A 288,358-nucleotide genomic window follows, 5' to 3' on the forward strand; every position below is an offset into this window, starting at 1 on the left:
GCTCACATTGAGAGAAAGACAGAATAAAGTGCCGGCTTCTGGAGCTACTATCTACCAAGCTCACCCCACACCCACAGTGGAACGATACCTCCATTGTTGTGGAAGCTTTTGGTTGTTTTATTGCTTGGTTATCCTGTAGAGTTGTGTCAGGTTACATTCACATTTGCACCGGAGTCTCCGTTACAGACTCCACCGCAGAAACTGCCAAAAATTATGGGAGAGAAAAGTCCCACATAAAAGACTTTTCTCTCCTCCTGTTTCAGTTTGGAAACAGAGGATACCCAGCGCAACCCATTATAGTCAATGGGGTCCACCAGTGTCCGTGTGTAACCACTAAATCAGCGGTCCAGCTCTCCATCATTCGAGTCCCCCTGCCAGACCTGAACGGCAGAGAGACCAGCGCAGATGTGAACTTGGCTTGAACTATTTTCTTGCAACCAAGTATGGTCTGAGTCATTTACCTGCAATACCATCACTGGCACTCCCATTCCTATCTGGCTCAGGAGCGCTGAAGACCTATAGGATGTTCCCCAGGGGAAGACTACCACCACCATCACATACTCTGTAGGCCCTCTCAGCTCAGCATCAGCCTAGGAGGATAGCTGAAGCAATTGGTTGAACTCACAAGCCATTATGACAAAGTGTTGTTTCTACAATTATTTCTGTATATATGCGAGTATAAGCTGAATTTTTAAGCACAGTTTTTGGGCTGAATATGCGAGCCAAGCAAAAAAAATAAAATAAAAATTATGTATACATTACTTCAATAGTAATGTATAGAATCTCCCATAAAATAGTGGAAAAAAAAGAAGCTTTAGAAAAATATAGTAAAAAAATAAATAAAAGTTGTAAATCCCTCCTTTCCCTAGAATACATATAAAAGTAGAAAATTACTGTGAAACACATACACATTAGGTATCCCTGTGTCTGACAGTGCCCGGTCTACTGAATATAGGGGATCTGCAGTGCTCCTGTTCCGTTGGGAAGGGGTTAATAGGAGCACTGCAGATACCCTATATTCAGCCAGGCTGAATTCCAAGTGGGGAAAAAAAAACCAGTCCTCAAGCTCAGGGAAGGGGCAGACAGACAACCAAAACACCCCCTCCCCTTCCCCAGTACCCAGCATCTACTGCACCCAAAAACCATTCTAATTTTGGAAATTTTCCAGTAGCTGCTGCATTTCCCCCCTAGGCTTATACTCGAGTCAATAAGTTTTCCCATTTTTTTTGTGGTAAAATTAGGGGGCTCGGCTTATACTCGAGTATATACGGTACTTTGGTTCACTTCGGTTTGCTGCAAGAATCGATATTAGAATAGTCAAGCTATCGGAGTGACTCTGAGTGAGGCCTAGTCATGGATGCTAGACTAGCCAAAGCCAGGCTTTCAGAGACTGCCAACCTTATTCAAAATGCATTCCCTTCTTCAGACATTACGCACCATGGTATCTCCGTGTACTCTTTGACGACTCCTACTGATACATGCGGCATCTCGGCGATGCTTTCTGTGTCATGAAAATGACTTAATAAATTCTCAGCTATATTTTCTAATCACCATTTCAGTTTCCATGTTTTTTTGCCAAATTGTTGTCTGTGTTGGCACTTCAATCGTTACACAGGTCACTACTATAGTAACGTCTATACAACCTCATCTGACCTGCTTACCTCTGTGTTTACATGCTCATACTTCTTGCCTTCCTTGACCTACTGAGGAGTCTACTGAGGAGGGTGATTTTTTTTTTAATTTTTTTTTTTACTTCCAGAAATCCTCTCAATAAGCAGCGGTTCTGTTGTTTTTACATTGCTGTTCTCTAAATAATATATGATCAGTTTTCCATGTCCTTTTAGGTATCCAGCAGCTTAGAGAGGAGCTCTATGTACTTAATAGCTTTCACTAGTAATTTGGTAAAATTTATCCCCAAGACTATAAGTTGTCAGCATTCATTCTACATCACTATTCATGGAGGCTTAAAGTTGTATGAAAAGTATTTGCCCCCTATTTTTCATGCTTATTTTGTATCCCATTCTTCTATTGAAGTTAAAGATTATCTAGCCCTATATCGGCAAGCAAATGCCCAACATTGTGAACTACAATCAGAATGCACATGTTATTTTATGCCATAGAATTTTATTTGCTTACAAATATAAAGCTCGTAATCCAAAACGCACTGGGGTAGGTAAACTTATACTTTCCAACTTTTAGACAGTGCAAAGTTAGACTAGTCTTTAAATGCTAGATTGTAAGACACAAAGCAAAATCGGAACACAAAATAAACGTAGATATGTCAGTTCCATTATGTATTCTACGCCCTATAAACACATGTCCTTACCACAAAAAGCTCAAACACAAACCACAAAAAAGGGTAAGTATGACATAATAAACACACTAATAATAAAAATCTCAAAAAATCTCAAAAAATCTTTATTATAATAATTTAACACATACACAAAATAGGACGATGCAAAGAAAGCAAATGTACACATACACAAATGGGTATAATGGATGCCACAACAAATGGTGGTCCCTGTGAATACTGCTAGTTTCCCTCATGAGCCATACCAAAGTACAAAATACACACTCTCGTATTATGTATTGAAATTCACATAGGTGAGTGTTACCATCATAAACAACTATATAGGACACAATTATAAATTCTGACTCCCAGTATTTTTATGTTCACCCCTAAGGATGAACAATAGAAACTATAATATCAAAGAGTACAGGTCCTATTAAGATTTATCTTACTTCCTGTATACAAAGAGCGGCGTATACATTGCCCTCAGAGGTCTAGTAACCACCATATGTTAGAAGAAAGACATGTTGCAAGTACAAGAAGATTTGTATAGACACTCACCCATGGGGAAGGTAATCAGCAGATCACCAGGGACGGGCACCCACTACCCAAACCCCGACGCGCGTTTCGGCGCAGAGAGCCTTCGTCAGGAGGCTCCTCCTGACGAAGGCTCTCTGCGCCGAAACGCGCGTCGGGGTTTGGGTAGTGGGTGCCCGTCCCTGGTGATCTGCTGATTACCTTCCCCATGGGTGAGTGTCTATACAAATCTTCTTGTACTTGCAACATGTCTTTCTTCTAACATATGGTGGTTACTAGACCTCTGAGGGCAATGTATACGCCGCTCTTTGTATACAGGAAGTAAGATAAATCTTAATAGGACCTGTACTCTTTGATATTATAGTTTCTATTGTTCATCCTTAGGGGTGAACATAAAAATACTGGGAGTCAGAATTTATAATTGTGTCCTATATAGTTGTTTATGATGGTAACACTCACCTATGTGAATTTCAATACATAATACGAGAGTGTGTATTTTGTACTTTGGTATGGCTCATGAGGGAAACTAGCAGTATTCACAGGGACCACCATTTGTTGTGGCATCCATTATACCCATTTGTGTATGTGTACATTTGCTTTCTTTGCATCGTCCTATTTTGTGTATGTGTTAAATTATTATAATAAAGATTTTTTGAGATTTTTTGAGATTTTTATTATTAGTGTGTTTATTATGTCATACTTACCCTTTTTTGTGGTTTGTGTTTTAGTCTTTAAATGCACCAGATTTATCACAGTGTCTAATGCTGTTTGAAAATCTGACGTATTTTTCGATTGTCTAGTCTCACCTTACTCCAGTTATTAGTTGCTTTAATTTCTTACAAATTTTGGCACAACATTTTGCATATTAAGTCCCACCCCTTTTTAATAAGCTTCGCCCACTATTCAGATGAGGAGCAGAAACTGTTAAAATACACAAAATATGATATGTAAAGCGTGTATACCAAATTACACCAGAATTCTGATGTGTTTTTAATAGATTACTGTATATACTCGAGTATAAGTCAAATATTTATAGGATCTGCAGTGCTCCTGTTCCGTCGGGAAGGGGTTAATAGGAGCACTGCAGATGCCCTATATTCAGCCAGGCTGAATTCCAGTTGTGGGAAAAAAAAAACAGTCCTCAAGCTCAGGGAAGGGGCAGACAGACAACCAAAACACCCCCTCCCCTTCCCCAGCACCCAGCAACTACTGCACCCAAAAACCATTTTAATTTTTGAAATTTTCCAGTAGCTGCTGCATTTCCCCCCTAGGCTTATACTTGAGTCAATAAGTTTTCCCAGTTTTTTGTGGTAAAATTAAGGGGGTTGGCTTATACTCGAGTATATACGGAATATGCCCAATTTTGTCATTAATAAAAATAAATAAAATTCTGTGCCCCAAAATAATTTTTTACACATTCTACAAAAACAAAATGTGCTTTTTGAGCACAAAATTATTTTGTAGGCGCAAAATTAATTACGTGAGCGCATAAATTGTGTGAATATTGTGGATATGGAAGATATATTTTGGGTTACTGTAATACATTTTGTGAGTATAAAATATTTTTGATGCATTCTGCATTTACAAAATGTATTTTGTATCACAAGGAGTAAAAAAAAAACAAAAATGTGAACCTCAGATATCTGACTCCTTATAGTTCATTATGGACGTGGCTGATGAATTTCACATACTATTGAAGTCCAAAATAGATTGCTGGAGATGTGGATGGAGTGAATAAAACTCCCAACTGAGGGAGGGCCCAGGCCAGTTGCCTGTCCTTGCATTCAGTATTAATTGTTAGTATTGGATTTTCCATGGTTAAACTTTTTATGATGTATCCTTAGGATAAACCATAAATACCTAATCAATGGGGGAATCCATAGCCGACCCCAGACCATTCCACTGTCCAGAGTCACTAACGCTCACCTCTATACAGGGAATATGACCGGAGGATCAGACTACACAGATTGTGTTTGTTGTCTGTTACCATCTGCATAGAGATACAAAATGTCAGGAAATTGTTAATTAAGATCTCTTTCAGAATTTCTTCATACCGTATTCTATGCATTGATAGACTTAGTGCATAGCAGTGAACTTTCTTTTATAATTGGATTGTAAATCAGGACTAAAATCTAATTCCGTCATAGAAAATGGACTCTCGTGTGCTTCTAATCATTGTCTTGTTACATAACCCAAGTGCACTTGACCTTCTTCTAATACTTGGGGATAGTTTATAAACTCAGCTTTCTACCATGTGGCAATAACTTATAAGTTTTTTTGGGGTTTTTTGTAGTTCTCTAAATGTTGGCAAAATGAGACTTGTGTATTTTTTCATTGTACGTTCCAGGCTCGGGCAGAGTTACTGTTGCAACGAGTGCACCACTTGAAAGCCAGAGAATATAAACTGGGGGAATACATCACACATTTACAGTTCCAAGCTGTTCACAACAAAGCTAAGAGCCTGGAAATCCTTCTGGCAGTCTTAGATCTGCAGTCCGTGTTACTGGAGGAGAAAAGCAGATCATGTATTACGTCAGAATATGAACAACTTCTGCAGGGCATGAATCAGGTGAGCCAATAATCATTCCCTAAATCACGAGGATCAATAATCAAATAAAATACAAAGAACTCAATCTTTATTAATCAATTCATCAAGCAGAACAATTTACAAACAATTAATACAAATTAAAGACACAAAGGCCAGTAGGCTTAAAAAAGATAACCGATGACCAATATGTAATAATTCGCTGTATAAATACAGTAAATAATGGTCTGGTCCAAAAAGTTCATCAAGAAATAAACCCAACAAAATATATGTACATATAGTCCCATACGCAATTCATTGAGTGGTTCCTGACTATAGTTCTCCTAAGGACTCCAGTTGTTTTTAGGGGCCATGTTTCAGTCTTGTGCATCAGATATATGTGAGGGTCATGCTGTGTACCTGTGGCCAATGATTGCCAGATTTTCTGAATGGTACTGGTGGACCCAAGGAGACACAGGGAATTCTACAAAGAGAGTGGTTCAACACCACAAGTCCCATATAGACAGGACAGACTGTGGCAGAAAATATCTTCTGGAGGAACTATAGTGACACAGTAAGACAGGATAATAGACGCTAAGGACATCTAACTGGTGGTGACTGAGATCTAAAATAACTTTTCACCACCTCTATGCCAATTCCTAGCCTATTTTAATAGGCATGGGTACACTGATTCTGGCCCAGTTGGAATTTGTTCTCTAGCCCTCACCATTCCTGAGCAATCAATGCCGTAAGTTTTGGTGTCTGATATGCTATTTACTGTACTGTCAGGAGGACGGTGTTAGGCAGGAGCAGACAAGGGGCGTGATTCTGAGCTCTGACACTGGCTGCCTCTGCCACCGCCCTTCTGACATTACAGGTCGTATATAGCACATCGGGCACCAAGACTACCAGTGCTTGTTGCTCAGGAATGGTCAAGGCTAGAGAGAAAATTCCAACTGTGCTGGAATCAGTGGGGTGGCAACTATTAACAGATTATAAGAACTGGAATTGGTGGAGGTGGTGAAAGGTCATCTTTAAAGGAAGCCTGTAACCAGAACCCAGCATATCAACCCAACTCTCAGATAGATAGGTTAGGGTCACCTGAAGCAAGCAGTGTTTTCCTCTTGGGAATCGGTTCCTCCATTGCCAAGGTATCACTATTTTTGCCAGCTTACCTTCTTAGAGCAATGGCAAAAACTGTGATATTCCAGCAATGAAGTCAACAGTTCCCAAGAGAAGTAAATACCCTGCTTGCTTCAAATGACCCTAACCTATCTATCTGTAGGGTTGGGTTGATATGCTGGTTTGTGGCCACCAACGACTGCTCACAGAGTTGTGCCACTGTTTGCTAAAGATACTTTCCCATCCACAACCCTCTGTATCATTCAGTAGAGCGTCTCTTACAGGTGTTATAATGAAGCACAAGCTGTCACATGGTCTACAAATGTCTACAGATGGGAAGTAAATGGGGATTTGGGTTCTGCATGAGTAGAGGCAGGGGTCATACCAGAGTGAACGAACCCGTTATATGGGAAGTGATTTATGTGACACAACAAACGATGCAATGGCGACAGAAGGCTTTATCATTAGTGTCAGGTCCTGTCAGCTCTGCTAGCTTTCCTCTGACACTCGGATTGTGCGGTGTCAGCTTCTCGTCTGACATCTCTCCTCCATCATTTTCTTCTTGCCTAGAAGATAAAGACTGAGGGCTCACATCTCCTAGCAGGGTGAAGATTTTTAATGTTGGGTGATTTTCCACTTCTATGTAAATCATGTACAAGAATTACATATTAAAGTTAATATAATTGATATTTTGATTTTTAGAAATAAGAAACTTTGTAAATTATTATAATTACATATGTCCTATTTTTCTTATGTAAATCTATGTATTGCAGTGGTTACAGATTAGTATACACCTTTGGATTGGTTGTCAATATCAAATCAAAATGGGCATCCAACTCCCGGCACCTCCACCCATCAGCTGTCTGCCCAAGTCACAGTGCCTCAGAACTAGCAAAGCTCTTTACACTGTCTAGTGGCCAGGAAAGGTATTACAAGCTCAGACCCTTTCCTGTGCCGCTACATAGTGTACAGAGCTGTGCTAGTTCCAGTAAATTCTGGCTTGTGTTTGTTGCAGGCATAAGAAGTCAGACCCCCACTAATCTAAGACTCATGACCTACGTAAGCAATAGATAAATCCATATTAAAGTCCTATAGACGCCCTTCAATTGTATGGGATTGTGATAGATTTGGAACTCTGTAAGGCTGAGGCTCCATGTTGTGGAAAAGCTGTTTTGTTGTTGCAGTTTTTGAGCCAAAACCAGGTGTAGATTGTGCAAAAGGGAGAAGTGTAAGAGTTTCCTTTTTATATTTCCCATTCCTGTGTTAGGTACTCCAATCTAGAATCACTGCGCCGTCATCTTAGTCACATATTGTACAGGGGTTCCCACATTTCCTTATATTTCCTGTAGTCTTCACCCCATGTAGATCTAAATGTGCTGTTTCATTTTAATTCCCTACATAGGAAATAAGAGAACTGGACAAGACCATGGACACATGGGGCAGAAATGAGCCATCGGTCGTCAGTAGGGTTTTGGAGGACGGTCCATCCCATGTTACAGTTGATGTTGCCGGTGAAGGAGATGGCTTGCCTGTATCAGCGACTCTCCGCAAGGCTCTGAACAGGAGGAAGTATTTAATAAATCTCTGTAGAGAGCGGTAAGTCTCAGGATATCAGATCCCCTTCAGAGGATTCCCCGAATGTTGGCATGTCTGGATTATTTCACGTGACCACGTATTCAGAGAATCTGTGAAGCCCCTTTAGGCTAAGCTTATACGACGCGTTTTTCCCTAAAGGAATTGCGTGTGGTTGATAATTGCAGTAATGCGTTACTATGCAGGTCTCCTGTATGCTAGCAGCCATTAAACTGAAAACCCCTGGTGTGCTGTGCATTAGCCTACGGGTGACATGAGCTGCTCATACTGTAATTAATAACCACATACAGTTCTCCAGCAAAAAAAAAAACATGTAATAGCAGCCTCCCCGCCAACCAAAGGATTGGAAAAATTGATCTACGTTCTTTTTTCCAGAAATTGTGCCATGTATCCAAGGGTATTACAGCTCATTCTCATTCAAGCCTAATCTGCAATACCAGGCCCAGCCTATGGTCAAGTGTGGCACTGTTACTTGAAAAAAACAACCTGGAAACCCCTCCTAGCTTGGAGAAAGCCATCATCAGATTATGTGTTCATATTGTGCTTAAATGAACAGATATTTTGTACCAAGAAAATCATTATCCCATAGATATTGATTACCATTATATTATATCACATGTGAATTGTTACATGTTATGGGTAAATGAAGTGATGCCCTGAATATATCACAAATACTTAGTATCTGTCTCCATGGTGGCTCCATTGGACAGTAGATATGACTCTAAAATGTATTTTTATGTTATGTTTAGTATACAGAGGGAAGAAATGGAGTATGCCCAAGGGGAACACCAGGAGGAGAAGGCTCAGATGGACTCTCTGCTGAGGATACACAACCAGGTACTTCACACAGCTTTAAATCAGTGCTTGAATCTTAGCTGGATCAGGACCAATGTAAATGGCTGACATATGCCGCTATATGCCTATACACTGCACTGACGTATTGGAGACCTTTATCAGTGGGGAATCCTGCACCTCCAGTGTATACCTGCCGACGGGCATATACAATGAGATTTGAACATTCTAGAGTTACTAGTTACTATTGGAACTAGTCAACAAGTTTAACCACAGGCACTCCCTCACAGGGACAGACATAGTGGGGCATATAACCTAATACCGCCTATCTTTCAGATGGTGCAAAGTTTAACTAGACTAGACTTAAACTGCTCAAGATTTTCCAAAGTGTCTGATGCTGTCTGAAAATCTGGCGTACTTTTAGACCGTCTAGTCTAACTTTACATCCTTTATTAATTGGCTTAGTTTTCGACAAAAAAAGTGCCATAAATTTTTTTATAAATCTTTTTTGGTGCACATTTTTGCATATTAAATTTCACCCTATTCGACAAGTCCTGGCATTCTGTTGGATGAGGTGTAGAGAATGTGTTGCAGTTTTTTTTGGGGAAATTATTCCGTAATTCTGGTGCATTCTTCTTAGTTTTGCAGTTCAATGGCAAAGGGAGCACCAATGGGGAAGAGAAGGAGGAAGTCACCTATAAGTGGTAGAAAGTAGAGGACTTAGTTGTAGGGAAGGGGACCCTCACCATCTGCTACCATCCAATTAGATTTGCCTATTTCTCCTCCCCTTTCAAAAAAATCGACTACACTGCTCACAACGACAACTTAGGGTGTGGGAGAATATGCTCTATTATTTCACCGAACCTCTCAGTTCAGTATTTAAAGCCCTGAAAATAAAGAGGTCACGTACAGATCTGTAAAATAGCATGGCCAAGACCTGATTTGGTCATGTTAATAGAGTCTAAGGCTAAGTTCACACGCAAATACGCGTGTGCATATTCCATCGCGGCTGCTGCGACGTGATGCCTGTGCAGTGCACAGCATCCCGTCACGGCTTTCCGCTCCGGATTAGGCCCAAATGAATGGACCTAGTCCGGAGCGTGCTGCCGCGAGGTGGACGCCGCGGCTGATTCAACCACGGAATCCGCATGAAGAAAGGGCAGCTCATTTCTTTTTTCTGCTAGCGGCAACGCTAGCGATCTACATAGACCACCATTGTGAGGGGGCGGATTATGATGTGGATTCCGCGCCAAAATCTGCCCCCTCTTGCCCTGTGTGAACGGGGCCTAAAGCAAGTCACCCTGTCTCCCCCTACAGAAACTGCACTGACCACAGGGTTTGTTTTGCTGGATGTGTGTGCATCATCCCTGTTCATTCAATATTAGCAGCTCTCTGATTGGCTGTATGGCGCCGCTTCCCACTGATAATTGGAGCTAGAGGGGTGGACAGGAGGTGCTGGTTCGGTAATGGAACATTGGATGGGGGGGTCAACTCTGATGCACATATGGCACAAGGCCTGTTCTTGCGCCAATCGTGCACCTTAAGCCCCAACCCGCACCGTGCTCACTACATTGGCCTTATGTGGGCAGAACAGGGCAGGCATTGGGGCAGACCTGGAGCGCCTTGGTGCGACAATTTCATTATTACTCATAGCAGTTTTATGACATGAGTTGTAATGGAAATCTACGCAAGTTCCCAACCGGTGTGGAATTTCATCAGCGTCTGACTGATTTATAAGGAGGCCACAGCCTTTATATAAATATCGCCAATCGGGGTCTTTATTAAGACTAGTATACGATACTCCAATCTTTATAAATCAGCTTTCACACTGCAGCGCTCTACAATGAGTGTCCGTCCCCGGCCAAGCTCTTATATCTCAGTGGGACAGTTTTGCTATATTACATTACAGGCCTATAATCTCCTCATATTCCCTATGTTAGCAGTACAATTGGATTACACAGTCCCACAGAGATCATCCAACGTGTTTCTATCTGAAATAACCGTATATTACCTTGTCAGATTAGTTTTCTCCCTTGGTAAATGACATTATTTCCCGGTATCCTGCAGCACAGAACATGAACATTTATCGGGATATTTATTTTACGTGTTCTTCTCTTCCGTCGCCCTGACAAATAAATGATAGTTAATTCTGTCTGACATCAGCGGCTTGACACCGTGCCATTATTTCTTCTCCAGGACATCCGATTGGCAGCTTATCTGACTAAACGATCCATGGTACCAGAGGGGATGCTGCAGCGAGTCCTCAGCCTATTGCTTCCCTCCTGCCCCGAGAGTGAAATCTCTTCTCTTCTATATTCAGTAGGTCATAAATATTCAGACAGTGTTACTGAGACTGACAGCAATGAGGATGGAGCTGACAGCTGGAGGAAGAGGTAAGCGCAAGGCAGCTCCTGCTAGCAAAATCCAATTGCATTATAGATAGATTTTTTTTTTCGGCAGGGGCAAAAAGAATCTATCCTTGGGCTGATAGCAGTGTCAGCGCGCCGCATGATTCCTGGCGGCAACTGATAATTGTCCGCTCGCTGTTCCCTCTAGACCTTAACATTGATTCACCTTTTATTCTGGTCATGGTCCACATGGGGCTGCCCCGTGATATTAAAGGGCATTACTCTGTGGTAGTCCATAATAATCTTTATTCTGATGACGCACCGTGAATTTGCGCACTCATGATACCGCTAGGCTTTATTTTTACTTTTACGTAGAACTGCGTATTCTTTCTTTTTTTCAAGGAATACTGCATGATCTGTACTGCACAAAATGTTATATATAGAGCTCTGAGAATTTTAGCAGCCACAGAATACTGTAGGATTACCTACATTATTATAAAACGGAGGAATCTACTGTTACAATTGCAGTCCAGAAATAGAGAAAACTGGGCACTCACCATTAGAAGTATGTTGTAAAAGATCCAATCTTTATCTCAAGAATCCATATTAAAATACATATGGGAGGAGGCACACCTGGAGAGGAAGAGTGACAGCTGTTTCGCACGGATAGCACTTTTTCAAGCTCAGCTTGAAAAACCACCGAAAATCATCAGAGAGAAAATTCCTGCATGGAGGACTTTTCTCTCTGCCGGTTTCAGTATAAAAACGCATGACACCCTGAAGACCCCATTATAGACCACGGGGTCCGTGAGTAACCATTTTAGCGGTCAGGCTCAAATCAAATCAAATAGGCTTTATTGGAACGTCCGAATGGATATTTGGCATTGCCAAAGCTAGTAAATTGGGGGGTGGGGGTTGAGTTGAGGGGGAGAGTATGGGGGGGTGGGGTGGCTGATTTGGGGTATAACAGTCCATGGAGTCTCATCTTCCTCTTAATTGGTGACTGCTATATGGGGAGGTGGGGTGGGGGCTGGTGGTTTGGGGTATAACAGTCCGTGAAGTCTCCTCTTCCTCTTGTTTGGTGACAGCTGGACACGTATTGGGCAGCGATCTCCATAGTGGCCTCTTCTTCTCCCAGTAGGATATAGAGTTTCCTCTTCTCGTCTGCAGATATGAAGGCTCTATGTCATTTATATACAAAAAGAGAAAAACATGGCCCGCACATCCCAATCTTATACATTGATCTAGTAGTGCTTCTCAGCAAATTCTACAATACTGAACATGAGGTTCTTAGTATACATATTGATCAAGGTGTATAAGCCCACTAGCCACTTCACGGTGACCTCTTTATAGTGGGTCCCTACTCTACTGGGTGTGGTGCCGCACAGCGACCGCCACAACCGCAACACGGCGCCCACAGGGCGAGCGACCCAGCGGTCCGGCAACACCCCTGCCACCAGACCAAGCCCCCAGGGCTCCGGGCCGCGCCGCCCCATGGGCACCGCACCACAGAAGCAGCAGACACCACGCAACACCACACCATGTGAACAGATCTCAAAAATTCAGGGGTGTTGCCGGACCGCTGGGTCGCTCACCCTGTGGGCGCCGTGTTGCGGTTGTGGCGGTCGCTGTGCGGCACCACACCCAGTAGAGTAGGGACCCACTATAAAGAGGTCGCCGTGAAGTGGCTAGTGGGCTTATACACCTTGATCAATATGTATACTAAGAACCTCATGTTCAGTATTGTAGAATTTGCTGAGAAGCACTACTAGATCAATGTATAAGATTGGGATGTGCGGGCCATGTTTTTCTCTTTTTGTATATTTTTGGTAAGTTTCTTCCTTCACCATTTTTTTTTGTTTTGCCTTGGTACCAGCACTCCCCCCATTTTGCCCAGGTGTTTTTAATTAGCAGGAGACTGCAAAAAGGGACCCACCTACTAGCTCTCAGTCCTCTGACTGGGGCAATATGGTAAGGTGAATTTTTGAGATCTGTTCACATGGTGTGGTGTTGCGTGGTGTCTGCTGCTTCTGTGGTGCGGTGCCCATGGGGCGGCGCGGCCCGGAGCCCTGGGGGACTTGGTCTGGTGGCAGGGGTGTTGCCGGACCGCTGGGTCGCTCGCCCTGTGGGCGCCGTGTTGCGGTTGTGGCGGTCGCTGTGCGGCACCACACCCAGTAGAGTAGGGACCCACTATAAAGAGGTCGCCGTGAAGTGGCTAGTGGGCTTATACACCTTGATCAATATGTATACTAAGAACCTCATGTTCAGTATTGTAGAATTTGCTGAGAAGCACTACTAGATCAATGTATAAGATTGGGATGTGCGGGCCATGTTTTTCTCTTTTTGTATATCTATGTCATTTATGCCTAGACTTCAATGCACCGTATCAGCGTTTCTTCACCATGTTTTAATATAGTAGTTGGGTGAGCCAAGGCAGGGATGTCTCACATTTACTGTAGCTGATGCAGCATGTTATAGAGCAGGTAGAAGAAATCTGCCTCTGCCCCCCCATTGAAATGTATGTAAGGCAGATTTCGGGCAGAGTTTGGAGTGGATGTTGAGCCAGACTCTGCCTCAAAATCTGCTCCAAATTTTGCCATGTACCTGGGATCTAAGCTCGGACTGGTGTAGATTTCAGTTCATACAGGACCTCCTGGGACATTACAATTATATTAGAGACCAGAGTGATTTTGGTGTATCTCATGCCAGCGGAGGAATCAATTTAAGACTGGCCATGATCACATTTACTAACATCTGATTTCTGGGCACCGCTTTATTTAAATGTGAAAAATAATGTGAAAATTCCCAGTTCAGCTTGTTGTATTGGCCTATTAAATGTAGTAGACAGAAACTTCCCTTATGGTATTGTCTCATAGTTTCACATAGGACTGTAGTTATACTTTGTGATCATGAATTGTATATTCTAAAGAGTTAAAGAGAATCCTTCACTTTGAAGGCATTTATAAGAAGTCCCAGCCTATGATGGACATCCCTTAGGAGTCCAGTGGGCAGTACTAGTCAATGATGGACAGTCCTTAGGAGTCCAGTGGGCGGTACTAGTTAATTATGTACAGCCCTTAGGAGTCCAATGGGGAGTCCTAGTCAATGACGGACAGCCCTTCCTTTACAGATATGATTCAGTTACTAATTAGGACCACCCACAGTACTCCTAAGGACTGTCCATTATGGACTCCTAAGTGATGTATACTCAATATTTTCCTACAAACCTATATATCAATCTGTTCGGCTCCTCCTGCTCTATAACACCCTGCCTGCATATTACACAGCATTTGCCATGTAACAGGTTCCCTTTAAATGATAGATTCCTCCCTGCTATGCCTGTAGTGTCCAGTTTACCACTCAGTTGCTTTGTATGTCTGAGCCTTCTGTCAGCATGGCTAATAATGAATGATTTCTGACCTGCCGCATATGTTTTGAGCAGATGTACCAGGAATGAGGTTCAGACAACCTGTGGCTTTATTGATGATGATGAAGTGTAATATGTACAGCAGGCTGTAATGGTTGGTAGCAGGTGACTTGTCTCTGATGTAAACAGTAACCTCAAAAAAAAAAAATCCAACTTAGTTCTTTAACCCTTTAAGGACACAAGGTAGCGTAATTATTAAGGCCCGTTGCCTTTTTTTTCATGTTTTCCATCGCCGCCTTATTTTTTTGTTGGTGCAGCCATATGAGGGCTTATTTTTTGTGCTTTTATGGGGATCCATAACTTTTAAGTGAGGGCTTTTTTTTATGGCATTGGTTTACATTATTTATTTTTTTTTTTCAAATTTTAAAGGGTTTTATTTTTGTTTTTTACTTTTTGTTATATATTTTAACATAAATTTTTCCATTTTTTTTTCTTACCCCATAAGGATACTTGAACCCGGATTGACTTGATCCCTTGTACAATGTACTGCAATGCTTCTGTATAGTAGTACATGGTGCACAAACACTTCAATGGAGATGTATTATGCCTTGTATTCCAGTTTTATGGCATACAAGGCGTTAAACAATCACAATGTGTTGCGCAAAGCGGCTTTTTTGTGCAAAAAAAACAAACAAAAAACAATTTTGATTTCTTTGCCATCCTCACAACTTATGGTGAGGTTGTGCATATTAATTATCCATTGCACAAAAAATATTGGCGTAAATAATGAGGAAAACGCGCGCCAGTTATTTGCGCAGAGGTTCCATGTTATAGAATGAACATTTCCGGTACATGGATAACCATTAGAGATGAGCGAGTAGTACTCGATCGAGTAGGTATTCGATCGAATACTACGGTATTCGAAATACTCGTACTCGATCGAGTACCACTCGCTGTTCGAATGTAAAAGTTTGATGCAGAACCAGCATTGATTGGCCGAATGCTATACAGTCGGCCAATCAACGCTGGTTCTTCTCCTACCTTTAGAAGTCTTCTCCGTGCAGCGTCCCCGCAGCGTCTTCCGGCTCTGAATTCACTCTGCCAGGCATTGGGCCTGGGCAGAGCCGACTGCGCATGTCTGCTTGTAGTGTGGGCATGTGCAGTCGGCTCTGCCCAGGCCCGATGCCTGGCAGAGTGAATTCAGAGCCGGAAGATGCCGCGGGGACGGGCAAGGAGAAGACTTCTCGGAGGATCCAGCCCGACCCTCACTCATGGACTTGGTAAGTATAATTTGATCGAACGTTGCCTACCTCTGAAACGAGCATTTTCGCCCCATAGACAATAATGGGGTTCGATATTCGATTCGAGTAGTCGAATATTGACCGGCTACTCGAAACGAATATCGAACCTCGAACATTTTACTGTTCGCTCATCTCTAATAACCATCTGATATTACACATTGCTTTCCTAAACCGTGCCTGCAGCATACCTACCCTCAGGAAAGCGGCAGCGCTCTTCCAGCTGCTCATCTTTTAAGATTTAGCCTGAAAACGTGCTCTGCGGGGGTGTCTAAATCTTCTAGGCCTCTAGTAATACATCTGGGGTGCGGTATATAAGGATTAGCTGTTTATCTGAAGGACAGATCTCAGTGACAAATACAAGCCGCATTCAATTCTATTTCTATTTTCTACTCCAGAAAGCAGCAGGCGCTGTGGACGCTCCTCGAGAAGCGGATCAGGGATGGTCTGGTAAACAATGATGAGGACAGAAGTCCATTATCTGCAAGAAAGAAGCGGAGGTGAGTAATGAATTGCAGGATTTCATTACAGATTTATTGAGCGCTTGTTTCCTGATATGAACAGCCCACTACCAAACAGAATCACCAGTAGTAAGAGCAATGGCCCCCAACTACTGACTACACAGTGGACTCTATTTCTCTCTTGACTGTAAACCATCAGAGCCGCCGCTATCTTCGAATTCTATGGCTTTACTTATCAGGACACAATAAAAAATAAACACATGGACCTTAGTTATAAAATTAGGTATATACAGTACAAGCTCAGATGACTAACAATACATGAGAAATTACATCGTATACCCCTAATTAACCCTTTCCCGCCGCAGTAATTTTTTTCAATTTTCATTTTTGGCTTCCAAACCCCATAATTTTTTTATTTCTCTGTTCGCAGAGCCATATGAGGGCTTAATGTTTGCAGGACAGATTGCACTTTGTAATGGTACTAACTAATATTCTGTATGGGATGCTGGAAAAAATTCAGATTGGGGTGGAACTGGAGAAAAACTGCATTTGAGTGACTTTCTTATAGTCTTTGTTTTTTACTGCATTCACTGTTCAGCCAAAATGACTTGTCACCTGTACTCTGTAGCTGGGTACAGTTCTGGGGATAAGGAATGTGTATAGTTTGGGGATTTTTTTTTACATTTAAAGGGGTTGTCCAGATGGCGTCTCCTGCATCTCTTCCAGATTTCTGCTGAAGCCACTAACTGGCCAGTCAGCGGCCTCAGGAAGAGGACCCAAGATGTCACAGGTAGTGACATTGCAGGCCCTTCGCTGATTGTCTTTGATCACTTTCTATAAAAACATTGGTTTGGCGCTTTTGATTTTTTTTATGTTTATTTTCAATGTTTGTAGACTTGGCATTTATGGATGCAGAGATGTAAAAAAAAATTTATTGCAATTTTTTTTTGTTTTGTTTTATTTTTCTTTCAAATGTAGGGAAAGGGGTGATTTTAATTTTTATTTATTTTTTTTACATTTTTTTCAAATCTATTTTATTAGCCCCTTTTCCCAGGGGGCTTCTTGAACCTGCAATTTTTTAATGGCAAGTCCCATTGATTGCAATACAACTGTACAATTGTGCTACATAACTATCAAGATATCTTGCTGTGGAAGAGGTACAGGGTAGATAGAGACCAGCCCCATGGGTGGCAATTTTCCATTTGTGTAGGGGGGCTGACACGTAGCAATGCCCATGCTCAAAGTAGCTACAGGTCTCCGTTTTACAATACAGCGTATACCTGGTGGCTGTGGTGGCAGCTCTGCTTCAGGGCGTCAGCTATCCACCATAATAGTACAGTACTGTTGACATGCTGGCCATTGGGCTGCTCACTTCCCGTATTCTTGATAACAGCAGATGTGGATACTATAATTGTATCCTTTTCAGGTCTTGGGGATACTACTGCAGCACCCATAAATGGCGCTATCAAGAATAGGTAGGGGGCCCTGATCATTGTTTTCACCGGGTCCTGTAAGACTTTATTTACACCACTAAAGCACTGAGTACCCCTGAATAAAGCAATGTTAGACCCAGACCCATAACCCCAGGGCTGCAGCTGTGACTATTAAGAGACCATTCTGGCCACGATAGTGATGATTCATAGCGATGAGCGGTGCCAGGGCTGTGAATAGACGCCTCTAGGAAATGCCCATTAATGAGACCTGCAATGTCCAGGCTGCTCTGCCGCATGATTCATGTAAAATCTCATCCTGCGGAGTTCTATTGTGTCCGGATTTGTTATGATCCATCCTACTATAATGAGTAGTCATTTTTTAGAAGCAGCAGACGTCGGGTAATAGCAGGTTGTTACTGCTGTCATAATGTGGGATCTAAATGCTCCCTGCGGGCAGATTCACTGTCAAAGCGGCGACATCAGAATACAACACTAAATATGCACAAATAAAGGTATTGTGCTCATTATTCTGTTTACATGTATGCATCAGATATTTCAGTAACACATTAGACTATTGCAGGAGGGATATTCCAGAAATTGCAGACTATCCCCTGTCTACAGAATGTGGGATCATTGTCTGACTGGTGGGTATCCAACTACTGGGCTCCCTACTGATCACAAGAATGGGGCCTCTGTATAAATGGAGGAACAGATCACACCGCTCCATTCATACAGGACATATGGCACCCCTCTTCTCATCTTCGGCAGAGGTTCCAGAACTCCGTTATCGCCTATATTGTGGATATTAAATACCCTGCAGCCACCACCATGGGATGCTATAATGTACTGGTTTGATATTGAATTCAATGTAAGCTGTGTAAGTATAAATGAGCACATTTTGTTAGCAATACGTTCCCAGAGTTGCCCATAACTTTTGCATGATGGCTTGGTTTTTTGCAGGAGTTGTAGTTTTCATTGGCATCATTCTGTGGTACATATAGTTTTTAAGAGGGAGAATATAAAAAAAAACAGCAATAACTTCTTTGAGATTCTAAATGCTCATATTGTAACTTGATGTCAAAGTAACTTCCCATCCCCCCCCCCCCCAAAAAAAAAAAAAAAAAAAAAAAAAAAAATAGAACATGGACATTTTAAAGGTTACTTTTGATGAACATTTCCTTAGGTTTATAGATCAGTGCACAAGAGATTCTGGGATCAATTTTTGCTCCCTGTGGCATGAAATTTAGCAGAAAGAAGAGCAGTAGTGTGGAGAGACAGATATTTTGCTGTGTTGTGTGTTTTCCAACCATTAGCACTTCTCCTGTGTATGTAGCTTCATCTTGGTATACTTGGTGCCACATCATGGGGGAGCCTTCTGTGCGACAGTAATATATAACCACTGAGACCAATGGCGTAACTGAAATCTTGTGGGCCCCAATGCAATCTTTGTCCGGCCCCCTACCTCATCCCTATATCAAATTCTTGATTGCAAGGAGTTTAATCCAGCTTAGTATGGTTGGGTAATCTGTGGGTCTCCTTGGTTTATGGGCCAGATGGGAGCTGCAATCTCAATACTGATGCCAGTGCAGTGCTTATGGGCCCCCTAAGGCTCCTGGGCCCCGGTGTGACTGCACCCTCTGCACCCCCTCAAGTGACACCCCTGACTGAGACACTTTTATACAGGGGAAGAGGTTTTCTTGATTTGCTCTTTTTGTTGGAATGCTTTACTATTACTTTGATCTAATCTCTATACTTATTACATGATTTGCTTTGCAATTTAATAGAAAGGATCTTGTAATTCCATCACCTTTACGGGGTTGGTTTACATCAGTGACCGAGCCAATAAGTTATAAAGTTTAGTAACTTAGTCTTGGGATGCTTGTGGTGTAAGCTTGACTATAGTGTTTTAAGTCTGTAAAGATTTATTTGCGTATATGTGGTTGAAGATATCACTGGAAAAGGCCATAGGTCCTGATAGAAGTGGAGGATAAAATACAAGATCCCAGCAGTATGCACACAATGTATATGATGTGGTTGCACGAGTGATGGACATCTTCTCAGACCCCTGTCATCCCTAAGGGGGGGGGTTGATGCTTAGGGGGCGTTCACACTACCGTCGGTGTCCGACAGGTAGTGTCCGCTCCTAGTGTCCGCTCAAAATCTGGCACGGACATTAGGAGCGGACACTAGCTGTGTCCGTGACACCTGTCATGTATTTAAATGGGCATCGGGTGCGTTCTTTTGCACTCCGTGCCTGTCCTTCCCTGTCCGCAAGTGAAGATGTCCGACTTCTCAAGCGGACAGAAGAACCCTGAATTCCCTCGGTGCAGGACTTATTTCTTCGCTTGTTTTTGGTGGTCCAATGGAGACTTCAGATTTCAACCCAGCTTTACACGCTGCCTATTTAGGATTGGTTTACACATTCAGGTTTCTTCATGCAGTTTTTAAAGCCAAATCCGGTGGAAATTTTAAATAAAAAAAGTGTGCCATTTGTTTTACAAAAAAACTGAAAAAAGTAACACAAATCCTGAATGTGTAAACTTCGAGGAATGGCCAATCATTTGTTACATTGACGACTTGTTAGCAGCTCTCCGCTCTAGCCCATCACGGAGGGGGGCCAGGGCCGCCATCAGGAATTTTGGGGCCCCATACAGCCTACGTGTCTGCCCCCCCCCACGCGACAAATTTATCCCCGCCCACTTTTCTGTTGACTCCGCCCATTCATTTTTCATGTGCTCCCACACAGTATAATCCTCCTACAGTCACCTGTAAATTATATACCCCCCCATCTCTCCCCCAGTTTCATATACACCCTTCCTCTGCCCCCAGTTTCATGTCCCCCCTCCATCTCTGTCCCTAGTTTCATGCTGTTCTCCCCCTTTCAACTGCCCACAGTTTCATGTCCCCCCGTCTCTGCCCCATTGTCATGCCGTTCCCCCCTCATCTGCCCCAGTGTCATGGCATTCTCCCCCCCTTCATCTGCCCCAGTGTCATGCCATTCTCCCCCCTACATCTGCCCCAGTGTCATGCCATTCTCCCCCCTTCATCACAGTGTCATGCCATGCTCTCCCCACCCCCTTCATCTGCCCCAGTGTCATGCCATTCCCCCCCCCCTTCATCCCAGTGTCATGCCATTCTCCCCCCTTCATCCCAGTGTCATGCCATGCTCTCCCCACCCCCTTCATCTTCCACAGTGCCATGCCGTTCCCCCCCTCCCCTTCATTTGCCCCCCTGTTTCATGGGCCCCTTCACTTACCTCTACCATCGCTTCGTGTCACCCGCCGCTCCGCTCTCACGCCACTGAAATAATTTAGGCGCGATGTGATGACGTCATCACATCGCGCCTACAGACGCCGAAGCCGGACAGCAGCGTTTAAAAAAGGAGCTGAGCTGTCACAGCTCCTGCTTTAATCGCGTAAGTATTCAGCTCATCGGCGTCCGACGGACGCCGATCAGCTGAAATCGGGACCAGCAAGTGCTGGGGCGGGCAAGTGCCGGGGGCCCCAAGAGGCTCTGTGGGCCCCGGCACTTGCCCGACTATGCCCTGCGCTGACGCCGGCCCTGAATGACTGGTGCAGGCGCCAGGAGGCCGGCACACGGTGGCGGGCCAAAACCGGGCCCCCACCAGTTTTCAATTTGGCCGGGCCCCTGACGCCAGTACCAGTAATACTGGCCTATCGGCGGCCCTGAGGGGGGCTATAGAAGGGAATGCGGACAGGAGCGCCTTATCATTTACTAATGTTGAGTCTTTGCTGACAACTTATTGTTGAAGATGCTTTATGTGTGCCCCTAAGGACTATGCGGATTACATGTACTTGCTTCTTTCAGTTGTTTGCTAGATAATAGACATTTGCTGGCTGTTCTGGGACTCGAATCACTCACTTGAGTCTTTTAATACCTTGTGTTTCAGCATCCTGAAAAAGAAGAGGTTACGGCCAGTGAAGCGGGTCTCATTTTCACACTCGGACAGTCTCTCCAAGCTCTTGCAGGCTGGCCCACGTCCTGACCAGTTTGGAAGCGCAGAAGCTCTCAACCTCCCAGATACTGGAGAAAAACTCTTTATTTTCCGCGCTCCCAGTGTTTCTCCCACGCCTTTGTACCAGCCCAAAAAGAAGCGGAACTTCCTCAATTCCAAAAAGTCCGGTGCTGTGTTTACCTAGATGGAAAGAAAGAGTTAAATATTATATTTTTGCTAATATTTATGAGTTATATCTTGTTTTTTTTAAGCAGTGATGAGCGATGTTTTTGTAAGTAAATATGTACATATAGAAAATCTGATTAAACCTGTACATGATGATGGAGATGCGACTAGATTATGCAACGTCTTGATTGCGCAGGTGGGAATATATTGTACGTTACAATGCCAGCCCGGAATATTCCAGGCATCATTTCTAGTCGGTAAGGTCAGGGCAACGTACAAACTGTTTGCAGCAAGATTTTCCAATTTTTAATCTAAGCGAATCCTACAGCTGCATTCTAGATGAATACACTGGGGAGGGGGATTTCTTACACAATCCACACCAGTTTTCTGGTGTAGATGGGTGCCATTGTGGTGCACGCAACAGATACGCCACATTGTTTGTTAGCCTCCTCTATCACCACTTTTTGTGATAGCGGGCAGAGACCAAGGTGGGCTGGAGTGGGGACACTCAATTCTAGCTCACTGGAGTGCCCCTGGTCTATTAGCATGCCAGTCAGGGCTTGTTCACATCTGTGCCCGGTCTCCGTTCTGCAGGTTTCCGTTTCCTGCACAAAACAGAGGCAGGAGACGGAAACCTGCAGGACTCTTTCATACCCAATCATTTGCATACTGACAAAAACTAAAGAGGCACCAATTCCAACAAGGAAAGCACCGTATGATTGAGGTGACCCTGACTTATCTGTGGGGCTGGGTTGATAGGCTACGTTTTGGTAATTGTTTTTAGCAATCTGGATGTGAACGTTAACCTCTTTAGTTCGTCAACCTTAGGTGGGTGACAATAGATGGCCATATACAGTGTCTCTGCCCAAGACCCTAGTAACTCTAACATAGCAGTATATATGGTATAATGGTATTTATTCAGTGTTATGCTCATTTCATTGACTGATCTTTCACTGGCTTCAAAGTAATGCCTCGGTTATCCAAGAGCAAAGACTTACTTTGTATTAGGGTTCTTCAAGCCTTTAAAGGAGTTGAGAGTTTGTGCCCAGCCCATCTTGGGAAGCAGCCACAGCTTCAGAAACTGAAGTCTCTTATGAAAATCTATTTTGACACAGCTAGACTACCAGTCATCCAGAGGATATGCTGGCATCACCGAAGGACAAATGAAAGATTGGCAGGACTAGGTAACTATAAGTTCTGTTTTTATTTTTTCACCTTATTTTTAGTACATTTTGTTACAATTCTGGACAAATATCTGTGTCATTGGCTCTATTAAAGGGGTTTTCCTATCTCAGTGTATCAGCACTTCTCACTTCCTGTTTTTCTCTCCCTCTGGCTGAACGGGACACAGAACACTTATGCAGATCAGATAATAGGCAGATGCTTGTACATGATGGACTCAGTGTTATCTATTTGTTTACATAGAGAGATAACAGACCAGGCTTTATCAGCAAACTGCAATTAGCTGAACGATTGTCCTTCCGGCAAGAGCAGTGAGTAAGTGACGTCACTTGTCCTATAGGTCCGGTGTTATGTCTAAGAACATATAAAAACAGGAGATGACACATCCATAGGGCAGTATAGTTTGGTAAATAGGATTAACCATTTATCTTTGCCCCCAAAATGGGAACTTACCTTAAACAGTTGTGCTTGGTATCAGAAAGTCTTAAAGGGGCTCTATCATTGGCAAAAGTCGTATGCAAGGATGTGATTAGTTGAAAATGACTTTTTCAAATGATAGAGCTCTTTTAACAGATGGTGTACCCATGAGTTGACTCATTTGGTCCTAGTTCTACCATCCCGGTCTATTCCAAATTTCTTGTGAGGTCAAATCAATAGGTGTTTGACCTTTCTTGTAAAAAATACTGGATAATTCTTGCCACATTGAGTCGCCTGGAGTGCGGATATGGTGAAAGCTGCTGCTGCAGATATCTGTAGGGTGCAGTGGCAGAGTTTACTTAAATAGAGATTTTGCATTACGGAGGAGAAATTTCTCCTTCAGTGGAAGTTCAGATGAACGATCGGGTACGTTCTCCTCCATAGCATCGTAATGGACGTCTGCAGTATTTTTGACCATATTTGTGCTCCAGACAACACAGTTGACTATCCATCTACTTGGCACTGTGGGAATAATCCTGCATTTTATCAGATAAAGGTTACTGCTGATTTGACCTCAGAATGCTGGTGTCTGGTGTCTGTCGTGCAATGGATCCCATTATGCATTGTGTTTAAAATCTCAATATCTCTTTGAGAAGAGCACCCTTTATCTACAATAGAACTAGCTTCTCGTGACATCATTTCCGTTCCTTTATATGGTGGCCATCTTCTTTGATAAGACCACCTGTTCAGAACGCCATGTTTCAATACAATTTTGGGTGCTATCCATGTAATAATTTTCCTTTTTACTAAACTTTAGATGGTATTCTAAAATGAGCAGGTTATTCCCCTTCGCGGGCCATCATCCAAGTCATTGTCTTCCTGCTGAAGGGTATTCCTTAGTTCCTTTTGCTCTAGGTCGTCTTCAGACTTATGTAGAGTTTTTTGGCAACGGTTTCTGAATGTAAAAACATAATTTTAATTTAACAGAACACTGAAATCTCCTCAGATGGCAGGATAACTAAATTATAGAGCAGCACAGATGGTACTAACACTGGAGACACTGAGCCGGAGAGAAAGACCTCATCTAAAAATCACATTACCTGCAAACATTTCCTCCTGTTGTTGTTTATGAAAGGCTTCTCTTCTGAAGTAGACATAAGTGGCATCAGAGGGAGAGACAGCTTGACGTGGATGTTTTTTCCTGACATAGACGACAAGTCATTATTATTATGTTGTGTAACAACATTCAATTCCATTGGATTTAAAGGGTACGTCCACCTTTGATCACACTTTTTCATTTTACCCGTGGAGTTATTTTACATATTTCTGTGTTCTAGACTTTCCCATCCATCTCTGCACATTGTATTGGCATTACTGTCTGTAGCATCACATGTGTGGGGACCGTAATTGCCAACCCCTCTGCAATCTTCGGGAGGTTCCAAAAAAAAGAGGTCTGACCTCTCAGACTACAAGAAGAGTGGACAAGTATCTCGTCTAGCACAAAAAGTATCACCATCCCAGAAGAAGGGGTGTTGAGATGCAAAAGAAGTTGTGGTCCTGCTTATAAGGGGTGTGACCCTAACCATAGTAGGTGGGGCCTTGCATAAAAATTTTCAACATTCAATAAATGTTGGCAAGTTTGGGAAGACCTTTGCTAAATTGTGTTATAATTCCCAGACATGTGCTGCTATATACTACAGTAATGCCAATATGCATGTCTAGGATGCTAGCACACAATGTGTTAATGGAGGTGGAAAAGGGTTAATATTTTGTGTCAAAACTGAGCATTCTGGGGGTTCTCTAGAATAGGAGAGCAGTCATTGTGACTATAACAGCAAAGGCCAAATCTCCAGTTTCTGTAGTCTGTGGCAGTGTCTCTGTTGCTAGAGACAGACTTCACGTGATACCAGGCAGTGAACAGCAAGTTTGTATCCTTCCCCTGAACAACTATGTTGAACAATCTTTGTTTTCAGATCATTTGAGAGTTGTTTTGAGTAGCCCATGATGCCACTCTTCAGAGGAGATTCAAATAGGAGATCAACTTGCAATTGGCCACCTTAAATACCTTTTCTTATGATTGGATACATCTGGCTATGAAGTTCAAAGCTCACTGAGGTTACAAAACCAATTTTGTGCTTCAGTAAGTCAGTAAAAAGTAGTTAGGGGAATTCAAATCAATAAAATGATAAGGGTGCCCATACTTTTGCACCGGTCAAATTTTGGTTTAATGCATATTGCACATTTTCTGTTAGTACAATAAACCTCATTTCAATCCTGAAATATTACTGTGTCCATCAGTTATTAGATATATCAAACTGAAATGGCTGTTATAAACACCAAAATATTTAGAACTAAAAATGATTAAGATTAATAGGGGTGCCCAAACTTTTTCATAGGACTGTACCTAACTTTTAGTCTCTTTTAATCCAATTTGGTAGTCCGTGCCATCATTCACAGTCCTTTCATCTTCTACTTTACTTCCAATAATGTATAGAGGCTAAAGGAGAGAAGTGGGAGCTGTATTTCATTTTCTCAAGCTCTTTTTCTCAATTGTACAGACACCGAACTAGACCCTCTTAATAAATTGGACCCTTAAGTTAATTCAATCCCCAAACTTTGAAATATATCAGACCAGGCCATGTAAATAAAAAAAGACCTTGGACAAGACTTCCTAAGGGAAAGTTCACACAGTGTAAAGTGGTGCTGATTTTGAGGCCTCAAAATTGACATCAAATTTCATCCTGAATCTGCCTCCCATTGTATTTAAATGGTGGCAAGGATCATCACAAGATATGTGTCCCACTTGATCTTACCACGAAATCCACGGCTGATTAAACAACAACATGAGATGCTCTGCTGATTAGCCCCATTGTTCTAAGGCTTATCAGACAGTAAAATCAAAAAGCAAAGAAGAATCTGTGGCAGAATCAACCTCAAATTCCTCTTCACTCAAAGCTGTTTTGGCAGCTGTTTCAAGATTATTGCTCCGCATCAATGCAGTGCAGGGTACTGGTTGACTAGGTGAGAAATCATTCACTTAGGCCAGGAGGGGTACAGTCAGAGGTGTAACATGAAGACCACAGGGTCCAGGGCCCAAGTTCTGTATGAACTACACCTTAAAATGGCTTAAAACATAATCTAGAACACTGTCATGGCTCCTAGGAACCTATCTATAAAAAATAGTGTAGAACACTGTCAGAGCTCCTAGGAATCTATCTATAAAACATAGTGTAGAGCACTGTCAGGACTCCTAGGAACCTATCTATAAAACATAGTGTATAACACTGTCAGGACTCCTAGGATCCTATCTATAAAACATAGTGTATAACACTGTCAGGACTCCTAGGATCCTATCTATAAAACATAGTGTAGAACACTGTCAGGGCTCCTAGGAACCTATCTATAAAACATAGTGTATAACACTGTCAGGGCTCCTAGGAACGTATCTATAAAACATAGTGTAGAACACTGTCAGGGCTCCTAGGAACGTATCTATAAAACATAGTGTAGAACACTGTCAGGGCTCCTAGGAACCTATCTATAAAACATAGTGTAGAACACTGTCAGGGCTCCTAGGAACCTATCTATAAAACATAGTGTAGAACACTGTCAGGGCTCCTAGGAACCTATCTATAAAACATAGTGTATAACACTGTCAGGACTTCTAGGATCCTATCTATAAAACATAGTGTAGAACACTGTCAGGACTCCTAGGATCCTATCTATAAAACATAGTGTAGAACACGGTCAGGGCTCCTAGGAACCTATCTATAAAACACAGTGTATAACACTGTCAGGACTCCTAGGATCCTATCTATAAAACATAGTGTAGAACACTGTCAGGGCTCCTAGGAACCTATCTATAAAACATAGTGTATAACACTGTCAGGGCTCCTAGGAACGTATCTATAAAACATAGTGTAGAACATTGTCAGGGCTTCTAGGAACCTATCTATAAAACATAGAGTATAACACTGTCAGGACTCCTAGGAACCTATCTATAAAACATAGTGTAGAACACTGTCAGGGCTCCTAGGAACCTATCTATAAAACATAGTGTATAACACTGTCAGGACTCCTAGGATCCTATCTATAAAACATAGTGTAGAACACTGTCAGGGCTCCTAGGAACCTATCTATAAAACATAGTGTATAACACTGTCAGGGCTCCTAGGAACGTATCTATAAAACATAGTGTAGAACACTGTCAGGGCTCCTAGGAACCTATCTATAAAACATAGTGTAGAACACTGTCAGGGCTCCTAGGATCCTATCTATAAAACACAGTGTATAACACTGTCAGGACTCCTAGGATCCTATCTATAAAACATAGTGTAGAACACGGTCAGGGCTCCTAGGAACCTATCTATAAAACACAATGTATAACACTGTCAGGACTCCTAGGATCCTATCTATAAAACATAGTGTAGAACACTGTCAGGGCTCCTAGGAACCTATCTATAAAACATAGTGTATAACACTGTCAGGACTCCTAGGATCCTATCTATAAAACATAGTGTAGAACACTGTCAGGGCTCCTAGGAACCTATCTATAAAACATAGTGTATAACACTGTCAGGGCTCCTAGGAACGTATCTATAAAACATAGTGTAGAACACTGTCAGGGCTCCTAGGAACCTATCTATAAAACATAGTGTAGAACACTGTCAGGGCTTTTATGAACCTATCTATAAAACATAGTGTAGAACACTGTCGGGGCTCCTAGGAACCTATCTATAAAACATAGTGTATAACACTGTCAGGGCTCCTAGGAATGTATCTATAAAACATAGTGTAGAACACTGTCAGGGCTCCTAGGAACCTATCTATAAAACATAGTGTAGAACACTGTCAGGGCTCCTAGGAACCTATCTATAAAACATAGTGTAGAACACTGTCAGGGCTCCTAGGAACCTATCTATAAAACATAGTGTAGAATACTGTCAGGGCTCCTAGGAACCTATCTATAAAACATAGTGTAGAACACTCTCAGGGCTCCTAGGAACCGATCTATAAAACATAGTGTAGAACACTGTCAGGGCTCCTAGGGACCTATCTATAAAACAAAGTGTGTAACACTGTCAGGGTTCCTAGGGAACCATCTATAAAACATAGTGTAGAATACTCTTATGGCTCCTAGGAACCGATCTATCCAATTTTCTAGCCAAAGTTATGTCAAAGTGAATGTGACATTGTTATACTCTGGGGTCTTTTCAGTCTTCATTGTATAATGGATGGAGGCCCAGGGAAGGTGTAAACTATATTTAAAAAAACAACAACATTCATATTCACCTTCCCTAACCTCCCTTGGGCCTCCTTATGGTGTCTAATACACTTCTGTGATGACATCATCCCGGGGATCACAATTGAGGCCTGTGCTGGGGCCATCAGGAGTCACTTGGGTACCCTGAGTAAGGCCAAAAAGAGGTAAGGGAAGGTGAGTATGAATTTTTATCTATTATAGCTGGAGTCTGAAGAGACCCCAGAATATAATGCAGTGGACATTTTAGTTTGCCCAAGACTACTTTTCCCATTTGTTCACTTTTGTAAAAAAAAACAATAAAAAATTGCAATATTCGGGTCAAACCCGGCTCAGTGTGAACCGATTTGCCCATCTCAACTAGCAACTGTTACTGCTGCACCTCCTGTCGCTACGCTCTTGAGCACAGTTGATATGCCTGAAAGTTTAAGAATTTTGCCAGTACAATAATGTTGTACAACTTTCTGGTCTGTCTTCGTGCTCGTGTACTGAGGTGGCTTCATTGAATATCTTCAGGGAATGAATTGCCAGCAAAGCATTTATATTCCTATTGACAACAAGGGTCAGGGGATAATCATACACATTAGGGAGAGTGCCTACATAGGCAGTATGGAGACTTACAAGTCATTCCTGCTCTGCTAGGGATTCTTGGTAAAAATATGCAAAACTATTCTCCAGGATGTACTTAGGAGAACAGAGTGCACTCTGTATGCCGCCCTCTAGAGGGCAGCATCCTTAACATCATGCATGACTCAGTTAAAAAGTCTACTGTCATGATGTGGATTTAATTGTCAAATTAGTATTTCTATTCCAAAAGGAACAGATTCCCAGCTATGGACAGCGCTGTTTCTGCCTATTGGGCCTCCTCAGCATATCATTTAGATTACGGCTTGGAATCTGAGTACGTTTTTTCTCTTTCTGTTATTAGATTTGATTTCTTGTCACTTGTTTGATAAGTTTTCTTATATTCTGGAAACGTATTACTACTGCCCATAGTCACGTTATTAAGAATCATTGTTCCTGTGGCCAGTATTACAAGTGCCCTAGTAGGTGGATGAGTAGCATGACCCTTGATATGGGGGCACCTCCATGCTATAAAGTCTTTTAATATGGATTGTGGTGGCTGATTTATTTTATAAAACCTTGGGGACTGAATAGAGTGTAGCGCCAGTGTTCTTCTGCATCCTGTTGTGATTCGCACAGCGGTGTCTCCCCTTTGATGTATAATGATTTCTTTTGATACTTTGTTGCTGTCACAGTGATCTTCCATCCATCGCTCAGGCTGCGGTAAAACAACTCTTGTGTTTTTATCCAGTTTTACTCTTAGCTGCTATCTTGCTTTTCAATAAATTATTTCTAAATGTGATTTTCACTTTTAAACCAGACAACATCTGGCGGAGAAGTATAATTTATTTTTGTGACATTTAAATGAGGAAGGAATAGGACATTAAATCAGCCTTGGCATATGAATGTACAGATTGAGTGTACCCATGTGGATAGTATCGTGGTGGTTTTATGTTCGTGCTTCTCAACCTTCCAGACAAATTGTTTCTAAAAGCTGTTGACTACTTGTCATGGGGTGAGGGATTACAGGACCCATGGGCGAATCCAATAATTAAAAGCTCCGGAATAGAATGTGAACTTTTCATATCACTAATGGTGAGTATGGCCATGTTGGATAGAAGGTCTTCTCCGAGATTTACCTCTCACCTTAATGAACATGGTATGAATCACCTCCGCTAGTGACGCACTTCTGTTTGTTGTCTTACTGGCAATGCTCCATGGAAAAAAAAGTATGCAAATGATTGCACCTGTAGAAGTAATAAGACTGCCTCTCTGGTGCTATCAATAGGTTGACGTCCAGCCAATAAATGAGCCTAGAAATAGGAATATTACCCAAACCAGACCAAATAAATGTGTGCTGTGGCCAATATCCCTTCTAGAAGAGCATGCAATTGATATAATACATGTCATGAGTAGAGATGAGCGAACACTAAAATGTTCGAGGTTCGAAATTCGATTCGAACAGCCGCTCACTGTTCGAGTGTTCGAACGGGTTTTGAACCCCATTATAGTCTATGGGGAACATATACTCGTTAAGGGGGAAACCCAAATCCGTCTCAGGAGGGTCACCAAGTCCACTATGACACCCCAGGAAATGATACCAACACCCTGGAATGACACTGGGACAGCAGGGGAAGCATGTCTGGGGGCATAAAAGTCACTTTATTTCATGGAAATCCCTGTCAGCTTGCGATTTTCGCAAGCTAACTTTTTCCCATAAAAATGCATTGGACAGCACTGATTGGCCAGAGTACGGAATTCGACCAATCAGTGCTGGCTCTGCTGGAGGAGGCGGAGTCTAAGATCGCTCCACACCAGTCTCCATTCAGGTCCGACCTTAGACTCCGCATACCCATAGGAATGCATTGGCCAGCCTTCGGCCAATCAGCGCTGGCTCTGCCGGAGGAGGCGGAGTCTAAGGTCGGACCTGAATAGAGACTGGTGTGGAGCGATCTTAGACTCCGCCTCCTCCAGCAGAGCCAGCGCTGATTGGTTGAATTCCGTACTCTGGCCAATCAGCGCTGTCCAATGCATTCCTATGGGAAAAAGTTTATCTCACAAAAATCACAATTACACACCCGATAGAGCCCCAAAAAGTAATTTTTAATAACATTCCTACCTAAATAAAGGTTATCCCTAGCTATCCCTGCCTGTACAGCTATCCTTGTCTCTTAGTCACAAAGTTCACATTCTCATATGACCCGGATTTGAAATCCACTATTCGTCTAAAATGGAGGTCACCTGATTTCGGCAGCCAATGACTTTTTCCGATTTTTTTCAATGCCCCCGTTGTCGTAGTTCCTGTCCCACCTCCCCTGCGCTGTTATTGGTGCAAAAAAAGCGCCAGGGAAGGTGGGAGGGGAATCAAATTTTTTTGGAGTTTGCCACGTGATGTTCGATTCGAATTGAACACATCGAACAGCCTGATATCCGATCGAACATGTGTTCGATAGAACACTGTTCGCTCATCTCTAGTCATGAGTAATTGCTTCACTCTCCATATAGATAAGATTGTAGGACTCTGGTATTACAAACTTTCTGAGGCCAGGACCCTTTGTTGCTTAATACTTTTGTTTGGGACCTCCCATATACTGTATTTGTCTCCATTTGAAAAGAAAGTACCTACAAGACTTCCTATATTCTGCCACCGCACTGTATTCCTCCTCTATTCTGTAGTCCTTCAGCAGTCCGCCTTTATTCTGCCATCCTCTTGTATTCGACCTCTGTTCTGATTTCCTCCTCTATTCTGCAGTTCTCCTGTATTTTGCCTCTATTCTTGCCTACAGTATTCTGCTGATCTCCTGTATTCTACCATCCCCCTGAGTTCAGCCTCTAGTCTGCAATTCTCCTATATTCTGCCTTTATTCTGCTATCCTACAGTATTCAGTTTATATTGTGCTTATCTCCTGTATTCTGCTGTCATCCTGAATTCATCCTCTATTCTGCCATCCTTCTGTATTCTGCCACTGTTCTTCCTTCATCATGAATTCAGCCTCTATTCTTCCTTCCTCCTGTATTCGGCCTCTATTCTGCCGTCTCCCTCTATTCTGCTGTTCTCTTGTACTTGGCCTCAATTCTGCCATCATCCTGTATTTTGCCTTTATTCTGCCTCCATTTTGCTGTCCTACTAGATTCTGACTTTATTCTCCAGTCTCCTTTTCTCCTGGTTTCTGACTCTGTTCTCTAATCTCCTAATCTCTTGATTTCTGGCTCTATTCTCTGATCTCCTATTCTCCTGTTTTCTGGCTCTATTCTTGTGTCTCCTAATCTTCTGTCCTGGCTGTCTGGAGAGTTCTAGAAGATATAATTACGATTGTACTACAATAAACATCCAATTTACAGCATAGTCTCTGCCATTATGATGACTTCTCTGTCCAGTGTGAGGTGAGGCAGTGATGAGGCCACCACATGAATGGCAAGGACCAATGACTAATGGCTTTGGCTGGTAGAAAGAAGGGTGGGCCTTTCCTGATTCATGCTGACATTAAAGCTCACTGGCATAAGTTCATTGGGTCATTTCTGACAAGATGGTGGGCGCTGTAGATTCTGCTGTGCATTGGTCCTGATATGGCTGTTGATGGAGGTCTGCAACCCTGTCATCAGCAGCCATATCAGGACAGTATTGCTGCACAGATCTGGAAGTGGCTCAAGCCTCTTGAAGATCAGCACAGAACCCCCAGGGGGAATCAGTACCATGGTAAATATAAACTCCTCTATTTCAAGGTCTAATCCAATCATCAAAATTCAACACGACATACAGAACTTGGTTCCATTCTCCAGACTGATCTGACTGAAGCAACAACATAAATATTTGGCCACTGCTCCATTCAACTGCAGGACATAGAACTTTCAGTTCCATCTTTAATAGAGATGAGCGAACACTAAAATGTTCGAGGTTCGAAATTCGATTCGAACAGCCGCTCACTGTTCGAGTGTTCAAATGGGTTTCGAACCCCATTATAGTCTATGGGGAACATAAACTCGTTAAGGGGGAAACCCAAATTCGTGTCTGGAGGGTCACCAAGTCCACTATGACACCCCAGGAAATGATACCAACACCCTGGAATGACACTGGGACAGCAGGGGAAGCATGTCTGGGGGCATAAAAGTCACTTTATTTCATGGAAATCCCTGTCAGTTTGCGATTTTCGCAAGCTAACTTTTCCCCATAGAAATGCATTGGCCAGTGCTGATTGGCCAGAGTACGGAACTCGACCAATCAGCGCTGGCTCTGCTGGAGGAGGCGGAGTCTAAGATCGCTCCACACCAGTCTCCATTCAGGTCCGACCTTAGACTCCGCCTCCTCCGGCAGAGCCAGCGCTGATTGGCCAAAGGCTGGCCAATGCATTCCTATGCGAATGCAGAGACTTAGCAGTGCTGAGTCAGTTTTGCTCAACTACACATCTGATGCACACTCGGCACTGCTACATCAGATGTAGCAATCTGATGTAGCAGAGCCGAGGGTGCACTAGAACCCCTGTGCAAACTCAGTTCACGCTAATAGAATGCATTGGCCAGCGCTGATTGGCCAATGCATTCTATTAGCCCGATGAAGTAGAGCTGAATGTGTGTGCTAAGCACACTCATTCAGCACTGCTTCATCACGCCAATACAATGCATTAGCCAGTGCTGATTGGCCAGAGTACGGAATTCGGCCAATCAGCGCTGGCTCTGCTGGAGGAGGCGGAGTCTAAGATCGCTCCACACCAGTCTCCATTCAGGTCCGACCTTAGACTCCGCCTCCTCCGGCAGAGCCAGCGCTGATTGGCCGAAGGCTGGCCAATGCATTCCTATGCGAATGCAGAGACTTAGTAGTGCTGAGTCAGTTTTGCTCAACTACACATCTGATGCACACTCGGCACTGCTACATCAGATGTAGCAATCTGATGTAGCAGAGCCGAGGGTGCACTAGAACCCCTGTGCAAACTCAGTTCACGCTAATAGAATGCATTGGCCAGCGCTGATTGGCCAATGCATTCTATTAGCCCGATGAAGTAGAGCTGAATGTGTGTGCTAAGCACACTCATTCAGCACTGCTTCATCACGCCAATACAATGCATTAGCCAGTGCTGATTGGCCAGAGTACGGAATTCGGCCAATCAGCGCTGGCCAATGCATTCTATTAGCCCGATGAAGTAGAGCTGAATGTGTGTACTAAGCACACACATTCAGCACTGCTTCATCACGCCAATACAATGCATTAGCCAGTGCTGATTGGCCAGAGTACGGAATTCGGCCAATCAGCGCTGGCCAATGCATTCTATTAGCCCGATGAAGTAGAGCTGAATGTGTGTGCTAAGCACACACATTTAGCACTGCTTCATCACGCCAATACAATGCATTAGCCAGTGCTGATTGGCCAGAGTACGGAATTCGGCCAATCAGCGCTGGCTCTGCTGGAGGAGGCGGAGCCTAAGGTCGGACCTGAATGGAGACTGGTGTGGAGCGATCTTAGACTCCGCCTCCTCCAGCAGAGCCAGCGCTGATTGGCCGAATTCCGTACTCTGGCCAATCAGCGCTGGCCAATGCATTCTATTAGCCCGATGAAGTAGAGCTGAATGTGTGTGCTAAGCACACACATTCAGCACTGCTTCATCACGCCAATACAATGCATTAGCCAGTGCTGATTGGCCAGAGTACGGAATTCGGCCAATCAGCGCTGGCCAATGCATTCTATTAGCCCGATGAAGTAGAGCTGAATGTGTGTGCTAAGCACACACATTCAGCACTGCTTCATCACGCCAATACAATGCATTAGCCAGTGCTGATTGGCCAGAGTACGGAATTCGGCCAATCAGCGCTGGCCAATGCATTCTATTAGCCCGATGAAGTAGAGCTGAATGTGTGTGCTAAGCACACACATTCAGCACTGCTTCATCACGCCAATACAATGCATTAGCCAGTGCTGATTGGCCAGAGTACGGAATTCGGCCAATCAGCGCTGGCTCTGCTGGAGGAGGCGGAGTCTAAGGTCGGACCTGAATGGAGACTGGTGTGGAGCGATCTTAGACTCCGCCTCCTCCAGCAGAGCCAGCGCTGATTGGCCGAATTCCGTACTCTGGCCAATCAGCGCTGGCCAATGCATTCTATTAGCCCGATGAAGTAGAGCTGAATGTGTGTGCTAAGCACACACATTCAGCACTGCTTCATCACGCCAATACAATGCATTAGCCAGTGCTGATTGGCCAGAGTACGGAATTCGGCCAATCAGCGCTGGCTCTGCTGGAGGAGGCAGAGTCTAAGGTCGGACCTGAATGGAGACTGGTGTGGAGCGATCTTAGACTCCGCCTCCTCCAGCAGAGCCAGCGCTGATTGGTCGAGTTCCGTACTCTGGCCAATCAGCGCTGGCCAATGCATTCTATTAGCCCGATGAAGTAGAGCTGAATGTGTGTGCTTAGCACACACATTCAGCTCTACTTCATTGGGCTAATAGAATGCATTGGCCAATCAGCGCTGGCCAATGCATTCTATTAGCGTGAACTGAGTTTGCACAGGGGTTCTAGTGCACCCTCGGCTCTGCTACATCAGATTGCTACATCTGATGTAGCAGTGCCGAGTGTGCATCAGATGTGTAGTTGAGCAAAACTGACTCAGCACTGCTAAGTCTCTGCATTCGCATAGGAATGCATTGGCCAGCCTTCGGCCAATCAGCGCTGGCTCTGCCGGAGGAGGCGGAGTCTAAGGTCGGACCTGAATGGAGACTGGTGTGGAGCGATCTTAGACTCCGCCTCCTCCAGCAGAGCCAGCGCTGATTGGTCGAGTTCCGTACTCTGGCCAATCAGCACTGGCTAATGCATTGTATTGGCGTGATGAAGCAGTGCTGAATGTGTGTGCTTAGCACACACATTCAGCTCTACTTCATCGGGCTAATAGAATGCATTGGCCAGCGCTGATTGGCCGAATTCCATACTCTGGCCAATCAGCGCTGGCCAATGCATTCTATTAGCTTGATGAAGCAGAGTGTGCACAAGGGTTCAAGCGCACTCTCGGCTCTGATGTAGCAGAGCTGAGGGTGCACAAGGGTTCAAGTGCACCCTCGGCTCTCCTACATCAGAGCCGAGGGTGCGCTTGAACCCTTGTGCAGCCTCGGCTCTGCTACATCAGAGCCGAGGGTGCGCTTGAACCCTTGTGCACACTCTGCTTCATCAAGCTAATAGAATGCATTGGTCAGCGCTGATTGGCCAGAGTACGGAATTCGGCCAATCAGCGCTGGCCAATGCATCCCTATGGGAAAAAGTTTATCTCACAAAAATCACAATTACACACCCGATAGAGCCCCAAAAAGTTATTTTTAATAACATTCCCCCCTAAATAAAGGTTATCCCTAGCTATCCCTGCCTGTACAGCTATCCCTGTCTCATAGTCACAAAGTTCACATTCTCATATGACCCGGATTTGAAATCCACTATTCGTCTAAAATGGAGGTCACCTGATTTCGGCAGCCAATGACTTTTTCCAATTTTTTTCAATGCCCCCGGTGTCGTAGTTCCTGTCCCACCTCCCCTGCGCTGTTATTGGTGCAAAAAAGGCGCCAGGGAAGGTGGGAGGGGAATCGAATTTTGGCGCACTTTACCACGCGGTGTTCAATTCGATTCGAACATGGCGAACACCCTGATATCCGATCGAACATGTGTTCGATAGAACACTGTTCGCTCATCTCTAATCTTTAACAATCTTAGACACTTGTTACATGTTCTTATGAAGTAGCAGAAGCTCCAAACATCTGTGATCTGTTGCAGTTACAGGTGTTGGACCCCAACTGATTAGATACTAATGACTTTTCGTAGGAATGGGTCATTAATATGCAACTCCCAGAAAACTCCTTTTATCGTGCCAACCATCTCGGTTCTCACAGACTTAGGTTTTTTCATAAATCTATAGTGCAGGGAACAAACTTTACAATACAGTTCACTAAAGTATATAAAGTGTCTTTAAGTATTACTCCTGTATTTACTTCTTATCTGAGTGATTACAGCCTGTACTCTGTACAGAAGCAGATCAATTACTAAAGAAGTCTATGGAGGATTAAGACAGAAATGAGGCTGTCTACAGCATTAAATGAGTCATTCCTTTCAGGAGAAGGCTGAATAGTAATTCCTGATAATCCAGCGGTTTTGTGAAATAGAATTGTCTCTCTCTAGTGCAGATGTCTCTCTGCTTTGAGGAGCTCTCCTCTCCCTCCTCTCTTCATACACTACTATTGTACACATTTTATCAGTGACAAGGTGCAATTAAGTGACAAAACGGGCTATTTTTTTAAATTAAAATATAATATTAGAATATAATATTATAAAATATTACAAAGTTTATCACCTACACTATGGATTTACAAAAACATAAAAAATTAGGTAAACACTTAGGTTATGCCTTTGATCAGCATATATTACATAGACTTTACTGTCTATTGTGTCTGGGGTTCTGGCCTAGGGCCCTTTGGCACGGCACTTATGCTCCTCTGCTTAGCCTACTAGTCTACTCATGGTCATAAAGCATGAATTTTATTGTATTAATATTTGTTGTTACTTTTTCCAGGACTGAACTAAATGTATTTTTGCAATGCATTTATCTTTTGCATTATGGATAAAAGAAGTATCAGCCTTGATTTTACATTTTCTGACATGGCATGCAAAGGGAAGCGGCTTCTGTTCTTAAAAAAAAATCCAATCCTTAGACTTCAGCAAGGACTTCAATTATTCATGTTCTCAAAACTGAAAAACGTGACTTGTTTGTCAGCCGCGTGAAAGAAATTGCAGTGTATTATAGACACTAAGGACGACCAATATTGTCTTTTACTTATAGGAAGATGGATTAGGTCATGTTCACACAGTCACTGAAATCCAGGGCATTTTACCACTTGTGGATGTGCACGTAGATTCGCTTCAGTGATATTCATAGGAGTGAATCTGTGGATTTTCATATCTACCGTATATACTCGAGTATAAGCTGAATTTTTCAGTCCAGTTTTTGTGCTGAAAAAGCCCCCCTCGGCTTATACTCGAGTCAGCACAAAAGTGCCTGAAAGTGTCCGGTCTACTGAATATAGGGGATCTGCAGTGCTCCTGTTCCGTCGGGAAGGGGTTAATAGGAGCACTGCAGATACCCTATATTCAGCCAGATTGAATTCCAAGTGGGGGAAGAAAAAACAGTCCTCAAGCTCAGGGAAGGGGCAGACAGACAACCAAAACACCCCCTCCCCTTCCCCAGCACCCAGCATCTACTGCACCCAAAAACTCCGACCATTTTAATTTTTGAAATTTTCCAGTAGCTGCTGCATTCCCCCCTTGGCTTATACTCGAGTCAATAAGTTTTCCCAGTTTTTTGTGGTAAAATTAGGGGCCTCGGCTTATATTCGGGTCGGCGTATACTCGAGTATATACGGTAATCATTAGTATTAATCCCATGCAATGTTCCTTAATCCATGCAGATGTTTTTCTGTAGCGTGTGTGAAATAAACATTTCCATGCATTGACATCAGAATTGCAGCCATTTCTGTCTGCAAGGTTTGAAATGCCCTCCAGGGGCCAATAGATATTCTTATTGTGTCCATCCCACCAGGGTGCCAGAGAATGCTCCATTGCGTCCAGTCTGTGACTCAATAACGGACCCTAAGGTCCAGCAGAGGACAACCCTATACACGTTAAATGGTTGACTAGTCCTCTCATCAGCCTATATGCATGTAATGTGTATGGTCAGCTTTAGACAGCCATGATACTGTGACAAGTCCATCTTGGGATGGATTAAAATGGCATACAATGTGGGTCCATCACACTACATGCTGTGATATTCTTGTTATCAAAATTTCAGTATTACCAATGGGACCCTGTGTACTGTAGGCTCATAGCACGAATGTGGAGAGAGCCTCAGGTTATATTGACATTCGTGTAGTGTAGACCTTGTCTGTCTGAAATCGGTGGACAAAAGAGTCCTGCATGCTTAACTTTATCATCTGTCGCTTTCAGTTTAATAATAGTGGACACTTGATGGACCCCAATATAGTCAACGGGGTCCATGGGGCTCTGTATATCAGCAGTCTGCCTGTCCATTGTTCTGATCCTCCCATAGACCAGAACAATGGACAGCTGATGCTAGTATCAATCTAACATAGGCCCCACATTGTGGAAAACCGTTTTGTTTTTGTTTTTTTGTTGCAGATTTTGCTGCCTTTTTTGAGCCAAACCTCGGAGTGGCATCAAAAGGAATGCAAATATATAGAATGTTCTTATACTTCTTTCTTCTGTTCAATCCACCCCTGATATTGGCTACAAAAACTGCAGCAAAATCTGCAACAAAAAAAATCCGCCTTAGCCTAAAAGTAACAATTAGAGATGAGCGAACACTGTTCGGATCAGCCGATCCGAACAGCACGCTCCCATAGAAATGAATGGAAGCACCTATGATGCTGACTTTGCCGGCGGCCGGCCGGCGTCACTGGTGCTTCCATTCTTTTCTATGGGAGTATGCTGTTCGGATCGGCTGATCCAAACAGTGTTCGCTCATCTCTAGTAACAACTGCAGATGTGTAAAATAAATCAGTCTTATTGCAAAATGTCTTTACAGTATCTAATAGAGATCAGAAGATGACTGGTACCAAAGGCTGTAAGATAACTGGTCACTCTGGGACATGTTTCCGGCACATCCATCTTCTATCTACTCAGCACTATCCCCTATGGAACAATATATAGTTCACAATACATTATTGCAAACCTTTCTCATCAAGTGTCTCATCATAAAACCATACGCATTTCATGATTTTCCATAACCTCTACATGTTAAATCACCTTTGGCTGAATACTCTTATGTTTTATGTCCACCGCAACAGCAATATCCCTCAGCTCCAGCTTCACATTATCTGCCACATTCAATCTCATGTTACTATATTAATGAGAATTTCCAGGACTTACAGGAGCTCTACCATCAGGAGAGGGTCACTATTTTCAATTCATAAAGAGTTGCAAGAAATTTGTTACAGGAAAAAGTAAGTGAACCCTTTGGAATTACCTGTAATACTGCATTAATTAATACATTGTGACCTGATGGTGTTTATCTTCAGTTCTTACAATATATAACAATCTAAGTAATCTATTAGCTCACAAAACACTTGTTTACTTGAGAAAGAACCCTAGAGTTCCGAAACGTTGTAATCTGTCATTATTAGTTAGCCATTAAAAAGGTATCAACTACTGAAGACTATCAAGTTTTTTTTTTTTTTTTTATATTTCTTACCCACTGGCTAAAACGGTACGAGAACAAACATTTTCCTTATACAAAATTGAGGAGGAATTCTGGACCATAGCTCCCTGCAAATGTATTTCAGTTCATCAGTATTTCTGGAATTACTTGTGTGCACAGTTCTCTTCAGGTCATGTTTCAGGACCTTGATAGGGTTAAGGTCAGGAATCTATTCCAAAATATAAATTCTCTTTTATACCCATTGATTTTTCAGATGTTCCGTAGGTGCTCACCTTAAATTCTATATACTTAGAAGGTGTCCAGGCCCTGAAACAGTAAAGTAACCCCAAACCGTGATGTTTCTTCCACCATGCTTCATAGTTGAGATGAGGTTTTGGTGCTGAAGTGCATAATTCTTTTTATTTCAAACATATCATTGAGATTCGTGGTTCTAAGTTGTATTTTTGGAGTTTGCTAGCCCTGAACCTCTGGCATACTCTGGAGTCTTTTCAGACCAAGAGAATAATAATTGGAGAACCGGGTAGATGTGCGCAAAAGCAAAAAAGCTGATGTTCTCCTTCCCTCACCTCTTTGGTCTCCCTCACAGAGCTTGGGTTTCTTACCACCTCTTCTGTGATATCAAGGGCCTCTGGTGACCACAGAGTCCTGTGAATGGGCCTTGACAGTTACATTGGGCAGGCCAACATTATGATGCTTTTATGCAATGGTTATTGTCTTGGGATGCTCCACTAATCACAAGCCTTAGCAATCACTGGTGGATCCTAATATCTCAAAAGAAGACTGTAAGAGGGCCAAAGATGCCAGTGAATGAACACTGTTGCAAATATTGAAACTTGCATAGTTCACCAATCTTTACTCAGGGCCTGGATGCCTTGCGATCATTAAGGGAACAATGGATTCTAAGGTGTTATAAAGCACTTTACTGTACAGCAGTCCATGACCTCACACTTGAAGAGACTATGGAGAAGACAATGACCCAAAGCACACAAGTAAATCAAATAAAGAATGGCTGAAAAGCAATATTCGAGCTTCGGAATAGCCAAGTTATGACCTTAACCCCATTTAGATGCTGTGATATGATGTGAAATGGGGTGGGTGCGTATAAAGCATCCTGGAAATATTAATGAGCTGAAAAACATTTGAAGAGAGGAACGATCTAAAATTCTTCCTCACTCCTAGTTGCAGCTACAGGAAGATTTGGTGCAAGTTATTGTTATTAAAGGGAGATCTACAGGTATCTTTCATTCAATGGGTTCACTAATATTTTGCAGATGTTTACTCAACGTGACCCTGAACACTACAATTGTTTGCGTGTGTTAGGATTATGCAGAGACTGCGGCCATGATATGGGCGTCGCTGTCTGTTCCTCTGCAAAATCCAGGGTTGCAAGGGTTAACCTGCCTTGCAACAGCCGGGCGTGGTCGACTGGTTGATCGACATGTGTATCAACCAATGGACGCTCGGATTGGGCAGCTGGGCTATTTGCTGGTGACCGCCCCTTTCCTATATAAGGGGGCTGGTCTGGACGCCTGGCGCTCTATGATCTCATTCAAAACCTGAATTGATGTGTGTTGTGTGTGTGCTTGGGTTCCTGCCTGAAATATTATTAGAATTGCCCTAGTTAGCAAAAGACCCCTGAGCTAGCAATGCCACTGGTAGTCAGGCAGCATGCTGCCTTGTATGTTTGTGGTGCAACTCTGTAGGGGCAGCTAGCAATACTTCCCAGACAGGGTGACTGGGAGTGGGCTTGGCAGTAGTTGCCTGGGTGGTTGGGTGGAACTGCACACAGGGTTTACTTGGTCTCTGGCTAGTCCTGGAGTTCAGGCTAGCCAGCTTGTTTATTTGTGCGGCTGCTCTGACTGCACAGGGCTCTGTGAATTTCAACAGAGCGCACCTGGTCCTCTTAATTTGGCTTGCAGTGACAGGAACTGTTAGTCGGTGTTCACACCAGGTTGGTTTGCAGTTAGTGGCCCAGAGGGCTCCGTGGGGTTTTCATTTAAGTTGTTTTTTTTAATAAACCCTGCTGACCATAACAGCGTGTCATAAATTTTGCACTGGGGCTCAGGAGCTTCACAATACGCCTCTGACTCTAGGGTCTGAAGAGACCCCAGAGTATAATAACGGCAGTTCCATTTTGGATGTGTTTGGTCCAAACTAAACTGGAGAACATTCATGAGACAAATCTTGCAAGGTTCACCCAACACCTACTCACCTCCAGTAGACCCCATTCCCTGCCACAGATTATAAGGTCAATTGTAATGGGGCAAATGTTCATCTACTTGCCACTGGACCCCGTTGCAGCCTCGGGACCTGTGAAACCATAAATTTCACAAATATTAGAATCCGCCCCTGACTTTATGTTCATATAAACACCTGTATAAATTTGTGATGTCCTTATATTTCAATGAGGATTCGGCAACAGTAGTCATCTCTCTTTTTACTGTTGTGGATTTGCACTGTCTGGGCTGGAGACCTCCAATCCAGTCTATAAACTCAACGCCAATGAACAGTCATCAGTCGTGGTTGGTGTGGAATAAAGATTTTATTTGACCAAAACTCTCAGTTGTGTTTTCTGCAGACATTGTGCTTTTTACCATTGTACACAGTTGTGTGGACCGGATCGATCCATTATGTTGTCTCCTGATAAATAAAAGGCATGCTTACTTTTATAAGAATATTATAGAATTCCAATATGGGCAATCGGTCATGAAAGGACGAAAAGGCTTGTATGAAATCATGATACAAATAATATATGACAAAATAATTAAAAAATCGCTTCGTATGTAAATAAAAAGATTTTGTACAAAATAAAGATACAAAAATGATACAATAAATATAGAAAAGCTTGTCAAGAAATCAAGGTTTATCTTAAGAAATAGCTTAAAAAGTTAGGACCATGGACTTATCAGGTGGAGGGTGTCCAAAGAAAAAGGTCAAAATTTCAGGGCAATGTCACTTATCAAAATATTGTAAACATATAACAGGAGTAAACATGGTGGGCCTCGTGTATCGATTAGAAGAGAAAAGGCAGCCATGTTGCCAATATTAGCCAATCGGAGTCAATGCTACAATTAGTCAAGGCCGCTCAAAAAAGTGAAAACTAAGCTCTTACTGGTCTTACATAGGCAGCATCACTACTTTTTCTGATCACTCAATTGATATATGGCCCGGTGCGTCAGTTTATGTAGTGAAAAATATTCCTTAAAGGAAGTCTGCCAGCAGATTTATGACTACCAAATGACTCCCAGAATTTGGTAGAAGACTTATAGTCATTTATTTGTAAGTATATATTTTTGTGCCCTGTTATAATTTCAAGATTTCTGGGAAAAACTATTTAATAGTGGTAAAATAGGGAGCAAGTGCCACAAGGGCCAATCCATTCCTAGCAAGGTTTCAGCAATTCTTCCTCCCACTCTGCTCTGATTGTCCTTGTTCTGACGTCCTAATTTTCTTACCATTGCTCACAGCAGGAGATATACCCTGGGAACAAATGGCGCATGCGCAGTAAGCTCCCTGCTGTGGGTAGAATTGAGGAAATGAGAACATCTAGCACTTATACTGTCAATCAAAGCAAAGAAGTATAAACTGGGTAGGGTTAGCTTGTCAAGAACAGGACGCCTCCTCAGACCCCTTAGGGAATGGTACTTGCCACCAAATTTGTATACAGCAATTGAAGTACTTTTTTACTGAAGGGAGACAAAGGTAAGTATCCCCATGTTTGTATGCGCCCTAGCCAATGCTGGTTCTCATTTGATAGTCATAAATCTGCTGATAGACTCCCTATAAAGAGTGAGGACACTGTAGCAAAATCATACAACAATGTCCATAGTCACAGTATCAGTTTCTAACCTGTTTTATTACAGTAACAATAGCTCAGAGACCCATAGTGCAGGATTGAAGGTCCTTGTGATTTCAACATATACACTAAATACACACATATAAGAGTATACATACCAGGAGCCATACTAGGAAATGTGTGGCCCCCAACATGAAGTCTACGTCACAAGATACAGAACAGAACAGTGACATGTATTGTGTATATTACACTTGTGGCATTTGCACAGAACAGCATTTTTTTTTTTTTTTTATGGCACGGCTGCAAAATGAAGGGCACAAAGGAAATCTGTTCATAAGAATAATCCTGGATCGGCTGTAGAGATAATCATTCAGTGATGTCCATATAGACAGTAGAAGCTCATAGTCATAGTAAGTGGTATGACGCATGAACAGACCCTTTAACCTCAGTCAATACTTTGTATCAGTCACTTAATAAAGACCCTGTAGTCAGAGATGTATGGATTAGGTTATATGCTCACTGGAGTCAGATGTATGGATTAGATTATATGACGACTGTTGTCAGAGTTGTATAAATTAGATTAGATGCTCACTGTAGTCAGAGTTGTATGGATTACAATAAATGTTCACTGTAGACAGAGAGGTATGGATTAGATTACCGTATATGCTCACTGGAGTCAGAGGTGTATGGATTACAATAAATGTTCACTGTAGTCAGATGTATGGATTACGATATATGTTCACAGTAGTCAGATGTATGGATTACGATATATGTTCACTGTAGTCAGATGTATGGACTAGATTATAATGTATGTTCACTGAAGTCAGAGAGGTATGGATTAGATTAGATTCACACTGTAGTCAGAGTTGTATGCATTACAATATTTGTTCTCTGTAGTCAGCTGTATGGATTAGATTATATGTTCATTGTAGTCAGATGTATGGATTAGATTATATGTTCACTGTAGTCAGCTGTATGGATTAGATTATATGTTCATTGTAGTCAGATGTATGGATTAGATTATATGTTCATTGTAGTCAGATGTATGGATTAGATTATATGTTCATTGTAGTCAGATGTATGGATTAGATTATATGTTCATTGTAGTCAGAGAGGTATGGTATGCCACCTCCTCTTAATAATGTATGATGAGGGTATCATTGCTGCAGTTCTTACCTACGTATTTGCGGATCCGCAGCATGTTATGGTACAACTGCAACAGTGACATTGACACGACCTATTTATTTCACAATCTGCAGCATGTCACTTGTGTTGTACATTGTACAGAGATTTGTGGCAGATTCTCCCAATAATTTCAATGAGGAAGAAAATATTCCCAATGAAATGTGTAAGGAACATAGTGGTGAATATTGTGCTGGAGTTACTAAAAATCAGGTGCGGATTCTCAAACCAGTCATAGTGTTTGACAAAGGAATATTCGCAGGATTCATCTACCAATTTGTCCAGATCAGCTATTATTTTCCTTTGGGGTCTCGTAAGACCCCAGAGATTAATAAACATCATCTTTGGGCCTTCTGAATAATGTCATTAGCCCTGCGGTACTGCTGAGGCATATGAGCGGTCACATGGAGCACACCAACATCTTGACGTTTAGACACGGTACGCCTCTCTGGGACCGCTAACATCATTCCACTGTGGCCACTTCTAGACCTCCACTTATTATACTCTGGAGTCTGCGGAGACACCAGAATACAATAGTGGTTCAAGGTGGTGAACTCCAAAAATTTCAGATTTGGCAAGACCCAAAGTTTTTGGAAAATTTGTAATGTATGCAGCTTGTTATGTACCAGTACGCTGATCCCTAGTCATAGTTTTTTATATTATCATTATATATATATATATATATATATATATATATATATATATATATATATATTCCGTCATCTGACTAAATTTGGCAAATGTTAATCCTATAAATTTGTAGATTTCTTTGAACCTCATGTATAGTCAGCATCTGAGGTTGCCACATCTAATACTCAGCAATGATTGTACTAAATCTTGTAAACTTTGCTCTAAGTAGAGACCCTGTTTTTGTATCCATTGGATAAAATATTTTTTTTTAAAATTCTCTATAATTCAGAAGTGGAAAGGCGATGGCATGGTGTGATTGCTGCCAAGATGCCTTGGCCTGTGTCCTCCAGGACAGGCTGGTTGCTCTGTGTACTCTGCCTAACAACTATAATCATCATATAGGGCACGATCTTGGCAAAATACTCAGGCCTGCAGCTGGAATCTGAATTGGCACTGGGCTGAGAACAAGTGAGGCCCAAGTTGTGTGCCAAAAATGTGACCTTTATCCTAAAATTGTTCATATTGAGGTGTGTAAAAAGGGACCCACTACATAATACAGTACTGTCCAAAACGTATAGGCAGGTGTGGAAAGGTGCAAAGTAAGAACTAGCAGAATGAAGTGAATGGAAGATGAGAAATGTAAAGCCCATCAATATTTGGTGTGACCTTTACCCTTTTGAGGATGAGTCCTGGAGCTGATGATATGGCCCCCACAAATATAGCCCTGATCATAACATCATCCAGTCTGTCTGCGATGACATGAGACAGATGGATTGGAGCAAGCCTACATCCACAGAAGATCTGGGCTTAGCTCTCCAAGTTGGCAGGAACAATCTCCCTGCCGAGTTTCTTGCAAGCGAAGGGCAAAGGCTACACCAAATATTCATGGGATTTAGGTTTCTCTCTTCTTCATTCCCTTCATTTTAATTGACAAACTATTGACACTTCTATTTTTGAAAAAAAATCTTACTTTGTAGCATTTTTCCACACCAACAGAGTATTATAAGTGGATGCCCAGGGAAGGTGTGGAAACATAATAAACAAAACTCACCATCCCTCACCTCACCTGGGCATCCTTGCAGTGTCCAGCACTCCCTCAGGGTCTTCCTGGGTGACATCATACACCCCGGGGGACTGCTGAGATCCAATCATAGATCTCTGCAGACCACTGGGGCATGTGAGGTTGCTATAGAGGCAAGAAGAAGCTGGAAGAGGACCCCAAGGGAGCACTGGATGGCACAAGCATGCCCAGGAGAGATTAGGGAACATAAGAATACCTGTTTTGTATGTTTTTGCACCTCCGCTTATTATAACGGAACCACCCAAACCCAAAACTAAACAAATTTTCAGAGATTCACCCATCTCTATTAACAACCAAGAAAAAAATTAGAGCAAGACTTTAACAAGTTACTACCAATGGAATAGTTGGAAGTGATCTGATAGTATCATCGACATAAGAAATGTCATCTTTACATTCTCATAGGTGAAAAGGATTTCCCCCCACACAATATCTCTTATCCACTGGGGATCCCAATACTGGGAACACTATGAAGCACTAGAACACAGATCCTAAGCCTGAGATTCTCATTGGCAGAAGTCTGAATGTAGCGGTGGTCACACATGTACACTGCCACTTCATTCAATGTCTATGGACAAAGACACGCCCATGCTCAACTGTCACCCCATCCAAGCTCCTCCTCATTGTGGTCATGCAGTGGAGGAATAAGGAGCTTGGGACCCCAGTTATGATGATCAGTGAGGATCTCAGCAATGGGGAACCTTCACTGTACTCTGCCATCCCCACACGCATTAAGGAGAAGCACAAGGCACATGTGTTGACCACCACAACATTCCTATTTATCACCTATGCTGTGGATAGCTGATACATGCCCTTTAACGTTTATCATCTATTGTCAATTTTATGGGTATTTTTACCAGGTTTTGTAACAATTAAGTCAGATGAAGTACTATACAAGTTAGGGTTCATGCACACGACCATGTGTGCATCCGAGTTGGGGTCCGAGTTTATTGTGGAATGCAGACGGGTGACATCCAAGTGCATTTCGTGACGCATTCACGTCTATGGAGCTTCACGATCCATTCCGTTCCAATAACACGGATCATTATAAGGCAAGTCCTAATCTGCTTCCTGTTATCGGAACGGAATGGCTCCAGAAGCCCAGTAAGTGTGAATTCATCAAGGAATGCACTCGGATGACTCTCATATCCAACTAAATTTTGTGATAAACTTGTCCCTCAACACAGATGGGCACTCGGTCGTGTATATGAGCCCTAACGCCTAGAGAGCTTAGTTACGCTCTATTATTAGACTGCTCACAATCTCTCTTTGAATTGGTTCACATTGTAGGCGTTTAGTTGCTATACACATTGCTTGTGACAGTCTAGACCAGGACTATGGAAATGAAAAAGCTCTGTCCTACATAGGAATGGTCAATACTGAATTTTACAAATTTCACTTTACATAGGACTCTACATGAGACAGACTAATAATCGAAGGGGACTTCTACGGAGTGACCTATCTGATAAACGCACAGTGAACATCGGAAGTCGTCATTCTTAATTTTCGTTGTTGGTCCAGATAGATAATAGTAAAAAAAAAAAAAAGTTTTATATTCAAGTTTCATTCCAGGACATCTGAAAGTTTGTTCTTTCTCACTGGTCGATCTTTGTAGTGAATATTTTATAAAAGTAATATTAGTGCCATGTGTAGCGTCCGATTAATATGCTGTGCTTCAGCAAATTCACGTTTTTGAGAAGCAGACGTCCAAGTTTCCAGGTAAAGGCATGCAAGAGAGGGTTCTGGTATTTGTCCGCCATTTTGTCTCCTGTCCACTAGCTGCTGCATCCTCTTGTACAGCCGTGTACTAATATGTTGTTGTTTGTGGTGTGTCCGTCTTGAGCTTTTATGTGGGGCTGACTGTGTGCTTTGTTCTCTCCGCTTGAAGCTTGTCCACCTTGTTCTGGTTGATGTTTCAGTCTGGAAAAAAACAAATTGAAAAAAGTTAAAGAAAAAAAATTGGGGGGGGGGGGGGTTAAAGGGGTTGTCCAGGCAGAAATGTTGTATTTTAAATAGACCAGGTCAGGTGATAAAAAAAGAAAAAAAAAAATCATACTTTTCACCGGTGCTCCATTGACTCCCAGGATGGTCCAGTCCATTGTTATCTTTCGGCAGAATTCACCGCCACATGTGACTGCTGAGGCCAATCAGCACCCTCAGCGATGGGCATATGATGTCACTACATGTGACATCACAGGATCTCTTTCTGAGACCACTGATTATCTACAACAGTCATGTGACCGCTGAGACCAATCAGCAGCTTCATCAGAAGAGTCACGGGATGTCGCAGCCGGTGAACAGTTTCACTTTGAGAAGACAGTCCAGCAGAAGGACCGGACCGTGCTGGGAGGACACCGGAGCAGGTAAGTATGATTTTTCTTAAATTTTTTTTCACCCTACCTTGGCCTGTTGCAGCCCGTAGTTTTTCTCACAGCATTTTTTTTTTGTTGCAGCCCTGTATGTGGGGCTTTTGTCTAAGTCCAGGGCCTTACGTGGCGTAAATGCAACGTTTATATACGTCATTGCAGGGTTAAGCTTGGACCGACTGGACATATATAGTCTACAGATGGAACGGGAGTGGTTAAAATATCTGCAGACTAAAAAAAAAGTCTACTTTTGTTCCTCCATAGCAGCACCAGAATTATCAGAAAATGACCTTTTCTTTAAATAGAGTTTTATATGTTAAACATATTTTTATAACAATAACAATATTTTATAATATCCTAAGATCCAGCATGTTTTTCCTTTGGCCACTAAGCCTAACAATAGGTTGGCCTTTTCCGTTGTATAGGAGATTAATTTCCAGCAGCACAGGCAGGATTACAGTGAAAAGTATCATCTATATATACCGTAGATAAGACATTTACAATAGGTGATGGACATGCCGCATTTACTCTGCAGTCTCTGCACAATAACCTCTAATACAGCATGTCTAAAAAACCTTCCGATTGGCCTTGATGGACATCACCAGACTATTGTTGTAGAGTCCATGTGGCTGCTGTAGAGTGATGTGACTGTAATGAGCTGTAATGGTCTGCTGGGTAGAGGCTACAGATGTCACTCAGAAGCAGAGATGATGGCCATTTTTTTTTAACAGCCATCACATGGCCGTTTTAAAAAGAATGAGAGTGAATAAATCTATTCGCATGCCAATTTTTTGGACGGAAAGTCAATGAAAAAATGGACATGCTCCATCATTGCCCGTTTAGATGGACAAAGGATGCATATGTAATGGATGTAAAACAAATTGATGTCTCAGTTATGTATGCTAACAACAGATCAGTGGATTGGGTTAACAAGGAATGACCAATGACCTTGATCCAATTTTTTAACAGTCCCTTAAAAAATGGCTGACATCCGGCTATCAAAAATGGACAAACGGACACAGAAACTATGAACATCTGTCAAAAACAGACGTGTACTAGTTTTTCACAGATGTGATTCCAGTACAAATTGAATAGTGATGTGAATAAGACTTTAGGCTAGGTTCATACATGTGCTGGCCTGTCTGCTTAACCCCTTCCCGCCGATGGCATTTTTTGATTTTCGTTTTTCGTTTTTGACTCCCCTCCTTCTAAACCCCATAACTTTTTTATTTCTCCGCTCCCAGAGCCATATGAGGTCTTAATTTTTGCGGGACAAATTTTTCTTCATGATGCTACCATTAATTATTCTATATAATGTACTGGGAAGCAGGAAAAAAATTCAGAATGGGGTGGATTTGAAGAAAAAATGCATTTCTGCGACATTCTTACGGGCTTTGGTTTTACGGCGTTCACTGTGCAGCCAAAATGACATGTCCCCTATATTCTGTGTTTCGGTACGGTTCCAGGGATACCAAATTTATATGGTTTTATTTACATTTTTGACCCTTAAAAAAATTCCAAAACGGTGTTAAAAAATTTTTTTTCTAAAAGTTGCCATATTCCGACGGCCGTAACTTTTTTATACATAGGTGTACGGGGATGCATAGGGCATTTTTTTTTGCGGGGTCGGGTGTACTTTTTAGTTCTACCATTTTCGGGAAATGTTATTGCTTTGATCACTTTTTATTCAAATTTTTATCAGAATCAAAACAGTGAAAAAACAGCGGTTTGGCACTTTTGACCATTTTTCCTGCTACGGCGTTTACCGAACAGGAAAAATATTTTTATAGATTTGTAGACCGGGCGATTTCGGACGCGGGGATACCTAACATGTATATGTTTCACAGTTTTTAACTACTTTTATATGTGTTCTAGGGAAAGGGGGGTGATTTGAACTTTTAATACTTTTTATATTTTTTTATATTTTTTTTACTTTTTTTTTTTTATTTTTTTTTGCATTTATTAGACCCCCTAGGGGTGTTGAACCCCAGGGGGTCTGATCACTAATGCAATGCATTACAATGCTAATGCATTGCAATGCATTGCAAAAAATCATCATCTCTTTTGCAGGCTGCATACACCAGCCTGCAAAAGAGAGGATTTGCAGACCGGCTGGGAGCCTTTAACAAGCATGCTCCAGGAGCCGGCGATCCCTGCCAAAATGGCGCCTCCGGCGCCTTTGACAGCAGCGCCGGAGGGGTTAATGCCTCCGATCGGTCCGGGGACCGATCGGAGGCATGAGAGCCGGTTGTCTACTGCTTAAAGCAGTAGACACCCGGCGGCTATGGCGGCCGCCCGGCTCCCGGGCGGTCGCCATAGTTACAGACCCGACACGTGCCGTACTATTACGGCGCATGTCGGGAAGGGGTTAAACTATAGACTATAATAGGGTCTGTTGGACTTCGCTCCACCAGTTTTTGGTGATTTCTGCAGTGGAATCTCCAATGGAGACTCCAATACAGATGTGAACCCAGCCTTATTCTAGTTTCTCAAAAATGCTTAATGGGGTTGTCCCATCTCAAGGATGGTATCTATACTGGTAGCTTATGTAAATTGAAGACTTTTCCTAAATATATTGCTTTAGAAATTCTGCTTTGTTTGCCTGCTGTGTGACCTTATTCCTCTCATTGTTTACACAACGTTGCTATAACCATGGACCTATAGGACAAGTGACGTCACTTACTCACTGCTCTGCTGGCAGGGCAAAGTCTAATTGTAGTTTGCTGATCTCTCTGTGTAAACACATAGATAACACTGAGTCCATTCTGTACAAGCATCTGCATATTATCTGATCTGCATAAGTACTGTATGTCTCATTCAGCAAGAGGGAGGGCGAGAGAGAAATACAGGAAGCGAGAAGAGGAGACTGCAGGCTAAGCTGCTGAAAACCCCTTTAAGGTGACCAAATAACTGCAGTAGAAGTCATAAAGCTGCTACCTTTCCTAACTTCCCTTCTATACTTGGTTCAGCTGAGTGTGCACATGTTGTACATGGATAGAGGTGAGAAGGCTGTTGTCTCATGGCAATAGTGATGGGTGTTGAAATTGAGAGGAATTGTAGCAAGTTTAGAAGTTATCCCCTACTGATAACACAATCTCTAGTGCGCTCAAAGAGATTGAATAAAGTGGAAGGGGCATGCTTGCTGCATCAGGATGAAGAAATGGGACCCACTTTCTTGGGATCACTGGGGGTTCCAACAGTCAGACCCTCACCATTGAAGTTATCCCATGTCCCATTAATAGTGGATAACTTCTAAACTTGTAAACCCACTTAAGTCCCCTATGCTTCTCTCCTTAAATATCATCTGAAGGGGAAATTCAGAAGATTTCCAAACACACTCATCAGTCGATAACCTTTGCACCTACACAACATGCGTGGCGGTTGTTGAAATTCAGAATTCAAGAGACTCCCTTGCACATTTGATTCATGATGATTTTGGGGCCTTTAGTCAAGTACACTGTGCTATATCTTTATAGTATGAGAATACCTCAGAGATAAGACATGTACGCCCCTAGGGTATACATGTCACATGTAGACCCAAAAAGGGGGTGCGTGACCAGACTTTGCGCCAAATCCTTGTAAGCTCCATCTCTAGACCTCGCTAGCAACTGTTTCATAGAGACATACAGATACTTCTCTCAGCGATATCTCTCTCATCATGATGACAAAGAAGAAGGCAGCTGGGCCGGGGCCTAAGAAGTTCACTTACTACTTCTAGCTATGTGGCTCATCTTCTCCCACTACATCTTCAAGAACATGCAGCCTACTAGCCTTGGTGAGTTTGGGCAACTTAGACTACCCTGCAGGGTCTCTCCCATAAAGGGGGCCCCACATCCAAAAAGAGCGCTCATAAACCTAAAATGGCTGAGGCTAGTGAACAGTGACACTGAGCCACCTAACCTCTTATCCCCCTAGCTAGCCCAGAACAGCAGAGACCTAGGATGGATCCTAGGCAGGCTGAGAAAAGCAGTTTTTAGGAGAGAGACCCAAAAAGGAGTACTTAACGGACTATCTATCTGTCCATACACATTGATGTAGAAATCTCCAAGTCACTGACTGCCTGTACAGCAACTTAAAAAAGACTGTCAGAAACTATTGATGTCAACTCAGGATTTTTCTCCTAATTTCCTTCTAATTGGATTTTGTCTAAGAAGTATTGATCACTATGGAACAGCAGTGACTCACTTTATGATTACATTGCAAGGTGATCGATTATACTACTGGCAAGCTGCTGCTTTACCTTAACTGACCAGAGGCACAAGGAAGACAAGATAAAAGGGCCACCCAAGCGTAAAGAGGACGGTGCATCAAGAAAATAAGCCACTTACCAATGTAAGAGATGAGGAAAGAGTTACTCAAAACTTGTGAGGTTGCCACCCATAAATCACTATTATACGCTGGGATTCAGATGAAAAAGGCCCAGGGAGGTGCGAAGAAATAATGAACCCTGATACTTACCTCTACTCACCTCTCCTGGGCTCCCTCAGGATCCTCTTTGCCTCTAATTGGGCCTGAGTGGCCATGTGGGAAGCGCTGACGCCATGATACTTGCTGACTTAGGTCTCAGCAGTCTCCTAGGGCTCATGATGTTACCCATGAGGTCAAAGAGTAAATGAAGAAACCCCGAAGGAGAGAACTCTCTGCCCCAGGAAGTGGTGATGGTGGATTCATTGAACAAGTTTAAAGAAGGCCTGAAGAAGAACTGAACAATATTACGGGTTATGGGTTCTAGATTTTAAGGACACGTTGATGCAGGGTTTTTCATATGGATTGCCATATAGAAGTTGGGAAGGAATTTTTTCTCATCCTGTGCAATTATAGAATTTTATCTTGAAACATAGCAGTGTGAAAAGAGCTCCTTGAGAAACAGAGTAGCAGAGTATAGCAGCTGTAGGTATTAGTGTGCCTTTCTAGCAGCCATCTCCTCCCCTCCCTTCTCCATAGACTAACATGTAAAACCTAACTTAACTTGATAAGTTGAGAAGGAAACAAATTTCTTAAATAAGCTCTATTGTCCAATGTCTTATATTCACCTGTACTATTCATATATGATGGGTTATTTTATAACTGCGGGTACACTTTAAATTAGAGACTCTCCTCTGCTAAATCAGTATTACAGCAGGTCACACAAGAATCAGCGTGTCCCTACCTAACCTAACCTTAGACTATACTGGCACATAAACCTCTGTTCTCCATATTCTAGGCATGGTATAGCCTCCTTTTATGTTGTGTACACAATGACACAGACTATTATACTCAGCATGGATTTCCTAGGCCATCCTGCCGCTAAGCAAATTGTAAAATAATTAGTTCTCAGAAATGTGTCAAACAAATTTCGGTTCACAATCAGTTTCCCAACCCCTGCTGGGCCTGTATACCGTATAAAATATTTAGTTGGTTCCTCTTATTGTAAACAGTAAAAGTGATGCTAAAAAAGGTCAATTTTGGTTTATATATAGAATATCCTATAATGTGTACTGTATATGGATCATAATTGTATGGTCTGTTGTGGTATATGGACACCATACACATTATGTCACTGTAAGGCTATATTTACATGAGCGTTTCCATTTCTTCGCTGTAAAAACTGACAAATTACCCAGATTGTTTGCTGGGTAAAGAACAATCTTCAGTTGTGCAAGAATTTGTATTTTCCGCAGTGCCAGAACAGGGGAAATGAGGCATTACACAATGTCCATTCAAATCAAAATATTGTCTTTGTAATGCACATATGCGCTGTGTCCTCAAGTGTGAGAGACGAGTAGATATGTCTCCTAAACATCAGACACCCCCACTAATGCAGAATTGCATAGTAGGGAACATGAAGTGGGGTTTTCTGCACTAGACAAACCCTTTACAACATGGAAAGGAGACTGGATCCCGCAGTCTGTAGTGAGGGCAGAGTATAGGGTGCCCACTTTACATTACATGACTCAGGTTTACATCCAGCAGAAAATTCACAAAGTTTTTACGGAAATGACTCATAAACCCAATGACTATGGCCGTCCATGAATATAAGTGTGATATCACATGCTGGTTTTTACATTCTCACCAGGTTACAAGCCAATTCAGCAGGATTTTTTTAAATTATTTCATTGGGGACAAGTTAAATGTAGTGTTACAAATATAGAAATTCATCTTGCTGCAGTCACTAGTATTGGACTATTTTGTGGCACAGCCATCGATTCTATTCTTTGTAAAGCAGTGTGATAAATTTTTTGACTTTCACTTTCTGATACTTTCAAAACTGAGATATTTTGGAGTTTTCTAGCATGGATCACAAATGCCCTACTGGATTCCATCCAAGACGTGTGCTCTATGTCAAATGATACCAGCTAAGTATCCATTGGAATTAAATAGGGATGTGCACATGTCCTGTAAATCTGTAGGGTAGGCCTTTACTATTACTTCTTCCGGTAAACTCAATATACTCCTATTGACAAAAAATAACACAACTGAATAAAAATGTTGGATTGCTGCAAAATTCAGCATGTGGTTATGTCGCAGGCAGATATATAAATGATTATAGGTGCTGATTAAACACTCAGTCTTGCCACAAGAGGGCGTAAAGTGTCCCCCGCCCAAACAGAAAGGCTTTGAGAGGCTACTTTTGGGTAGCGTACCTCTTGATGAGAGATCATTGACTGCTAGATATGAAAAAATAAAGAAAACTAAAACTAATTCATGATTATAAAATGACTGATTGAAATATTTGGTCTAAACAAAAAACACTGGTTTTAAAAGAATTTTCTAGAATGAGACCCCTTATAGTAATACCCTCACAGCGGTTCAAACAGAAGTCTGGGACCAGCTGGGGCACCAGCCCACAAGTGTAAAGGAACTACAGGTCCAGCTACAACATCTGGAAAATGCACTGCAGGATACCATAAAGAACCTGCATGCCTCCATACCCAACCAAATCTCATCTTGAATGCAAGCTAGAGTTGACCCAACAAAGTACTAGACCCTAATTTCAATTGTCCCATTTTCCCCAATAAATGTCACCTTTCACTGTAATATTGTAATGCCTTACATATATCATCATTACATTTACACATAGAAAGTATAATTCCATTCCAAAAACTCATTGGTCCATTATTTTTTTTTTTTTCCAATGTCTATATCTCAGTCTGTCAAAGCACTTACCATGTGCATGGAATCTGACAGGCTGCAATTCACATCACAACCACTGGGTGGCCACACAGACACATAACAACTCCTGACAGAGTATTGTGATATCTTGTTTTTTTTCACAGCTAGTCATCTCTGTATAAGTTTATTGAGGAGGAAAGCTAAGGAAGGACACATCTGTACTTTACTAGGTTCAATTGCATTACTATTGACGCCTCTGAATATCTTTGGATACAGATTGTAGGACTCGGAGCCAATTAACATACTTGACATTAACCCCTCAGGGTTTGATGTTTCTATAACAACAGTAAAACCTTCTTAGACAGCAGTCACACTTGAGGAAAATCATTATGAATAATTTTGTATCTTTATTTTTGCTGGAATTACAGCATCAGACAATAACAATGGATTTTCCTATGGAGAGAGAGCAAAATTTGGAGACCTGCCATGCCCTGCTGGCTGCAGAAGCCAAAAGCTTGTTTGCATGGACTTAAAACAAATAATATCATGACAAATGAGAGGCGAGAAATCTCTATATTAATTCTTCACTTCCAGTGCATAGTCTGCTGTGTAAAAATGTTCAGCAGAAAATGAAGGTACGTGACCCATCTGCAAAGATAATATTATAGATGGCTCATCCTGCAGATCATCAACAAATACAGTACAATGCATGCATGGGTGTAACTAGCAAAAACTGGCCCCCACACAGTATAGCACTCCCTTAACTGGCCCCCATATGGTATACTACCTCCTTTACTAGCCAGCACATGCCCATCTTTACTGACTCCATTCAGTATAAAGTCCCCCTAACTTACCTTCACCCTGCATATTTCCTCCTTATTGGCCCCCATACAGATTCCTGTCTTTGTTACTGGCCTGCACACAGTAAATGCCCCCTTTATTGATCCCCATCCAATAATTTACCTCTTTACAGGTCCCCATACAGTAGGTGCCCCCCATAGTGAGTTTAGGCATCTACTTATGGGGCTCGCAACCTTATGGGGCATGGTTGGCCCCCTGCTACTTTTTTTTTTTCTTTAACAGGCTTTTACCTGCTGGATAACTCCACTATTTACTTACCAAGTTCCCGCTCCTGCCCACAGCTCTCTCTGCCTCCAATGCACCTTTAGCCCGCCAGAGATCTCTAATGCATCCCACATCACATTGCTGAGCTATTCAGCAGGTGCACGGATTAAGTGAGACTTGCAATTTTAGTGTGTTATATAGTGGCCTCTCCATAGCTCACTGATTGCTCGCCATTATGGCGTACTGCATATTGCCCCTGCTGATAAGTCATATTTAGTGTTGGGATTCAGACCCCGGAGTATAATGAGCAGAGACTTAACCACTTCAGTACCGGGCCAATTTGTGGTCCAGGACCAGACACATTTTAGGTTTATTTTGTATGTGCGGTTTTGAGGGCTGTAACATTTTTCCCGTATGTCTCAGTCAACTAATTTTTGCGTCTTTTTTCGGGGACACATAGGGCTTTATTTTTATGTTATCTTTATTTTCGAATGTGTTTTAATTTTTATTTTATCCAGGAAAACATAAACAAAATAGGAGGGAAATTGTGTCTGGTTTAAATTTTTTTTTTTTTTTTTTTTAAATTTAATAACACAAAGTGTCACTGAAAAACTTTATAATATAGTTTTTCCTCTCCGTTACGGTAATTTTTATTTTGTATGGTGTCGTCGGGGGTGGGGCTTTAACCTTTAATAACGGCGTTTTATTAGCGTATTATTTATTTATTTTTTATTATTATTTTATTTACATTTTTTTTTAAACTTTTTTATTATATTTTTATTTTATTTTTTTTCCAGATTGTGTCCCCATAAAGTCATAAGAGACCTTTGGGGACATCTGATCACTTATTTTTTTGTACTTGAGGCTGATTTCTCCTATAACTGGGGCTGGTACATTTAACCCCAGATACAGGAGGAATCCAGCCTCCTGCACGTTGTGTATATACAGCTTACTGAGCTGATCTGGGGTCCGGTAGGACCCAGCAGCTCTGGTAAGACTCTGCTCCTGGCGGATCACGTGTCCGCCGGGTCAGAGGGCAGCTGAATTATGGCTGCGTCCATAGCTGTGTATACAGCGCTCATTGAGCGCTGTATACACAGCGATGGAGAAGGCAGAGGAGGTAATAAATCTGCCCTGTCATCTCTCTGGGAGCTCCGGCTGAAGTTACAGCCGGCTCCTAGTGAAAGCAGCTACACGATCTCCGTGCAGCTGCTGTGTTCTGGTGGACGTACAGGTACGTCCTGTCAGAACTAGGTAACCACTTCCCGGACGTATATAGTCTATGGGCGGTCCGGAAGTGGTTAAGGAAGATAAATTAACATAACAAACATTTCTACTCACATCTCCTGGGCTCCTTTGGAACATCCCATTCCCTGTCGTCCCACCAGCGACACAATATGGGCTATTTCTGCCCCTGTGTGCTGGTAGGACAGGCAGAATTTGTAATCAGCCAAATTAACATAATTGCAATGGCTACAGCCCTATAAGAGGGCACAGGGACCTCCCCTCCATGTGTTGTTTTCTGTCCTGTGTGGACTAGGACAGGTGGGGAGGACCTTGTGTCCTCTTAGGGGGGCTCAGGCTGGGGACTTACCTGAGGGTCTGGGCCCCCATCTCCATCTTCATCTTCATCTGCAGCTTTATTTTGAAGATGCTCCTGACTGCCTGCAGGAAAAAAAGGTATCACTTTTGGCAGCTCTTGAAGTCGTGGCTTGAGTTATGGAGTTTATGGTGAGTATGGATCCAGATTATAAGTGGAAGCAACGGAAAGTCTTCTTCATTCTGGTAAGCATCCTCTTTTTAAATTCCAGGAGGATTCGCTAAAGGATATCCGTAGCTCCCTAGCTGAGCTCTCAAAAAGACAGCGCACAGAAAGGCATTCGCTGTCCCTTCCCTCCATGGAAAGACTCCATGTCGAGGATGACTCCATGATTTCTGATGTGAAATCTGTAGTTTCTAGCAGACCTATTTTCCATTGGGATAAAACACCTAGGCTGCTGAGGTCCATCCGGTCAAGAGGGGACCTGGATGTTGAAGGGGAAGCCTCTGCATCTGCCTTTGGGGGGCATTGCCATTGCGTCCGCTGAAGTTTCATACGACTTGTGGGCCTATCTCTCCCAGCTGGAGCGAGACATTGATACTGGAGATCCCTGAGATGACATCCTGACATCGTTGGAATCCATCCGTCTGGCGGCCAATTTCATGGGAGAAGCTTCTAGCTTCTAGCGAGCTAAGGCTTGCCTCCAAGGCTATGGCGCAGTCAACAGCAGCCAGAAGACCCCTCTGGCTCAGGCCCTGGAGGGCTGATCTTGCCTTTAAACACGCTTTATGTGCGCTTCCCTTTGAACCTGGCAGGGTTTTTGGCCTGGATGTCCTAATGGAAGGTCTGGCAGAAGGGAAAGGAAGATCTCTGCCACAGGCTTCCCATGGAAGTCAAGCTCCTCCTTCTAGGGGTAGAGGCTCCTACTCGCGGGCTAGATCTAAGCCTCAAAGGCGTTCGAGATATCGCTCCAAAGGAGCAGGGCATTGGCTCTCCAAAGAAGAACCAAAAAGGAGACCTAATTTTTGAAGGTGTGCCACTCTCTGTGGCCGACATTCCAGTGGGAGGACACCTCTCCCACTTTTCCACTTTATGGCACCAACTTATAAAAGATCCCTGGGTATTGCGGGTAGTAGAGTATGGGTACCCCATAGAATTTATCCAACCTCCTCACAACAGCTTCATATCTACTCATACCTTACTCACCATTCAACAGACCATCTTGGAAAGATCTGTCAAGGAGTACATAAAAAAAAGGGGCTCTGGAAAGGGTTCCCTATTCAGAGCTGGGGTTGGGGGTCTACTCCCCAGTCTTCCTGGTTCCCAAACCTTCAGGAGACTGGAGGATGATAATAGATCTCAGATTCCTCAACCGATTCATAAGAAGAAGACCATTCCGGATGGAATAGGTAGACTCCGCAACATCTTTCCTCCAACAGAAAGATGTCATGATAACCCTGGATCTAAAGGACGCTTACCACCACGTCTCCATTTTTCCTCCACACAGAAGATATCTCAGGATCGCTATACAGATGTCTGGCCACAGAGAGCACTTTCAATTTGCTGCACTCCCATTTGGCATCTCTTCCTCCCCTTATGCCTTCACCAAGGTGGTTGTACCTGTCGCCACCGCCCTCAGAATGCACAGCCTATTTATCATTCCCTGTCTGGACAACTGGTTGATAAGAGCTCAATCTACCCCAGTTCTCCAACGTCAACGTCTTCTGATGGCCATTTCCTTCCTACAGAAGCTAGGGTGGCTCATCAATTGGGAGAAATCAGAAATACTGTAGTGCCATCTACCCAGAGGACATTCCTGGCTTCATGTTGGATTCAATAAACATGCAGATTTCTCTCACCAGCCCAAGAAGACTACAGATAGAAGTTGCCGTCCATTATTTCTTCAAGACCAGGTGAGTCACCATCCGCACCGCCATGAGAGTCCTCGGCCTGATGTCATCCTCGGCCCGGGCGGTCCCTTGGGCTTTATGGCATTTGCGTCCCCTCCAGATGGAAGTGTTGAGCGCCTGGAACAGGTCTCCACAGGGACTGCACAAGAGAATCTTCCTTTCTCCCAGTACCCATCTTTCCCTCAGATGGTGGATACATCTGAAAGATGGAAGGTCCTTGTTCCCACCAGCGTGGACCCTGTTGACAATGGATGCATCCCAATGGGGATGGGGATTGGAAGACAAGACCATTCAAGGATGTTGGAAAAGACCGAAAGAGGGAACGTCCAGCCTGAAGGAGCTCAGGGCAGTGTATCTTGCACTGTGCCACTTCTCCACTCTCCTCAGAGGAAAAACGGTCAAAGTCCGGTCAGTCAACAAGACGGTGGTGATTTACATCAACAAGCAAGGAGGTACCAGGTCTCCAGCCCTGCTAAGAGAGGCAAATCTGATTTTTACGTGGGCAGAAAAGAACCTGTCCCACTTGTTCACATCAAGGGCTCCCTGAACATAGTAGCGGATCACTTGAGTCGGGGTATTACCGTATCAGGAGAATGGTCTCTCCATCCAGGTGTATTTCAACAGATCATCCAAAAATGGGGTCTCCTGGAGGTCGATCTTATGGCAACCTGACTCAACGCCAAGGTGGAAACCTTCTGCTCATTGTACCAGGAGGATAATCCCTTGGCAGTGGATGCCCTGTCCATCCCATGGATGTTCCGGCTCGTCTACATCTTCCCTCCAATTCCCATCATATGCAGGGTATTGATGAAGTTCAGACAGAACCAAGTCTCGGGAATTGCCATAATCCCATTCTGGCCAAAAAGGACTTGGTTTGCCGAACTCATAAGGATGAGTCAAGGCACATACTGGAGGCTTCCCCACCTCCCAGACTGAGCTGCCAGGATCTGAGGAGACTCAACCTGACAGCCTGGATTCTTACTTGTTCCCATACAGAATCTACCAACAAGAATTACCGCAGAATCGGTAACATGTTCAATTCCTGGTGCCGGGAACAGGATGTGGACTTCTCCAATCCTCCATTAGTGGCGATCCTGGATTTTCTTCAGGAAGGACTCGACAAAGGGCTCTCTGTCTCCACCCTCAAGACTCATGTAGCCGCTTTGTCCACCTATCTGGGGCCTTGTTTGTCTCAAGAATCCTTAGTGAGCACCTTTATAAAAGGGGCAACTAGGTTGAGACCAGCAGTCGCTGCTCCTGTCCACCAGTGGGACCTCAGTACGGTCCTAATGGCACTTTGTGCTTCACCATTTGAGCCTCTAGAGGAAGCAGATTTAAAATTCCTTACCTACAAAATGGTATTCCTTCTGGTGATTACATCTGCTAAAAGGGTAGGGGAGTTACAGGCACTTTCCTCTGAAGACCCATATATTCTGTTCTTTGCGGATAGAGTCCAGCTCTGGTTTTTACCAGGATTCCGACCTAAAGTGCCTTCACTCTCAAATATTGAGCAACTGATTTAATTGCCTGTTTTTCATCCCTCTCCTTCCTCCCCAGAGGAATTCAGGTTACAGACATTGGATTTGGTCAGATGTCTCAAGATATATCTGAGACGTACTAATGGATTTAGAAGATCTGAAAATCTTCTGATCAACTTTATTGGTCAACATAAGGGTCTCAAAGCCTCAAAACCATCCATATCCCGGTGGGTGAAAGAAACAATCAAGTTGGCTTTTTCAGCGCAGGGGTTACCATCCCCTGCTTTCCTCTCAGCGCACTCCACAAGGTCGATCTCTACCTCCTGGGCGGAGAAGAAAGCGTTGCCGCTCGACCAGATTTGTGCCGCAGCCTCCTGGTCATCGGAGTCTACATTCATCAAGCACTACGGAGTGCTCTCTCGCCCCACAGAAGTCACTGCCTTTGGGCGGACTGTGTTAGCCTCAGTGGAGTGAGTGTCCCTCCCGAAGGGGGATTGCTTGCTATCTCCCCGCATTGTGCCACTGGTGGGACGACAGGGAATGGATGATTATCTTATTATGAAGATAATCTGTTTTCCCTTAGTCCCAACAGCGGCACAAGGCTCCCTCCCTATATGTTACTGTTATGGTTGTTAAAATCATTGTACTTGTTATTACTCTTGTATTTACACGTGGAGGGGAGGTCCCTGTGCCTTCTTATAGGGCTGTAGCTATTGCAATTATGTTAATATGGTTAATTAAAAATTCCACCTGTCCTACCAGTACGCAGGGGCAGAAATACCCTGTATTGTGCCGCTGTTGGGACTAAGGGAAAACAGATTATCTTCATAATCATCTATTCTCTTCAGTCCTCTTCTGGCCTCCTGAATCTCAGCAGCCCCGGGGGAGCACTGAGCCCTGTTATTAGGCCTCAGCAGTGACCTGAGCTGTGCCAACATCATGATGATTAGACACAAGTATAATGATTTTGGTGCCCCCATATAACCACTGATGTCCAATCACAGACCACAGCAATCCTCCAGGGCTGCTGATGTCATTCAGGAGGCTGGAAGAGGCCCAAAGAGGATGGGGACCCACATCAAGCACCGTGACATAGCCCAGGAGAGGTGAGTAAAACCGTTTGTTTTGATTACTCACCTTTCTTGGGCTTCCACTTATGAATAGGGTGGTAGCTAGTGGGTGATGACCCCAAAAATGTTGAGCTCCAACAAATCTGAAATTTTGGAAAATTTGTAACAAACCTGGCTCATCCCAGACACATAAATGGTTAAGTACACTGTCATCCTGCCTTTCCTTCCCGGTATAGATTATATTGTCATAGTATAAATGTGCGTATATCCTGTATAGTTTAAGTATTATTCCGAGCACAACAATTTATGAGCATTTGCATTCACATCTTCCCACTAATTGGGATTTCAAGAGCAAGAAAGTGGAATATTACGGCATTTCAGACAAGAGCGTGCGGTAATCAATACACGGATTCACACCAGGACGCCGCGCACAGTCTGCCGGCAAAGGCCTTTGGCACCTGTTGTCACAATCATTAATCATTTCCAGTAACGGCTAAGAAATAACCTCCAATGCTTCAAGAGCAATTTGCCTTGTACAACATGTAGGTGCATTTGATGAATGTACTCACTTCTCCCTGTTGAATATGATAAATTCTTTTCTCACGGTGTCCAAACATTGCTGCAGATGTCCGTTCTGAAAGAAGAGAATGACAGATTGGCTTTAACACCAACATGCAACTTGGCTCTTGCCTGCACTCCATAATTCACAAAATATACACTGATTAAAATGTGCTGTTTCTCTATAATATCTATTTTTCTGATACAGAGTTCCAAAAAAATCACGTAATGGCTACCTGCAGTCACCACTAGAGGGAGCATAAGAGCATAGTGCATACTGATTATACAGTGACCTCTATAAAAACGCTGTATGCATTAAGCTCATACACTCCCCCTAGTGATGGCAGCAGGTAGTTAGCATGTTATCTTTTAAATCTATTTCTCTGCTGGGAATTTAGAACTCTGTATTAGCTCTAAACTCTATAAAGATACATTAGGAAACTGAGTTGCACAGAATTTTGAACATGATAATGAAAGATGAAGCTACACTTTAACTTTTTGTATTTCTTACACAATGTCTACTGTGTATCCTATAGAATACGGTATCCTTCCAGTCAAATAATAAAGTATATATAAAACGTAACTTTTAATAATTTGGTTAAAATCCTCCAACTTGGAAGTAATATTGTAAAGACATCCAAACTATCGACTAAAGGTAGGTAAGGTGTTGTCACTAAGGTAAGTATTCCCCAGAGAGAGTATAAAGATGACGTCCTCTCCTCCAGGTAAGCCCTCAATTATAATGTGTCCGACCCCCCCAATGATTTGGGATTAGTACATATATCCCAATATCAAGTTTATCAGATGCATGTAAAATTGGGATACCGCCATATGTTAGATAAATTTCATTGTTATCCAGTACCAAAACATAGAATACAGGTGACATGTCATTTTGGCTGCAGAGTGAACACCATAAAAACGAAGCCTGTAAGAAAGTCGCACAAATGCACTTTTTCTTCAAATCCATCCCATTCTGAATTTTTTCCAGCTTCCCACTACATTGTGCAGAATAAATAATGGCGGCATCATGAAGAAAAATTTGTCTGCAAACATTAAGACCTAATATGGCTCTGAGAGCGGAACAATATTTGTTCTTGGTATAGGCCCCCAACACCTGGGACCCCGACAGATGATTTGTCTGAAAAAGCTGCAGTGCTCAAAACTGCTGCAGTCTCTTCCTTGTGCCAATGACGTTATATTCGTTGGTCAATGATACAGCAGCAACTCAGTCCTATTCAAGTGAATGAGGCTGGACTGCAATATCAAGCACAGCTTTCTGCAATGTACAACAATGTGCTTGGTATTCAGTGAAGAGGCTGTAGCACTCAACTGAAAACTGCAACCAGCTCATCTGTCAGGGGTCCCTGACACCACTGATTAGATATTGATGACCTATCCGATCCATCAATATATAAGTCACAGTAAACCCCTATAACCTCTGTATAATACCTATAATTTAGATGTAATCTCTCTATATTATAAAAATGAATTCTTGTCTGTCTGTCTATCTGTCTGTTCTCTATGCGCAACCAAACAACTGGACCGATCTTCACCAAATTTGGTACAGAGATACTTCAGGTATCTGGGAAGGTTTAAGACGAGACTCCAACTACGTACCGTTGCTGAGATACAGCATTCCGAACACAATGCCCCCCCCCCCTTAGCCAATACAAACCTGCAAGTCTTTCACTCTTATTCCAACTGCAATACACATGGTCACTCCACATGCACAATACAACACTTATATCCAAACTGAGATACACGCATCAGAGGATTAGATATACAGATCAGCACACAGTATCACACACCGGAGGATTAGATACACGCGACTACACACAGTCCCACACACCAGAGGATTAAATACGTGCTTCTGCACACAGTTCCACATGCCAAAGGATTGGATTACGCGCATCTGCACACAGTACCACACACCGGAGGATTAGATATGCACATCTGCACACAGTACCACATGCCGTAGGACTAGATACGCACATCAGCACACAGTTATACACGCCAGAGAATTAGATACGCGTGTCTGCATACAGTTCTACACGCCATAGGATTAGATACACACGTCTAAAATAAAACAGAAAAATAAGGATGGCACTGCTGATTACACACTTATGCAGATCAAATCCAAGATGAATAAATATATACACGAGGAGACGACCAATTTGAGTTATTAAGTCTGGGGGTGCTCAAGATCCAAATAGTATAATTTGAAAATAAGCGAAATAGAAGAAAAAGCAGGAGGGGCACTCACCCATAGATTAGATACGTATGTCTTCACATTGTACCACCACCAGAGAATTAGATACATTTGTCTACACACAGTACCACAGGGGGGGAGGATTAGATATGTGCATCTGCACACAGTACCACACACCAGAGGATTGGATACGCACATCTGCACACAGTTCCATACAGCAGAGGATTAGATATGCATGTCTGCACACAGTACCACATGCCAGAGGATTAGATACGCGCTTCTGCACACAGTACCACATGACGTAGGATTAGCTACGTACATCTACACACAGTTCCACATGCCGTAGGAATAGATATGCACCTCTTCACATAATACCACACAGGGAGGATTAGATACGTGCATCTGCAGACAGTAACACACTTTGGAGGATTAGATACATGCCTCTGCACACAGTACCACACACCAGAGAATTAGGTATGCGTCTCAGCACACAGTACCACACGGGGGAGGATTAGATAAGCGCGTCTGCACACAGTTTCACACGCCGGAGGATTACATGCGCTTGTCTGCACACAGTACCACACGCCAGGGAATTGGATACATGCGTCTTCACACAGTACCACATGCCAGAGGATTGGGTATGTGCATCTGCAACAGTTCCACACACCAGAGGATTAGATACGCACATCTGCACACAGTAGCACATCCCATAGGATGATATGCGCGTCTGCACACATTTCCACACACCAGAGGATTAGATACGCACGTCTGCACACATTACCACATGCCAGAGGATTGGATACATGTGTTTTCACACAATACCACACACTGGAGGATTAGATACACGCCACAGCACACAATACCACATGGAGGAGGATTAGATACGTGCCTCTGCACACAGTTCCACACACCAGAGGATTAGATAAGCACCTCTTCACACAATACCACATGCCTGAGGATTAGATATGCGCCACTGCACACAATACCACATAGGGGAGGATTAGATACCTGCGTCTGCACACAGTACCACACGGGGCAGGATTAGATACATGCCTCACAGTACAACTCGCCAGAGGATTAGATACACACGTTTTCAGACAGTTCCACACGCCAGAGGATTAGATACGTGCGTTTACACACAGTACTACATGGGAGAGGATTAGATACATGCATCTGCACACAGTTCCACACACCAGAGGATTAGATACATGCATTTACACACAGTACTACATGGGAGAGGATTAGATACATGTCTCTGCACACAGTACCACAAACTATAGGATTAGATATGTGCCTCAGCACACAGTACCATACGCTGGAGGATTAGATAGACGGCTCTGCACAGAGTACCACACATTAGAGTTTTTCTTCAGATTTCCATAGCAACTCAGCCATTTTTCTTAACTGCTGTATGTCAGTTTTAAAGCAGCCGGGCGCTGTAGATAACATTGTTACACAAGGTCACATTCACACAGCTTTACTCCAGGTATCCATAACAATTGATCACAGGTTTTTCACTGATATCCAAAATGAGATACACATAATCACACGACGCTTATGGACATACACACAAACCACATACAAAATACACCAGTGCAAAACTGGAAAATTCTTATGGAGCCTCTACACAAACAAAAAATGTAATATACCCGTGCGAAGCCAGGTCCTCCTGCTGGTTTTATATATATTTTTTTTTTTTTTTTTTGGGGGGGGGGAACTGTATTAAAATTATACTTAGTTTACTAAATGAATAAACCAACACCAACAATAAACTGAAGGTAAAAGGGATACAGATGGAATGAAATAAGGATCCGGTGTACGACCGAGAGTGCCTCATTTCCCCCAAATCCAAACTGAAAATTCCCTGCTATGGGCAACACCGTGGAAATGATGCAGAAAATAGCTCTCATATAAAGTGAACAACCATGAGCCCGAGGAGCGGATCACATTCATCGGTATGGACAGATTGTATACAGCCCCTGGTGCTGCGTAGATTACGACATCGCCACCAGTCTTAAGTACATCTGACATTGCTTCATCTTTTATCTAAACTATGAGATGACTAATAGGCCCCGGCAGTAATTACCTAATTAATATTACGATATTATATTGTGCACAGTAGATTCCACCTGCAGCAGAAATATGTTCTATTTCATATTAGGCAGAAACACGTCATTCCGAAAATAGAGCCCATGTATAAAACATTGATGCTATTTACCATAGAAACCCGAGCACATGCTGTACCCAGCAACGGCACAAATGCAGAACAATCCATCAATGAGAACAAGCGCCAGGACTCTGCTGGTCACATACTCTGGACATATCCATAATAATAATGCACCACCAAGGTTCACCCACAGCGATCATATCGGTAGACTGAACATTCCCCTGTATCCTCCATGTCAATGAAGACAGTGTGCTTATGTGAAAGCCACTCCATTCACTTACATGGGGATGTTGGAGATTGCAATGATCAGACCCCCAGTGATCTGACACTTATCTCTTGTTCATAGGATAGGAGATAAATGTCTGTAACGGCACAAGCCCTTTAAATGTTTGCATAGAAGACAACACCTCTCTCATCCCTCTTATTTCCATCTCAAGAGAAAAGGGAACCTTCTCTGATCAATAGAAGTTATAGAGAAGTTTACTGTCACCATCCACTTTTACCCCTTTAACCCATTCCCGCCCGCTGGTGACATTTTTCAATTGTCATTTTTGACCCACTGCCTTCCAATCCCCATGACTTTGTTCACAGAACCATATGAGGGCTTAAAGAGGACCTTTCACCACTTTTGGGCACATGCAGTGTTATATACTGCCGGAAAGCTGACCCGATCCGTGCCCGGTGTAAAGAGCTTACGGTGCCGGTACCGTAGTGCTCTATGGTCAGAAGTGCGTTTCTGACCATTAGCCAGGAACGTCCTTCTGCCTCGTGGCGCCAATCGCGCTGTGCTGTGGAGCGGGGAGGAACGCCCCCTCCCTCTGCTCACAGCGCTCGTCCATAGACGAGTATTATCAGGAGAGGGAGGGGGCGTTCCTCCCCGCAGTTCCCCCGCAGCGTTCCTCCACAGTACAGCGCGATAGGCGCCGCGAGGCAGAAGGACGTTCCTAGCTAATGGTCAGAAACACCCTTCTGACCATAGAGCACTACGGTACCGGCACCGTAAGCTCTTTACACCGGGCACGGATCGGGAAAGCCGACAGTGCGCTGAACTCAGCGCACTGTCAGCTTTCCGGCAGTATATAACACTGCATGTGCCCAAAAGTGGTGAAAGGTCCTCTTTAATGTTTGTCAGACAAATTGTACTTGATAATGGTAATACTCAATATGATGTACTGGGAAGCTGGGAAAAAAATCTGAATTGTGTGGAATTGGAGGAAAAGTGCATCTGTGCGATTTTTATAGACTTTGATTTTACGGCGTTCACTGTGCAACCAAAATGATATGTCACCTGTATTCTATGGGTCACTACTATTCCAGGTACACCAAATTGACATAGGTTTTTATTTAATATTTTAACTCTTTAAAAAAAAAATCCAAAACTTTGCAAAAAATAAAAAATAAATTTGGGAAGTCGCCATATTCTAATACACGTATCTTTTTATATAAGGATGCATAAGGGGTCTTTTTTTTGTGGTGTCAGATGTACTTTTTAGTCATACCAATTTGAGGAATGTCTACCCTTTTCATACAATATGTTCATGTTTTTGTTTTTTTTATTCATTTTTATTTCCAATCTAGGGAAAGGGGGCGATTTGAATTTTTATTTTTTTATTTTTTTAATTATTTTTCAGCGCACACTCAGCTCTGCTACATCTTGGGTGTAGCAGAACTCAGCACACGGCCAGCTCTGCTACACCAGTGCACTCAACACTGCTACATCTGAGATCGGACCACAATGGAGACTGCTGTGGACCGATCTTAGACTCTGCCTCCTCCGGCAGAACCAGTGTTGATTGGCCGAATGCTGTACTCTGTATGGCATTCGGCCAATCAACGCTGGTCAATGCATTTCTATGGAAAAAAAAGTCAGCTCCCGCATATCGCAAGTTGACAGGGATCCCAACAAGATAGTGGCGTAATACAGGTACTTGGGCATGTTGGATGCCCCCAGACATGCTTCCCCTGCTGTCCCAGTTGCATTCCAGGGTGTTGGCATCATTTCCTGGGGTGTCATAGTGGACTTGGTGACTCTCCTGAGTCGAATGGTGGGATCCCCTGAAACGAAGCATTTTTCCCCATAGACTATAATGGGGTTCAATATTCATTTGAATAGTTGAATATTGAGGGGCTATTCAAAACGAACATCGAATCTCAAATATTTCACTGTTCGCTCATCTCTAGTCATTAACACAGCTATATGGAAACTACAAACACTTTTTCCAATAGCCCAGACTTACCAGTGGACAACTTTCTTTGGATGCTTCCCTAGACTTGTACTTGGCCAGTCTCTTCTTCTTCTTATGGAGAGGTTTAGATTCCAGGATCATCTCTTCTAACTCAAATGTTGGGTCACAGTTCAGTCTTCCTTTCTGTCATGTATAAAAGTATATGGTTAACATAGGTGATAATGGCTTTTGTTCAGATCCCCTTCCCAACTACATATTGTAATTCTCCTTTATTATATAACCCATTTTATGGAATGTGGCAGGAAATTAATCAGTACAAAGTTTTTACCCTATTAACATATAAAAAAAATAAAAGTTATTGAATGGTGGACAAACCATCACTACATAAACAGCGAAGGCTGGTCTGCATGAAATTGTAAGGCGGTTTTCTGAGGTTAAGATATTCATGACCTATCCTTAGAATGGTCATTAATACTAGATTGGTTGGGTCATCAATATACAATCCCAAAAAACCTCTTCATAGCTAAGGCCCCATAGGAAAAAAGCAGTCTGAGAAAACAGCAGCGCTTTTCACACAGAAAGTCCACAGAAGTTTCCTCTGCGGACCTTTTGCTTCCATTATACCTATAGGGAAACTGCTGGGATTTCCATAGGTATATTCAACTTGCTGCAATTTCCAAAACTGGCCTAAGATGGTGCACATGGTATTTTGGTAGCTCAGCCTTGGTTCTCATCTGCACAGAGTCTCCATTGGAGAAAACCACCAAAAATTGGCGGAGAGAAAAGTCCTGCACGGAAGAGTCAGTGTGGTCCATGACTGTGCGTGTGTAACCGCTGTTTTAGCGGTCCAGCCCCCTGGCAATCCCGAATGATGGAGTGTGAACCTAGTGTGAACCTAGAGTCAGCCTTCCTTCTTATAACTTGCAGAGATGCATACTCTTTCTAAAATTAGATATACTCACATATTGTTCTTTAATTTTCTGTAATATTACTAATTATAATTAAAATAAAATTTGTGCTGAAAAATGGATTTTGACTTTCGTACATTAGACATAATGATACTTAATGACTCCGGGATGATGGAATTAATAGCTTTTTCCAATGCCATTTAGTAAAGGAGAAAATATCCATTATGCTTTAATACACAGATAACCAGGGAAGGTCATTCTTATGGGTTTATAATATTAATCTACTACACAGTCAGTTAATATACATAAGATAGGCCAAGGAAAATATGGAGGGGGGTCCCAATGAAGGAACAAATTACTAACTCTGCCTTACATGTGCTCACTGAAATCCAACAATGTCAAAATCTGGTGTGGTACCAGTACCAAAGAAACCCAACCCGATGGGCTACAATGACTACCAACCTGTAGCCCTGACATCTCACCTGATGAAGGTCCTGACACACCTACGCCCCCTAGTGAGCTCCGCTCTGGACCCCCTCCAGTTTGCCTATCAGCCGGGCATTGGGGCAGATGACGCCATCATCCACTTTCTTCACAGAGCTCTCTCTCACCTGGAGAAACCCAGGAACACTGTGAGGATAATGTTCTTTGATTTCTCCAGTGCGTTCAACACCATTCAGCCAGGGCTACTGAGGGAGAAGCTGAACCTTGGTGGTGTGGACCATCACCTGTCCAACTGGATCCTAGACTACCTGACAAACCGCCCTAAGTATGTGAGAGCCCAGGACTGTGTGTCTGACACTGTGATCTGTAGTACGGGGCACCACAAGGTACAGTTCTTGCCCCATTTCTCTTCACACTGTACACTGCTGACTTTAGGCACAACTCATCCAGCTGTTACTTACAGAAGTACTCTGATGACTCTGCTATAGTAGGCCTCATCACTGATGGTGACAATAGGGAATACAGAGACTTAAACCAGGATTTTGTTGAATGGTGCCAGCAGAACCAGTTCAGGATTAATGCTGGGAAGACCAAGGAGATGGTGGTGGACTTTAGTAAATGGAGAAGTGCTCCGACCTCGGTGGAGATCCAAGGGGCATGCATTGAGATATTCAAGATCTATAAGTACCTGGGTGTGCTCCTCAATAATAAACTAGACTGGGCTGATCACCTGGAGGCGCTGCACAGAAAGGACCACAGCAGGTTCTACCTGCTCAGGAGGCTGAGGGCCTTTGGAGTCCAGGGGCCACTTCTTAGGACCTTTTTCAACTCTGTGGTTGCTTCAACCATCTTTTTTAGTGTGGCCTGCTGGGGGATTAGTATATCAACCAGGGACAGAAATAGACGACAGGCTGATCAGAAGGGCCAGCTCTGTCCTGGGGAGCCCCCTGAACCCAGTACAGGTGGTGGGTGACAGAAGGATACAGTCCGTGGTGACCTCCATGCGGGAGAACAAATCCCACCCCATGTATGAGACCCTGATGGGACTTGGCAGCACTGTAAGTGTGTCTGCTTCACCCCAAGTGTGAGAAGGAGCGCTATCGCAAGTCCTTCCTTCCAACCGCAATCAGGCTGTATAATCTACATCAGACCAAGCGAAGATCTCTCCGCATAGAAAACTAAATAATTATGATTATGAAGTCTTCCTTCTCTCTTCCGTTCCTTAGCTGCTATGGACTCCTAGTATAGCTTCTCTTCACGGCATATGTGTGTCTATGTCTGTAATATATTACTGTGTATTATCCTGTACCTGTATTACTATGCTGCTGTAACATACTGAAATTTCTCCACTGTGGGACTATTAAAGGATTATCTTATCTTTTCACAAGAAATGACAGTATATAAAAATTATGTTTAAAAAAAAACTAAAAACAAAACTAATCTAAACTAATAGAAAAAGGATAAACCAAAAAAGGATAGGCCATGAGTATAAAAAAAAATATCTGGACAACCCCTTTAAGGAGTTAATTACATGTAAGAGAACTGCATCAACAAAATACTAAAATATTACCTAAATCACTGTAGATACTTGTCTTTATGGTTGAAAAATATTTTATTGGTCTGAACATTGTGAGTAAGCTTACATGTTTTTTTTTTTTTACATTTTATACATAAAATAAAAACCAAAAACGTAATAAATCAGAAATAGGAATATAAATCCTTTCTGTAAAGAACATCTCATTCTCATTCTGTTCTCTCCTGCATTCTATAGAACTGACTGTCCTTGCCGAAAGGAAAAAGAAATGTATTACATTCATATTACAATCCCATTTCTTTCCAAATTTTTGTGGATCTGTCTTGTATGGCCGCCAGAAAACATCGACGTGCCTTAAGCTTGTCTTTATTTTTAGTGAAAATGAAAAGCAATACGAAAGTGGAAGCAATAAAAGGATGGAAATGCGTCTGGTAGATATAGTAATGAATGGAAGCTAGGGCAATCGTAAAGAGAACAATAAGGGGCTGGTAATGATAAAGGGAATATTCAAATTTATTCAGTAATTTTTATGTATAAAAAGTTATATTGTTATATTATTAAATCTCTCCAAGACTGAACTACTACTGTTTCCACCATCTAATAGATCTGTCCCTGATATATCCATTGTAGTCTCAGGCCTTACTATAACTCCTAGGCAACATGCCCGCTGCCTTGGGGTTATGTTTGACTCAGACCTTTCCTTCACCCCTCATGTTGAATCACTCACACGTTCATGTCACCTCCACCTCAAAAACATCTCCAGAATACGCCCTTTCCTTACCAGAGATACACTAAAGACACTTATTGTCTCTCTGATTCATTCTCGCCTTGACTACTCTAACTCCTTACTAATCGGTCTTCCCCTCACTAAACTCTCCCCTCTACAATCTATTCTGAATGCAGAGTCCAGGCTCATCTATCAGGCTAGACGCTACAGCGATGCCCCGGGTCTGTGCCAGTCACTACATTGGCTGCCTATTCATTATAGAATAAAATATAAAGTTATCCCCCTCATCCACAAGACTCTCCATAATGCCGCACCTCCATACATTTCCTCCCTCATCTCTGTCTACCGACCAACCCGTGCTCTCCGTTCATTCAATGACCTAAAACTTATATCCTCTATTATCAGAACTTCCCACGCTCGTATTCAAGACTTCTCCCGAGCTGCACCACTTCTCTGGAATGCTCTACCCCGGACAATCAGATTAACTCCCAATTTCTACAGTTTCAAATGCAAACTAAAGACACATCTTTTCAGAAAGACCTATCACAATTTCTAATGTAAACCCTTCCATACTATAATTAGAATCCCCAAAATTTAACCCTCCTCTGTCTCCACTCCCACATTACCCCACATGATATGATGTCATCTCATGCTAACTTTATAGGTCCGAGCTCCATCCACATGTTAAAGGACACGACTACTGACGGCTCATAAAGTTTTATGTTTGTGTAATGACAGTCACCTCTGTTACAAAAGTGTCTGACCACATTATAAGCAATATCGCCCTGCTACCTCTTGTGTCACCCCCCTCTACCTCATAGATTGTAAGCTCTTGCGAGCAGGGCCCTCAGTCCCATTGTGTGAAATGACTTTCTTTGTAATGTATCTTTCTGTCTGTATTTGAACCCTACTAATTGTACAGCGCTGCGGAATATGTTGGCACTATATAAATAAAATGTATTATTATTATATTGTGTTTTCACATAAAGTATTTGTCAATATACATTCTAAATATCCAGCCTCAATGGTCACATGCAGTGGTGTAACTAAAGTCTTGTCGGCTCCGCTGCAATCTTTTATCTTTTGCCTCCTACCTCATCTCTACAGCGAATTCTTGATCATGATGGTTACGGGTGCTAATCCATTTTAGTGTGGTCGGGGTAACCTGTGGGTCTCCTTAGCTTATGTGCCAGATGGAAGCTGCAATCTCAATACTGATGCCAGTGCTTATGGGCCCCCTAAGGCTTGTGGGCCCCAGTGCAACTGCTCCCTCTGCACCCCCTCAAGTTACACCTCTGGTCACATGTGGTGATGACTTTCCTGACAACGGAGCAGTGGGGACAGGTGAGAATGTTTTTTTTTTCTCCTCCCCGGGCTAATTAAAAAATGTAATTTTATCCTGCACAACCCCTTTAAGATATTCCTTAAAGCAAATCATACAATGTAAAAAAAAAAAAGAAAAAGCCAAAACCACATTTCTGCAAGAACAAAATGATCATTCCACATTCTTAAAGGATTTAACCTCCATCATCTAATAGTCTCTTGTACACATATAAATGAGCTATTATGGATATGCCCACTGAAAGACAATTATGCCCAGTGCGGAGTCCTGAACATCCCGGTCTTAGACAACGTACTAATACTATTGTAATGAAAATGTCTCATTACAGAATATTTATTGCTGCCCCTTTGGTCTCTGTGCAGAATTATCTATGCGTGACTCTAAAGGGTTTCTGAATTTCCCATTATATCAATTACTTTTAATTATCACGTAAATGAGAGGAGACTTTTTCTCGATTTATCAGAAGACTGGCCAGTTTTTAGTATTCTTTACACGTGAATTATTTGGAATTGTTTTTAATAACTCCTTACTACTGTTAAGTTCTTCGAAAGGGCAGGACATTGGAGCCTCTTCTTGGTAATGGTGTTTGATTTTTTAATCTTGAAGAGGACTTTTCACATCCTCTGACACAGGCGGTATTACATACCGCTAGAAAGCTGACAGTGCGCTTAATTCAGCCGATATGCGCCGAAATTAACAGCACCAATATAGGCCTTACAGCCACAACTGAGCCGTGAGGAATGCCCCCCAACATTACTCTTCAGTAGCCAAGATTAATGTCACCGAAGATGCTAGGCTGTAAGGCCTGCCCTTCTGACAGTGGAAGGATATGGGGCAATAATAATGTGTGCAGGGACCACTATGGGGGAATAATACTGTGTGCAGGGACCACTATGGGGGAATAATACTGTGTGCAGGTGCAACTATGGGACATAATACTGTGTGCAGGGGCCAGTAAGGGACATAATACTGTGTGCAGTGACCACTTTGGGGTAATAATACTGTGCTTAGACCACTATGGGGCATAATACTGTGTGCAAGGACCACTATGGGACATAATAGTGCGTGCAGGAATGCGGGGGAGGTCGGTTGGTCAGGATCAAAGTTCGCCATGGGCCCCGCTAGTCTAGTTACACCACTGGCAGCTTACATCACTTTGTAGGGGGAAGATTGCCAACAGCAGCTCACAGAACAGTGTGGAAGAAAAATCATCTGCAAAAGTTCAAACAGAAGGGATACTAGGAGTCATAGCAAGTAAAAGAAAAAGAAAGACTCAGGATCATTTCGTTCTCTGTGCGGAGTGATCTTCGCTTAGCCTGGTGTTGATTATACACACTGACCGCGGTTTGGAGAAAGGACCTCCGATAACACTCCTTCTCACACTTGGGGTAAAGCAGTCAGTCACTGACAGTATATGGGATGTGTCAGGGTCTTGGGTTGCTAGGTGGGGTGGCATAGACACACAAGTCCAGTTTCTTTAGTTCAAAACAAAGGTAGAGTTTATTTTCACTCAAAAAGGTAGTGCAGCAACAAAAGGAAACAATAGAAAAATAAATACCTGCCCGGCTAGCCTCTAACTAAACATAGAATAGGTTACCTCACCTAGAAGAACAGAAATCAAAAGCCAGTAGAATCATTCAGGACACAGCTCCCAAAAATATGACCTCTCTGTTGGTTCTCCAGCCAAGCTCTGCCAAAGTGTTGCTGCTGGAGCTGGCTTCTTAAACCTCCTTGACGAGGAGACTCTCTGCATTGGAGTCACTGCCGGAACATCCCCAAAGTGTGGACTGGACTGGAGGGGGGTGGAATGACAGGTCCCACTACCAAACTTACCTGTCATTCCTAAAAATGCAACCCAATACTGAGCATTTATTGGAGTTTTCTCGTCTCACCTGCCTGAGTAGTCTGGGCTAGATGTACACCCCCTCCATTACCTGACCAGCCATTGGCTTACAGATGGGAGTTGTTCTCCAGCATGGAGCTCACCATGGGCATGGCTCAAGGGTTCATGAATATGGATCCATCCTTTAAATGCTTTTCCAGTATCATCACATTGGTGGCCTATCCTTAGGATTTTCATCCAATATGAGACTAGTGACTCTTGACCAATCAGAGTTTGCATCTTACTTCAGCTTGTTTACTTAGTAGAGATGGTGCAAAGATTTGCAGCTTCATCCCACTTACTTGAATACTTTGCACCAATGGAACTATGGTACAAAGATGATGAACTGAGGCAGCCATGATTACTAGAGATGAGCGAACACTAAAATGTCTGAGGTTCGAAATCCGATTTGAACAGCCGCACACTGTTCGGCTGTTCGAACGGATTTCAAACCCCATTATAGTCTATGGGGGGAAATGCTTGTTTCAGGGGTATGCAAAATTCGATAAAATTATACTTACCAAGTCCACGAGTGACGGTCGGGCTAGACTCCCCTTGAAGTCTTCTCCCGGCGCAGTGCCCCCGCGGCGTCTTCCGGCTGGAATTCACTCTGCCTAGGCATGGGGGCCTAGGCAGAGCCGACTGCACATGCGCGGTCGGCTCTGCCCGGCCCGACGCCTGAGCAGAGCCGACTGCGCATGCGAGGGCATGCCCGCGCATGCGCAGTCGGCTCTGCCTAGGCCGGATGCCTAGGCAGAGTGAATTCCAGCCAGAAGACGTCGCGGGGACGCTGCACGGAGAAGACTTCTAAAGGTAAGAGAAGAACCAGCGTTGATTGGCAGAATGCTATAGAGTATCTATACTACGAGTATCTCGAATACTGTAGTATTCGATCGAACACCTACTCGATCAAACACTACTCGCTCATCTCTAATGATTACATGAATGTCACAGACCCATCAAAGGACTGATCAGTGGTGAGTTGAACCCCCACCAATCTGATTGTAAGAAAAGGTCATCAATATCCAGAACCCAGAAATTCCCTTTAACTATAGCGTTACATTTTATACCATGAATTCTTCTTGAACTGTTGGATTTCTCCTTCTGACTTGTAAGGGTTCCTCCCATAGAGCTGTGTAAGCTGACAGGGTGACATTTTCTATTAAAATGTAGCAGTGCAATATGTATAACCTCTAGCTTGTCATGCTGACATCTACGATAAGTTACATTTTCACTCTTGTGATCACGTCATCAGGTTTTGGCATTATAATAGAAAACGTGGAAGTTTACATGATCCCATAACAAAGATGTCATGACTGTGACATTCTAAGAGGATACATATCTTAAATATCACTAGATGACCAGGAAATATGGAAAAAATAGGAAACTGAAATTCTGATAAAGGGCAAAAAAAAAAAATGGCATTATTAGTGGGAAGAGGGGCAGGCAGAGTGGGCAGCTGCCAAGGGAACCATTGATGGAAGGGTGCAATGGAAAAACTATACGCAATCTGTGATAAGAATCCAGCAGATAGACCAAGCCTTGTAGAGAGATAGGTTAGTATATTCCCCTTGTGAATCGCTGTCTCTGTTGCTGAGATATCCCTGCTTTTCTCAATATGTAAATGGTTGTTGGAGCAATGAAGGCGTTGTCATTGCTCCAAAGTGGTAGGTGGAAACCCTGTGATTGCTCCTAATAGCTCAATTGCATATTGATCAAAATGGTGATACCTTGGCAAGAGAGACACCGATTCACTAGTGAAAAACCCCATTTGATTACATTCTGGCCGACCAACTACGTTTATGTCTAGCTACAGAGTAAATAGATGAGGAGGAACAGAGGTGAACCCAGCCTTTCTGCTGCCTGAGGCGATCTATAGAAAGGTACTTCTCTTCATATGTTGTATTATGGCCCCACATAATACAACACCACCATTTTTTGGCCCCCACACCATATACAACCCTTTTTTGAGCCCACCACACAATAGCCCCTTTTTCTGTCTGTTACATTTGTGTCAATGCCCAGACCCAGAATCTGGACTGCAGACTGCACTGCTAAGGAAACAGGGGAAGGAGACTATCCCTGACACTACGGTGGCTAGCTAGGCCCTGCCTGCGGGTGGCAATCAGCTGTTCCCAAGCTAGCCTTGGCCCCGACAACTCCTGGCTCTCTAACATGAAGGCCTAGCCGACAGATAGGGCGAGAGCTACAAGAGAGTTAGGGACTAAGGTGGTCACCCCTGCAGAAACCAAGGTGCAGCTGCAGACAACAAACAGGATGGGATGTGCTGGACAACAGACACACAGCACAACACAATACGCAACAAGAGAATGAGGAGAGGGACAGTGGAGAGGTGAGGAAAGGGTTAACACAGGAATGGGGCAAAACAAACTGGAACCCAAACCTCACAAATAACCAGATAGTGCCAAGCAAACAGAACTGAAGGGCAGGGCAGAGTAGACGTGTGGAGGGACAAACCAGACTCACACATAAGGCAACACTCACACCACTTCCTAGTCAGTTGTAATTTGACAAAACAATCCTCCTCCCAGAGCCACAAATTCCAATTGGTAACAACGAAAACCAGCAACTAGTGAAGCCAGCCCTCCTCCTAATAAAGGCCCCAGAATCGGCCCATAGGATAATGACAACGACCAACACCTGAGGTTCGATCCAAAAAACCCTCAAGTAAATTCGGAAGGCTGATACTCAATGCCCAAACAGATGGCCTAATGGTAAGGAAACCACCAGAAGACACCGAATCCAAACCCCACCAGAAAAACACACAATTTTTATACAAGTCTTCAGGTTGTGACACTGTCTCTGCACACGTTTTCTGGCCTACCACACGGTATATGACCCCTTTTTTTTTTAGCCCACAACACGGAATATGACTCCCTGTTTTTGCCCCCACAGTATGTGATCCTGTTTTTTTTATGACCCCCCACAGTATTTGACTCCTTTCTTATGGCTCCACACACAGTATATGACCTCTTTTATGGCCCACCACAATATATGACCCCTTTCTTATGGCCCCCAACATAGTAGATGACCCCTTTTTACGGCCTCCCCCCACAGTATATGACCCTTTTTATGCCCCCCACACAGTATATAAACATTATCAGCTGTTACCTATTGCAAGAACAGAATAAGTAGCAGCAGATTTTAAAAAATGCCTCCCTTGAGTTTATTCCATGAGTTATCGCCTCAGGTCGCCTCATGGAACACGTACACATGGGGAGGAAGGGTATGCAGCTTCACTTTGTTAGTTTGGCTGTATTGTGTGAGAGGGGGGAGGGAGCAGGCTAGCTTTGTGAAGTAAAGAGCGAGGAGGCCCCAATCTATATCTATCAGAATTATCAATCGTACTGGATTTGATCTTGACTCTCCCGATACGATGCCAATTCCCAGCCTGGCCATGATATTCATACATTGGCACTTGCATTCTATATTCCTAACCTCTATGCAGAATAAATATAATAAAAAATAGATCTAATACATTTTTTGTGGAGGAATATTCTAATTAGAACGTTTGAGACATTTTAATTCCACAGTCAGGTGCAGTCAGCCAGCAAGAGGGAAGTGAAGTGTAGAGGATTAACAATTCTACAAAATACCTACTAATGACTTTCTGGGATATTCTTCCCCGTACAACCTGCGGTTTTGCTGTCAGAGACTACAGCTGGCACGCAATCATGAAGAGCAGAGAGTTAGCCAACACAAGTCCCCTGCCAAAATGTCTGCTCATTTCATATGTCTCAGATGTTATGTAGTGTATTAAATATTCACGGCCATAATGTTCCTCTTATCTTGGTAAACATGACATTTCATTGGCAGCGTGTCTAACATAGTCAATTGGCTTGCATAAGACACATTGGCAGATTTCTGTAGGTGAGTATGATTAAATCCTATTCTACACAAATAGAATATACAGAGTACTACAGATCATTTATGGGTCTCATCTGACTACTGGAGAGACGCAAATATTTCTCCAAGAAAAGTGGAAGGCAAATTGAAATACAGTATTCCTTGTATTCCAAGCCAAGCACACAATGGTCTATCAACTCACAGGGAGATGCTATAAAATGGTACAAAATGAAATCAATGAAAAGGCAATTGTCTTAACCCATGAAAGGGTCAGAGAACTTAGTCTCATTTAATAGACCAAAATGTAATGAACTTTACAAATGTTGCTGTTTTCTGCCTGAAAAACCTCTCTAAAGTTCTTGCCAGTAGGTGTCCCCCTTCTTGCTTATTTGCTATTCACTCTCTGTTACTAGGTAAGGACCATCTTATAAAACGAGAGGCTCAATACAAAACAGAGTAGGGGGGTGCAGGTCTCTCTTCACAGCCTCTGCAGGTTCTCACACAGTTTTCCCTGCACATAGTTGAGTCTGCACAGACTACAATGACTGTAAGGAGAGCCCTTCTATTTCCATATACTTATGACTAGCTGTTTGTGTATTTGTGATGGGATGTTAGTCATAAGCAGCAAGCAGCTTTCCTTATTATGCTCAATTTTCTCTCTTTCTTTGTTTTGGTGTCTTGGGCTTGCAGTGAATTTCCTGGCCACGTTACAGTGTACGAAGCTCTGCTGGTTCTGGTACCACTGCAAACAGCCGATCCTTACAAACTTGCTATTGATAACTTATCTGGGCAACCCCATTAAGGAGTTAATGTAAGGTCTCTCAATACCAAAATACACAAGATATATAACATCATTTTGTGTTATTATGTGAACCATTGCTCTAGAATCCGAATATAGTTATCAATATCTCTCATTTCTACCATATTTCATATTACACTTACATTTCAATTTTTGCACATCAACATAATAAGGAACTAGAACAAGTCACTGGACTCAAATACCACTGTCATGTGAACATGACTTTTGGATATGGAATGTCCCTCACTCCTTCCTAAAACCACCTAAACTACGGTAAATAATGACTTTGGAATAAATGCACAAAACACTATTTTGGGTGTCAAAATGGCCTCAGCTTTATTAAACTCACAGAAGTAAAATAATGACAGAAGGAGTCAGGTGAAGTGCTAGACCATTGGGATTCCCGAATACTGTGAGATCCCCAGCTGTCTGACATACAGCACCCGGCCAGACAGCAATAAATAAATAAAGGGGGGCAGCACGCTCCTGCTTGCAATTCTAGCAGAGCCAGTACACTTTAAGGGCACCAACGACCCCGTGCTTAACCACTGTGCCCGCCTCTGGATGACGTTACTATTACAACATCCTTCAGGCTGGCCATTTCCAAAGCTCAGCTTGTTCACCACCATGAGGTTTAACCTCCTCTATTAGTTAAAATAAGTCTACAATAACTTGCCTGCAACTTCCACCTGACTCCTCAACCGCAAAAGTAATGCTGTGACAGTTTACCAATGGACCATGTGACACGTTAACACTTTATTACACACGACTGACTAAATAATGGCAAACCCCCGACTCACAAAGTGTCATCCTACAGCACTCAGGAGAGGAAAAAACCCCTGTGGAGGAAACCTCTAGGGAACCATGGCTGGAGGACTGCCCTTCCCTTGGGCTTAGAAGGATAATGCCCAACAATAACTCATCAAAGTCATCTCATAATTGAATATATAGAGCCAAATACACAATTACAGTAACAAAGCAATGATACAATAATACATTAGACAGGAAAACGTGAAAAAAACAAGTGTAACATAGTGATGAAAAGAGGGCGGGCGGGCAGGAAATGCTTCATCCAGGGCTTGTGATGAGAAAGAGGATGAAGATGGAGGAGACAGGGTAAAAAATATGCAAATCTATTCTCCAGGATGTAATTAGGAGAATCCCTAGCGGAGCAGGAATGACTTGTAAGTCTCCGTACTGCCTATGTAGGCACACACTCTCCCTGATGTGTACGATTATCCCCTGACGATGGAGGAGACAGGAAGTGACATCTATTCCTAACTCCTCCCTCCCTACAGTAACACACTAAGCACTATATACTAAAGCAGAATATACACAGACATATACTCCTAAAGCTGAATATACACTGATATATACTCCTAAAGCTGAATATACACAACAACCTAACAGCAAGAAGATGGCGAAGAACACCTGCTGTTTTTAACATCGAGTATAGTCTGACACATGCAACACTCTCTTTCATATGCCACTGCCAGTGTAGAATACAAAATTATTTTTTCTGTCCAATATGATGCAATCTGGATTTTTTTTTGTTAAAGATATCCTATATGAAAATTTTGAGTTAATAGACCGGAGTCTTTTTTTAGGATCCTTATTAGAGATGAGCGAGTACTATTCGAAACAGTAGTTTCAAAGAGCACGCTCCCATAGGAATGGATGGGAGCAACCGGTGCGCAGGGGGTTAAGCAGCAGGATGCCGGCTCCGTCTGCGCCCATTCATTCCTATGGGAGTGTGCTATTCGAAACTACAGTTTCGAATAGTACTCGCTCATCTCTAATCCTTATATATTAGCCAGGGTTCCTCATACTCTCAAGGACCTGCCAAGTCTGTCCAAGGTCCACTGGTGGAAATTGCAATTGCAGAGAAACTAAACACTTCCACTGCAGCTTAAAGAGGTTTTCCCATCTCCCTGTTTCACTAGCTTTGCCTAATCTTCCTGTATTCTTCAGCAAGCTTGTGCGTGTGCTTTGACTGTTTGATGGACAGGACACTATGAAGTACCTCAATGGATATAGACATTGCCTTTACCATGATAGATTATTTATTATCATTACTAGAAAATTATAATACTGCAGATCAAACATGCACAGTCTACATCCTACCCGGACAGACAACTTGAAGTTATTGCAATGTTTTCTTTGTGTTTACATAGAGAGATAGCATACACTGTCTGAACCTTGATCAGCAAACTGCAATTAGCTGACCTGATTGCCTAAATCTCAGAGAAGATAAACAGCTCCGACAGTGATCCAGAGCTCGGCCACCCTCTCCTCCAGAGAGCAGTGAGTCATGTCCGCTGACCTGCCATCAGGGGTACCTTGACAACAATGTGTAAACAATAGGAGGAGTAATTTCATGTAGCAGGTAAAAGAAGCAGTATTGCTAAAGCAATGTATTTAGGACAACTCTTGAATTTACATAAATTAGCCATATTAGCCATAATATAGATAGGATTCTTGAGATGGGAATACCCCTTTAATGATAGAAGAACCAGTATGGGAATACTGCAGTATGTGATAAGCTTATTGTCAGAGAAACATTCTAACAAAAAAAGGATTGCCCAGAATTCCCCTTTAAGGCACTGCAGTAGACAAATGAAAGGAACCACTTATTAAAATCAATGAATTTTAAGCTGAAAATCTCAGCTCTGCTGCATCAATATGATGTCTTCGCACTTTGGCTGAAAATTCACTTGAGCTTGTTTTTCCTCCTTGGACACATTTTGATACAGCAAAGTAATGTGGCAGTAAAATTCTCTCCATCAAGAAGTTGTGAAGACTGGTAATTCTCATGTTGTCCACCAATCAGAAAATGTGTTATCGCAATTTTTGACATTCCTACTCATATGTACAGGTATAGATAAGTTCTTACATTAGGAACGAAGCTGGGTGTGATCGATTTCTCCAATACTGCATCCCAGTTCATGTCAGCCAGGTATGGAGAGGTCTGAATGTCGGCTAATGATGAAAAGCGACATTCTGGGTCCTTGGTAAGAAGCTGAAAAAAAGCACAATTATAGTTATTATCATGTATATATATAGTAAAATTGTATGTATATACTGTTCACTAGTGTAGAGCCTCGGGGGTCACACAAAAAATCTCGGTGTCACACAGCTGCATTATGGGAAAATAGAGACTAGATAGAAGAAGGGGCAGCCAGTACCCTGTTCTACATAGATGAGAGGCAAAAATTGCAGCATGTCAATTATTAGAGATGAGCGAACACTAAAATGTTCGAGGTTCGAAATTCGATTCGAACAGCCGCTCAATGTTCGTGTGTTCGAACGGGTTTCGAACCCCATTATAGTCTATGGGGAACAGATACTCGTTAAGGGGGAAACCCAAATCCGTGTCTGGAGGGTCACCAAGTCCACTATGACACCCCAGGAAATGATGCCAACACCTCTGGAATGACACTGGGACAGCAGGGGAAGCATGCCTGGGGGCATCTAACACACCAAAGACCCTCTATTACCCCAACATCACTGCCTAACAACTACACACTTTCCACATTCAAAAAAACCTCTATCAAAGTCGGAAAATACCTGGAAACCTTCTTTACTCCCCAAATGGATGGACACAAACCCCAATTTAAGCTCAACAAACAGTAACAACCACCCCTTTAAATCACGTTCCCCATGACAACCACAAATGGAATAGGCAATGGGAATTCCAAAAGCCCTCACCCTTAACTGTCATTTTGAGTGTGTGTGTGTGTGTGTGTGTGTGATGTGGTAAGACCTTCCAAAATTCACTTTTCTAGCCCTTAACATGAGCCCTTCCAAACAAAGTTACATGACCTTAAGCTGAGCTACCAGCAGAGATTGAGGCCCTTGGCATGAGTAGAGCCTTGCACCAGCAGTGTTTTTGGCACTTAGGGTGAGTTGAGCCTTGTACCAGCGTGTGTCCCTTAACATCAGGCGGGCCCTAAGTTCTGCGCTTTGCACAAAAGTTCCACATTAACTAGGCTGAATGGTACAAAGATTAGTAGGCCCGAGAACCAGGAACAGGTCTTGCAATGGCTGTCGGATAACGCTTAAAGCACATTGTCCACCAGCCAGGCAGCCTCTACCTCCTCTTACCCAACAGTCTTGTCCTCCTTCCACCCAAAATTCCCAATCTTCCCAGAACAATAACCCCAACTGTCCCTGCTCCCCAGAGCTGTTCTCCCTTCCTTTGACTGTACCGCAACCTGCCCCTCCATTTCGCGATTCCACGGACCTAACAGACGAGTATCTGTGTCCAGATGCTCAAACACTAGAGTCTCCTCCATTCCATCTCCGGTCGATTTGGTGGCGGATGACCAGCAACCCACCCTCATCGACGACGATGAGACGCAGTTGCTGTCAGGGCAGCCAGTTGACATGCGCATTGTGCAGGAGGAGGAGGCGAGACAGGAGTTGGAAGAGGAGGTGGTGGACGACGAGGACACCGACCCCACCTGGACAAGGCAGATGTCAAGCTGGGAAAGTAGTGTGGATGTTGAGGCAGGTGCAGCACCAAAAAGGGTAGCTAGAGGCAGAGACATGTCCAGAGGCAGAGGTCAGCTGCTTTGCCGAAGCCAGGCCAGACCCGGAATGTCCGAAGATGTTCCCTTTTGTACCCAGCCCAGAAAAACTCCCCCATCGAGGGCACGTTTCTTGAAGGTGTAGAGTTTTTTCAAGGAATGCGCCGAGGACAGATATAGTGTCGTCTACACAATTTGCCTCTCGAAATCGAGTAGGGGCCCTGAGAAGAGCAACCTGTCCACCACTTCAATGCACCGTCATTTGGAATCCAAGCAATGGAATCAGTGGCAGGCAGCAATGGCAGGACAAACGTCGCCCGCCGTTCATGCCACTGCCTCTGCTCACAGTGCTGGCGATGCACTCCAGAGGACGAGCCAGGACATCACTTCATCTGCCTCCGCCACTTTGTTGACTTCTCCCTCATCCTCTCCTGTTTCTGTCTTATCTCCTTCTCCTGCACCATCAAAGGTACCATCAGGCGCTTCTTTACAACAACCCACCATCTCTCAGACATTGGAGCGCCGGCAGAAATACACCGCTAACCACCCACCCACGCAAGCCTAGAACGCCAACATCACTAAACTGCTGGCCCAGGAGAGGTTGGCGTTCCGGCTTGTTGAAACTCCCGCCTTCCCGGACCTGATGGCAACTGTGGCACCTCACTATGCCGTCCCTAGCCGTCTCAACTTCTCCCGGTGTGGCGTCCCCGCCTTGCACCAGCACGTGTCACTCAACATCAGGTGGGCCCTTAGTTCCGCGCTTTGCTGCAAGGTCCACTTGACCACCGACACTTGGACAAGCGCCTGTGGTCAGGGATGCTGCAGTGCTTATCTTTAATGACAGGCAGGGTGAATGTGGTGGAGTCTGTTCCCCGGGTGCAAACTGGGGTGGCCTATCTCCTCTCCCAGGCCAAAATTCATGGCAGGAGTAGACTGAAACCCTACGACGCTGCAACCTCCACCACAGCTACTAGCGGCAAACGCTAAAACACTGGTGTGGGGAGACGTCAGCAGGCGGTGCTGAAGCTCATCAGCTTGGGGGACAGACAGCACAGTGCCTCCGAGGTCAGGGATGCCATCCTGGCTGAGATGGCATTTTTTTTTCCCTGCTACACCTGGGGCCTGGCATTTTTACGCCTGTGATAATGGCTGGAACCTGGTAGCGGCTCTGGAGCTTGCCAGCCTCCAACACGTTCCATGTTTGGCCCACGTCTAACCTAGTGGTGCAAAGTTTTTTAAAAACATACCCAAATGTACCGAAGCTACTGTTGAAAATGCGGCGCTTGTGCGCCCACTTTTGCAAGTGCACAGGAGTCGCTGCTAGCCTAAAAACACTCTAGCAAGGCCTACATCTGTCCAAACACAGGCTGTTGTCCGTCATTCACACACGCTAAAACCCTACAATACCATATCTTGAGCAGGGTGTGTGAGCTGCACAGACCTTTGATGGAGTTCCATCTACAAAACCCAAGGGTTCCTCAAAGTCAGCAACCAAAGTTTCTGCACCATGAGTTTCCAGGGGTGGCAGAGTTATGGCTAGGGGAAGAGGCATGGATAGGGATGATGTCTAGGGGCAAAAGCAGTGTGGATGTGGAGGCAAGCTAAGCAGGAAAAACTGGGGGTACAAGCTAAGGCATGGATAGGGGTGATGTCTAGGGGCAAAAGCAGTGTGGATGTGGAGGCAAGCTAAGCAGGAAAAACTGGGGGTACAAGCTAAGGCATGGACTGGGGTGATGTCTAGGGGCAAAAGCAGTGTGGATGTGGAGGCAAGCTAAGCAGGAAAAACTGGGGGTACAAGCTAAGGCATGGACTGGGGTGATGTCTAGGGGCAAAAGCAGTGTGGATGTGGAGGCAAGCAAAGCAGGGAAAATGGTGGCTAGAGGCAAAGGGATGTCCATAGGCAGCAAGGGCAAAGATGCAAAACTCTCCCGTTTCAAGAATTTTCCTGACTTGTTTCCCCACAAAACATTCCTGGGAGGAGGGCTGAAACACCACCCTCCTCCTCCTCCGCTGTTAGATTGACCCCAGCTACGAGCTGAAAACGCTGCAACACTGGTGTGGGGAGACGTCAGCAGGCTGGGCTGAAGCTCATCAGCTTGGGAGACGGACAGCACACTGCCTCTGAGGTCAGGGATGCCATCCTGGATGAGATGGCAATTTGTTTATCCCCGCTGCCCCTGGGGCCAGGTTTTTTAGCTTGTTGGAGGGCTCTGGAGCTTGCCAGCCTCCAACACGTTCCATGCCTGGCCCACATGTTCAATGTAGTGGTGCAATGATTTTTAAAAACATACCCCAAATTAGCTGAGCTAAGGGTGAAAGTGCGGCACTTGGACACCCACTTTCCCAAGTCTACAGTACCTGGAGCTAGCCGCAATACACTCCAGCAAGGCCTACATCTGCCTGAAGCACCTACTGTTGTGCGAGGTCACCACACGCTCTAACCCTAGATACCGTATGTTCAGCAGGGTGTGTGAGCAGCAGAGACCTTTGATGGAGTACCAGCTACAAAACCCAAGGGTTCCTCAGAGTCAGCTCCCTCACTTTCTGCACCATGAGTTTCCATGGGTGGCAGACTTATGGCTAGAGGCACAGGCATGGATAGGGGTGATGTGTAGGGGCAAAAGCAGTGTGGATGTGGAGGCAAGCTAAGCAGCAAAAACTGGGGGTACAAGCAGCTGGTGACATCATCACTGACAAGCACAGCTGTCTGTCAGCTGACAGGCTGACTTTCACCAAAATGAACAGACAATGGATAGACTCATCATATACATGTCAGTTACATGACAAATTTAGTGCAATTTGCAAGTCCAAGATGGTTTGGAGATCTGCGGAGAGGAATCTCACCACCTCTTGCGGGTGCCATCATTTGGAAGGCAAGCCCTGGGCTCAGTGGGTGAGAGCAAGCGCAGGATAATCGTCGTTTGGCCTGGCGGCCACTGCCTCTTCCACTGTTGACAGGGCTGGCGCTGCAGTCCAGACCAGGAGCCAGGACACCTCCACATCTGCCTCTGACACTTTGGGGAGTTCACCCTTATCCTCACCTTTTCCTGCCATTTCTCCTTTTGCCCGCGCCATCATGCGCCTCTTCCCAGCAACTCCCCATCTCCCAAGCCTTTCATTTCATGCTAAAGTACAGCGCAACCCACCCACATGCCCAAGGCTTCAACGGCCTCATCTCAAGAAATCTGGCCCAGGAGATGTTGGAATCCCGGCTGGGGGACACTCTTCCCTTTTTGGGCAGAGTGTCTACTGCGCCACCGCACTGTGCCGTCCACACCAGCACTTTCCCCCAAACATGAGGCGGTCCCTAAATTCAGCGCTTAGCCCTAAAGTTCCATGTGACCAGTTACGAATGGACAAGTGCATGCGGACAGGGACGCTACCTTTCAATTTGGGCACAGTGGTTGAATGTAGTTGAGGCGTGGACCGGGTCGCAAAATGTGGTGGCCTGACTTGTCTCCCCACACAACATTCCTGGGAGGAGGGCTGAAACACCACCCTCCTCCGCTGTTAAATTGACCCCAGCTACGAGCTGGAAACGCTGCAACACTGGTGTGGGGAGACGTCAGCGGGCCGTGCTGAAGCTCATCAGCTTGGGGGCCAGACAGCACACTGCCTACAAAGTGAGTCATGCCATCCTCGATGAGACGGCAATGTGGTTTTTGCCACTGCACCTGGGCCCAGGCATGTTGTCATGTGTGATAATGGCCGTAACCTGGGATTGGCTCTGTAGCTTGGCAGCCTGCAACATATTCCATGCCTGGGCCACGTTTTTAACTCATTGCTGCTAATCTTTTGAAAAAGGTACCCCAATGTTCCTGAGCTACTGGTGAAAGTGTGGCGCTTGTGCGGATAGTTTTTAAAGTGTATAGTTGCCGCTGCTAGCCTCTATGCACTCCTACAACGCCTGTACCTGCTGGAACAACGGCTGTTGTGCGACGTCTCCACACTGCTGGCACTAAACATATCATGTGTTGAGCAGAGTGTGTGAGCAGCACAGACCTTTGATGTAGTTCCAACTCCAAAACCCTCGGGTTCGTCAAAGTCAACTCCCTCAGTTGCTCAACCATGAGTGGCCATGGGTGGCAGACTTATGTGAAATCCCATCCCATCCATTGCACTGGACACGAAACATTAGCATGCGCTCAGCACAACTTCGGATATGGCAGATGCGTTAAGCAGGGTGCAGGGTACAACACAGACCAGGCCCGAGCACCAGGAACAGGTGTTAGAAATACTGCAGCATCTGCCATTTCCTTCCAATTTTGGGGTTTTGGACCCGCCACCGACTTGTCTGGACCTAAGTGGGGATCATGAGACACAGTTGCCATCAAGGCAAGCTGTGGTCATGTGCGGTTTGCAGTAAGGGGGCAGTGCGCAATTGGAAGAGGAGTTGGTGGATGACGAGGCCACCGACCCCACATGGACAGGGGTGATGTCTAGGGGCTAAAGCAGTGTAGATGTAGAGGGAAGCTAAATCAACAAAAAACCTGGGTAGAAGCAAAGGCATAAACTGGGGTGATGTTTAGGGGTGAAAGCAGAGTAGATGTGGAGGGAAGCTAAGCAGCAAAAACAGTGGGTAGAAGCAAAGGCATGCAAAACTCTACCCTGTTGGAAGACTTATTCCTAGGTCTGGAACACGTTAATGGCCCCCCTGGACAAATTACTGCCACTCAGGGGCCTAGTGTCACCAGGAGGGACAAGTATAGGCGCATGTTGTGGGAATACCTGGCCGACACCAGCTCTGTCCTCTCCGATCCCTCTGTGCTCTACAGCCTAAACTTATTTTCTCATCTTTTTTTCTGAACTGCACATCTCTTGCCTGCTTCCTTTGGGATCTTAGAAATGGTGGTCCACTTCCACAGATGGTAACTTCAATAGACAGTGTAACGGGAGTAGCTGAGGGATCGCTGTCTTAACCACTTTTTGGCACAAAATTAACTTCCAAAGCCAAATATGGTGCAAGTATATGATGCAAGGACACCTACACACCTATCTCTGACACATTGGGGAGTTCACCCTCATGCGCCCTTTTGGCCTGCACCATCATGCGCCTCTTCCCAGCCACTCCACATTTCCCAAGCTTTTCATTGCAGGCAGAAGTACAATACAACCCACCCCCATGCCCAAGCCTGTAACAGCCTCATCGATAAACTGCTGGCCCTGGAGATGTTGGTGTTTGTTTATGCTTCTGGAGACCCAGGCCTTCCGTCAGCAGATGGCAGCTGGGGCACCTCCCTATGCTGGGCCTAGCCGTTACTACTTCTCTTGGTGTGCTGTCTCTGCCTTGCGCCTGCATGTGTCCCATAACATCAGTCGGGCCCAGAGCTCTGCGCTTTGCTGCAAGGTCCACTTGACCACCGACACATGGACAAGCGCCTGTGGTCAGGGATGCTGCAGTGCTTATCTTTAATGACAGGCAGGGTGAATGTGGTGGAGTCTGTTCCCCGGGTGCAAACTGGGGTGGCCTATCTCCTCTCCCAGGCCAAAATTCATGGCAGGAGTAGACTGAAACCCTACGAAGCTGCAACCTCCACCCCAGCTACTAGCGGAAAACACTGTAACACTGGCATGGGAAGATGTCAGCAGGCCGTGCTGAAACTGATCAGCTTGGGGGACAGACAGCACAGTGCCTCCGAGGTCAGGGATGCCATCCTGGCTGAGATGGCATTTTTTTTTCCCTGCTACACCTGGGGCCTGGCATTTTTGCGCCTGTGATAAAGGGTGGAACCTGGTAGCAGATCTGGAGCTTGCCAGACTCAAACACGGTCCACGCATGGCCCACGTTTTCCAACTTGTTGGTGCCATGTTTCTTTGAAACCTACACCATTGTGCCTGATATACAGGTCAAAGTGGGGCCATTTTCATAAGTGAGAACTAGCCTCTGCTAGGCAGAAAACATTCAGAGCACGCTCCTCTCATCTTCGCACCGTTGGCTGGCGGAGGAAGACGAGGGGGTTGGAGTGGCATCTGATGTCCCTATCCCACACGAGGCTAGAGGGTGCACTTCAGTGCATCCCATTGCTTCACCACAAATGGTGTGAAGGGGAGTGGAAAATGGAGGAAATGGAGAGTGACCCTTACAGTTGGGGCCAGCAAAGGCATGCCAAGTAACACACTGGCACACATGGCTGACTTCATCTTGGGTTGCTTTTCAACACATATTTCACATCATGAAGAACAAATAATACTGGATTTTTTCAAGCCTCGAACCCCGGTCTAGGTCTAATGTCTGTTCCTTTCTTATATTAGGGGAGAGGGAAAAAAAATTACTTCAGTGATACGTTTAGCGTACATAGACTGACTATTAATGTGTATCCCACTTAGTGTTGTTAGGGTTACACACCGTCACAACCTGGCTAAAGCTTCTATAGCTGTTAATAAAGTCAACATAACTTTACGGTATCCAAAAAGACAGCTGGTACCGACAGAGAGCAAGACAAATGTCACCCAAAGCTGTGAGCTCTGAACACCCACAGTGACTTTGGCGTCATCATCATTATAAGGGAGCGGGTGGTAATAAATAACTTGGCAGTGCCTAAAACCCAAAAAGCTTATACAACTATATTTACATTAAGATACACAAATGAAACTTTTCAGTAGCATGTCATGAGACAAGCTGATAAGCTCTTCCTTTGTGCAGTGCTATTTGAAAGTTAAACGCTGCCTTTATTTTAATTCTGGAGAAGGTGCAGACATTAGATTTAGAACATGTTGTCTTCATTGTCCAAATCCTCTATATAGGTAACGTGTTTTTCGGGCCGAGCTGTCTGGGAACGAGCTGGTGCAGCACTGACAACCTGGGTGAATATGGCAAGAGCCTGAGATGTAGGGTGAATGAATCCCCAAATTATTTGTGGAATTCCCAGTGAGACAATGGCACTGTATACCAGTAGCAAAAATTGTGGGTGCACATAACCCCCATATATTCTTTGAATTCCCAGTCAGACAATGGCACTGTATACCAGTATTAAAAATTGTGGGTGCACATATTGAATTCCCAGTCAGACAATGGCACTGTATACCAGTATTAAAAATTGTGGGTGCACATAACCCCCATATATTCTTTGAATTCCCAGTCAGACAATGGCACTGTATACCAGTATTAAAAATTGTGGGTGCACATAACCCCCATATATTCTTTGAATTCCCAGTCAGACAATGGCACTATATACCAGTAGTAAAAATTGTGGGTGCACATAACCCCCATATATTCTTTGAATTCCCAGTGAGACAATGGAACTGTATAGCAGTAGCAAAAATTGTGGGTGCACGTAACCCCAATATATTCTTTGAATTCCCAGTCAGACAATGGCACTGTATACCAGTATTAAAAATTGTGGGTGCACATAACCCCCATATATTCTTTGAATTCCCAGTCAGACAATGGCACTATATACCAGTAGTAAAAATTGTGGGTGCACATAACCCCCATATATTCTTTGAATTCCCAGTCAGACAATGGCACTATATACCAGTAGTAAAAATTGTGGGTGCACATAACCCCCATATATTCTTTGAATTCCCAGTCAGACAATGGCACTGTATACCAGTATTAAAAATTGTGTGTTCACATAACCCCCATATATTCTTTGAATTCCCAGTCAGACAATGGCACTGTATGCCAGTATTAAAAATTGTGGGTGCACATAACCCCCATATATTCTTTGAATTCCCAGTCAGACAATGGCACTATATACCAGTAGTAAAAATTGTGGGTGCACATAACCCCCATATATTCTTTGAATTCCCAGTCAGACAATGGCACTATATACCAGTAGTAAAAATTGTGGGTGCACATAACCCCCATATATTCTTTGAATTCCCAGTCAGACAATGGCACTATATACCAGTATTAAAAATTGTGGGTGCACATAACCCCCATATATTCTTTGAATTCCCAGTCAGACAATGGCACTATATACCAGTAGTAAAAATTGTGGGTGCACATAACCCCCATATATTCTTTGAATTCCCAGTCAGACAATGGCACTGTATACCAGTATTAAAAATTGTGGGTGCACATAACCCCCATATATTCTTTGAATTCCCAGTCAGACAATGGCACTGTATACCAGTAGTAAAAATTGTGGGTGCACATAACCCCAATATATTCTTTGAATTCCCAGTCAGACAATGGCACTGTATACCAGTATTAAAAATTGTGGGTGCACATAACCCCCATATATTCTTTGAATTCCCAGTCAGACAATGGCACTGTATACCAGTATTAAAAATTGTGGGTGCACGTAACCCCAATATATTCTTTGAATTCCCAGTCAGACAATGGCACTGTATAGCAGTAGCAAAAATTGTGGGTGCACGTAACCCCCATATATTCTTTGAATTCCCAGTCAGACAATGGCACTGTATACCAGTAGTAAAAATTGTGGGTGCACATAACCCCAATATATTCTTTGAATTCCCAGTCAGACAATGGCACTGTATACCAGTATTAAAAATTGTGGGTGCACATAACCCCCATATATTCTTTGAATTCCCAGTCAGACAATGGCACTGTATACCAGTATTAAAAATTGTGGGTGCACATAACCCCCATATATTCTTTGAATTCCCAGTCAGACAATGGCACTATATACCAGTAGTAAAAATTGTGGGTGCACATAACCCCCATATATTCTTTGAATTCCCAGTGAGACAATGGAACTGTATAGCAGTAGCAAAAATTGTGGGTGCACGTAACCCCAATATATTCTTTGAATTCCCAGTCAGACAATGGCACTATATACCAGTAGTAAAAATTGTGGGTGCACATAACCCCCATATATTCTTTGAATTCCCAGTCAGACAATGGCACTATATACCAGTATTAAAAATTGTGGGTGCACATAACCCCCATATATTCTTTGAATTCCCAGTCAGACAATGGCACTATATACCAGTAGTAAAAATTGTGGGTGCACATAACCCCCATATATTCTTTGAATTCCCAGTCAGACAATGGCACTATATACCAGTATTAAAAATTGTGGGTGCACATAACCCCCATATATTCTTTGAATTCCCAGTCAGACAATGGCACTGTATACCAGTAGTAAAAATTGTGGGTGCACATAACCCCCATATATTCTTTGAATTCCCAGTCAGACAATGGCACTGTATACCAGTATTAAAAATTGTGGGTGCACATAACCCCCATATATTCTTTGAATTCCCAGTCAGACAATGGCACTGTATACCAGTAGTAAAAATTGTGGGTGCACATAACCCCCATATATTCTTTGAATTCCCAGTGAGACAATGGAACTGTATAGCAGTAGCAAAAATTGTGGGTGCACGTAACCCCCATATATTCTTTGAATTCCCAGTCAGACAATGGCACTATATACCAGTATTAAAAATTGTGGGTGCACATAACCCCCATATATTCTTTGAATTCCCAGTCAGACAATGGCACTATATACCAGTATTAAAAATTGTGGGTGCACATAACCCCCATATATTCTTTGAATTCCCAGTCAGACAATGGCACTGTATACCAGTAGTAAAAATTGTGGGTGCACATAACCCCCATATATTCTTTGAATTCCCAGTCAGACAATGGCACTGTATACCAGTATTAAAAATAGTGGGTGCACATAACCCCAATATATTCTTTGAATTCCCAGTCAGACAATGGCACTGTATAGCAGTAGCAAAAATTGTGGGTGCACGTAACCCCCATATATTCTTTGAATTCCCAGTCAGACAATGGCACTGTATACCAGTATTAAAAATTGTGGGTGCACATAACCCCCATATATTCTTTGAATTCCCAGTCAGACAATGGCACTATATACCAGTAGTAAAAATTGTGGGTGCACATAACCCCCATATATTCTTTGAATTCCCAGTCAGACAATGGCACTATATACCAGTAGTAAAAATTGTGGGTGCACATAACCCCCATATATTCTTTGAATTCCCAGTCAGACAATGGCACTGTATACCAGTATTAAAAATTGTGGGTGCACATAACCCCCATATATTCTTTGAATTCCCAGTCAGACAATGGCACTGTATACCAGTAGTAAAAATTGTGGGTGCACATAACCCCAATATATTCTTTGAATTCCCAGTCAGACAATGGCACTGTATACCAGTATTAAAAATTGTGGGTGCACATAACCCCCATATATTCTTTGAATTCCCAGTCAGACAATGGCACTGTATACCAGTATTAAAAATTGTGGGTGCACGTAACCCCAATATATTCTTTGAATTCCCAGTCAGACAATGGCACTGTATACCAGTAGTAAAAATTGTGGGTGCACATAACCCCCATATATTCTTTGAATTCCCAGTCAGACAATGGCACTATATACCAGTAGTAAAAATTGTGGGTGCACATAACCCCCATATATTCTTTGAATTCCCAGTCAGACAATGGCACTATATACCAGTATTAAAAATTGTGGGTGCACATAACCCCCATATATTCTTTGAATTCCCAGTCAGACAATGGCACTGTATACCAGTAGTAAAAATTGTGGGTGCACATAACCCCCATATATTCTTTGAATTCCCAGTCAGACAATGGCACTGTATACCAGTATTAAAAATTGTGGGTGCACATAACCCCCATATATTCTTTGAATTCCCAGTCAGACAATGGCACTGTATACCAGTAGTAAAAATTGTGGGTGCACATAACCCCCATATATTCTTTGAATTCCCAGTGAGACAATGGAACTGTATAGCAGTAGCAAAAATTGTGGGTGCACGTAACCCCCATATATTCTTTGAATTCCCAGTCAGACAATGGCACTATATACCAGTATTAAAAATTGTGGGTGCACATAACCCCCATATATTCTTTGAATTCCCAGTCAGACAATGGCACTATATACCAGTATTAAAAATTGTGGGTGCACATAACCCCCATATATTCTTTGAATTCCCAGTCAGACAATGGCACTGTATACCAGTAGTAAAAATTGTGGGTGCACATAACCCCCATATATTCTTTGAATTCCCAGTCAGACAATGGCACTGTATAGCAGTAGCAAAAATTGTGGGTGCACATAACCCCAATATATTCTTTGAATTCCCAGTCAGACAATGGCACTGTATACCAGTAGCAAAAATTGTGGGTGTATATAGCCCCAATTCTATTGCTAGGGGACTTGCAGGGTATTTCTGAGTTGAAGGTGGGGGGGCACACCGTTGGAACGGGGATTTGGGGTGTATATATGGGGTATACGGGAATACACTGTCAGTGTGTTCCATTCAGGATCCTGGGAAAGCTGGGTTGCGGCGATTGAGCCCGTCAGTGCCACGTTACACTGACAAGCTTCTCCCTGGAATTGAAGTTATATGTAAGCCCAATATATTCTTTGAATTCCCAGTGAGACAATGGCACTATATGGCAGTAGCAAAAATAGTGGGTGTATATAGCCCCAATCCTATTGCTAGGGGACTTGCAGGGTATTTCTGGGGTGAAGGTGGGGGGGCACACCGTTGGAACGGGTATCGGGGGTATATATCGGGTATACGGGAATACACTGACAGTGTATTCCATTCAGGATCCTGGGAAAGCTGGGTTGCGGCGATTGAGCCCGTCAGTGCCACGTTACACTGACAAGCTTCTCCCTGGAATTTAGCTCTTACAAGAGCTGTTGTGGTTGTCTTCTCCTTCCTATCCTAGCCTGTCCCTGACTACCCAGAATCTAACCCCTAGCTAACTGGACGGAAACCTCCGTCCCCGGTGAATTGCAAGCTCAGAATGACGCGAAGCTGGGCGTCGCTGTTCTTTTAAATTAGAGGTCACATGTTTTCGGCAGCCAATGGGTTTTGCCTACTTTTTTCAACGTCACCGGTGTCGTAGTTCCTGTCCCACCTACCCTGCGCTGTTATTGGAGCAAAAAAGGCGCCAGGGAAGGTGGGAGGGGAATCGAGTAATGGCGCCCTTTACCACGCGGTGTTCGATTCGATTCGAACATGCCGAACAGCCTAATATCCGATCGAACATAAGTTCGATAGAACACTGTTCGCTCATCTCTATCAATTATACCTAAGGAAATGCCGTATAGGTATAATGAAAGCAGAAAGTAGATTTTAAGATTCAGGGCACCCCTGGAAAAAAATTATCATTTCCTCAGTTCTCCCCTACCAAATATTTTTTTACAAAAAGACAAGAGTCATCCTTTAGATGCAGTGAACACTACACAGAAGGCATTCAGTCATCTACCCAACCGGAGTGTCATGACCCCCTGGCAGGTTTCCAAGGTACCCCCATATGCCATGACACCCCTGTTGGTTATCGCTGGTCCAGGCAGCCATTCTATCTTTGTTTACATTGAAGATCTCGCCCCCTTTAAACAAAAATGTGCGGCTATCTATTTCATGACGTATGTTTTTGTGTTCAGCCGTGAGCCGAGCGCTCAGTTGTATCATGAATATTTTCCTACACATTATGAAATATTTTCCATATTGTCACAATAGCTTTGATGATAACGCTCGGACGAGGAGCTCGGAGAAGATATGTGTCAGCTAGGTTTAGCGTCTGCTGGTTAATCAGGGAACATTTTCTGGGCTGCGCTCACAGTAGTGTGGGCTCAAGTAGCAGCTACAAAGCGTAAGGTATTTTCAAGGGCATACTGCCGAAAACACATCCTATAAAACGTCAGCACGATTATCAATCATGAAATATCAGCTGGCTCCGTGCACCCGATTTCTATGCAACAAACCCACATGTCAGTCCTGATCTTAAACTGATGTGATTGAGTCGGAATTATCATGGATGAAAAGTCCCTATATGAACTTGCAGGTTCCTACGTAAGTACAATGAGGTCACCCAGTGCCACATCATTGTCGCCCTACTGAAGTTACTTGATCCTTATAGTATCATAGCTGATGAAATATGAGTCACATCTATACGCTTTATTTTATATGTCAGAAGTGATTCAGAATTAACTATCAAGGTTAATGGGGCGGTTGTTAGAGGGCAATAACTTATCTGCATCGGAAGTAGAAGGAAATATGGCACAGGTTTGGCTCATTTTTATTGCCTGCTTTGTTAGAGGAGCACCTAAGAAATTTTTGGTCTCCTATGATATGGACTGTCCACATGTTTACAGACGGTATCATTGGTTTAAGAGATTGGCTTGTTTTGGATACAAATTGGCCATTGGCTGGGGGTATGTTTAAAAAAACTTAAAAAAATGGTACCTACCTACAGAATCCCCTGATGCACAGTCATTTAGTCATTACTGACCCCCACTAATGTTTGTCTTCAGTGATGACGTCAGATTGATGGTACATGACAGCTACAGTCAATCACTGAACTCAGTGATAAAACCCACCATTAAAGGGATCCTATCATTTAGATGGAATTTTTTGTGACTAACACGTCGGAATAGCCTTAAGAAAGGCTATTTGTCTCCTACCTTTAGATATGTTCTCTGCGCCACCGTTCCATAGAAATCCCAGTTTTCGCCGGTGTGCAGATGAGTTCTCTCGCAGCACTGGGGGCGGTCCCCAGCACTCAAACAGCACCGGGGGTGTCATCAGTGCTTCGAGAGAACTCTCCAGCGAAGCCTCCATCTTCTTCTGGAATGTCCTCTTCCTGTGTCTTCTTACGGCGCAGGCGATGAAATTTGTAAGCCTCGGGCAGAGCCGGCTGCGCATGCCCACCACAGGCCACAAGAAAATGGCCGCTTATTTACTGTGTAAGCGACCAACACAAACTGACTACTGGAGCACGCAGCTGCCAAAAGGCCAACATTTTAAAAAATCTTGAAAATTTTAAGGGGATTTTTTTTTTGGTAAAATCTCATATGCAAACACATATTAAATGCAACAAGAATTGAAAATATGAATAAAATTACCTTTTTAAGTAAGCCGACCATGCTTTTACACCATGTGGAAGAATAATGCACTCGCTCTATCTTGAACATGTTGAGAATATCATCTATCGGAGTAGTTGAATGAATTTCATAAGGCCTCTAGAAAACAAATGAAAACCCATGAATGATATGTGCATACAATGACATTAAAAATGAATATAAAATGGGTGAAATGTTTATTTTTTCACAAAGTTTGCTGCTTCAGGGTTTTTAGATCACAACAATGATGCATAGAAAATTTTGGCAAATATATAGCAACAATATATATTGCTATTATTATGTTAGTATGGAGGAAGCTTTCAGAAATGACTGGTTAGTGTTCTGTAAGGGCTGGAGAAGAGTCTGCATGGCCACCAATAAGTAAGATTTTGGACACAGGATAGGTAGATTCAGCTGAATATAATAACTATATTTACAGATCCACTTACCCAACCTCTGAGGAGTTCATAGGCTGTAATTCCTAATGACCACCAATCTACAGGATAGGAGTATCCGGGGCCCACCTCCATAAATGACTGGAAAACTTCTGGAGCTTGAAATAGAAAATGTTATTTTAGTTAATTATATATCATAAATTATACAATAAACTATAGAACTAGCCTATAGGCAGTAACTCACTCCAATTACAGTGAATTGGATGGATCTGAAATCCCAAACACAGATTCTATGATATGTACAGCACTGTGCTTAGTATTCAGTGAAGAGAAGAATATTGTGTGTATTATCCCTGTACTGTGACATCACTGTGTGCATTATCTCTGTACTGTGACATCACTGTGTATTATCCCTGTACTGTGACATCACTGTGTGTATTATCCCTGTACTGTGACATCACTGTGTGTATTATCCCTGTACTGTGACATCACTGTGTGTATTATCCCTGTACTGTGACATCACTGTGTGTATTATCCCTGTACTGTGACATCACTGTGTATATTAGCCCTGTACTGTGACATCACTGTGTATATTATCCCTGTACTGTGACATCACTGTGTGTATTATCCCTATACTGTGACATCACTGTGTATATTATCCCTGTACTGTGACATCACTGTGTATATTATCCCTGTACTGTGACATCACTGTGTGTATTATCCCTGTACTGTGACACCACTGTGTGTATTATCTCTGTACTGTGACATCACTGTGTGTATTATCCCTGTACTGTGACATCACTGTGTGTATTATCCCTGTACTGTGACATCACTGTGTATATTATCCCTGTACTGTGACATCACTGTGTGTATTATCCCTGTACTGTGACATCACTGTGTGTATTATCCTGTACAGTGACATCACTGTGTGTATTATCCCTGTACTGTGACATCACTGTGTGTATTATCCCTGTACAGTGACATCACTGTGTGTATTATCCCTGTACTGTGACATCACTGTGTGTATTATCCCTGTACTGTGACATCACTGTGTGTATTATCCCTGTACTGTGACATCACAGTGTGTATTATCCCTGTACTGTGACATCACTGTGTGTATTATCCCTGTACTGTGACATCACTGTGTGTATTATCCCTGTACTGTGACATCACAGTGTGTATTATCCCTGTACTGTGACATCACTGTGTGTATTATCCCTGTACTGTGACATCACTGTGTGTATTATCCCTGTACTGTGACATCACTGTGTGTATTATCCCTGTACTGTGACACCACTGTGTGTATTGTCCCTGTACTGTGACATCACTGTGTGTATTATCCCTGTCCTGTGACATCACTGTGTGTATTATCCATGTACTGTGACACCACTGTGTGTATTATCCCTGTACTGTGACATCACTGTGTGTACTATCCCTGTACTGTGACATCACTGTGTGTATTATTTCTGTACTGTGACATCACTGTGTGTATTATCCCTGTACTGTGACATCACTGTGTGTATTATCCCTGTACTGTGACATCACTGTGTGTATTATCCCTGTACTGTGACACCACTGTGTGTATTATCTCTGTACTGTGACATCACTGTGTGTATTATCCCTGTACTGTGACATCACTGTGTATATTATCCCTGTACTGTGACATCACTGTGTGTATTATCCCTGTACTGTGACATCACTGTGTGTATTATCCTGTACAGTGACATCACTGTGTGTATTATCCCTGTACTGTGACATCACTGTGTGTATTATCCCTGTACAGTGACATCACTGTGTGTATTATCCCTGTACTGTGACATCACTGTGTGTATTATCCCTGTACTGTGACATCACTGTGTGTATTATCCCTGTACTGTGACATCACAGTGTGTATTATCCCTGTACTGTGACATCACTGTGTGTATTATCCCTGTACTGTGACATCACTGTGTGTATTGTCCCTGTACTGTGACATCACTGTGTGTATTATCCCTGTACTGTGACACCACTGTGTGTATTGTCCCTGTACTGTGACATCACTGTGTGTATTATCCCTGTCCTGTGACATCACTGTGTGTATTATCCATGTACTGTGACACCACTGTGTGTATTATCCCTGTACTGTGACATCACTGTGTGTACTATCCCTGTACTGTGACATCACTGTGTGTATTATTTCTGTACTGTGACATCACTGTGTGTATTATCCCTGTACTGTGACATCACTGTGTGTATTATCCCTGTACTGTGACATCACTGTGTGTATTATCCCTGTACTGTGACATCACTGTGTGTATTATCCCTGTACTGTGACATCACTGTGTGTATTATCCCTGTACTGTGACATCACTGTATTATCCCTGTACTGTGACATCACTGTGTGTATTATCCTGTACTGTGACATCACTGTGTGTATTATCCCTGTACTGTGACATCACTGTGTGTATTATCCCTGTACTGTGACATCACTGTGTGTATTATCCCTGTACTGTGACATCACTGTGTGTATTATCCTGTACTGTGACATCACTGTGTGTATTATCCCTGTACTGTGATACCACTGTGTGTATTATCTCTGTACTGTGACATCACTGTGTGTATTATCCCTGTACTGTGACATCACTGTGTGTATTATCCCTGTACTGTGACATCACTGTGTGTATTATCCCTGTACTGTGACATCATTGTGTGTATTATCTCTGTACTGTGACATCACTGTGTGTATTATCCCTGTACTGTGACATCACTGTGTGTATTATCTCTGTACTGTCACATCACTGTGTGTATTATCCCTGTACTGTGACATCACTGTGTGTATTATCCCTGTACTGTGACATCACTGTGTGTATTATCCCTGTACTGTGACATCACTGTGTGTATTATCCCTGTACTGTGACATCACTGTATTATCCCTGTACTGTGACATCACTGTGTGTATTATCCTGTACTGTGACATCACTGTGTGTATTATCCCTGTACTGTGACATCACTGTGCGTATTATCCCTGTACTGTGACATCACTGTGTGTATTATCCCTGTACTGTGACATCACTGTGTATATTATCCCTGTACTGTGACATCACTGTGTGTATTATCTCTGTACTGTGACACCACTGTGTGTATTATCCCTGTACTGTGACATCACTGTGTGTATTATCCTGTACTGTGACATCACTGTGTGTATTATCCCTGTACTGTGATACCACTGTGTGTATTATCCCTGTACTGTGACATCACTGTGTGTATTATCCCTGTACTGTGACATCACTGTGTGTATTATCCTGTACAGTGACATCACTGTGTGTATTATCCCTGTACTGTGACATCACTGTGTGTATTATCCCTGTACAGTGACATCACTGTGTGTATTATCCCTGTACTGTGACATCACTGTGTGTATTATCCCTGTACTGTGACATCACTGTGTGTATTATCCCTGTACTGTGACATCACAGTGTGTATTATCCCTGTACTGTGACATCACTGTGTGTATTATCCCTGTACTGTGACATCACTGTGTGTATTGTCCCTGTACTGTGACATCACTGTGTGTATTATCCCTGTACTGTGACACCACTGTGTGTATTGTCCCTGTACTGTGACATCACTGTGTGTATTATCCCTGTCCTGTGACATCACTGTGTGTATTATCCATGTACTGTGACACCACTGTGTGTATTATCCCTGTACTGTGACATCACTGTGTGTACTATCCCTGTACTGTGACATCACTGTGTGTATTATTTCTGTACTGTGACATCACTGTGTGTATTATCCCTGTACTGTGACATCACTGTGTGTATTATCCCTGTACTGTGACATCACTGTGTGTATTATCCCTGTACTGTGACATCACTGTGTGTATTATCCCTGTACTGTGACATCACTGTGTGTATTATCCCTGTACTGTGACATCACTGTATTATCCCTGTACTGTGACATCACTGTGTGTATTATCCTGTACTGTGACATCACTGTGTGTATTATCCCTGTACTGTGACATCACTGTGTGTATTATCCCTGTACTGTGACATCACTGTGTGTATTATCCCTGTACTGTGACATCACTGTGTGTATTATCCTGTACTGTGACATCACTGTGTGTATTATCCCTGTACTGTGATACCACTGTGTGTATTATCTCTGTACTGTGACATCACTGTGTGTATTATCCCTGTACTGTGACATCACTGTGTGTATTATCCCTGTACTGTGACATCACTGTGTGTATTATCCCTGTACTGTGACATCATTGTGTGTATTATCTCTGTACTGTGACATCACTGTGTGTATTATCCCTGTACTGTGACATCACTGTGTGTATTATCTCTGTACTGTCACATCACTGTGTGTATTATCCCTGTACTGTGACATCACTGTGTGTATTATCCCTGTACTGTGACATCACTGTGTGTATTATCCCTGTACTGTGACATCACTGTGTGTATTATCCCTGTACTGTGACATCACTGTATTATCCCTGTACTGTGACATCACTGTGTGTATTATCCTGTACTGTGACATCACTGTGTGTATTATCCCTGTACTGTGACATCACTGTGTGTATTATCCCTGTACTGTGACATCACTGTGTGTATTATCCTGTACTGTGACATCACTGTGTGTATTATCCCTGTACTGTGATACCACTGTGTGTATTATCTCTGTACTGTGACATCACTGTGTGTATTATCCCTGTACTGTGACATCACTGTGTGTATTATCCTGTACTGTGACATCACTGTGTGTATTATCCCTGTACTGTGATACCACTGTGTGTATTATCTCTGTACTGTGACATCACTGTGTGTATTATCCCTGTACTGTGACATCACTGTGTGTATTATCCCTGTACTGTGACATCATTGTGTGTATTATCTCTGTACTGTGACATCACTGTGTGTATTATCCCTGTACAGTGACGTCACTGTGTGTATTATCCCTGTACTGTGACATCACTGTGTGTATTATCCCTGTACTGTGACATCATTGTGTGTATTATCTCTGTACTGTGACATCACTGTGTGTATTATCCCTGTACAGTGACATCACTGTGTGTATTATCCCTGTACTGTGACATCACTGTGTGTATTATCCCTGTACTGTGACTTTTAAAAATACGAAATTACCTTGGGAATGATTACAGTATCATTATACTGATATTTGTAGTACCTGTATAGCCTATAAACACCTCTCATCTCAGTGATATAGGGGGATGGCAGATAATTACTAAGTTACCCTCTCTCTCCTACTTCGCCATTACTCTGACAGATAGCTGCTGTCACTATTTGTAAAGCTCTATAAACCTTCCTTGCCTTTCTTGCATCTTGGAATAAATAGCAGAGAATGATAACATAGCATTGACTCGTCTACCTGCTGAGCACTGGAGGTGCGATAGTTAAACACATTTCTGAAAAGAGCATTGATGTAACATGTTTTTCCTCTATCTCCATCAGCCTTCACACAGCCTGGTGAATTGAGCAGCCGTATACTGTAGAATTGCTCTCTACTTTGCTATCATGATGTGTAATCACCAGGCTGCTATTCAGACCTGCCTGATAAGGATCATATAATTTGACAGCAGTCACAGAAAAAAAATCTGTCACTTTCGTCACAAAGACATCCAGACGTTGTACATAATGGGGGAGATGTTTACTTAAAATACAGAAAATCACTGTCTGGCATGTGATGGGTAGAATCAGGTTTTATTTCTATACCAGCACATAGTGATACCTGTCATATCGGAGACAAAATCAAGCATTAGGGATTTTCTCAAATATGACACTTAAGATGTTACATATTAGAGATGGATGAACCTCTGAAGATTTGTTTTGGGTTTTGGTGGTTCGGTCGAAATATTTGTTTTGGGCTGAGCCTTCCTTCATGGACCACCAGGGCTAGTATCTCCAGGGACACCTTAGGAGAGGTGAGGGAAGGGGAGTATAACTGTAATATGTTTCTGCACCACCACTTATTATACTCTGGGGTCTGTAGACAGTGAGTAATAATGTTAATTGTTGAGTATGTCTCAACAATTTTTGGTTGAGAAGTAGATACATCGATACGTTGACACTCCTCCGCTACAAGGATCTATAAAGACACTGATTTCTCTATTCTTAGAATAGGTCCTCAATACCTAAAGGGGTTGTCCCATCTCAAGGATCCTATCTATACTGGTAGCTTATGTAAACTGAAGACTTTTCCTAAATATATTGCTTTAAAAATGCTGCTTTGTTTTCCTGCTATGTGAACTTATTGTTTACACAGCGTTACCATAACCACGGACCTGTGAGATAGGACAAGTGATGTCACTCACTGCTCTGCCAGCAGGACAATCAGTTCAGCTAATTGCAGTTTGTTGATAAAGCCCTGTCTGTTATCTCTCTATGTAAACACACAGATAACACTAAGTCCATTCTCTGCAAGCATGTGCATATTATCTGATCTGCATAAGTATTGTGATACTTCATAGTGTCATTCAGCAAGCTGGGAGTGGGTGGGACATATACAGGAATTGAGAAGAAGAGACAGTAAGTAAAGCTCCTGAAACAGGGCGGTGGGAAAACCCCTTTAATCAGTGCTAGTCCATCCCTAGGCACTGCCCAAATTGTCTGAATAACTTACTGCTCAGCCCTATGTAAATGAATGGGACTGAGCTACAGTATATGTATGGCACTATTTCTGGATAAACCATAAGGGAATGCAGGGCCTCATAAAGTATTGGCCACAATGATAGTAGAAGTCAGACCCCCACCAAATAAATATTAATATTAGAAGAACCACTTACATGCTTCCCAAGTGAGGTTATGGACAATATTGCAATAGCCCTAGAGCTTAAAGATGCCAGAATGCCAGTGCTATAAATGTGAAAGATGGCAGACCTTGGGAGTAAATTTCTCATTTATCAGGGAGATTCAATTGCACCTCTAGAAATCAGGAACCTTTTGTTCCTGATATCAACGCGGATCCCACTTGCACTTGTTATTGAAAAATATAACCAGTCCTAATCACATCAGGATTGGACTAGCCCATTAAGGGTGAGTTCACACGGAGTAAACGCGCCACGCAATGTGGCGCATTTACGGGGCGTGTACGCCGTGTTTTTTAGCGTTTGCGCGCAACGATAAAAAACGCGGCGTACACGCCCCGTAAACGCGCCACATTGCGTGGCGCGTTTACTCCGTGTGAACTCATAAGGATGGTTCTTCACATGTCAGAACCATTTGGGGATCCTTTCTATTTTTTTCACAGACCCATTGACTTTCAATGGGATTGTTGGTTACTTGAAAAAAGATCCACGTTACGGATCTGTTATGAAGTAAAGCATGCTCTACTTTTACATGGATCATGGGTAGCACTCACCCATGAACCTTGGTAGTGTAACTAGAAAGTCAAAGTCCAGAGGATCCTCCAGTATGTTGGACGGGCCCGTTAGATATATTATGGCTGAATTATACCAGTGTAGCATTCTTTTTTCACGGGTCCATTGATTTTCAATGGGAAAGATGGGTCCATGAAGACAAAGCTGTGTTTTTGATCCACCAAGAAGTGAAGCTACTGCTCACCTGTGAACCTAGAGTAAGTGCCCATGGATTCTCCAATGTGATATTATATAGACAGACAACATGCCATCAAAACTCTTCCACCTGGTGGGCCCAAGACATGCCAGTCCAACTCTAAATCTCAGACTACTGCTTTGTACAATTTGATCTGGTATTTTTTCCTCTTGTTTTTTTTCCGGCTTCTGCCTATTTGTCAGCTCTTCCTATCAAATGTCCATTACCTGGGCATTCAATAGTGTAGGTATATGCCACCCTGTAGAATTTAGCACAGAGAAGGAAAGACTAACTAAAGCTAGTCATTCACTCACTTTTACATAAAGACAACTATTCCTCCCAATCCCTATGCACATGCATGTATGTGTCCTGAATCAGGGAGAGGTGACTAATTTGATGCAATACACCTTTTGTCTCCATATTGACATTCAACATGTCCAACCCATCTTTCCCTGACATCCGGACTCGAGTCAGGACACTGCCTTACACAATACATTGGTGACCGGTACTGCTGAAATTTGTGCATTTGACCGACATTCCCCTAATGTGTAATGGCCACTCCTATTTCACATATAGCTCATCGATGTACAACGATGGTCACCACTCACATCAGTGTCTGTCTCCTGGGGCTTACAATATGGTTTTCCCATTGGAGTATATGAGAACATATGTTGGTATATGGCAGAACTCAATGTAAATTTTGCATTTCATCCAATAACTCCGAAACAATATGGCGATGGTTACCACTGAACAACAATGCTACCTTGGGTTGAATTCACACATGGCAGATATGTTGCAACTGAAAAACAACTCCATTCATCTCAATGGGGTTGTTAGGTGGCAAGCACATGGATTTTTACCAATCACAAGACAGTATAAGAAATGTCTATTGGTATATCCTGAGATATCGCATATCCCCAGGGCTTTGCTAGAGTCTACCCTACTAAGATCTCAAGCAGTCACATCCTAGTATCTGACAAATTAGATATATGGTATGAAATGAACAACCAGTCTGGAGTATATACTATACATAGACCTCTATCTGATTTTCGGAGCTAAAATAACCTTAAAATTGCCACCTGGGATTAACGTACGACTACGTAAAGGAATAGACAAGATGCTATTTCCAGGGTACATCCAGACGAGCCCTACAGAGCAGTCTCATTCTCTACAGCTCATGGGTTTTTCGGTCTATGATCATGGTCTGATATAGAAAGGTCATTCTAACAATGTAACAAAAGCTAAAATAGAAGCAATAGCACTCTCTTATACAAGGCGTATCCCAGACTGCACCGGGAAGGAGCATCTATGCACACAGGTATCATTTTAGCTTTCTTTGTAGCACTAACAGGTGATTAGTGTTTGGAGAAAGATGTAATGGTTGTGACAGTGTGAATAGTCCTCTAAGTGAAATAAAAGCAATGATCACTGCATTGTATCTCGTACAATAAAAAAAAGTGTCTGACCACTAGAAAAATAGAACCAGCATCATTCTCATGTAAGACATAAAAACAGCATATGAATAGACTCTATTTAAAAAAAGAGTCCACACACATTGGAAGAACGTAGTAGCTGGAACTAGCATGCATATGTTAGGGGGTCCAGTCTAGCTGGATTCCTCATGGGGGATAAGCCTTAAATGTCAAAAATGGGGGAAATGTAAGGGTTAACAATATGTCCAGAAAGTGCTGACAGGATGTAGCCTTGGTTGGAAAACAGAGACATTAGCACATTTTGGTTCCTGAAACATTCTTGTATTCTGTCATAAGATGTTTTGCGCAACAAGCTAGTTTGAACTAGAGTGTATAGCGGAACTATGTAACCATACTTGGGCATCGTATCATGTGACTACTTATGCTATAAAAACCTGACCTTTTGCTTTAATAAACTGAAGCATACTGAACATGATACCCTGGTGTCAGTCTGTATGTCTCCCGAGCTCGTAAACTTCTTCCTGATCAATCAGAACTATGACAACATAACTCAGGGGGTCTTGAGCCCCTAACAGATAATAAGTCACCAAAGTACCTGGAACCAGCATACATAATAACTCACTAATGGTAGTGGTGGTAGTCCACTGTCATGGCTGTAGTCTCCACTAAACCTCCGGCACTATTTAGGGCAAGAGTCGTGAAAGGGTCTGCATTATGGATGTTGGTGTTAGAACTTTCCCTGGGGTGTTTCCTGCCTGATGGTGGCTGGGGTGTCATTACTGGTGGAGTTCCAGGACTAACTAACAGTAGTTCATGATGCCATGGTTTTAACTGAACATTCAGCAAGGCACTTCCGTGTCCAAATCAGTCAGTCATCCATTAAATGGAGGTACAGCTTAAGGACACCTTTGGGCTGGAGAGAAGTTGTGGATGGTATTTCCTTGCTCAACAAGGTCTGACATTATCTCTCTCAAAGTGTGCTTTGTTTCTTTTCTATGCAGTTTCACACAAACTGTCTGCAATGTCCAGGGTGCACATACCAAATATGTTGCTCTCAGGTCCAGTTGTGACTATGAGGCCTATCAAAAACTTTGTCACACACACAAACACGTGAGCAGAGCTGTGAGACTCACCTTCATTTCCTAATAGTTAATCTGGCTTGTAGGTGTATCTACTCAATTTTAGCAGCCTAACTTATCACTCCAACTAACTACCTCCTCTCCTCAGCTACAGAGGAGACTGAGTAAATCTGCCCCAAAGGAGTGCTCCATCCAGCTATCTCCAGCCACATTAGAACAATCCATTTTAGGGTTACATAACACCAAAAAAGGCAAACCACATACTACAGGTACATAACATCATATATACTATATTGTGTGCAAAGCTCCCAGGAGAACATCCCAAAAAAAACAGGAGTGACCATCACATTTCATGTCAATCTCATGAAAAAGGGGTGTGGATTGCAATACTAAGGGTATGTCATGTCTCATATTGAGTAGGGCTTTACCAAGAGGGGGCACAGTCATGCTGGATCTCCCGAAAAGTATGGCTAGCATGAATATGTCTGTCCTCTGCATGGGCGCCCTTCTTTGTTCCAGAATTGAGAGGTTACTCTGTATTTGCATATGTCTGACTACTATCCCCTCAACCCTGTCTAAGCCTCTCACCTCTGCCAGATCAGTCCTCTCTGCGCCAAGCTGATGAGATGCAAATACATCGAAACGGCTGTCCTTGGCTGAGAAGACTGTATCTGGTATAATTCCAACATCATTGCAAACAAAAGCCTCTGAGAAGGTCGGCATGATGTTAAAGGGAGTGCCCTCTATAGGTTTGTTTGACTGAGACTCTGTCTTCCTAATTACATCATGGAAGATAGACTTGCACATTCTCAGTGAGCGCCCTCTATTGGTGTGCATACTTGAGGCACTGGCATCCTAATTACATCATGGAAGTCAGATTTACATATTCTTCCCATGTTACTATGTAATGGTACATTTTCAATGCAACAGCCTCTTACACATGGCTTCCTCGGATAATAAGACTGGAGCGACCAACAGCATTCGATTATAAAGATTTTATCTTTGGGAAATACCTCCTTTAGGTGGCCATGGTACCATATTCCAAACACTAGAGCCCAGATGGAACGGTACCCAATGTATACCCTGATAATATACATGAACCTTAGCTTATATTTCTATGTGACCAAAGCTTTAGACTGTAACATATAACAGGTTAATAAATATTATACAAATGAGTTATATATTACTATTTTATTGAGTGGATGGGGCTCAGTGGTTAGCATTGATGGAAAAGACGAAGTTGTCCTCATGATTGGTTGATTTCTTTTAGTTATTCCAGTTTCCTTCTACGCTCCGAAAACAAACACAGGATAAACTGACTCCCTATGAAAGCAAACTATAGTCATAGGCGAAATGTGGACCAGGATTGATGGCAAGATTCATACAGAGCCATTTTTCTCTCTTTAATGGCTGACATTTGCTTGCAGCAAGCGGTGGGAAACCTGTGTTTACTAGAATATGTAATAAGAGTCAAGCTTGTGCCTGGAGGACATATACGGTATGCTTGTAATCCATAATGCTGTACACTATAAAGCAGCTCCATAACGGCTGTGCTTAAATAGCAGAATCTATATAGGGAGGGAGCTCAGGGAGTTTGGTGTAAAATATTTTTCTTACTAATATTCAGCATCCCATAGAGAAGACCTGTCCAGGGTCGTGGTATGGATTTGGCTCTTTCACCGAATTTCTAATTTTTTGGAAACTTCCTATTTTAATTCATTACCTACCACCAAAGATCACCTATTAAGGAATGCTGGAAAGAATATTAAAATTAGATCTAATGTTAAAAATCACGACCAGGACTATGGAATAAACTTCTGTCTTAGTTGCTCCAGTAAAACCTGATGCATAAATTTATTTCATCATCTGATATGGAAAGTTTGAGAAGATCTGTTCATTATCATGTTCTCTTTTATGTAGCACTTAACCTTTGTTGCCGGGGCAGGATATTTGTCACAATCATTAATCATTGTACGGTAAATCAGATGAGCATATGTTACACATGGAAATGAAACAGCCGCCATAAAGGTCAATTCAACATCATTACGGATGTGTTTCAGCGGCTTCTGGATCAGTAACAATCAAGGACATTCTTCTCCCAAGAAACAACTGGCATCCTTCACTTGCAAATCAAATGATTCATTCTCGGCCTCACTGCGTGTTCGCTGAGTTTTTAAGGCGGCCATTGCGGGTTTATGATTTCAATCAATATCGCTATCCTAGAAAAGAAATCCCCCAGTACAAAGAACAGACCTTGACCTTTCCCAATAACAAACTGGAGGACCTACACACTAAACATCAATGCCGTGTCTTACGGCCATCCCTGAAGAAGCCACAAAACAATACATTATATACAAAATCAATCACGATGTATCACTCCATTAACCCTTTTATGACAAGTTATTTATAATTATTACTTACAAATCATTTACACTTCATGCAAGGCATTCCTGTACATAGTTATTAATTTACCCTTGCTTATACACTCACCGGCCACTTTATTAGGTACATCATGCTAGTAACGGGTTGGACCCCCTTTTGCCTTCAGAACTGCCTCAATTCTTCGTGGCATAGATTCAACAAGGTGCTGGAAGCATTCCTCAGAGATTTTGGTCCATATTGACATGATGGCATCACACAGTTGCCGCAGATTTGTCGGCTGCACATCCATGATGCGAATCTCCCGTTCCACCACATCCCAAAGATGCTCTATTGGATTGAGATCTGGTGACTGTGGAGGCCATTGGAGTACAGTGAACTCATTGTCATGTTCAAGAAACCAGTCTGAGATGATTCCAGCTTTATGACATGGCATTGCATTATCCTGCTGAAAGTAGCCATCAGATGTTGGGTACATTGTGGTCATAAAGGGATGGACGTGGTCAGCAACAATACTCAGGTAGGCTTTGGCGTTGCAACGATGCTCAATTGGTACCAAGGGGCCCAAAGAGTGCCAAGAAAATATTCCCCACACCATGACACCACCACCACCAGCCTGAACCGTTGATACAAGGCAGGATGGATCCATGCTTTCATGTTGTTGACGCCAAATTCTGATCCTACCATCCGAATGTGGCAGCAGAAATCGAGACTCATCAGACCAGGCAATGTTTTTCCAATCTTCAATTGTCCAATTTCGATGAGCTTGTGCAAATTGTAGCCTCGGGGGTCTTTTCAGACCCCCGAGTATAATGATTGGCGGACCGGGAGAGGTAAGAAACATAAAAAGCACTGTTACTTACCTCTCCACGATCATGCCAAGCCTCTTTCCTGACGTCCTTTCTGACGTCTCTGACGTCACATGAACCCGGCCTGCGTCCTGGGTCATGTGACGTCTGACGTCATAGCAGAAGGACGGCAGCAGAGAAGACAGCGTAGGAGACGGGGGACAGGTAAGTAACAGTGCTTTTTATGTTTTTATTCCCCCGGGTCTCCTATTATTATACTCTGGGGTCTGAAAAGACCCCAGAGTATAATAATTGTTTATGGGTGTCCACTATGGGGTATAATACATTTGTGCAGGGGCCACTATGGGGTATAATACTGTGTGCAGGGGCCACTATTGGGGTACAATACTGTGTGCAGGGGCTACTATTGGGGTACAATACTGTGTGCAGAGGACACTATTGGGGCATAATACTGTGTGCAGGGGCCACTATGGGGGATAATACTATGTGCAGGGGCCACTATGGGGTATAATACTGCATGCAGGGGCCACTATGGGGCATAATAGAACGCGCAGGAATGCGTAGGAGGGGGTTGGTCGAGGTCTTTGGCGTCGGTGTTGGTCGGGGGGGAGGGGGGGCATGTCAGAAGTTCGCCACAGGGCCCTGCCGTTCCTAGTTATGCCACTGTGCCAGAGAATCAGATACTTGCGTCTGCACAAAGTAACAAATGCTGGAGGATTAGATACACATGTCAGCACACATTATCACACACCAGAGGATTAGATACACGTGTCTGCGCAAAGTACCACAGTACGGAGGATTAGATACACATGTCTGCACAAAGTACCACAAGCTGAAAGAATAGAGAGATGCATGTGTACACAGTTCCACATGCCAGAGGATTAGATACACAAGTCAGCACTTTATACAATACCACATGCTGGAGGATTAGATACGTGTTACAGTCAGCTGGTTTTATATAAAAAAAACCAAAAAACAAAAAACAATACCCCTGTGGAGCCCACTGGGCTCTGAACCACAGGAACACCTCCCCCCCTCCACAGCGCATCGACGCCATGTGTTGCCGGTTCTGTTCAAATTGTGCCACAAGTCGTGGAGTGTGAACCTGATCCGCGGGTTCCCAAGTACCAGAGGACCATAACCTGCCTAGTCAATCAGATAAAACAGCCTACCCCGAATAGTCTTGGCATCCATTATCTCTTTGACCTCAAAGTCATCCTGAGGCGATTCAGACTCCTCAGGAAGGCGCCGAGAATACTGGATTAGGACCATAGGTTTCAGAAGAGAGATATGGAATGAGTTGTTGATCCGCCAAGACCTGGGTAGCTGCAGTTTGTATGGCACCTGATTTACTCGGGACAGGACTTTAAACGGACCCACAAACCACGAAGCAAACCTCAGTGAAGGAACCCAGAGATGGAGATGGCTTAAAGAGAGCCAGACACGACCCCCCGAGAAAAATTCTGTCCCAGGCCTGTGTCCGACGTTAGCTGTCGTCCTCATTCTGTCCTTGACCCCACTCATGGAGACCTGCGCCTGATCCCATACCTCTCTGGTGTGTGCGGCCCAATTGGCCACAGCCGACACGTCAGAGATCACCGTGATGGGCTGAGGAATGCGCGGATAACGACCTTACATCATAAAAAAAGGAGTTTTCTCCGTGGAGTCAGCCACCGCATTGTTAAGTGCAAAGTCTGCCCAAGGCAGCAGCTTCACCCAATCATCATAGCGAGAGGAGACAAATTGGCGCAAGTAGGTCTCCATAGTCTGGTTCATCCTTTCCTCCAGACCATTAGACTGAAGATGGTAGGATGACAACAGGCATAACTCCACATGCATCAACTGGCACAGTGCCCTACAAAAATGTGCTGTGAATTGCGACCCTCGATCGGAAACTATCTTTTCTGGCATACCATGGATCCGAAACACATGCCTAATAAAAAGACGTGCCAACTCCCTGTCAGAAGGCAGTCCTGGGAACGCCACTAAGATAGTCATTTTAGTGAAATAATCCGTCACCACCCAAATCACCTTCCTGCCCGCTGATGTTGGCAGGTCTGTGACAAAATCCATGCCCACGATTTGCCAAGGTGATTTCGGTATAGGAAGAGGGTGCAATAAGCCCGCTGGATGTTGGCGTGAAGGCTTGTGTTTTATAAATTCCTAGCAGCCCTGACAGTGTTCTATACTAAGCTTTATACATAGATTCCTAAGAGCCAATTCTTAGCGGTAAATTATCATACTACTCTTCACTTTATCTCTTCTGGGCCTCCTTGTGGTGTCCATCATTATCCTGCTGCCATCACATGCCTTGGGTCACTGCGGAAGCCTGTGATTGGGCCACATCGGTCACATGGGCACATTGTGCATCATGATGTCATGATGCTCCGTGTGCCCATGTTACCGCTGATGCTTAATCACAGGCATCATTGGTAACCGTGTGCACCTGATGTCACCAAGTAGACCGAGATGCCGCAAGATGGCCCAAAACAGGTGAGAAAAAGTGAGTATAAATGTTTTTGTAATTTTTGACACCTCCCCTGGGCCTACACAATTGCACTTCCAATTCATACCAAACTTGTTTGACCCAAAACGAATCAGAGACCCGAGCCACCTAAAATGAAACAAATTTTGGGAGGTTCACCCATCTCTAATTATAACCTTCTCCCTGGGAAGTTGTATATATGACGTGTACTATCAGAGAGTATTCTCCTTTGAAGCGGAGTTGTGATGTTTATGTACTGACAGTGATATAACTTTGTATCTCTATGTAATTCGAGGAAACAATACAGTGGTAAATGAAATGGACTGAGCCTTGTGAAGTGGGTGTCAAGTACTGTCTACGCAATTCACATGTAATAAAATATCAAAAGCTTTAGGAAATGTCAGATCTTCCTAGTTAAACAACTAATGGTATGTTAATTGTATGATTGTCATAAAAAGGGTATTCAGGAAAAAGAATAAATATACAGAATTGTGCAAAAGTCTTAGGTTGGTGTGGAATAAATGCTGTATCGTAAGAATGCTTTCGGAAATAGAAGTGTTAATAGATTATTTCTGTGACAACATGATAGATTGCATGCAGACAACTGGGACCACAGAAGGGACTGAACCCCTAATAGAAGGAACACCCATAAAGACCTTTTTGGCTAATTTGCATAAGAATAAAACACTGACTTCAATTAAATGGAGCTGCAATGCAGAATTGGAAAGACATCTTTGGAAAGATTGTAGAATGTAGATTGATGCCAATTTTCTTGCTGACACACTCTATTGCTCATTTTCTAGATGTCTATTAATGTATCAGAACTAGAGATGAGCGAGTAGTGAAATATTCGATATTCGTTTCGAGTAGCCCCTCAATCTCGACTATTCGACCGAATATCAAATCCAATTATAGTCTATGGGAAAAAAATGCTCATTTCAGGGGAAACCCAAATTCGACTAATGAAAGTCACCAAGTCCACAATGACACCCCAAGAAATGATACCAACACATCTGGAATGCAACTGGGACAGCAGGGGAAGAATGCCTGGGAGCATCTAACATGCCCAAGTCACAGTATTACCCCACTATCACAGCCTATCAACTAGACACTTTCCAAACTCAATAGAACCTCTATGAAAGTTGAAAAATACTTGGAAACTTTCTTTCCTCCACAATAGTATGGACAGAAACACAAATTTAAAGCTAAAGAAACATTAGCATGCGCCCCTTTAAATCACATTGCCCATGACAACCACAGATGGCATAGGCAATGGGAAATTCAACAGTCCCCACCCTTAACTGTCATTGTGGATGTGTGTGTGTGTGTGATGTGGTGAGACCTCCAAAAATTCACTTTTATGCCCTTAAAGTGAGCCCTTCCAAATTAAGTTAGAGGCCCTTTAGCTGAGTTACCAGCAGAGATTGAGGCCCTTGAGGTGACTTCAGCCTTTTACCAGCAGTGATTTGTTGGCCCTTTAGGTGAGTTGAGCCTTTAACCAGCAGAGATTTGTTGGCTCACCAAAACGCATCTGACACGAATATGGCTGCCGCGATTCTTATAAATCTGTGGTCACCTGATTTAGCCAGCCAATGACTTTTTCCTATTTTTTTTTTTTTTGATGCCTATGTTTTCCTGCCTCCTGTCCCACCTTCCCTGCACAGTTATTGGTGCAAAAAAAGCGCCAGGGAAGGTGAGAGGGCATACAAATTTTTACTTCGTTTACCGCATGGTATTCCACTGGAATCGAATATCTCGAATACCTTAATATTCAATGGAATATCTTCTCGATTGAACGGTATTCGCTCATCTCTAATCAAAACCCTTTTTATTATGATTTTTATTTATTTCTAATACGGTAGGTTCACACCTGTGTTCGAGTTTCTGATCTTCGGGTCCGCTTGGGGACCGAAAAACGAAACCCAATCCACTTAAATAGCAGTTACTTGTGGAAACCCACAAACTATAGTCTTGCACTGTTTGCAGGACTTTTCTTTCTGCATTTTTCAAGCAGAGTGGGGAACAGAATCCTTGTATGTAAACCAGGCACAGATGTGAACCTAGCCTTACTTGTATAGCACCGACATATTCCATAGCAGACACATAAACACAGGGAGAAGATACAAACACCCACTTCTAAGGAAATGTCCTTGCTCGGATTTAAACCCAGGAGTCAAGTGCTGCAAAGATACAGTACTAACCACTAAGCCACCAAGCTGACCACAGCCACCGACCAGAGGATATAGGAGAGAACACCTCGGCCTCACATATTTATTATAACTCACACCAGAAAACTGGTACCAATTATTTAGGAAATCTACAGATCCTCATGGATTTCCATCCTGGCACTCGAGTATGTGCCTTATTTACTAAGGGACAAAAGCCTCTTGATAATTCAGACGTCCTAATAAATTCCTCCCATGTTATCCACCGGCTACAAGACATCTGGTATTTGCATGATACAGCTGACACTAGTACATGTGCAGTGTATTTGCCTTTGTGTAAGCAGGGGAATCCACATTGGCCTGTGCACCTTACACTCCCGTCAACCCAGAAGTGAGCTCAGGACTGGTGCATAAGCAGACCAAAATTGATGGCTTTCCTCACACCAGGGCCAAGCCACCATACCAAATCAACGGATCAGAGCCAAGCATACCAAAGATTGACAAGGACACATAGACGGTCCAGATATGGCCAGCAGATACTTGAGCCTTCATTATTATATATATCATATGATATATGAAGCTTATTATCCTACGTATGCATTGTATATAGTTGTACACATATTGGCAGACTGTAGTAGAACAAGCATTGGTTACATAACTTATGTTGGAAGCTTCCTCTGTGCTTTCTACTGAGGATATCCTGAGCTTATATATGAAGTGCTCCAGTACATATGGTTTATTATGCTGCAGTGTCTTTAACCATCTGGCACTGTGCAAAATAAAATGGACTATCAACAAATCCAACTCAATTGGCCACTTGAGGGCAACTACAATGTTTTGATAATAGAATGCAGATGTGTGATATATAGTAGTATGGAGGGGGTAGAGCAAATATCCTTCTATGTCTTCTAACACACACACACACACACACACACACACACACACACACACACATATATATATATATATATATATATATATATATATATATATATATATATATACAAACACAGTGTTATGCAAAAGTTCTAGATAGGTGTGGGTAAATGCTGTTATAAACAAAGGCTATAATAACCAAATGATTCCCGGTGCACTTGCGGAATATCAGACAAATAGGTTGGTGAGTACGAGGGATTTTATTTATAGGTATAGGCAAGTTCCTTGTGGTTTATGGTCCCTAATTCACACATCTATAAATGGGTTAGGGTAGTAATATAGTACAATAGGTTTACTACAGCTCAGTTGTATTACACTCTTTAACCCCTATATAACATCTGCCATATTGGTACAGGGAATGTTGGGTAATTAAATATGGAAGTCACTATTGTCACCAGGTCTTTGCTGTATTATACAGCAGAGACCCAGTACTAATACCCACAATCAGTGCCCACACTGATCACAGGCATTAAGGCTCCTGGCGCCTCGGTCAAAGCTGACCAAGGTATTTTCCTGGTAGTGCATGGGCACTGACATTTTTGATAGGATAATCGGCACCCAGAACAAGATCTGGGTCTGGTGTTTTATTGCCATGAAGGCTCCCAGGCCTGTCTGGCATTCATTTATATGACAGTCTGCTTTATACATCCTGTGATACAAATGATGGTATTTTGCTATGCAACTCGTTTGTCTCGTAACAAATCAGGGCTCGGAGCCACCTAAAATGATTCTTGGGAGGTTCGTTCATCTCTATTCATCTTGTTCTTGGCTTGTAGTATCATAAGAAATCTTCTCTTGACATTGTAGATCACAATATAACCTTCACTATCCATAGCGGTGTAGACTTTTACTCTGTAGATAACGCATTTATCTTAATTATCTGCAGATTTTTGCATTCATATAATATTGTCATTACAGCATTTCTTAGCCAAATGGGCGGACTCGATACTGATATGATTTCCTCCAAAGGTTACTCTGACAGTTTTTTCTATTATGTCCCCAATGTTATATTCCATGTCATCTCCACCCATTAGTAGAGGCACAACTGTAGTGTCTGTATTAATAGCACCCCCATGAACAGCGCCAGTAGAGTGCCCTTCATCATCTGTGCTCCGTACAATGAATATCAGCTAATCGGTGGGGGTGACCATTGTCTGCCCTGTTCATTGACCTATTATGGATGACCTGTCCTCAGGATTGGCCATCAATATCTGATCTTACAGAACTCTTTTAATACACAAGACAGCAGAACTATAAATTGCATTTAGAAGGTGGGTACTATGGTAGAGAGGTTTTCCAGTCTAAATAATTGATGATCTCTCCTTAGGATAGACAAGAAATGATTGCCAGCGGTCTAAAACCTTGGCCCCTGGGTGATCAGCTATATGAAGAGGCTGCATTGTTTGGGTAAGCACTGCAGTCTCTTGAAGCGTACAGGAGAATCTAAGAAACTTTGCAATAGATCTTTTTAAGGAGATCTGTTTTCTTCTGTTTCCACTTATTCAGCTGTTCCGCGGCTCCTTATGTTCAATCTGAATGCTTGTTTACATTATATCTGTCTATATCTGTCTCTGTATACACACATAGACCTGTATGGAGGGGGGAGAATGGCAGGAGATTCTCCTGACAACTGGTTAAATGATTTATTGCCTTATTCTGTGCTCTCACAGCCTCTTATCTACACCCTAGTAGAGTATAACAGCAGCAATTATTTGAGTGTCTTTTCTAATCCCCTTTTCATAGACTAATATGGAGAAGGTAACTGCCTGAAAAGTGAAGAAGAAAACATATTTCTTTAATAAGATATATTACAAAGTTTCATATTTTAACCTGTACTATTCATTTATGAAAAGTTTATAACTGGAGGTATGCTTTAAGTACATACCAAGCACAGCATCATTCAATTGTACAGTGCTTGGTATTGTAGCTCAACCCATTGGCTTAAATTGGACTGAGCTGCGATCGGACCATGTGACCAATGAATGAGACATGACATGGGGGCCAGCTGATCCATAGATGTCCTGGGTGTCAGACCCACAAATCTTCAATTGATCCTAGAAAGAAGTCATCAATTAAAAAGTCCTAGAAAACCCATTTAGTCTGAGGCCCCATGTGGAAACTCAGCTTTTTTTTGCTGCAGACTTTGCTGCGTTTTTTTGAGCTTAAGCCAGGAGGAGGATTGAGCAGAAGGTAGAAGTATAAGAGCTTCCTATACATTTCCCATTCCTTTTGTAGCCATTCTTGGCTTTGGCTCAAAAAACTGCAACAAAATCTACAACAAAAAAAAGCTGCGTTTCCGCAACGTGGGGCCTCAGCCTTGATCTACCACCAATACTGCAAAAACACAATTGACACATTATACCACAGTCAGTTGTATATGACAAATCGAGCCCTGCTACATCTGTAGGGCACTATTATATATATATACATCACTTACCCATGTAAGGCTTTGTACCTGCCATGGATGAGGCTTTTTCGGATCCTTTGACTATTGTAGCGATATTAAAGTCTGTAATGTGTACATGCCCTACAATAGAGAAGCAATAAAAGAATAACATAAATTGGATGCAGTACCGGAGCTCTTGTCATCATACACACTGTCAACACGAGAAATATATTTTCCTAGAAATTCATTATAATATTAGACATGACCAACATCCAGATCTGAAGCAATCACAAAAGTGAGAATAGAAGTGTCTGGATAATAAAAGGATGAAAGCGGAATAGATTGGAAAGATTTTGTGAACTAAAATTTTGTGGCGACTTGAAAATATATTTTTTTCTCTCTTTTGTTCTCATACGTTACATAGTATTTGTCCTTGCTGTTATGGAATTGGGTCTTTCTGGTAAACGTGTGGTGGGCTTGTGCTATGGCAGCCAAACTGAAGACGCAGAGGTATAAATAAAGAACGGAAAAGAAGCTTGAGCCATGGAGGTCGATTTCAGACTACTAAGCTGTGACTCAGAGGGGATGTCCAGGATGAATGTTTTTTTACGTGAAGCTGGGAAAGGTGAGAGAAAACAAAAAAAACAACCTATACTTACCTGTCACCGGTGCTTTGTAGGAACCTACCCTTACTCATCTTACTGATTCCTTAAAGGTTGTCTGTATGCAAGAAAATCAGTATCAAACTAATGGCCATCTGTTGTAGAGCTGTCTGTACACTTTCCAAAGATGTCTTTCTTATTCTGCATTGCAGCTCCATTATCATGAAAATCAGCATTTTATTCATATGCAAATTTGCTGAAAAGGAGCTTTAGGGGGCGTGTCTTCTCTTACTGGGGCTTCAGTTTTTGTTCTAAATAACCACCCCTAACTGCCCCACAGATCTTCCTCACATTGCATGAGTGACATCTTCCACTTTATCACACTTAGGGTAAGTTCACACGGAGTAACGTGCCGCATGATGTGGCACGTATACGGCGTGTGAGATTTTGCGCGCCGTAAAAGCTCCCATTGATTTCAATGGGAGCCAGGATCGTATACACCGCGTTATTTTGCAGCCGTGATTTTGCGGCCACAAAATCACGGCTGCAAAATAACGCGGCGTATACGATCCGAACTCCCATTGAAATCAATGGGAGTGTATACGGCGCGCAAAGTCTCACATGCCGTATACATGCCATATCACGCGGCACGTTACTCCGTGTGAACTTACCCTTATTCTGCAGTTTGGGGCAATTATCTAGAGCAGAAGTGAAGCCCCAGCAGGAGAAAAAAATCCCCTAAGGCCCTTTACAGGGCCTTCAATGGGAGCCCTTCAGGAATTTTTTCCAGGAGCCGTTTCCTCCTCACGATTCGGCCTGCAGACACTCCCTCCTCTCTGGACTAGGCCTATTCATTGAGCCTAATCCAGAGCGGAGTGCGTGGCTGGATGCCGGTGCAGTGCACTGGTTTTCAGTCACGGCTACCCGGCTTTTGGACCGGAACTCGAGGTGGCCTCTGCCTCAGGTTCCGGTCCAAAAAACCCCGTCTGAACTTACCCTTACATTGGGTTCAATTGCAGTCCCGCTGCTTGGAAATCAGAGCATAAACCAGACAGTTTTGGCTGATTTTTTTATGTTGCGGCCTAACCTGCTGTGAGATGTCTGCATGGAACTTTCTACATCAGAGCCGTCCCGTGTGTATCTTTGCTCAGTTTACTGAGATAATGGGTAGTTATGATGGCACTAATGTGATGACCTCATAGGTTTCTTTCTCGTTCTTTTCTTCTTTTTGCTAGATCTTAGAGCTAGGGGTTATGTCCGCTTTTAGATAAAGCATAGTCATTCTTCTGCAGAGCTTCACACATCATTAGCGCCCAAAGTAAATCAAGGAGCTTCAACACATGAGTGAACAGCAAGAAATAGGGTCAGTAAGGAGCCAGGCTGTAGAAGATGGCGAAATATGAAAGTCTGTGCCCTCCTCCCTTCGCAAGTGCAGCAGAAGCTTCTGAATGAATGTCTCAGGTCAGGGAAATTGCCCTATCATATATTAGCAAACCATTAGTATTTCTTACAAAACTGTAATTCCCAGAAATGAATGCTTTGCTGCACATCGGGATCACTGGGTCAGAATTACAGATTACAAGAATGTGCAACCAGTCAGAAGAAAAACCTTGACACGATGGCGAGAAAAAGCCTGAACCTTGGATCTGTTATCACGGAAAGTCTGGATATAATCACTGCTCATAGACTCCATCGCTGAATGTGGCCGGTGATGGATGGAGGGTGCTATCTCCACAGGGATGCTAAGGAAAAATGGTTCACACAATATTTTGGGGTAAAAATGGGGCACACAATGGCGGCATGTTTATAATGTGTGGACATCATTTACTATCCATCTTCTGTTTGTGGAAGGAGTATATAAGTATATTAATCACACAATGGCAGCATGTTTATATAATATGCTGGCATCATTTACTATCTATCTTCTGTTTGTGGACAGGAGTATTTTGGTATATTAACCACACAATGGCGGCATGTTTATATAATATGCTGGCATCATTTACTATCCATCTTCACCTTGTGGACTGGAGTATATCCGTATATTAACCACATAATGGCGGCATGTTTATATAATATGCTGGCATCATTTACTATCCATCTTCACCTTGTGGACTGGAGTATATCCGTATATTAACCACATAATGGCGGCATGTTTATATAATATGCTGGCATCATTTACTATCCATCTTCACCTTGTGGACTGGAGTATATCAGTATATTAACCACATAATGGCGGCATGTTTATATAATGTGCGGGAATCATCTACTATCCATCTTCTGATTGTGGACAGGAGAATATTGGTATATTAATCACACAATGGCGGCATGTTTATATAATGTGCTGGCATCATTTACTATCCATCTTCTGTTTGTGGACAGCAGCATATCGGTATATTAACCACACAATGGCTGAATGTTTATATAATAAGCTGGCATCATTTACTATCCATCTTCACCTTGTGGACAGGAATATATTGGTATATTAACCACACAATGGCGGTATGTTTATATAATGTGCGGGCATAATTTACTATCCATCTTCTGTTTGTGGACAGGAGTATATCAGTATATTAACCACACAATGGCGGCATGTTTATATAATAAGCTGGCATCATTTACTATCCATATTCTGATTGTGGACAGGAATATATTGGTATATTAACCACACAATGGCGGTATGTTTATATAATGTGCGGGCATAATTTACTATCCATCTTCTGATTGTGGACAGGAGTATATCAGTATATTAACAACACAATGGCGGCATGTTTATATAATATGCTGGCATCATTTACTAGCCATCTTCTGTTTGTGGACAGGAGTATATCGGTATATTAAAGAGGAGCTGATCTGTCTTAGTAAATATTGGTATTCCACATGGAATGATAACCCTATTCCTCTGTTATTCCTCAAACAAATATTGTAAAAACGGATGTTATAAATAGATGAATTTTTACAATTTATTTTCCATATTTTTCATCCATTTTCCATCTGTCTGTCTATTCTTAACATCCGCTTGTCATCCCTATGTCGTCCGTTTTAGCTATCTGTTAAAATAAACGTATACATTTCTTTGGTCTTTTTCTAAACCCAACCCACTGATCCCGTTTTAGTGGCCATCACTAAGATACAAATCCATTTTGACAGATGGATCCATATATTTTGTATTGGGTCCATACAAAATCCAATAATAGGACATGTACTATTTTTTATTGTATAGTATTCAAAAAAACGGATGTGTGAATACAACCATTGACTTCCATCTAAACAAAAATGGTTATATCAAAAATGTGGATGTTCCTTGTCAGCCATCCAATGTGCACTCTAGTATGCTTTGGACTTGGACTCCACATCTTCCTAAGGGAAATGGGGCCTTGTACTCAGACATGAAAAAGTACTTTTTACATGGCCATGTGTACACCCAAGGGTGACCCATTTTAAGGGAACCTTACTAGACTTTTATTGAAGGTCCATGAAATCAGCCCCAGAAATGACAGGTTCCATTAAAACAATGGTCATGTGATATGATCCATTAATATCTATGGGGCCGTGTACTGGCCATCAATACAATGGCTAGCACATGATCGTTGAATCCTGTAGTGTGAATGAGCACTTACTTTCTCAGCTTGGCATTGACAATTTCTGAATGTATAGACACACCCATTTGACAAACGGAACGGGAAAAAAAGACGAAATGTCAAATCTACTCAAGTGCAATGAGGACGCGCCGTAGTCTCAATGGCTCTGACATCCCTTCCCCCTGTATATTTGTAAGAATGGATAATATAGGAAAATGGTGAAGCTTTTCGACTATCTAAGGTATGATGGTGCCCAGGACAATGTCCCCTTCATTCGACTTTGGCTTGTGTGATACTGAGTTTCCTGCTGACAGACTCCCTTTAAAGGGTTAAATGGAAACCAGGATCCAATATGCGATACCGCCATCTATCCGAGCACTTCTCATTAAATACCAGTGTATTCTGCATTGACAGATAGTCACCCAATTAAGCAGACTCTTTGCGCTCCCATCCATTCTGCCATCATAGCCCTTTAATATAAATGAGAGCTGTTTATTTCTGTATGGGGAATGATATGAGATGGTGACAGACTGTAACCTTGAGAAATTCCTCCAGTCACATCCCATTGGAGATGTTTGCTGCTGAGTGAACACGCACTTGAAGTTAATGTCAAAGTAAGGCAGAAGCCTGTGCTCATACACATGTATAATTGATAAGATGCTGCGGCTCTGCTCTCCTGTACAAAGGTGAGAAGGGAAGGGTGGATGATCAAGACAAAATCCTACATGTTACACTATGGGGAAGTCCAACTATGTTAATATCTGTCATCTTCTGGAGTTTATGCCCCATCAGGTTCTATAGTCTGACATGCACATATCCCAAAGAAGGAATAGATTGGGGTCTCTGGGCCCATCATCAATCTATCAGACTATGTGAATACCCCAAACCCTAAGGCTAAGGCCACACGTTGGAGAAAAATATCTGTCCACTGAGGGTCCAACTGCTGATAATGAACATGTTCCTTTGTTACAGAGCATTGGTGTACATGTGTTGACACTGCTCCATTCATCTCTATAGGACTGCCTGTATGGATTTAGGAGGATCTGTTCTTATTTAGGGTCTGGGTTTGTTTTTTTTTTTTGAGGATCTGTTTAATTTAGGGTCTGATCTGTGTTCTGTATTATATTTGGAGGGTACGCAGTTCTTCGGGGTTCTGTAGTCTAGTTTGTAATATTTTCCTTCTTTGCCTATTTTTTTTTCTTGGTCTGTATTTGCTTAGGCTCAGGGGTCTTTATTGACTTAGGGTCTGGTTATGCTTTAAATTTAGGTTTTGGGGTCTGTAATGGTTTAGGGTCTGGTCAAGGTTTGCATTTGGATAGGATGTATTCTGGGATCTGTATTTGTTTTAGGTCTGCTCTGGTGATCTGGGACTTTATTTGTTTAGGACTTGGGTTTCTGTTTGAGGTCTGTATTTCAGTTCTGCTCCTTAGTCCTGGTCCTGTAGTTATATCTAATCTGGGGGTTTTGGTTAAATTGATGATCTGTTTATTTTAGGGTCTGCATTTTGTATTTATTTTTGGACAGCATGTAGGGTATGGTCTGCATTTGTTTAGGGTCTGGTCTGGGGTCCTTATTTATTTAAGATCTTGTCTTTAAGGTCTTGTTGGTATTGGCTTTGGTTCTGATTGGGATCTCTATTTGCTTATGTTCTGGTTGGGGTTTGCATTTGTTTAGGGTCTTATCTGGGGTCTATATTTGTTTAGGGTTTTATCTGGGGTCTGTATTTGTTTAGGGTCTGGTTGGGGTCTGTATTTCCTTAGATCTGGTTGGGGTTTGCATTGGTTTAGGGTCTTATCTGGAGTCTGTATTTGCACAATAAATTGTGTTAAATTGTGCAGTAAATTGTTGAAAAAACTTTGTAATGTACTGTGAGAAAGTGAAAGGCAAAGTGCTGGAATCATGTTATAGTAACCTCAGATTCCTGACATATGTCCAGGGTGGATCTGGAGTAGGCCTCAGCCCCAGGTGTGGGTCATAGGCTCACTATTGGGCCATAAAAGCCTGCTGAGCCTGCACTTAAGGGCAGAACCTGGGAGGAGAGGAAATGCCTGGGTCTGTCCTGTAACCCTGAGTCCGGTGAGACCAATTTGTGTTTGTGTTTTTCGTGTGGCTGGTAGTAAGCCACATGTATAGTTAGGTTATTACTTCTGTTTAATTAGTCGCTCGGATGAGCAGGAATTTGTTTTATTTTTTTCTGAATTTAAGGCTGTATTTTGTTTTGCTTATTTATGCCTGAAGTCAAGCCTTATTTATTTTTTCTGTTTCTGGAAATAAACCTGTTTGTTGAACATTTTTGTGTCCCTGTCTTGATTGTTTGGGTCCGCACCACTGCCTTTACCAACCTACGTTCCCCACATTACATATAACACATTACTCAGCATAGAACTACAGGAATGTTCCATATTATTTTTCTTAGTTTGCTATTTATGTTACATTATTTTATGACATCTTATAAATCCTGGCAATAAAAAAGGTTTATATTATACAGATGTTATTTGGGTGAATGATAAGTAAATAAACAAACACAGGATTTCCATATGTGGATAAGATTCCATATGCGGATAGAGAAAATTTGGGCCTGTGCAAATATTAACAGACGGAGATTTCTATCAGCAGGGACTATCTCTGGCGGCATTACCCAAAGTAATATGCCAAGGTAATGACGATAGTAATTATTGACCCCCCTGGGGGATATTGGGAATACACATTAGTAGATTTCTCCAGATCCTGTGGTGAGCTCTATAAACAAGCGCAATTCATTTTTATTATTTCTCAGGCTTATGATGCCTCCAGGTTCTGCATTATTTTGTGGCTGCTTGTGAATATCTGTATGAAATATTTTTCTACAAATTATTGTAAAAAAACCCAAAAACATCATCTAAGGCGTGTACAGAGGACATTCAGTATGAAAATGGCAGACACTCAGCAGAAACATGGCAGACCCAATTATAGTCAGTGATGTTAGGGGTTCGGGGGGTCCTATTCTCATGGTGGGGCCCCCCAGCAATCAGATATGTATTACCTATCCTGAAGATAGGTGATAACTGTGCATTGTAGTACAACCCCATGACACAAATATGTCCTATTGTCACTAATAGGTCAGCGTACCAGAGCTTAACATTAATATCGCTGGATTTATTTAGGATAGGTGGTAGACTAGTAAATTCTGTTGGAGAAGTTTTTCTGCAACCAGAAACCAGTTATCTGAATAGAGTAGGTTTCTAGGCCAGCACAAGCACATAGATTTTCAAGATTGGTGTAACTGAAATCTGTATACTGCTTCTCATTGGCGTATGGCTGGGTAGGTACCAGTAGCGTAACTACCGGTGTAGCAGGGGTAGCAGCTGCCACAGGGCCCGGGACATTAGGGGCCTGGCTACAGCCGCTACCGCTGGGGTTTTTTTTCTTTTCCTAATAGGCCATTACCGGCTGGAGTTACTTGGAGTTACTCCAGCCGGTAACGGGCCCTATTTACTTACTGATCCTGGCAGTGGCCAGGATCGGTAAGTGACGCTGCGGGCCCCACAAGCTATATTATTATACTCAGGGGTCTTTTCAGACGCCCGTATATAATTATCAGAGGTCCAGGGGAGGTAAAGTAACACATAAAACACTGTTACTTACCTCTTCGGGCAGGTTCGGGCCTACTACTGGACGCTCCCAGGTCATGTGACGTCTCGGACGTCATTAAAGATGGCCGACAACACTGAGGACTGCAGCGAAGTGGGAGTTAGGTAAATAACATTGTTTTTTATGTTGGTATCCCCTCTTGGTCTTCGATTATTATACTCTGGGGTCTATGGTCAGTCGGGGCCTTCGGCGGACGCCGGTTGGGGGGGCCCATGTCAAAAGTTTGCCACGGGACCCCGCCGTTCCTAGTTATGCCACTGGTAGGTACTGGTATAATGCAGAGAATCTAAGGGTCACTTCAAGCAATTATATGTCAGCCAATTCCTGCAACCTTCTGGTGCCATAAGAAAGAAGAGATTCTCAGCTTTCATATGGCACAAACATCACAGTTCTATATGTGAAAGTTGCAGGTCTAAGATCCCAGCTCAGCCTGTATTATTTCCAGAAAATTTTAGCAGAGTGTTGCGTGGTGCTGGTAGAGGAGTCATTCAGACATGGCATTGACAATTGAGCGTACTCACCATGTTCATCTAGTAGGATATTGTCTGGTTTGATATCCCTGTAAGAAAACACAGAAACACATATAGTTTAATAAATTTATAGCAAAACACTTTAGTAATATACAGTCCTATGAAAAAGTTTGGGCACCCCTATTAATCTTAATCATTTTTAGTTCTAAATATTTTGGTGTTTGCAACAGCCATTTCAGTTTGATATATCTAATAACTGATGGACACAGTAATATTTCAGGATTGAAATGAGGTTTATTGTACTAACAGAAAATGCGCAATATGCATTAAACCAAAATTTGACCGGTGCAAAAGTATGGGCACCCTTATCATTTTATTGATTTGAATACTCCTAACTACTTTTTACTGACTTACTGAAGCACAAAATTGGTTTTGTAACCTCAGTGAGCTTTGAACTTCATAGCCAGGTGTATCCAATCATGAGAAAAGGTATTTAAGGTGGCCAATTGCAAGTTGTTCTACTATTTGAATCTCCTCTGAAGAGTGGCATCATGGGCTACTCAAAACAACTCTCAAATGATCTGAAAACAAAGATTGTTCAACATAGTTGTTCAGCGGAAGGATACAAAAAGCTGTCTCAGAGATTTAACCTGTCAGTTTCCACTGTGAGGAACATAGTAAGGAAATGGAAGACCACAGGGACAGTTCTTGTTAAGCCCAGAAGTGGCAGGCCAAGAAAAATATCAGAAAGGCAGAGAAGAAGAATGGTGAGAACAGTCAAGGACAATCCACAGACCACCTCCAAAGAGCTGCAGCATCATCTTGCTGCAGATGGTGTCACTGTGCATCGGTCAACTATACAGCGCACTTTGCACAAATAGAAGCTGTATGGGAGAGTGATGAGAAAGAAGCCGTTTCTGCACGTACGCCACAAATAGAGTTGCCTGAGGTATGAAAAAGCACATTTGGACAAGGCAGCTTCATTTTGGAAACAAAAATTGAGTTGTTTGGTTATAAAAAAAGGCGTTATGCATGGCGTCCAAAAAGAAACAGCATTCCAAGAAAAACACATGCTACCCACTGTAAAATTTGGTGGAGGTTCCATCATGCTTTGGGGCTGTGTGGCCAATGCCGGCATCGGGAATCTTGTTAAAGTTGAGGGTCGCATGGATTCCACTCAGTATCAGCAGATTCTTGAGAATAATGTTCAAGAATCAGTGACGAAGTTGAAGTTACGCCGGGGATGGATATTTCAGCAAGACAATGATCCAAAACACCGCTCCAAATCCTCAGGCATTCATGCAGAGGAACAATTACAATGTTCTGGAATGGCCATCCCAGTCCCCAGACCTGAATATCATTGAACATCTGTGGGATGATTTGAAGCGGGCTGTCCATGCTCGGCGACCATCTAACTTAACTGAACTTGAATTGTTTGTCCAAAATACCTTTATCCAGGATCCAGGAACTGATTAAAAGCTACAGGAAGCGACTAGAGGCTGTTATCTTTGCAAAAGGAGGATGTACTAAATATTAATGTCACTTTTCTGTTGAGGTGCCCATATTTTTGCACCGGTCAAATTTTGGTTTAATGCATATTGCGCATTTTCTGTTAGTACAATAAACCTCATTTCAATCCTGAAATATTACTGTGTCCATCAGTTATTAGATATATCAAACTGAAATGGCTGTTGCAAACACCAAAATATTTAGAACTAAAAATGATTAAGATTAATAGGGGTGCCCAAACTTTTTCATAGGACTGCACATTTATTTAGATTCAGCACACTGTTAGCTTTACCGGTAAGTGCCTGGGTGCTGGAGATATTGGAGGCGTTAGTTTCAGCACCGATATCCCTCCACTGTCAAAAGGGAGATGGAACGTCCCCTCTAACAGTACTCTTACGTAGCCTTGTACAAGTTCATTACAGTTCATCAATGACACTAGGCTGTAAGGCCCGTCCTTCTGAAAGTAAAGGGATATTGGTACCGAAACTAATAGCACCGATATCTCTGGCACCTGGGTACATACCAGAGGACAGTACGCTCAATTCAGCTTTCTAGCAGTACATAATACCACCAACTTGCATGAAAGGTCCTCTATAAAGAATTCTGACTAGGGTTGAGCCAATCTTGAGATTTCAGGATCGTTTTTAAAATCCGATTTCTGATCATTTTCCATCCGAACCCGATCCCGATCCCAATTCTGATCCTAATGCAAGTCAATGGGATTTTTTAATGATCGAAAATTGGATTTTAAAAACGATCCTATTCACTACACAGCATGGACTCCACGCTGTGTAGTGGTTAAAAAATCTGCTGGCTACTTAATTCCCTCTCCTGTATGATTACCTGCACAGAACCACTGCCGCCTCCCCTCCCGGTATGTACGCCGCTCCCTGGAGGTCCGGGACGTTGTTCTCTGTCCATTTCTCTCCTCTCTCGTTCAGACGCCGGCAGAGCACCATATGCGCCCCCGCCTCTCTAGTGAATCACTCACATCTCCCCGCCCTGTACCCGCCTATACTGTCCGAAGCCACAACAAGCCCCGCCTACTCCCAGCATCTGTAACACTAGCCTAGGGAGGCAGGGGCGCGCACGCCGCTCTGCTGGCGTTGAATGAGAGAGGAGAGGACAGAGAACAACGACCCGGAGCTCTGGAGAGCAGCAGCGGTTCTGTGCAGGTAACCAGGGTTGAGCGATCAAGATCGGAATTCTGTTTCCGATGTTTTTTCTAGGCAGGATCGGAAACCCGATAGCGATCGTGAAATTTACTTGATCGCCGATCGGGATCCGATCTTTTCCGATCCCGATCGTTCAACCCTAACTCTGACCTCAGTTTGCTGTAACTGATGTGTATAACCAATCTCTCCTAACAGGTGATGTTCCTGGAGACTGCCCAATGTTATACCCTGCCATAAGACAGAGAAGAAGCTGGAAACTATAAACCAGTTAGCCATTTATCCATGATGCTAGGAGTCCCTGTAGTCCAGTGACATACTGTCCTGTGCTGTAATCAGTACTGTATAGGTAAAGGTTAATTTTTGTCAATATGGGTGTGGACACTGAACCCCCAGTCCTTAAGGCCTTGACAGGCTCCCTTTAAAGCTAGCTTCAAATATGGATGCCTCTTACTGATCTGGTAGGGCCCAGTAGGATTTATCCACATGCACTGTTTGTTTTTTTAGCCATAATTTACACCCATTTACATTCTTAGCTCAGTTTCGCATACTACGGAAGAGTGTCCAGGACCAAGTGACCCAAACTAACAGTACCATAGGGACCTATAATATTGTGACCTCCGAATTTCACCTCCTGTGTTTAACCCTATCCTGGTTGCTTTGTGTTCTGTGTTTCTTTCTCTCTCTTACAGTCACATTTAGCAGAACTATGAGCAGTTAAAAAGTTTTCCCGGATCCGTTTTGAAAGTTTCCTTTATAAATAATAATGAGTCCATTTCCAGCCCTTATGAAACACAATTAAAGCTCGAGGGAAAATTAGCAGATTGGAAATATGTAGGAAGGAACCATATTGTGTTTGTTTGGCATTAATATCACTTAACTTGTAATATAATGTGTGGTTAATATGCGTGCCGAGCTCATTCTTTAGCTTCCTGCTGCTAGAAAATAGCAATGTATAATACATCTCAATTGTAGGAATGAGCGGGTATGCCGACACAGGCGACTGGTGTGGGGGTGGAGTTCTGTCAAGCCGAGAGTCTGGATAAAGCAATTATATAAATGATCACAGACACTCCAGCCTGATATAACCCCAGCGGTGCCGCGCACACCATGGCCGCCGAGAGAACCTGAGAAGATATGACCCACTGTCCTTCAAGTCAAATAAGACCGTCACCTCTCCTGACATGTCTAATTCAGTGAATATTTGTATTGCGAGAAACTTGTTTTAGAATTGTCCATTGTACCATTCCTCTGTTGTTCCTCTTTGGAAATGTATGATTGAATTGACAACTTGGTGTTACCAATTCCCTGGTCAAAGGGGTGTGTCCTTACAAGGCAAAACTGATTATGCAATATCACAATGTGCAGGAAAACCCTCAACTGGAAATACCCAGATATTAATTTAATCATACATTTCTAGGAGGAGTAACAGAGGAACAACGCAATGCAGATTCCTGAGAAAAGATGGTCCCTTGTCAGTCTGTTGGAAATGCAAGTATAGTATTTACTGACATGTCATGGTTAGTAGAGCTGATATGTCCTATTTAATATCGTAATAGCATACCTCTCAATTTTTAGAGAATTGAAAGAGGAGCAATATCTGCAAATTGGTAAATTTAAGTATCATAGGCCACACTTACAACCTCACCCCTTTACAGTATAATATCCCCCTCATTGTGCTTCCCACAGTATATTGTCTCCTTCATCGTCATTGTGGCCCACATACTATACTGTCCCCCTCACAGTATAACGCGCCCTCATTATGGCCGTCACAGCATAATGCCCCTTTATTGTAGCCCCCAGAGTATTTTGGCCCCCTCACTGTGCCACCCCTCCCCCCAGTATAATGCCCCCCTCCAGGTAGCACCCACAAATATAAGAAAAAACACTTAAAGGGGTTGTACACTTTCAGACCAATATTAGGCGGGGACCACATGTTGTAAAAACCGCATGTCAAATATACCTACAGAAATGCTCATGTTTTCTGTATATGTATATTAGATACAGAGAGTCCGCAGAGGAAAACTCTGCAGACTTTCTGTGAAAAACCCTGTGGAAAAAAACGCCATGTGTTTCTGCAGCATTTTTTTCCACAGCATTTTTTTTTTGCTTTGTGTCCCTATGTGGGGCCTAAACCATATAGAGGCTTCATGAACGTGCTGTTTTATATACCCTAGAAAGCCAACGGTACACTGCATTCAGCCCACTGTCAGCTTGTGCCCTGTTGCTGGAGATATCAGCGCCGATATCTTCCCACTGTCAGAAGGACATTCCTCACAGCCTAGCATTATCGTGAAATTAATGGCAGCAATATCTACAGCACCTACATGTCGGGTTTTGCTGTCCGCTTGAATAGTCGGACATCTTTGGGAATGGATAGTTAAGGACAGATACGGACTGTAAAAGAACGCACCCGATGTCCATTTAAATCAAAGCAAAATGTCACGGACACAGCTAGTCTCCGCTGCTAATGTCCGCACAAGAATTTGAGTGGACATTAGCAGCGGACACTAGCTGTGCCTGTCAGATGCCGACGGTAGTGTGAACGCTCCCTTAGTCTTTGCTGCTGGCAACTTCAGGCATCACTACATCACCTCTGTCTGTTACCAATCTACTGAGGCGGAGACAGTGACTGCATGGTGAAGCAGGGAGCAGACAGCTCTCTGCTTCACCACTGTACTCAACTCATCATGTCCTCAGAACACAGATGAGTTGAAGCTGAGCCATAACTCCGACCATTCTGGACAGAACCTGAAACCTGGGACAATTAGCAGGTATGTGAAAGTTAAGTCTTAGTCAATAGAACTTCCAGTATCAGTCTTATGGGCTATTTGTCAGACCACACCACAGCTATGGGACCATAATTTCTGCTTCCCATATAGATAAACTACATGTACCTTCAACCACCACTAGGGGAATTTTAGTTCATAGGGATTTTTATACCTCCAGATGAGTGAAGTTTCAGCATGGAGTGTGACCAGTGTATTACAATGTTAATCCATTTTTCCACCTACAAAAGTGTTGTCAAAGCTCACTCGGACAAATTTCCTTACAATTCCTGAATTATTAAACAGGATGAAAGTGAAGAGTTATTATATTGTCATACAGATTGCAGGTCTTAATTTGCCGCACTTAATATTCCTTCATCCAGCTTGTATTAAACAGAGAGGAGACTAATTGAGACAAGAGGATCTCTACTGCAATATGTAAAACCGAAGCAGTGAAGAGCACAGATGGATTATTATCCTAATATTAGACTGCAACATTCCCTTTAGCAACTGCAAATGTTATATTCTTGCATTGAGATCCATTGGCAATTCACGGGGCTGCTGCACAGCCGGGGGTGCCCATAGGTCTAGTGTGTTAAACTTTTTAGGACATTTATGGGGTCGTCTAATTTAGACAAACCTTTGTAAAGTTTTATTAGGATTCTAATAGGATTCCTTCATTTCCGCCATCTACTTTATATGTCAATAAGTTGATGTGTTGTCAGATCCAGCACTGGTAAATGAAGACAATGGGGCTTGATGTGAATGACAAGACAAGTAATGGGCGCTGTGACACCAAAGTCCCTTCTCCTATGCTCATGGAAACAGGGGCATGTAATGAAGTTGTCACCAGTGTCAGGATAAACAATGACACTTTGGGAGATTCTTATACTTGTTGGCAGATCAAACAATCCTCTCTACTGATGATCTGTTTACACTTTGCGGAGCTTGTTCACTTTGTGTGCATGCCCTCTGGTAACCACAGCTCCCAATACTTGCTAACATCTAGGTCAGAACAGCCTAGATGGGCAGTTTGCCAAAATGACCATGTTACATGTCTCATTCCAATGATATGCCTCCTCTTAAAGTGTGTCAACTGGGCAAAATGTCTTTGAATGCATCATAGAGTGTCTAACATACTCTCACCAAGAAGTACACTACCCAAAAGTAGCCTCTAAGAGGCTTTTCAGAAAGCAGTAGACTAAGGACTTTTACGACCTCTGCAGCAATCCAATATTTCTAACTGGGCGTGGTATTTTTTTTGTCATAAGAAAATATGAAAGATTAAAAGACCCTCTTATCAGAAGAAAACTACCCATACCTGTAGGCTAAGTGCAAAATAATTCTTACATATCCATATTATCCAGTAGAAAGAGATCATTATCATGTAGTACATCGGTGGGAGACGGTGGGGTTAGTCCGTGACTCTTCCAGGAGAAATTTTTGAGACAATTTTTTTTTTCATTGATGCAGAGAAGATCCCTGGCATATGAATACATATAAAATAATGTAATAAAGGTGTTATATTCTCTTAGTTATGGATACCAAGGCTATGGTTTTGCACCATTCTTTTTGGATCACCCTGTATAATGTTATTTTAAGGGTATGACTTGGACAACCCCTTTAAGATAAAGAATACTGAAATGCTACAGATCCCTATTTATAGGATGCAATATGGCTCCACCACAGGAGGCGGCAAGGCTCACAACTTCACCCATCTCGGCTTCCAAGTCTTGACTATGAAACTTTAAAAGCGTGAAAATGTAGAAAGTTTATTTCTAACTTGTGAATTTGAATTTGAAGTGTCCTGGCAATGTGTGAAAATGTTATCAGGGCCTTGAGGGATTATCTGCTCCCCGGCACCATGAAGATCAATAAATACAATAATAACCATAATCTAAGATCTCTTCATCTCCTTCCTTTTTACTTAATTCCATTAACTAATCACATTCCAGAGAGAGTTATGTATTGCATAAAATTCCAAAGGGGCAATATGGTTGTACGGGTAGAAATGTTACATCCCCCTCCCCAAGATAATATATACAGTATGTGTAACCCTTTAAAAGACTGCTTTACTGGATAGTTTTATTGCTTGAAGGTGAATATTGTGGTGTATGTAGCGTCATTCCTGGTAGTACCGTACAATGTTTTTTTTTTTTTTTTAATGTAGATTGTGAGCCCCACATAGAGCTCACAATGTACATTTTTTTTTATCCCTATCAGTATGTCTTTGGCATATAGGATGGAAATCCATGCAAACACGGGGAGAACATACAAACTCCTTGCAGATGGTTTTTTGCCCTTTGGCGGGATTTGAACACCAGGACTCCAACACTGCAAAGATGCAGTGCTATCCACTGAGCCACCGTGTGGCCCCGTCTCCTGGTATTCCAGCCATTCCTTGCTTGCCTTTTAATTCTGTGTAAGTGGAAGGGGCCTGGCAGCCCCCATCAGCCAGTATGGACTTGGTAGTGGGTGGTAGGTGTATGCAGGGCACTGTTAGGGAGTTGCAGTTTGACCTGAGACATAGGGGCTAGAGATGAGCGAACAGTGAAATATTCGATATTCGATTCAAATAGCCCCTCAATATTCGACTATTTGATCGAATATCAAATTCCATTATAGTCTATGGGGAAAAAAATGTTGTTTCAAGGGAAACCACTATTCGCCTAAGGAGGGTCACCAAGTCCACTATGACACCTCAGCAAATGATGCCAACACCTCTGGAATGCAACTGGGACAGCAGGGGAAGCATGACTGGGGGCATCTAACACACCAAAGACCCTCTATTACCCCACTATCACAGCTTATCAACTACACACTTACTTTCCACACTCAAAAAAACCTCTCTGAAAGTGGAAAAATACCTGGAAACCTTTTTTCCTCCCCAATTGTATGGACAGAAACCCAAATTTTAAGCTAAAGAAACATTACCAAGCACCCCTTTAAATCACATTGCCCATGACAACCACAGATGGAATAGACAATGGGAAATCCAACAGTACCTACCCTTAACTCTTATTGTATACGTATGTGTGTGTGTGAGGAGTTCATCACAAGGCTGACAGACCCAACTCCAATGCTCATTTTGTCCATTTTTACCCATGTAAAAATACACGTGTAAAATGTAGTTAGCATGGCTTACGCGCGTATTTTTGAGCGTGTATTTTTGAGTGCGCAAAACTATGAGCTCAAAAATATGCGCTCAAAAATGTAGAATGTAGTTAGCCATTGAGTTCAATGGCTAATTACATTTTACACGTGTAAAAATGGACAAAATGAGCGGAGTGTTACATCGTGTGAAGGCTACATAAATTTGTCTCTTCTTCAAGTAAGACACAAGATTCTTTGGAACCAGAACAGGAAAACCCAGTGATTGCCATTGCAGCAGTGCCTAGGCCATGTCTCAGGGGCCCTTCACACGGAGTTTATGCTCCGTGTATTCTGCATACGTTCTGCTCATTTTGTTCATTTTACACTTGTAAAAATGCACGTGTAAAATGTAGTTAGCAATTGAGTTCAATGGCTTTTTCGTATAACGCATGTGTTTTTGCAAAAAGACACGCGTTATACAACACGCCATTGAACTCAATGGCTAACTTCATTTTACATGTGTATTTTTACACGTGTAAAATGAACAGAATACACGGAGCGTAAACTCTGTGTGAAGGGGCCCTCACAGCAGTTCATTCAGAGATTGAATTGGATAAAAATAAGGACTAGAGATGAGCGAACAGTGTTCTATCGAACACATGTTCGATCGGATATCAGGGTGTTCGCCATGTTCGAATCGAATCGAACACCGCGTGGTAAAGTGCGCCAAAATTCGATTCCCCTCCCACCTTCCCTGGCGCCTTTTTTGCACCAATAACAGCGCAGGGGAGGTGGGACAGGAACTACGACACCGGGGGCATTGAAAAAAATTGGAAAAAGTCATTGGCTGCCGAAATCAGGTGACCTCCATTTTAGACGAATAGTGGATTTCAAATCCGGGTCATATGAGAATGTGAACTTTGTGACTATGAGACAGGGATAGCTGTACAGGCAGGGATAGCTAGGGATAACCTTTATTTAGGGGGGAATGTTATTAAAAATAACTTTTTGGGGCTCTATCGGGTGTGTAATTATGATTTTTGTGAGATAAACTTTTTCCCATAGGGATGCATTGGCCAGCGCTGATTGGCCGAATTCCGTACTCTGGCCAATCAGCTCTGGCCAATGCACTCTATTAGCTTGATGAAGCAGAGTGTGCACAAGGGTTCAAGCGCACCCTCGGCTCTGATGTAGCAGAGCCGAGGCTGCACAAGGGTTCAAGCGCACCCTCGGCTCTGATGTAGGAGAGCCGAGGGTGCACTTGAACCCTTGCGCACCCTCGGCTCTGCTACATCAGAGCCGAGGGTGCGCTTGAACCCTTGTGCACACTCTGCTTCATCAAGCTAATAGAATGCATTGGCCAGCGCTGATTGGCCAATGCATTCTATTAGCCTGATGAAGTAGAGCTGAATGTGTGTGCTAAGCACACACATTCAGCTCTACGTCATCGGGCTAATAGAATGCATTGGCCAGCGCTGATTGGCCAGAGTACGGAATTCGGCCAATCAGCGCTGGCTCTGCTGGAGGAGGCGGAGTCTAAGATTGCTCCACACCAGTCTCCATTCAGGTCCGACCTTAGACTCCGCCTCCTCCAGCAGAGCCAGCGCTGATTGGCCGAATTCCGTACTCTGGCCAATCAGCACTGGCTAATGCATTGTATTGGCATGATGAAGCAGTGCTGAATGTGTGTGCTTAGCACACACATTCAGCTCTACTTCATCGGGCTAATAGAATGCATTGGCCAGCGCTGATTGGCCAGAGTACGGAATTCGGCCAATCAGCGCTGGCTCTGCTGGAGGAGGCGGAGTCTAAGATTGCTCCACACCAGTCTCCATTCAGGTCCGACCTTAGACTCCGCCTCCTCCAGCAGAGCCAGCGCTGATTGGCCGAATTCCGTACTCTGGCCAATCAGCGCTGGCCAATGCATTCTATTAGCGTGAACTGAGTTTGCACAGGGGTTCTAGTGCACCCTCGGCTCTGCTACATCAGATTGCTACATCTGATGTAGCAGTGCCGAGTGTGCATCAGATGTGTAGTTGAGCAAAACTGACTCAGCACTGCTAAGTCTCTGCATTCGCATAGGAATGCATAGGCCAGCCTTCGGCCAATCAGCGCTGGCTCTGCGGGAGGAGGCGGAGTCTAAGGTCGGACCTGAATGGAGACTGGTGTGGAGCGATCTTAGACTCCGCCTCCTCCAGCAGAGCCAGCGCTGATTGGTCGAGTTCCGTACTCTGGCCAATCAGCACTGGCCAATGCATTTCTATGGGGAAAAGTTAGCTTGCGAAAATCGCAAACTGACAGGGATTTCCATGAAATAAAGTGACTTTTATGCCCCCAGACATGCTTCCCCTGCTGTCCCAGTGTCATTCCAGGGTGTTGGTATCATTTCCTGGGGTGTCATAGTGGACTTGGTGACCCTCCAGACACGAATTTGGGTTTCCCCCTTAACGAGTTTATGTTCCCCATAGACTATAATGGGGTTCGAAACCCATTCGAACACTCGAACAGTGAGCGGCTGTTCGAATCGAATTTCGAACCTCGAACATTTTAGTGTTCGCTCATCTCTAATAAGGACATTTACGGTGATCGAGTCTTCATGCACATTAGTGGGCATGGACAACCTAATGTACAAGATCCTCATGCTGAGCTTGCCTCATTACTGAACAAGATCAACCAGGATAATCAGGGCTGGAAACAGCCATCAGATCTTACCGAAAGGAATTACCCTCGGTTTGGAAAGAAGTCATCTAAACGTTGCACCTTTAATTGAGTTGAGCATTGCACCAGCAGAATGTTAGGCCCTTGGAGTGAGTTGAGCCTTTAACCAGCAGACATTTAGTTTTTGGCCCTTTCGGTGAGTTGAGCCTTGCACCAGCAGTGTTTTGGGCCCTTGGGGTGAGTTGAGCCTTTAATCAGCAGAGATTTAGTTTTTGGCCCTTACGGTGAATTAAGCCTTGCACCAGCAGTGTTTTTGGCTCTTGGGGTGAGTTGAGCCTTTAAACAACAGTGTTTTGGGCACTTGTGGTGAGTTGAGCCTTTAACCAGCAGAGATTTAGTTTTTGGCCCTTTGGGTTAATTGAGCCTTGTAGCAGCAGTGTTTTAGGCCTTTTGGGTGACCCCTAAAAAAATTAGATTTCAGGCCCTTGGGGGGAGCCCTAAAACATTAATTTTCATGCCCTTGGGGGGGAGCCCTTAAACATAAATTTTCAGGCCCTTTGGGGGGAGCCCTAAAACATTAATGGGGCTTTTCAAGTATTAAATTACGGTGAAGGTGGTGGTGTTGGAGGAGGAGGACGAGTAAATTGTGTGCTGGCAGCAATACACCCTGCACCCCGCTTAATGTTGTGGCACTGTTGGCTGCCCCTCTCAAGTATATTATTGGAGTCGCGTTACTATGGAATTGATCCCCATCAGGATTTCCACGTCCACGTCCTCGCCCCCTTGTGCTACTGACGAAGGGCACTGCTGGTAGCCCCTCTCCAGTACCTGGACTGTGGACTGGATGCCCAGCTGGATTTTCACGTCCACGTCCTCGCCCTTGTCCCTTGGTGCTACTCTGATGCATCATTGGCAGGTTCACTGTATGTGCACACTGTTCCTGCAGTGTAGCTCTGAAAAGAGCTGTTGTTTCAGAATATTTTCCTGCCTAGAAAAAGCTAAAATCTCTTTATCACCCTCAGAACAATCTCTCCTTATCTCCCCAAACATGGCTGACACTATTCTTATGAATCAGAGGTCACCTGATTTCGGCAGCCAATGGCTTTTTCCTATTTTTTTTCAATGCCTATGTTGTCGTAGTTCCTGTCCCACCTCCCTGGCATAGTTGTTGGTACAAAAAAAAGCGCCAGGGAAGGTGGGAGGGGAAACAAATTTTTACTGCGTTTGACGCCTGGTATTCGATAGGCGATATTCTAATAGGGGCATATCTAGAAAAGACTGAGCCTTATGGCAAATTTTTGACGTGGGCCCTCCCCCAATGTGGCATAGTACCCCCTTTCCTGACCCCCACATGGTATTAATCCCAATTTATATTATAATGTCCCAAAGTGGCCTCATAGACAGTATAATATCCCAGAGTTCTATCTCTATAAGAGTAGGGGTATTGGATGATCTTGACAGTTATAAAGATTTGTTATAGTGTTGTCTTCCATTCTTATAGTGCCCCTCTCCCCATACCCAGTACAATAGGGGAGCGTTTTATAGCCATGGGAAGATGTAATGCCATCACAATCACTGCTATAGAAATGGGAGGTAAGATACATTTGTCCCATTTTCCGCCTGTGTTACAGTGCTGGGGTATTTTTATCTTTTTTAGGCATCATTTTTCATAATCACCTTATTCTCTCAGTGAGGTAATGTGCGGAGCACACTCGATCCATAATGCTGTCTATCCTATGAATAATTGGACAATGTCTATACATCTTTCTCAAGCTAAATGAGGGCCCCTGTTCAGTTGGTGTCAGGGTTATTTATTTCGCTGTTCAGTTTCCAGCAGTAATAGCATTACCTTCCCCTACTGTGAATACCAAACTTGGAAGAAAATTTTATCTTTAGGTCAGTAACGTGGAACTTTGCAAATTTATACTGGAGCCGGTATCACTGACAGAGCTGAGAAACAAGTGACCTCAATTCAGAGACTGGCAGGATATAGGAATCTTTTATATTACCCATTGAAGACATTGTACTAGGAGGGTTTATTAACTTTTTTAGACCCTATATAGGTGGAAGAGATGAAGGGGCTAAAGGAGTTGTCCATGTTTTGGGCCTAGCCATGTGGAGATCAGGTGAAGTGTAAAATGAAGAAAAAAGTATACTCATCTGTCCGCAGTGCTCTATTGTCTGTCACCAGTGTCCATTTGGTCTTGAACTAGGGCCTGGAGGACAAAAGTCTTGTTCGCTACATGACCACTGAGACCAAACAGTTGCATCAGCCATTGCTGGCGTGATATCAGTGATGTCATTAGTCACTGGAGAAGGACAGGTGATGTCACTTGCATATGTCATGGGTTCCTTACCAGTGACCACTGACACAGATGAGGACTTCAGGCAACGAAGACATGAGCATTGAACACTGGTGGAGGACAATGGAGCATCAAGAACAGGATAGTATTTTTTTTTATGTTATACCTTCCCCTGCTTCCACATGGGTTTGTTCATGTCCTGGACAACTCATTTAAGGTAGTTGTCTACCTTGGGCAATTGTGTTTTGGTAGTGGTATCCCCAAAAAGTAAGGGACCTCACTGAGCAACTGTAACATTCTATATAAGGTTCAAGAAAAGACAAAGGTCTATCAAGTCCAACCTACTATTGATTCAGAGGAAAGTAAAACCCCTTATGAGACGGATGCCAATTGCACCATATTAGTGTAAAGAAAATTCCTTCATAACTCCAAATAATCAGAATAAGCCACAGGATCAATGTTTCAGAAATCTAATACCTATAACATATAACAATAAAATTTTCAATAATTTAGGAATCCAGTGCCCTCCTGAACTTGTTTTCGAACTGAATAGCCCATACTATAACCCACCCATTCCCTTGAATACCTTGCTTGCCCTCCTCTCCACCTTTTCTAGTTCACCTTCTTGAAGTCAGAAACCCAAAATTTTACACAATATTCCATGTGTGATCTGGCTCTTGAACTGTAAAGAGCATGTATGCCTCTATACCCATCTATACGTTGGCGTACACTTCCTATCACAGCAACTCTACCATAGGGGAATGCAGTAAACAGAGCCCATTAAAATCAGTTTACAGTAAGGACAGCGAGACTATGGACCTCACTGCCCCAGGATGTGGTGATGGTGGATTCATTGTGCAAAGAGGGCCTGGATCACTTTCTTAAATGTAAAAAATATTAAAGGTTTTAGATTTGGGTAAAGACAAGTTGATCCAGTGTTTTATACTTATTGTCGGATTTGGCGTTGGGAAGGAATTTTTTCACCTTCCATGGGACAAGTGGCCTCAGCCTCATTGGGCTATTTCCCTTCATCTGGATCAACGTTGTAGTGTTACAGGTTGGACTTCATGGACCTGTGTCTTCATCCAATCTCATCGACTACTACTGCAGAAGGCAGTCCCTCACTAGCTAGCTCTAGACTGTCAGGAACGCCCTTCTGATGGTGGGCAGAGATCGGTGCCGAAACTAACGGCACTGATATCTAAAGCCTGGGGGCAAATAACGGGAAAGCTGACTGTCGGCTTTCTAATGGTATATAAAACTGGATGTGCAGGAGGACATGAAAGTTCCTCTTTAAGCTACAGATAAGATAGATGTCTATTATTTATCCTATAGTTCCCTAGGTGCATTAAATCTTCTACACTTGTATCCGCTTCAATCTGCATAACATAAATTACGTGATGCGATCTTTCTCCATATAGGTTTTTGCATTTATGGGCACATTTCCAAAATCACGAGGGACTCAAAAAACCATTACCAGTAAAATCTTCACTTCCAATGAACACTTTTCGCGTGGCTCAGGATAATTCAATCATTGAGTATCAGCTCATTATCTTTTATCTGCTTTTTGTGGGATTTTGCCAGCCATTTAGTCCAGGCCACTCTGTGAGCGGCGTGTAAATGACACAACTATATCTCAAACAATCTAAGTCCAATTTGAGCCCAATTCTGCTTTCTGTTTACTCCTTATCTGTCCTGCTGTGATTTTTTTTTCGCTTCTTCAAGTCTTGCTAAATAGTCACAATAACCTTCAGCAATCAAGCACATAGTTTGTTTCCCAGGACATAAAGTTTCTATTTTCTCATTTAATGCTCTTTTTTAGTAGCCGCTCATTCCAATTAAAGTTGATGAAGGAAGCCATAGAATCTGAAACTCGTAAAATTGTACAGCCATGGGTTTGGACTATTAGTCGCCAAAACATCGCAAGTATTTGTTTAGCTACACTCCGCTTATTCAGACACGTAAACACGTTCAGAGTGAGCGGCGTAAAACACAATCCCATAGACTTCAATGTGTGTTGGTTTTGCGTGCGCTACACATTGAAATCAATAGGAGGCTTTTAAACCCATTGAGTGACAGCCGTAGCTTGTATTATACATGAATGGCCTGGTCTTATGGCCAAACCATTTATTGCATTTTTGCCATTGACACAAACCAAGAACTATAACTTATTCTTCTGTCAGAGGTCTTGTTTTTTGCATGACAAGTTGTAGTTTTTAATGTAACCCTTTAGGGGTACATATATCTCATTGCTTTATTTTTCTCAACACTTTCTGGGAAGTCCACATTGGATTTTCCATCGGCAAATACCAAACGTGAACAGAGCCTTAGAGACATATTTCATAAACTAATAAAGCAAAAACGACCCATGTTCTTACCTGTGAATGATGTGATGTTTCTGTAAATAATCCAGGGCCAGTGATAATTCACATATATAAAGTTTCACAGCGTCTTCACTAAAATGGACGTTCTGCTGCAAATGATAGCGAAGATCTCCTCCTAAGAGCAGGTCTACAACCATAAACATGTCCTCTTCATCTTGGAAAGAATACCTGCAAGATAATGTGGTTGTAACATGTTTAATATTGTTATTATAGGAGATGGAATAGAATAAGCAACACGTGCAATAGATATCACTATGTGCAAAGATTGTAGGGAGAGGCTAAATGCAGTCCCAGCAGAAAAACAGATAGAATCCATGTATGTAGGGTTATATAGCCAGACAACATATTGCACAGAAAGACCCTGCAGATATTTCCCCATAAAAGCATGCCAAAACTATTAGGTAACTATTGTGGATAAACTGTCATGTGCATATGTAATAGGACATAGACATAAGACATTTGTCAATTTGATGATGGATGAATGGATGTTGGGTGTCATCATGGGGTGTATACAGGATTTTCGCCCAATTAACCATCTGCTGCTGTCAAATCAGCCCCCTACCACCGATACTACTACTAATTCCCCCACACCCCCAGGTCTCATACAAGTACCACCATTTTTCTGCTGAACCAGACTTTGATTATGACGATACGTATTGGCATCATCATGAAAGTCCCAACACAAAAAGGGAGCAACAGTGCTCAGCGCTAGTGAGAGATGAAGAAGGAGTATATGTTCGCTTATATATAGTCCTCCTGGCCACTACCTTACCGCCCTCATGCTGCACAAGCCTGCACACAGTTACAACCACCCCTTTGCATATGGCCCTGGATGTGATGGTTCGCCTGCTCATTTATGGATCCTGACCAAGTGTTATGAGCAGTTTCCCTATTAAGGTATTTATTTTCTTACTTATTTAGGGCTATCATATTACACAGCACCTTATAGATATTATCAACCCTGTCCCAAGAAGGGCTCCCAATCTAAATCCCATATCAGTATGTCTTTGGAAACCCATGCAAATGTAAGTCCGGGCCAGCAGGTAACAAGGATCCGCGACTAGGAGACAGACGCACACTGGCAGGTATATAACACAATTTACTTATGGAAAATGGGAAGGAATCAACAAAATAAAACTAAGTTACATATAACAGTATGAGGATAACGCACGCTATAAACTGGCCCTAGCTGTCCCTGAGATACTTGTACGGTACCGGGTTTATACAGTCTCTCAGCTCTCTGTGGTGCTCCCTCGATGCAGGCCTGTCCAGGAACTAAGCAGACTCTGTCTTGCTTCTGTCTTGGGTGAAGGTCTGAACAAAGTCCAAGGCACAGTCCGGCTTTAGTCTCCAGAACAATCTCCACAACACTGCCGCTTTCTCCAGTCAGTCTCTGCAGTGTTTCAGGCCTTCTACTATGGCCTACAGCAGCAATGGCCTCTCACAGGTCCTCACAGCACACACTCTGGGCCCACACCACGCTGCTCACGTCACTTCCTCTGGACCGCACCATTTACCAAACAGAACAGGGTGATTATTGTCTCACAGTAGTACAGTCCCAGGCTATATTTCTTCACACCAGTAGATGGCAGCAAAACACCACTGTTAAGACAATAGGGGCTACTACTAACTGCTACATACCCCCCCAGTCGAATGTTGGCAGTCCCTGACAACAATAGCCCCATCAACACATTTCTGTAATCGCAATGTTGTGATGTAACGATGGACCGCTGGCCAAACAAACTCATTCTGGGCATAACGCACTGGCGGTACACCCGCTGTGGAGCGACTAGTCCGCCGCAAGCTTGTCATATCATCAGCAAGTGTAGAGGTCGGTCTCTCATTAGGACGGTCAGATATGGCAGTCGGGGGTGTCACTACTGTTGCAGGCCCAGTTACTGTCGGGGTGGTCACAGCTTCCACAACACCCCCGTTATCATCATCGTCATCCCACAACCAGGGCTCACTTGTGGAGGGGTGTGTCATAGTCACTTCCTCTCTGTCATTCTGAACTGGTCCCTGAGACTGACATGGGCGTAACATGTCACGGTGTAGCGTCCGCGTCTGCTTGGTCAGGGTATTTTGGACTTGGTAAACGGGACTATCAACATGAGGGTGGGCCACAATGCAGTAAGGGTCAGGTTCCCACCTACTGTCCAATTTCCCTAGTGGCTTCTTTACTCGTACCAAGACTAAGTCGCCCACTTTAAGAGGGGTGTCCTGCACCGGCCGATGATTAGGGTGAACTTGTTCTTGTAGTCTCTCACGTACTATCCGGTGGACAGTCTCTAATCTCTGACGGTGAGCCTGAATCCAAGTGGGCAGGCCTCGATAAGGAAATTCATCGGTGTCTTCGAGGTTGAGGTCTCCCACACCTTTTCCGGGTCGCCCAAAGAAGAGAACATATGGGGCGTACCCTGTGACAGAGTGGACTTGATTATTATAGGCCCATAGCAATTCAGGCAGGTACTGCGGCCATTGTCGCTTCTTGTCGGCTTCCAAGGTACGGATCATCTGAAGTAATGTGCGGTTAAATCGTTCACATGCCCCGTTCCCCTGTGGATGGTATGGGGTGGTGCGTGACTTTTTCATTCCATAAATACGTTGCACTTCTTGCATGACTCGCCCCTCAAAGCAGGCGCCTTGGTCAGAGTGAATGCGTTGAGGGCAGCCGTACACTCGTATGAAGTGGTGACACAGGGCCTCAGCAGCCGACTCAGCAGTCTGGTCCTTTGTTGCAACGGCTACAGCAAATTTGGTAAAGTGATCTACCATAACTAAGCAATACTGATGCCCACTTGCAGAATATCCCACGGCGAGATAGTCAATCATCAATACTTCAAGTGGCTCTTTCGTCACTATGGTCTGTGTTGGAGCCCTCTGTTCAACTGCTTTGTTGATTTCGCATGCTCTGCAATCACGACATACTTCTTCAACAATGAAGCGGAGACTCGGACAGAAGATCAATCGTTGGAGCCACCTAAAGGTCTTCTCAGCTCCAAAGTGACCATTCCTACGATGTACCTCGGCGGCTAGTGGACGGGCCAGATCAGTAGTCACTACAATTTGATAACAGGCGTCAATTTCAGTTGGCAAGTATACACGCCGTCGTAGGATCCCGTCCCTCATCTCCAATCGGTTCCACTGCCCCAGTACCGCTAATACTTCGGGTGACAGCTGGTCTCTTTCATCAGTAGTAGGCTTGCACCCCTTTTTAACACAACGGCATAACAGTGCCAGGCTTGGATCACGTTGCTGGAGCCCAATCCATTCTTGGTGGGATGGGCCCAGGAAGGGAGCTACTTGAGTTCCCAGTATTTCGCTCTGTCGAGCAGTCACCACCTTCTGGGAAAACTGGGTGAAATCAGGTACCTCTGTTGATTCTAATTCTTGATCTATGTCCCCGACCGGTGGTTGGGTGGTGACTCGGGACAATGCATCGGCATTCTGATTCTCATTTTTGGAGCGATATTTCACACTGTAGCGGTACTTAGAAAGTCGGGCCATCCACCGTTGCTCCAGGGCACCTAGCTTTGCATTATCCAAATGTGCCAGTGGATTGTTGTCTGTCAACACTTGTACTTCTGCCCCGGTGAGGTACCCCGCAAACTTCTCAGTCATTGCCCACACAAGGGCTAATAACTCCAAGCGGAAGGAGCTGTAATTAGCAGGGTTTCTTTCAGAGTCTCGTAATGACCGGCTGCCATATGCGATCACTCTTTCTTCTCCATTCTGGATTTGGGAGAGTACTGCCCCAAGACCATATTGGCTGGCGTCTGTATAAAGCTGAAAGGGTAGATGGTAATCAGCATATGCCAGAATTGGAGGGTTGGTCAAAGCATCTTTCAGAGTTTGAAATGCTCTCTCTTGTTCGATACCCCAAGGCACGCATTGAGCCTTCGGACCCCTAGCGGTATTCCTCAATAGCGCATTCAGTGGTTCAGCTTTGTGTGCAAAGTCTTTCACAAACCGCCTGTAATATCCAGCAAGCCCTAAGAAGGCACGGACCTCTCGTAGGGTGGTAGGAGTGGGCCAGTCTCGCACAGCCGCAATCTTCTCACTGGATGGCTGCACTCCACGTCCTGATATTCGATGTCCCAAATATTCAATTTCTTCCTGTAACAGGCGACACTTACTGGGCTTCAACTTCAAACCGTGCTCTCTCAGTCTCCTAAAAACCTGCCCCAGCTTCTGAAGATGATCTTCGAATGTAGCGGAATAGACAATGATGTCATCAAGGTAAATCAGAGTGAATTCGAAATTGAAATCGCCCAGACATTTCTCCATGAGCCGTTGGAATGTACCCGGGGCATTGGTCAGACCAAAAGGCATACGGTTGAACTCATATAGACCCATTGGGAGGATGAAAGCCGTCTTCCCTTTGTCTTTCTCACTCATGGGGACCTGCCAGTAGCCACTTGCTAAATCCAGGGACGAGAAGTAACGGGCCTTGCCTAAGGCCGTAAGCGATTCTTCAATACGGGGGAGCGGGTAAGAGTCACGTACAGTGCAGGAGTTCAGTCTACGATAATCCACGCAGAACCTTAAAGATCCGTCCTTCTTTTTGACTAACACCACTGGTGCAGCCCAAGGGCTTTGACTCTCTCTAACAACTCCATTCTCCAGCATTGAATTCAGCAGATCTTTCACTTCTTGGTACTGTTGGGGTGGTATCTGCCGATATCTCTCTCGGATGGGAGCCGCATCTCCAGTGGGTATTTCGTGATAGATTCCCTGTGCACAGCCAAAGTCATTCTCATGTCGTGCAAATGAGGCCTTGTGTTCTCCTAGCAACTGGTCTATCTTTCTGACTTGATCAGTGGTGAATCGGGAAACATTTAACTTCATCCGTTCCCGCAGCAACCGCCCTTCTTCATGGGAGACAATGAGCCCTTCTGCTTCTGTGGACACGGTCACTGACCATTCCCCCTTCCCGGACGGGGTCAGTTCTAAAGGTGTCGCCTTTCGTATTTCAGCTGGGACAGCATAGACCTTGGCAAGGAGGCTACCTGGAGTCAGATCTAAACTCTGGTTATGGGTATTGACACACCGCACCAACACTCTCCCCTGGGTTACCACAGACAAGGAGCGAGCCACAAGCACATTAGTGCACCCGTTCTGGTTAGATAATGGGTCAATCATGACAGAGAGGCCTTCTAATTTCCGGGTGGTGCCCAGTGGGAGCGATATAATAGTCTCTCTTTCAGCTGGTAGTGTTATCTTGGTGTGATGAGGAACAGTAATACAGCCCACGGGCTGTTCTCCACCGGTGGCTCTCTGCAGTCCACACATCCTTATTAATCGCTGTAAGGCAGCCCGAGTGGGTTGGTGAGCAGTAGCTTCTCTCCAATAATTATGCCCATCTCTAGCAAACAGCAGGTGGTCCATGTCCTTCAGAATATTCATCCCTAAAATTACGGGGATCTGTTTATCATAGCCCTCCTGGACTACGATAATACCTCTTCTGCCTAAGTCTCGGCCGCATATGTTCACGTCCATCCAGACTACTCCGCATACCGGGACAGGTAGGTTATTGGCTGCCACCACACTCACAAACATCTCAGGGTCATACTGGGCAGACTGTTGGAAGTACCGTTCATAACATTCTCTTCCCATAGTGGTAACCTGTGATCCCGTATCTATCATTCCAGTAACAAGAACATCATTCATCTTGACCTGCAATACTGGGCTTGCTGCAATCAGTGTATCATCAGGGCTCTTAACTTCCTTCACTCTTTTATTCCCTTCCAACGCATGCCCCGCTGCGCTGGAACCTTCTAGTTTAAAGGCGGCTGTCTTGGGAACTTGTCTGGGCATTTTGCAGCGACATGTCCCAGTCTTCCACACACCCAGCACTGGATCTCTCGCCGAGGTGGTCGTCTCTCTGGGCCCCCTCGGTAGACCCAACGTTCTCGGTCCTGTTCTGGGCCCCCTCGGTAGGCCCCTGACACTCCACTCTCAGGTACTTTATTCACTCTTCCTCCTTCATAGCCTCTCTTGGCCTGCTGTGCATAATCTTCGCAGCGCTTTGTTAGGTATTCTACTTGTACCTGTAGTTTCTGAATAATGGACTCCAGGTCTCCGGCTTTTCCTATAGCTGCTGCTTCGGCCCCTTGACTTAGTGTGACACTCTGTCTCACCTGTGGCTCTGTCACTTTACTATTCGCACGGTAAATTGCCTCCACCCGTATGTCACTGAAGGTAGATTGTGGCCGTCTCCTTATCTCATCTTGCATTGCCTCTGCTATGATCTTGTCACGTATTCCTATGACAAACTGGTCTCGGAGAGTACGGTCATAGTCGGCTATAGCGTTGGTTCCCCCTTTTTCCCTAACGTCATTGAGTAGTTCTTGTAGGGCATTGGCATACTGAGGGAGAGTTTCAGTTTCTGACTGGGTTCGCTGAAAGAACCTGACCTTTAGGGAACCTAATGATGCTGTCTCTCCATAAATGGTCTCTAACAAAGTCACTACTTCATCAAATGTCTTTTTCTCATTAGCTGGTTGTAGCCTGACAGTCGTCTTGGCGTCCCCTGTCAGCGTCAGTGTGGCTAACTGTACTATCACATCTGGTGCAATGTCATATATCTGCTGTAAGCCTCGTATCTGATCTGCCCATTCAGCTACCGTCATATTACATCCATTAAATTTTGTCACTTGGCTCATCACTGAGCCCGGTGGCACCATTCTCCTTCCTGGTAAAACAGCTACATTGGGACTATCAGCTGGGGCGCCTGAGCTTGACCCGGCAGAGGTTCCCTCTTCCCTGTCCGACATGTCTCCTGAGCTACGGATCCTGCCGACTACGCCAAAATGTAAGTCCGGGCCAGCAGGTAACAAGGATCCGCGACTAGGAGACAGACGCACACTGGCAGGTATATAACACAATTTACTTATGGAAAATGGGAAGGAATCAACAAAATAAAACTAAGTTACATATAACAGTATGAGGATAACGCACGCTATAAACTGGCCCTAGCTGTCCCTGAGATACTTGTACGGTACCGGGTTTATACAGTCTCTCAGCTCTCTGTGGTGCTCCCTCGATGCAGGCCTGTCCAGGAACTAAGCAGACTCTGTCTTGCTTCTGTCTTGGGTGAAGGTCTGAACAAAGTCCAAGGCACAGTCCGGCTTTAGTCTCCAGAACAATCTCCACAACACTGCCGCTTTCTCCAGTCAGTCTCTGCAGTGTTTCAGGCCTTCTACTATGGCCTACAGCAGCAATGGCCTCTCACAGGTCCTCACAGCACACACTCTGGGCCCACACCACGCTGCTCACGTCACTTCCTCTGGACCGCACCATTTACCAAACAGAACAGGGTGATTATTGTCTCACAGTAGTACAGTCCCAGGCTATATTTCTTCACACCAGTAGATGGCAGCAAAACACCACTGTTAAGACAATAGGGGCTACTACTAACTGCTACACAAACACAGAGAGAACATACAAACTTCTTGCAGATGTTGTCCTTGGATGGGTTCAAACTTAGGACTCCTGCACTGCAAGGCAACAGTGCTAACCCCTGAGACCCTGTGCTGGTGGATACAGGCAGTTTTTGTTTTTAAAAAGCTGGACATCTCATGACACTTATGGGACATTTCATAGCTACCGTATATACTCGAGTATAAGCCGACCCGAATATAAGCCGAGGCCCCTAATTTTACCACAAAAAACTGGGAAAACTTATTGACCCGAGTATAAGCTGAGGGGGGGGATGCAGCAGCTACTGGAAAATTTCAAAAATTAAAATGGTCAGAGTTTTTGGGTGCAGTAGATGCTGGGTGCTGGGGAAGGGGAGGGGATGTTTTGGTTGTCTGTCTGCCAATTCCCTGAGCTTGAGGACTGGTTCCCCCCCCCCCCCACTTGGAATTCAGCCTGGCTGAATATAGGGTATCTGCAGTGCTCCTATTAACTCCTTCCTGACAGAAGAGGAGCACTGCAGATACCCTATATTCAGTAGACCGGGCACTTTCAGACACAGGGATACCTAATGTGTTTGTGTTTCATAGTAATTTTCTATTTTTGTATGTATCCTAGGGAAAGGAATGATTTACAACTTTTTTTAAATTTTTTTTTAAATCTTCTTTTTCCCCCCACTATTTTATGGGAGATTCTATGCATTGATATTGCGGCTGGTCATAGACCCCTGAAAAATTCGGCTTATACTCGAGTATATACGGTAGATTGTTTGTGTACAAGCAGGACTTTTTTCTCTGCATTTTTCAGCAGACCCCATTATAGTCTACGGGGTCCGCAGGTTTCCCTGATTGACCCCCAACGAAGGTGTGAACCTAGTGTTAGTAGAGTTGTTTCGAAACAATCAAAAAAGGAAGATGGACACATCTGTTTGTAAGAGGTGCAGCTCTCGCCCTCAACAACTAGCAAACTACTGGAAGACTGTCTTTTATGATCACAAGTTGTATACAGTGGACAGAGGACTATACATTGTACTGGTGGTGCCTGGAGTTGTAGCTCTATTCTCATTCTTTTTAATAGAATATGACTAATATTTGGATTCTGATGGAAGAAACAGCAGTCATCAGCTACACAGGGTCCAGCCTGATCTGATACTGATGACATCACCTATGGATAGGTCATTAGTATCCATATTTCTTATGTCTTGGACAATCCATATAAAACAGTAAATTGAAAAGTTCCATAACTTTATTCCATATTCACCACTTCAATCACGCTTAACGCATTGCAGTATACCCTTATACAAAGTGATAAATTAACACCCAATAAATGAAGATAAATCCCCCCAAATCTAGGAGAATTTGTCACGCTGAGGTTATCTATCATCCTCATGATGCCACTGTATTTCTTAAAGCTTCTTATAAGCTTAGAGTCCAATAACATAAAGAAAGTCAAGCAATTCTCAGCCAGTAAAGTTGATTATATTGAATTTTATTTATAACCTGGTTTCATGATTTATAACGGTAAGACGGATATCAAATTACACGGATGAATGAAAAGTGATGGAACAGGCAGGAAATCATGACTAGATGAAGAGCAAAGTCCTAGGACGTGTGCTTAAAGGGGAAGTCCACTCAGGAGAAAGAACTGTAAAAATCCCTGTGGGTGTGATAGGTTTCTTACCCTTAGGCCATTTGAAGATGACCATGTCGGATTTAAATTAAAAACACATCCCCATGTTCCCCTGTGAGCTGCCCATGCACGGGCCGTGCTTCCATGGCTCCTTTCATTAAATGAATAGTGAGCTTGACAAATGTAAAGAACTGAAACAGGAAAAATATTGGAAATGTGTATAAATTTTTGACTTCTCCTGTAACATATTACATATGATACTTGTACATTTACTACAGATCTAAGTTTATGTTCATGGAACAACCATTTGTTGTTTGTACATTGTAAGGCAGCCCTTCTCTGCTAAAATTTACCTACAATATTTACTACAGTATGTAAAGTTTTTGTGTTAAAATTGCTTTTTAAAAATTTTTGGTGATTTTTTAAAATAAATTTTCCATTTCTAAATTGAAATTTTTTTTAGTTTTCACTCTGGCCACTGTGCCCAGTCTCTGCCTGGGATTTCCCTTCCCAATTCTGCTTTAAAAATACCGGTGGACCCCATTATAGTCTATGGGGTCCGTGGGTTTCCAAAGTGGGTTCTCAAGCAGACACCCCAAACTGAAACCCGAACACAGGTGTGAACCTAGTGTAACATAGGGTTCACCATTTAATATAGTTGATAGACATAGCTAATCTCCTCCCACCCTAAATACAGGTCACAGAGCATGCCCACAATTGTCTGCCATAGAAGACTACAGATTTCTTTGTCCATGTTTCTGCTGTAAAGCATATCTCTGAATTCTATTAACGGCAGCTTAGGTAGAATAGCCACTACAACAATTATGTATAAAAAAGTAAAGAAAATCTATGGATCAGTAAATAAGAACAGATTAGAATTCGATGATACATAGAGTTGTAACTAGAAGCTCCTGGACCCAGGTGCAAAATTTGTAACATGGTCCCCACTTACCATGTGTATAATACTTGGATCTTAATATGCTGTAATGAGGCCTTTGGGCTCCCTCAGCCCTCATGGTCCGCACCCCTTAAAGCTACGCAGTATCAGAATCTGGTTTTAATTAGTTTGAATAAAGTAGGGGATCCAATCCTTTATATGAAGTCGTCCCTGCTGTTCAGTAATGAATTTGTACACAAGCTAATTATCTCATGTATTCCCATGTAATGAATGTGCTTTATGGAGGCCTCTATAACTTATTATTATTTCATTTAGACTTGGGTAATTAATATCAATTAGTAGAGCAGTTCAATTTTTGCTTCTGACACCCAACACAAGGCTCTACATGGAAAGGAATTGTTACTTCTAGCAAGCAATTACAAGACTTTCAATAAAATAAACAACTACAGTTAGGCCTGGTTCACATCTGCGTTTGCATGGGGACACCCTAAACGGAATAACAAACACATTGACAAGCGGTGAGCTTGTGAAAGTACATGGACCCCATAGACTATAATGGAGTCTGTGTGTTTTCCACTGTCTGCACGAGTCATGCGGAGAGAAAAGCTACTTTACAAACTACTTTCCTCTCCGCATGACTCCTGAGGACACCACGCGGAAAACACACGGACCCCTTTATAGTCTATGAGGTCCAGGTATTCCGTTCATGGGGTCCCCATGCAGACTCCCTGAACGGAATACCGAACGCAGATGTGAAACGGGCCTAAGACCCCCGGGATCCACGGGGAATAGGTTCCAAGCCAAACTGGGGATACCGAAAACCACCACATCAAATAACACACTCCTTCACCAGGCATGGGAGGTCTGGCATCTGTAGCAGTAGAAGTTGATATGGCGTATCTATTGGTGGAGAATCAAGGAGAAGTATATAGGTATATACACATGCAGAAAATAAGTGGCGTGCAAGCTCAAACCTTCTACAAAATCATAGAGGGGCTGTCTCCGATAAAAAACAACCCCTTTAAATAGCCTGTCTAAGCTTGTAATTGGAAGAGCAGCTCTGGAGCACAAATACTGCCCTGACAAGTCAAATGTTGAACATACTGAGAGAAGATGACAATTTCTAACCACAATTGACTAGAAAATATACTGACTGTCATTCCGTATACCATGTATATCCTATAGGTCATATGTCATGTTGATTTTCTTATTTTTTTTCAGAAACAGAAATCTGATCATAACTGTATAAATGCTACAGGTTAACAGTTAAGTACAGTTCTATTATGTGGAAAGAGTCGCTGCCGGATTTGTGCTATTTTTTGACCTTTAGATAATTGGAAATGATGACATTTCAGTAAATGATGCTCTTTTTCATAGACTTTTCATGCAATCCTATGGAATGTATTCACATCCTCTGATTTTGTATAGTAATATTCAGCATATAGTTCTCAGAGGAAAAGTTTTACTTACATTATTACCATGGCAAACAAACCCAGTTTGCTATCTAAGGCCACGTTCACACAGTCATTGTTTGGTCAGTATTCTGCAGTTATTTACTTGATTCTTTTCTCCAGCCGCTCACTCAGGTTACCCCCAGCTACCCTCAAGATACTAAGCAGGGGCGTAACTACCGGGGTAGCGGCTGCCACAGGGCCCGGGACATTAGGGGGCCTGAAGACCGCCACTACTGCTGTTTTTTTTAAAAACATTTTTTATAATAGGCCGTTACCGGCTGAAGTTATTCCAGTCAGTAACGGGCCCTATTTAACTACAGATCCTGGCAGGGGCCAGGATCGGTAAGTGACACCGCAGGCCCCACAGCCACTATTATTATACACAGGGGTCTTTTCAGACCCCCGAGTATAATGATCGGAGGCCCAGGAGAGGTAAGGGAACATAAAAAAAACACTGTTACTTGTCTCTCCTGGCTCCAGAAGGCTTCAGACCTACTTCAGTGCCATCCATGACATCACTTGACTGGCGCCTGAATCCTTGTGCGTCGCAATGCAGGCCCCCAGGTCACATGACATCCCAGACGTCATTGAACATGGCCGCCATCAGCGGAAAGTGCTGCGGAGCCAGGGATAGATAAGTAACAGTGTTTTTTATGTTTGTATCCCCCTCCCTTGGGTCTCCCCAGAGTATAATTGTTCATGGGTGTCCACAATGAAGCATAATACTGGGTGAAGGGGCCACTATGGGGTATAATACTGTGTGCAGGGGCCACTATGGAGCATAATAATGTGTGCAGGGGCCACTAGGGGATATATTACTGTGTGCAGGGGCCACTGGGGTACAATACTGTGTGCAGGGGGCACTATTGGGCATAATAGTGTGTGCAGGGACCAATAATACTATGTGAAGGGATCACTAATACTGTGCGCAGGGGGCACTATTGGGCATAATACTGTGTGCAGGGACCACTATGAGGCATAATACTGTGCGCAGGGACCACTATGGGGCATAATACTGTGTGCAGGGACCACTATGGGACATAATACTGTGTGCAGGGACCACTATGGGGCATAATACTGTGTGCAGGGACCACTATGGGGTATAATAATGTGTGCAGGGACCACTATGGGGCATAATAATGTGTGCAGGGACCACTATGGGGCATAATAATGTGTGCAGAGGCCACTGTGGATGTGTTAAAAGCTGTAGATGGTGTAACATGGCAAAATGAATATTCTAATCCCTTTGCTTGTCTTTATTTTACTTGCTGCTCTTTGTATCACTGTTATTTACATGCAATGAATCCATGGACAAACTACATTTCCCATGATTCATCTGCCCACTCTCACTCCCTGTATAACCCTCCCTTCTCCACTCTCCCCTGCAATGAAATCACAGTTAATAAATCACTCCCACATCTGAGGTCACCTGAAACTGTGATATGTTGTTTGCTAGCTGCACTGCTCACAGGGAGGAGTAGTAATCTTGCGAATGAAATATTACAGCTGAGGTCAATGACCTGAAAATAAATCAGATAACCTTTGCTGAATTTAAAAAGGATATATGTATATATATATATATATATATATATATATATATGTGTGTGTGTGTTTCGTATAGATGCATCCTTTTATTTGGCACATAAATTTTTAAAAAAATTGGATAATCCCTTTAACAGCTGTCAATCTAAATATGAAGGCAATACAATGGTTCAGCTGTTATACTGATCTAGTATTTCTCAGATCCAGTATCCATTACTTCTCAGATCCAAATTTGAGGACTTTGATAATGTTGTAGCTTATAATATTCTTCTTATCCTGTGATGGATGACTGCAAGGAACATTGATAATGCTAATGTGGTTAATATATCTGACGTCAATATTAATATATATGACATCAGTGCAGTGTGAAGGTGAACGGAAAAAGGACAGCATACTTCCAACAGGCCCGAGGGGTCAGACAAGGCTGTAGCCTGAGCCCAACGCTCTTCAACATCTACATCAATGAACTGTCCACAGCCCTGGAGACCTCACCAATCCCAGGCCTCACCCTGAACGACCAGAAGGTGAAGTTCCTGCTATATGCCGATGACCTGCTGATCATGTCCCCCACCCAGAAAGACCTCCAAGAGAACCTATCAGTGCTGGAAAAATTCAGCACAACATGGGCCCTCCCCATCAACCACAAGAAAACCAAAATCATGGTACTCCAGAAGAAGGGCCACAACAAAGCCCCCCACCCCTAAATTCGAACTGAACGGCTCCAGTATGAACTGGAGAAAACCAACAGCTACACCTACCTGGGGCTGGAGCTCAGCCAATCAGGAAGCTTCAAAGTAGCAATAGAAACCCTGAAAGCAAAAGCCTGCAGAACCTTCTACGCCATCAGAAGACAACTGTACCACCTCAAACCACCGGTGAGGGTCTGTCTGAAGATATTCGCTGCAGTCATCGCTCCAATCCTTCTCTACAGCAGTGAGGTTTGGGGCCTGGCTACCTACCCAGACCAGCCAAAATGGGACTCTAGCCCAACAGAGAACTTCCACCTGGAGTTCTGCAAATACCTGCTCCTTGTCCACCGCAACACCTCCAACACAGCTTGCAGGGCAGAGCTAGGCAGGTTCCCCCTATGGCTCACCATACAGAAGACAGAAGAGGACACTAGCGTTCCAGGCACACATTCAGGGCAGCAACCCCGACTCCTACCACCACCAAACCTGGCTAAGCCACAGAGACCTGAACAAATCCGACACCCCCCAACCAAACAACAACCAACCGCCAAACCAAAAACACCAACAGATGATGACCTAGGCCCAAATAAAGGCGACCACAGAGGCAAACAGAGAGCAGTACATCGAAGAATGGAGAAACTCATTAAATAACTCCAAGAAACTCACCATGTACCAATCCCTACAAAGGGACTACACCATGGCCACCTACTTGGAGAAAATACACCACCCCAAACACAGACAAACCCTGAGCCGGTACAGACTGAGCACCCACAACCTAGAGATTGAAACAGGGTGACACAGGGAGACGTACAAGCCACGGGAGAACAGACTATGTCAAAACTGCGACCAAGGGGCCCTAGAAGACAAAGCCCATTTCCTTCTAAGCTGCACTAAATACTCAGCTGTGAGGGCCGCCTACTACCAAAGACATTCTGCCAAATCCTAGACTTCACATCTGCAGACGAGAAGGGGAAACTCTACATCCTACTGGGAGAAGAGGAGTCCACTATTAAGATCGCTGCCCAACACGTGTCCAGCTGTCACCAAACAAGAGAAAGAGAAGACCGCTTGAACTATCAGACCACCCACCCCTCATGGACTATTAAACCCCCCACCCAAAGACCGTAAAGACCTCCCTACCGCACACCCACCGTTACCCACACGTCCCAAACAAGAACGATGAGACGCCAAGGACACACTAACCCAACCAAACTCCAACCTACGCACCCCATAAACACACCCTTACCCCACCCCCAACCATTCTTTGCTTTGGCAACACCAAATGTTTTTTCTTCGGTAATGTATTTGTATTTGTATCTGCATCATTTAGGGGAAATTCATAAAGGCTGTAAAAATTATTTTTTTTAATAGGAGAGAGTATATCAGGAAGAAACAGAAAGCCACAAAATGTCCCTCGGACTTTCCTGTACTACCGATTAGGTCCAGTGCACATCTGAATTCGGTATTCCGTTCAAGGAGTCCGCTTGGGCCCCCCCCAACGGAACACCGAACACATTAAAAAGTGTTGAGTAATGAAACCACGGAGACCTCAAAGACTATAAAGCCTGCTGCTTGTGTGCACTCTGTCATTCCTCACCCCCACCCTGTTAGATGATTCCTACTAGTGTATATGTGTACATATGTATATATTGTGGGGAATCGCTCAGGTAGATGCTTGTAGCAGTGCAGGAAACAGGGACACAGACACTGGGTTGCACACAAGTTCAACCAAAACAAAAACCTTCTCGGCTGAGAACTAACTTATACATAAGGAAACTTTTCCCTGACTATACAGGAGACTGGCTACCAGTCTGCCACCATGGCAACAACAACAACAGGTGGCACAGTACCTGCTTTGTAGGTTTGGTATGGAGAGGTCAGCTCTGTCAGTGTGGTGCCACAGCTCCTAGTCCTCACACCCAGACTATTATCAGGCCTTGATTACCCAGCTGACCTCCCTGGTGTGGGCCTTTACCAAACACCCTTTAGCTGCCTGGCTGGGACTTTCTCACAATATATATAAATATATATATATATATATATATATATATATATATATATATATATATATATATATTGCTCAAACCAAGTACTCAGTGAGGCCATTGATAGCCTGCATCGATCACATGCCATTGATGTGATGTCACCACTACAGCCTTGTCAATAAACATGTACAGCAGGGTGCAGGAGGTATGCAGCTGTTATTTTTTTAAAGACATCCCCTGTCTGTTGTCCATTTTTATCTAACCTCCAGACAACCCCTTTAAGGATACAGTATTGGAATACACAAACAGTAATCTCTTCTATAGACTTGTTTAATATGATGCTTAAATAGATTTTACAGGAAAAAAACATATCTGCATTCTTCAAAAGCCACTGTCACATCTGTCCACAGCTTACTGTAAATCTGACGCTTAGTCCCTTTCTGCAATACCAGACCCAACCTATAGGCATGGGGGCGCTGTTCTTAAAGAAGCAGCCATGTTTTTCTAATCCTGTACACACCATTAATCCGCTGTTCATGCATCAGTAGTGGTTTTAGGATTACAAAAATTCATCACTGGAAGGGGTGTAATGTACGATGATGTCGCTACCAGGGAAGGCAATTACATTAGACTCCTCTATAGTTGACTACTATATGTGTAAAGTATTTGATTGATATTCCTATACATAATGTGTTTGCCTTTGTAATGGTTATATGATTACCTTGATAATTGTATTCCCATGCAAATGCAGAAAAGATTAATGGCTGCCATTTGTTTGATTAAAAGTAGTGACTATATATATCTATGATATTATATGTTACAAGGAAACTATACCTCCCAATATGGTGCGGCAAACATAACCGGGTTGGTGGAGATGGTGAAAGGTCCTCTTTAAAAGAGTTGTCTCAAGAGTGCCGCCTAGTCCCAGAAAAGCAGTGCACAAAGTCTGCAGGACCAATGGAGAAAGCCAACCACATCATTGAACTATCTCCATCAGTTCCGCAGACTTTCAATGGAGAGAGACACTCATTCTTTGGATTGGTGGCTGCTTTGCCACATAAGACAACAGTATTATAGGCGGCGCGTGGTATTTTGCAAGGCTGTTACATGGTTATGGCATCTCCATTCTAGAGCGGTTTTAGGGTTCACACAATTTGCAATAACTTACTACAGCAAGAAACACCTTAAAAATGAATAACTTCTGTTATCCAGCAGACAGCACTAGCAGAAGATTACTGCATACAGATGCGTACAGCTCTTGTTATATTCAGTACAAGCTATATCAATCTGTATGCAGTCAGAAGAACCTGGCAGTAGTCGCAGATAGACAGGTTTGTCATTGATGTCTAGAATTGTCTGTACTGTTTCTGTATACTGATACATTACTAACACAAGCACTCACACCATTATTTCTGTGCTTTTACTTTACTTTTGCTATTACCATGTCCTGTTACATCACTAAGCTTAATATTCCTGTTACTTTTTATGGTCTCTGTATTGCGACATCAGTGAATTTAACATACCTGTATAATATACCTGTACTGTGACATCACTGTGTGTATTATCTCTGTACTATGACATCACTGTGTGTATTATCCCTGTACTGTGACATCACTGTGTGTATTATCCCTGTACTGTGACATCACTGTTCCATATACATATGCTGTGACATTATTATCCCTGTATTATGACATCATTACATTTATTTTGCCTGTGCTGTGACTTCACTGTAGTTTTAATCCCTGTACTATGACATCATTGTGTCTCTTATCCCTGTATTTGTATTGTACCAGTACAGTTACTTTGATGTATTAGAGCACTGTTGTACATTTCGAATCGGGGTTTGGCGCTTGAAGCTTCAATGTACATGCCCCTATTACTTTAGGAACATAATGTTTAGGAATATTTTAATTGATTGTTATTTTAGTGCTATAGATCACTGATCCAACATATTTTATAATAATGAAGTTAGAAAAACCTAGATACTCCTGATCTGACTGTCTCTTTGCTTAGAATATCATGCCACATTTCAAGTACCAGAAATCTACAACCAGTGTCAAAGGGGTTAAATAATTCAGGAAATCTGGGATGGTTTGAGCTCACATACTTTACAAAAGGGATCTTCTTGCTTGTTTGTATATCACATCAGAATCTCCTTATGAATACACTTCACCTCTAAGAATAAGAATCTATAGGTGTTTCCTTGTGCGCAAATGATTATGTTGAGTTAATCCTTGTTCTAATGATTGTTACATAGAAGAGGAGCAGCCTATAACTAAGTGCGGTACAATGCTTACATCAGTGTTACATTACTGATAATCCAATATACAGCCTTTCTCCAAATAGGATTAAAAATTCAGTCATTCCTGTGTTGTTAGTCCATTGGTATCACAACATAGTTTGCCTCAGGCAGCAGAGAGCCTAGGTTCACCCATGAATACACTTTTGATCCTGAATCATAGCATTAAGTTTAAAGAGGTTATGCATGTTTTTTTTTTATTCCTGTCCCTTCCATAGACTAAGGAAGCTATTTGGCTCGGCCTCCAGTTTGTATACCATACAGTGCAGAGAGCACAATGGAAGCTGAACTGCAGTACTGGTACCTGGCCACTGCTTCTGGCTCCATGTACTGTCTACTACACAAATCAGTGAACAGTAGATCGGACCTATAAAAACAAAACATCAGGGGCCCGCCAGGTCCCCTAATGTCCCAGCCCCTTTGGCAGCCACTACTGCTGCTACCCTGGTAGGTATGCTACTGATGACATCACTGTGTGTATTATCCCTGTACTGTGACATCACTGTGTATTATTCCTGTATTGTGACATCACTGTGTGTATTATCCCTGTACTGTGACATCACTGTGTGTATTATCCCTGTACTGTGACATCACTGTGTGTATTATCCCTGCACTGTGACATCACTGTGTGTATTATCCCTGTACTGTGACATCACTGTGTGTATTATCTCTGTACTGTGACATCACTGTGTGTATTATCTCTGTACTGTGACATCACTGTGTGTATTATCCCTGCACTGTGACATCACTGTGTTTATTATCTTTTTATTATGACATCTCTGTGTGCATGTTTAATCTCTTGCTGTCTCTGGATCATTGCCCAGAAACGTCCCGATCCAACTCTGTGGGGAAACATTTTATTGATCACAAGTTATGATCATTAACATATTATCTTAGTACATAAGCACACTATAGATATTGTTAAAATAAACATTGTTTACAGTTATTAAATTATGAAAAATGGTTAACAAAAATGTGTCACAGTATCTGCTTCGAATATTATGTCAGAATTTCAGCAATCTAGTATCAAAGGGGTTAAGTCAGACCTCACCAAAGGGTTCTTGGTACATGTACCTACAGTATGCCATATATCATAAGCTTATTATGGCTTGATTTAACATCTAAGAAAAAATCTATAGGTTTTGCCATATATAATTGATTGATTGTTACATACAGTAGAAGCTCGGCAGTACATAACGTCACATTAGTGATAACTGGTCACATTCATCTCATTGTCATCATAGGCAGGATTATTATGGGTTATTCATGGTGCACACATTAGGGAGTGGTACATGAGACATGGAACCTTCCTTTTGTGTCCTTAGAATTTTTGTATCAGGCTCCATCCCTTCTATCAGGTAATCAAATGTGTATCAGTGAACCTGGAAGGCCAATGGTGTACTTGCACCATGTTCTATGGTAGCAGGGGCCCCCTTGCTACAGCAAAAGCAGTCCTGCATTTGCTGTTCCAGGCAGTGGGTCCAGTCTGCCCCAACTCCAACTCATCGGTTTCCTCAGGACACCAATAAGCTGAAGACAATGGTGAAGCAGGGAGCTGTCCACTCCCTGCTTCACCATTTATCCCATCTAAACTCCAGGAGCTACAGGTGTGAAGTGATGACATCACTTATATTGTGCCAGAAGCTCCCTGAAGATTTTGCACCAGAGACAGCGGGGGAGGGAGGACAGGTGAGTAGAGTATTAGCGTTTTGGTTTTTTTTTTTTTTTTTTGTATGTTTGATAGGAGATGGACATAATATTGTGTGGGAAACTGCAGGGGAACTTTAAACTATGGGGGCAACTAGAGGGGAACACTGAACTGGGGGAACCTGGAAGGGAACATTATACTGTGGGGGCAGCTGGAGGTGGACATTAAACTGGGGATGTAGGTGGAGGGGGTCAATTATACTCTGCCCACCTATCAGTTTAGACCATAATTGTGCAAAAAATAACAACATTGATTGCTTGGGAATGGTGAGGGCTAGAGAAAAAAATCCAACTCCAGTGGAATCAGTTTAGTTAGATTTATTGTCTCTTTAGTATTATGTCACTATACATGGATGCTTGTCTAGTTATCCTCATTTTGTATCTTGTAAATGTGGAAAACGCAACACCTCCCAGTATGAATAATTTACCAGCACTCGTCCACCACTGGAGGGGCTTCTCCCAACATCTTCAGAGGACCTCACATTATTTTCTTGCTCTCAGCACTACCAATATTGCTTATATAACAAGATGGTTTCTGGAAGGTTTGATGAATCAGCTGCCAAGATATAACAGTCTTGTCTTTACATCTACTCATGTACTTGCACATTCTCGTTGACCTTGTCATCTATTAAACCTGGTTTAGAAATACTAAATTACATTGATGATATGGAGTCTCATCCACAATTATAGTTTGGTTTCTTACTCATACATAGCATTGAGTTATCTATAGGTCACAGTAATGTATGCACAGTTTATGATATACAGATGATACTGTATATAGATATGTCATAGTCAATGAAGATAAAATGCAGTAGCTTGCCAAAGAACACAGATAATTTCAGTAGATCCTGTCTTCAGTCTAGTGTGTATTAGCTCTCCGGCTTCCTCTCCTCTCCCCAATCTACATAATGTACAAAAAATGAGATTATTAGTTTTGGACTAATCTAAAGAGATTCATCTTGGGAATATTTACAACTTCATAAGGTTTGTCCAACAGTTACATTTCGGTTTGAACTTGCATCTGAGCGTTATAATGTCGACTATGGACTAGGACTATTGATGTCATTCGGGAGGGCAGAAGAGAATGAAAAAGAAAGGGGACTTGTACTGGATGCTGTTATGGAGTCCAAAAGAGTGGCCTCCTCCGGGACTCTGCTTAATATGTTCTTTAGTCTGGAAAGACTCCAGAGTGTTGTAATGGTTCATGGGTAGCAAATCGAAATGGCCAAATTGACTTGTCATGAGCCAGGTTCAACCTGAACATCACAAATTGTTTGGTTTTTATAAGTCTGCCATATACCTCTATACTCTCAAGAACTACTTGGGGTTCTCCTGTTAGCTAAGGACACAATAACATTGCAATCTTTGGTTACTCTGGCTGAACAGGCCAACGTTATGACACTGTAGGCTCTTCCTTGATTGTTGTGTGATAACTTTACCTAACCTTGTAAGACTATATGTCCATACAGTCCATACAGACAAGGGCTTGATGTGAGACCCATGCTGGAACCGTTTGGTTATGGGCAGGTACTCTCCTCTTTTCAGCTGACTTACATGCACTCCAGTCCCTCTGTCTCTCTGTCCAGGGCTGCACCTTTAATGAGGCGAGGTGAGGCGGTGGCCTCAAGCTGCAGTCCGGAGGGGGCGGCAGCTGCGGCAATCAGATTTTTTTTTTACCTTTTTTTTTTCTAAACTAGTGCAGGACAGGGCCGCTCTGAAAAGAACCCGAGCAGCCCTCTCCTGCGCTGGTTTAGACTTCTGCATCTCAGCGCAGGTGGCGTCATCATGCTGCCAGGTGCAGTGAAGAGGCGGCGGCAGTGGGAGCAGTGGCGAGATTGGTAAGTTAAATACTTTTTTTGTTTTATTTTATAATAGGCCGCTACCTGCTGGAGTATCGCAAGCAGGTAGCAACCTATTTACCTACATACTCCACTGCATACTCACTGCCGCCCCCGCTTCCCCTTCTACTATAGGACATGGGAATTGGCTGTGAGTAGGCCTGGGCCCAGGCTGTGAACCCACTACCGCTATTATTATACTTGGGGGGTCTTTTCAGACCCCCAGGTATAATAATCAGAATCCCAGGGGAGGTGAGGGAACATGATAAAAGTTTTACTCACCTCTCCAGGATCCGATATTAATCTTAGCAGGCTTCGGGCCTGTATGGTAATGTCCCAGACGTCAAGGAGTCTGGGACATTATCATACAGGTCTTAAGCCTGCGCTAGTAGTACCATACAGGGCCGAAGCCTGTGCTAGTAGTAAAAGCCTGTTACTGCTAGTGCAGGCTTTGGGTCTGTATGGTAATGTCCCAGGCGTGACAGGCCCAAAGCCTGATAGGAGTATCCTATCAGGCCTACCGCACAAAATATTACTGCATTGTATTCTCTATTATGTTACCACTAGCAACCCCCCCCCCCCCCCCCCCTGCTACCTGAGGTGGACGTTCAAAAGATGAAAATCCCCCCGCCCTGCCTTTTGATCGTCCGCCTCAGGCAGCAGAGAGGCTAGGTTCACCACTGTCTCTGTCCCTACGTTGGTTCTGGGGCTTACTCCATTCCGCTCTCCTTCTCTGTTGGTGTTAATGTCCACTATACACTCTCTGTAGATACCTTCCTGAACATGGAGATCAGCTGCCTCGTAGGCTGCCATATCACAGGTTCACAGACTAACCACTGCATAAACCCTACAAGACCTGCCATTTTAGGGATGCTTTGACCAAGTTGTTTTGTTATCACAATTTGGCCTTTGCTCAGATCCTTATGCTTGACCATTTTTCCTATATCTATACACCTGAAATTCAAGACCGGTCTGTTCACTTACTGCCTTATGCATCTCGCTCCTTGACACATGCCATTAGGTATCACCAGATAATCGAAGTTATTTCCTTCACCTGTCAGTGGTTTTAACGTTATGGCTGATCGGTATATATATATTTGTAGTGTTCTATATTTTCCCAGAGGTAAAGTGAAGGATTAGTGGAAAGAACAGCTGTAGCCTCTGAAATCCTGACTCAGGGAAGCTCTCCCTGCGGGAACACGCTGTTAGAAACCCAGGTGGTTAAATTGTGTTCTTGGCTAATTCACTGTAAGAAATCATAAGGGAACTGGAAATTGCATATAGGTATAAGAAAAATGAATAATTTATTAGGACAATCTAAGACAAATATGCTTTCTTTCTTTTTTATCAAAGAGGAGCCTCTGCTTTCCGTCTAGAAATGTTCACCATCCATAGCTAATAAAATGACCCCTCACCCACTGAGTTATCAGAAGGGTTAATGCCTACGATCAGTGCGGGCATAGATCGCGAACATTGCTGCCAAGTCTCCATAGTATAATACACCTCTATATTTTATTTAATATTACAATTGATTTTGGGAAAGGGTTAAAGACCACAAAGTAATTATCTGACTTGTCAAAAAGTCGCAATAATGACTAGAAATTTTGTAAATTAAAAAGATACAACACATAATTCATAGCTCTACCGTTCCAGTGCTGGCGGACCAGATCATTGTTGGACCGCAACTGGTCATTTGTGGTCAAGTGTCAATCAATGACCTTTGAAGTGACCTTTACACAAACAACAGGTGACTGATGAAGACTATGATTGGCTGTAGAGGTCACCTGACCACTAGTGTAACAATCGGGCTGTCAGCCATTATTTAACTGTTTGAAGAGTTGGGCACCCACTGTATAACCCTATAAACATTAAATGTTGGCCAAACCCACCATTTTTAAAGTATATGGGTGTGTCCTGATTCACCTTAAACAGAAAATGGTGAGGGAGAGAAGGATTGGACATGCTGAATTTTACATGTCTGATTATTTCTCTGTCATTGACGTTAAGCTGCAAATCTTTGCTTTCTGTAACAAAGTTTTCTGTATTCTAAGCTTTTGGCTTTGATTGGCAACTTTTCTGACCATGGTTTATCATTTCTGGTCCGAAGCCTCGGAGTTCCTGTCTTTTTCCAGTCATCCAAAATTAATGAAGACTAATGGTTTAATAGTATAAAAGGAAGAACAGATAACTCGAAAAATTCACTCCTTGGAATAGCCCGGAATCAAATCCGTTACAGTGTGCCTCCAATTATATGTCAACTTTTCATAAATGAATAGTACGGGTGAAAATAAGAAATTTAGTAAAATATCTTATTAATAATTAATTAATATTTTTCCTTCTCCACTTATCATGCTAAGTTACTACTTACATAGAAGTCTATGGAGCATGGAGGGGGTTTCTGAAAAAGACACAAAAATAACTGCATCTGCTAACTTCTTCTATGCTGTGCTCTCCACAGAAGTCCACAGACTTCTGTGTGTGAAGCTGAATACATTTTCTATAAAGATAAACACTCTAAATGAAGACAAAAAGGAAGAGAGCAGCCTAATAAGTGGAGAAGGAAACAGATTTCTTTAATAACATATATTAAAGAGTTTCTTATATTTACCTGTACTATTCATTTTTTAAAGTTAAATGATCATTGCAGCAGGAAGGAAAGAAATCAATAGGGGACCAGTTAATGTTACTGCTTTACACAGCTTTATTGCTTTATTTTACACCATTGTAATCTAGTCATATAATATTTCATGAGAATGGACAACCCTCTTTTACAATACAGTGATGTCACCATTTGGGCCTGGACACAAGTAGCCTGGGCTGAGCTGCCCTTTTACAATTAACAGACTGTTGACCCTGCTCTCATGTACATAGCACAAGTTATGTTATACTAATAGAAGGTCTAATGGAGAAAGCTGCACTGTATTGGGATGGGTTTCAATACAGGGAATGTCCAATGAGTTTTTCATCTTCTGATGCACGATCTGGGGTCCACCAGTTGTGTACATCCAAGAAAAGGTTTTCCAGAAAGATTGTTCATTGCATTAACTGTGGTGTTAATGTACAAGATCAATTTTCTTAATGCATCCTAAAAGCATTGCAGATAGACCTCTGAACGTGCCATGTACCGTACAAGCAGTACAAAAACTCATGTGCAGATGAACATACCCTGAAGACACAAGTCAGGACCATACAAGAGTCTATGTGGTAAACTAAATTCATACGCACAAATCTCAACATACAAAAGAGTATCATACAAACAACCACAATGATAACATCTTAAAAGGAGTCTGTTACAAACCCCAGTATATCACCCCAGCTCTGCAGATAGATAGGTTAAGGTCACCAGAACCCAGCATATCACCCCAGCTCTGCAGATAGATAGGTTAAGGTCACCAGAACCCAGCATATCACCCCAGCTCTGCAGATAGATAGGTTAGGGTCACCAGAACCCAGCATATCACCCCAGCCCTGCAGATAGATAGGTTAGGGTCACCAGAACCCAGCATATCACCCCAGCTCTGCAGATAGATAGGTTAGGGTCACCAGAACCCACCATATCAACCCAGCCCTGCAGATAGATAGGTTAGGGTCACCAGAACCCACCATATCAACCCAGCCCTGCAGATAGATAGGTTAGGGTCACCAGAACCCAGCATATCAACCCAGCCCAGCAGATAGATAGGTTAGGGTCACCAGAACCCACCATATCAACCCAGCCCTGCAGATAGATAGGTTAGGGTCACCAGAACCAGCATATCACTCCAGCCCTGCAGATAAATAGGTTAGGGTCACAAGACTCAGCATATCACTCCAGCCCTGCAGATAGATAGGTTAGGGTCACCAGAATCCAGTATATCACCCCAGCCCTGCAGATAGATAGGTTAGTGACACCAGAACCAGCATATCAACCCAGCCCGACAGATAGATAGGTTAGGGTCACCTGAATCCCTGTGAATCGCTGCCTCCATTGCAGGGATATTGCTGCGTTTGTCAATATGCAAATGAGCTATTTGGAACAATGAGGGCATTGTCTTGTCATTTACCTCTTTGGAGCAATAGCAACACCTTCCTTGCTCCAAAGAGCTTAGTTGCATATTGACATTGGCGGTAATGGAGGCACCAATTCACAAGGAGAAAAGACAGCTTAGGTGACGCTAGGATCTAGGTGTGGGGCTGGGTTGATATACTTGGTTCTGGGGACAGGTCGTCTTTAAGAAGATAAGAGAATACAGTTCTTCATGTAGCAGATGGAGATTCCTTCTTGTCTAGCTCTAAGGCTTCATATCCCAGAAGAACCTATTAGTGTTTCTATTGCTGGCTGCACTATCTTATCTCTTATCTATATCTTTTTGTATCCTGTGAATATTATTAGAACATACATTGTTAACAGGAAGAAGTAAACACAAGTAAAAAAAAAAAAAGATGGTTTTATAAAGTGAAATGACTGAATGACTAGGGCTGCATGCACACAACCTCAGAGGACGTGAAAAATGGAACATACAGCAGATGGATGGCATCAAGGGACCCATGTATTTTATTGAATGAACTTGGATGGCAAAACACACTGTAATAGAATGAGAGTTGGGCAAGACTCATGAGATTTATCCCACGAATATTTGCAAGGTTTCATGATGTAGAACCCCAGAGTATAATAAGTGGAGGTACAGAAACATAATAAACACTTCTACTTATCTTCAGTCACCTTTATGGGCCTAGGTGATGCCACGAACCTTGGGGGACCACTGACGCCTGTGTCCTACATGGTTACGGACATCATTCCCAGAGGCTAGAAGAGGCCTGAAGAGGATGTGGACCAGCAACGCAGCCCAGGAGAAGTGAGTAGGACCTTTATGTTTACCCAGTCCTGCTGGGCCTCCATATTTTACTCTATTCAGACCCCAAGCTATAATAGTGGTTTGTTAGTGGCGAACCCCAAAAATTTGTATCACTTGTTAGAACCAGTTCGATCTTCCCGAAATAGGATATTTCCTGAGTTTTTGTAGTCCAGGTTCATGGCCACTGCCTTGACCTGTGAACATCATAATCAAGTGCATGGAGCGAAAGAAATGAATCAGTGTGTGTGCTATCGATAAAAAAAACAAAAATGTTGATGTGTGCATTAGGCCTTAGAGGCAACCAAATCTATAGGGTTCACAGGGCTATTCTATAACATATAGCTGAAAGACTGCAAAAAAAGATGTAGAAATCAACTACTGAATAATATGGAAGGGACAGCGATCAGTATCCTATGGCCCTAGAAATATTTGAGCCTAGCCCTGACATGAATGGACCGTCTCCACTCTATGACTGTCCGTACACAGATAGTTGATAGGACCGCCTCCTTGACTTCTCACCATAGAGAGAGCAGAGATTTCAATGAATATATGACAGACTATTCTGAATCTTTTCCCACATCACTGTATATCAATCTGCTCAGCTCCTCCTGCTGTATAACATGCTGCAGGCAGGTCTATGAGTGTGTATATCAATCTGCACAGCTCCTCCTGCTCTATAACATGCTGCAGACAGGTCTATGAGTGTGTATATCAATCTGCTCAGCTCCTCCTGCTCTATAACATGCTGCAGACAGGTCTATGAGTGTGTATATCAATCTGCACAGCTCCTCCTGCTCTATAACATGCTGCAGACAGGTCTATGAGTGTGTATATCAATCTGCTCAGCTCCTCCTGCTCTATAACATGCTGCAGACAGGTCTATGAGTGTGTATATCAATCTACTCTGCTCCTCCTGCTCTATAACATGCTGCAGACAGGTCTATGAGTGTGTATATCAATCTGCTCAGCTCCTCCTGCTCTATAACATGCTGCAGACAGGTCTATGAGTGTGTGTATATCAATCTGCTCAGCCCCTCCTGCTCTATAACATGCTGCAGACAGGTCTATGAGTGTGTATATCAATCTGCTCAGCTCCTCCTGCTCTATAACATGCTGCAGACAGGTCTATGAGTGTGTGTATATCAATCTGCTCAGCCCCTCCTGCTCTATAACATGCTGCAGACAGGTCTATGAGTGTGTATATCAATCTGCTCAGCTCCTCCTGCTCTATAACATGCTGCAGACAGGTCTATGAGTGTGTGTATATCAATCTGCTCAGCCCCTCCTGCTCTATAACATGCTGCAGACAGGTCTATGAGTGTGTATATCAATCTGCTCAGCTCCTCCTGCTCTATAACATGCTGCAGACAGGTCTATGAGTGTGTGTATATCAATCTGCTCAGCCCCTCCTGCTCTATAACATGCTGCAGACAGGTCTATGAGTGTGTATATCAATCTGCTCAGCTCCTCCTGCTCTATAACATGCTGCAGACAGGTCTATGAGTGTGTATATCAATCTGCTCAGCTCCTCCTGTTCTATAACATGCTGCAGACAGGTCTATGAGTGTGTGTATATCAATCTGCTCAGCCCCTCCTGCTCTATAACATGCTGCAGACAGGTCTATGAGTGTGTATATCAATCTGCTCAGCTCCTTCTGCTCTATAACATGCTGCAGACAGGTCTATGAGTGTGTGTATCAATCTGCTCAGCTCCTACTGTTCTATGACATGCTGCAGACAGGTCTATGAGTGTGTATATCAATCTGCTCAGCTCCTCCTGTTCTATAACATGCTGCAGGCAGGTCTATGAGTGTGTATATCAATCTGCTCAGCTCCTTCTGCTCTATAACATGCTGCAGACAGGTCTATGAGTGTGTGAATCAATCTGCTCAGCTCCTACTGTTCTATGACATGCTGCAGACAGATCTATGAGTGTGTATATCAATCTGCTCAGCTCCTTCTGCTCTATAACATGCTGCAGACAGATCTATGAGTGTGTATATCAATCTGCTCAGCTCCTCCTGCTCTATAACATGCTGCAGACAGGTCTATGAGTGTGTATATCAATCTGCTCAGCTCCTCCTGTTCTATAACATGCTGCAGACAGGTCTATGAGTGTGTATATCAATCTGCTCAGCTCCTCCTGCTCTATAACATGCTGCAGATAGGTCTATGAGTGTGTATATCAATCTGCTCAGCTCCTCCTGCTCTACAACATTAGCCTTAGCTTTTTCCATGTGACAGGTTCCCTTTAAAAGTGAGCAAGCATATCTTTACAGCAAGCATATCTTCTCATATACATATGCATATTGCACTTTGGTAAGACCATAACCAAACTGTAAATGAAAGTATCAGAATGTAAGCTAAAGACTGGTGTTTTAGTTAAAAAAAAATATTGTTGAAATGTGATATTTAATATGTTACGGAGCTCATGGCAGCCCCTTTATCACTGTGCTTTTTGATTACAGTGAAGCCTCCCTTGTTCCTCCATTCCCCTTGTCCTTGTCTACCTTGGCTATACTGTGCACATAAAATAAAATTTACCACAGGAAATTGTAAGGCAATTAAAAAAAGATTAGCCTGTCAAATTCTCATTTCCCCACATACTGTAAAATAAAACTCATCTCCCAAAAAATGAGTTTCAGTGGCAGGGTGCTTTGTGTAGCGTAATGCTTAATTTATCCCCATCCAGCCGCCTTCGTGTCTCTGCATGAATTGAATCAGATTTTAACATTCATCATACAGTTTTCTGCAAATTCGCAGAATCTAAAAACAAACACTCGGGTGGATTTTGCCAAGCAAAGCTTATTTACACATCTGTATCCATAAAATATACATTTGGTAGTAACTAGATCCAACAATTCCAAAAACTGGTAAGGATTCCTTACTAAGGAATAAAGAGAACTTTTTTGCCTTACACATGTAGGGTTGGTTGAGACCCATTGGTGACTTCTTGGAAAATAATCTCTAACAGTCATCATCTCTAAAGAACTACGAAGAGTCCTGGAAGTGATGATATGGCCCCCAAAGAGCCCTCATCTCAACATCATCCAGTCTGTCTGGGATTATATGAAGAGACAGATGGATTGGAGCAAGCCTACATCTACAGAAGATCTGTACTCAGTCCTCCAAGATGGCGGGAACAACCTCCTTGCCGAGCTCCTTCACAAACTGTCTGCAAGTACCGAGAAGAATTGATGGAAAACAAAGTGCAAAGGTCACACCAAATATTGATGGAATTTAGATTTCTTTTTTCTTCATTTTGTTAATTGACAACTTCTACTTCTGAAAGTATTATTACTTTTCCATATTCACCTAAATCTTTTGCACAGCACTGTACACAACAGACAAAAGGAAGAAATATTGACATACCATAGATTTACCAGAAAGGGGTGTTCAAGGCACTGCATGATCTGAAGTTCTCTGAAGACATTCCTCACTTCATCTCTTTCTACACATTTCTGCTTGTTCATATATTTCATGGCGTACATCTTCTTGGAGTCTCGCTTCTGTACAATGCATACCTGGAAGATAGACGGCACATAATGTATAAATGTAGTGTATATATAGTGTATATACAGTATATAGCTGTAGTGGTAGCATGTATAGATAGCTTGCAAATGTCATTGGTTGATATGAGATGATGTCATCTGCGGGTGTCATCTGAGATGGAGACAGTGATGTCAGACCATGGACTTCTTTCTCCAAGTTTCCATCACAGAGCAATGAACCATGTGAACCTTTTATTGTCATTTATAGACTTATGTTGCTTTGTTTTGGGCAACACCTTAATCTTTGTACTATGTAAGGATGCATTCACACGGAGGACAATGGCGCTGAATTTGGTGTGGAATTTCAGCGCTGAAAAAAAAAGCCTCCCATTGACTTCAATGGGTTCCTTTTTCTGCTAGCGTGTGAATGCACCCTTAGGGTGCATTCAGACTACGTAACGCCGGGTGTGTATGAGAGCCGTACACGCCGGCATTACGGCAGACTGCCGAACACTTCCCATTCACTTCAATGGGAGCGCTCGTAACAGCGGCGTTTACGAGCGCTCCCATTGAAGTGAATGAGAAGTGTTCGGCAGTCTGCCGTAATGCCGGCGTGTACGGCTCTCATACACGCCCGGCGTTACGTAGTCTGAATGCACCCTTACTGTTAGGGCCCCTTCACACGGCGTAAGCGCTCGGCTCATTCTGATCCGTACACGCGAGCGCTTCTAAACACTTCCCATTCACTTCAATGGGAGCGCTCGTAAAGCCGGCTTTACGTGCGCTCCCATTGAAGTGAATGGAAAGTGTTTAGAAGCGCTCGTGTGTACGGCTCGGAATGAGCCGAGCGCTTACACCGTGTGAAGAGGCCCTTAAGGACCGTTCAAACAGCAGAAAATAAAGAGGCATTCCAGTTCATTTTCTGGCCGCCATTTTCCGGCACCTGCATTCCATGGCGACTTTCTGCCTTTGATTAGGACCAGATGAACGGGAGTCTCCAGCCAAGGAAAGGGAACCTCTATTACCTCTTATCTCAAGCATAGCCAAAGGATGTATAGTGACCCGCAAGGGCACCCATGGGGTAAAAGGTTGCATGTGATTGCTATAGTAATGATCTATATATGTGTTTTCTATTGTTTTGTAGAGCTTTATATATTTTTTTTTTTACTTTCCCAATTTTATGTTGAACTTTTAAAGGTTAGAGAGCACTTTCAGTCCTATATTTAGTGGTAGTTGGGCCAAGACAGGCTGTACTACGACAATGGACCGCCTAGCTTACAAAATATACATACTACTGCTGAAGAGAACATCTCCACATTGAGTAGACCTGGTATCCGTGCTTGAAATGAGCTTGTATTTCCTCAGTAGTGGTTCCTCATGGTCACCACAGTATAAAGAGACAGGACTAGAGGAGAGAGTGAAGCGCAGACACTTCTGTTCATGTATATAGAGAGTCTTATCTGTGGATATCTCTTGTGTCTCTATATTATGCGCGATAGGAAGAATTGCCTAAGTAAACTGCGCCACAAGGATCTCCCATTCAACTGCCTCTGTGCCTCCTGTGTATCATTCACACCCAATATAAAGGGCCCCCCAAAACACCAACATCCTAAAGAATGGTAAAAGGGAATGCCCATGAAAATATCTCTATCATGAACCACTTAGGTACAACCCTCACATCGCTGTGCCCCCATAGGGCCTGTAAGTTGGCATAAAAGCCATCATGACAGGAGAGTGCCAACATTTTAAGGTTTCCCCACAGTGTAAACTTCCCACTCCTAGACCCAGGCAGGACCAGCGATAGGGGAAGCAAACTGGGAAATTGCCCAGGGCCCTCATTCCCAAAAGGGCCCCTGGGATTCGGAGCCTTTCCACCAAGACAGACTATAGCAGCCTCTGAGTAAACATTAGATCTTTGGCAGATTCCCCTTAAAGCAAAGGGGCCTTCCAAGATCCATCTCATGTGCGTGCCTTTATCTTCATTGTGTGGTTAGCATACAGACACATGACAACTGTGATACTAAATACAGCGTGACTCTAAATCTAGCTAAATCTGTTATTCTGCAACATCGCTTTACAAGGGTTTCTGTAAGATGTATTCTGGACATGTCCGTCTCACAAGGTGCAAATAAAAATGTTCTCTTTTGCAATTCTTTAATCTGATTTCCCACTGCTATGCAATTAGTTTGGTGCCCGTCTCTCCTACGGGTCAGATCTAACATTCCTACCATGATGGCTTTTATTGCAGTTGACGTCTGCAGTCTTTTCAATAGCTGTCTAGAACAGCACGTATATGTGTCATTAGAATTATAGTTAATATTTCTTATGTAAATTCTCATTATTACCTTAGGCACTGAGAAGCAGTTACTTGGTCCTCAAGATATACAACTATCTGGTGGTGTGTCCATAAGGTCCCTTGGTTCTACTAAAGATAGCACAATATTAGGTGGGGGGAGGCTCTGTTACAGATTTTGCATTTGGTTGCGGGAGCTTCTAGCTCTACCTCTGCACTCCATTTTCCTTCCAGGGCTGGAACCTTGTACAAAACTCCAGATCCTGAGCAGTAATCTAGAAATCAGACTGGTGTTGTCTACTCTTGACACCCATGTCAATAAACTGTCTGAAGGGCAAATGATGTGACCTTTTTAGATTTAAATTGGTCCATCTACCTGATTTTTGACTACGTAGGGGTGAGTAGCCCACTGGAAGGAAGGCCCAGAGGTTGGGAGTAGCAGTCACTGTGGTTATAGTGACAAAGATTTCTACCAGATATTCCAATGCTCCACCTAGGCTGGGGTATTGCTGAGGAGTCCTGCAAGGTGTCAGTGTTGGCTGCAGTGTATCCCCAGGGCATGTCCTAATAGTATTAAGCCTCACTGGCTTGATAGTGGTTGAATTGCCCATAATGATAGGTGCAGGTACAAGAGTCAGAAGACTGGGTGTTTGCAAAAGGTAGTAACTCACAATTTTAACTAAAGTGGAACATGGTGAAACCAAATAGTTTCGGGTGGGTTGTAGCTATGAGGCAAATATAATTTTATCCTCACAGGTACATCTTGGATACACTCTTCACAAACAAACAGGGATAATTTCCATCTCCTGACTGCAGAACTGCATCTCAGCTGTCCTTGAGTTGGCCTATACCAGTCTAACCAAGGGCTCTGGCTCAGTCTCGTCACCGTTTTCTCCATAACCTCCTAGGTTGGAGATACTCACTCCTCTATTTCATCCATCTAGCTAAGAAATGAGGAGGCTAAATATATGTCTCCTTTCTCAGGGAGAAAATTGAGGAAAAACAGGGAAAAATGGAGCACTACTGGTGAACGGTAATCAAATCACAAGGATGAGCGTAAAATATAATACGTTTATTGGTTCCAAGGTCATAAAAGGCAATGCGTTTCAACACCAAACAGGTGTCGTCATCAGGCCAATAATGGGTAGTCTGTATGGGCCTGGGAGAAAGAGACTCGCTTCCCCTACTCAGTGTTCCCTCAGTCAGGGTTGTATATCAACTTGGCCCTCAACTCTAAATGGCTTGCTCTCTTAAAGGCATACTGATATGCTAAACATGTCTAAGTAGGCAGAGTATGGGTAGATGAACTGAGCTAAACAATGAAGAGGCCACATTGTTCAACCAAGTGTTGTTTCAAACATCTGATCGGTAGGGGTGCCAAGAAGTTGACCCACACCAGTCTAATATTGATGATCTACCCTTATAATAGGCCATCAGTATTCTCATCCTGGACAACTCTATTAAATGAAAGTGTCACAATTGCCCCCAGCCATACTCACAAAGTACATGGAGCAACTTACCTTTCCAAAACTCCCTTTCCCAATAGCTCGTAATATCTGGAAGTGGTCAAAATTAACTGAAAGAGACAAAAACAACATTGAGATCAGAAAAAATGTTTCAGCCCTACACGAATAATACAAGAAAAATAGAACAGTCTTTGTAACATCTATGTATATTACCCTAAATATTATAATACTATTGCATTATGAATTCTATGATATGTGCAAAGTGAAACAAAGCAAGTTCTCTATAAGGCCTGGTTCACATCTGCGCATGGGTTTCTATTCAGGGAATCTGCTTGCGAACCCCCCGAACAGAAAACTAATCCACTTAAAAAAGCAGCGACCTAAAGAAACCCGCAGACCCCATAGACTGTAATGGGGTCCATGTGGTTTCCACTCGGTTTCTACATTAAAAATGCAGAGAGAAAGGTGCTGCTTCCTCAATAACGCTTAATGACACAGGTCTGGTTCACGTGATATCTGAGACGTCACTAAACAGGCCCGAAGCCTGCCGGAGCGCAGTAGGGGTAAGTACCATTGTTGTTTATGTTCCCTCAATCACTGTCTCGTATAGGACTCACAATCTATGTTCCCTATCAGTATGTCTTTGGAGTTTCGGAGGAAACCCACGCAAACACAGCAAGAACATACAAACTCCTTGCAGATGTTGTCCTTGGTCAGATTCGAATCTAGAAATCAAGTGTCATAAAGCCACTATGATGTCTTAATAAATGTAACATCTCATTTTTACCGCTTATTGAATTCCAGAAAAACACAAAACACAAAAAAACAAATGTTGGAGCTTCTTTTTTTTCCATTCAGCCCTGCAAAAAACTTTTGAAGTTTTTCAATATATTATCTTGTCTCGCAACTTATAGAACTATGTCAACAGAGAAATTCTAAAAATGAGTAATGGAAGGTGAAGATTACAAGAAATGACAATGGTAAAATGAAAGATGGCGATAACGGAACTTATTTTGATAAAAGAAAAGAAGCCAGACGGAAATTGAAAGTCGAACCAATAATATGTTCAACCTGCATTCGAAAAACAGAATATGTAGCGTGCCCTGTTCGCATCTTGGGATTGCAATTTGATCTCTTTTCCTAAATGTTCTCCAATATATTTAGGACTGACTATCCTGTTAGTGTGAATTTGATCTTATGGCTTCTAGGCCTTCGCACAGAAAAAAATCTTGGTAAACCCGTTTATTGTGTGTTTAGATGTTCCAAGATTTGGTCTGAGATGAACTGACAAGAGATTTGCCAGAAGGAGGAGCGAACACCACCGTAACAGATAAAACCCGACTTATCTTCTACGTCTCCAGCTTAGATAAGCTGCAATATTTTGCTTGAAGATAAAGTTAAAGCTCTATTCCCATCGGGCACATTAAAGTTTATAGAAAAGCAGAATATTCTTAAGTATCCTTCTTCCCCTGTGCCTTCACCTCAACTGGCACATCAGCTCCAGTAATAGGATTGTACCAAATTTTAGGATGTAGAATGTACTATGATGAATAAATAAGACCTTATTCACATTTCAGTGTTTCTGAGCCAAAATCAGGAGTCAAAAAGACAAGTGCAAATCTGTCCAATATTCCATATCTCTATGTGGTCTCCTCTATCGACCAGCAAATCCCTCGAGAGCTTAGAGCTACCATTAGTTGGTTTAGAAGTTATTTTGGTCATTGAAAGTAGGTCAAGAGAGTTAGATGGACTCTTGCTATTTTACTATTAAAAAGTTGGCTTATATTATGAGCGATTTGTTAGAAACAAAGCTGAAAAGTTTCAAATTCGGAGGAAATTTTGGTAAATTTGGCAAAATTTCAATTGCTTCTCATCTCTATTCTCAGCTCCTGTTTTTGGCTTACTGTACAAACATTGATGCAAAACACTGATGTGTGAATAAGTCCTAATGAGTGAACAAAGCTGGCTAAAGTAACTACCTTCTTTTGTGGGCCAAGCTAGTCCAACTTTCATAGCATGATAATGCCCATTGGTCAGTTATTTCTCCGTTTTTGCCTTCTTTATATGAACTTGTTTGGGCAACTGACTGCAAAATCAGGTGTTCAGAGCATATACGTTGCAAAACGGAGCTTATACCTCCCCATATTAGAGACTACAGATGTGTTCTTCCTTAGTTTTGCTCTTAAAGGGGTTGTCCCGTCACAAGGATCCTATCTATAATGCTTGTAAATGTGAATTTAAGACTTTTCCTAAATACAATGCTTCAGCAAAACTGCTTTGTTTGGCCACTATCTCACTTTATTCATTTTTTTGTGGCCACAGCCCTGACCTAGCTGCTCCTGAGTCAAGTGATGTGTCTGCCTGCTCTCAGGGGGGGGAGGGAGGAGGGGCTAAGTACACGGGAGCCAGCCTGGAGGGGGGTTAGTTTACCCTTTGGGGGACAGGTGAAGCCAGCAACATCGCTATGCTTCTGCCCTGCATGAAGACAGCAGCGGCAGAAGCGATGCTGCTATTCCGGGGCGGGGGGCGGAGGAGCGGAATAACAGCATCGCTTCTGCCGCTGCTGGCTTCATGCAGGGCAGAAGCATAGCGATGTTGCTGGCTTCACCTGTGCCAGCATCTAACTCCCCGGCATCCGCTGTAATAGGCGGATGCTGGGGACTGTTAGACGCCGGCACAGGCACATCGCTATGCTTCTGCCCTGCATGAAGACAGCAGCGGCAGAAGCGATGCTGTTCCGCTCCGGGGTCACATATGCAAAGCCAAGCGGCGAGATGTCGCCGGCCCTGCGTGCAAGCTCATACACCAGTCTAACCTTCACAATGCGAATACAGACCCGCAGGGTGTCGGGTCTGTATTCGCATTGTGAAGGGTAGACTGGTGTATGAGCGCACACGCAGGGCCGGCGACATCTCGCCGCTTGGCTTTGCATATGTGACCCCGCCCACCAATGACGAGACAAAGCCGGAAGACAGAAGATTTTAGAGGAACGAAGACGGGTAAGTATGCGACGTGGGACAACCCCTTTAACCAGATGTTCTGAGATGAGTGGTACAAGATGACCAACTCAGAACAAAAAAAAAAAAAAAATTGTGTAAACTGTCAGTCTGTTGGGAGTAATGCAGATTACTTTTTAGGCCAAGATGAAGGGTAAGGAAATTGCGCTTGTACATATGCTATATTGTACTCCAAAATCAACCTCTAGGCTATATGGTTAGCTGTTAGGGAATAGCCAGATGATAATTCCCCAGAAGCTGCTGGAAACCCTGGGGCGGGGCTCAAGGGACAGTGAGCCCTAAGCTGAAGCCCCCCACTTTCCCTTCCTATTGCCAGGCCCTATCCTTCGTAATAGGCGGCAACAACGAAGACGATCCCTTCCTGTATAAGTGATACACAAAAACGCAGACAGGACAGACAACAACAAACAGAGGTCAGCTAGCCAGGCTTCGATAACAGTCGAGCAATGCAGTGCCAAATCGAAGTCCAAAAGAATTGTCAGTAGGGGAAGCCAGAGGTCATGGATTAGAATACAAGTAAATAAACAGCAAGGGAAACCAGCAAGCACGGGGCAATAATAGGCAACAGTGTGAATGTGCGCCAAGACTAAATAGGGGAGGAAGAACCCGCCCTGGACCTGACAGGAAGGAAAGCTGTCAATCACAGGGCAAGACAAAAATTTAACCACTGAATGGACAGAGGCAATAAGGGCAGAAGATGGGTGTGGTGCAAATACAATCACAGAACTAGAGCCGTGTTCACACAGTGCAACTAAAAACTTTAAGCAAATTATAAAACTGCACACACCTCCTGCGCCGCAGCACGCGAGCAGAGGGTGGCGAAGAGACCCGAACGGGCAGAGATGTTACACTAGCCCTGGGAGCTACTGAGGAACCCCATTAGCATAGAAGTCCCAACTCAAGTTAGCTTTTACCTATATCATAGGCTGGGAGCATTGTCTGTCAACAGGCAAAAAAAAAAAAGGGAAACGGGCCTTGAAGTGAATGAAAGGAAAATAAGCCATTTTTCTACATGTATTTTTACATTTTATTATCCATATACAACCAAGTTATTGTTATAGAATATTTTTGTGCACCCCTATAATATGACACATGCCCCTATACAGAAGTGGTAAGAAAAAAAACTCTGTGTGTCTTCATATGAATTTACCCATACTTCATACGTGGTACCCATTTAGGATGCACATTCATTTTTAGGCTGCATTTATGTCAGGGATGCCTTTAGAAATCTTTATTATTATTTTTTTTTCATGTTTTTTCAATTTTTGTGAGCAAAAGTAATAGTCAGTACTCCCCAGTTTACTCCAGAAATATAGCTTCCCATTATTCCCAGCCTCTGTTGGTGCCCCCACATATTATTCATGCCCCCTTTTGTGCTACAGCCTCCCCCACAGAATCCCCCCTTGACTATACACTGATGACCAACTGCTATTTTTTGCCATTAAATGGTTCATTTTTTCCTTTCTGATGGTGGAAGGTTTCCTGTGATAAATCTTCTCACTCCAGTGCACCAGTGGGCAGGGGTAATACATTTACAAAGCACACACTAAAAGTTAACAAAGGAAATCACAAAGGAGAAAAATAAAGTTTATGCAACCAGTAAGTGTTGAGGAGGACCTGTGGGGCCCTGTGGCTTCAGTTGCAAATCCAGAGTTTAGATGAGCTGCCATATGTGTGTACATGAAGAGTAACACATTTCTGGCCATTAAATGATTTGTATTTTGCATTTACAAGTGAATTATCCCACAAAATTTTTGGGTCCAATATGATCAAGTTATTGTTGGACTTGATTTGTTCCAAATAAATTTGGTCGGAATTGAAAGTGCCCAGATTACCCTGAAAAGTCATGTATGATACTATGAGGTCTCCTGGGTCAATTTCCAAACTCTGGTGACTGGTGATTCCTAAATTAAAGGGTTTATGCCACAAAATATATTTAGGATAGAAGATAAATTGCTGATCGGTGAGAGTCTCACATTGAAAACCTTGTTGATCCTAAGGCCCAGTTCATATCTGCTTTCGGGTTTCCATTCGGGGAGTCCGCTTAGAGACCCCCGAACTTAATCCTATCTGCATAATAAAAAGCAGTTACCTAAGAAAACCCACGGACCCCATAGACTATAATGGGGTCCATGTGGTTTTCATACAGGTTCCGCACGAAAAATGCGGAGAGAAAAGTTCTGCTTGCAGGACTTTTCTCTCTGCATACTTCATCCAGACAGGGAAACGGAATGGCCCAAACACAGATGTGAACTAGGTCTAAGAACTTGAACCTGAGGCTAAGGCAGTAGACACAGACTTATCCCCATTTCCATTCACTTCAATAAGAATGCCGAAGATAGCCGCGGTGCTCCCACTGATTTGTATGATGTGCGATCCACGTTCCATGTTCCCTCTCTTTCATTTATATCTTGTACTAGAATATTTGGCGCGCTATTTGCCATGTATATTATGTCATGGTTGCTGACCTTGGTAGAATGACATTGATGATCAACAAGTAGACGAGGTGAAAACATGATGGCATTTAGAACGAGAGCTGTCACGAAACCATTTTTATCTCTGGTAGGAAGGGAATGACAAAAAAAATCAATAGGGAGCGCTGGACCAAGGGGAGATGAAGCAATACTGCCAGTTAAGTTTAGACTGTATATAAACAAAGGATGTGCTATCAAAGGAATCGCTGGAGGCAAACCTTTAGTTGAGCTAAGCAAGCAGTTTGACAAATCATCTGGGCATGTGCTTCAAATCAGTGGCAGCGCTGTCAGCCGGCGTAGGGAACTCACTGTGCATGTAAATCCTCCTGCAAGCCAAGGGAAGCCGCAGGAAAGGAAATTGTTCTCATTTTCAGCCAGGGAAGGGATTAGATACAAAGACATGGACGGAAAAGATGAGTCTTACAGACAGCTATTATGTGTGTAATTAGAAGTATGGCCAGGCTTCAGGGTACACGGACTGTTCTATATTGGTGACATGGGGAGTAGACTGGTTCAGATGGACTTTTGCTTGGGGGACTTGTTTTAATCTCATAAAGTGAGTTACAATGATTGACTATTTATGAGGCAGCAACAAGAAAAACTTAGTGTTGGCAGTGCTGCTTGCACTCCTTTTCTCCCCGCATGTTTCGTTCAAACACCGTGCGGAAACCCCATTATAATCTGTGGGGTTATAATCTGTGGTTTCTTAGCTAACCGCTTTTTAATGGGTATAGGTTTCCATTCAGGGGGTCTCAAAGCGGACTCTCTGAACAGAATACCGAATTCAGATGTGAACCAGACCTTAGTCCATGCTTTACAGACCAGTCAACAAATTTCTTAAAGGGAGTCTGTCATCAAAACCAGCACATCAACCCAACCATGCAGAGAGATATATTAGGGTCACCTGGATCAAAGGGATATTTACCCCATGTGAATCATTGTCTCCATTGTCAAGACTGAGCCGATATGCTGGGTTTTGGTGACAGACTTCCTCCTGTTAAGCAGTTACATCACCAGAACTCCTAGATAACTCCATACCCTCAGTCAGTGACATCACTAGCCATTCCTATATAACTCCACCCCCACACTCTGTGACATCACCAGCCCTTCCCAGATAACCACACCTTCTCACTCCATGAGGTGAACAACTTCATAGATAACTTTGCCCTGTTACGCTAGGTTACGCCCGGAGTCCATTCTCAGCTGTCCGTCTTCTGCATGCAGAGGACGGAAAGCTGTCAGACCGGGTCCGGCCGTGAGCGCCGGTGAGCATTTTATGCTCTCCACCGCGAAAGCGTTTTTTTAAACCGGACACAGAGTACTGCATGTCCGATTCTGTGTCCGATTTAAAAAAAAAAAACGGTTTTGTGGCGGGGAGCATAAAACGCTTACCAGTGCTCACGGCCGGACATCTTTCAAACCCATTCAAATGAATGGGTTTGAAAGAGTCCTACAGGTTTCCGTCTCCTGCTCAGTTTTGTGCAGGAAACGGAAACCTGTATGAACGGAGTCTGTAAAATCATTTGACTGTCCATGAGAACACTACTTCAGTCTATAGTATCACATCACTCTATAGATAACTTATACCCCTCAAACTATGATATTACTAGCCCTTTCATGAAAACCCTGTTCCCTCACTGTGGCATTATTAGTCCTACCCAGAGAACCATATCTCCTCACTATGGGATCACCAAGTAGTGTTAGACTGGCCCACCAGAGTAACTGAAGATACAGTGGGGCAAAAAAGTATTTAGTCAGTCACCAATAGTGCAAGTTCCACCACTTAAAAAGATGAGAGGCGTCTGTAATTTACATCATAGGTAGACCTCAACTATGAGAGACAAAATGAGAAAACAAATCCAGAAAATCACATTATCTGATTTTGTAAGAATTTATTTGAAAATATTGGTGGAAAATAAGTATTTGGTCAGTAACAAAATTTCATCTCAATACTTTGTTATATATCCTTTGTTGGCAATGACAGAGGTCAAACATTTTCTGTAAGTCTTCACAAGGTTGGCACACACTGTTGTTGGTATGTTGGCCCATTCCTCCATGCAGATCTCCTCTAGAGCAGTGATGTTTTGGGGCTGTCGCTTGGCAACACGGACTTTCAACTCCCTCCAAAGGTTTTCTATAGGGTTGAGATCTGGAGACTGGCTAGGCCACTCCAGGACCTTGAAATGCTTCTTACAAAGCCACTCCTTCGTTGCCCTGGCGGTGTGCTTTGGATCATTGTCATGTTGAAAGACCCAGCCACGTTTCATCTTCAATGCCCTTGCTGATGGAAGGAGGTTTGAACTCAAAATCTCACGATACATGGCCCCAGTCATTCTTTCATGTACCCGGATCAGTCGTCCTGGCCCCTTTGCAGAGAAACAGCCCCAAAGCATGATGTTTCCACCCCCATGCTTTACAGTAGGTATGGTGTTTGATGGATGCAACTCAGTATTCTTTTTCCTCCAAACACGTAAAGTGGTGTTTCTACCAAACAGTTCCAATTTGGTTTCATCAGACCATAGGACATTCTCCCAATACTCTTCTGGATCATCCAAATGCTCTCTAGCAAACTTCAGACGGGCCCGGACATGTACTGGCTTAAGCAGTGGGACACGTCTGGCACTGCAGGGTCTGAGTCCCTGGCGGCGTAGTGTGTTACTGATGGTAGGCTTTGTTACATTGGTCCCAGCTCTCTGCAGTTCATTCACTAGGTCCCCCCGTGTGGTTCTGGGATTTTTGCTCACCGTTCTTGTGATCATTTTGACCCCACGGGGTGAGATTTTGCATGGAGCCCCAGATCGAGGGAGATTATCAGTGGTCTTGTATGTCTTCCATTTTCTAATTATTGCTCCCACAGTTGATTTCTTCAATCCAAGCTGGTTGCTTATTGCAGATTCAGTCTTCCCAGCCTGGTGCAGGGCTATAATTTTGTTTCTGGTGTCCTTTGACAGCTCTTTGGTCTTCACCATAGTGGAGTTTGGAGTCTGACTGTTTGAGGGTGTGCACAGGTGTCTTTTTATAGTGATAACAAGTTTAAACAGGTGCCATTACTACAGGTAATGAGTGGAGGAAAGAGGAGACTCTTAAAGAAGAAGTTACAGGTCTGTGAGAGCCAGAAATCTTGATTGCTTGTAGGTGACCAAATACTTATTTTCCACCATAATTTGCAAATAAATTCTTACAAAATCAGACAATGTGATTTTCTGGATTTGTTTTCTCATTTTGTCTCTCATAGTTGAGGTCTATGATGTAAATTACAGACGCCTCTCATCTTCTTAAGTGGTGGAACTTGCACTATTGGTGACTGACTAAATACTTTTTTGCCCCACTGTACACCTGTAGGCCAAGGCTCTAACACAATAGTGGCTCATCCATATTTGAAAGGTACTATGGTCTATACCCTAAGGGTTATTGGAGAGGGTCCCCCAAAATAATTTTATGTAATGGACCAAAGGAACCTTAGTTTGATATTGTCACACACACTTCATAGATAACTCCACACCTTAGTCTGACATCACTTGTCCTTCTTTGATCACCCTAAAATCCTTTCACATCCTTGTATTTCCAGTCTTGGAAGAAGGCTATGTTTTCAGAGGACTTTGTAGCACAACACTATTACTATATGTGAGTTATTAACAAACCAATAACCATTAATATAAACCCAACTGCACCCGTGAGACCCAAAGACATGAATCTACAGAAGTCAAAAGTCAAACCTAGAAACAAGGTCAGCAAGGGGAAGTTCAATACAGGAATCAAGACGTGATTGATGATTCTATCAAATAAGGTCAAATCCTAAGGTAAGGTCAACCTGGAGATCAAGTAATACGCTTCACAGAGACTAACGGGGTCATGTTATTAAAAGAAGCCCCTATGAGGCAAATTATAAAAAGGTCCCCCCCCCCCCCCACACACACACACAGTAAAAAGCGTCTACAATAATCTATAAAAACCATGACTACAACTGGAAGCCACAGAACACTATGGGTGCAATGTGTGGTGCAGGGACCCCAAACAAAATGATCTCTGGGGGCTTCCAAAATTGATCTTTTAGGCCACATGCACAACCTTTTGGTACTTCTCTCATTTGTAGATTGACCCCACCCAGTATAAATTTACGGGTCCTCACAGTATATTCAGTATATTACCCCTTTTACTGGCCCCTATACAGTATAACAATCCCTTTACTGGCCTACACATTATATTAGCCCCTTTACTGGCTCCCATATATTATAATTCCCCCTTTACTGGCCCCCACAGTATATTACCCCTTTGCTGGTCCCCATATGACATATTGCCCCCTTTAGTGGGCCCCACAGGGTATCCCCTTTACTAGCCCCCACACAGTGGCGTAACAACCGCCATAGCTGCAGAGGCAGCTGCCACAGGGCCTGGGACATTAGCGGCTACCGCTGCTATCATTACACTCGGGGGTCTATACGGACCTCCTAGTATAATGATTGGCGCCCGGGAGAGGTTGCCCAGGGGCTTATCCCTATACAGAAAATGGACCCCTGCCAAGCTCCTGCCGTCCTGCACACAAGAGAAGAAGCAGAAGAAGCTCCAGGAGAGTGAAACTAAAAAAAGAAAACACAGGTACACAAGACCTACTGGAGTTACTATGCTTATTAATATCAGGCATTTGGGGTGATTAGTTTTGTTTTGTTTCAATTGGCGCAATAATGTGTAGATGATTGTGAACCTGTAGGGCCATGACCCTTTCCTATAAGCCATATCCATGCCCCACCTACTTTTCTGAAAAGAGGTGAGGGCATAACAACTTTTTTAATCAAAAACGATCTTAACAAAAATGTGCAACTTTCAACAGCAACTTGATTCATTTAGCCAATTTTTGCCAATTTTTAAAAAAAACCTACTTGTAGATTATAGTGGACTATTCAGACCAGCAGTATTTTTTCTGAATACATATCTAATCCAAAGCATTACCAAACATAGCAGTAATTATCTGACTCTCTATAGTCTTTATATAATAACCGGTGGGATTGGTCCTTTGATAGAGAACCTCAGCTCTGTATGTAATGGGCAGTGTCATGAATTTTAATCTTTCGTAGCCTCCGAGTCTAAATGGAAAATATGTGTTTGCTTTTCCTACATGCTGATAATAACTAAACACAATGCATGCTGTACTGTATACAAAGAGAACTCAATGGATACAGAACAATTCAATTAAGTCAATGTGAGGCTTCCGCTCAACATAAAAGTGAATAATCCATAATGTCTCGCAGTGGCTGCCCATTAAGTTTTCATTCACATGAAATGTATTTGGTCTGAATAGCTACTGAGTCAAATAATAACCAGAAATTACATTTATACAATCTGTTCACATGTACTGTGGCAACACAAAGACTGTATGGACCCCTGGGGGGCAGACTCTGGGAGCCATCAGCAAACATGTTGGACATCACAATGGATATGTATACATTTGCTTTCAATTAACAGAAAATGATGCAAAATGGGGTTTGCCCAAGAATAATTTTCTATAACCTATAAAAATTACAAAGTAGGGTTGTACATTGTCAGCTATGTAAGGGAATTGCTAGTTGTGTAATTCCTCAGTGCTGCAGCTGAACCAGGTAGGAAGGTAAAGTCAGAGACAGTCCTAAACTTGACCCAGTCCCTGTCCCTGCCTACTTGCCTCAACTGTCCTAATGACAGGGACAACTTGGCGACAGTCCCTTCTCTGAATAAGTGTACACAGAAAAGGGCAAGACAACACAGAAGCAGAGTCAACAAGCCGAGGTCAAACCAGAGAGACTAAGCAGTACCAAACCAAAATCCAAAAGTAAAAAAGTAGTAACAAGGAAAGCCAAAGGTCAGAAGTCAGTAAATAAAATGCAATACAATACAATAGCAAGAGAAGTGCTTAGTAAGGAAGAGTCACAATAGCCAGCAAACCTGTGTGGGCTGATAACCTGTTTATAAGAAATCCAAAACCCGTCCCAGGCTTGATTGATGGATAAGCTGTCAATCACACAGGTATGGCTAAAATTAACTGTTAGAGGAGTGGAGGGAAACAAGGTGCAGAAGATAGGTGTGCTGGAAATTAATTACAGAGAAGAGGTAATAGAGCAGTGTTCAGACAGAGCAACAAGAATGTTAAGCAAGGAATCAAACTGAAGATGCCTCCTGTGCCGCAGCGTGTGAGCGGAGGGTGGTGCAGAGACCCAAACATGCAGAGACGTTACAGGCTATGATGATTGGTAGCAAGTCATAAAAGTAAACTGAGTGGGTGACCCCTATTCCAAAGCAAGCAACATCAGTGACCAGGGGTGTCCTTATAGCAATAAGTATTGTAGCAAGTTGGGTTATTGATTAGCCATGATCTGCAGGGCAAATAAAGTATTACACAGAATCCATTCAAATGGATTTGTGACCAGCACTGGTCCTTGGATGGTCCTTAATGACATCCATATACCCTAAGGGCCCATAACCATATACTCTAAGATTCTTCCATGTCAAATTCCTCTCCATGTTCTTGCCCTGTGGTTCCTATGGCAAAAAGTCGATGCAGAACTTTGGCATTTTAGCCTCAGATGAATGGGGCTAATCTGTGGATAACCCATGTGGGTTCTGCAGCTAAATCAGCAGAATCCACTGTAAGACTGAGCAGGAAGCTTATTTTTTTACCATCCTGCTTTAGTCTTTGTCTCCCATTGAATAAAATGGGACGACGATTCAGGAAGGAATTTGGAGCAGATTTGACCCTTACATAGCATCTGAAGAGGAGTGGACATCCCTTTACAAGGAAACCTGCAGGTGAATTTGAGAAATTAAATCATCAACAAGTCCTTATGGACTGGTAATGACTAGAGATGAGCGAACACTAAAATGTTCGAGGTTCGAAATTCGATTCGAACAGCCGCTCAATGTTCGTGTGTTCGAACGGGTTTCGAACCCCATTATAGTCTATGGGGAACAGATACTCGTTAAGGGGGAAACCCAAATCCGTGTCTGGAGGGTCACCAAGTCCACTATGACACCCCAGGAAATGATGCCAACACCTCTGGAATGACACTGGGACAGCAGGGGAAGCATGTCTGGGGGCATCTAACACACCAAAGACCCTCTATTACCCCAACATCACAGCCTAACAACTACACACTTTACACACTCAATACCACCTCTCTGACAGTAGGAAAACACCTTGAAACATGTGTATTTGGCACTTGCAGTGAGGAGAGCTTGTCACCAGCAGTGAATTTGGCCCTTGTAGTAAGTTGAGGTTGGCACCAACATTTGTTTTGAAAATCAGGGTGGATTGAGCCTCTAACCAGCAGAGTTTGGGCAAATTCATGGTGGAGGGAGCCTCTAAAAACCCCAGTTTGGACCAATTCATGGTGGAGGGAGCCTCTAAAAACCCCAGTTTGGACCAATTCATGGTGGAGGGAGCCTCTAAAAACCCCAGTTTGGACCAATTCATGATGGAGGGAGCCTCTAAACAGCCCAGTTTGGGCAAATTCATGGTGGAGGGAGCCTCTAAAAACCCCCAGTTTGGACCAATTCATGGTGGAGGGAGCCTCTAAAAACCCCAGTTTGGACCAATTCATGGTGGAGGGAGCCTCTAAACAGCCCAGTTTGGGCAAATTCATGGTGGAGGGAGCCTCTAAACAGCCCAGTTTGGGCAAATTCATGGTGGAGGGAGCCTCTAAAAACCCCAGTTTGGACCAATTCATGGTGGAGGGAGCCTCTAAAAACCCCAGTTTGGACCAATTCATGGTGGAGGGAGCCTCTAAAAACCCCAGTTTGGACCAATTCATGATGGAGGGAGCCTCTAAACAGCCCAGTTTGGGCAAATTCATGGTGGAGGGAGCCTCTAACCAGCCCAGTTTGGACCAATTCATGGTGGAGGGAGCCTCTAAAAACCCCAGTTTGGACCAATTCATGGTGGAGGGAGCCTCTAAACAGCTCAGTTTGGGCAAATTCATGGTGGAGGGAGCCTCTAAACAGCCTAGTTTGGGCAAATTCATGGTGGAGGGAGCCTCTAAAAACCCCAGTTTGGACCAATTCATGGTGGAGGGAGCCTCTAAAAACCCCAGTTTGGACCAATTCATGGTGGAGGGAGCCTCTAAACAGCCCAGTTTGGACCAATTCATGGTGGAGGGAGCCTCTAAAAACCCCAGTTTGGACCAATTCATGGTGGAGGGAGCCTCTAAACAGCCCAGTTTGGGCAAATTCATGGTGGAGGGAGCCTCTAAAAACCCCCAGTTTGGACCAATTCATGGTGGAGGGAGCCTCTAAAAACCCCAGTTTGGACCAATTCATGGTGGAGGGAGCCTCTAAACAGCCCAGTTTGGGCAAATTCATGGTGGAGGGAGCCTCTAAACAGCCCAGTTTGGGCAAATTCATGGTGGAGGGAGCCTCTAAAAACCCCAGTTTGGACCAATTCATAGTGGAGGGAGCCTCTAAAAACCCCAGTTTGGACCAATTCATGGTGGAGGGAGCCTCTAAACAGCCCAGTTTGGGCAAATTCATGGTGGAGGGAGCCTCTAAAAACCCCCAGTTTGGACCAATTCATGGTGGAGGGAGCCTCTAAAAACCCCAGTTTGGACCAATTCATGGTGGAGGGAGCCTCTAAACAGCTCAGTTTGGGCAAATTCATGGTGGAGGGAGCCTCTAAACAGCCCAGTTTGGGCAAATTCATGGTGGAGGGAGCCTCTAAAAACCCCAGTTTGGACCAATTCATGGTGGAGGGAGGCTCTAAAAACCCCAGTTTGGACCAATTCATGGTGGAGGGAGCCTCTAAAAACCCCAGTTTGGACCAATTCATGGTGGAGGGAGCCTCTAAACAGCCCAGTTTGGGCAAATTCATGGTGGAGGGAGCCTCTAACCAGCCCAGTTTGGACCAATTCATGGTGGAGGGAGCCTCTAAAAACCCCAGTTTGGACCAATTCATGATGGAGGGAGCCTCTAAACAGCCCAGTTTGGACCAATTCATGGTGGAGAGAGCCTCTAAAAACCCCAGTTTGGACCAATTCATGGTGGAGGGAGCCTCTAACCAGCCCAGTTTGGACCAATTCATGGTGGAGGGAGCCTCTAAGAACCCCAGTTTGGACTAATTCATGATGGAGGGAGCCTCTAAACAGCCCAGTTTGGACCAATTCATGGTGGAGGGAGCCTCTAAAAACCCCAGTTTGGACCAATTCATGGTGGAGGGAGCCGCTAAACAGCCCAGTTTGGACCAATTCATGGTGGAGGGAGCCTCTAACCAGCAGAGTTGGTGGAAATCAGGGTGGAGGGAGCCTCTAACCAGCAGAGTTGTGGGAAAGCAGGGTGGAGGGAGCCTCTAACCAGCAGAGTTGGTGGAAATCAGGGTGGAGGGAGCCTCTAACCAGCAGAGTTGTGGGAAAGCAGGGTGGAGGGAGCCTCTAACCAGCAGAGTTGTGGGAAAGCAGGGTGGAGGGAGCCTCTAACCAGCAGAGTTGTGGGAAAGCAGGGTGGAGGGAGCCTCTAACCAGCAGAGTTGTGGGAAAGCAGGGTGGAGGGAGCCTCTAACCAGCAGAGTTGGTGGAAATCAGGGTGGAGGGAGCCTCTAACCAGCAGAGTTGGGGGAAATCAGGGTGGAGGGAGCCTAGTATTAGCAGAATTGTGCAACGCTTATCGTGGATGAGTATGAGGATGCGGAGGAATTGGAGAGGTTGAGTACAGACATGGAGTTTCATGTTGGGGTGCTTTACACAGGTGGGCACAAAAATGAAGGCTCTATCCAGTGGTGGTTCATTTTTATCAAAGTGAGCCGGTCGGCACTCTCAGCTGACAGACGGGTGCGCTTGTCAGTGATGATGCCACCGGCTGCACTGAACACCCTCTCAGATAGGACGCTGGCGGCAGGACAGGACAGCACCTCCAAGGCATATAGGGCAAGTTCAAGCCACAGGTCCAACTTCGACACCCAATACGTGTAGGGCGCAGAGGGGTCGGAGAGGACAGGGCTGTGGTCGGAAAGGTATTCCCGCAACATGCGCCTATACTTCTCACGCCTGGTGACACTAGGACCCTCCGTGGAGGCACTTTGGCGAGGGGGTGCCATCAAGGTGTCCCAGACCTTAGACAGTGTGCCCCTCGTTTGTGTGGACCGGTGAGAACTTGGTTGCCTACTGGAGGAACTGCCCTCCCTGCCGCCAACGTCACATGCTGGAAACATCTCCATCATATTCTGCACCAATTGCCTGTGGCAAGCATTGATGCGATTGGCCCTCCCCTCTACCGGAATAAAAGACGAGATGTTGTTTTTATACCGGGGGTCAAGGATAGCAAAGATCCAGTACTGGTTGTCCTCCATGATTTTGACAATACGCTTGTCGGTTGTAAAGCACCCCAACATGAACTCAGCCATGTCTGCCACAGTGTTAGTTGGCATGACTCCTCTGGCCCCACCGGAAAGTTCAATCTCCATTTCCTCCTCATCCTCCATGTCTACCCATCCACGCTGCAACAATGGGACGATTTGAAGTTGCCCGGAAGCCTCCTGTATCACCATCACATCATCGGACAACTCTTCTTCCTCCTCCTCCTCCTCCTCCTCCATTAAACGCAGTGAAGCGGACAGATGTGTGGGCCTACTCTCCAGCTGTGACGGATCGGATGCTATCCCTAACTCCTCTGTGTGATCTGAGTTATCCCTGATGTCAATCAGGGATTCTCTCAGAACACACAAGAGCGGGATTGTAAGGCTCACCATCGCATCCTCAGAGCTCACCCTCCTTGTGGACTCCTCAAAGACCCGTAGGATGTCACAAAGGTCTCTCATCCATGGCCACTCATGGATGTGAAACTGAGGCAGCTGACTTTGTGGCACCCTAGGGTTTTGTAGCTGGTATTCCATCAAAGGTCTCTGCTGCTCAACCACTCTATTCAACATCTGAAACGTTGAGTTCCAGCGTGTGGGGACGTCGCACAAAAGCCGGTGTTGTGGCACATGCAGGCGTTGCTGGAGAGATTTTAAGCTAGCAGCGGCTACTGTCGACTTGCGAAAGTGGGCGCACATGCGCCGCACTTTCACCAGTAGCTCTGGAACATTGGGGTAGCTCTTTAGGAAACGTTGCACCACTAGGTTGAAGACGTGGGCCAGGCATGGAACATGTTGGAGTCCGGCAAGCTCCAGAGCTGCTACCAGGTTCCGGCCGTTATCACAAACGACCATTCCTGGGCCCAGGTGCAGCGGCTCAAACCATATTGCCGTCTCATCGAGGAGGGCATCCCTCACCTTGGAGGCAGTGTGCTGTCTGTCCCCCAAGCTGATCAGCTTCAGCACAGCCTGCTGACGTCTACCAACGCCAGTGCTGCAACGTTTCCAACTCGTAGCTGGGGTCAATCTAACAGCGGAGGAGGAGGCGGTGGCGGAGGAGGAGGCGGTAGAGGAGGAGGAGGAGGGGGGTGTTCTTCTCGTGTCCCTGCCAGGAATGTTAGGCGGGGAGACGAGGTACATCGGGCCAGTTTGGGAAGCAGTCCCAGCCTCAACTACATTCACCCAGTGTGCCGTCAGTGAAATGTAGCGTCCCTGTCCGCATGCACTTGTCCACGCGTCGGTGGTCAAGTGGACCTTTGTGCAAAGCGCGGAACTAAGGGCCCGCCTGATGTTGAGTGACACGTGCTGGTGCAAGGCGGGGACGGCACACCGGGAGAAGTAGTGACGGCTAGGGACGGCATAGCGAGGTGCCGCAGTTGCCATCAGGTCCAGGAAGGCGGGAGTTTCAACAAGCCGGAACGCCAACATCTCCTGGGCCAGCAGTTTAGCGATGTTGGCGTTCAAGGCTTGCGCGTGTGGGTGGTTAGCAGTGTATTTCTGCCGCCGCTCCAATGTCTGAGAGATGGTGGGTTGTTGTAAAGAAGCGCCTGATGGTGCCTTTGATGGTGCAGGAGAAGGAGATAAGACAGGAACAGGGGAGGATGAGGGAGAAGTCAACAAAGTGGCGGAGGCAGATGAAGTGGTGTCCTGGCTCGTCCTCTGGAGTGCATCGCCAGCACAGTCAGCAGTGGCAGTGGCAGAGGCAGAGGCAGTGGCAGAGGCAGTGGCAGTGGCGTGAACGGCAGGCGGCCTTTGTCCTGCCGTTGCTGCCTGCCACTGATTCCAGTGCTTGGATTCCAAATGACGTCGCATTGAAGTGGTGGACAGGTTGCTCTTCTCAGAGCCCCTAATCAATTTCGAGAGGCAAATTGTGCAGACAACACTATATCTGTCCTCGGCGCATTCCTTGAAAAAACTCCACACCTTCGAGAAACGTGCCCTCGAGGTGGGAGTTTTTCGGGGCTGGGTACGAACTGGAACATCTTGGGAGATTCCGGGTGTGGCCTGGCTTCGCCTAAGCTGCTGACCTCTGCCTCTGCCTCTAGCTACCCTTTTTGGTGCTGCACCTGCCTCAACATCCACACTACTTTCCCCGCTTGACATCCCCCCTGTCCAGGTCGGGTCAGTGTCCTCATCATCCACCACTTCCTCTTCCAACTCCTGTCTCATCTCCTCCTCCCGCACAATGCGCCGGTCAACTGGATGCCCTGACGGCAACTGCGTCACATCATCGTCGATGAGGGTGAGTTGCTGGTCATCCACCACCAAATCGAACGGAGATGGAGGAGACTCTAGTGTTTGAGCATCTGGACACAGATGCTCCTCTGTTAGGTTCGTGGAATCGTGACGTGGAGAGGCAGGTTGAGGGACAATGAAAGGAGCGGAGAACAGCTCTGGGGAGCAGGGACAGTTGGGGTTATTGTTCTGTGAAGCTTGGGAATTTTGGGAGGAAGGAGGACAAGACTGTTGGGTAATAGGAGGAGAGGAGGCAGAGTCTGACTGGCTGCTGGACAATGTGCTGTAAGCGTTCTCTGACAGCCATTGCAAGACCTGTTCCTGGTTCTCGGGCCTACTAAGGTTTGTACCCTGCAGTTTAGTTAATGTGGCAAGCAACCCTGGCACTGTGGAGTGGCGCAATGCTTGCTGCCCCAAAGGAGTAGGCACGGGACACCCTGTGGCTTCACTGCTACCTTGATCCCCAGAACCATTCCCCCGACCTCGCCCACGGCCTCGTCCACGTCCCTTTCCGGGAGCCTTGCGCATTTTGAATTCCCAGTTAGAAATTGGCACTATATACCAGTAGCAAAAATTGTGGGTGCACGTAACCCCAATATATTCTTTGAATTCCCAGTCAGAAACTGGCACTATATGGCAGTAGCAAGAAATGAGGGTATTTATAACCCCAATATATTCTTTGAATTCCCAGTCAGACAATGGCACTATATACCAGTAGCAAGAAATGAGGGTATTTATAACCCCAATATATTCTTTGAATTACCAGTCAGAAACTGGCACTATATGGCAGTAGCAAGAAATGAGGGTATTTGTAACCCCAATATATTCTTTGAATTCCCAGTCAGACAATGGCACTATATACCAGTAGCAAGAAATGAGGGTATTTGTAACCCCAATATATTCTTTGAATTCCCAGTCAGACAATGGCACTATATACCAGTAGCAAAAATTGTGGGTGCACGTAACCCCAATATATTCTTTGAATTACCAGTCAGAAACTGGCACTCTATGGCAGTAGCAAGAAATGAGGGTATTTGTAACCCCAATATATTCTTTGAATTCCCAGTCAGACAATGGCACTATATGGCAGTAGCAAGAAATGAGGGTATTTATAACCCCAATATATTCTTTGAATTCCCAGTCAGACAATGGCACTATATACCAGTAGCAAGAAATGAGGGTATTTATAACCCCAATATATTCTTTGAATTACCAGTCAGAAACTGGCACTATATGGCAGTAGCAAGAAATGAGGGTATTTGTAACCCCAATATATTCTTTGAATTCCCAGTCAGACAATGGCACTATATACCAGTAGCAAGAAATGAGGGTATTTGTAACCCCAATATATTCTTTGAATTCCCAGTCAGACAATGGCACTATATACCAGTAGCAAAAATTGTGGGTGCACGTAACCCCAATATATTCTTTGAATTACCAGTCAGAAACTGGCACTATATGGCAGTAACAAGAAATGAGGGTATTTGTAACCCCAATATATTCTTTGAATTCCCAGTCAGACAATGGCACTATATACCAGTAGCAAGAAATGAGGGTATTTATAACCCCAATATATTCTTTGAATTACCAGTCAGAAACTGGCACTATATGGCAGTAGCAAGAAATGAGGGTATTTATAACCCCAATATATTCTTTGAATTCCCAGTCAGACAATGGCACTATATACCAGTAGCAAGAAATGAGGGTATTTGTAACCCCAATATATTCTTTGAATTCCCAGTCAGACAATGGCACTATATACCAGTAGCAAGAAATGAGGGTATTTGTAACCCCAATATATTCTTTGAATTCCCAGTCAGACAATGGCACTATATACCAGTAGCAAAAATTGTGGGTGCACGTAACCCCAATATATTCTTTGAATTACCAGTCAGAAACTGGCACTATATGGCAGTAGCAAGAAATGAGGGTATTTGTAACCCCAATATATTCTTTGAATTCCCAGTCAGACAATGGCACTATATACCAGTAGCAAGAAATGAGGGTATTTGTAACCCCAATATATTCTTTGAATTCCCAGTCAGACAATGGCACTATATACCAGTAGCAAAAATTGTGGGTGCACGTAACCCCAATATATTCTTTGAATTACCAGTCAGAAACTGGCACTATATGGCAGTAGCAAGAAATGAGGGTATTTGTAACCCCAATATATTCTTTGAATTCCCAGTCAGACAATGGCACTATATACCAGTAGCAAGAAATGAGGGTATTTGTAACCCCAATATATTCTTTGAATTCCCAGTCAGACAATGGCACTATATACCAGTAGCAAAAATTGTGGGTGCACGTAACCCCAATATATTCTTTGAATTACCAGTCAGAAACTGGCACTATATGGCAGTAGCAAGAAATGAGGGTTTTTGTAACCCCAATATATTCTTTGAATTCCCAGTCAGACAATGGCACTATATACCAGTAGCAAGAAATGAGGGTATTTATAACCCCAATATATTCTTTGAATTCCCAGTCAGACAATGGCACTATATACCAGTAGCAAGAAATGAGGGTATTTATAACCCCAATATATTCTTTGAATTCCCAGTCAGACAATGGCACTATATACCAGTAGCAAGAAATGAGGGTATTTGTAACCCCAATATATTCTTTGAATTCCCAGTCAGACAATGGCACTATATAGCAGTAGCAAGAAATGAGGGTATTTGTAACCCCAATATATTCTTTGAATTCCCAGTCAGACAATGGCACTATATACCAGTAGCAAGAAATGAGGGTATTTGTAACCCCAATGTATTCTTTGAATTCCCAGTGAGACAATGGCACTATATACCAGTAGCAAAAATTGTGGGTGCACGTAACCCCAATATATTCTTTGAATTCCCAGTCAGACAATGGCACTATATAGCAGTAGCAAGAAATGAGGGTATTTGTAACCCCAATATATTCTTTGAATTCCCAGTCAGACAATGGCACTATGTACCAGTAGCAAGAAATGAGGGTATTTATAACCCCAATATACTCTTTGAATTACCAGTCAGAAACTGGCACTATATGGCAGTAGCAAGAAATGAGGGTATTTGTAACCCCAATATATTCTTTGAATTCCCAGTCAGACAATGGCACTATATACCAGTAGCAAGAAATGAGGGTATTTATAACCCCAATATATTCTTTGAATTCCCAGTCAGACAATGGCACTATATACCAGTAGCAAAAATAGTGGGTGTATATAGCCCCAATTCTATTGCTAGGGGACTTGCAGTGTATTTCTGGGGTGAAGGTGGGGGGGCACACCGTTGGAACGGGTATCGGGGGTATATATCGGGTATACGGAAATACACTGTCAGTGTATTCCATTCAGGATCCTGGGAAAGCTGGGTTGCGGCGATTGAGCCCGTCAGTGCCACGTTACACTGACAAGCTTCTCCCTGGAATTGAAGTTATATGTAAGCCCAATATATTCTTTGAATTCCCAGTGAGACAATGGCACTATATGGCAGTAGCAAAAATAGTGGGTGTATATAGCCCCAATTCTATTGCTAGGGGACTTGCAGGGTATTTCTGGGGTGAAGGTGGGGGGGCACACCGTTGGAACGGGTATCGGGGGTATATATCGGGTATACGGGAATACACTGACAGTGTATTCCATTCAGGATCCTGGGAAAGCTGGGTTGCGGCGATTGAGCCCGTCAGTGCCACGTTACACTGACAAGCTTCTCCCTGGAATTTAGCTCTTATAAGAACTGTTGGTTGTCTTCTCCTTCCTATCCTAGCCTGTCCCTGCCGCACTTTCACCAGTAGCTCTGGAACATTGGGGTAGCTCTTTAGGAAACGTTGCACCACTAGGTTGAAGACGTGGGCCAGGCATGGAACATGTTGGAGTCCGGCAAGCTCCAGAGCTGCTACCAGGTTCCGGCCGTTATCACAAACGACCATGCCTGGGCCCAGGTGCAGCGGCTCAAACCATATTGCCGTCTCATCGAGGAGGGCATCCCTCACCTCGGAGGCAGTGTGCTGTCTGTCCCCCAAGCTGATCAGCTTCAGCACAGCCTGCTGACGTCTACCAACGCCAGTGCTGCAACGTTTCCAACTCGTAGCTGGGGTCAATCTAACAGCGGAGGAGGAGGCGGTGGCGGAGGAGGAGGCGGTAGAGGAGAAAGAGGAGGGGGGTGTTCTTCTCGTGTCCCTGCCAGGAATGTTAGGCGGGGAGACGAGGTACATCGGGCCAGTTTGGGAAGCAGTCCCAGCCTCAACTACATTCACCCAGTGTGCCGTCAGTGAAATGTAGCGTCCCTGTCCGCATGCACTTGTCCACGCGTCGGTGGTCAAGTGGACCTTTGTGCAAAGCGTGGAACTAAGGGCCCGCCTGATGTTGAGTGACACGTGCTGGTGCAAGGCGGGGACGGCACACCGGGAGAAGTAGTGACGGCTAGGGACGGCATAGCGAGGTGCCGCAGTTGCCATCAGGTCCAGGAAGGCGGGAGTTTCAACAAGCCGGAACACCAACATCTCCTGGGCCAGCAGTTTAGCGATGTTGGCGTTCAAGGCTTGCGCGTGTGGGTGGTTAGCAGTGTATTTCTGCCGCCGCTCCAATGTCTGAGAGATGGTGGGTTGTTGTAAAGAAGCGCCTGATGGTGCCTTTGATGGTGCAGGAGAAGGAGATAAGACAGGAACAGGGGAGGATGAGGGAGAAGTCAACAAAGTGGCGGAGGCAGATGAAGTGGTGTCCTGGCTCGTCCTCTGGAGTGCATCGCCAGCACAGTCAGCAGTGGCAGTGGCAGAGGCAGAGGCAGTGGCAGAGGCAGTGGCAGTGGCGTGAACGGCAGGCGGCCTTTGTCCTGCCGTTGCTGCCTGCCACTGATTCCAGTGCTTGGATTCCAAATGACGGCGCATTGAAGTGGTGGACAGGTTGCTCTTCTCAGAGCCCCTAATCAATTTCGAGAGGCAAATTGTGCAGACAACACTATATCTGTCCTCGGCGCATTCCTTGAAAAAACTCCACACCTTCGAGAAACGTGCCCTCGAGGTGGGAGTTTTTCGGGGCTGGGTACGAACTGGAACATCTTGGGAGATTCCGGGTGTGGCCTGGCTTCGCCTAAGCTGCTGACCTCTGCCTCTGCCTCTAGCTACCCTTTTTGGTGCTGCACCTGCCTCAACATCCACGCTACTTTCCCCGCTTGACATCCCCCCTGTCCAGGTCGGGTCAGTGTCCTCATCATCCACCACTTCCTCTTCCAACTCCTGTCTCATCTCCTCCTCCCGCACAATGCGCCGGTCAACTGGATGCCCTGACGGCAACTGCGTCACATCATCGTCGATGAGGGTGGGTTGCTGGTCATCCACCACCAAATCGAACGGAGATGGAGGAGACTCTAGTGTTTGAGCATCTGGACACAGATGCTCCTCTGTTAGGTTCGTGGAATCGTGACGTGGAGAGGCAGGTTGAGGGACAATGAAAGGAGCGGAGAACAGCTCTGGGGAGCAGGGACAGTTGGGGTTATTGTTCTGTGAAGCTTGGGAATTTTGGGAGGAAGGAGGACAAGACTGTTGGGTAATAGGAGGAGAGGAGGCAGAGTCTGACTGGCTGCTGGACAATGTGCTGTAAGCGTTCTCTTACAGCCATTGCAAGACCTGTTCCTGGTTCTCGGGCCTACTAAGGTTTGTACCCTGCAGTTTAGTTAATGTGGCAAGCAACCCTGGCACTGTGGAGTGGCGCAATGCTTGCTGCCCCAAAGGAGTAGGCACGGGACGCCCTTTGGCTCCACTGCTACCTTGCTCCCCAGAATCATTCCCCCGACCTCGCCCACGGCCTCGTCCACGTCCCTTTCCGGGAGCCTTGCGCATTTTGAATTCCCAGTTAGAAATTGGCATTATATACCAGTAGCAAAAATTGTGGGTGCACGTAACCCCAATATATTCTTTGAATTCCCAGTCAGAAACTGGCACTATATGGCAGTAGCAAGAAATGAGGGTATTTATAACCCCAATATATTCTTTGAATTCCCAGTCAGACAATGGCACTATATACCAGTAGCAAGAAATGAGGGTATTTGTAACCCCAATATATTCTTTGAATTCCCAGTCAGACAATGGCACTATATACCAGTAGCAAGAAATGAGGGTATTTGTAACTCCAATATATTCTTTGAATTCCCAGTCAGACAATGGCACTATATACCAGTAGCAAAAATTGTGGGTGCACGTAACCCCAATATATTCTTTGAATTACCAGTCAGAAACTGGCACTATATGGCAGTAGCAAGAAATGAGGGTATTTGTAACCCCAATATATTCTTTGAATTCCCAGTCAGACAATGGCACTATATACCAGTAGCAAGAAATGAGGGTATTTATAACCCCAATATATTCTTTGAATTCCCAGTCAGACAATGGCACTATATACCAGTAGCAAGAAATGAGGGTATTTATAACGCCAATATATTCTTTGAATTACCAGTCAGAAACTGGCACTATATGGCAGTAGCAAGAAATGAGGGTATTTGTAACCCCAATATATTCTTTGAATTCCCAGTCAGACAATGGCACTATATACCAGTAGCAAGAAATGAGGGTATTTGTAACCCCAATATATTCTTTGAATTCCCAGTCAGACAATGGCACTATATACCAGTAGCAAAAATTGTGGGTGCACGTAACCCCAATATATTCTTTGAATTACCAGTCAGAAACTGGCACTATATGGCAGTAGCAAGAAATGAGGGTATTTGTAACCCCAATATATTCTTTGAATTCCCAGTCAGACAATGGCACTATATACCAGTAGCAAGAAATGAGGGTATTTATAACCCCAATATATTCTTTGAATTCCCAGTCAGACAATGGCACTATATGGCAGTAGCAAGAAATGAGGGTATTTATAACCCCAATATATTCTTTGAATTCCCAGTCAGACAATGGCACTATATACTAGTAGCAAGAAATGAGGGTATTTGTAACCCCAATATATTCTTTGAATTCCCAGTCAGACAATGGCACTATATACCAGTAGCAAGAAATGAGGGTATTTGTAACCCCAATATATTCTTTGAATTCCCAGTCAGACAATGGCACTATATACCAGTAGCAAGAAATGAGGGTATTTGTAACCCCAATATATTCTTTGAATTCCCAGTGAGACAATGGCACTATATACCAGTAGCAAAAATTGTGGGTGCACGTAACCCCAATATATTCTTTGAATTCCCAGTCAGACAATGGCACTATATAGCAGTAGCAAGAAATGAGGGTATTTGTAACCCCAATATATTCTTTGAATTCCCAGTCAGACAATGGCACTATATACCAGTAGCAAGAAATGAGGGTATTTATAACCCCAATATACTCTTTGAATTACCAGTCAGAAACTGGCACTATATGGCAGTAGCAAGAAATGAGGGTATTTGTAACCCCAATATATTCTTTGAATTCCCAGTCAGACAATGGCACTATATACCAGTAGCAAGAAATGAGGGTATTTATAACCCCAATATATTCTTTGAATTCCCAGTCAGACAATGGCACTATATGGCAGTAGCAAGAAATGAGGGTATTTATAACCCCAATATATTCTTTGAATTCCCAGTCAGACAATGGCACTATATACCAGTAGCAAAAATAGTGGGTGTATATAGCCCCAATTCTATTGCTAGGGGACTTGCAGTGTATTTCTGGGGTGAAGGTGGGGGGGCACACCGTTGGAACGGGTATCGGGGGTATATATCGGGTATACGGGAATACACTGTCAGTGTATTCCATTCAGGATCCTGGGAAAGCTGGGTTGCGGCGATTGAGCCCGTCAGTGCCACGTTACACTGACAAGCTTCTCCCTGGAATTGAAGTTATATGTAAGCCCAATATATTCTTTGAATTCCCAGTGAGACAATGGCACTATATGGCAGTAGCAAAAATAGTGGGTGTATATAGCCCCAATTCTATTGCTAGGGGACTTGCAGGGTATTTCTGGGGTGAAGGTGGGGGGGCACACCGTTGGAACGGGTATCGGGGGTATATATCGGGTATACGGGAATACACTGACAGTGTATTCCATTCAGGATCCTGGGAAAGCTGGGTTGCGGCGATTGAGCCCGTCAGTGCCACGTTACACTGACAAGCTTCTCCCTGGAATTTAGCTCTTATAAGAACTGTTGGTTGTCTTCTCCTTCCTATCCTAGCCTGTCCCTGCCGCACTTTCACCAGTAGCTCTGGAACATTGGGGTAGCTCTTTAGGAAACGTTGCACCACTAGGTTGAAGACGTGGGCCAGGCATGGAACATGTTGGAGTCCGGCAAGCTCCAGAGCTGCTACCAGGTTCCGGCCGTTATCACAAACGACCATGCCTGGGCCCAGGTGCAGCGGCTCAAACCATATTGCCGTCTCATCGAGGAGGGCATCCCTCACCTCGGAGGCAGTGTGCTGTCTGTCCCCCAAGCTGATCAGCTTCAGCACAGCCTGCTGACGTCTATCAACGCCAGTGCTGCAACGTTTCCCACTCATAGCTGGGGTCAATCTAACAGCGGAGGAGGAGGCGGTGGCGGAGGAGGAGGCGGTGGCGGAGGAGGAGGCGGTAGAGGAGGAGGAGGAGGGGGGTGTTCTTCTCGTGTCCCTGCCAGGAATGTTAGGCGGGGAGACGAGGTACACCGGGCCAGTTTGGGAAGCAGTCCCAGCCTCAACTACATTCACCCAGTGTGCCGTCAGTGAAATGTAGCGTCCCTGTCCGCATGCACTTGTCCACGTGTCGGTGGTCAAGTGGACCTTTGTGCAAAGCGCGGAACTAAGGGCCCGCCTGATGTTGAGTGACACGTGCTGGTGCAAGGCGGGGACGGCACACCGGGAGAAGTAGTGACGGCTAGGGACGGCATAGCGAGGTGCCGCAGTTGCCATCAGGTCCAGGAAGGCGGGAGTTTCAACAAGCCGGAACGCCAACATCTCCTTGGCCAGCAGTTTAGCGATGTTGGCGTTCAAGGCTTGCGCGTGTGGGTGGTTAGCAGTGTATTTCTGCCGCCGCTCCAATGTCTGAGAGATGGTGGGTTGTTGTAAAGAAGCGCCTTATGGTGCCTTTGATGGTGCAGGAGAAGGAGATAAGACAGGAACAGGGGAGGATGAGGGAGAAGTCAACAAAGTGGCGGAGGCAGATGAAGTGGTGTCCTGGCTCGTCCTCTGGAGTGCATCGCCAGCACAGTCAGCAGTGGCAGTGGCAGAGGCAGAGGCAGTGGCAGAGGCAGTGGCAGTGGCGTGAACGGCAGGCGGCCTTTGTCCTGCCGTTGCTGCCTGCCACTGATTCCAGTGCTTGGATTCCAAATGACGTCGCATTGAAGTGGTGGACAGGTTGCTCTTCTCAGAGCCCCTAATCAATTTCGAGAGGCAAATTGTGCAGACAACACTATATCTGTCCTCGGCGCATTCCTTGAAAAAACTCCACACCTTCGAGAAACGTGCCCTCGAGGTGGGAGTTTTTCGGGGCTGGGTACGAACTGGAACATCTTGGGAGATTCCGGGTGTGGCCTGGCTTCGCCTAAGCTGCTGACCTCTGCCTCTGCCTCTAGCTACCCTTTTTGGTGCTGCACCTGCCTCAACATCCACACTACTTTCCCCGCTTGACATCCCCCTGTCCAGGTCGGGTCAGTGTCCTCATCATCCACCACTTCCTCTTCCAACTCCTGTCTCATCTCCTCCTCCCGCACAATGCGCCGGTCAACTGGATGCCCTGACGGCAACTGCGTCACATCATCGTCGATGAGGGTGGGTTGCTGGTCATCCACCACCAAATCGAACGGAGATGGAGGAGACTCTAGTGTTTGAGCATCTGGACACAGATGCTCCTCTGTTAGGTTCGTGGAATCGTGACGTGGAGAGGCAGGTTGAGGGACAATGAAAGGAGCGGAGAACAGCTCTGGGGAGCAGGGACAGTTGGGGTTATTGTTCTGTGAAGCTTGGGAATTTTGGGAGGAAGGAGGACAAGACTGTTGGGTAATAGGAGGAGAGGAGGCAGAGTCTGACTGGCTGCTGGACAATGTGCTGTAAGCGTTCTCTGACAGCCATTGCAAGACCTGTTCCTGGTTCTCGGGCCTACTAAGGTTTGTACCCTGCAGTTTAGTTAATGTGGCAAGCAACCCTGGCACTGTGGAGTGGCGCAATGCTTGCTGCCCCAAAGGAGTAGGCACGGGACGCCCTGTGGCTTCACTGCTACCTTGCTCCCCAGAACCATTCCCCCGACCTCGCCCACGGCCTCGTCCACGTCCCTTTCCGGGAGCCTTGCGCATTTTGAATTCCCAGTTAGAAATTGGCACTATATACCAGTAGCAAAAATTGTGGGTGCACGTAACCCCAATATATTCTTTGAATTCCCAGTCAGAAACTGGCACTATATGGCAATAGCAAGAAATGAGGGTATTTATAACCCCAATATATTCTTTGAATTCCCAGTCAGACAATGGCACTATATACCAGTAGCAAAAATTGTGGGTGCACGTAACCCCAATATATTCTTTGAATTACCAGTCAGAAACTGGCACTATATGGCAGTAGCAAGAAATGAGGGTATTTGTAACCCCAATATATTCTTTGAATTCCCAGTCAGACAATGGCACTATATACCAGTAGCAAGAAATGAGGGTATTTATAACCCCAATATATTCTTTGAATTCCCAGTCAGACAATGGCACTATATACCAGTAGCAAGAAATGAGGGTATTTATAACCCCAATATATTCTTTGAATTACCAGTCAGAAACTGGCACTATATGGCAGTAGCAAGAAATGAGGGTATTTGTAACCCCAATATATTCTTTGAATTCCCAGTCAGACAATGGCACTATATACCAGTAGCAAGAAATGAGGGTATTTGTAACCCCAATATATTCTTTGAATTCCCAGTCAGACAATGGCACTATATACCAGTAGCAAAAATTGTGGGTGCACGTAACCCCAATATATTCTTTGAATTACCAGTCAGAAACTGGCACTATATGGCAGTAGCAAGAAATGAGGGTATTTGTAACCCCAATATATTCTTTGAATTCCCAGTCAGACAATGGCACTATATACCAGTAGCAAGAAATGAGGGTATTTATAACCCCAATATATTCTTTGAATTCCCAGTCAGACAATGGCACTATATACCAGTAGCAAGAAATGAGGGTATTTATAACCCCAATATATTCTTTGAATTACCAGTCAGAAACTGGCACTATATGGCAGTAGCAAGAAATGAGGGTATTTGTAACCCCAATATATTCTTTGAATTCCCAGTCAGACAATGGCACTATATACCAGTAGCAAGAAATGAGGGTATTTGTAACCCCAATATATTCTTTGAATTCCCAGTCAGACAATGGCACTATATACCAGTAGCAAAAATTGTGGGTGCACGTAACCCCAATATATTCTTTGAATTACCAGTCAGAAACTGGCACTATATGGCAGTAGCAAGAAATGAGGGTATTTGTAACCCCAATATATTCTTTGAATTCCCAGTCAGACAATGGCACTATATACCAGTAGCAAGAAATGAGGGTATTTATAACCCCAATATATTCTTTGAATTACCAGTCAGAAACTGGCACTATATGGCAGTAGCAAGAAATGAGGGTATTTATAACCCCAATATATTCTTTGAATTCCCAGTCAGACAATGGCACTATATACCAGTAGCAAGAAATGAGGGTATTTGTAACCCCAATATATTCTTTGAATTCCCAGTCAGACAATGGCACTATATACCAGTAGCAAGAAATGAGGGTATTTGTAACCCCAATATATTCTTTGAATTCCCAGTCAGACAATGGCACTATATACCAGTAGCAAAAATTGTGGGTGCACGTAACCCCAATATATTCTTTGAATTACCAGTCAGAAACTGGCACTATATGGCAGTAGCAAGAAATGAGGGTATTTATAACCCCAATATATTCTTGGAATTACCAGTCAGAAACTGGCACTATATGGCAGTAGCAAGAAATGAGGGTATTTGTAACCCCAATATATTCTTTGAATTCCCAGTCAGACAATGGCACTATATACCAGTAGCAAGAAATGAGGGTATTTGTAACCCCAATATATTCTTTGAATTCCCAGTCAGACAATGGCACTATATACCAGTAGCAAAAATTGTGGGTGCACGTAACCCCAATATATTCTTTGAATTACCAGTCAGAAACTGGCACTATATGGCAGTAGCAAGAAATGAGGGTATTTGTAACCCCAATATATTCTTTGAATTCCCAGTCAGACAATGGCACTATATACCAGTAGCAAGAAATGAGGGTATTTATAACCCCAATATATTCTTTGAATTCCCAGTCAGACAATGGCACTATATACCAGTAGCAAGAAATGAGGGTATTTATAACCCCAATATATTCTTTGAATTACCAGTCAGAAACTGGCACTATATGGCAGTAGCAAGAAATGAGGGTATTTGTAACCCCAATATATTCTTTGAATTCCCAGTCAGACAATGGCACTATATACCAGTAGCAAGAAATGAGGGTATTTGTAACCCCAATATATTCTTTGAATTCCCAGTCAGACAATGGCACTATATACCAGTAGCAAAAATTGTGGGTGCACGTAACCCCAATATATTCTTTGAATTACCAGTCAGAAACTGGCACTATATGGCAGTAGCAAGAAATGAGGGTATTTGTAACCCCAATATATTCTTTGAATTCCCAGTCAGACAATGGCACTATATACCAGTAGCAAGAAATGAGGGTATTTATAACCCCAATATATTCTTTGAATTACCAGTCAGAAACTGGCACTATATTGCAGTAGCAAGAAATGAGGGTATTTATAACCCCAATATATTCTTTGAATTCCCAGTCAGACAATGGCACTATATACTAGTAGCAAGAAATGAGGGTATTTGTAACCCCAATATATTCTTTGAATTCCCAGTCAGACAATGGCACTATATACCAGTAGCAAGAAATGAGGGTATTTGTAACCCCAATATATTCTTTGAATTCCCAGTCAGACAATTGCACTATATACCAGTAGCAAGAAATGAGGGTATTTGTAACCCCAATATATTCTTTGAATTCCCAGTGAGACAATGGCACTATATACCAGTAGCAAAAATTGTGGGTGCACGTAACCCCAATATATTCTTTGAATTCCCAGTCAGACAATGGCACTATATACCAGTAGCAAGAAATGAGGGTATTTATAACCCCAATATATTCTTTGAATTCCCAGTCAGACAATGGCACTATATACCAGTAGCAAGAAATGAGGGTATTTATAACCCCAATATATTCTTTGAATTACCAGTCAGAAACTGGCACTATATTGCAGTAGCAAGAAATGAGGGTATTTATAACCCCAATATATTCTTTGAATTCCCAGTCAGACAATGGCACTATATACTAGTAGCAAGAAATGAGGGTATTTGTAACCCCAATATATTCTTTGAATTCCCAGTCAGACAATGGCACTATATACCAGTAGCAAGAAATGAGGGTATTTGTAACCCCAATATATTCTTTGAATTCCCAGTCAGACAATTGCACTATATACCAGTAGCAAGAAATGAGGGTATTTGTAACCCCAATATATTCTTTGAATTCCCAGTGAGACAATGGCACTATATACCAGTAGCAAAAATTGTGGGTGCACGTAACCCCAATATATTCTTTGAATTCCCAGTCAGACAATGGCACTATATACCAGTAGCAAGAAATGAGGGTATTTATAACCCCAATATATTCTTTGAATTCCCAGTCAGACAATGGCACTATATACCAGTAGCAAGAAATGAGGGTATTTATAACCCCAATATACTCTTTGAATTACCAGTCAGAAACTGGCACTATATGGCAGTAGCAAGAAATGAGGGTATTTGTAACCCCAATATATTCTTTGAATTCCCAGTCAGACAATGGCACTATATACCAGTAGCAAGAAATGAGGGTATTTATAACCCCAATATATTCTTTGAATTCCCAATATAGCCCCAATTCTATTGCTAGGGGACTTGCAGTGTATTTCTGGGGTGAAGGTGGGGGGGCACACCGTTGGAACGGGTATCGGGGGTATATATCGGGTATACGGGAATACACTGTCAGTGTATTCCATTCAGGATCCTGGGAAAGCTGGGTTGCGGCGATTGAGCCCGTCAGTGCCACGTTACACTGACAAGCTTCTCCCTGGAATTGAAGTTATATGTAAGCCCAATATATTCTTTGAATTCCCAGTGAGACAATGGCACTATATGGCAGTAGCAAAAATAGTGGGTGTATATAGCCCCAATTCTATTGCTAGGGGACTTGCAGGGTATTTCTGGGGTGAAGGTGGGGGGGCACACCGTTGGAACGGGTATCGGGGGTATATATCGGGTATACGGGAATACACTGACAGTGTATTCCATTCAGGATCCTGGGAAAGCTGGGTTGCGGCGATTGAGCCCGTCAGTGCCACGTTACACTGACAAGCTTCTCCTTGGAATTTAGCTCTTATAAGAACTGTTGGTTGTCTTCTCCTTCCTATCCTAGCCTGTCCCTGCCTACCCAGAATCTAAGCCCTAGCTAACTGGACGGAAACCTCCGTCCCCGGTGAATTGCAAGCTCAGAATGACGCGAAGCTGGGCGTCGCTGTTCTTTTAAATTAGAGGTCACATGTTTTCGGCAGCCAATGGGTTTTGCCTACTTTTCTCAACGTCACCGGTGTCGTAGTTCCTGTCCCACCTACCCTGCGCTGTTATTGGAGCAAAAAAGGCGCCAGGGAAGGTGGGAGGGGAATCGAGTAATGGCGCACTTTACCACGCGGTGTTCGATTTGATTCGAACATGCCGAACAGCCTAATATCCGATCGAACATGAGTTCGATAGAACACTGTTCGCTCATCTCTAGTAATGACTACAGTATGCCTGTTGTTTAATAAAAAGTCCTAATGCTTATACTGTGCAGAATTAAGTCCAATGTTCTCATTGGATTCATGTCTGGTGTTCCTGGCTCATACGTATTTCTTCAATGAACCCGAGACAGTACAGCTTGGCTTTACTGCACATGTGTTGAACATTGGACAATTGCTATTGAAGCTGAGGTATAATGCGCCTTCTTATCTAAAGAACTGCGCATGCGCCTGGAGCAGGTCTATCGTTAATTATTAGAACATTTTGTTAATAAATCCTATTGCCTATTTGGCACACTAAACCATTGGTAAATAAGGAGATGCTGGTGATTTAGTGCTAAAATAGTAGGCTTGGCCGACTTAGCTCAAATGTGTATGGTGGCCTTATGCCATCGCCACTAGCCAGTGTAGCGTAGCCAGTAAGTGTTCATTTTCACTACAGCGCCACTTCAAGGGCAATTAGGTATGACACAGATCAATAGGTTTGTCAATGTAATGTAGGACAGAACGGGACTTTACAACAGTTGGGTTTATTAAACTAGACGACTCATTCATAGCCTTTCATCATCAATATTATTTTCACTTTTCTCTTCCAACGCAAGATCTTGTACGAGAAACCAAATCCATCACCATGGCAGGATATTTGGAGAGGAAGATGATGGAAGGTCTCAATGTGATCGCTTCATTACATAGGAGCACAGCCTCCAAGGAGAACAACGGAAGTGCTCAATGTATATTGTGGGTATGGCTCTATTCAGACACAGAGAAAAGGAGGAAAGAACATTAGACTAATTAACCCATGAGTTAATCTCTTATCCAGCTCAACCAAAGCTGAAGTGAAGTGAATAGAAATGGAAAGGGGAGAAATGACATCCTCAGACACTGGTAATTGACATCTGACCGATTGTTGCGAGTAAAGCACTTAATGCTCTGATACCCACATGTCTTTCTGAGAAGCCTCAAGGCTTAACCATGTGAAATGGACAACCTATTGAAGGGAATTCAAGAATGGGATTTACATCACATAGACGAAGCGTTTCACATTATTTCATGACTCAGAATTGTCAAGACATAAAAAAATCTGTCCTCGTACAGTTAGTTTTGCTTTTAGACTTCTGTAAAGACTTGCCATAGACAACATAGACATCAATGTCTGGTGATGGAGGCCAATGGGAGTCCCACATCCATCCTTTTGGAGTGGTAAAAGTTTGTGAGTTTGTGGGTTTGTGTGTTTGGATGTTTGGATATTTGGATGTTTGTTCCTCAATCACGCAAAACCCGCTCGACCAATTTGGCTGAAAGTTTCCACAAACATAGTTAATACACCCGATTGAGCAATAGGCTACTTTTTGTCACGAGGTTTGTGCCAGAACCCCCACAAAACCCAAACTCACACCACTATCTCTGCAATCTCACACACTTTGGACCATAGCAAGCCCCAAAATTCATATTGGCCTCTACAGCTTAGCCCCTAACCCCACACAATCACATATACATTTACTTTACCACTTTGCCCCTCACCTTAACGATACTCCAGGAGGCTCTCTTTAACGCTCCGGAGCAGCCATGTTTGCCGACCTCCACCGCTATGACAACCTCACCCATGTCAATACCCCTAGGCAGTCTAATAAATGCAAAAACAAAAACAAAAAAACAGGGGAAAAAAATACAAAATAAAAAGTATTACAAATTCAACCCCCCCTTTCCCTAGAACATATATAAACGTAGTTAAATACTGTGAAACACATACATGTTTGGTATCCCTGAGTCCGAAATCGCCCGCTCTACAAAGCTATACAAATATTTCGCCTGGACGCTTAACGCCGTAGCGGCAAACATACCGAAAAGTCCAAAACTGCTGTTTTTTCACTATTTTCATTATCATACAAATATCAATCAAAAGTGATCAAACCAATAGCATTTCCTGAAAATGCAACAACTAAAAACTACACCCGGCCCCGCAAAAAACACAACCCCCGACACAGACAAATAAACAAGTGACTGCTGTCAGAATATGGCAACTTTTAAAAACAAAAAAATGTCAACACACTACTGGCAGAAAATAACAAAGCATACAATGTCGTATATTAAGGTATATTAACTTCAAATACCTCTGTCCCAAAGACACTATGTACAGTTTCTCACAACACGGTATAGCAGCTCAAATACAAATTAACTTCAACACAAAAGTCTCACGTATTACAGCAAAAACAAGATACTAAGTTACATTTCATATCCCATACCTTATACACACTACTAAAACCTTACCCGCGCCTGCTTACCCACTTCTACAATCACCGCAGACTAAGTACTCTATATATTCAGATTCTGAGCTGGTGATATGTCGCGGTCCTGAGCTATGAACCGCTCTAGTCACATGACCATTTTTTGGTTTATCGTAAAGGCGCAGAAAAACAAATGAAATAATGAAAATATATCAGAATTTGGGCGCAATTTGTCTCCAAAAACTGGCCACATGCTTTACACCTCATTTTATAAGCATTTTAGATACTTTCCTAGTGTTTTTGTGTTAGACATGGGGCTTATCAAAAAGGGGAGAGGCTTAACATGCTATAGTATGCTCCAAAAATTTGGCACTTTTTTGTCGGAAATTAAGCCAATTTAATCAGGGGTGTAAAGTTAGTCTAGACAGTGTAAAAGCATGGCAGATTTTCAAACAGCATTAGACACTTTGATAAATTTGGCACAATCTAAGACTGTCTAGCCTAAGGCAGCATTTACATCTGCGCCGGAGTCTGTCTTTGCAATTCTGTCGCTGAAACTGCCTATAGACATCTGGCAAAACCTCATATAGTCACTGGGGTCAGTCAGTGTCCTTGTGTAAGCGGTATTAGCGGTCAGGCTCTTTGTCATGGGGTACGTGTGGTTTGCCAAGAGGACTCTCCAAACGGAAACCTGAACGCAGATGTGAACCGGGTGATATCAGGTGAATTGCCCCCCAGCTGTATGACAGCCAATAAAAGAATGGCTGTCACATGGCCGAAATTCATGTGACTGTAGGGTAAGGCTGCACACTATTCTTTCGATCTATAACACATATACAAAAAAGGGTTGTTGTCCATGTATAAGGTTGCCATACTTTATGTCTCTTTTACGTACATCAAAATGAGTAAAGAACCCTTTGGTTGCCCTTTACCCTCTCCCTCCAATGTAGTCATGACTAGCGTTACCGCATCATCGTATTCAGGCAGATGGTGACCAGGAAACAACATGATTAGCGAACAGCTTCCTGAGGCAATTCACGAGCACACGGTACACCACTGTCCATATGTCCCGCGACAAGCCGAATAACAAACATCCTATGGGTATATTCATGTCTATTAAAAAACAGACAAAACGGCAAGTCCATTTTTTTGAAGGCCATGTAAAATGATCCATCAAAAATATGGACATGGCAATATTTCCATTCACTCTCATTGGCTGGCCCACAGCTGTTTTTTGTGAGAGTGTCATTAAAGGCAACTATCTAGGCCTTTGCCCCTAAAGTGTCACTAGGAGCAAAGGCCGTTCCATCAAAGTTGCCCAGATGAACATCTGGCTACCCGGTAAAAGAGGAACTCTGTTTTCTCAGACTCGCTGCCTTACACGTCATACAAGACAGAATCTGTAATAGAGAAGCCTGACAAGACCCTCAGTGCAGATGTGAACATAGCCTAACAAAACAATAGAGAAAAAGAGGTTTTTGTGAGAATATATTTCAGGCCTGGATTAGAATAGACTTGTGATTGGTATGGTTTCAGGCCCAAAACTTCCACCGATCAGCACATGGTTCGTCAATGTCTTTCAAGATATGGAGGCAAATCTAGACATTTGGTGGGTTGTAGTACTGCAGCTCCATTAACTCAATAGCACACAGTACTATGATACGGGGCACCACCTCCTTTTCACAGGAAGTGACACCATATCCGTTGCTCGCAAGGCCATGCTACAACTCAGTGCCATTCAAATGAGCTATAACATGGTCATGTGACCAATGGACGCGATGACATGAGATGAGGAAGTGGAACTCAGTATCACAGTCCCTTTAAACTGTCCATGGACATTAGATTAATGTTGGCTAAACCAGGTGAAAATATAATGTGTATGGTGGTGTCCCTACTCCTTCCTGAAGTAGGAAAAGGATAAAGCTGATGAGGCTTTGTTCTTAGTAGAGATAAGCCAACCAGTGAGGCCTGACCATGTCTTATTCCACATTAAGAACACGAGCTTGCTTGGGTCGGGTGACAGATATCTAATGTGCTTTGCCAACCTTATTGGTAGCTGTCAACCATTTTACATTGTACACATAGGAATCTTATTTTTTGTTTTAAAACAAGACCAAAAAATTGTATTGTCTGCTAAATAGGAGAGCACAACAAGTACGGTAGACACATAGTTTATGAGTCCAGTGTATTCATGAGCGTGTCCCGCCTAGTTCTCCTCATGTCCACTGTGTTTTTTCTTTGCTCCTACTGTACTCATATATTCTTTGCGCTATTTTGGCTACTAAGAGTAAACTCTGACTTAGTGCAGGAGTCGAGGAGGCAAAACTTGACATGAGTCAATGGACACCAAAGAAAGAATAGTGCTATAGGCACAAGATGTGCCAGAATTACTAAAAGGCTTCAGCCTCTTAATAATTCTTGCACAAGTAGGTGCGGCTGTTCTCAGAGTTCCCTAGATTTTTGCCCCACTCTGTCCACTGTCTAAAAACTGTGGAGAGAGGGCTGAAATCTTGAGTCAAAAAGGCTTCTTGTTAAAGGAGTTGTCCATGAATTAAGGGTCAATGCACACAGAGTTTTTTGGCAAGGACTTTGACGCTGAATCTTCGTCAGAAGCCTCCTCCAAAAAAGCCTCACCATAGAGTTCTATGTATTCCGCTAGCTTTTTTTTTTTTTTACGCTAGTAGAAATATAGTGATATTAGGGCTAGTTCACACGGGGCTAAAGGGGTGGATTTTGACACCGGAATCCACGTCATAATCCGCCCCTTTCAATGTTGGTCTATGGAGAGCTGCCCTTTCTTCAGGCAGAAGCCACGGCGCGCTGAGCCGCGGCTTCCGCCTAGCAGAAGCACCCTCCGATGTCGGCTCATTCATTTGAGCCGGCTGCGGAGGGGAAAGCTGCGACTGCGATGGTTGTGGCAGGCGGTTTTTGACCCGAGAGTGACGCGGCTCACCATGTCTCTCTCGGTGTCAAAAGCCGCTCCACGTGTGAATGAGCCCTTACCTTTCTTCAGGCGGATTCCACCTGAAAAAAACAACAGGAGTCAATGGTAGGTGGAAAAGCCGCTAGCGTTTTTTGACGCTGTTTTTGTCGAGGTTTTTGACGCTGTTTTTTATGATGTTTTTGCAAAAAACACTTCAGAAACTGCTAGCAGTTTTTTCAAGGTCCATACACTGTGCTGGAGGAAAAAAACATTTCCTAATTTCTGAAGCGGATTTTTTCCTCTCCAAAATCCTCCCCAAAAAACTCTTTGTGCATTGACCCTAAGGGCTACTTCACACGGGGCAAAATGGTCAGGATTTTGACGCAGAATCCACATCAAAATCCTACTAAACCTCCCATTGAAATTAATGGGATCCGGTCACTTCCTTTTCTGTGAGCGGTTTGTTCCCACTCGCGGAAAAAAGAAGCGAGCTGCCCTTTCTTCAGGTGGACATCCGCCTCGCAAAACACTTCCCTCCCAACTAGGCCCATTCAATTGGGCCTAATCCGGAGCGGAAAGCCACGACAGGATGCCGATGCACTGCAGCGGCATCCTGTCGTGGCAGCCGTGACGGAATGTGCACAAGTGGAACCTGTGTGAACTAGCCCTAATGGTTTCAGCAAGAAGGCCTGGGAAAGTGAAAAAAAAAAACATACTCCCCTGTTCCCGATGCTTGAGTGTGCCGCACCGCGGTCCGGTTTGGAGACACCTGGGGCTTGTTCTAACAGAAGTCCTCATTGCATCTGACTGCTAAGGCCAATCAGTGGCCTGAGGAAAGGAGCTGAGACGTCATTCATATACGTCACCTATGATGTATATAAATGAGTATGGTTTTTTTTTGGAGGGGTGGTGGTCTAGAAAAGAGAAAAATAAGCCACTGCCCCATTGAAATAAATGCGAAGCAAATGAGAAACATTTTTAATGTTTGCCCTAAAGAAAGAACTCCATGAGAACATTCCTCTGAAAAGCAGAAAGTAAATAATATAAATAATAGCGCAGCCATATATGAGAGTGGCAGAGTGCATGAAATTGTAGAAACACAAAGATGGGGAGGATGAAAAACTCTCCACAGTAAGCAATGTCATGTCTGATAACAGCCAATTATGGATCCTCCTGGAATAGCTCTTTAGAAATCTGTCACTCAAATACTAGTTTTCTTTAGTCTTATTTGCTTCAACTCTGGGTCAGATCAAAATTGTGATCTCTCTGCAAGGTTATTAAAAAGTCTTATGACTCCTGAGAAAATCAATAGGGGAGTAAAAAGGTTTTGGTGAGTGGAATATTAACAAGTGAATGTTACCAATGAGGAGATGGAATTAGCGGAGATACTCGCCATGCATTTAGATTTCATGCGCTCTGTAATTTTTCCTTTTTGCACTTTTGATCATGGGAAAAAAATCCTACAGAGTTGTGAATACTGGAGTACAAGCTAAGCAATGCAGTGTATTTACAAATTTGTATAGAAATTATATGTAGATTATTGTATTATATAAATTATAAGATGACATTCTTTGTGAATGTATTGTACACTGGTAATACATAAATATTATTTTGCTAGAATATATACAGGTTACTTAAACCTTTCAACTTTGCATGAATCAATAGTCTAGTGTCTATAATTGAGGAATAACACAATTTCTAGTCTTTATATGACTTGTATATGATAAGGCAGTTTGAAGAACATATAGGGTTAAAACATCATTTCACTTGTGCCAATCACTATCTAATAGATTCTAGATCTCCTTTTGTGCACATCTCCCATCTCAACTTCTGAACCAAGTCTTTATCTGGCCTAGGCGTTACACTATATATTTAATGTATGCATTCATCATATGGTATGGTAATTCTGATTGGAAGCGACACAATAAAGGCTCCATTCCCATTGGATGAAACTTCATTTTAAATTGTAAGGCCTTTTACTAATAAATAAATAGATTGCAGTGAGGTCAGATTTCACACATGGTACAAGTCCTCTGTTTGTGTCTTTCCAAATGTGTATTCACAACTGTATTCTTTGCTATGGATATATCTATCACATATTGCATGCCATGAGAAAATGGAGAACCTGTCATATAAAGTTTCAACATTGTAAAATCTACCCATAGCTTCTAGTAAGCTCAGTGTTCATTTAGAATTACTTTATCATGTAACATTTATAAATCTACTTGTACATTATTCTTAAGATTTATTTTTAAGAGCCTCAGTCTTTCTTCTCTATTGCCAATCCTAATATTATGAATGTGAAAGTTTGTGTGTTTGGATTTGTGTTAGTCAATCACGCAAAAACGGCTGAACGGATTTGAATGAAATTTGACACAGATAGTTTGAATTGTGATTAACACATAGGCTACTCTTTATCCCGGTAAATGACATGGCTTCATGACTGTTATAAATTTATGTTCACATACTATATTAAACTGCTCTTGGCAGCAGCTTATATGAGATTGCTGATAAAGCCAGGTCTGTTATCTCTCTGTGTAAACACACAGCTAACCCTCAGTCCATTGTGTACATGCATTTTCATATTATCTAATCTGCTTCAGGCAGTGCTGACACACTGGATGGGAAAACACCTTTAATCCAAATTGGCAGTTTGCTAATTTTAAACATGCCGGGGAAAAGAAAATCTAATTTGTCGCCAAAATTCTAAAACAACGAGAGCTATGAAGATAGCCAGAAGTCACAGACTTCTCCTCAAACAGAGCTGAGGGGGATCATTGACACCAACAACTCGCTCATTATATGACGTCCCAGAGAGCTGCTGAGATGCTGGAACAATCACAGGCACAGTGCAAGGAACAAGTTCAGCGGCAGGCCTGCTTGCGAGCTGCTGAAACGCCGGAGCATGCGGATCATTGATGCCAACAACACGCTCTTTATATGGCGTCCCAGCGAGCTGCTGATATGGTGGAACAATCACAGATACAGCGTGAGGAACAAGTTCAGCAGCAGGACAGCTTAAGAGCTGCCGAAATGCCAGAGCAGGCAAACCATTGACGGCAGCAATTTGCTGAATATAGGTGGATCATCGATGCCAACAACACGCAGAAGTCGCGGGCAGAGGCTAGTAAGTACATACAGGAAAGTAAACCAAGATAAAATCTCATACTAAAACAGTGGGTGTCGTTATTTGTGCGGACTGTCTTGTCTGCTACTGTGTCTTTTATGTCTCTTGTCTATGATTGTGTCTCTTCCAAGGCTATTTATAATTATAGGATTATTAATGGAATCTTTCACTTTACGAGTGATCATACCGTCATATGGAGGGCGCACAAAATGCTCTTGAAAAGTGTCGTCTGCAAATTACAAACAAACATGATTTTCTTCCAGACCACCCCTGTCCACAGGTTGTGTGTTGGACTCCATTCCCTTTAGTGGAGCTGCAATCCCAGACACATCCCCTGGATTGGTTTGATGATGTTCTTGGAAGAAAACTTCATGTGTTTCTATAGCAGGGACGTTTTTCCATAGGAGGGACAGATTTTTTAATTAGATTGCAAAGAAGATGATGCTTTGCTTTGGCAATGAAAGAGTTATCTTACTACAGACTGAATCTACAAGCCGGTAATCTTCCTATAGACACAGATCAGGAATTGCTTCTAACAAGTACAGTACATGGCATCCTCAGGGTCAGTGGATTTACAGCAGATCTCCCCTCCATGCTTGCGGAGCTTGTAGGGTGGACTCCGGCAAAAAGCTGCCAGCTCTGCTTCACAGCACAAGACTCCAAGTACTTACTTGTATATCCTATTCTCCTACCAGATTTATAGATGTCTTTGGCAGATGGTCTTAAATACATCTGCCAAATGGCTTCTCAATGCTCTCAGCTTTCATAATAGCCTGTAGCAAATACAAACACCGGCCAAGAAGTGGAAACCTGGAGTCGAATCTTATCTCAGATGGACCAAAGACCCTTAAATCTTGAAAGCAGATGTTTGATGGACTGGACTGTAAGATCACAAGGAACTAATGACATTGCTCAAGAGTCTTACGACAAAGATTGAGAGAAATATTATTAGAGATGCTTCTACAGAAAACTGCATGTAACATACACAATGCACACTGTGTGGTATCATGCTTGAGGGGAGTTGTTAGCATGAAAATCAAAGACCCAGCAGGAGAAGACGCGCCCCCTAGAGACCATGTAAGCTAATTAGCATTAAAAAATGCTGATTTTCATGAAAATGGAGAATAAGACAGGCATCAAATGAAATGTTTGTGGTCATTTTTTACCTATGACTGTGTCTCTAATGTCTAAAAGACTCTGGGGCTGATTTCTAAATATTGGCGTTTTTCAGAGTTTCTATCTAATTTATGATCACATTCACACCTCATCATATATTAGGCGCATCCCCAGAGTACGTATGCCTAAACAGAAATTTACATCAGCTCCGTACCGGTGAAGATTTCTGATTTCTGCTGCCACCATGCCCCCTTGGAGAAAATGGGTGTGCAAAAATTCACAAAATTTCGGACAAAAACAAAAAACAATTGGGACATTTTTCCAGCATTCCTTCATGTAATTTTTAAGATCAAAATTCAACTTTCATTCCTTTTTTAAGACAAATTTATGGAAAGCAGGACTCCATTGTTCTGTTTCGGCATGTTAAGTCCCATGGCAGACTTTCCCACTTTCCACCCATTGTCCAGCTTAGATGTCTGGCTCCCGTTGAAAACAATTAAAGGCAGGATCTACTAAATGGAATTAAAGAGGATATTTCATGTCCTTTGGTACCTGCGGTTTTATTTACCACTAGAAAGCCGACAGTGACCTGAATTCAGCGCACTGTCGGTTTTACCATTATGTGCCCCGGGGCAAAAGATATCAGTGCAGTTACCAATATCTCTTCACTGTCAGAAGGGCGTTTCTGACAGTCTAGCTGGTCTGTGAGGAGCGCTCCTCCTGATAGTCTGTCCTTAGCTCTCTGTACTGTTAGAGGGGGCGTTCCTTACCGCCCACCTATGGTGTGAAGCTGTGAGGAAAGCCATCCCCAATTCCTGACAGTACTCGTCCATAGACTAGTACTGCAGGGGTGTTCCTCACAGCTCAGCATCATAGTTGGGTGGTAAGGAACAGCCCTTCTGACAGTACAGAGAGCTATGGATAGTACTGTCAGGAGGGACATTCCCAGCTAGACTGTCAGGAATGACCTTCTGACAGTGAAGAGATAATGGTAACTGCAACAATATCTCTTGCCCCAGGACACATAATGGGAAAGCTGACAGTGTGCTGAATTCAGCGCACTGTTGGCTTTCTAGCGGTATATAAAACTGCATGTTCCTGAGGACATGAAAGGTTCTCTTTAAAAGGTGACTTTCTAGCCTCCAGTCACCACTAGAGGGAGCATGGGAGTCTACTGCATACAGTGTTATTATTGAGTTCAATGTAATCAGTATGCCATGAGCTCCCTCTAGTGGAGGCTAATGATAACCAGAACTGTACCTTTTAATTCAAGATCTTGGTAAGGAATTTAGAGCTCCGAATGAGAAATAATGAAGCTCCAATAGTTATATCAGAACAGAATTTTGCACATATTTAGGTATAAAAAATGGTGTTTAATTGTGGCCAATTATGTTAAGGCAATGGAAGCCAACCAATCATCCAACCGACCAGCTAGGAAGTCCTTATCTGCAATAGTAGTCAAAAAACAGGTTTCTTCTTACATTTGCTTGAAAATATGTAATAATTTTCATTTTAACCCCTTCCTGCTCAGCACCATATTATTACTGTGCACATAATGCTCATTACTGTTATAATATGGCCCTGTTCTGGGACAGGCAAAGGAACTGTTCCTGCTACACTGCTTCCAGGATCCTGGCTGTATTATATAGCTGGGATTCGAGACTAGTAGTAGTTGCCCAAACCCATGCAAGTTCCTCTTTAAAAAGACCCCCCTCCCTTTGAAGTGGTTATGTAAATCACTGTCTTCGTGCACGGTGGGCGTTGCATGCACTCCACAGCGTCATCTTGCTTTTGCTGCATAACTCCTCCTGCTCCTTCTTCTTCTCCGCCTCCAGCACGTGCAAAATTTCTATTGAAATTTTTCACGTGCGCAGTAGTTCTCCCTCCCTTGCAATGTTCTCTAAAGGAAAATGGCGCTGGAGCGTGCGCAGTATTGCTCCGGAGGGAGCGCTACTGCACATGTGCAAAATTTCAATAGAAGCCACCAGGAAAGACAATGCTGGAGGTGGTGAAGAAGAAGGAGCAGGAGGAGTTATGCAGCAAAAGTAAGATGACGCTGGGGGGTGCACGCAACACCCACCATGCACGAAGAGACTGGTTTACGTAACCATTTCAAAGGTAATTATGAAAAACGGGGGGGGGGGGGGGTCGAAAAATGACCACCAGCACCTGAATAGCCTTTTTAAAGGCTATTCAGGCATATCTTTATCTTAGAACACTAAAATGTGATGATAGAGCCCCTTAAACCCTTCAGATGCATGCTGATCCATGCTATCATGGCTTATAGGTATTTGGAGGGCACACCCCCTTTTATATCCTTTTATCAACTGCGGTGTTTCGAGAAGTTGCAATGGCAGCCAGGAGGTCAATCAAATTCTTCCTGAGTACCTTTACCAATAACTCATAGGGAGTCTATGTCTTTGTAAGGCAAAACAGAAATATTGTAGTATATTGTGAAAGGGACCAAGCCGTCCCAGGTTCAAGTACCTTTGTGGATCACAAAGAAAGTGGAAAACTTTTGATAAAGTTTAAAAAAAAATAAATTTAAAAGTTCATTAAAAAACATAGATTATTATTATACAACATTGATAATGTAACAAAAAAATGAAATACACATATTATATCACTATATATATCAGAAAATGGTACCAATAGAAAAACTACAACTTGCCTTGCAAATAACGAGACTTTACATAGCTCGGTTAACAAAAAAAAACTAAAAATTTGTAGACATCAGAATATGGAGATCCATAGCAAAGTCACTTATGTTCACCGAAGGACAAAATAATCAGAATGTTTCACCGGACAAAGAGCGTAAACGTCACAAAAATAAAAGATAATCAAAATATTATCTGTACCTCAGAATGGTGCCAATTCCAAGTACAACTCATCACGCAAAGAATAAGCCCTCATATGGCCATGTCGAAATAATAAGAAATAAGTTCTGAATTTTGGAAGGTGGAAATGGAAAAAAGTCGCCGATTATCCTGCATCCTTAAAGGGTTAACATTTGGGGATTCACAGGGTTACCTAATATGATGCCATTTTCTTAGATACCTTCCGTATACTTTGGTAACGGGTTAGATAATGTCATCAGTCAAGTATCGGGCGCCAGCAATAATTTATAAAATTGTCAGTAAATAAATGATGTTCCGGGACCGTCAGCGCTGCTTGTCTATTCATATTTTATATTACAATAACAATACGCTGCCATTTCACACACATCCCTGCTACATGACTGATTTCTTAAGCATCCAGCCATACAGCAGGCATTGTAGTCAATGATGGAAATACGGCGTATAATAGACATTCAATTACATTTTATCTGATCAGCGGGCAGACTTGACCCAGCATCTGCATGCCTCGGTAATAAGCTATTTCAGCCGCTGCTCAAAGATACAGGTAATCCATAGCAAGATGCCAAGTTGACCTTTCTTATAATCCTGGAGGATTGTGATGCAGAGGAGAAAAAAAACACATTGTGTATATAGATGTAGCAGAGCTGAGCTTCAATCAACTCATTGTGTTGTAGGATTACAGATAAACTTATTACATGAGATAAATGACACACGTAGCTCTGATACATCTATATCTTATCCTATATACTACCTTATAGGCAGTGATGGTTGTAGTTACAGTTATGGAAACATTATAAAATATAGCATACCCCTATATACATCGTGCACTCAGAAAAGTTATACTGGGAGAAAGTGTGCTTTACAGAAAGTGTCATAGTAATGTGTAATGGTATTTATCTGTTGTAGGTGTGTTGTAGTTCTTTCTATTATAGGTGTGTAGTAGTATTTACCTGGCATAGATGTGTAGTAGTATTTTGTTAGTAAAGTTGTGTAGCAGCATTTATCTGGTATAGGTGAGTAGTAGTACTTTCTAGTATAGATCTGTAATGGTATTTATCTGGTATAGGTGAGTAGTAGTCTAGTATAGGTGTGTAGTAGTATTTATCTAGTATAGGTGTACCGCAGTACTTTCAAGTGTAGGTCAATGGTGGTCTGGTATAGGTATGTAGTATTATTTATCTAATATAGGTGTGCAGTGGTACTTTCTGGTATAGTTGAGTAGTCACATTTATCTGGTATAGGTGTTTAGTAGTCTGGTATAGTTGAGTAGTAGTAGTATTTATCTAGTATATGTGTGCAGTAGTATTTTCTATTGTAGGTGAGTAGTGGTCTGGTATAGGTGTGTAGTAGCAGTATTTATGTATTATAGGTGTACAGTGGTACTTTCTAGTGTAGGTGAGTAGTGGTCTGGTATAGGTGTGTAGTAGTAGTATTTATGTATTGTAGGTGTACAGTAGTACTTTCTAGTATAGATGAGTAGTGGTCTGGTATAGGTGTGTAGTAGTAGAATTTATGTATTATAGGTGTACAGTAGTACTTTCTAGTGTAGATGAGTAGTGGTCTGGTATAGGTGTGTAGTAGTAGTAGTAGTTATGTATTGTAGGTGTACAGTAGTACTTTCTAGTGTAGATGAGTAGTGGTCTGGTATAGGTGTGTAGTAGTAGTAGTATTTATGTATTATAGGTGTACAGTAGTACTTTCTAGTGTAGATGAGTAGTGGTCTGGTATAGGTGTGTAGTAGTAGTATTTATGTATTGTAGGTGTACAGTAGTACTTTCTAGTGTAGGTGAGTAGTGGTCTGGTATAGTTGTGTAGTAGTAGTATTTATGTATTGTAGGTGTACAGTAGTACTTTCTAGTGTAGATGAGTAGTGGTCTGGTATAGGTGTGTAGTAGTAGTAGTATTTATGTATTATAGGTGTACAGTGGTACTTTCTAGTGTAGGTGAGTAGTGGTCTGGTATAGGTGTGTAGTAGCAGTATTTATGTATTATAGGTGTACAGTAGTACTTTCTAGTGTAGATGAGTAGTGGTCTGGTATAGGTGTGTAGTAGTAGTAGTATTTATGTATTATAGGTGTACAGTAGTACTTTCTAGTATAGATGAGTAGTGGTCTGGTATAAGTTTGTAGTAGTAGTTTTTATGTATTATAGGTGTACAGTGGTACTTTCTAGTGTAGGTGAGTAGTGGTCTGGTATAGGTGTGTAGTAGTAGTATTTATGTATTGTAGGTGTACAGTAGTACTTTCTAGTGTAGGTGAGTAGTGGTCTGGTATAGTTGTGTAGTAGTAGTAGTATTTATGTATTGTAGGTGTACAGTAGTACTTTCTAGTGTAGATGAGTAGTGGTCTGGTATAGGTGTGTAGTAGTAGTAGTATTTATGTATTGTAGGTGTACAGTAGTACTTTCTAGTGTAGATGAGTAGTGGTCTGGTATAGGTGTGTAGTAGTAGTAGTAGTATTTATGTATTATAGGTGTACAGTAGTACTTTCTAGTGTAGATGAGTAGTGGTCTGGTATAGGTGTGTAGTAGTAGTATTTATGTATTATAGGTATACAGTAGTACTTTCTAGTGTAGGTGAGTAGTGGTTTGGTATAGTTGTGTAGTAGTAGTATTTATGTATTATAAGTGTACAGTAGTACTTTCTAGTGTAGATGAGTAGTGGTCTGGTATAGGTGTGTAGTAGTAGTATTTATGTATTATAGGTGTACAGTGGTACTTTCTAGTGTAGATGAGTAGTGGTCTGGTATAGGAGTGTAGTAGTAGTATTTATGTATTATAGGTGTACAGTAGTACTTTCTAGTGTAGATGAGTAGTGGTCTGGTATAGGTGTGTAGTAGTAGTAGTATTTATGTATTATAGCTGTACAGTAGTACTTTCTAGTGTAGATGAGTAGTGGTCTGGTATAGGTGTGTAGTAGTAGTAGTATTTATGTATTATAGGTGTACAGTAGTACTTTCTAGTGTAGGTGAGTAGTGGTTTGGTATAGTTGTGTAGTAGTAGTATTTATGTATTATAGGTGTACAGTAGTACTTTCTAGTGTAGATGAGTAGTGGTCTGGTATAGGTGTGTAGTAGTAGTATTTATGTATTATAGGTGTACAGTGGTACTTTCTAGTGTAGATGAGTAGTGGTCTGGTATAGGAGTGTAGTAGTAGTATTTATGTATTATAGGTGTACAGTAGTACTTTCTAGTGTAGATGAGTAGTGGTCTGGTATAGGTGTGTAGTAGTAGTAGTATTTATGTATTATAGCTGTACAGTAGTACTTTCTAGTGTAGATGAGTAGTGGTCTGGTATAGGTGTGTAGTAGTAGTAGTAGTATTTATGTATTATAGGTGTACAGTAGTACTTTCTAGTGTAGATGAGTAGTGGTCTGGTATAGGTGTGTAGTAGTAGTATTTATGTATTATAGGTGTACAGTAGTACTTTCTAGTGTAGGTGAGTAGTGGTTTGGTATAGTTGTGTAGTAGTAGTATTTATGTATTATAGGTGTACAGTAGTACTTTCTAGTGTAGATGAGTAGTGGTCTGGTATAGGTGTGTAGTAGTAGTATTTATGTATTATAGGTGTACAGTGGTACTTTCTAGTGTAGATGAGTAGTGGTCTGGTATAGGAGTGTAGTAGTAGTATTTATGTATTATAGGTGTACAGTAGTACTTTCTAGTGTAGATGAGTAGTGGTCTGGTATAGGTGTGTAGTAGTAGTAGTATTTATGTATTATAGCTGTACAGTAGTACTTTCTAGTGTAGATGAGTAGTGGTCTGGTATAGGTGTGTAGTAGTAGTAGTATTTATGTATTATAGGTGTACAGTAGTACTTTCTAGTGTAGGTGAGTAGTGGTTTGGTATAGTTGTGTAGTAGTAGTATTTATGTATTATAGGTGTACAGTAGTACTTTCTAGTGTAGATGAGTAGTGGTCTGGTATAGGTGTGTAGTAGTAGTATTTATGTATTATAGGTGTACAGTGGTACTTTCTAGTGTAGATGAGTAGTGGTCTGGTATAGGAGTGTAGTAGTAGTATTTATGTATTATAGGTGTACAGTAGTACTTTCTAGTGTAGATGAGTAGTGGTCTGGTATAGGTGTGTAGTAGTAGTAGTATTTATGTATTATAGCTGTACAGTAGTACTTTCTAGTGTAGATGAGTAGTGGTCTGGTATAGGTGTGTAGTAGTAGTAGTAGTAGTAGTAGTAGTAGTAGTATTTATGTATTATAGGTGTACAGTAGTACTTTCTAGTGTAGGTGAGTAGTGGTCTGGTATAGTTGTGTAGTAGTAGTATTTATGTATTATAGGTGTACAGTAGTACTTTCTAGTGTAGATGAGTAGTGGTCTGGTATAGGAGTGTAGTAGTAGTATTTATGTATTATAGGTGTACAGTAGTACTTTCTAGTGTAGATGAGTAGTGGTCTGGTATAGGAGTGTAGTAGTAGTATTTATGTATTATAGGTGTACAGTGGTACTTTCTAGTGTAGATGAGTAGTGGTCTGGTATAGGTGTGTAGTAGTAGTGTTTATGTATTATAGGTGTACAGTAGTACTTTCTAGTGTAGATGAGTAGTGGTCTGGTATAGGAGTGTAGTAGTAGTATTTATGTATTATAGGTGTACAGTGGTACTTTCTAGTGTAGATGAGTAGTGGTCTGGTATAGGTGTGTAGAAGTAGTATTTATGTATTATAGGTGTACAGTAGTTCTTTCTAGTGTAGATGAGTAGTGGTCTGGTATACGTGTGTAGTAGTAGTATTTATGTATTATAGGTGTACAGTAGTACTTTCTAGTGTAGATGAGTAGTGGTCTGGTATAGGTGTGTAGTAGTAGTATTTATGTATTATAGGTGTACAGTAGTACTTTCTAGTGTAGATGAGTAGTGGTCTGGTATAGGTGTGTAGAAGTAGTATTCTCTGCATAGTGACTCTAGAAGGGAGCCTATCCTTATGTGCTCTGTGATGTTAATAGTAATGGAGTTGATGCTGAGAACTGCTTACTTACTTTTAATCAGCTCAATGCAGGCACAAGTGAGAACACAAGTGTATATGTAGCACAGTCAGGGTGTATGGAGGGTGTATATACCACAACTAATGACATAGTGAGCAGACATGATATAGCAGAGTGCACAAGGATACGCATACTAGTTCAGCACCATGCACACTGGACAGTTCCTTACCGTCTTCATTCTCGTCAAACACTGGAGTTTTGTGGGAGTGATTGGCACCCATAATAATAATCCACTGGTTTTTCACCATCCCCAATAGAAATAATCCTAATCTGATTGAGTTTGTAGCATCTCAGCTGAGACAGAAGCCTTCCACATCACAATAGAAAACCATTGCACTTTCTGATTCTTTGCAAAGCAGGATCCAAGGAGCTCCACAGGCTTCCTCTCCAGTCTTCTAGCTCATCATCCCCCTTATTCCAGGTTACACACACACAGATGAAGTCTTCAGCTTGCTGTCCATGCCTTGTAGCCTGGGTCTGCTGCTGTTCATGGGCAGCTGTGGGACTGTAGCCTAGTGCTGGTGGGCAGGGGGAATCCTCTATGTCCTGGGATCCAGCAGACACAGCAGAGCTGATCCATCTCTCTCCCCTGACACACTGCAATTGCTTCTGCTATTTAGTAACGTGCTGCTCATAGCATATCAATGCACAGGGTTAGGGGAGGAGGAAGAGGAGTACAGCTCTTGTGATCTTAGCAAAACGAGACACTGAAAGGGGATTAACATATTCACAGCTAGAGGTGAGCAGACATGACAGGGCTGAGTGGTCAGGTAGTGACAGGGTCACACTCATTGGGCTGTGGGTGACAGTAACCCCAGGTAGGGGGCATTGTACCAGGATCAGACAGATGTTAGGCTATTGTATATATTGCTGATGGGAACGCTTGTCCTTAAAGAACAAAGAGCATACAAACAAGGCAATCAGCATTGTGACAGAAGGAGTAGTCTGGGGTGGCAAACCTATGCTCAAGGAACCTAAAGAAGGAGTTCTTAGTTATTGGATGGGCGCATTGTATTTAGGACCCTCACGCAATAGGGTTAATTCATAGGGATGCATGTGCTGTCTGTGTGTACAAGTCGCACAACCATTTTTACACTTGTAGCAAGCACTGCTTCAGTCTGTATTGTGGACTTGGAGACCATTTGGGGATAAAGAACTTCAAGATTTCTGCTACGTAGACATATGAAGTTATATATGAAATATTGTCTGTTTTGGATGCAGTGATTTTTCATATGTCCATCAAAGTCTTTTCTAAATCCCTTCCATACTAATATAGGGGCACTCGTGACATAGTGAACATAGTGAACATAGCTTTGTCATGTCAAAGTGCAACCTTGTATTCCATATGTATGAGCTGTACATTGCACAGGGATGTGGCCGCACCCATTTTTACTTGCGGTCACTGCACATTATGGCCTGTCAGTCTTTATGTTACATAGGATTTCCCAGGAATATAAACCTATTCACACTTGTAGACAATTAACAGTTAAACGTTTATACAATGGTGACAATGGTAACTTTCTATCTCAATGTTTCCCAGGCTATTTCTTGTGCCTTGGCTATGGCTATCCCAACAAACGATAGGGAAGGAAAAGTAATGTCAGCTGCTCCAAAATGCCTTTTAAAGCCATATCCAAATTATTGGCCTGGAGAAGTATTAGAATAACTTTATCCGATCCTACAACTAACTTCAGAGGTAGAAATCCATTAGTGGAATAGGAACTTTTTTCAGGGATTCCTCTCCGGTTATGATGTTGGGTATCACAGCTAGAGGACGCAGTAAGTCCATGGGTTACATGTGCAACCCACTGATTTCAATCAGAACTGTGTAATTACCAAATTGCCCTGTGGTGGCGCTGCAGGGGAATGAAACACCTGCTGCAGACTCTATTAACACTGTCCAATATGGGAAATTCTCAAAATGTTTAAGCATGTTTGTCTAATAGGATCATCCCCAAACTTGTATGATAGTGGCCCGGTCTCTGACCTATATGGACGCCTTTAAGTCATATTAAAGGAATTGTCTCCTCTTTATGTCTAATGTATATTACTTTTTTTTCAGATATACCCTTCAATTCCATCACATCATAGTCACATCCCATAGTAAATTACCTTATTTAACCCTCTGCGCGGCCTCATTTGTAGTCTACTATTATCAGATGATTACTATAAAGGTTTACATCTTATCTATAAAGCTTACGTGATAGATGCGTCAATAAATTCTACTAAACCCGCATTACTCGATAAACTAGTAAGATGTCATTTACAAGTAAAACATAAAAAACTGCAAATAAGACACAATAATTGTTATCTTAAGATTGTCACTGTTTTGGCAAAAAAAGAAAGAACTGACATAATATTAGATGATGCCGCCCTCTAGTGGTCTCCCAGTGTCGCAAGCGATTTTGAATAGCAAGCAGTGCTGAGACCAGAGGTTGTATCTGCTATCAGATCGGCTGTATGTGTCTGTTAGGCAGGGTTCACACTAGCATTGGTCTCCGTTGTTGGAGTCCGCATGGGGACCCATACTAAGGCTGCGGACATGCGAGCCATTCTTGCAGTAGGTGAGCTCTCTGGAGGTCGTGCAGGTGCGGCTGGTGCTTTCATTCCCCAATGTCCTAATTTTCACGTCCCCAAAAAACATTAAAATATATAACCCAAGGATGAAAGGGTGCTTGGCCAAAACGGTCCCAGTGTTAGTGCGTCGGTGTACGTGTGCGCCCATGGTGTGCTTCCTTATTTTACCACATCTTTCTTTTCTGTATCCAGTTGACATTCTTCGTTACCCAGGAGTGATAAAACCTCTATGTAACAAATGTCGCACAATTGATTTTCCCTTGTTGTGTTGGATAGTGTGGAGGATGCAGTGTCCTCTATGACCGTGTATATGTGACCTCCGGTCATATTGTGACATATGTTTTATATGGATCTATAGTTGGAAAGTTCAATAGGTGATAGTCTAATTCTTGTGGCCAAAGGGAATGGCTCCAATAATAAGTGGAGGGTGACTATTATACTATTTAATTCTTATATATTGTTTTTTTTTTTGTTTTTTTTTATGTAGATTGTGAGCCCCACATAGGGCTCACAATGTACATTTTTCCCTATCAGTATGTCTTTTTTGGAATATGGGATGGAAATCCATGCAAACACGGGGAGAACATACAAACTCCTTGCAGATGTTTTTTTTGTTTTTTTTGCCCTTGGCGGGATTTGAACACCAGGACCCAGCGCTGCAAGGCTGCAGTGCTAACCACTGAGCCACCGTGTGGCCCCTAATTCTTATATATTGTTTAACATCATTCCAAAGTATAGTGAGCTCTTGTGTGTACATATATTAGACTATTACACATTGTGGGAGATATTAGTACACTGTATTATGTTACAACAAGTGCAGTAACTCATACCCTGCTGCTGTGTCTGGCATATTAGTGTCATGCTTGAAGCGAATCATAATTTTGTGTATCTTACTCTATAGTTATACCGTACTATAGACATACAGTTAGGAATATCTACAGGGCCACAAGTACCCTGGAAGCTACAAGTCTTCTCTTAAGGTGCCCATACACATTACTTATGAAATAATTGAAGGATATAACATGTCCAGCTGTTGATATATGGGGGCACTGTAGGGGGTGATTATTTGACTTGTGAAGGCCTTTATATTAGATATTGGGACACTATGGTGGCCATTATATTACACATGGAGCACTAAAGTGTAAGGGATGTTATACTATATGTGGGGACACTGTCAGGGCCATTATACTGAGTATGAGGGAACTGACATGAGTGTGGGGGCATTGCAGGGGCAATTATACATGTAGGAGCACTGAGGGGGCCATTATACTACAGGTAGGAGCACTGAGGGGCCATTATACTACATGTAGGAACACTGAGGGGGCCGTTATGCTACAGGTAGGAACACTGAGGCGGCCATTATACTACAGGTAGGAGCACTGAGGGGGCCATTATACTACAGGTAGGAGCACTAAGGCGGCCATTATACTACAGGTAAGAGCACTGAGGGGCCATTATACTACAGGTAGGAACACTGAGGGGGCCATTATACTACAGGTAGGAGCACTGAGGGGGCCATTATACTACAGGTAAGAGCACTGAGGGGGCCGTTATGCTACAGGTAGGAACACTGAGGCGGCCATTATACTACAGGTAGGAGCACTGAGGCGGCCATTATACTACAGGTAGGAGCACTGAGGGGGCCATTATACTACAGGTAAGAGCACTGAGGGGCCATTATTTATTTTTTTTTTTTTTTTCAATTCTCATTTTATTATGATTTTTTACAACATTTTACAAAGAAGAAATGTTCACCACATACATACTCTAATACAATAACAAAAAGGATTGTACACTGTAGTCATAGCGCAATACCTAAAAAGGTAAAGTCTGTAAATAATTTGTGAGGAAATAAAAGACAATAAACATAAAGAAACCGGTAACATAACACCAACCAACGATGGAAAACGTGGGGAAGTATGAAGATGTTTGTGAGCCAATCTTATATCAACTGATCTCAAAAATTGGGTGTAGAGTCAGTAGATGGAGGGGGTAAAAGGGGGGGAGTGGGGGGGGGGTATTAGGAGGGGGGGGGGGTCATAGGGCAACCATTGACATGAATCAGGTAGAAGAAGACCACCAAGGGGACCAGGTCCACAAGTATTTATCGTGAGTTCTCTCCTTCCAACTGATTAGCTCCTCGAACCTAGCTATTTGATATACTTTTTCCTTCCAGGCTTTTACAGTAGGGGGAGAATCTTGTAACCAATGTAGTGGTATAAGGGATTTAGCAGCTTCCAGTAAGTGTGTGGTCAAATTTTTCTTAGAGGGAATGTACTCAAGAGAGGGTTTGGCTAAGAGGACTTCTGCCGGACCGAAGGCGTGTTTGCTGTTCGTGATAACAGAGATTTGTTCCAAGATGTCACACCAATACTTTTGTATAATTTCACATCCCCACCATATGTGCAGCATCGACCCTGGGGCCTTCTTACATCTCCAACACACATCTGACTCTGAGAGCTGTCTGTGAAACAGCCACTGGGGTGTTCTGTACCACCTCGATACAACCTTAAAGTGTGACTCTTGCAACCTCACGCACCTAGAGAAACCGTGGGAATGCGTCAAGATAAATTCAGATTCCTGATCTGTGAATGCAGTTCCAAGTTCCAGTTCCCAGGAGCTCAAGTAAGTGGGCTTGGAAGGGCATTCCTGCTGCAATAAAAACATCTTGCACATCGATATCTTTCTACTGGAGTCTAATTTACTTGTCAGGTTTTTCTCAAAATTAGTGGGTGATCTCGAAAGATTTACCTGCTTCCGAGCGGTATTTACAACATGAACAAAATGAGCATAAGCCAAGAAGGTGAGATGTGGTACAGATAGCTTGGCTTGTAATTCCTCCTGAGAGAGCGGAGAGCCATTTTGTATTAGATCTGATACTTTCCAGTTGCGGAGCCTCATCCACCACTGAGGCGTCTGAAACCTGCAAGAGGAGGTGAGGTTTGGGAGTAAACTAGCCGGTGTACAAATGGAGGTACCACCTCCCAGTCTTTCTTTATAGAGACACCAAGTCTCTGCTGGGCCCTTCAAGAGAATATCCACATCTGTCTTCGCGAGATCTCTGCGTTCTGGCAACCATAACCAATATAACATGCGAGGGCCGTGGTTAATACTCTCTAGAGTCGTCAGTGAGGGGCATTTTGACGGATAGGTGTAGGCCATCCATCTGGACAATTGTATCGCTCTGTAGTACAAGTGGATATCCGGCAGACTCAGTCCACCATCTCGCTTGTCTCTAGTCAAGAAAGAATAAGGCAAGCTAGGTTTTCTCCCTTTCCATAGATAAGAAGAGAAAAGTCTGCGTAAACAGGTAAAGAATTCGGGTGGGACATAGACAGGAAGCATTTGGAGAGTATATAATATTTTAGGGACTATGTACGTCTGTAAGAGGTTCCTGCGGCCTATCCAAGAGATCATGGGAAGATCATATTCCCTTAACAGCTTTTTGATATTGGACAAAAGAGGGAGATGGTTATATCTATAAACGTTTCTGGGATCGGCTGGAAGGTGAACTCCTAAATACTTAATAGTATCAGCCTTCCAGGTAAAGGGGGAGGTACTGGCCAATCTGTCAGCTTCTGCTTTGTTCAAAGACACATTTAAGATCTCAGACTTAGAGACATTCATCTTGTAATTCGAGAGCTGTCCATACATGTGAATAATTTTTAGTAATTCAGGTAGGCCTGACTTTGGGTTGGATATACAGAACAATATATCGTCTGCGAAAGCTACAGCTTGGAGCGATGCATCCCCAGCACAAAAGCCACGAATCCTATCATTCTGCCTTACAGCTTGCAGTAACACCTCCAGGGTAAGAACGAATAAAGATGGTGATAACGGGCAGCCTTGACGAGTGCCGTTTGAGATGGCAAAATAATCTGACAACACACCATTCGTCCGCAGTCTGGCATGTGGCTGTTCGTACAATGTAAAAATAGCTTTGACAAACTTGGCCGGGAAGCCAAACGACAGGAGAGTAGCTTCCATAAAACTCCAGCTCACCCTGTCGAATGCCTTCTCGGCGTCTACACTAAGCAGTAATAACGGGGTGTTTTTTCTTCTAGCTATGGACATCGCGTGCAAAAGTCTAATAGTATTGTCTTTACCTTCTCTATGCGCGACGAAGCCCGATTGTTCGTCGCATAGCACGCCTGGGAGTAGAGATCTCATCCTCATCGCCAGGAGTTTTGACCAGATTTTGAGGTCCAGGTTCAACAAAGATATCGGGCGATAACTGCCACATTCTTGCGAGTCTTTTCCTTCCTTGGCGATGAGGACAACATGCGCCTCCTGCGTTTGCCATGGCATAGACTGTCCCTGTAGGAGAGAGTTGCAAAATTTAGTGATATAAGGTAGTAATTGCTCTGAGAACTTTCTATAATACAACAATGGAAGGCCATCTGGTCCCGGGGCTTTCCCAATTGGGAATGAATTTATGACTCTAAGGACTTCAGCCGACGAAACCTCTGCAAGTAGCTGAGAATGTTCTGATTCGGGTATCTTAGGAAGTGAGATTGAGCTAAAAAAGTTTGTGAGCGCTTGACTACTATCTGAAGTATGAGAGGCTGTGTCGTTACAGTCTAAATTGTAAAGATTGTTATAAAATTCGCAAAAGGCCTCCGATATGCGTTCAGCGTCTCTCTCAAGAGCACCCGAGGCAGTTTTTATCGCAGCGATATGAGTTTTTTCTTTCTCTTTTTAAGCATGGCAGACATAAGGCGTCCGCCTTTGTTGCCGTGTGTATAAATTCTGAGTTTAGAATATAAAAAACTCTTCATAGCTGTCTCATTCAATGCCTTTTTTAACTTCTCCCTTAGAACTAGCAGCTCAGCGTGAACATTCCGCAACGCTTGTTGCTTGTGTATCCTTTCTAAGGCCGATATTTGGGCCAACAAGGAATCAATCTCTTTCTGCCTAGCTTTTTTCTTGGCTGAAGCCTTCGATATAAGCACTCACCCCGAATGAAGCATTTATGGGATTCCCAGAGGATTGGGGAACTCACATCAGGAGTATCATTCATTTTAAAAAATTCAGATAATGAATCCGCTACTTGTTTCGTTATGTTTGCATCATCTAACAAAGACTCATTAAGCCTCCACGTCCATTGTCTGGAAGGAAGGTCTGGGAAAGCAATGGTGGTAGTGACAGGGGCGTGGTCAGACACACTAATACAACCTATGGTCGACTTGATTACCCGGGATGCAGAGGATGTGGAGCAAAATACATAATCTAACCTCTGGTGGGAATTATGCGGAGTGGAGAAGAAGGAGTAGTCTCTCACTTTGGGGTTCACCAACCTCCAAGTATCAATCAACTGAGAATCCTGCAAGGCAATGTGAAGTTTCCGCAATGCTTTCTGGGAGATAGCTGACTTACAGGTGGACGTATCCATGAAGGGATCTAAAGCCACATTCATGTCACCACCCAGGATTATTTCACCTTCCGAGAAAGTCGAAAGGTTCTGAATAGCATCACATAACCACTGGATTTGGCTCTTGTTCGGAGCATAAAATGTAGCCAATGTGACCTTACGAGCGTGAAGAAAGCCCTTAAGAAAGAGGTATCTGCCATCTGGGTCTGTGAGTTGGCTTGTAACAATAAAAGGACAGGAGTTCTTAACGGCGATAGCCACTCCTCTAGAATTAGAAACCAAGCTATTAGAATAGAACCACTGGGAATATAGTGATTTAGGGGGTTTCGGAATGCTATTTTGGGAGTAGTGAGTTTCCTGAAGCATCAATATATCAGCTCCAATCTTTTTAGACAGATTCATAACCCAATGTCGCTTATTTGGCGAGTGGAGACCTTTCACATTGAATGAAGTAATTATAAGCTGTGTGGGAGAAGACTCGGTCCTAGCCGGGGGGGGACATCCTCTAAAGAACAGTGGAGAAGCTTAATCACAAATAAGACAAATCTGTAATGAGCACGTACCAGACAAAAATCCCCAAGGGATAAAGAAGTCAATGTGTACCCAATAAAAACAAAAAAGGGGGGGGGGAGGAGGGGGGGTAAGAAGAGGCTAAAGGTACGGAGGGGCAAGGAGGGTTGGGGGGTCAGGAAGGGAGCTTGCGATTCCAAGGGGTGCCCTAGTTCTACACATCAAGGGCCAAAAAAGAGGAACCAAGAAAGTGAGACCCAGGACAAACCGAGGGATCAGCGGTATCAATAAACACAAGTCGGTGAACTATGAGGTGGGGGTAGGAGTATATTCCTGATCGGTATCCAGCCCAAAACACCTCGTCTCAGAACAGGCTCGTGGGCAAAAGAGCCATAAATACAACAAATGGCAATATGCAGTACAATACAAAATAGGGTAGAAAAAGAGCAAACCATAGTGATAGTGAAGTAGCTAAGTAATAAAGCTCTAAACCATAGCATAGAAAAGTGCATGACAGTCCGGAACCATGAGTAATATTCTAGGATGTCCTGCAATACACATAACAAACCAGGTAATTATAAGAAAGAAGGCACGTAGTTTGAGAAAATAAACCTGAGACCAGGGAGTCCATATCAAGACGTAACTTGTTTAAATTTGAAAGTGCTTTTCTCATTCTCGGCGACTTGGCTGTTGATCCAGTCCACGTGGATAACGGAGGAAGGTCTGGAAGCTGATCAATATCAGCAGTAGGTGACCATGACTGAATAGGTAGTGGGTCGATATCTAGTACATGCCAAAGCGGGTCAAGGTCTTCCGGTGTGTGGACCGTAATGCGTCTGCCCCGGAGCGTGATAGCAAGTCCAAACGGGTACAACCACGCGTATGGTATATTACGCGCTCTAAGAACCTCCAGTAGCGGTCTCAGCATCCTACGTTTGCTCAAAATGGAGGGGGCTACATCCTGATATAGAGAAATCTCTGCACCTTCATAAAGTATCTGGTCTTTCACTCTGGCTGCAGATAATAATGCCGCAGTGTCCACAAATGACAGCAAGCCACATATAATGTCTCTAGGTGGTTCTCCTTGTTTGGGCTTGGCCCTGAGGGCTCTATGAATGCGCTCTATTACAATCCCCTGGGCCCTCTCTTTCCCCAGCAAATTTGTAAAAACATCGTCCGCCATTTTGGGCAAGTCCTCTGCTAAAACAGACTCAGGGAGGCCTTTTATCCTTATATTTTTACGTCTGGAACGGTTTTCCTGATCTTCAACTAATAATAAAGACTTGTCTATCATGTCCTTATGCTTTTGAAATTGGTCTGCAATAATATCAGAGTGCGATCTTACCGCCGAATATGCTTCTTCTAAGGCCTGCACCCGTTGTCCAACAGATTGTATTTCAGTCTTGATCTCAGGCACCGCTTTGTCTAGAGCTTTGGTCAAAGCTTTCTGTAAAAAGAGTTTGGACACGCTGACAATCCCACTATCTCCGCCATCTGTATCAGGAGTGCCGTCTTCCTCCGAATCTTCCAGGAACTCACCGTCTTGCCTGCAAGCCGGCGCCATCTTGTGAGTACTCGCTGGAGGGGTAAGTGTTTTTTTCCGCAGGAACTTCTGCATGTCGCCTTGTTTGGAGACCCTGGGTGTGCTCGGGCCTTCCAGGGACCGATCCCTGTTAGTTTTGCCCATCTGGGGTTGCTATAAAGAGGCTAGACGAGGTGTAATGGGCCCGAATCGAAGGAGCTCTAGCTCCGAGCGTCCTTCTCCATGCGCGGTCAGGCTCCGTCCCCACTGAGGGGCCATTATACTACATGTAGGAGCACTGAGGGGGCCATTATACTACAGGTAGGAGCACTGAGGGGCCATTATACTACATGTAGGAGCACTGAGGGGGCCATTATTCTACAGGTAGGGGCACTGAGGGGGCCATTATACTACAAGTAGGAGCACTGAGGGGGCCATTATACTACATGTAGGAACAATGAGGGGGCCATTATACTACAGGTAGGAGCACTGAGGGGGCCATTATACTACAGGTAGGAGCACTGAGGGGGCCATTATACTACAGGTAGGAAGCACTGAGGGGGCCATTATGCTACAGATAGGAGCACTGAGGGGGCCATTATACTACATGTAGGAGCACTGAGGGGGCCATTATACTACATGTAGGAGCACAGAGGGGGCCATTATGCTACAGGTAGAAGCATTGAGGGGGGCCATTATAATACAGGTAGGAGCACTGAGGGGGCCATTATACTACATGTAGGAGCACTGAGGGGGCCATCATACTACAGGTAGGGGCACTGAGGGGGGTCTTTACATAATCATTAACGAAGCTCCAAACAAAGCCTTATTTTATTAACATCTATAAGTAATCACTACTTTGGGGGTACCCAGTTAGGATGTTTCCTCACTAGGGGGCACTTCATTTGAAAAGGTTGAGAAACACTACCCTAGAGTATAATAATATCACTTTCAGCTTGGACTGAAGTATTGATTAGAGATGAGCCAACTAGTTTGGATCAACCAGATTCAACCCAAACTTTCCAAATGTTGCATGTTCAGCGGCATCTAGCACTCTCTCTCGGTCCTCTTCTGAACTGTTCCAGGCTCCTGGGTAGCATCATGCACCTGGGGTCACCTCTGAGAGCCATGAACTCAGGGCTCAATGTGATGTCAGATGGAGGTCCGGAAGATGATCAAGAGAGAGCACCAGACTCCGCAAAGAGGCCTACACCTCCGCTGGGCCTCCAACTACTATATTCTGGGGCCTGAAGATACCCCAGAGTATAACAACTTCACTTCTGGTTCTATATGAACAAGATAGGACGGAAATGAACCCCAAAGTCAACTCATCCGAACCTGAGACTAAACGTATCTTCAGAGGTTCCCCGTACTCTAGTGTTGATAAATCTCTCGAGGTTCGCCCATCACTGGTAACAACCCATCACACTACAATGAGTTATACAATGTAGTAGTAAACTATCCCATAATAGAAGTCATGTCTTTTATTCTTCTTCTTTTTGTTCCCAAAGAATCATTTCAATTAGTAACAAAAAGATCAAACAGAAGAAGGAATCTCATTTATAGAAGTGGTCTGACCTTATGTGGCCTTAGGTTGTGACTGTAAGATCTGCATCCCCTATGGATATGCCAATGATTCACTTCCTTGATGCTTTTGGCTGTTGTATACAAGAGCGAAGATATTGCTGTACTAAACAGAGTACGCCTTAGTGTTCCAGCTCTCTGCTATGTTTTTGCTGATGGCCGCACTAATATAGTTGTGCATGTATTTGATGACAAAGTGACGGTAACTCAGCAGTTACACACGTCTGCAATTTGTCTATTTCTCCCAGTTTGACTCTTTTTTTCACCAGTCCCATTTTCCTGAGTGATTCTGCCTGTCACCTGCCATACCTACAGAAAAATCCTATTAATTCTTCTCCCTTGCCTTGTGATAACTATATACGCTTTTATGAAAATAGAGCAGAAGACGTCAGGCTGGTCTGTGCTATGCAATGATAGATAAAGGAAATATCATTTACAGAATGGCAGCTAATGGAATTATTGGGATTTGGGAATTTTCCTTGACCAAAGTCAGATTGACTTTAATCATTAGATTGTATAAGGCAAGGCGATAGTATATGTGCATGTGGTGGGCTACTCCCTGCATTCTGCCAAGGATAAGGCGCCCATATGTGAAGAGAGCGCAGCCTCATAATAAATCAGGTATGTCTTGTGCCTGTTGGGCCCGCCCTTTATTAAAGGGATTCTACCATTACAAAAACACGTATTAAACTAAAAGCACATAGGAATAGCCTTTATAAAGGCTCTTCATTTCTTACCTTTATCTTGAAGGTCTGCGCCGCCATTTTTGAATTTTTCTTCATTCTTCATTGTGCTCAGAAAGCACATAGGGCATACCCCCCCCACAGGGGTGAGCCTGCTCCTTTCGCCGCCCGAGGCTAACTGCAGAAAGCCGCCCCCCCCTGCCGGGAGGAGGGGGCGGAGCGGGGGCGTGGCGGGGTGGGGGCGTGGTCGAGTGAAGGGGCGGGGCTTAGCACCGTTCGCCGGCAGAGAGTAGGCCCGGAGACTGCCTGCTCTCTGCCTGAGCGTGAGGGGAGGCTGCTGGAGCAGCGCTGCTCCAGTGGCTTCCCCAAACCACCGCTCGGTGATAAGCCAGTCCAGGACAGCTTGTCCTGGACTGGCTTAGGGAAGCAAAAATGCCGCCCTCCCTGAGGCCCTGGCTCGCTTCAGGTCGCCTCATGGGAGGTGTGGCACTGCCCCTACATATACTATACTGAGCACAGCGTTGTCATCCATTCCAGCACCACCTTTCTTCTGCTCCGTTGGCCATTCTTCTCCTCTTCTTATAGGAGACCACCACAAAATGGCCGACGGAACAGCCAACTGCACATGTCCATGGGCCATTTTGTGGTGGTCTCGTGTAAGTAGAGGAGAAGAATGGCCGATGGAGCACAGAAGAAAGGCGGTGCTGGAATGGATGACAACGCTGTGCTCAGAGCATACAGTGGGGGGAACACCCCATGTGCTTACTGAGCACAATGAAAAAGGAAGAAAAATTCAAAAATGGCAGCACAGACCTTCAAGATAAAGACTTTATAAAGGCCGTTCCTATGTGCTTTTAGTTTAATACGTGCTTTTTAATGATTGAATCCCTTTAAGTATGTCAAAGGAAATGCCAGTGTTAATAAATCTGCTCCAAAGTGTTTTGTGCTATCACATTTGACAAAGATTTATTTGCTGATAAAGTAACAGAAACCACGCTAAAGCGCCAATAAATGCCATTGTAAATCAATGGAGTGCCTCAGGTGTTGGGATCTGTAGTGCAACAATTCCAGCATGCTGCAGTTGTGAACAGAGGCTTACAACGACACTTCACCTCCATCCACATCCATGCCTATATCATGTAGGTTTTTTCTGTCCGCTTGAAAAGTTGGACATCTTTACATGCGGACAGTGAAGGACAGGCACGGAGTGCAAAAGAACGCACCCGATCGCCATTTAAGTGAATGACAAGTGTCATGGACACAGCTAGTGTCCGCTCCTAATGTCCGTGCGAGATTTTGAACGGACACTAGGAGCGGACACTACCTGTCGGACACTGACGGTAGTGTGAACGCTCCCTTAGTGTCATACCGCCGGTGCCTGTGTCACACTCACTGATTTGTTCCTGTGTATTAGGGTAATAAAAGGTAACAAGCGGCTATATAGGTGCAGTCTGCAGATAGGTAAAAGCTTGGAGTATATTGAAGGCCACATCAGCAGGCACCGCGCTGTACAACACCAGGGTCTCAGCTTCCAGGCTGAGTGCATGTAAATATCCAGGAGTGTTCTTTTGGGTAAAGGGGGTTACTAAACTAAGTAAAATCTTGACTTTGCTAAATTGAGTTGGACTCACTTCCTTTGTGTGTGACTTTGCTGTATCCTGGGGAGCCCACCCCAGTACACCGCTTACAGCTACATATCTACAGTAGATGTATACGTTTCACCTCTAACCCTTTCCTATAATGTATTTGAATAAGGTTTACCTTTTAGGACTGCTATGTGACTGACAATGAATGCTCTCTACACTCCTTCTAGAAAGACCCATTTATAACTTGTATTTTCTCAGCTTGGTGGATTATTTCATTTTTAGACCAAAACAGAAGGATCCTTGTAAACCGTTGTCCAAAGCAGCCGTGCCCTGAATTCATTAGGGTTATTTATTACGATAACATATGTTTTTGTCCCACTCATTGGTGATACAGTGCAGGATAATTACGGGATTGCTGAGCGCCGCGCCGTAGGTTCGAGGACTTCGGATGTATGCGAGGAATTTCTGCCCAAACAAAATGTCCTTTCAGATTAAAATAATGCATCAGTGTTTCTGCGCTACTTGTCCGACATAGAATTATGGGTCACAGAGAAGTTTCTCATAGCATAATGCAGGCTTTCATGTGTGTCAGACAGAAGCACATTTTGGTTTTGTGTATGTTTTTTTTTTTTTTTTTTTTAATTGCAAATAAATTCCGTCCTGGAATCCTGCCTGGAAAATATGGGGAAGAAGACTAAACAGCTATAACTAACAAACATGCCCGTCGTATGGATGTGTACGTAGGTATGGAGGAAAAAAACAAAAACACTTGGAAATTCCATAGGTCGCCTCTTGTATGGATTCTTTTGGTCTAGCAGATGTTGTTTTCTGGGGGTTAAATGGGGTGTCTGGCTGATATTAATGCTCTTAAAGGGGCTCTATCAGCAAAATCATGCTGATAGAGCCCCACATATGCATGAATAGCCTTTAAAAAGGCTATTCAGGCACTGTAAATGTTATATTAAACTACCCCCCAGTTTTAAAATAAAACCCTAAAAAAGAATGCGCTCGCGAACTGACATTGATAAAAAAAAAATGGCCTGGGCGCATGCGCAGTAGCCGTAGTAGAATTCGCATGCTACTGCGCATGCACCCAGGCCATTTTTTTTTATATCAATGTCAGTTCGCGAGCGCCGGAGGAAGATGGGACCTGAGGACATCGGAGGAAGAGGAGGCGTGAATGAAGAAGATGGCGCACCCTGAATACCCACCGTGCACAATGCGTAAGTAGATCACATTCTTTTTTAGGGTTTTATTTTAAAACGTGGGGGTAGTTTAATATAACATTTACTGTGCCTGAATAGCCTTTTTAAAGGCTATTCACGCATATGTGGGGGCTCTATCAGCATGATTTTGCTGATAGAGCCCCTTTAATATCTGGGCTACTTTGCCACGTCGTGACCAAGCTGAAAGCAAAATTGAAATAGATTTTTTGAGTTTTTGACTTTTTTAAACTCCCACATTCCAAGATCACAACCTTTTAATTATTTAATTTCATTTTTAATAAAATATTTAAATATTAAGTTTAATTTTTCTATCAATGGAAAGTTCTTCTTTGCCAGAAGAACGAACTTTTGTATTAGTGCCATTTTGAAGAACATAAGACTGTTTGACCAGATTTTAGAACTTTTTTTGGTGGCAGACAGACAAATAAAAACCAGCAATTTTTTTTAGATTTTTATTACAGCTTTCATCATACAGAACTTACATACCGTACACTCATATAATACATGGCACTATGCATGTAGTGCAATGTATTATTTTGTCTGTCTGAATCTGACAGTGTCCCTTATCACATCTTTTGAAGGACTACAAGTTCATTTTCTTAATTCATTCCCCACTGGCAAAAGACCCGCCTGAATTATTAAGAGGTTCTGACTAGAGATGAGCGAACACTAAAATGTTCGAGGTTCGAAATTCGATTCGAACAGCCGCTCAATGTTCGTGTGTTCGAACGGGTTTCGAACCCCATTATAGTCTATGGGGAACAGATACTCGTTAAGGGGGAAACCCAAATCCGTGTCTGGAGGGTCACCAAGTCCACTATGACACCCCAGGAAATGATGCCAACACCTCTGGAATGACACTGGGACAGCAGGGGAAGCATGTCTGGGGGCATCTAACACACCAAAGACCCTCTATTACCCCAACATCACAGCCTAACAACTACACACTTTACACATTCAATACCACCTCTCTGACAGTAGGAAAACACCTTGAAACATGTGTATTTGGCACTTGCAGTGAGGAGAGCTTGTCACCAGCAGTGAATTTGGCCCTTGTAGTAAGCTGAGGTTGGCACCAACATTTGTTTTGAAAATCAGGGTGGATTGAGCCTCTAACCAGCAGAGTTTGGGCAAATTCATGGTGGAGGGAGCCTCTAAACACCCCAGTTTGGGCAAATTCATGGTGGAGGGAGCCTCTAAAAACCCCAGTTTGGACCAATTCATGGTGGAGGGAGCCTCTAACCAGCCCAGTTTGGGCAAATTCATGGTGGAGGGAGCCTCTAAAAAACCCAGTTTGGACCAATTCATGGTGGAGGGAGCCTCTAACCAGCCCAGTTTGGGCAAATTCATGGTGGAGGGAGCCTCTAACCAGCCCAGTTTGGACCAATTAATGGTGGAGGGAGCCTCTAACCAGCCCAGTTTGGACCAATTAATGGTGGAGGGAGCCTCTAACCAGCCCAGTTTGGACCAATTCATGGTGGAGGGAGCCTCTAAACAGCCCAGTTTGGGCAAATTCATGGTGGAGGGAGCCTCTAAAAAACCCAGTTTGGACCAATTCATGGTGGAGGGAGCCTCTAACCAGCCCAGTTTGGACCAATTAATGGTGGAGGGAGCCTCTAACCAGCCCAGTTTGGACCAATTCATGGTGGAGGGAGCCTCTAAACAGCCAAGTTTTGGGAAATTCATGGTGGAGGGAGCCTCTAACCAGCCCAGTTTGGACCAATTCATGGTGGAGGGAGCCTCTAAACAACCAAGTTTTGGGAAATTCATGGTGGAGGGAGCCTCTAACCAGCCCAGTTTGGACCAATTCATGGTGGAGGGAGCCTCTAAAAAACCCAGTTTGGACCAATTCATGGTGGAGGGAGCCTCTAAACAGCCCAGTTTGGGCAAATTCATGGTGGAGGGAGCCTCTAACCAGCCCAGTTTGGACCAATTAATGGTGGAGGGAGCCTCTAAACAGCCCAGTTTGGGCAAATTCATGATGGAGGGAGCCTCTAACCAGCCCAGTTTGGACCAATTCATGGTGGAGGGAGCCTCTAACCAGCCCAGTTTGGACCAATTAATGGTGGAGGGAGCCTCTAACCAGCCCAGTTTGGACCAATTCATGGTGGAGGGAGCCTCTAAACAGCCCAGTTTGGGCAAATTCATGGTGGAGGGAGCCTCTAAAAAACCCAGTTTGGACCAATTCATGGTGGAGGGAGCCTCTAACCAGCCCAGTTTGGACCAATTCATGGTGGAGGGAGCCTCTAACCAGCCCAGTTTGGACCAATTCATGGTGGAGGGAGCCTCTAAACAGCCCAGTTTGGGCAAATTCATGGTGGAGGGAGCCTCTAAAAAACCCAGTTTGGACCAATTCATGGTGGAGGGAGCCTCTAACCAGCCCAGTTTGGACCAATTAATGGTGGAGGGAGCCTCTAACCAGCCCAGTTTGGACCAATTCATGGTGGAGGGAGCCTCTAAACAGCCAAGTTTTGGGAAATTCATGGTGGAGGGAGCCTCTAACCAGCCCAGTTTGGACCAATTCATGGTGGAGGGAGCCTCTAAACAGCCAAGTTTTGGGAAATTCATGGTGGAGGGAGCCTCTAACCAGCCCAGTTTGGACCAATTCATGGTGGAGGGAGCCTCTAAACAGCCAAGTTTTGGGAAATTCATGGTGGAGGGAGCCTCTAACCAGCCCAGTTTGGACCAATTCATGGTGGAGGGAGCCTCTAAAAAACCCAGTTTGGACCAATTCATGGTGGAGGGAGCCTCTAAAAAACCCAGTTTGGACCAATTCATGGTGGAGGGAGCCTCTAAACAGCCCAGTTTGGGCAAATTCATGGTGGAGGAAGCCTCTAACCAGCCCAGTTTGGACCAATTAATGGTGGAGGGAGCCTCTAAACAGCCCAGTTTGGGCAAATTCATGGTGGAGGGAGCCTCTAACAAGCCCAGTTTGGACCAATTCATGGTGGAGGGAGCCTCTAACCAGCCCAGTTTGGGCAAATTCATGGTGGAGGGAGCCTCTAAAAAACCCAGCTTGGACCAATTCATGGTGGAGGGAGCCTCTAACCAGCCCAGTTTGGGCAAATTCATGGTGGAGGGAGCCTCTAAAAAACCCAGTTTGGACCAATTCATGGTGGAGGGAGCCTCTAAACAGCCCAGTTTGGGCAAATTCATGGTGGAGGGAGCCTCTAACCAGCCCAGTTTGGACCAATTAATGGTGGAGGGAGCCTCTAAACAGCCCAGTTTGGACCAATTAATGGTGGAGGGAGCCTCTAAACAGCCCAGTTTGGACCAATTAATGGTGGAGGGAGCCTCTAACCAGCCCAGTTTGGACCAATTAATGGTGGAGGGAGCCTCTAACCACCCCAGTTTGGACCAATTAATGGTGGAGGGAGCCTCTAACCAGCCCAGTTTGGACCAATTCATGGTGGAGGGAGCCTCTAAAAAACCCAGTTTGGACCAATTCATGGTGGAGGGAGCCTCTAAACAGCCCAGTTTGGGCAAATTCATGGTGGAGGGAGCCTCTAAACAGCCCAGTTTGGGCAAATTCATGGTGGAGGGAGCCTCTAACCAGCCCAGTTTGGACCAATTAATGGTGGAGGGAGCCTCTAACCAGCCCAGTTTGGACCAATTCATGGTGGAGGGAGCCTCTAAACCGCCAAGTTTGGACCAATTCATGGTGGAGGGAGCCTCTAAAAAACCCAGTTTGGACCAATTCATGGTGGAGGGAGCCTCTAACCAGCCCAGTTTGGACCAATTAATGGTGGAGGGAGCCTCTAACCAGCCCAGTTTGGACCAATTAATGGTGGAGGGAGCCTCTAACCAGCCCAGTTTGGACCAATTCATGGTGGAGGGAGCCTCTAAACAGCCCAGTTTGGGCAAATTCATGGTGGAGGGAGCCTCTAACCAGCCCAGTTTGGACCAATTCATGGTGGAGGGAGCCTCTAAAAAACCCAGTTTGGACCAATTCATGGTGGAGGGAGCCTCTAAACAGCCCAGTTTGGGCAAATTCATGGTGGAGGGAGCCTCTAACCAGCCCAGTTTGGACCAATTCATGGTGGAGGGAGCCTCTAACCAGCCCAGTTTGGACCAATTCATGGTGGAGGGAGCCTCTAACCAGCCCAGTTTGGGCAAATTCATGGTGGAGGGAGCCTCTAAAAAACCCAGTTTGGACCAATTCATGGTGGAGGGAGCCTCTAAACAGCCCAGTTTGGGCAAATTCATGGTGGAGGGAGCCTCTAACCAGCCCAGTTTGGACCAATTAATGGTGGAGGGAGCCTCTAAACAGCCCAGTTTGGACCAATTAATGGTGGAGGGAGCCTCTAACCAGCCCAGTTTGGACCAATTAATGGTGGAGGGAGCCTCTAACCAGCCCAGTTTGGACCAATTAATGGTGGAGGGAGCCTCTAACCACCCCAGTTTGGACCAATTAATGGTGGAGGGAGCCTCTAACCAGCCCAGTTTGGACCAATTCATGGTGGAGGGAGCCTCTAAAAAACCCAGTTTGGACCAATTCATGGTGGAGGGAGCCTCTAAACAGCCCAGTTTGGGCAAATTCATGGTGGAGGGAGCCTCTAAACAGCCCAGTTTGGGCAAATTCATGGTGGAGGGAGCCTCTAACCAGCCCAGTTTGGACCAGTTAATGGTGGAGGGAGCCTCTAACCAGCCCAGTTTGGACCAATTCATGGTGGAGGGAGCCTCTAGACAGCCAAGTTTGGACCAATTCATGGTGGAGGGAGCCTCTAACCACCCCAGTTTGGACCAATTAATGGTGGAGGGAGCCTCTAACCAGCCCAGTTTGGACCAATTAATGGTGGAGGGAGCCTCTAACCAGCCCAGTTTGGACCAATTCATGGTGGAGGGAGCCTCTAAACAGCCCAGTTTGGGCAAATTCATGGTGGAGGGAGCCTCTAACCAGCCCAGTTTGGACCAATTCATGGTGGAGGGAGCCTCTAAAAAACCCAGTTTGGACCAATTCATGGTGGAGGGAGCCTCTAAACAGCCCAGTTTGGGCAAATTCATGGTGGAGGGAGCCTCTAAACAGCCCAGTTTGGGCAAATTCATGGTGGAGGGAGCCTCTAACCAGCAGAGTTGGTGGAAATCAGGGTGGAGGGAGCCTCTAACCAGCAGAGTTGGGGGAAATCAGGGTGGAGGGAGCCTAGTATTAGCAGAATTGTGCAACGCTTATGGTGGATGAGTATGAGGATGCGGAGGAATTGGAGAGGTTGAGTACAGACATGGAGTTTCATGTTGGGGTGCTTTACACAGGTGGGCACAAAAATGACGGCTCTACCCAGTGGTGGTTCATTTTTATCAAAGTGAGCCCAGTTTGGGCAAATTCATGGTGGAGGGAGCCTCTAACCAGCCCAGTTTGGACCAATTAATGGTGGAGGGAGCCTCTAACCAGCCCAGTTTGGACCAATTAATGGTGGAGGGAGCCTCTAACCAGCCCAGTTTGGACCAATTCATGGTGGAGGGAGCCTCTAAACAGCCCAGTTTGGGCAAATTCATGGTGGAGGGAGCCTCTAAAAAACCCAGTTTGGACCAATTCATGGTGGAGGGAGCCTCTAACCAGCCCAGTTTGGACCAATTAATGGTGGAGGGAGCCTCTAACCAGCCCAGTTTGGACCAATTCATGGTGGAGGGAGCCTCTAAACAGCCAAGTTTTGGGAAATTCATGGTGGAGGGAGCCTCTAACCAGCCCAGTTTGGACCAATTCATGGTGGAGGGAGCCTCTAAACAACCAAGTTTTGGGAAATTCATGGTGGAGGGAGCCTCTAACCAGCCCAGTTTGGACCAATTCATGGTGGAGGGAGCCTCTAAAAAACCCAGTTTGGACCAATTCATGGTGGAGGGAGCCTCTAAACAGCCCAGTTTGGGCAAATTCATGGTGGAGGGAGCCTCTAACCAGCCCAGTTTGGACCAATTAATGGTGGAGGGAGCCTCTAAACAGCCCAGTTTGGGCAAATTCATGATGGAGGGAGCCTCTAACCAGCCCAGTTTGGACCAATTCATGGTGGAGGGAGCCTCTAACCAGCCCAGTTTGGACCAATTAATGGTGGAGGGAGCCTCTAACCAGCCCAGTTTGGACCAATTCATGGTGGAGGGAGCCTCTAAACAGCCCAGTTTGGGCAAATTCATGGTGGAGGGAGCCTCTAAAAAACCCAGTTTGGACCAATTCATGGTGGAGGGAGCCTCTAACCAGCCCAGTTTGGACCAATTCATGGTGGAGGGAGCCTCTAACCAGCCCAGTTTGGACCAATTCATGGTGGAGGGAGCCTCTAAACAGCCCAGTTTGGGCAAATTCATGGTGGAGGGAGCCTCTAAAAAACCCAGTTTGGACCAATTCATGGTGGAGGGAGCCTCTAACCAGCCCAGTTTGGACCAATTAATGGTGGAGGGAGCCTCTAACCAGCCCAGTTTGGACCAATTCATGGTGGAGGGAGCCTCTAAACAGCCAAGTTTTGGGAAATTCATGGTGGAGGGAGCCTCTAACCAGCCCAGTTTGGACCAATTCATGGTGGAGGGAGCCTCTAAACAGACAAGTTTTGGGAAATTCATGGTGGAGGGAGCCTCTAACCAGCCCAGTTTGGACCAATTCATGGTGGAGGGAGCCTCTAAACAGCCAAGTTTTGGGAAATTCATGGTGGAGGGAGCCTCTAACCAGCCCAGTTTGGACCAATTCATGGTGGAGGGAGCCTCTAAAAAACCCAGTTTGGACCAATTCATGGTGGAGGGAGCCTCTAAAAAACCCAGTTTGGACCAATTCATGGTGGAGGGAGCCTCTAAACAGCCCAGTTTGGGCAAATTCATGGTGGAGGAAGCCTCTAACCAGCCCAGTTTGGACCAATTAATGGTGGAGGGAGCCTCTAAACAGCCCAGTTTGGGCAAATTCATGGTGGAGGGAGCCTCTAACCAGCCCAGTTTGGACCAATTCATGGTGGAGGGAGCCTCTAACCAGCCCAGTTTGGGCAAATTCATGGTGGAGGGAGCCTCTAAAAAACCCAGCTTGGACCAATTCATGGTGGAGGGAGCCTCTAACCAGCCCAGTTTGGGCAAATTCATGGTGGAGGGAGCCTCTAAAAAACCCAGTTTGGACCAATTCATGGTGGAGGGAGCCTCTAAACAGCCCAGTTTGGGCAAATTCATGGTGGAGGGAGCCTCTAACCAGCCCAGTTTGGACCAATTAATGGTGGAGGGAGCCTCTAAACAGCCCAGTTTGGACCAATTAATGGTGGAGGGAGCCTCTAAACAGCCCAGTTTGGACCAATTAATGGTGGAGGGAGCCTCTAACCAGCCCAGTTTGGACCAATTAATGGTGGAGGGAGCCTCTAACCACCCCAGTTTGGACCAATTAATGGTGGAGGGAGCCTCTAACCAGCCCAGTTTGGACCAATTCATGGTGGAGGGAGCCTCTAAAAAACCCAGTTTGGACCAATTCATGGTGGAGGGAGCCTCTAAACAGCCCAGTTTGGGCAAATTCATGGTGGAGGGAGCCTCTAAACAGCCCAGTTTGGGCAAATTCATGGTGGAGGGAGCCTCTAACCAGCCCAGTTTGGACCAATTAATGGTGGAGGGAGCCTCTAACCAGCCCAGTTTGGACCAATTCATGGTGGAGGGAGCCTCTAAACCGCCAAGTTTGGACCAATTCATGGTGGAGGGAGCCTCTAAAAAACCCAGTTTGGACCAATTCATGGTGGAGGGAGCCTCTAACCAGCCCAGTTTGGACCAATTAATGGTGGAGGGAGCCTCTAACCAGCCCAGTTTGGACCAATTAATGGTGGAGGGAGCCTCTAACCAGCCCAGTTTGGACCAATTCATGGTGGAGGGAGCCTCTAAACAGCCCAGTTTGGGCAAATTCATGGTGGAGGGAGCCTCTAACCAGCCCAGTTTGGACCAATTCATGGTGGAGGGAGCCTCTAAAAAACCCAGTTTGGACCAATTCATGGTGGAGGGAGCCTCTAAACAGCCCAGTTTGGGCAAATTCATGGTGGAGGGAGCCTCTAACCAGCCCAGTTTGGACCAATTCATGGTGGAGGGAGCCTCTAACCAGCCCAGTTTGGACCAATTCATGGTGGAGGGAGCCTCTAACCAGCCCAGTTTGGGCAAATTCATGGTGGAGGGAGCCTCTAAAAAACCCAGTTTGGACCAATTCATGGTGGAGGGAGCCTCTAAACAGCCCAGTTTGGGCAAATTCATGGTGGAGGGAGCCTCTAACCAGCCCAGTTTGGACCAATTAATGGTGGAGGGAGCCTCTAAACAGCCCAGTTTGGACCAATTAATGGTGGAGGGAGCCTCTAACCAGCCCAGTTTGGACCAATTAATGGTGGAGGGAGCCTCTAACCAGCCCAGTTTGGACCAATTAATGGTGGAGGGAGCCTCTAACCACCCCAGTTTGGACCAATTAATGGTGGAGGGAGCCTCTAACCAGCCCAGTTTGGACCAATTCATGGTGGAGGGAGCCTCTAAAAAACCCAGTTTGGACCAATTCATGGTGGAGGGAGCCTCTAAACAGCCCAGTTTGGGCAAATTCATGGTGGAGGGAGCCTCTAAACAGCCCAGTTTGGGCAAATTCATGGTGGAGGGAGCCTCTAACCAGCCCAGTTTGGACCAGTTAATGGTGGAGGGAGCCTCTAACCAGCCCAGTTTGGACCAATTCATGGTGGAGGGAGCCTCTAAACAGCCAAGTTTGGACCAATTCATGGTGGAGGGAGCCTCTAAAAAACCCAGTTTGGACCAATTCATGGTGGAGGGAGCCTCTAACCAGCCCAGTTTGGACCAATTAATGGTGGAGGGAGCCTCTAACCAGCCCAGTTTGGACCAATTAATGGTGGAGGGAGCCTCTAACCAGCCCAGTTTGGACCAATTCATGGTGGAGGGAGCCTCTAAACAGCCCAGTTTGGGCAAATTCATGGTGGAGGGAGCCTCTAACCAGCCCAGTTTGGACCAATTCATGGTGGAGGGAGCCTCTAAAAAACCCAGTTTGGACCAATTCATGGTGGAGGGAGCCTCTAAACAGCCCAGTTTGGGCAAATTCATGGTGGAGGGAGCCTCTAAACAGCCCAGTTTGGGCAAATTCATGGTGGAGGGAGCCTCTAACCAGCAGAGTTGGTGGAAATCAGGGTGGAGGGAGCCTCTAACCAGCAGAGTTGGGGGAAATCAGGGTGGAGGGAGCCTAGTATTAGCAGAATTGTGCAACGCTTATGGTGGATGAGTATGAGGATGCGGAGGAATTGGAGAGGTTGAGTACAGACATGGAGTTTCATGTTGGGGTGCTTTACACAGGTGGGCACAAAAATGACGGCTCTACCCAGTGGTGGTTCATTTTTATCAAAGTGAGCCGGTCGGCACTCTCAGCTGACAGACGGGTGCGCTTGTCAGTGATGATGCCACCGGCTGCACTGAACACCCTCTCAGATAGGACGCTGGCGGCAGGACAGGACAGCACCTCCAAGGCATATAGGGCAAGTTCAAGCCACAGGTCCAACTTCGACACCCAATACGTGTAGGGCGCAGAGGGGTCGGAGAGGACAGGGCTGTGGTCGGAAAGGTATTCCCGCAACATGCGCCTATACTTCTCACGCCTGGTGACACTAGGACCCTCCGTGGCGGCACTTTGGCGAGGGGGTGCCATCAAGGTGTCCCAGACCTTAGACAGTGTGCCCCTCGTTTGTGTGGACCGGTGAGAACTTGGTTGCCTACTGGAGGAACTGCCCTCCCTGCCGCCAACGTCACATGCTGGAAACATCTCCATCATATTCTGCACCAATTGCCTGTGGCAAGCATTGATGCGATTGGCCCTCCCCTCTACCGGAATAAAAGACGAGATGTTGTTTTTATACCGGGGGTCAAGGATAGCAAAGATCCAGTACTGGTTGTCCTCCATGATTTTGACAATACGCTTGTCGGTTGTAAAGCACCCCAACATGAACTCAGCCATGTCTGCCACAGTGTTAGTTGGCATGACTCCTCTGGCCCCACCGGAAAGTTCAATCTCCATTTCCTCCTCATCCTCCATGTCTACCCATCCGCGCTGCAACAATGGGACGATTCGAAGTTGCCCGGAAGCCTCCTGTATCACCATCACATCATCGGACAACTCTTCTTCCTCCTCCTCCTCCTCCATTAAACGCAGTGAAGCGGACAGATGTGTGGACCTACTCTCCAGCTGTGACGGATCGGATGCTATCCCTAACTCCTCTGTGTGATCTGAGTTCTGATTCTCTCAGAACACACAAGAGCGGGATTGTAAGGCTCACCATCGCATCCTCAGAGCTCACCCTCCTTGTGGACTCCTCAAAGACCCGTAGGATGTCACAAAGGTCTCTCATCCATGGCCACTCATGGATGTGAAACTGAGGCAGCTGACTTTGTGGAACCCTAGGGTTTTGTAGCTGGTATTCCATCAAAGGTCTCTGCTGCTCAACCACTCTATTCAACATCTGAAACGTTGAGTTCCAGCGTGTGGGGACGTCGCACAAAAGCCGGTGTTGTGGCACATGCAGGCGTTGCTGGAGAGATTTTAAGCTAGCAGCGGCTACTGTCGACTTGCGAAAGTGGGCGCACATGCGCCGCACTTTCACCAGTAGCTCTGGAACATTGGGGTAGCTCTTTAGGAAACGTTGCACCACTAGGTTGAAGACGTGGGCCAGGCATGGAACATGTTGGAGTCTGGCAAGCTCCAGAGCTGCTACCAGGTTCCGGCCGTTATCACAAACGACCATGCCTGGGCCCAGGTGCAGCGGCTCAAACCATATTGCCGTCTCATCGAGGAGGGCATCCCTCACCTCGGAGGCAGTGTGCTGTCTGTCCCCCAAGCTGATCAGCTTCAGCACAGCCTGCTGACGTCTACCAACGCCAGTGCTGCAACGTTTCCAACTCGTAGCTGGGGTCAATCTAACAGCGGAGGAGGAGGCGGTGGCGGAGGAGGAGGCGGTAGAGGAGGAGGAGGAGGGGGGTGTTCTTCTCGTGTCCCTGCCAGGAATGTTAGGCGGGGAGACGAGGTACACCGGGCCAGTTTGGGAAGCAGTCCCAGCCTCAACTACATTCACCCAGTGTGCCGTCAGTGAAATGTAGCGTCCCTGTCCGCATGCACTTGTCCACGCGTCGGTGGTCAAGTGGACCTTTGTGCAAAGCGCGGAACTAAGGGCCCGCCTGATGTTGAGTGACACGTGCTGGTGCAAGGCGGGGACGGCACACCGGGAGAAGTAGTGACGGCTAGGGACGGCATAGCGAGGTGCCGCAGTTGCCATCAGGTCCAGGAAGGCGGGAGTTTCAACAAGCCGGAACGCCAACATCTCCTGGGCCAGCAGTTTAGCGATGTTGGCGTTCAAGGCTTGCGCGTGTGGGTGGTTAGCAGTGTATTTCTGCCGCCGCTCCAATGTCTGAGAGATGGTGGGTTGTTGTAAAGAAACGCCTGATGGTGCCTTTGATGGTGCAGGAGAAGGAGATAAGACAGGACCAGGGGAGGATGAGGTAGAAGTCAACAAAGTGGCGGAGGCAGATGAAGTGGTGTCCTGGCTCGTCCTCTGGAGTGCATCGCCAGCACAGTCAGCAGTGGCAGTGGCAGAGGCAGTGGCAGAGGCAGTGGCAGTGGCGTGAACGGCAGGCGGCCTTTGTCCTGCCGTTGCTGCCTGCCACTGATTCCAGTGCTTGGATTCCAAATGACGGCGCATTGAAGTGGTGGACAGGTTGCTCTTCTCAGAGCCCCTAATCAATTTCGAGAGGCAAATTGTGCAGACAACACTATATCTGTCCTCGGCGCATTCCTTGAAAAAACTCCACACCTTCGAGAAACGTGCCCTCGAGGTGGGAGTTTTTCGGGGCTGGGTACGAACTGGAACATCTTGGGAGATTCCAGGTGTGGCCTGGCTTCGCCTAAGCTGCTGACCTCTGCCTCTGCCTCTAGCTACCCTTTTTGGTGCTGCACCTGCCTCAACATCCACACTACTTTCCCCGCTTGACATCCCCCCTGTCCAGGTCGGGTCAGTGTCCTCATCATCCACCACTTCCTCTTCCAACTCCTGTCTCATCTCCTCCTCCCGCACAATGCGCCGGTCAACTGGATGCCCTGACGGCAACTGCGTCACATCATCGTCGATGAGGGTGGGTTGCTGGTCATCCACCACCAAATCGAACGGAGATGGAGGAGACTCTAGTGTTTGAGCATCTGGACACAGATGCTCCTCTGTTAGGTTCGTGGAATCGTGACGTGGAGAGGCAGGTTGAGGGACAATGAAAGGAGCGGAGAACAGCTCTGGGGAGCAGGGACAGTTTGGGTTATTGTTCTGTAAAGCTTCGGAATTTTGGGAGGAAGGAAGACAAGACTGTTGGGTAATAGGAGGAGAGGAGGCAGAGTCTGACTGGCTGCTGGACAATGTGCTGTAAGCGTTCTCTGACAGCCATTGCAAGACCTGTTCCTGGTTCTCGGGCCTACTAAGGTTTGTACCCTGCAGTTTAGTTAATGTGGCAAGCAACCCTGGCACTGTGGAGTGGCGCAATGCTTGCTGCCCCACAGGAGTAGGCACGGGACGCCCTGTGGCTTCACTGCTACCTTGCTCCCCAGAACCATTCCCCCGACCTCGCCCACGGCCTCGTCCACGTCCCTTTCCGGGAGCCTTGCGCATTTTGAATTCCTAGTTAGAAATTGGCACTGTATACCAGTAGTAAAAATTGTGGGTGCACGTAACCCCAATATATTCTTTGAATTCCCAGTCAGACACTGGCACTATATGGCAGTAGCAAGAAATGAGGGTATTTGTATTCCCAATATACTCTTTGAATTCCCAGTCAGACAATGGCACTGTATACCAGTAGTAAAAATTGTGGGTGCACGTAACCCCAATATATTCTTTGAATTCCCAGTCAGAAACTGGCACTATATGGCAGTAGCAAGAAATGAGGGTATTTGTATTCCCAATATACTCTTTGAATTCCCAGTCAGACAATGGCACTGTATACCAGTAGTAAAAATTGTGGGTGCACGTAACCCCAATATATTCTTTGAATTACCAGTCAGAAACTGGCACTATATGGCAGTAGCAAGAAATGAGGGTATTTATAACCCCAATATATTCTTTGAATTCCCAGTCAGACAATGGCACTGTATACCAGTAGTAAAAATTGTGGGTGCACGTAACCCCAATATATTCTTTGAATTACCAGTCAGAAACTGGCACTATATGGCAGTAGCAAGAAATGAGGGTATTTATAACCCCAATATATTCTTTGAATTCCCAGTCAGACAATGGCACTGTATACAGTAGTAAAAATTGTGGGTGCACGTAACCCCAATATATTCTTTGAATTCCCAGTCAGAAACTGGCACTATATGGCAGTAGCAAGAAATGAGGGTATTTGTATTCCCAATATACTCTTTGAATTCCCAGTCAGACAATGGCACTGTATACCAGTAGTAAAAATTGTGGGTGCACGTAACCCCAATATATTCTTTGAATTACCAGTCAGAAACTGGCACTATATGGCAGTAGCAAGAAATGAGGGTATTTGTATTCCCAATATACTCTTTGAATTCCCAGTCAGACAATGGCACTGTATACCAGTAGTAAAAATTGTGGGTGCACGTAACCCCAATATATTCTTTGAATTACCAGTCAGAAACTGGCACTATATGGCAGTAGCAAGAAATGAGGGTATTTGTATTCCCAATATACTCTTTGAATTCCCAGTCAGACAATGGCACTGTATACCAGTAGTAAAAATTGTGGGTGCACGTAACCCCAATATATTCTTTGAATTACCAGTCAGAAACTGGCACTATATGGCAGTAGCAAGAAATGAGGGTATTTATAACCCCAATATATTCTTTGAATTCCCAGTCAGACAATGGCACTGTATACCAGTAGTAAAAATTGTGGGTGCACGTAACCCCAATATATTCTTTGAATTACCAGTCAGAAACTGGCACTATATGGCAGTAGCAAGAAATGAGGGTATTTGTATTCCCAATATACTCTTTGAATTCCCAGTCAGACAATGGCACTGTATACCAGTAGTAAAAATTGTGGGTGCACGTAACCCCAATATATTCTTTGAATTCCCAGTCAGACAATGGCACTATATGGCAGTAGCAAGAAATGAGGGTATTTGTATTCCCAATATACTCTTTGAATTCCCAGTCAGACAATGGCACTGTATACCAGTAGTAAAAATTGTGGGTGCACGTAACCCCAATATATTCTTTGAATTCCCAGTCAGACACTGGCACTATATGGCAGTAGCAAGAAATGAGGGTATTTGTATTCCCAATATATTCTTTGAATTCCCAGTCAGACAATGGCACTGTATACCAGTAGTAAAAATTGTGGGTGCACGTAACCCCAATATATTCTTTGAATTCCCAGTCAGACACTGGCACTATATGGCAGTAGCAAGAAATGAGGGTATTTGTATTCCCAATATATTCTTTGAATTCCCAGTCAGACAATGGCACTGTATACCAGTAGTAAAAATTGTGGGTGCACGTAACCCCAATATATTCTTTGAATTCCCAGTCAGACAATGGCACTGTATACCAGTAGTAAAAATTGTGGGTGTATATAGCCCCAATTCTATTGCTAGGGGACTTGCAGGGTATTTCTGGGGTGAAGGTGGGGGGGCACACTGTTGGAACGGGTATCGGGGTATATATCGGGTATACGGGAATACACTGACAGTGTATTCCATTCAGGATCCTGGGAAAGCTGGGTTGCGGCGATTGAGCCCGTCAGTGCCACGTTACACTGACAAGCTTCTCCCTGGAATTTAGCTCTTATAAGAGCTGTTGGTTGTCTTCTCCTTCCTATCCTAGCCTGTCCCTGCCTACCCAGAATCTAAGCCCTAGCTAGCTGGACGGAAACCTCCGTCCTCGGTGAATTGCAAGCTCAGAATGACGCGAAGCTGGGCGTCGCTGTTCTTTTAAATTAGAGGTCACATGTTTTCGGCAGCCAATGGGTTTTGCCTACTTTTCTCAACGTCACCGGTGTCGTAGTTCCTGTCCCACCTACCCTGCGCTGTTATTGGAGCAAAAAAGGCGCCAGGGAAGGTGGGAGGGGAATCGAGTAATGGCGCACTTTACCACGCGGTGTTCGATTCGATTCGAACATGCCGAACAGCCTAATATCCGATCGAACATGAGTTCGATAGAACACTGTTCGCTCATCTCTAGTTCTGACCTCTTGATAACTCTGGAGCATTGGCACATATTGTGAGGTCCCACCAAAATTGAAATCTACAAATTCTACTGATATAACTCACACAGTCATTTGTGCACAGCTATTGGTATGCAGATTCTGGGTTAAATATAAATACTGCTTTGTGTATGGACATTGTAACACTAGTGATCTGCCCCTGCCAGTCTACTATGTCTCCCAACAGGCATGACCAACAATTTACCTTCTCTACACACTGGGCATTTGGAGAGGTTTAACTGTACTGAATAATAAGCTGCAGTTACAGTATACAGTTCTCACTCACACTGTCTGTGAGTGCTGTGTACAGAATATCCAGTGTATCCTATTAGTTGCAGTTTCACACTGTGGCCTGCCTCCTGCTTCTAAGCACTTATAGGGATAAAGCTATCATGAGCGAGAGGAAGGGGAAACAGGTGGAAGCTGAATCACATAGCTTGCACTGAAAATCTTTAAGGTGAGTTTAGGGACAGAATTTCTCTGTATAAAGGTTACATTAGGGGAACAATATCAGAGGAGAAGAAGAAATCAAGACAGTAGACAACTTATAAATGTCACAGAAGAGGTTATCCAGGGAAAATAGAGATGACCAGTACAACCCCTTTTTATTACCCCTATGGAGGGCAGAATACACATTCCTCTTCTCCCATAGCTATCAATGACGTCCAAGACTCCTCTTTACTCGAGCCACAGGCCATTTGAGTAGAGCAGAGTCGGTCACATGACTGAGAGCTGAGACTGGACTGTATATTAGTTCTAAAGCTTAACCAGTACAGGCAATGTAGATAATCTCTTTAACTCTATATCTATGCAGAGGACTTAGAGCTCTGTATGAAGATAACACTGACGTCTGCAGATCACATACACTGCAATCTACTTACATTTTGCAGCCATTACATATTTTTGTGCTTGAATTGAAGATATGTCACAGGCTTGTAAATATAACCTTCTGAGCAGACATCATTTTTCCTCATCTGTTTGTTATTCATCTATTTTTCGGAAAGGTTATGAAACTTCTTGCTCTGACATTGCTGCTAATGTAAACATGCGTCTACCCCTTGGCTCGGAGCCTACAGCTCCCCCCCCCCCCCCAGTATAAATTGGTGTTGACTGCCCCTCTATGTGTCCATTGATTTACAAGCCTCGGCTGGAACCATTAGCAGCTCTGCTGACAAACTGCGAACAGTCATGAAGCTTCTGCTGAGTTTCCTAATACTTAATATATTCTTCCTTTTCACCTTCTCTTCTCCCCCGACATGTTATTCAAGAGTTGTCACTTTAAGCCAAGAAATTACTGAGTCTTCTCAGACATTACAGAGGATTTTGCCAGATGTAAGTAACTGGAATATACTGGAGAGAGACGATGGGCGAACTACAACTACCAGCTTACTATAACTATGTTCATGCTCTTTAACACAGGGGCGGTGTAAGGAGTCTCTCCCCACACTTTATCTGGATATACATGTAAGTATTGAGATTTCACTTTTTTTACATGCAGATGTAGCAATGCTGAGTTTGTCATTTGGCGCAGATCGTGATGTGTTTTCCATTTCCGATGTCTTCTTACTAAACTAACATATTTTATACTTACAACTTTATCAAGTTCAGTAAGAAGTAAGTCATTGGAAACATATCATGATATCTCAAGGATTTTTGCATAAGGAAACGTTAAGTTCACGCTTCTTAAAGTCTGTTGCTCTTATCCGTCATAGAATGAGAGCAACAGACGTAACCTGGAATGACTGAGGCAGACTTAGCCTCCTCTGTCTGCACTGACTCTAATGTAAACAATATGATGGACGGATGTTTGTTTACTTTTCAGATGGAAGACTTTTCCTTTCAAAACAAAGTAAACAAACATGACGGAATGAAGCGTCCATCATATTGTTTATATTAGAGTCAATGCAGACGAAGGGGCAGGATGAGAGCAACGGACGAAAAACGGAAATATAAACTTAGCTTTAAAAAGTTCTACAGCTGCACTATGATCACTTGTTCCACCTTGATTTTTTTTTTCTTCTTATAATCTAACATATAACATACCTTGGCGACTTTGTAATGTGCATTAAAACCTATTTAATAGCAGATGGTTGGGACTAGAGTTGGAAATTTCAGATAAGTGTGGACATTATCTCTGTATTGAAGTATTACTGTATATTTTATTCCTGTACTGTGACATCACTGTGTTTATTATCTATTGTCCTGTGACTTCATTGTGTCTATTATCGCTGTCCTGTGATGTCACTGTATTCATTATGTCTGCACTGTGACATCACTGTGTCCATTATCTGTTCTGTACAATCATTATATATGTGATCTCTATGTAAATGCCTGAAAATGGTTCTGGCAGAGAAAGAGGGATGTGTAGTGAAGGTGCCAACTGTGTGTGTGTGTGTGTGTGTGTGTGTGTGTGTGTCTGTGTGTGTGTGGATGAGGAAAATGTTTGTTCTCGTACTGTGTTAGCCAGTGGGTAGGAAATATACAAAAAAACAAAAAACTTGACAGTCTTCAGTAGTTAATACTAGAGCTGAGCGAACAGTAAAATGTTCAAGATTCGATATTCGTTTTGAGTAGCCCCTCAATATTCGACTACTCGAATCGAATATCGAACCCTATTATAGTCTATGGGGGAAAATGATCGTTTCAGGGGTAGGCAACGTTCGATCAAATTATACTTACCAAGTCCACGAGTGAGGGTCGGGCTGGATCCTGTGAGAAGTCTTCTCCGTGCAGCGTCCCCGTGGCGTCTTCCGGCTCTAAATTCACTCTGCCAGGCATCGGGCCTGGGCAGAGCCGACTGCGCATGCCCGCACTACAAGCGGCGTATACGCTTGTAACTCCCATTGAAATCAATGGGATCTTTTTGAGCGCTCAAACTCTGACACGCCGTATACGTGCCAGTTCACACTCAATTTTACATCGTGTGAACGCACCCTAATTATGGAGTGTGCACAGACCAGCCTTATGTAAACTGCACTACCAAATAACTTAAAGGGATTATCCATTTTCTACAATTGATGGCCTATCCCAGGACCCTTGCAAATCAGCCGTACCAAGGCAGCATGAGAGAGCTCTCCTGTGTTTCTCACTCTCCATACAAACTGTAGCGGCTAGTGTCAGTACTACAGAGGTATTCCATTGAATTCTACACTCTCCTTGGTACTGGTGATCTGCGGCGGTCCCAAGTGTCGACCTGCTTTGCACAGTAACTACATATAACAATAGGTCAGCCACAGCCCAGTTTACTCATGGAGCTCAGATCCTATTCAGACATCAAAGCAAAGATTATTTCTTTATTATTCTTCAAATGTACTAAAGCTGTTGAATAACTGAATAAATGTAATATCTTGTCTACATACAATTATACATGTACAGTAGTAACTTGCTGTGTTCCAGAATTCCTGTGTTATGAACAAGCTGCGCTCTTTTATCTCCGCGCCTCATTGTGGGAGGTTTCCAAGAGTGACCGCCTTAAAGAAGAAAGTGAGAAATCTATATAACATCATGAACTCTGTCTGCAAGCGAGTACGTTGGGTTTCATTTCTTTATGTTCTGTTAATATTGAGAATATATTTGTTAAATAGTTAGAAACATGCACAGGGGTACAGAGGAGCGTAAAATATAGGGGACGCCATAGAGCATGGAATTGTTGAGACTAGTGTCTGCACAATATGGACAGTCATTGCTGGGCGCAGTCAGTGGTCTGATAACTGGATCAAGCACAAGGGCATTGGGGTCTTCGCAGAAACATTTCCAGTCCAGCAGTCATACTACATGAAAAACCGAAAATATTGTTAATGCCTGGAGTGCAGGGGCCCACCTAGCCCTTATTTACATATAAGAAATCCAGGTGTCTTCTGCCAGGCCACCCCAGGCAACCCAATAGTATACGCTCTATAGATTATACTGGTAGGTACTGGAGTGTCCCAATATGGCTGGTCGGTCGGCACGCTCACTCTGGTTAGGTAATAATAGTCAGTGATTCTCAATTCAAGAACTATGATTATTTTATTATTTTTCTTAATAAAATAATCACAGTTCTTGAATTGAGAATAATTGACTATTATTGCCTAACCTGAGTGAGCGCGCCGACCGACCAGCCATATTGGGACACTCCAATACCTACCAATTTAACCAGTCGACTTGGTGTCATCATTGGTCAATGCTTCCATCCATACTCTGGTGCAATTATATGTACCTGTGACACATACCTATCTATCAAACGCCAAGCAAGACCTTGGAGAAGCGTGGTCACCCTTGCCTATATATTATTACTCTGCTCTATAGATTATGGGACACTAAGCAGATTTACAGTGACTTAAGGACGTCAGTACAGCCAAAAGACACCATTTTATCCCAGAACACCATCTGATAGATGCTGCCACTCTTAGCAATAGCTGTTCTTCCAAGTATCAATTGAGTATCATATGAATCCAATGGTAAAAACGTGTGGCACAGGTCTTATGACATCGAAGGCATGGCAGATGCCCAAAAGGAGCACTGGACATCGGAGTGCAATGGACATGTGAAAAGACACCAATATTATAGATGGCACATGGGAGCCCAGTTACATATTTGGCATTGGAGCATAGGAACTTGAATCTACGCCTCTGCCAGTGTGCCCCATTTACCACCATAGCACATTCTGTGCCCTACTGCTTATTCAGTTTTTATGTTACCATCCATGGTGCAATGACGAATGTCTGTTGGGGCATGAAAAAAATGACAGTGGGACGTAGAAGGGGTGATGGGTATCATAACTACAATAGGGGGCAGTAGGCAGTGACTATGATAATACTGTGACAGCGTCTAGTCTGGGACATATGGCTAGTATGGCCTCTGTGCAGCTGGCCTAAAAATGTTTTCTCAGACTGTATGTGCAGTAACATAAAAAGCCCACACTCGACCTTAACATCCCCCACCACTCTCGCACCAGTGGTCCAGTAATTCCCTGCCAATCTGTCATTACCAAAGCACTGATGCCTGTGGTATGTATGGCGCATGACACTGCAGCTAGGAAAGCAAAGCACATAGAGCTGGAATTTTTCATTTGCATATAAAGAAAAGCAATGAAATGCAAAAACACATTACATTACATTTCTAACATACTTAACCGGACTCATGGTGATGTTTGCAGATTAGAGGATCGGGATTCCATCCATGGAGACCCCTCTATTTTTGGTCTGTTTCTACAGGACACCCTTGGAGATCTTACATTTACACGGAGTTTATCATTTTAGTCTGCAAAATCATTGTAGCGAAACATCTTTCAACAACAACAGTAAGCGGAGACTCGAAATCCGACTCGACCGCGAAATCCGCTGTCAAAATCAGCGTCCATGTCCCCGTGTGAACTAGCCCTTAATGAACATTACACAGAATCTCCTGCCTCGTAGATGTTAGAGGTTAGCAAAGCAGCATATTTCCATCAAAGGGTCTATGTCAAGCAGTTAGGCCCCTTTCGTGCCACATTTTCTCTGGGGTTTTTTTGGAAACATCAAGAAATATGTATCAGAGCCCCAGTGCAAAATATGTAACAGGGTCCCCACCTACCATGGCCATCTATAATACTGGAGTCCTCTTATGGGGCTTTGGTCTAGTTGAGACAATGGTGCCGAGCGTCATTGCCTCCCCTGCACACGCTGTAGCCCTGGTATTTATGACGTACCCCATAGTTTCCTATGCTAATTCCAAGTGTCCTTGTGGAATATGTCATAAATACTGGGGAGAATTTATTAAGACTGGGATTTTCTAAACCAGTCTTAATAAAGCCCCGACTGATGCAAAGAGCCTGAATTATCGAGAAGTTCAGGAACTGGCGTAGATTTCGTGTATAACTGACTCGACAGAGGTGGTAAAAAAGGGACAGAACGTGGGGATGTGGCACATCTTTGGTACAAGAAATGGCCATGTGCCAAAGACGCACCACATTACTCCTCTATGCCAGACTTTACCCTTCTAGTATTAATGGCGTATCCTAAAAATTAGGCTAAGGCCCCACACAGCAAGATGCAACATTAAGAAAACATGGCGAAAACGCATCACTTTTTCTGCCCCTATTATACCGATATGGAAAACGCCAGAATTACCACCGCAGCCAACGCTATATTTTCCCATTGTGGGGCCATGGACTTAAATTCCCAAACCAGGGATGCCCTGCACTGAGGATGCCTTTTCCCACACAGCATAGGTTCATACTAATGATTTAGGGGCTCCATATTTGGTGAACCTTTTAGAACAGATGGACATTGAAGAGTGGGGGGTATATGGGGGGTATATTTATTTCTTATTTCTTCATCCTTAGTGCTATAGTACTGAAGTATTTCATCATCAGTGCCTAGAGGTGTAACATCAAGTCCCTAGGTCTCCATATCATATCTTTGCCAGGCCTCCCTCTTAACCCTCTTGACACCCTCTTAACACCTTCAATTTACACCCCTAAAAAGTTCACTTCAGTGGGATAAAAATAATAATACAAGGATATTACAATCTATACAATGCTAATGCTTTTATCGTCTAACGCTTTTCCTTTTGACTATTCTCTAGGACTTGGTCTTCTTCATTGACGACTGTGAAGCACTTGAACATCTTCCGTCTACTACTCCCACCCCATTCGACTCCAGCTAAAGCCTGAAGTCCTGCGCCTCTGTAGTATAGAGACAATGATATAGTGAAAACCATGTATGCTGACTATTAGAACAATCAGTCCTATCTAATAAGTGTACTGACGCCATTTTGTTTTTCCAGGTGTACACAACGTAATCCACTAAGTATGAGTAGTCACTATAGATCGTATTAAAGGGGGTTGTCGAGAGTGAAAAGTAAACAGCGCCACTCCTGTCTATGTCTGTTCCTAGTATTGCAGCTCAGTTGAAATTGGTGCATAGCCTAAACATGCCAGATCACTCTAAATATGGCTTTTCTGATACTGCCATGAGATGCACCAGTCATAGTGGCCATGGTGTTAGTTGGATGACTGAAGAAAGACATTACATCATATTTAGGGGCGAGCAAACCGTTGCGTAACAAGCCGGATTTGTTGCAAAAATTTCTCACCTACAGCAATTTATATTTTGGCTAATATAATAGAACTTCTTATTTGTATATTTCAGCTATATAGTATATAGCATGCTGTGTATCAGTCTCATAGGCACATAGATCGACTGTACATCAATATATAGTTGCTCTGTTGTATTATATTTTTATTGGTTTCTTGTCTAAGAGAATTAAAAATAAATACTTATATTAAAAACCTAATATTTCTAGTCATGTCTCCTTTTTTAAGATGATAGAAAATTAATAGAAAGTAAACTGGAATATAGATGATATCTCTGTTGTATTTGTAGACTAAGCCTTAATACAAACTTTTTTGTATTTCTGATACACATGGTCACAAGTCAAGCCCATTTTGGACCAGTCCTCCCTTTCCTTGTCAGACAGGGTGGAAAGAATGTCAAAAACACACAAAAGATGTGCACAGCATGTAGGCCAGTTTTTTGGTAAAGAATGGACAGTTTTTTGGCCGTAATTCTGATTCATTTAGCTTAAAGAGTAACTAAACTTTTATTTTTTCATACATCCACAGTGAAGGTGAAAATAAAATGCTTATTAATTTATTTTATTAAAGAAAAGTACCTTTCTTTTATCCTCCTTCTGCACTGATTAAAACTGTACAATAGAAGTCTATGGAGAGGCACTGAGACATCTGCATTATAGAGAGATAGTTTTCTTTCACACCATAGATGGGTTATCCTGACTCATTTAATGCTGTAGATGGCCTCATATCTCTGTCTGCTCCTCCCCCTCCCTTATCCGTAGACTTCATTGTAAGCTGACCCTGTTTGTGTACAGAGTACAGACTGAAATCACTCAGATAAGAAGTAATGGAAGAATACTATAATACATAGGCACTTTCCTTTAGTGACATATACTGCAATGTTCCCAGGTGTTCCCGTTATCCGCACTACTGATTTATGGGAAAATAAATAATAGTTTACTCACACTTTATTAAACTGGCCCTGTGTTTAAATGGCTGCCTATTGGTTGTGTTGGGGATTGCAGCTACGCGACTCAGTCAGCCTGCCCTTCACCACTCAGATACTTAAGGCCTATCCTAGAAGTACACTAAAAAAATATTTTCAGACACCCCTTTAATATTTTTAATCTATTAAATAATAAGAAAATTCGATTAAAATATCTATTTCTGCCATATTTAACTGGAAAAGAATCCATGGATGTATGGCTTAGATATTACTTGTAAGATTTGCTCTGAGACCTACAAACCACCATTTACAGATTGAGAGCCGTGGCAGAATTAAAATTCTGAGCTGCTCGCCAGCGTTGAGTAGATCTCTATTACATGCTATAAAGATGGGAGAGAGCGTCATTTTCAGGAATATTCGGAAAATAGAAGTAGTCCTGAAAATGACTTTACACAAAAAGACTTTCCATTAAGATAAAAAGGAGCAAATAAATCAATGTTTGGACTGGAGGAAGGAATGTTATCTTCAAAGTGTCCAATTATCTTACTCTCAAGATTGTGAATCAGAATCACATCACTTTAGTGCTTCTTATTTCAGTAAATAGCGATGTGGGCAGGATCTCTGGTGTAATAACCCTACGCACAGGAGGCGATGAATACTTAGCACAAATGAGCAAAACCAAGAAACTACAAACTAACTTATACTGCTGTAACTTATTAGCTATTATTTGTATTACTGTACCTATTCACATTAACTCTTCTTTAAAAGGTCTGTGGATAGTGTTCTTCAATAGCAGGTTTAACTTTATTTGCCTTACTCTTTATTTGTCCTGCTATGAAATTATGTGGGCTATACAATGTTCACGTGTGCATTGCTACAGTCTAGACTTGGATTGAATCCCTCTCCCTCTCCCCCAGCAGGAAGTCCCAGCATGATGTAAAGCACCAATCAGCAGCTGATTATGAGCCTATAGGCATTAAAATTACATCACAGAGGGGAATAAGCAAAGGGCATGACTGGTTGGTACTTGAGAACTGCACTTAACCTACAGAATTAGCAGCTTTTAGAAGGAAATTCAAAGACATAGCATTATGTAAAGAAAATCAACAAACTTCATACCTCCTTTCTTGAGCACCTGCTTCCCCAAGCATATTCAACTCTCACCACTGTGTTACAAAGCTTTGGTAGTGCCTCCTTAACAATACTAGCTTTCTATTCACAGACTATTTTATTTATTTAATTATTTATTTATTCATTTAGTCAACTTAATTTATCTAATTTATTTATTTTATCTATGTTATTCATTTATTTAATTTATTTCAATTATTTATTTAATCGACTTAATTTATTTAATTTATTTATTTTATTTATCTATGTTATTTATTGTATTTATTTTTTTTATTTAATTTAATTATTTATTTAACCAACTTAATTTATCTAATTTATTTATTTTATTTATCTATGTTATTTATTGTATTTTTTTTTATTTAATTTATTTTAATTATTTATTTAACCAACTTAATTTATCTAATTTATTTATTTTATTTATCTGTTATTTATTGTATTTATTTATTTATTTAATTTATTTTAATTATTTATTTAACCAACTTAATTTGTGTAATTTATTTATTTTATTTATCTATATTATTTATTTTATTTATTTATGTATCTATTTTTTATTGATGGATCTTTAATACTTATTTTTCTAGGTTAAAAATGTTTAAAAAAATACATTTTAAACCATAAAAATATATTGATATCAGCCAGGCTTATAATATATAGGATAATAAAGATCGTTCAGGCACTAGGTGCCTGACCCATCCTTATTGTACCATACTGGTGAGACCCTTTCAATGCACCACCAAGATACAGAAGGCCATGAATCTAGTCTATAAGATATAGGATAACCAAATATAAAAGTAAAGAACATTATGTTCCATTTTTATGTACACATTACTAGGTGGAAGCCATTTCCCTCTCCCCCAGCAGGAAGTCCCAGCAATCAGCAGCTGATTATTAACCTGTACATATACAAAATGACATCACACGGGGAAATAAGCAGAGTATGGCCAGAGCACTGTTCCAGAGAGAAGGTTTAAAGAGGACCTTTCACCATCTCCACCTTCAATAGATGCCACTGCACCAATTCTGCAACATAGGACCAAGAATCAGATATGGTGGAGAATCCAGTTGGAAAAGAACCATGCTCGACAGGATGAATGGAATCAAAACGGTTTTATTGTATAACTCAAACACGAGTTTTGTGCATAAACAGTCTTCTGCCAGATGGTCAAGAACTATTGCACCTGATGAAGGGCAAGTTTTTATGCCCGAAATGCATTGTGTTTGAGTTATACTATAAAACTGTTTTGATTCCATTCTTCCTGTAGAGCGCGGTTCTTTTCCAACTGGATTCCCCACCGTATCTGGTTCTTGGTCCTATATTGCATTTCATCTACACCTGCGAGGTGTCAGGAATCTGCATCTCTGCCAGAGGTTTCCCATTGCTATTTTGAAGTTGTGTAACCACAACCTTGTAAGGTGAGCCTATATATCAGCCATACTTACCTGTTGTCGCTACAAGTGCCGCTCGGTATCTCTCTTTTTTGTTTTCGAACTGCACGGATTCTGGAATTCTAGAATTTTTTTCTCTAGCCCTGATCATTCCTAAATAATCAGTGCCAGGTGGGCGGGCCCTAATAGAATAGGGGGCATGTATGTGATGAAACTAACAGAAATGATTGCTCAGGAACTGAAAAATTTTCCAGCCCTATATGGAGTTTTCATACTGATGGCCTTTACTGTGGATTGGAAGCACATGCTCTTGTTGAAGTAATAGGAGCAAGGCTGTAATTCCCTAAAATCATTGCAGAACAGTGATGCTCCTTGAAGCCTGCATGCATTCCCCAGAAGTGTCTGATACCCGGAGATGATCGGTGTAGGGTCCATGTGCCAGACCCCCACAGATCACATACTAGTGACTTATCCTGTAGATAGGTCTTCAGTATTAAAAAAATCCATTTGGGGCCAGAAAACCCTTTTAATGCCTACTTGGAAGAACTAACCTCGGGACACTTAAGTAATATACAAGTTGCAAAACAAGTACAATAAATGCCAAAGCGATTGCCATTAATATAAGCATTTCCACTCAGAACGGCAGACATTTTGGGTAATATAAGTATTACCACTTAGAACTGAATTAGAGACATAATGTGAATTGCAATATTTTCTCTATACGCATTTTATTAATAATGGATAGACTCTGCAGAGGCTTTCAATATTGCTTCCAATCAAGCACAAATGGGAAAAGCTCCGACATCTTATTTGCAGATATTACTTCTCCTTCATATTATTTGTTAAATGGATGTAATAACTTTTATTACGAAGAGAAGATTCTCAAATCTCGAGCAATTATGGAAAAATATATTCTGTTTGTTTCCTGCCGCTCTGAAATATTTATTGATGATAAGGTCTTCCTGCTGTCAAGTGTGACCGAAATACTTAAGATCGAGCATCTTCCCTCCTTCCACCTGTTATTAGCTTAATGCTTTTTGCCTGACAGCCCCGGAATCCGCAGACCCTAAAGACAGGATGACTCACTTGCGTCTTGTACATTTAGTCTGTGTGCTTCTACATCTTGCCTGGTAGAGTAGGGAACATCATCGAGTGCCTTTGTCTCCTGCATGTTCCATTAACCTTTGATGCTCCATTAACATGTTACTTCGACCCCGGACTTCTTCAACCTTTCACATTATTAGGATGACCTAACAGAACCATTGTGAAGCTACAAGAGGTACTTAGGTGGGAGAAGACATTGTACAGAACATGTACATGTATTGAAGGCTAATAAGTCGCCTCACCGGACCTACAGCTTGCAAATCTTAATGAAACTTAACAATATATAAAATCATTGCACCCTCCATTTTCCTGTTTATACATATGCATATACGCAATAAGGCTCATTTCCATAGCTAAGCCATTCCCTTTCTTTGCCACGCAAGGGGGCTAGTTTAAAGGAGTGGCCCGGGATAATCCCTACACTAATCTAAATACCCTCCCCACTACCACTTTCTAAATAGCATTATTAATCAAAAATATACAGTTACCCATATCCCTGAGGAAGTCATGTGACCGCCCCAGAGACATTTTCTGATCTGGTCACGCTCCGTTTCCCCATTTCCGGAAATGGATCGTCGCTACTACTCTCCCCATCCAATCCATTATAGTTCCTTGATTCTTATGGCGAGACGGCTCCTCCTTCTGCAATGATTCGGCAGGGTACGCAATCTTCTCCTCTTCTCCAAGCACTGTACACTGCAGCAAATTAGGCCCCGCCCACTTTTATGTTGACTCCACCCATTCTCATTCAATTTTCATGTGATTCCACACAGTATAATCCTCCTACAGTCACCCGTAAATTATATGTCCCCCCCTCCATCTCTCCCCCATTTTCATATACACCCTTCATCTACCCCTAGTTTCATGTCCCCCCCTCTATCTCTGTCCCCAGTTTCATGCCATTCTCCCCCTTTATCTGCCCACAGTTTCATTTCCCCCTGTCTCTGCCCCAGTGGCATGCCGTTCTCCCCCTTCATCTGCCCCAATGTCATGCCATTCTCCCCCCCTTCATCTGCCCCAGTGTCATGCCATCCCCCCCTTCATCTGCTTCAGTGTCATGCCGTTCCCCCCCTTCATTTGCCCCAGTGTCATGCCATTCTCCCCCTCCATCTGCCCCAGTGTCATGCCGTTCTCCCCCCTTCATCTTCCCCAGTGTCATGCCATTCTCCCCCCTTCATCTGCCCCAGTGTCATGCCGTTCTCCCCCCCTTCATCTGCCCCAGTGTCATGCCATTCTCCCCCCTTTATCTGCCCCAGTGTCATGCCATTCTCCCCCCCTTCATCTGCCCCAGTGTCATGCCGTTCTCCCCACTCCATCTGCCCCAGTGTCATGATGTTCTCTCCCCCTCTATCTGTCCCAGTGCCATGCTGTTCTCCCCCTCCATCTGCCCCAGTGTCATGCTGTTCTCCCCCCCTTCATCTGCCCCAGTGTCATGCCATTCCCCCCCTTCATCTGCCCCAGTGTCATGCTGTTCTCTCCCCCTCTATCTGTCCCAGTGCCATGCCGTTCTCCTCCTCCATTTGCCCCAGTGTCATGCTGTTCTCCCCCCCTCCATCTGCCCCAGTGTCATGCCATTCTCCCCCTCCATCTGCCCCAGTGTCATGCCGTTCTCCCCCCTTCATCTTCCCCAGTGTCATGCCATTCTCCCCCCTTCATCTGCCCCAGTGTCATGCCGTTCTCCCCCCCTTCATCTGCCCCAGTGTCATGCCATTCTCCCCCCTTTATCTGCCCCAGTGTCATGCCATTCTCCCCCCCTTCATCTGCCCCAGTGTCATGCCGTTCTCCCCACTCCATCTGCCCCAGTGTCATGATGTTCTCTCCCCCTCTATCTGTCCCAGTGCCATGCTGTTCTCCCCCTCCATCTGCCCCAGTGTCATGCTGTTCTCCCCCCCTTCATCTGCCCCAGTGTCATGCCATTCCCCCCCTTCATCTGCCCCAGTGTCATGCTGTTCTCTCCCCCTCTATCTGTCCCAGTGCCATGCCGTTCTCCTCCTCCATTTGCCCCAGTGTCATGCTGTTCTCCCCCCCTCCATCTGCCCCAGTGTCATGCCATTCTCCCCCCTTCATCTGCCCCAGTGTCATGCCGTTCTCCCCCTCCATCTGCCCCAGTGTCATGCCGTTCTCCCCACTCCATCTGCCCCAGTGTCATGCTGTTCTCCCCCCTTCATCTGCCCCCAGTGTCATGCCATTCCCCCCTTCATCTGCCCAAGTGTCATGCCGTTCTCCCCCCTTCATCTGCCCCATTGTCATGCCATTCTCCCCCCTTCATCTGCCCCAGTGTCATGCCATTCTCCCCCCTTCATCTGCCTCAGTGTCATGCCATTCCTTCCCTTCATCTGCCCCAGTGTCATGCTGTTCTCTCCCCCTCTATCTGTCCCAGTGCCATGCCGTTCTCCTCCTCCATCTGCCCCAGTGTCATGCTGTTCTCCCCCCTCCATCTGCCCTAGTGTCATGCCATTCTCCCCCCTTCATCTGTCCCAGTGTCATGCCATTCTCCCCCCTCCATCTGCCCCAGTGTCATACCGTTCTCCCCCCTTCATCTGCCCCAGTGTCATGCTGTTCTCCCCCCCTTCATCTGCCCCAGTGTCATGCCGTTCTCCCTCCTCCATCTGCCCCAGTGTCATGCTGTTCTCCCTCCTCCATCTGCCCCAGTGTCATGCCGTTCTCACTCACACACACTCACACACACACTCACCATTCCTCATTCCCCCGCAGCTCTCTCCCTCATACACATATTGTAGCCGCGATGTGATGACGTCATCACATCGCGGCTACAAATGCCGAAGCTCAGCGTTAAAGCAGGAGCTGAGCTGTGACAGCTCCGGCTTTAAATGCCTATGCATTCAGCTCATCGGCGTCCTACCGCCGATAAGCTGAATACATAGGCGTTTAAAGCAGGAGCTGTCAGCTCCTGCTTTAACGCTGAGCTCAGTTGGAATCGGGACATGCCGACCAGGACCATTTTGTTAGGTCCTGGCAGCGCCGCGGGGCCCCGCCCCCGGCTCGCCCGGCCCTGGATCCGCACCTGCAATGAGCCATTCAGCTAGTTCCTACCATAGACAGAACTGGTCATGTGCCAATGCGGTCTCCTACACAAGGCCAGTAGTGGATTCTACGCCAGTAGCTCAGGGCATATTTGTCCATTTTAATTTTGTCTTTTAAAGATATATAAAAAAAAAAGTGTTTTTAATCAACACTATTTATAACATTGCATCTTTTTTATTTTAGGGGCTTTGGTACAACAATCTGCTAATCCTACATTATTGTATGGTGTCCCTTATATCATAATAATCCTATAATAGTTATTATATAGTATCCTAAAATGTTCTACCTTGACAAGCTCAGATATTCGTGCTGTACTCTGTGCTATACACTTTCATATCCACAGAACTTTCAACAAGTCTTTATCTTTCCATTTCCAAAGTTCAAGCGCAATATCTTCGGACTCTGGGCGCGCTCATTTTCCAGATTTCCTCAGTTAGAGAGGCTTAAGGACAAAATTGATTTGAAGTATGAAATTCAATTCATTGACATCTTCCCAGACAGGATTGCCATAGTAACCGGAGACGATTCAATACCATCAAAGTCTGTGTGTGCGACACTTGATTCATTCCAATATGGCTCATAATGCAAATAAAAAGGGAAGAAAAACACAGTTACCAGTCAATTACAGAGAGGAGAACAATTGATTATCCATAGTACGGGGCGTCCGCCTAGTATCATTCAGTGGGACTAAACATTGCGGGCCTCGCATTAGCTTAACGTACAGACAATGGGGAATCGATTGATCCATGTACGTCAGCATTCTGGAATAGAGAGGTGTTAATGTGGAGCTTCTTTGGCACGTGCTCACATATGCTAAGAACTTAAATTGGCGGAGGAGTGGGGGGACATCTTAATGTGTGATGGGCAACTGGGGAATGTCTTAATCCGTGATTGCCAACTGGAGGCCATCTTAATTTGTGAAGGACCACTGAGAAGTGTTTGATGGGTATACTGTGGGGACAAAGGGGACATGTGCGGGGTAGGGGCACAGTTAAACGCAAATTGCTGTAGTGGTGTTGGGAGGGCCAACTTATAAAACCGTTGTACTAGGCTCGCCATTGTGTTAAAATGGCCCCCAATAGGAACACACAACATCAAATTCCACAACTTTCCAGACCTTAAGACAAAGAGATATCTCTACTGTCACTGAGGAACATACCATGTGGTGAGACTACAAGATCTAGAAGGACCTACTGCAGCTTAGCCAACAGAGACATTTCCTTCTCTTCCAATGGTGGTCACTTGCTTCCTCAAGAGAGCTGCCATTCTGTGTGAATATACCCCCAGTGCCAACATTCCCAGCACCAGTGGAGACCCACTATGTGTATAACTTGTACCAGTAGAGTTAAGATATTATTTTGTGACACAAAATGTTATTATGTCACATAGAATGTTATTTTGTTGCACAGAATGTTATTTAATGGCAAAAGAAATTGTTTTATTGCACATCATTTTATTTTGTAAAACGTCATTCATTTTGTAAAGCTAGGGTCAGGGGATAATCATACACATTAGGGAGAGTGTTTGCCTACATAGGCAGTACGGAGACTTACAAGTCATTCCTGCTCTGCTAGGGATTGTGGGTAAAAAAATATGCAAATCTATTCTCCAGGATGTAATTAGGAGAAGAGTGCCTCTGTATGCTGCAAAGCTAGTAATATAACAACTGTGGGGAATATAGCTCGGTAGCAGCAATGGTGCAGACCCAACCAGTCAGAGACAGGGACATAAAACTGTAGCAAACAGGTTTATTTAGAAAAAAAACAAAAAAACAGTAAAATAAATAAACCTTTCTGTCAGGCATAAAAATGAGCAAAATAAAATACAGTCTTGACTTCAGGCAAAATAATGTAAAACAAAAATCCTGCTCGTCCGAGCGCTAACTAAACAATAAATTCTATTGGTGTTTTGGATGATGAGACCTGGCACAATCATGTCTGGATATTTCTCCGAGAAAGTTTATTCAATGCCAAGAAGGCTAATGCCCTGCGGTGGATGACCCCTCGGTCCCCGTCAGTGTCTCAATGGCGCAAACTGGTTAATTCAATCCTCCCCTTCAACCAAATTATGTACAAAGGCAGGGGCTGCCCTCAGAAATTTACTAAGGTCTAGGGAGCGTGGTGCGCGTCCCCCGCCACCCAATATTCTGCTCCCTCTATGCGTTCAGCATTAGGCACTTATGTACCCTGAGGAGAGGCGTCTGCCGGGTGGATCCATTGCCCCTTATTTATGGGTGAAATTGTATATTTGCTGACACTGTAGTGTCCTTCCGTTTTGCATTTTTCTTTGCTTGTGGTGGACGGGCGCGGGTGGGTTGGTGGCGTGGCAGTTCTTTGTTTATCTGTGTTGTTTTTTTTCTATGTTTTATTCTTTTTGCTGTTCTGTACATGTTTTCTTGATTACCCTGTTTATTTTGTTGCATCTCCTTCAATAAAACGAGTTTAAAAAAAATAAAATAAAATTCTAGCTGTACATGTGGCTTATTACCAGCCACACAAATCAACCAATAATAGCACAATACTGTCTCCATCAGGACAGACCCAGACACTGCCTCTCCTCCTAGGATCTGCCCTGACATGCAGGCTCTGTAGCCTTTTATGGCCCAGTAATGAGCCTAGGATGCACACGTGAGGCTGAGACCATACTACTACTACTGTGCGTCATTTTCAGATTTTTTTCTTGTAAAAGGAGTTGTAATCTTTTAACTGATGGATGATACCGATAGAAAATTTGTGATGAACAATATCATCAAATGCATATACTCTCTCATTGATCATTATTTACACATAAATAAGATTTGCATAAGGTGTCAACCATACGGTATCAAGTAGTGCTCCATGCTGGCCAACAGTGGTCACAACCATATTGTTAGGACAAGTACACTGTACAAATCCTGTCTCCCCTCCCCCCCTCCCAGTATGACAAGACTGGCTATATCCCTTAAAACTGATGGTAAATATAAGGAAATTAGTAGATTTTGAAGCCAAAACAGACAGGCTCATAATTCGTTCATAATTCACGCAAAGATGATATATAAGGATTAGAGATGAGCGAATACTGTTCGATCGAATATCAGGCCGTTTGAGGTATTCGATTCCAATCGAATACCACGAGGCAAACATACTAAAAATTCATATCCCCTCCCACTTTCCCTGGCGCTTTTTTGGCACCAATAACTGTGCAGGTGAGGTGGGACAGGAACTACGACAACGGAGGCATCGAAAAAAAATCGGAAAAAGTAATTGGCTGGCTAAATCAGCTGACCTCCAATTTATACGAATGGTGGATTTAACATTCGGTTAATATGAGACTGAACTATGTGACTGTGAGACAGGGATAGATGTACAGGCAGGGTTAGCTAGGGATTATCTTTATTTAGGGGGGAATGTCACTCACCCAGCTCTTTGGGGCTCTATCTGGTCGGGATCCCTGTCAGCTTGTGATATGCACGAGCTGACTTTTTCCCGTAGGAATGCATTGACCAGCGTTGATTGGCCGAATCCTGTACTCTGTATGGCATTCCGCCAATCAATGCTGGTCAATGCATTCCTATGGGAAAAAGTCAGATCCCGCATATTGCAAGCTGACAGGGATCCCGACATAATACAGTGACTTGGGCATGTTAGATGCCCCCAGACATGCTTTCCCTGCTGTCCAAGTTGCATTCCAGGGTGTTGGCATCATTTCCTGAGGTGTAATAGTGGACTTGGTGACTCTCCTGAGTCAAAGGGTGGGATCCCCTGAAACAAGCATTTTTCTCCATAGACTATATTGGGGTTCGATATTTGTTCGAATAGTCGAATATTGAGGGGCTATTCGAAACGAATATCAAATATTTTACTGTTCGCTCATCTCTAATAAGGATTAGAGATGAGCGAACACTAAAATGTTCGAGGTTCGAAATTCGATTCGAACAGCCGCTCAATGTTCGTGTGTTCGAATGGGTTTCGAACCCCATTATAGTCTATGGGGAACAGATACTCGTTAAGGGGGAAACCCAAATCCGTGTCTGGAGGGTCACCAAGTCCACTATGACACCCCAGGAAATGATGCCAACACCTCTGGAATGACACTGGGACAGCAGGGGAAGCATGTCTGGGGGCATCTAACACACCAAAGACCCTCTATTACCCCAACATCACTGCCTAACAACTACACACTTTCCACATTCAAAAAAACCTCTATCAAAGTGGGAAAATACCTGGAAACCTTCTTTACTCCCCAAATGGATGGACACAAACCCCAATTTAAGCTCAACAAACAGTAACAACCACCCCTTTAAATCACGTTCCCCATGACAACCACAAATGGAATAGGCAATGGGAATTCCAAAAGCCCTCACCCTTAACTGTCATTTTCAGTGTGTGTGTGTGTGTGTGTGTGTGTGTGTGTGTGTGTGTGTGTGTGTGTGTGTGTGATGTGGTAAGACCTTCCAAAATTCACTTTTCTAGCCCTTAACATGAGCCCTTCCAAACAAAGTTACATGACCTTAAGCTGAGCTACCAGCAGAGATTGAGGCCCTTGGCATGAGTAGAGCCTTGCACCAGCAGTGTTTTTGGCACTTAGGGTGAGTTGAGCCTTGTACCAGCGTGTGTCCCTTAACATCAGGCGGGCCCTAAGTTCTGCGCTTTGCACAAAAGTTCCACATTAACTAGGCTGAATGGTACAAAGATTAGTAGGCCCGAGAACCAGGAACAGGTCTTGCAATGGCTGTCGGATAACGCTTAAAGCACATTGTCCACCAGCCAGGCAGCCTCTACCTCCTCTTACCCAACAGTCTTGTCCTCCTTCCACCCAAAATTCCCAATCTTCCCAGAACAATAACCCCAACTGTCCCTGCTCCCCAGAGCTGTTCTCCCTTCCTTTGACTGTACCGCAACCTGCCCCTCCATTTCGCGATTCCACGGACCTAACAGACGAGTATCTGTGTCCAGATGCTCAAACACTAGAGTCTCCTCCATTCCATCTCCGGTCGATTTGGTGGCGGATGACCAGCAACCCACCCTCATCGACGACGATGAGACGCAGTTGCTGTCAGGGCAGCCAGTTGACATGCGCATTGTGCAGGAGGAGGAGGCAAGACAGGAGTTGGAAGAGGAGGTGGTGGACGACGAGGACACCGACCCCACCTGGACAAGGCAGATGTCAAGCTGGGAAAGTAGTGTGGATGTTGAGGCAGGTGCAGCACCAAAAAGGGTAGCTAGAGGCAGAGACATGTCCAGAGGCAGAGGTCAGCTGCTTTGCCGAAGCCAGGCCAGACCCGGAATGTCCGAAGATGTTCCCTTTTGTACCCAGCCCAGAAAAACTCCCCCATCGAGGGCACGTTTCTTGAAGGTGTAGAGTTTTTTCAAGGAATGCGCCGAGGACAGATATAGTGTCGTCTACACAATTTGCCTCTCGAAATCGAGTAGGGGCCCTGAGAAGAGCAACCTGTCCACCACTTCAATGCACCGTCATTTGGAATCCAAGCAATGGAATCAGTGGCAGGCAGCAACGGCAGGACAAACGTCGCCCGCCGTTCATGCCACTGCCTCTGCTCACAGTGCTGGCGATGCACTCCAGAGGACGAGCCAGGACATCACTTCATCTGCCTCTGCCACTTTGTTGACTTCTCCCTCATCCTCCCCTGTTTCTGTCTTATCTCCTTCTCCTGCACCATCAAAGGCACCATCAGGCGCTTCTTTACAACAACCCACCATCTCTCAGACATTGGAGCGCCGGCAGAAATACACCACTAACCACCCACCCACGCAAGCCTAGAACGCCAACATCGCTAAACTGCTGGCCCAGGAGAGGTTGGCGTTCCGGCTTGTTGAAACTCCCGCCTTCCCGGACCTGATGGCAACTGTGGCACCTCACTATGCCGTCCCTAGCCGTCTCAACTTCTCCCGGTGTGGCGTCCCCGCCTTGCACCAGCACGTGTCACTCAACATCAGGTGGGCCCAGAGCTCTGCGCTTTGCTGCAAGGTCCACTTGACCACCGACACATGGACAAGCGCCTGTGGTCAGGGATGCTGCAGTGCTTATCTTTAATGACAGGCAGGGTGAATGTGGTGGAGTCTGTTCCCCGGGTGCAAACTGGGGTGGCCTATCTCCTCTCCCAGGCCAAAATTCATGGCAGGAGTAGACTGAAACCCTACGAAGCTGCAACCTCCACCCCAGCTACTAGCGGAAAACACTGTAACACTGGCATGGGGAGATGTCAGCAGGCCGTGCTGAAACTGATCAGCTTGGGGGACAGACAGCACAGTGCCTCCGAGGTCAGGGATGCCATCCTGGCTGAGATGGCATTTTTTTTTCCCTGCTACACCTGGGGCCTGGCATTTTTGCGCCTGTGATAATGGCTGGAACCTGGTAGCAGATCTGGAGCTTGCCAGACTCAAACACGGTCCACGCATGGCCCACGTTTTCCAACTTGTTGGTGCCATGTTTCTTTGAAACCTACACCATTGTGCCTGATATACAGGTCAAAGTGGGGCCATTTTCGTAAGTGAGAACTAGCCTCTGCTAGGCAGAAAACATTCAGAGCACACTCCTCTCATCTTCGCACCGTTGGCTGGCGGAGGAAGACGAGGGGGTTGGAGTGGCATCTGATGTCCCTATCCCACACGAGGCTAGAGGGTGCACTTCAGTGCATCCCATTGCTTCACCACAAATGGTGTGAAGGGGAGTGGAAAATGGAGGAAATGGAGAGTGACCCTTACAGTTGGGGCCAGCAAAGGCATGCCAAGTAACACACTGGCACACATGGCTGACTTCATCTTGGGTTGCTTTTCAACACATATTTCACATCATGAAGAACAAATAATACTGGATTTTTTCAAGCCTCGAACCCCGGTCTAGGTCTAATGTCTGTTCCTTTCTTATATTAGGGGAGAGGGAAAAAAAATTACTTCAGTGATACGTTTAGCGTACATAGACTGACTATTAATGTGTATCCCACTTAGTGTTGTTAGGGTTACACACCGTCACAACCTGGCTAAAGCTTCTATAGCTGTTAATAAAGTCAACATAACTTTACGGTATCCAAAAAGACAGCTGGTACCGACAGAGAGCAAGACAAATGTCACCCAAAGCTGTGAGCTCTGAACACCCACAGTGACTTTGGCGTCATCATCATTATAAGGGAGCGGGTGGTAATAAATAACTTGGCAGTGCCTAAAACCCAAAAAGCTTATACAACTATATTTACATTAAGATACACAAATGAAACTTTTCAGTAGCATGTCATGAGACAAGCTGATAAGCTCTTCCTTTGTGCAGTGCTATTTGAAAGTTAAACGCTGCCTTTATTTTAATTCTGGAGAAGGTGCAGACATTAGATTTAGAACATGTTGTCTTCATTGTCCAAATCCTCTATATAGGTAACGTGTTTTTCGGGCCGAGCTGTCTGGGAACGAGCTGGTGCAGCACTGACAACCTGGGTGAATATGGCAAGAGCCTGAGATGTAGGGTGAATGAATCCCCAAATTATTTGTGGAATTCCCAGTGAGACAATGGCACTGTATACCAGTAGCAAAAATTGTGGGTGCACGTAACCCCCATATATTCTTTGAATTCCCAGTCAGACAATGGCACTGTATACCAGTAGTAAAAATAGTGGGTGCACATAACCCCCATATATTCTTTGAATTCCCAGTCAGACAATGGCACTGTATACCAGTAGTAAAAATTGTGGGTGCACGTAACCCCCATATATTCTTTGAATTCCCAGTCAGACAATGGCACTGTATACCAGTATTAAAAATTGTGGGTGCACATAACCCCCATATATTCTTTGAATTCCCAGTCAGACAATGGCACTGTATACCAGTAGTAAAAATTGTGGGTGCACATAACCCCAATATATTCTTTGAATTCCCAGTCAGACAATGGCACTGTATACCAGTATTAAAAATTATGGGTGCACATAACCCCCATATATTCTTTGAATTCCCAGTCAGACAATGGCACTGTATACCAGTAGTAAAAATTGTGGGTGCACATAACCCCAATATATTCTTTGAATTCCCAGTCAGACAATGGCACTGTATACCAGTATTAAAAATTGTGGGTGCACATAACCCCCATATATTCTTTGAATTCCCAGTCAGACAATGGCACTGTATACCAGTAGTAAAAATTGTGGGTGCACATAACCCCCATATATTCTTTGAATTCCCAGTCAGACAATGGCACTGTATACCAGTAGTAAAAATTGTGGGTGCACATAACCCCCATATATTCTTTGAATTCCCAGTCAGACAATGGCACTGTATACCAGTAGTAAAAATTGTGGGTGCACATAACCCCAATATATTCTTTGAATTCCCAGTCAGACAATGGCACTGTATACCAGTATTAAAAATTGTGGGTGCACATAACCCCCATATATTCTTTGAATTCCCAGTCAGACAATGGCACTGTATACCAGTAGTAAAAATTGTGGGTGCACATAACCCCAATATATTCTTTGAATTCCCAGTCAGACAATGGCACTGTATACCAGTATTAAAAATTGTGGGTGCACATAACCCCCATATATTCTTTGAATTCCCAGTGAGACAATGGAACTGTATAGCAGTAGCAAAAATTGTGGGTGCACGTAACCCCCATATATTCTTTGAATTCCCAGTCAGACAATGGCACTGTATAGCAGTAGCAAAAATTGTGGGTGCACGTAACCCCCATATATTCTTTGAATTCCCAGTCAGACAATGGCACTATATACCAGTAGTAAAAATTGTGGGTGCACATAACCCCCATATATTCTTTGAATTCCCAGTCAGACAATGGCACTGTATACCAGTAGTAAAAATTGTGGGTGCACATAACCCCCATATATTCTTTGAATTCCCAGTCAGACAATGGCACTGTATACCAGTAGTAAAAATTGTGGGTGCACGTAACCCCCATATATTCTTTGAATTCCCAGTCAGACAATGGCACTGTATACCAGTATTAAAAATTGTGGGTGCACATAACCCCCATATATTCTTTGAATTCCCAGTCAGACAATGGCACTGTATACCAGTAGTAAAAATTGTGGGTGCACATAACCCCAATATATTCTTTGAATTCCCAGTCAGACAATGGCACTGTATACCAGTATTAAAAATTATGGGTGCACATAACCCCCATATATTCTTTGAATTCCCAGTCAGACAATGGCACTGTATACCAGTAGTAAAAATTGTGGGTGCACATAACCCCCATATATTCTTTGAATTCCCAGTCAGACAATGGCACTGTATACCAGTAGTAAAAATTGTGGGTGCACATAACCCCAATATATTCTTTGAATTCCCAGTCAGACAATGGCACTGTATACCAGTATTAAAAATTGTGGGTGCACATAGCCCCCATATATTCTTTGAATTCCCAGTCAGACAATGGCACTGTATACCAGTAGTAAAAATTGTGGGTGCACATAACCCCCATATATTCTTTGAATTCCCAGTCAGACAATGGCACTGTATACCAGTAGTAAAAATTGTGGGTGCACATAACCCCAATATATTCTTTGAATTCCCAGTCAGACAATGGCACTGTATACCAGTATTAAAAATTGTGGGTGCACATAACCCCCATATATTCTTTGAATTCCCAGTCAGACAATGGCACTGTATACCAGTAGTAAAAATTGTGGGTGCACATAACCCCAATATATTCTTTGAATTCCCAGTCAGACAATGGCACTGTATACCAGTATTAAAAATTGTGGGTGCACATAACCCCCATATATTCTTTGAATTCCCAGTGAGACAATGGAACTGTATAGCAGTAGCAAAAATTGTGGGTGCACGTAACCCCCATATATTCTTTGAATTCCCAGTCAGACAATGGCACTGTATAGCAGTAGCAAAAATTGTGGGTGCACGTAACCCCCATATATTCTTTGAATTCCCAGTCAGACAATGGCACTATATACCAGTAGTAAAAATTGTGGGTGCACATAACCCCCATATATTCTTTGAATTCCCAGTCAGACAATGGCACTGTATACCAGTAGTAAAAATTGTGGGTGCACATAACCCCCATATATTCTTTGAATTCCCAGTCAGACAATGGCACTGTATACCAGTAGTAAAAATTGTGGGTGCACATAACCCCAATATATTCTTTGAATTCCCAGTGAGACAATGGAACTGTATAGCAGTAGCAAAAATTGTGGGTGCACGTAACCCCCATATATTCTTTGAATTCCCAGTCAGACAATGGCACTATATACCAGTAGTAAAAATTGTGGGTGCACATAACCCCCATATATTCTTTGAATTCCCAGTCAGACAATGGCACTGTATACCAGTAGTAAAAATTGTGGGTGCACATAACCCCCATATATTCTTTGAATTCCCAGTCAGACAATGGCACTGTATACCAGTATTAAAAATTGTGGGTGCACATAACCCCCATATATTCTTTGAATTCCCAGTCAGACAATGGCACTGTATACCAGTAGTAAAAATTGTGGGTGCACATAACCCCCATATATTCTTTGAATTCCCAGTGAGACAATGGAACTGTATAGCAGTAGCAAAAATTGTGGGTGCACATAACCCCCATATATTCTTTGAATTCCCAGTCAGACAATGGCACTATATACCAGTAGTAAAAATTGTGGGTGCACATAACCCCAATATATTCTTTGAATTCCCAGTCAGACAATGGCACTGTATACCAGTAGTAAAAATTGTGGGTGCACATAACTCCAATATATTCTTTGAATTCCCAGTCAGACAATGGCACTGTATACCAGTATTAAAAATTGTGGGTGCACATAACCCCAATATATTCTTTGAATTCCCAGTCAGACAATGGCACTATATACCAGTAGTAAAAATTGTGGGTGCACATAACCCCCATATATTCTTTGAATTCCCAGTCAGACAATGGCACTATATACCAGTAGTAAAAATTGTGGGTGCACATAACCCCCATATATTCTTTGAATTCCCAGTCAGACAATGGCACTGTATACCAGTAGTAAAAATTGTGGGTGCACATAACCCCCATATATTCTTTGAATTCCCAGTCAGACAATGGCACTGTATACCAGTATTAAAAATTGTGGGTGCACATAACCCCCATATATTCTTTGAATTCCCAGTGAGACAATGGCACTGTATACCAGTAGTAAAAATTGTGGGTGCACATAACCCCCATATATTCTTTGAATTCCCAGTCAGACAATGGCACTGTATACCAGTATTAAAAATTGTGGGTGCACATAACCCCCATATATTCTTTGAATTCCCAGTGAGACAATGGCACTGTATACCAGTATTAAAAATTGTGGGTGCACATAACCCCCATATATTCTTTGAATTCCCAGTCAGACAATGGCACTGTATACCAGTATTAAAAATTGTGGGTGCACATAACCCCAATATATTCTTTGAATTCCCAGTCAGACAATGGCACTGTATACCAGTATTAAAAATTGTGGGTGCACGTAACCCCCATATATTCTTTGAATTCCCAGTGAGACAATGGAACTGTATAGCAGTAGCAAAAATTGTGGGTGCACGTAACCCCCATATATTCTTTGAATTCCCAGTCAGACAATGGCACTATATACCAGTAGTAAAAATTGTGGGTGCACATAACCCCCATATATTCTTTGAATTCCCAGTCAGACAATGGCACTGTATACCAGTAGTAAAAATTGTGGGTGCACATAACCCCCATATATTCTTTGAATTCCCAGTGAGACAATGGCACTGTATACCAGTAGTAAAAATTGTGGGTGCACATAACCCCCATATATTCTTTGAATTCCCAGTGAGACAATGGAACTGTATAGCAGTAGCAAAAATTGTGGGTGCACATAACCCCCATATATTCTTTGAATTCCCAGTCAGACAATGGCACTGTATACCAGTAGTAAAATTGTGGGTGCACATAACCCCCATATATTCTTTGAATTCCCAGTCAGACAATGGCACTGTATACCAGTAGTAAAAATTGTGGGTGCACATAACCCCAATATATTCTTTGAATTCCCAGTCAGACAATGGCACTGTATACCAGTATTAAAAATTGTGGGTGCACATAACCCCCATATATTCTTTGAATTCCCAGTGAGACAATGGAACTGTATAGCAGTAGCAAAAATTGTGGGTGCACGTAACCCCCATATATTCTTTGAATTCCCAGTCAGACAATGGCACTATATACCAGTAGTAAAAATTGTGGGTGCACATAACCCCCATATATTCTTTGAATTCCCAGTCAGACAATGGCACTGTATACCAGTAGTAAAAATTGTGGGTGCACATAACCCCCATATATTCTTTGAATTCCCAGTCAGACAATGGCACTGTATACCAGTATTAAAAATTGTGGGTGCACATAACCCCCATATATTCTTTGAATTCCTAGTGAGACAATGGCACTGTATACCAGTAGTAAAAATTGTGGGTGCACATAACCCCCATATATTCTTTGAATTCCCAGTGAGACAATGGAACTGTATAGCAGTAGCAAAAATTGTGGGTGCACGTAACCCCCATATATTCTTTGAATTCCCAGTCAGACAATGGCACTATATACCAGTAGTAAAAATTGTGGGTGCACATAACCCCAATATATTCTTTGAATTCCCAGTCAGACAATGGCACTGTATACCAGTAGTAAAAATTGTGGGTGCACATAACCCCAATATATTCTTTGAATTCCCAGTCAGACAATGGCACTGTATACCAGTATTAAAAATTGTGGGTGCACATAACCCCCATATATTCTTTGAATTCCCAGTGAGACAATGGAACTGTATAGCAGTAGCAAAAATTGTGGGTGCACATAACCCCCATATATTCTTTGAATTCCCAGTCAGACAATGGCACTATATACCAGTAGTAAAAATTGTGGGTGCACATAACCCCAATATATTCTTTGAATTCCCAGTCAGACAATGGCACTATATACCAGTAGCAAAAATTGTGGGTGTATATAGCCCCAATTCTATTGCTAGGGGACTTGCAGGGTATTTCTGAGGTGAAGGTGGGGGGGCACACCGTTGGAACGGGGATTTGGGGTGTATATATGGGGTATACGGGAATACACTGTCAGTGTGTTCCATTCAGGATCCTGGGAAAGCTGGGTTGCGGCGATTGAGCCCGTCAGTGCCACGTTACACTGACAAGCTTCTCCCTGGAATTGAAGTTATATGTAAGCCCAATATATTCTTTGAATTCCCAGTGAGACAATGGCACTATATGGCAGTAGCAAAAATAGTGGGTGTATATAGCCCCAATCCTATTGCTAGGGGACTTGCAGGGTATTTCTGGGGTGAAGGTGGGGGGGCACACCGTTGGAACGGGTATCGGGGGTATATATCGGGTATACGGGAATACACTGA

At 43.6% G+C, this 288,358-nt stretch overlaps 3 protein-coding genes across 3 annotated transcripts in view; 2 read left to right on the forward strand and 1 right to left on the reverse strand.

The window, feature by feature from the left end:
• The window catches only part of EVC2 (EvC ciliary complex subunit 2), a 75,454-nt gene extending 53,475 nt beyond the window's left edge, over nt 1-21,979 (forward strand). The window contains exons 15-20 of the mRNA XM_075260373.1: nt 5,175-5,396; nt 7,876-8,069; nt 8,816-8,903; nt 11,055-11,251; nt 16,270-16,371; nt 21,676-21,979. Of these exons, the coding sequence (XP_075116474.1) occupies nt 5,175-5,396; nt 7,876-8,069; nt 8,816-8,903; nt 11,055-11,251; nt 16,270-16,371; nt 21,676-21,925 (1,053 nt within the window). The 3' untranslated portion in view covers nt 21,926-21,979. The remainder of the gene's footprint in view (nt 1-5,174; nt 5,397-7,875; nt 8,070-8,815; nt 8,904-11,054; nt 11,252-16,269; nt 16,372-21,675) is intronic.
• Nucleotides 21,980-48,432: 26,453 nt separating this feature from the next.
• STK32B (serine/threonine kinase 32B) lies at nt 48,433-230,974 on the reverse strand. The gene is made up of 12 exons (XM_075260817.1): nt 230,312-230,974; nt 180,094-180,149; nt 176,162-176,313; nt 146,489-146,662; nt 130,659-130,696; nt 122,379-122,468; nt 101,154-101,257; nt 100,708-100,824; nt 85,243-85,368; nt 70,898-71,029; nt 64,296-64,360; nt 48,433-49,125 (listed from the first exon to the last, which is right to left on the reverse strand). Exons 1-12 carry the CDS (start codon nt 230,388-230,390, stop codon nt 48,981-48,983), a joined length of 1,278 nt encoding a protein of 425 aa, XP_075116918.1. The 5' UTR covers nt 230,391-230,974; the 3' UTR covers nt 48,433-48,980.
• A 30,535-nt stretch (nt 230,975-261,509) lies between these two features.
• Nucleotides 261,510-267,228, forward strand: CYTL1 (cytokine like 1). Its single transcript, XM_075266217.1, has 4 exons — nt 261,510-261,703; nt 261,791-261,835; nt 263,768-263,896; nt 266,918-267,228. Exons 1-4 carry the CDS (start codon nt 261,560-261,562, stop codon nt 266,996-266,998), a joined length of 399 nt encoding a protein of 132 aa, XP_075122318.1. The 5' UTR covers nt 261,510-261,559; the 3' UTR covers nt 266,999-267,228.
• Nucleotides 267,229-288,358: the final 21,130 nt, after the last annotated feature.

This window comes from Leptodactylus fuscus, chromosome 1, assembly GCF_031893055.1.
Source record: "Leptodactylus fuscus isolate aLepFus1 chromosome 1, aLepFus1.hap2, whole genome shotgun sequence".
Classification (NCBI taxonomy): domain Eukaryota; kingdom Metazoa; phylum Chordata; class Amphibia; order Anura; family Leptodactylidae; genus Leptodactylus; species Leptodactylus fuscus.

Excerpts from the sequence above, each read along its gene's own strand:
- CYTL1 (XM_075266217.1), top strand. The coding sequence starts at position 261,560 with ATGAAGCTTCTGCTGAGTTTCCTAATACTTAATATATTCTTCCTTTTC. Across the intron at positions 261,704-261,790 it reads TACAGAGGATTTTGCCAGAT|GGGCGGTGTAAGGAGTCTCT; the intron begins GTAAGTAACTGG and ends TCTTTAACACAG. Across the intron at positions 261,836-263,767 it reads CACTTTATCTGGATATACAT|AATTCCTGTGTTATGAACAA; the intron begins GTAAGTATTGAG and ends GCTGTGTTCCAG.
- STK32B (XM_075260817.1), bottom strand. The coding sequence starts at position 230,390 with ATGGTGAAAAACCAGTGGATTATTATTATGGGTGCCAATCACTCCCAC. Across the intron at positions 122,469-130,658 it reads TATCCTACTAGATGAACATG|GGCATGTACACATTACAGAC; the intron begins GTGAGTACGCTC and ends TCTCTATTGTAG. Across the intron at positions 71,030-85,242 it reads CACCCAGCTTCGTTCCTAAT|AAAGGAAGACTGAACTGTGA; the intron begins GTAAGAACTTAT and ends TATACATGACAG.